The following is a 273,379-nucleotide window of genomic DNA, read 5'->3' on the forward strand; positions in this document are numbered from 1 at the left end:
GCGAATTTCGTGAAGGGAGATAATCATTATGGATTTAAGCGTAATTAATTGCATGTACATAAGCAATTTTGGTTCATTTACGAGCTATCAGTTATGAGCAATTGATACAAAAGGACTAAGATTTCATGGGAGTTTTTCTTAACAGTTATACATTGAAAAATCTATATATTGCTAAAATGCTAATGAACTTAGACCCGAAAAAATTCGGTCAAGTAGTAGGTCAGACTGTGTCATGACGTCACTTCCCATCATTCGTAGCTGTAATGTCCGCCGTCTAACTTGTACCCAATATCTCAAGTAAGCTTAGCTTGTTTTGTGACGAATATTAGCCCTAGAGACCCTAATCTGAAAATTTATGAATTAAACATCACTGCAAATGATGGGAGTACAATATTTAACCTATTGTCTCTCACGGACAATCAATTTAAGAGCGTACAAAGCCAAAATTAACTGTTATTGAAGCGATGAATATGGCAGCGAACTCCGACAAGATGGCAGTAACTGACAACCAACCAAGTATTCCCGTTCACAGCTCAGATTCAAGAGAGGACAGCGAAATCAACAAGAATCAAGGTAAACCATTAGTAGACGGTAATTTTAAAAAGAAAGGTACGTTTAAAATCACAAGCATAACAAAAAGCTACCATGGGCCAGACATGTCAAATGACACTGAGCAAGAAATGGAGCATGATTCACTTGACGACTTAGATGAAACTGTCGAAAGCCATACAGAAGATGCTAGTTCTGAAATATTAGACATTTCTAAACATACAGATGGAGGGGAGCAAGCCTCTCCCATGGAAGAAGAAACTTCTGACCATGCTATACATGTGAACACTCATACCACTGCACATAAAACCGACTTGAGTAGTGGTGTGCATACTGTAAATAAACCAGAGCAAAGTAGTAATGGTAGTACTAATGTTAAATCTGAACAAAGTAGTGTAATCAAAGAAAAGCCTGAACAACAAGGTCCACATCCAACTAGGTTTAAAGTAGTTAAAATAGAAACAAGAGAACCATTTAAGCGTGGGCGTTGGCGTTGTCATGACACATCAGACTTTCCAGCTCCTGAGAAAAGTGATAGTAAGATTTATATTCCTGATTCTAATACCAGTGGTATGAACTCAATTCACAATGTAGGAGCAGTTGATGATCCTTCAAAAAATCCTGCCAAATCTGCAAATGTGATACAAGGTGAAAGCCATATAGATAATTCTATGATCCGACAGTCAACTAATGTTGCCCAACCACAAACTCATTCTTCCAATTTACAGAGTAACATTGCTCAATCTTCACAAACTCATCATATACCTAGTTCTTTTCATAATGGGACTGGACATTCACAAATGGTTAACTCGTATGCTCCAGGAATGTCGACTATGCAAACAGGTGATACTACTTTTGTTCATGCTGGTCAGATCCTCAGCACGATACAAAAGGGTACTGGTTTTGTAGATAAAAATGTACACTATAGTTCAGAGCATAAAGACAATGTGATACAAGACACTAAAGATCTTGATTCGAACAAGTCAAGGGCAATGGGTGCTAATGTACATCAAGATTCCGGAAATGCTGATGTTCAACAAGGGGCCATACTCACACCACAGTCTGTTGCTGAAGTTGTTGGAATGATTCCTAGTCCACAAGAGGAAGATAGGTATGTATACAGAGCCAGTTATTTTTTCTTTTTTTCTTTTCAGTTTTATGAATTTCATTTTTGAAATTCCTCACAGTAAAACATGGATAGGCCATAGCCTACAATGTATATACATTTGTCACTTTAGTGTATAAATGAACTTCTACAATTGTACCAATAACTACAGTATGTTTTCTGTACAACTATGTGTAACATAATTTCTTGAAAAAACTAGATATTTATCATAAATAATCTTTGATAGATATGACCCACGTATATTTCAATAATTATGGTTTATTCAAAATAGCTAGATGATGCACAAAATGTAATAAAAAGAGTCAGTGCTTGAGAGATAATTTGGGTCTTTCTTTGTGTTTTCTGTGGCCTTCTCACTTTAGGGAAAGGTGGTCAAATTGAACATTCAGATTTCATTGTAATGCTGTAATGAACCTCAAAATTTTTTTTAAAAGACCTTTCTTCCTTATACCCCATCCACTTCAAACACTATTCTCAGGGGTAAATAAAGAAGGAAACATCAGTTCAGTCTGTTTGTCTGTTTGTCTCTGTGTTTGTATATGAAACTTGAAAGCGCAACTTCTATTGGGCTAAACAGATTGTTAAACACATTTTTCGGAATGTTATATTTTTAGGTGTCATACATGTACATGTATGTAGAACTGTATGCATGAGGTTACATACCTAAAAAGGGAGATAATCCAACTTACTACAATTTGTAGGATATTTCGTTAAAATCTTGTAAGCTGAACTCCTTGACTACTGAAAGGTTTTTGAATTTTTTTTTTTTGGGGGGGGGAATTTAGGCATCATAGTTTATATGCAGATGTGCAGGAAAGTAGAAATTTATTGCCTGAAACCTCCAAAGGGAGATCGTTTGGTTTTAGGATTTTATAATATCATGTACATTTGTAGATGTTTAAATGGTGTAAACTCCACTTCACATAAGTGACCTGAACTGTTCAGATTTTGATGAAACTTTGTGGAAGGTTAGGCATTATACATTGTATGTATATATGCATGGAGAAAGATGATTAATTTCAGGTCATTATCCAATTTAAGGATTTTAGATGATGAAAGTCAACTTGATGTAGGGGTATTTACTTTATGAGCTTGCTGTCACTTTTTTAGTCTTTATACAAAAGATATGCAGTCCATTCTGTTTTCTGTCTAGGAAGTTCCGTGATACTGGTTAAAAGTTTGATTTGTATTTTGGGTTATTTTTGTTAATTTTAAATAGGCAAGATACAAATGTATTGACTATAGTAATTTTTGACTTTTCCTCTAGGTTTTTTGTTAGTCATATAAAGGTATGGCTCTGTAATCTACTATGTCATTGTTCATGCACTTGCCAGGTGGTTTTCTTGCAATGTAGTGTAAGTCAATGGATCTGTGTAAAATTCAAACAGAAGGTTATTTACATCAATAGATGGGTTGATATTAATTTTTGAAATTGTTGCCTAAATGGTTTTTGAGATAAGGGCTGTATAAAAATTTTAAACCAGTATTTTATATGTACTTCATTTTCATTGTCATTTGCTTATTCAGTCAGTGGGACAATTGAGTAATATAATCTCCTAATGTTTGTGATGATGTTATCTCTTCTTGTTTGTTTAAGCAAGATACAATTTGTACTGTACATGTACATGTACAAAAATGTACAGGAGTAATTTACTTACATACATGTACATGTAAGTGGTCCTACATTTTATGTACAAAATGTACATGTATGATGTACTTATTTAAAAGTTCATGCTTAAACTGTGTGTCACCCAAACCTAGAAAAAGAAATTTAAGTTTTGCTATGGTGACTCCTCTTATATGTACATGTACAATGAATGATATTGTTCATTTAGTTTCGGTTTGCTGTTTTTTTGGCTATAAGCCCTACACTGTATGCCTAAAGTCTGAAAAAAATAGATTGACCTATTGGATATGCAGTGGAATTGTTATTTTTTTTTTATCTATTACAAAAGTTTTTCACCATACATGACCATACTATAGCATGGTAATTGTCAATTGAAATAACAATTTAACATTCAGAAAAAATGCACTACATGTGTATTACATGTATTATTAAGAAAAGAATTGAAAAAATAATGGCTAACTACTTTCAGCCTTACATGTACACTAAAAATCTGTATTCAAACACCCAAGGCTGGTAAAAATGTTGATGGTGCTGTAAAAATTTCCTATACATGTATGTGCCAATATAAATACAAATGTACATGTACATGTGTCTATATAAAAAAATTATCCAAAATGTGGTTTGGGTCTGTGAATCAAAAGTTTACTTTGAGGACTTCTACACTTGTACTTGTCTGGAATGAAATAAAATGTTTCAGTTAGCTGTTTATTAATCAACTTAATGTACCAAATACATGTAGACCTTCATTCTGTATACATGTACAAAATGTAATTGGAATTTGGAATTCTTGCACTATGCACATGTTTAATAAAAAATATTAAGAAATATTTGGCTTCATGTACATTGTACACAAAAATACATTTTCCATGGTATAATATCTGTAGTGTTTTCTAAATGTACATGTAGGAGTAGTTTTTAGATTCATGAACATTTTACACCAAGACATGTCAGATCCATGTACAAATGTATTTATACTGGCACATGTTGCTTTTTAGTCAATGTCCAATACATTTACATATATTCAAATGAATTTTGTACATGTACATGTATGAACAGTCTTTTTTTAGTCCCCTACCCTGCAGTCTGTTCATCAGTCCGGCAGATTAGTTCTCCATACTTTTTTTGTCATGCTTGCAGATACACAATTGATACATTTGTATTTGGTACAGTACATTGCTGTTCCATAACAAGTTACAGTTCAAGTTCAAATTTTGCTTGGTCTGTTGTTTTTTGCTGTGTTACCACCCTTGGATTTAGAAGAATTCATGTACATGTAATAATTCATACTTTTTTTCATAATCCCTGCAGATACATGTACATGTATACAGTTGATATTGGTACATTACCTTACCATGGCAAGTTACAGTTCAAGTTCAAATTTTGTTCCAGTCCATTGTTTTTTTTGTTGTTTTTGCTGAGTTACGGCCCATGGACTAAGAAAATTCATGTAGTAAATCAGTTTTCCATCCTTTTTCTTTTCATGATTGCAGATATACAATTGATATCTGGTTCATTGCTTAACCATGAAAAGTTACAGATCAAGTTCAAATTTTGTTCTGGTCCATTTACTTTTTGCCAGGTTATGACCCTTGGCCTTGGACTGAATACAATTTGTGCAGTAGCATAGTTTTCTGGGTTTTTTGGGTCATGATAGATACATGTGTACATTGAATATTTGGTTCATTGCCTAACCTTGACAAATTACAGATCAAGCTGGAATTTTGTTTTGGTCTTTTGAATTTTTTGCTGAATTATGGCCCTTGGTCAGATGTTATTGCAGATCTGGTTTTTTGCACTCTTTTGTAAACAAATTATGTATAAAGTTTGTATTCTGTTCTCTTCAACATAATTTTTTTTCAAGTTGATAAATCGGAGCAATGTTAGTCTAAAAGAAATTAATTATGAATATTAAGAAAATTATTGCAGACCTAATTTTTGCTCTTTTCATAATTGCTGTGCAATACTCTCAGAAAGGTTGTTGTATTTTAACCTTTCTTTAAAGAGAATATTATAGCAGTTAACAGCTGTAATATACACATGTGTACATGTACAGAATACTGTATACATGTGCCATTAAAACAAAAACAAGGACATTTTTTGTAGTACTCTTCTTTTTCAGTACTACTAAACTGATCATGATCATGTTTATATATATAGATGATGATATAAAGTATTTGAAAACTTGTATGTCTGTTTTCATATTATTGTTACAAATGTAGGTTGCCTGTTAAAACATTGAACAGAAATTCTTTAAATTCCATGCAACACATGGCTTGGATTTTTGTTTTATAACTTATCATAACCCATCTAAATCTGAAATTCTTTAAAGTTTTCCATGAATGTGATTCAGATTTAATTCAATTCTCATAAAAAAAATTGCTACTACAAGATATTTATATTATGAATAATATTGTATCAGCACAGAAGTGGTATGAGTAATAGTGTACTGAAAATCAACAACATTAATTTTTTTGTAGTTCTCAATTTTTCATCAGTTTCTTCCTATGACATGTGGTAGAGAACTTCAAAGCAGTAAATTATTAAAAAGCTACCTGACACCAGAGCAAGATACAGAAACATTCCACATTTTGCAATGTCATTAGAATTTGTTGATCATCAATTATCAGCTTTGATTGAGGGTGAATATAAACCATACATTTACATGTATTTTATTCCTACATACATGTATGTATATTAAAAGTTCCATGAATGTTCAGGTCATTGTCAATACCCAGAACTTAAAGGAAATTACAGCTGTTTCTAACAAATATTAGGTTAATATCTGGGACAACATCATGACTGAAATGAACCCAGATTAATTAAGAACAGATATCCTGAAGGTTTCAAAGTCTGTTGAACCCTGTGTTTCAATCCTCAATTCATCCATTCCAGTCTCTAAGAACTTGTCCAAATTAAGTTTTCTTTCAGAAAAGAAATGGGACTATCACTCTGGCTGCGCTGAACAAAGTTCAATTAATATGTGTCCAGGTACATGTACACTGTACCATGTGTAGTGGTAAACTTTTTAGTAAATACCTTTCAATTTCTAATCATAAATTTTTAATAAGATTGAAATATTTTATTATCTAATGTAATGTAGTCGTATGGAATAGTGTTAAGATTCATGCTTTAAATGTAGTAGTGTGTTGCATTACAATAGAATTTTAAAATTTAAGAAAATAATTGATTTTTGGCAAATTCTTCTGTGAAACTTTGTTCTTTCTGTCAACTTCTAGATGTAAATAAGCATGTCAGTTTGTCACACTTTGTTTTTCAGCTTTACCATAAGATAAGCTTTTTCGCTAACATGTTAGTAATGACTCATACAGAGGATGTAGGAATACATGTACAAATGATCTAAAACATTGTAGTCTTACCCTCAGACATGTACATATGAGATTTCTTATTCTTTCGTAAATTTATCATTTGCAAAGCAGCCAATGACAGACAGAGCATGTCATAGGCTTAAGAATGAGAGAATTACATGTTATTGTTGTCGGTAAGAATTGTGAAATTTGTCTTGAATTTCCATTCTTTATTACAATAACTGCAATTTGTTGTAGAAATTGCCAGAACTTATTGATTTGTGGTTTTTCAATTATTTCGAACCTTTATTTTGAGTCAAAATTTGAATCCTATACACCCATTCCCAAAGTGAAATACTTGTACCGATCCAAATTTCATCAATGAATTCTAATTGTGACTTTGAAACATTGCTTCAGGATTTGTAAATGGTTATTTTCGAGATTTTTTAAAGTGAACAAAACCTCGCTCTCACCTTATGGACTACAATACAGTGGAAACTGTAATGGTCCATGTCAAGGATTCTGAAATTGTTTTAAAATATTGTATTAAAAGCCCTACCCTCATTTGTTATCACTTAAGTTCCAAATTTCACACTGTATTCAAAACTGTAGGAAAATCATTAATTTTAAAAGCAATTAAAAATGCATGAAGCTGACCAGCCACTTCATGGTCTTCAATATTAACATTCAGTAGCAGCGACACAGCCATTGCGTTATCTTTAATACATACTGTGATGTGTATAATGCCTTTAAAGTATAACTGATAATTTCAGGTCAATTAGAAAGTATACTACTGCTAATAGTCCTCTGACACCTGGTGGACGGTATGTAGAAACTACTAACATTAGTTTCTCACATGCTTGTGTATTCATTTGCAAAAATACCCACTTAATATCCCAGTTACGCATTGGATATTGCTGTGTCTTTAAATGCTTAGCACAAGGGCTTACTTTAACATGTATAAAGTAGAAAGGAAGATTTACAGTTTGGGTTGGCAAACAAAAGGAATATTGTATGTGTTCATGTGTCAATTTACTCATGCCTTCATGGTAATAAGTTGTTAGATCAGTGCTTCATACATATATCTAAAAATACGATTTTTATAATTATTTATTTTTTAAGTAATTGTCAACTGACTAAATTTTACATGTATTAAACTAAAACTTAAATTCAACCAAATTTATTCAAAAAACATTGTGTACATGTGCATATTCTCACTATATATTATTGGAATTGGGGAAGCCAGAGGTTATTGTGAGACTGAAATGCCTTTAAGAGATATGAAATCCTTGAAACCTTTAATTTTTTTTATGGAACCTTAAAATTGTACATACTTGTACATTTTGTACAAGTGTGTAAGTGGACCTTAATAAGATGTGATGACATAGTTAGGGTAAATCCTCCATGATAAGAAAGGGAAATGAAATATGTAAAGCAGGGATTGTATATATCGTGATTTCCTGTGACATGTTCAGATAGTTTATTTTTCACATAAGGGCAGTGTTTGAATTTAAGAAGGGGAATAATTGCTAATGCAAGTTAAAATTCAACTTTGCCAGTAGAAATTGTTTCCACATGCTAAAATTTGGTTGTTGAATTATATTTTTAGGTAAAGTCCAGTACTTGCTTTAAATATTTAGCTGGTGGGAAAATTTCTTAAATTTATCTCCTGAAGAGTTCATTATTTCTAAAAGTCTTAAGGTACATGATGGTACATTATATTATTGTTCTGTGTATTGAAAGATCTCAGTAACCTTTGTCAGCAGTATCCAGTGTAATTTGCTGTGTTATAACTTTATTACTTCAGTGATTTTTACTACCTTTTAAACATTTTGTTGAAGTTTTATTGTGTTTTACTGTACTTTGATAAAAGCATCAAATTAACTTTAATGTGTGACAGTTACAGTTTAACATTTGTTCTATCTCCTACAGGGTTAAAAACTAGCAGTAGCCCATGGCGATTCGATTTTGAACTGGGCTACCAAACTTTGGTGAAATTTAGTTGAACATATATTAAATATTAAACAAAAATATGGTCTGGGCTACCAGCTTGTATTTTCTAATTTTAAACCCTGTCTTATGAATAGTGTACTTTTTAGCTCACCTGGCCAAAGGCCAAGTGAGCTTATGCCATCACTTGGCGTCTGTCGTTGTCGTCATGGACAAATTTTTTAAAATCTTCTCCTCTGAAACTACTGGACTGACGGTCATAAGACAGGTTTTTGAAAAAAATTTCAAAAATCGTTGCCTTTAGCAAAATTCTGGTTCAGATCATGAAAATGCTATGAAAAACATTTCCTGCATTTGACAATTTAGTTGATTTTAACTTGGCCTGTCTCATTCCTCAGGTTTTTTCAAATAAGCAAATAGTTAACCAGGTGAGCCATTCAGGCTCTCTTGAGCCTCTAGTTTTCTTTACATGTGCATTTTAGGAGGAAGACCTAGGATAAGGGGCATAACTCTTGAAATCAATGATATGTTTGTATCATATTCAATTTCACCAAAGTCTATCAAGCTTTCATTTGAAACATAATGAAATCAGTTGTAGTTATTGTGAGGCTTACATGAATTGATGTAAAATGCTGAAATGCTGAATACTACCATTCAAATGATTTGTAAGAATTGCGTCCCTTGTCCTAGGTCTTCCTCCTTACGCTTCGATCGCAAGAAAAATAGATGTTTAGTTAGATTTTTATCCATCATTTTTATCATGAATAAATGTACAAGTGTATTGTACATTTCTTAATATTAATAAATGTTGAGTAGAGAATTTTTTGCCTTAATTTTTAAAACTTAGTAGACTAATATGTACATGTATTCAGTAACATACACTGTATATATTTTAGTTATATGTATTGCTTACTAGGAGGGTAGATATTCTATCCAGAGTTGTTTGGAAATTCTAATAATCTACTTTGTCATTGTTGTTCTTAATTTCATCAGCTTCTTCAAGAAATGCTGTAATCAATGGTAATTGTTAATTTAACTGTATGAATGAATCATAATTTAATCAGTTACATTAAGCGTATTTGGACTTCTAGGTCAGAAGAAATATACTTGTGAAGATGAGTTTCTGTCTTAAGTCTTACAAGCCTGTTATATGCTTGAAATAAGTTTTTAATGCAAATATTTTAAACCTTATATCCTTAACATCCTTTCAGGCGACACCAGTCATAAATAATTCAAAATACTGGATAAGTTAATATTACAGCCAGCTTTGATTTTGTTTAAATCCATCTGCTATTGTGGAAGGGCGTAACTCCAGTTACTGGTACTTACCTGAAGTTTCTTCCATCCCAAACTCAAGAAACACCTTCATAAACCCTAATACCTGCTGCAATATTGTAAAGATATTAATTTTCTTGCTGTTTATGCAGTTGGAAGAAAAGTGGGAAAAATAAAACCCTTGAATCTCAATATAATGCTATTCATTTTTTGAAATGTTCTCTTGAGAGAAAGTGATCAAGGGAACCAAGGTTATAGCGGTAATCAAAAGATTGCAATCCAGGGACAAAGACCAGACATGGAAAACTGACATACACAACAATTAAAATCATACATACAAAGTAACAAAAGCAAATGAGCAACTCGGACTCCACTAAAAACTGGGAGCATGGACTAGGTGCACCGGTAGGGTAAGCGAGAATCTGCAAAAAAAAAAATAACAACTGCCAAATATAATATGTTTATGGTAATTGATAACCATCAAATTATCATACGATTTTCTTTGACTTTAAACCTGAATTCTGCTTATTCAAATGTAGATTTTACCATTCAATTATCAGGGGTCCAAATATTCAGTTAAGAATGGAAGGTCCTGGACATTTTCGTGTAATAAATAAGTGGGTCTACTTGGTGAAATCAAAATCCTCAATAAAGTGTTGGTAAATATACTTAAATGTTGGGACTTGGGTAAAGGAAATTTCAAAGATCGCCTGTCAGAATTTGAGGATCCTGAACCTGGGACCATCTCTAAATTGAACCTGTTTCTTTTTTACCCTATATTTACTTCTTGTTTTAATAATTTCTACTTTTTGGTTGACTTGGTAAAATCATGTCGGTCTCTTGCAAACATACTCTTCATGAATGAAGTGACACTTATGTCAGATTAGTATTCTGCTACAAACATTTCACAGTGTGCTGGTAGCATAAAACCTGTTTCTAAAGGGAACATGTTTAGTTATATTTTTAATGAAGAACAGATTGAAAATGCGGGCAACAATGTAAAATGTGTTCAGAACTTTGAACAGGTTGACTTACACCTTCTCAATTCATCATTGATTTTATTTACCAAAGAAAACTATACATGTATTACGTGTTTCATTTGTATATACATAATGTAAATTGTGTACTATGGCATTGAATTTTCATGGTGACATTTTCACTATAAAAGTTATTAAAAATAAAAAAAATGCCTCACACTTTATAATAATAATGAAACTGAATTTTTTTTTAGGTTCAATTTATTCATTAGTGCAGTGATTGACATTACGTATATGTTGTATTTAGACCTAAATTTAATTCAGTTGTTATGTGGAATAAACAGTTGTTCATACATAATTCTGGCAGACTAATGTTATTACTTATTATTTAATTTTCTTTTTTTTTTTTATGAGTTGAATAAAGATAAAATAGAGATAATTTCCTTTCCGTGATGTATAATATTTTTCATAAGTTCATATTTGAGTTGTTACAATGATTTGACAGTGAATAATTACATCAGGACATGACACAGGATCATACTTACAAAGTTCATTGAATGGTCTTATTTATAACCACTTATTACTACCAAAATACCTTGAAAACCTTTTAAAAATTTCAGAAGTAAAATTGTCCACTATTATCATACATCCCCATCCTGCTGTCACCACAGGAGACTCCTGGTTTACACTCTATTTGTCCTTACAGCAAATTAGTTTTACTCACTTTTTTGGTCATTCTTGCAGATATTTGAGAGATGTCAATAGAAGCCGTCAACTGGAAAAATCGGACAGCTACTTACTCATTTTTTGACAGCTACTCTTTTTTAAAAAATAGCTCAACTCCTGCAAATTTTTTCTTTTTTTCCTGCTACTTAAAATACTACTAACATCCCTGTATTCATTTGATATATACTACATTGTTCCTATGAGAAATTACAGATTCAGTTTGAATTTGTACTAGTTCATTATTTTTTTGCTCCTTTGATACATAAACTCTGCATTTTTTGTTACCAATCAAGAGCAAAATCATAGTCACATAAGGTAGATAGTTTTAATACACAGATTAATTTTATATAGAACAGACAACATGGGAATCTTTAAAGCATAGTCTTATTTGCTGAATTCAGGTAATTGCTAAAACAGGTTTGACTGTATGCTGAAGTTTGCATTTTATTTTCTCATCAACAGATTTTTCAGCCAGTAGGGGACTTCATATTGTCATCACTTGTTATTGTATAGTTTGTCTTGTAGCCTACAATGTAGGGGGAAGTCTTGTAGCCTACAATATAGGGGGAAGCCTTGTAGCCTACAATGTAGGGGGATGAAGGAAAGTATTTTCAGAACAGATTCTTGTTTCATAATTACAATGTATTGAGTTTGTCCAAGGACATTATTACTAAGGTTGACTAGCTTTGACATTTATAGACAGGGACTGTATTGATTTCAGTGGTATATTGCTGAAAGGTTTATGAGATTGGGCCCAATTTACAAGTGTTTCAATTAACTTTGTAATAGTACATTGTAATTTTTGTTGTTGTTAATTTGATCAGTTTTATCTAACTAAAATTTTTAAAATATCAAAAAAAGCCCTTTTCACAGTATATGTATGATTGAGTCCAATGATTATTTCTTTAATTAAAAGTACATGGACACTGATGAAGTCTAGATTCAGATAGTTAGAATACTTTCTTCACTTAAAGAGGCAATGTGATCTTTCATATTTGTGGGAGGAGGTAGCTTTCTAAAAGTGTAGTAGACTGTAAACAGTGTTATAAATTTTCATGAGGTATTACTACCAAGCACTGCAGGTCCTATTTGCAGTACCATTGAAATTTCGTTTACCAAAATCCTTGACTGAACTTGACATTTACTCTTATTGAGGACCTTTCACCTTTTTCTTGTGTACCTTTCTTTTAGGAAGAAAAAAAATCAGAACCTTTACCTCTATGAAGTATTTTTGAATCCCATGCCTCATTTGAAAGAAAATACTCCAGTAAATATGAAACAAGAATATAGTTAAAGCATGAGTCTGTATAAAAAGGTTGTGTCACACTGTGGAATGAACCTTAGTTGCTAATGTATTGATAATTAACATAAAATGCTGTTCTTTTTCACTATTATGACCAATTATGTATTTATTTTGTATGTTAAACTGTATTGACTTTCAGTAATACATGTATGTAACATGAAGTAAATGCCTAGAAGATATTTTGATCCTTCCATGATGTCTTTATATAGGTGACAAGGTCAACTGTCCATGGTACAAAACTTTTTTGTAATGTAACAACATGAAACTAATGCCATCTAAATGCAAATTAATCAGAAAAGTGGTTAAGGAACATACCCCTCTTTTGCCTGACCAATTACCTTTAATAACTGTTTATCCATTTACAGATGGTACAATAACTAAAAAAAAGTGCTTTGATGGGTTTCATAATTTTTGGGTAGAATGTTTGTTTTCATGAAAGGAAGTTCCCTGTTAGTTTCAGCTGTTCAACCATGTTTTGTCTAAGAGTTATGGTAATTAAAGATGGAGGTCAGGGGTATCTTGGCTTTACCATGGTATATTATAAACACTTTTGTGCTAAAACCCACTATCAACTTTAACATTCATAAAGGTAAATGATATTGTTGTGTTACTGGAACTTCTGTACACACTCACCTTAATATAAGGTAGTACAATACAGTTAGGTCATTTTTGAAAATTTGGTCTCATTTTGTTGAAATAAAGCTGTTTTGAGGCAGTCCACACAGAAATTTCTAGTGTTTTGTCAAAAAGTGCATATTTTTTAAATTCTTGGTGTGTGGAGGTTCAAGTCATTTATAAGTAATTTAGTGATTTTTTGTTGTAAAATCCAGTAGCCATGGTAACATACTAAAAAAATATTTCTGAGTTTCAGTACAAATCAGGGGTGCCTTTCCAAAACTAACAGCCAATTACAATGTTTTATAACATATCAGACACTTAGACACTACCACAGGATGACAGCATGCATGGAGTAGGTGGAAAAAGGGTAAAAATCAGACCCTTTTCGATTCATTCTCTCACAATTTTAGTTTCAAAAGTTCGTGCGAAATAAGGTATTTTGAAAATCAGCCATCTAATGCTGAGGAGAGAACCTAATACAGCGGGGGACTGAAACGTTCCGGATACCATTCTTCCTTTAAATTACACCTGTTTACCATTACATATATTACATCTGTCTATGTACAAATGCTTAACTACGTTTAAACAATATATCCACCAAATTTCAACATTTAATTTTAAGTTTTACAAAATTTGGTGTGAGAAACAGTGCGCCTTAATGTAACTGTATAGTGCACCCTAATATTCTAATGAAGATATTTCCGTAGGAAACCTTTTCTCTCTCTTGTAAGGGATTTCTTTTCTTATCTAGATAACTGCTCTCTTATAGATTCAAGTTGTTGCATCTTCAGTGTTCAGATATCTGAATATTCAAAAATGTTCCTGGACCATTAAAATTAATTTAACTTTGCTGTTTCAAGCTTTGAGTTTGTGCTGTATTTGGTTTGCATTGTAAACTCTTTCAGAGTTATTGTCGTTTGCAAGCAGGTATGCTGCACTAAATATTCAGCATTCCCAAGTTTTGACTTCTCTTTTAAGAGAAAGGCTAGGTATAATCAGTAATGCTTTACAGCTACAAGGCAAAGGATGACCTTGGTATAGTAATATTCATAATGTAACTAAAAGTGATTGAGCAATAGCAGTATTGTTATTTTTTATTGATTCCTGGAATGAGAATATTGAATAAATAAAAAAGAAAACATATAACTGTAATGATAGAGTAAATATTATTTGTCAATACACAGCTGGTGTCTCCTAGTCAATATTGTGTTGCTGGTTATAGTCATATCTCAGAAATGTCAAGATGTTTCCTTTATTTTTTTAAATAGAAGTTTTAGGTTAACCTATATTTTATTAAAGGAAATATGATAACAGGGTTTTAACCTAAACTTTTGGCTTAGTAACCCACAGCTCAGGCCCAATACCTCAAATGAACTTTGAACTGAGTTAAACGAAAAAGTAGTACTACACAGACACAATATTGTCACTGCTCATCACCACTAGAAACCTAGACTGAAGTGTATCTTAGACTTTTACAATGGTAGAAACTGCTTGACAAAAAGTATTGTAAATTAAAGATAAACTTGAAAGAAAATTTTTGAAAGTGAAAACAGTGCCAGTTTCTTGGATTATTTGTTGGCATGGAGGACTCATTACATCTTTCGTGAGGGTTATAAAATTATGGAAAAAAGTTCTAATGCATATTCCCCAGATATTTTAATTGAAGTTTTGGAAGTCTATTCCAGTTCATTTGAGTGGTCCCTTATATCCAGATGAATGATATTAGTCAAGGCTACAACAAAATATGTTGGTGCAAAAATGTATGGAACCCTATGGAATCAATAATTTAAAGGCTGGGGCCAGCTTAAATTTCAGTAGTCTATAGTTCTTCGCATTCGCAATATACATTTTAGTAGCCTACACCAGTTATTAAGGGCCATTGGCAAGTGAACCACCCTGTAAATATATGGATTTTAAAGCTACTGCCTCTCTTACAGTTGATTTGTCAGTAACTAAGAAAACAATCTCTGCCAAAAAAAGTCCAAATTTATTAGTCCTGTTGGGGACATTATATTTTCTATTATACTTCTACAAGGTCACTTTCCTATTGAGATATGTCCTGTAACTTGAGACATGTTCTCATTCATGTACTATTGTATAATACTAGAACAAATTCTGTGTGCAAGTTTCAAACTTTACACCATTATATTCAATAGAGTCTAGAAGGTACAGAGAAATTCAGGTATTTAATTCACAGACTGTTCCTTAATGCACATTGAATATATGAAGTTTTAAAATAACAAAAGATTAATATTTAGCAGCCAAACATGAAATTGATTAATGATGTCTGTCCTCTTCAGTGTTGGGTTGTGTTTTGTCAAGTAGGGAAAGGTAGCTTTGAACTTTACATGGTACAAAATGTAGGTGTAGGTTGACAGGATCTTTGCAGGTTAAATACAAGGTTTGCTTGACTAGGATCTCGTTCACAAAGTGGGATATTTGGTTTTGTTGATTTAATGGTCAACTTTGGGGTTAAGTTTGGGTTTGTTAGGTGCATAGATTTCTTCTTGCCTTTAAAGGTTTGTTCTGTTTACAATATTATGTACAGTTAATATCATTTGGTTGTAGTAACAAACCAATTTAAGTTTGTAAACACTAATTTGTTTCTTCAGTATAGTATACTTTACTTTAATTAAAATTGATTGTTGATCAAAATAATAATAATACTTGTATTTCAAGACTATTGTGCTTTCGTATTGTTTATTTTTTGGCTTTGTTTTGTTTTTTTTAGTCGGTGGGTATAGAGGGAAATAATTGAGCAATGCCATTGAGCAATGCCATTGTGCACCCGTTTGGATTTTTTATATGAATTTTGGTGTTTCCATTTGTACATGGAACAGATGGGGTTACCAATTTGTATTTGCAGCATCTTCTTAATACCTTGATAAGTAAAAGAAAATAACCCTTCCAGAAATATCATCACAAATGTCCTATTTTGCTATTTTGTTTTTTATATGGCATAACAAAATCTGTCATGTGATAGGATTTAGCTACTCTTCTTTTGGTGCATATATCTTTCAATCTACATGTTGTATAATTTCGGTAACAAGTTTAAAATCAGTCAGGAGGTGATTCATGCTTATAATTCACTTTTATTTTTTATTCAGAAACAGTAACAGACTACATGTACATAATCAGTCGTAGTTTTTTTTTAAATTTACATAGATTTTACGTACAATTGGGACTTTACAAGAGTTTTCATTCTTGATTTGGTTGATGTAAGCAGGAATTCCAAAAATTACAGATCTGTATGCAAAGAAGACTACAGTTGCATAAAGATATGGCATACATGTACATGTCAAGTAAAAAACATCTAATGCAAAACTATGCTTCCACAAATCACTTCTACAGTTGGTATTGTCTGAATTTTATATGGATTGATACTGTCCACAGATCACTTCTACAGTTGGTATTGTCTGAATTTTATATGGATTGATACTGTCCACAAATTACTTCTACAGTTGGTATTGTCTGAATTTTATAAGGATTGATACTGTCCACAAATCAATTCTACAGTTGGTAGTGTCTGAATTTTATATAGATTGATACTTGTCCACAAATCACTTCTACAGTTGGTATTGTCTGAATTTTACATGGATTGATACTTGTATACCTTTAAAATCCAAATTATAAAAGAAATTGGAGAAAATGTACAGATTGTGCTCATTTGTAGTTTCAGTGTTGGTTTTTAGTTTATCTATTACTAATATTTGCAAATAAATGAGTGTAATATGAGGGAGTGGTTCCTACATGTATCTTGAAGGAAAGGAAAGTGCATTATACATTTAAAAGGTCATAACTACCCTAGAGATAAACATTTTTAATTTTTCAATTCAATTATATCATTATTCTATTGTAAAATGATCAATAGTAACTGCAGTGATATCTGGGATGTATAAAAAGGTTGTGTACTTTTAAATTAATTGTGGATTTGTGGACTTTTGTATAAAGAATAATTACATAAATTTTGTGGTTTTAGTAGTATTAATGATAGATAAAACCTTAAATTTCATGCTGAGTAGGCAAGTCATAACACATTTCAGATTTCTACATGTACATGAATGAATGCCTAAGAGATTTAATATTTTGTTCCACAATGATAATAAGGGACAGACTCTTCATATACTGAAGTTAAGTGGTGGTCAGTCTAGCCACTAAGTAGCTACAAATTATAAAACTCCATGAAAAAGTTGCATGCTAAACCACAAAAAAATAATTATACAGTAATGAACAGCAAAAATGAAAACCAGAGCTATTTTACTCTTGGTATAATTCCACAAACAGTTTTTTTGTGGTTTAGTTCAAATGTATGGCTAGTTTAAAATTTTCTTGTCCTTAAACAAATGTGCCATGTTTACAAAGAAACTTTTTACTATCTTGAGTTTGTGGGCCAATGACTTTACATTATTATGGATTCTTTTCAATAAAACCACAGGAGCTTGATATTTTTCAGGATCATTAATCCTGTGATAATTCAAGAAAATTGATCCTAAAAGATATTCCTAACCATTATAAATCATAATTGGTTCCATCTAGATATATTAGTATTTGAAATACTCTCATTCAAAGTTGTTACATTATGTAAGTGTGAATGAATGAATGAAATTAAATGAAGAGATAAGCTGAATAATTCAGTAATTTGGTCTGTGAATTCAATGATTTTTTTTTTTTTAGTTCTTAATGCTACATACGTCACTGATTGTTTCTTAGGTAATATGTAAGACCATGTCAATGTGCCAAGATCCATTGAAATATGGATGTAATTTTCCTGGAGATTGGTGAATGTCTATATAATTTTACTGTTGACATATTTTGTTTTACTGTTTATTTACTTTCCAGACAACATCAAATTCTGCATCTCCATTATTCCTCATATCTCATCCTTTATGACTACAAGTACTTTTCTTGATGGTTACACTGTAAATAATTATGAGACATGTAGTTTTACATGTGCTGTCTCAAATCTAGTTATTACAAGTACATTTGGCAAAAAAAGTTATGTAATAAAGTTGATATTTGTAGTTAAACTCATATTTTTCCTATTTTTCCTACAATCAAAATAGAAGCAAATACTGATTTTGAAAAAAAAATATCCTATTATTCAAAAAATAAGAATTTTTTTTTCTTTAATTGGATTAATGGGAAGAAATCCAGTTTATTAAGTCTGGTGTGTTTTTGATAGGTCAATTGATAGTTAAATCTTCAGGCTTTTTTAGGTCACAAAAAAGACATTTAAATGAACCAGGTGTTATTTAAGGTTTTAATGTGCTATTGTTTATGATGTAATCACCAAAGAACTTATAGATTCAAAATGTATTTGCCTGTTTCTGTTGGCATTATGTTTCACCCGATCCAATATTTCTATTACTTTGTACTATTTCATAACCTTTTAAATGGATGGTAGATTTCTCAATGAAAGTCTTCAAACATTGAAGGAGTGATGACATTTAACTTTATCTTTCTTGACCGATTTACGTTTTTTTGACTAGAGTGCCTACCTACACGTGGTCTAGTTCATTGACAGGTGAAAAAATTGTCATATTGGAGTACATAAACAAGTTGTTTAGATAAGAACATGTTACCCTTTCTTTTATAACGAGTCATGTAAAAAAGGGGGATTATCTGTTTCATGATGGATAAGGTAATTTTAGGACAATGACTATGGTCTACACTTGGGATAAAATCATTTTAATACTCAGTGAAAGTTAGGACTTAAATTATCATTCCCCCAAGGTTAGTGACGTTTAATGGTATAATATCATGTCATTTTCATTTTACCGACCTAGATTACCTCTGCCATATGGATTTGATGTGTATTTGGAAATTGTCAATCAGCTGTGTTTAACATTTGATAGTGGCTATATTTAGTTAGGAGAAAAAAGTTACGATCTGTTTTTACGAATATTACAAGTTGCCATGCATCCAGGACGTAGCAGCCTCTCTGATATTCCGGAGATTGTGCCAGGAGATGCTGTGGTAACTTCTCCGACAACTCCATCAACTTATTACTATGGATACTACCCTGTGTATCCAGTATACTCAATCTCACAGAATGGGAACATGTACAATGTGTACCATACATGGCCTGCAACATCGCTTCCGAAAAAGAAAATACGGTATTTATTGCTTTTTAGACCATTGTTCTATAGCAATGCATTTTTTTCCTGATTTGGTGATTGTCTAAGTATGTCTAGCAATACAATGTAACAAGGAAATGATTACTTGTATTAGTCTATATAAGGTATTAATCTGTTTGATATGTTACAGTTCTAAGAAGCTCTTGAAAATTTTTACTTCTTTAAGGTCAATATAGGTGTTTTTTTTTTTTGTTCAGTGGTCAGGAGACCAAGTTGGTTCACTGGACGGAATCCTTAATCTTTCACTTTTGGCCTCTTTACTCTTACATAACTAAAAAAATCTAAATATTCTACTGGACCAAATGATTTTTTCATCAGACATGTCCGATGGTCCAGCTTATTTCAATAGGTCTGGGTTAGTTTTATGTGGCACAAATTTAATTGATTTAAATACATGTACTGTACATGTAAGCCCTATTCAAACAGAGATGCAACTCGAAAAGGGTAGAATTTTAGTAACGGTAGGTCCTACAAACAAGGTCTTTCTGCAAGCAGGACATGACCTAAGGACTAGCAAAAAGTTGATATGTCTTGTAAAGATTGACTGAATTGTAGGACCTTACTTTCATGAAAGAAATATCTGCATCTCTGTTCAAAATGTAATAGTAAATGAACGTCAATCCAAATACATATAACCCATGTTGTTTCTTTTAACTGAATTATTTGATAAGAAGAAGTAATTTCTAATTTGGATGTACATTATAATTAAGATATGCTCGTTAGTAAATGATTAAAAAATAATTCAAACATAAATCTAACAAGTTAAAATTGATTCCAATCAGAGAGTTTGATTTCTCAGTCTTTCCTGTTGAAATCAGTTTAAAATTGACTTGTGTTGTCTTGAATGTAGATTTTAATTAATTTGCAGATTTTATTTTTAAGTATGGATACATAGTTGGTGATATTTTCTCAAACTTTTTTTTTAAAGAAAATGTATTTGAAGAAGACAATTACGATGTAAGTGTAACTATAACTATATAGGAAGGCCAGTAAAATATAAGTTAAATATTTCTCAATCAAACCCCATTATGAGATAAAGTGAGTGAAAAGGGAGAAAAATTCTGGTTTTGATGTCCAAAATGATTTCTGTTAATTCTGTCAGACTGTACATTGCTCTGATATTTGCCAGTCAGAACTGGTTGTAACAAGTTCTATAGGATTTTGTAATTTGATGGAAGTTGATAAATAGCTGAACTGCAGCTCTTTACCTTGACTTAAAGTGACAAATCTAAATGGGCTTTAAAAGTCAGATCCTATGCAGTCACTCTAAAGGGAAGAGAAAATTGATGCATTTGTACTTGAAATGTCGAACAGTTAAGTAGAACATAGATTTGTTGATTTACACTCAAAAGTTCTCCATCATATCTTGTAAATATTGTATACTAAGCCAAGTATGTAGTTAGATTGCCTATATTCTCCATTCTATGGAATAAATATTTGGAGTTCAATCAAGTTCTGCATTTTTATTCCCCCTGCTGATGATCATATCCTTCATCTGTTTGTTCCTAATTTTTATCTGTAACTCCTCCCAAACTGCTGAACAGAATTGGATGAAACTAACTCTCACACATTCTTTATCTAAGTTGCTTTAGTGCACCTCCAATTTTGCATGTTCAGAATTACTTCTGGGGTTTCTTGATGTATAACATGGCGACCCATTTCAATGTAACAGACATATATGTAGCCTGTCCAATTTATCTTGGCTAAAGGTGCTTAGACGACAAATGTATCCATAATGACTGGAAAGCAGTTCAACTTCAATTTGGAAAGGAAAGGGGAAGTGTATGTTTAAATGTTTTCAATTTGCCATTATTGACTGTTTTATAAACTTGTCCTTTTCCTGACATTTGAAGATAACATCAGGTCACCTTTTTTTTTGTAACTTCTAATTTAATCTTATTTCTTCTTCTACCAGGAAGTGTGAAATATCCATGGTGATACAAATTGTATATTTCCATAGGATAAGGAATGTCTAATGTATGTGCATTGAGGTTATTTCAAATTAAAAAAATAACAATATACAAAAAAAGTCTTCCCTTATAAACTCATTTTAGTACAAAAATTTAACCAGTGAATAAATCCAACAAGATTGTTGTAGTGACTGTAGAAAATAGTTCAATTTTTTATATCCAGTCAGGGCTGAGTTACCTTTGAAACTATAACGAACTGTCTGTATACAGAAATTCAATGAGTTCACTCTCGTGTAAGAAATTTTCATTTTAAAGGATGCCTCAGGATAGTCTGCATACATGTAGATTTTCACATGTATATTCTACACTTACATGTACATTCATATCTTTTACCATGATTTCAGATGAACACTATAAAATAGTTTCACCTGTAAATACATGCAGGTTGACAAAGGTCATAGTACCATCGGTAATTAACTTTGACCTTGTTTGATTCATCAGTGATTACAAATAATACAGGTACACCATAAGGACAGATGGAGAAATTACCTACTTATCACAATAAATGTCATAACATTTGATCTATAATCTTTTTCACAGATAAATTTAAGCATTTGCTGATTAAAACTATATAGTTGCACTTATCCACCCCTACCAAACTTCAACAAAATTTTCGCCTGAATATAGCTGAAATATTGCTGCTCGGGCATTAAACCCCAATAATCAATCAATCAGTCATTTTTTTTAAAATCAAATTGTAATTACAATATCTTCTTTACACTTTTTGCTTTTAACAGCTGTAGATTATCTATAAAAGTTTACTTTTTTCCCTTGGTTTTGTCTGTCAGTTCTTTCAAGTTAGTTAGTTGTGTCTAGCGTCCTGTTGGTTTGTGGGTTCTTTCAAGTTAGTTGGTCAGTTGTCTACTCAGAGTTTTGTTGGTCTATTCTATTTTTCAAGTTAATTGGTCAGTTCTAGGTCTAGTTGGTCTCTTGCTTGTTCAGCCTGTTGTCTTACAAAAACTTCTTATTCAACTATAGAGTTTTTTGTAAATTGTGTTGGACTTCGTGATTCTTAACTTTGTAGGTAGAGAATTATTTCTTTCTATAGAAAAATGGTGCAATCTGAACTTCTTTTATTCAAGCAAAACATTACAATCACATGTGAACATGTTTGTTATTTCTGCATAATTAGTACATTTACATCTATACATCACCATGCTGTTTATATTTCATTTTAAAGTGCTTAACTTAGAGCTCAATTTCACAAATTTCTCGAGTTACAAATATATGTATATGATATCTACTATGGAATGTGTATATTGTAGGGCAAATATGTACTGACACTATTTATTTAGATTATTTAGGACTTGTAATTTTTTTGTGTCAAGTTTCCTCTTCTTCCATAAAGTGGTTTAAATGTGGTTTTTGACCTACTATGTGTCCAGATGTATGTTTCCAGTAAACAAATGCAAACTGTTAATCTGAAGTATGGTTACTGTGTATGTTTCAAGTTAAAACTTCATACTGTTAATCAGAAGTATGGTTGATGAATATGTTTCAAATTAACTTACACAAACTGTTAATCTGAAGTATGGTTACTGTGTATATTTCAAAGTACACATACATATTGTTAATCTGAAGTATGGTTACTGTGTATGTTTCATATTACACATACAAACTGTTAATCTGAAGTATGGTTACTGTGTATGTTTGAAGTTACATATACAAACTGTTAATATGAAGTATGATTACTGTGTATGTTTCATGTTATATATACAAAGTGTTAATCAGAAGTATAGTCACTGTGTATTTTTCAAGTTACATTTTCATACTGTTAATCAGAAGTATGGTTGCTGAATATGCTTCAAGTTAACATACACAAACTTAATCTGAACTATGGTTACTGTGTATGTTGCAAGTTAACAAATTCATACTGTTATTCTGAAGTATGGTTACTGTGTATGTTTCAAGTTACTTGTACAAACTTAATCAAAAGTATCGTTGCTGAATATGTTTTAAGTTAACATACACAAACTGTTAATCTGAAATATGGTTACTGTGTATGTGTCAAGTTGATATACACCAACCATTAATCTGAAGTATGGTTCGTTTTTATATGATAAAAGTAATAGTTTCATTTCTTTTTGTTTTGTTTTCTAAAGGATTCCAGAGTTAGAAACAGAAGATCCTGACAAGTAAGGTCCAGATTAGCTGCTGGGTCATTTTGGTTTTTATTTCTATGAGTTGTTTTTGATTTCCTTGTTGTTTGTTTTTGTGTAATTTTTATTCCCCTAGCTTGTTTTGCTTTGATTGTGTTTTGTTAACTCTTTTGTCATTATTAATTGCCATTTAGTTTATAGTATGGTCAAGTAAAGGTCCAGATCAGGAAGATATTTCTTTGAACTCAGTTCTAAGTATTTAGATATTATTCCAACAGAAGATCATATACAAATATTGTATTGAATGCAGTATTATTTGAATGTTGAATTAAATTGATATTATCTTCAAATGAAACAACTAAAATTCACTAAAAATTGAGTAGTTATTGGTTTAGTGCATATCAAAATCATGTTTTAGGAAACTTTCTCTGAAAGTTCAATAAAATTACATTTGAAAATACATTGTATTTCCAAATCTAAAAATGATAAGGTTTTTTTCAGTTGCATTAACATTTGGATTTGTTTTTTCAATCTGTGTGTCTGCCTCTTAAACTTCATACTTTCAACAATAAATGGACACCATCCTAGTCCCCAGGATTTATTCTATATCTTGTGTTACCCTTACTTCTTTGCTTTACACATCAAAAGGCCTTATTAAGGTTCTGTTGACCTTTTATCAAGTGAATGAGGTCACCTGTCTGGCTAAGATTTAAGATATAGTTAAAAGCATAATAATTTATCAATAATTGTAAAAAGATGTGGTTGTTTCAACAACTCATAATCTGTCAACTGTGAAAAGGTGTGGTTTTGTTTTTTGTTTCTTTGTGTGTTTTGGAAATAAAAACATGTGTTTACAAAATTTAAATATCAGGATGATAACCACTGCACTGAAATTGAGTTTTCTATGGAAAGTATCTGTATTAGAGAAAATATGTATAATTTTTGGATAGAAATCAACAGGAAACATTTCACCAGACATTTTAATGGGAAATAGTTGAGGTTTATGAACAGAGTGAAGTTAAATTTGCTTTCAGAATGCAGATTTTGTTATGGTTCATGTATTGTTATATACACAATCAATCCATGCATTGTGAAACTTGAACTTTTAACAGGAACATGTTAAACATTCACTTAAAAGTTATTTTTCTGTAATTAGTGGCTCAAATAATGGAAACAAAATGATATACAGTGTACCCTGTCTAAACCAAATCCTGAATAAACAATCAGCTTGTCTAAACTAAACCATCAATAAACCATCAATCTGTCTTAAAAACCATGAATAAACCATAAATCTTTCTAAACCAAACCATGAATAAACCAGCAACCTGTTCAAACCAGACCATGAATAAACCATCAACCTGTCATAAACCAAATCCTGAATAAACCATAAACTTTTCTTAACCAAACAATCAATAAACCATCAACCTGTCTAAACAAAATCTTAATAAGCCATCAACCTGTCTAAACCAAACCATGAATAAACCATCAATCTGTCATAAACCAAACCAAGAATAAGCAATCAACCTGTCTAAACCAAACTTTGAATTAGCCATCAACCTGTCTAAAACAAACTTTGAATTAGCCATCAACCTGTCTAAGCCAAACCATGAATAAACCATCAACCTGTCATAAACCAAACCCAGAATAAGCCATCAACCTGTCTAAACCAAACTGAATAAGCCATCAACCTGTCATTAACCAAACCCAGAATAAGCGATCAACCCATCTAAACCAAACTTTGAATAAGCCAACAAACTGTCTAAACCAAACCTTGAAAAAGCCATCAACCTGTCAAAACCAAACCCTGAATAAGCCATAAATATTTATTAACCAAATTTTGAATAAACCAATAACCCGTCTAAACCAGACCCATTTGAAGTCCTTTCATATCTATTTTAAGGTCTGTTAACCTTGGTAACCTGAACGCATGTACAAATTCCACATCTAGGGTCATTACTTTGACATGTATTAAGATGTTTTTTTTTTTTTTTTTGTGACAAGATAGTATTTGTTAATACCTATTGAGTTTTTGGACATGCTTACCCTTTTGAAGCACCTGTAGTCACTGGTTTTTTATGGGAGTTCAGATTGTTAGTGCTTTAGTTTATTAGTTTTTGTGTTTTTTTTTTTTGTTTTTGTTTTTGTTTTTTTTCTTCTTTTCTTCAGCTTTTTATATAATTTATTTTATTATGTTCACTACATTGTGTATGTAGATCATTGTTTCCTGTTTTCATGCCCTGGCCATGGATTTGGATTTTGAAGTATTTAAATTGTTCCATTGTTCACACATCAGTATTTTTTTTGCTGATGTTTAGGTCAGTTGATTGAATATCAAAAATCAGTCACTAAAAAGGTTATATACAAGAGGGAATTTAAGACTTTAAGGAGATATAAGATATGATTTTATGGTGTCATATAAATTATACTTACAAAAAAATTGTTTTATGAAATGTAAATTGATAAATTTGAATTCATTAAAAATTTTCTAGATAGATTTATAAATACAAGTATAACAAAAAGAGATGAGTTAAGAAAGTAGATGTGTTTTTTTTTACATTTTTTATTGAATGGTAACTAATAGATGAACTCCTAAGTGTGATAAATCCATAACAGATTGGGTAAACAATTTACTTCATTAATTCAAGGTGTAGTATGAGTAGTAATGAAGACTCAGAAATTGTAAACACTGTCTGATTCTGTGCCTGTTACCTATAGTATTACTATGGATCTAGATCATTATTGTGTTTTGACTACAATTTATTATGACTGTCCTTTTACATGGCAAGGAGGATAATGTTGATTTGTCATGATTCAGTCTACTTTTCAAGGTTTACTTATACTTAGTGTTTACTTAATGTCTGGTTATTTTTGCACTGCTTGTTTCAGTACTATAACAGTACAGTTAAACCTTTTTTAAATGAAACATTATGGTCGGTTAAAGCAGGTGTTTGGTTCACATAATTATGATGAAATACCACAACTTCGAAACTTAGGAAGACCTGGTTGAAGTGAAATTAAATTCATGAGATTCTTTTCAAATGCCAGGGTTTTTTTTCTGGGTATTTTTTGGGGAAAGTATCAACAAATTTGTCTTTTGGAAGTCAAAGTTAGGGAGGTTAAGTCAGTATTTTGGGAATATTGCATGATTTTGACATGATATTCTTTGGGGAAGAGTCTTTTTACAGGACCTTAATGAATACTTGAAAAATCCATGTAAGCTGAACCAGAATATGTGTATAAAACATACTGATTCTAATTTCATGAAGACAAGTTCAGCCTTGTTTAACAAACTGTCATTGGTCATCCTCTTAAAGTCTTGATAAATTTTCTCCTACCCATGCCAGCTTGAGCATTTGATCAATGTTAATACATTATTATGAGACATGACTTGGTCTCTCATCATTTTTGTTTCTAGCTGTAATGATAAAACATTTAAATCATGGTCACATTTTACATTGATATAGATTACTTATCTTCAGATGTTCACCCTCACCTGTATAGGATAAATATATGATATAAATCATTTCATCTAGTTTATTATCCATATTTAGTTTTTCAGTTTTATTCATAGGTAGGATGAGTATTTATCATGTGACTTTTTGGTATACAGGTTACAGACCACCAATTCAACCAATGAGCATTTGGAACGTACGCAAAAATAGTCCTATGCAGAAATTACCCCTGTTCCTCATAGTGCTGTGAAAAAAGTTCTCATCTTATTTAAAAAATTTAAACAGTTTCTGAAAGGAAAAACATTTCTGTACATTTTATAGGTGCATTTTGCTTCTTGTGATGTGAAGCCTAATCTCCATAATGATTTTTAAATATACCCCTATCTTGTGAAAACACTGGGATTTCCCATGCTATTTATAGACCCTTCACTTCCGGTGACCAGTACTGCACTGCAAGTCTGCTAACCCCACATGCCATTCTGAGGATTGTGAGCTGACATATGTAGAATCATGCTGATATATAGTCCTCTGCAGGTTAAAGTTAAGGTAAAGTCCAGAGAAGCCATTGAATATTGTGAAATTAGCATAGAAGCCTATGGGAAGTGGAATTAGTGGTTTTTAGCCTACAGTGAAAATTGTCAAAACTGAACCCCTTCTACTATACAAAATTAGTTTGATTTAGACCAGTGTTTAGTTTAGACAGGTGTTCAGTTTACCAAGGTTCATGATACATTGAAACTTATATGACAGGACTTTAAAAAGTGTCTGTTGTCAGGATTTCATATTTATCACTGTTAGACATGTTTTACTGTCATATACTTGTAGAATAAGTTTAGATTGTCTCTAACCTTAAGTATCCTTAAGTGGATTGGTGTCCAAATCAAATTGTAGAACCTAATTCATAGAAATTATAAGAAAAAGATATTGTTAAGGGATGTTTATTGTAATATGACATTTTCTTATTTATCCCTCTTGAATAGGTTACAGCTCTTTTGAATTTCTTGATTCTTTTAGTTCAGTGGATTTTTGTGTTTTGTTTTAAAGGTTGTTCTTTTTTAAAGAAAAAAATATCTGAAACTTTACCCTTCATGACCCTAAAATTTTTAAATTAAGAAAAACAAGTCGTTTATAATGCATTAGATTAATGGTCATGACACTAAGGCATAAAATGCAAGTGTTTGGTCATATTATCATTAATTTTATTTTGAATGTGACAGTTACCAAGCATAAAGGTCTTTACTAATGTTAAGTGGCCTTTAACGATACAATGATAAATATGTATATTTGCATAGTCCCTAGGCTAGGGCATAAGAGTCACCTTTCCGATTTATTTAACTAGTGGATATCCTTTAGTGTTTCTGAGTTAGAGTTATTCTTCTTTTCTCACAACCTGTACAAAATGTAGATAAGTGGAAACCAATCTTATCAGATCTGAATTCAGTCACTTTTTTTTTCTCCTGACTATTATTATTAAAGCTTAATTTTGCACAGAATGTAGAAATAAATAAGATTTATGCCAAGTGCATTGCCAGGAAATTCATGTCATAATCAGACATTTATGTTAATTTGTTATATGTACTTGAGTCATGCAATCTGTGATATATTGACCGGGTTTTTGAGAATCATTTGGAAAAACCAACAGTAAACTCTTGATATCTATCCAATTTCAAAGTTTTGAGAGAAAGTAAAAGAAAATTGATTTGAGTCTCTCAGTCATTATGTTAAAATTTTGGATCCAGACTTCCAAAGGTCCATACCATATATTAGAGATTTTTATATACATGTATTTATATAACTATCTTAGAATTGGAATTTTTATAGTTCCGCTACCATTTTTACCAGCCCAAGACTTTGGACTACTGGTTTATCATGAAGTTTTGTCTCTTAACTGAATGCAGAATTTTGATAGGAAATAGTACTGTCACTAAAGCCACACCTTATTCATTAACATATTTAATGCAGAGTGATATAGCATTTCATTTGTCAAATTACAAATTATATATATCCACGCCTTATTAAAATATTTATTTACACTACACATTTTCAATGCATTAAAAATTTGAATTTAAGAGCTGTGCTATATGTATATATCACTTAAACTGAGTTGGAAGAGTTCTTGATGTCATGTCAGTTTTCTTTCTTTATGGTTTCAAAGTTACTTTTAGTCTTTGAAAACTCTTGTCAGATATCTTTAAATATATCTTCTGTTGGGAGACATGAGTGAAAATCATGACCACTGAGGATAATAATACAAGTAAAAACCAAACTAGAATGTCAGAAACTGAAATCAATTCATTGTCTGATGTGGCAAGTTCAAATACTGTCTGTTGCACTGTTGCACAACAATTTTCACAGATTTAGTGACAGCAGCATGGCAATAATAAAAGTCATATGATTGTTTTGTGCATTTATGGTTATTAAATAGACGCCCTTTACTGCTTCTTGTAGCAAGGACAGAAAATCTTTCCTAACAGGATATACATGTGTGTTCACTCATCTAGTGACAGCAGCATGGCAATGATAAAGATCATATGATTTTTTTTTGTGTATCATAATTAATAAATAGACCCCCTTTACTACTTGTAGCAAGGACAGAAAATCTTTCCTTACAGGACATATATCCTCATCTGACATCCTTAAATGATTGCCATTACTCCAGTAGATCTTTCCACTTTAAACCACTGATTGTGCAGCTGTGCCCCCACCCAGTGCAAATTTCCTAGGCCAGGTAATAAGAACCCTTAAGACTTGGCCAGTACAACAAAGGACTGGTACTTTTAGAGGATGAGCTGAAAGCTATTTTTCATACATCATAATTAACCATAAAATGTCTTGATAATTTATTTTTTATTGATGTTGTACAATATTCTGTGACTGTCAACCAGAATAATAGTTCATTTTAATCTGCCAAATATGTTTACAAGTGTGATTAAATCTGAATATTTATTGTTGTAACAGTTGGTAGTCAGTTTATTTGAGGATTTGTTAATATTATAACATTTGTAGTGTTTTTATTTTCTTATATGTTTGTTAATCTTTTTCCATCTGTTCCAAAATCCTTATTTTTATCTTTACAGTTATGCATATAAAACATGACATATTTGTTTTTATTCAGTTCTTTGATTTCTAAGGTGAAAGGGAGGTAACAAGTGTCTTTTAAGAATTTGAGTTGTCTATCTTTGCACCACTGCTTGTGAAATGTGGCGTCACTTTTTGTGCAAAATTTGAAAATGAAAAACAATCCACAATTTTTTGTAGGCTCAAGGAAAGTGGTTTGAAATAGAAAATTGAATTTTCCACTTCTGTTTGATTTTATTAATTTTGGTCAATATCAAGTTTTTAAAGTAGGCATGATTTGAATTTCATTTACTTTCTAAGCACGTGATGATCTTTTGCGGGGCAATATTTCAACTTAAAATTTCTAAAATATTTTGTTTCGCCACAATTTATAATAATGTCTATGGTCAAACCTGTCTTCCAAGGGAGCGCAAAATCAGTTATCTTTATGTACATGTTAATTTTACATAGATTACTGCACTACATAGGAATATTTCACTCATTATGCACATAAAATAAGTGATTTCAATCAGAATTTTAATTTTCTTACTTTTATTCTTGTTTCTAGAAGGGGAGATAGGATTGCAAATGATTATAAAGTTTCATTTATTGAATCAACTGCATTACTATCTATATGTACATGTCATGAACAAGCTAGGCCTTATTTCATGATAGATGTTGGTTAACAACAACACTGAAAGTGTGATAGATTCAAACAGAGAAATGAATGGAAAATATTTCATGAAAAGATACAATGAATAATATGAAGACAACAATGTTTAGGTTCATAAGCCATATTGTCAGAGAGAATACTTTTTTAGCGTTAAACCATGACTTTCCATGTCTTAAAATTACTTTCATGAAGGCATAGATTTCATATTTTGTGATTTTTTTTTCACCATTCAATGCATAGTTTGTCCTTCAAGTTAAGGGGAGTTAATGCAGTTTTGTTTAATTTTTTTCTAAATTCTGATGAAATATAGATAGTCTCCCTTACTTCAAGATAATGATATTTATTAAACTTGGCAGACTTTCTAGATGTCATTGGTATTGAGTGATGTTTTGTGTCATTTATAACTTGATAATACAAGGTTTTTACTTGTTTTCAAAGCCTTAAAATTTCTAGATTAGTTATGTTTGATTACATTTGTATTTTTAGTTCATCTTGAACATAGTGTCTGAGAGTTATTATCAATCCAACTTTTATATCAGTATTCTATGTACAGTTTTGTTAAAGGTTCTATTGAAAATTTCTCATGTAATTTGCCCAAGTAGTTGAACAAGGTTTGTGTTGTGTATTTGCTTGCAACTCTGCGGGTATTTCTAGAAAAGCAGAGGACGCTTACCCTACCGGTGCACCTGGTTCATGCTCCCAGTTTTTAGTGGAGTCAGAGTTGCTCATTTGCACTTTGTATGTATGATTTTAGTTACTTTATTTTCTTTGTTGTGTATGTCTGTTTTCCATGTCTGGTCTATGTCCTTGGATTACATTCTTTTGATTACTGCTATAACCTTGGTTCTCTTGATTATTCTTTCACATCATCAATGATCACCTAGGCTTCTAATTTAGGAAGATGATGATGATAATAGGACAATTTCATTTTACTTCATGTACAAATTTAAAAAAAAAAGGAAAGATAATACAAGAACCTGTTGAACCTAGCCATTTTTGCCGGTAAACAACTGAATAAAAATGTTTTGGACGTACAATGATATGGTGCTGTTGGCATTTGTGTCCATTTTTGTGGTCTGTAGACACTTGGTTTTTCTATGCGATAACTTGAATATTAGTTGGTTGATCTTAAAAAATTTTTACCACAATGTTCCAAACAGCGAAAGAAAGATTGATATCAATTTAACCGTTTTTGGATTAGGGGCAAAACAAGTTTTTTTTTTTTGTTTTTTTTTAAGAATATGACATCTATAATATTATTCTTTACCACATTTATCATGCTGGGATTGATTTTTGGGGTTAAGTTGGAACAGTTTAGGAATGATGGACTAAAATGGGACCAGAAACAAGCTTATTCCTGATGTCATGACGAAAAGTAGACTGTAAGGAAACAGATGTCTTTTGACAAAAAGTAGACTGTAGGTAAATAGATCTCTTTTTGGATGCCATTCCACAAAAGGACGTCTTGAATTGATTTTGGGGGTTTTGACTTTAGCTGTTCCAGAATTAGCGACCACAAAGAGGCCAAAACAAGCTTTCTTCTTGATTTTGGATGACAACTTAGTTAAAAAAAAAATGGATCTCTTAAAATTTTACTAAAAGCACCATTCCTCAAAAGGAAGGTTAGGAGCTCTTTTGGAGGTTGTGACTGGAACCATTTAGAAATTAAGGGCCAAAAAGGGGCCCCTTTGATTTTGGTCAAATTCTTATCCTTTGTCTAATGTCTTATCACAATCAAAGTAAAGTGTATCAAGTTTGAATGGTGTATCCATACTCTGTGTGTATCCAGCTGTTTCCTGTAAAGTATTTTGTTATGATATTTAAAAGGTTTTGTGAAAGATGTGGCTAATTTGGACTGATATTTCTTGCATGCTTCAGAAGGGGTTATAAATTTAAGTCCTGTTAGTACAGTTCTCCTGAATTCACTGAAGCACAATTTGCCTCAGCCTTTCACTAGAGCAACCTTAGTCTTGACTACTCACTATTTATCTGGTAACTGTTGTGATGTGATGACTTTAATTTTCAGGGCCATAATTAATCCATGAGTAAATGGTTAATTTACTGTTTTTGGAATCTTGATTGGTAGTTAGTTCCAATTATATACAAGGAACTAAATCTACAGCATGACATTAATGATGAAAATATATATAAAGGGGAATCCCCGTGACTTGGAGTTCAGGGACAGATGAGCAATAAAAATCTAATTATAGCTGTATAGCAAGCTGTGGTATTGTTTTTGAGTTATAGGACCAAGGTCAAGGAAGTTTAGAAAACATATACCTTTTATTAAAAAGTTTTATTTGTTGGAAGTGTACTGCTAGCTATTACTTGATTTTAAGCTCCTGTCTGTTGAAATTTGTGTCTTGTTATTAAAAGTGTACTGAATGTTTCAATGATTTTAATATGAATATTGAATGTTTGAAGGATTAGGTTTGATTGTCATTAAATTGCAGTTGCATGAATTTTAAAACAATTAATACAATCAATAAAATTGATTTCAAATTAACCATTTTCACTAAATACCCTTTTAGAAACATGTATAGAATATGGTCAGGAAGTGTTTTCCTACAGCAGGGGTTCAAATTTTCTCATGAGGACAGAAGGTCCATGACCTTTCTAGACTTCAAATCAAAAGTCCACCTTATGTAAACAGAAGGTCCTCATCAGGTATTCAATGCAATGTATTGAAGGTCTAGAACCTAATCTAATGAAATGCGTAAAGTTCATAAATGGAGGGTCTGTGACCTCGCATCTACACTAATTTTAACCCCTGTATAGACACATCATTTACTACATTTTGTATAGGTGTACTCTCAAGTCAGTAGGTCAGTAGTGTCCAGTGGTTAGAGAAGGGGAATTATTCTCTCATCAAACTGACAGTACAGAGCATACATGTCATTGATATCTAATTAGGTACTCTGATTGTAAACCAGTTTTAACTTGTTTTGGCAATTATATTAGGTTAAATCACATATAACCTGTCATTGTAGGTGATAGCTTTTGTCATTTGTTTTTAATCATGTCAAGTGAAGTATTCTGTATCTACTGTGGTTATTGATGTGATTTGGTAACACAACTGCTGTTTGTGACAACATTATGAATTTTTATGCAACCATACTTTCAGTGTTGTTCATGTGGTGAATAACTCTGCATGTAAATGAGACCTCTTGTTACATTAGAAGTGTGTTTATTTTGGGAAACAATAAAAGTTTGTTGTATTTTACTGTTATCAGGGAAATGTTTGGTCTTCAAAAATTTATTTTGCATGATTTACCTAGCTCAAACTTCAAATTTCATTACAAATTAAGAGTCACAGCCATGCAGTCCCTGAATTGATGTAATACTCCTTCACACAAGAATTGTTGGGATTTGTCCATATGCCCCCTTCACAAGTCTTCCTTACTGTTAAATGGGTTTTACCATTGATTTAAAATTAGACTAGTAGACTCTTTGACTATATGCAGTGAGTTTGAATTTTAATCAGATAGTAGATTGGAGATTGTACCTCCTTTACTATTCAATTTTTTTTTATACAAATTACATATTTAAGGGTTAAGTATCATTTGTTCATGAAGGGAAATAGTTGTTGTTGATGTTAGGAAGGGGAGGTGTTTTTACATTCAAGATCCTGCTTAAAGTGTTTCTAATGCTATTTACTTTTACATGTAATAGTGCTAGAAATTAACCTTTTAGGGTGTCATGGCCATATGATGGTCTTCATTTTACTGGACTCTTGGTGAATCATCCACATACAAGATCTATAGCCCAGGTTACAAGACTTATAAGTTCTTACCTGTACAGTTTTCTCTAAAATAAAACCCAAATACTTTGAGGTCATAGGTCCAATTTATATCATCATTTTATACCCTACTAAGTATAAGGCATTGTTCACAAGTATGACCCAGGCAAACTTGCCTATAAACAAAGCTGATGTTCTTCCGCTTTAAAATAGAATTTTGCTTTTTCAAATCCAGATTTTACGCTATGATTCTTTTTTTTTCTTTTTGCCAATTTTGCCAATTTCCGCTTTGTGGATCTGCTCTGTAAAATCTGTAAAATCAGCTCTGTACAATGACTTTAGGTCATAGGTTAGGGTCACATGAAGGTCAACTTGATGTGTAACATACTGCCTGTTAATGACACATCCACACATCCAGTCTTCTAGTTTAAGCAGTAGTCTACACTCCCAGTCTTCACAGTTAGCAGTAGTCTGAAGCCTAAGGCTTGTCAAAATGGAGGCTTCTGTAAAATTGACTACTACATACCAACAGTCACTATATAAAAATTTCTGAAAAATGCATTTCGGGCCTGTGAACTGGAAAGTTAGTTGCGAAGACTGTACACTTTTAAAAAGACAACAAATTTTTGACTAAGACAAAATGTATGAGAAGTTTAAAATAACTCCTTGCTGCATCAGCAGTCCTTAGTACCAACAAAGTGTAGCTTGAAGGTCAAATGAATACCCTTGAAATATAGCTTCAACCCTGTTTGAAATATTAAGTTTCATCTACTAGAATTAGTAATACAATATATCATACCAGTTCAACAATATAGTAAAATGATGTTTTAGATATTTTGCCAAGTACAGGTGTAAAATAGCAAGGTGTTTTTATGTTAATATATCTTCAATGTCTTGTTTATAGCTATATATGGTAAAATTTAAGGATAAATTATGTCATCTCATAAAAGGTTTGGGATATTAACTTCATGTAGTCCAATAAAAGGTTGAAAAAAGACTAATTTATGCAGGAATATTATGCTGAGAAGTTGGTTGTTCGGTTACACATGATTACACTGCCTTTACTTCAGTTCTGATTTTAATAATTAAATGTTTACAACTTTTCATCACTTTAACTAATGTATTCTGCAGTATGTCATAGATTTACATAAAGAAAAGGTGGATACGCTGCTAGAATACAGGACATTTTTTTCCTTCCCCATAGTTCAATGACGTCAGATCACGTCACCTGTTTCAATATGTTTATTAGAAACTCAAATAGCTGTAAACTGTTATTATAAAAATTTCAGCTTTAATAGTAGAAGTTGCATAATTTTAATATACATTTTAAGTATGCTGCTTTTTTTTGTACTTTTAATGTTCTTATAATTTTTTAAAATTGCTGTACAGCTTACTCATATAACCGTACATAATCTATTACTGATATAACTGTACTTAATCTGTATGACATTCAAAAGGGAAGGCTTTTCTAACCAAATATTAAAGTTATTTTAATACTTAATAGTATCATACCATTTTAATTTTTAATCCCATACTTCTTTACACCTCAGGTGCTTTTTCCTAATACATTTACCCTTACCATTACTACATACATGTACTTAGAAAAATATACAGCTTTATGGTTTATAATTCTACTTACAAATGTCTGTGATGGCTCCTATGCAGCATGTGAAGGGCGATTTAAGTTATCTTTCAAAAAAGATAGCCAATGCAGTAAAATTGTGTTCTTTTAACTTCTAAGTTTCTAATTTCTTTAAGATAATAACACATGGCACAAATTATTCATATTCTCAATACGGATTTTTTTAACACCACTACGTTATCAGTATTTGGCCAATCGGAATTGAAAAAAAAGAAACAAACTTTACATTTCTATGTGCTTTTACTTGCAGGTTATTGATGTTGGGTAACAATACCCCCAACAAATAAACACAGTCACCTATGTGCTGTCTGTATTTAGCTGCAAATAGGGCATTTAATTTGTTATCAAATATTTTTAACTTGTTTACAGTGATATAAAGGTCTACTGCCATTGACCTAGAGGTCAGTAACCCTACTTGTTGTATAACACACCACAACCAGTGTTAATCCACAATTTAGAAGGATTGGTTTTCTGCTGTTGGGAATACTTTCATTCTGGCATTCTATAGAGGTCATTGGTTTAGATGGCATTTACTTGGCTTGTGAGGCAACACCTGACCAGGGGTTTCTTCAGTGATTACCCTCCTTTAAGTTCATAATCTTCTCTTATATAAGGAATAGACCTAACCCAACATAATCAGTCTGCTACATGGTATTTATTGCTCGTATTAACAACATAAAAAATGTCCTCTAGTAGTTATTTTTTGTCTCCTTTGAGTGATGAAGAAACAGTATATATTGACCCAGATGTTTTTATAATGGCTGTTTCTCTACACTTGTAGTAAGTTGATGTGTTAAGTGTTTTTTTTTTTTTTTTTTTCTCTCAATTTTATTGTTACTGAAATACTAAATGCTACACTGCTTTCAGTAATTCATCTCTTTTTGTGTTTCTCTGTTAGTTCACAACTTACAAAATCTAATTCATATACAAAGGCAAAATAACAACTTACGCATTATTACGGATGAGAAAAATTACATCTGTAATATGTCCATTCTATTTAGGTATACTTTCAAATAAACTACACTAATCATTAATGGTAACCATCTGATGTAATTGAAAATTTTGTACTTTTAACCAAATTAAATGTGGTTGAGGGGGATATGCTCTCATGAGTTTCTTGATTATACACTTTTTAGTGATAACTTATTGCATGTTTCATGAGAAAACCTGAAAGACTAACCTAGCAACAAGTTAGAGCTTTCAAGTAAGAAGTAGGCGTCACAAGACGTAATCCAGAATACTTGCTTTATGAGGTCATTAAATATGTATGCTGTGAAGTGTATGCATTTTATTGATACAATTGTTTGTACGTTTCTACTTCTATCAAAATGTTGGTGGAGTTGTTTATTATGACTCATACTAGTGCTTGGTGAATTTACTTTAATAAGACACTAATTGTCATGATGATAGTATATTGTTTCTGTTTTTAATGACAAGCCAGAATGTATGCACCCAGAGACAGCCAGCTAGTAGTTGCCTGTCTTGGGACTGCCTATGTAGAAAACTCAAACACTCTACCATACTTGTTTATATGTTAAATCTAAGCCAGATGTCCAAACTTGCTACATAATTTGGTATACTTGTATCAACAGAATTCAATTAGTTTTACTTTACAATGGCAGTAGTTTTGTTATGAAATTTTAACTGTTTTTGTGGATTTTCATGGATTTTATTTCAGGTAGAGTCAGGTATTTGCAAGTTTGCTTTCAAGATTAAAAGGTCCTGGACTTTTTTTTGTATTCTAAATGAAAGGTCCTTTTTTGAAAGGAAAAGACCGCGAATAAGGATAAACCTAAATATGGTAGCTAAAGGACCTAGGTAAATGATATTTCAAAGGTTCTGCATCAGAAAAAGATGGTAGTAATTATCCCTTTGGATTATGTCAGAGAAAGAGTTAATGCATTTATTTGTGGCCATAATAATATTTTAGTAGCAGTTTGCACTGATGTTCCTTAATCTTGAGTTAAAATTAAAAATCTTACTAAGTAAAGGTCTACTTGATTGGTATAACATTCATGTCCTGAAATGCCTGAAATAACTGCTAAATGACTAGTTAAGTGTAATTAACCTATTGATCTTTACCAATTTGTTTGTTTTTCAAATGAGAGTCATAAGAGAACAAGCAGCTTGTCCTTGTTGTTAGTAATACAGCTCTGTCCTTGTCCCAATTAAGATAGAGTAGGTTTGACATAAGGTATTACACTGGCAGTGACTACATGAAATGCAAACAATTTATACAATCCAACTTAAATGTTTGATGACAGAAACTTGGAGGTGCACCTAGTTGTACAGTTATTTTAATCCTCAAAGTTTGGAAATGATTCTTATCAGAAATGCATTTGATATGATCCTTAGAACTATCATTTGGTAGTGCATATTAGGTAAAAAAAATCCAGGTCTATTGAGTGCAGTTTTAAATGGGAATGAAAAGAATTTAGATAACATGTAAAAATATGTAATGGATTGATACCGTAAAACTTAGGAACAGTATTTGACAGTAGGTGTCTAACTAATGGACAGGCTTGCTTTTGAGATCTTATTCTTCTAGGATTACAGTACTTGCTTTATTTTAAAAAATACATTACATTTTACTAAGCATTTGTTTCTCAAACATATTCCAATTTTTCAAGTTCCAGAAATTCCTCATCAAACTCAGAAGATACATTATTTTTACATTCATTGTACTTATCCATCTCTTTGATTTATCACTTACAACAAAGATATCATTTGTAATAGCCTTATACTTTATAAAACAAAGTAAAACCATGTTTTGAATGTTTTTAAATGCCATTCAGTTGCAAGGTGACAAGTTGAAGGTGTTCCTCAATGGTGTTAGTCAGGCCAGTGACATCGGAGATCTATTGTTAACATCTAGTGTTGTAAGGTTCATATCTTCTACTTGCTGTCATGTTGTTCATTTCTGTGTCTGATAGGAGTTGTACACCAAAAAAATAATATGTCTGTTTCCTGTTACCTTATCATCCCTTTTTTTGTGCCTACCCTTAACATTTTTTGGCAATTTTGGCCCAAGCACCTTTAAAGTCTTTTGTTTATCCATTTACTCCAGGTATAATGTTTTATTTAAAAAAAAGTATTTTCCCCACCCAACTACCTTATTTTCTTTTTGATGGTAGCAAGAAATATGTAACAATTTTTTTTGCCTAACTGATACATCTGAATATATCACCTAACATAGGCATTTACATTTTACACCAGTAACTTTTAATCTACTTTATAGTCAGAAAACCAAGTTTAAAAGTTTGTCAGTATTGCAATCTTTAGGAAATTTCACCCATTATAAACAATACAAAATCATAATATTCTATTGAGAAAGTTTTCTAGCCATGGAACTAGTATTTTTGAATTCTGCACTTTACTGAGCAATGGTATTCGAGCATGTTACAAGTCTCTTACTGGTGCCTCATTATTTGAAGCCTTTTAAGTTGTCACTTTCAGGAAATCATTCGTTATTGAATTTGTTCTATCAGACATACTCAAATTCCTGTTTCATGAGTTCCCACTTCATGACCTTAAAGGTTTGTATGGTGATGCTGTACATTACTTTGTTGAAAAGATTGATTTTTTTCTAGAGTACAACTTTTTTGCTCTTTTTTTGTACTCAGAAACTTCAGAATAAAAAAAAAATGCTAAATGTAGCAAATGTAACATGTTTTGCAATTATTGAATAATTTTCTAACCATTATGTATTTAACATGCATGTTTGAGCAACCAATTGCACAAAATTGCAGCTTTATACTGCATTAAAAGGCAAGCAACTAATGTTTTATTGACAATATCATACAGAATGATTGTTGATTTCCTGCAATGAATATTCATTAAAGTGGTTGTACAAAATTAGGCGATGTCATTGGTTGAGTGGGCAATCAGCTGTTTTGTTGTGATTACCTGTGTGTTAAAAACCGCTAAGAATAAACGCCCTAGTAATCGAGGGAAAACCACAATATATATAAACAGAATATAAATATCTCTTATTGCACAAGTGATTGATTTATTTCTGAAAGAAGTAGTGCATTATGATGGTGATTAATTAAAAGTCTCCTGTTGTACAATTATGCGCTGACATTTAAATTTTGAAATCTTAAGAGGGATTTGGAAATATATAATTAAGTGTAATTAGTAGACTTGAAGAAGGAAGGGAAAAAGACATTGTTGAATTCTTAGAATTTCTATAAAATGAGTTCTGTGGCTTTTTGTATTACCATGGAAACTCCTCCGTCTCTCAGCCAAGTGTTCCAATATCTAGACATTCAGTCTTTACAAACTGTGGATCATAATACTAACCAGTTTATTCCAGCCTTTGAATTTCTCAAACATTTCTGGTAAGTCTAATATCATTGTTTCTCTTTATTTTTGAGTTTTATATACATGAATATATATGAATTGAATGTAAAAAATAATCTTGTGTGGGCATCAAGATCTCCATCAGATAAGTTAAATGAATTAATAAAGAATGTCATGAAGACCTGCAATACATTTCTTATTTTGTATTGATAATGATAAATGATGTATATGGTGTCAGAGAACAGAATAACATTTTGTTTTTTTTTTTGGTTTGTTTGTTTGTTTGTTTTTTTTTTTTTTGGGGGGGGGGGGGCATGAGCATGTTGACAAAATATAGACTTGCTGGAAAAATAAATATATTTGTCCAGAGGCATTTGAATTGAAAGAGCAAGAAATTTAGGTTGTCCTTTAAGCAAGTGCATTAACATTTGGCCTACCAAATAATAGTCTTACTTGTCAAAAGGTAATAGGACAACATTTAGAGTCATACCTAGTAGATCTCTTTTAATGTTGCCAGTTGGTTCAGCTGATAAGTCAGTCCCATTGCTCAGACCAACAAAACAGCAGAATTTCTAAGTTTGTGTTTGTTTTTTTTTTTAACTTATCACAACATATTCAGGCCCATTAATACAATAATACCAATTATATGAATATTGCAAGTTTGAGTATGCTTTACGCATGCACAATTAGAATCAAATACTTAGGAAGTTCAAGATTCAGAAGTAAATTGTATAGTGCATTTTAAACTATCTGATTTGCGACAGTAGATTTTCAAAAGTTGCAGGACCTCTGCGAAGGTGAAATTGTCAATTCAGTAACTTGAAGGCAAGACCACATCTTTTCAGAAGGTGCACGCTTTTGGTCATGTTATGTTCTAGTGATAAATTAAACCAAGTCTCATATGAATAGTTTTGTCTTTTGATTCCATTGTGGAACATAAGAGATGATGTATAGTGTTAGGATAAAAGATAATAAATATTGTAACATGTTGACCTTTGTGACGGGATTAATTACTTATAGAAATATTCAGTGTCATATCCTTGCCTATAAATACAAAATGTATATAAGGAAAACTGAGTGATTACAGAAATACGCATTAATATGAAATAGAATTATACATGTATCACCTCTTTATGGAATGAGGTTGTTTTATTAAAAAGTTGATAAATTAATAAGTATTCTTACAGCAATAAGTAGTTCTCCTGATGGTAAATTAAGATTTTCAACAAATGCAAGTTTAAACGAGATTGTTAAAATCTGAATTTTACTATAGAGAGTAGAGAGCTGATTTAAATCAAGAAAAGGCTGAAGAAGAATCAGTTTCTCCTAAATGCTATATGTAAAAAAAATTGAAATGTAAAATGTAAGGCTGTGAGTTTTACAAATGTTCAGACTTGAAAGTTGTTAAAAAATAAAAATGTAAGTAAAATGTCAATATACAAATAACAATTGTTTATTATTTTTATTTCCATGAACACTGGTACGATATTGTGGTCTGAACAGGCTATTTTTTTAATCCTTTAGGTCATAGACCACAACATTACTCATGAAGGGTGGTATTCCTTGAACACTTAAAAGGGTGAATAGAAAGTTCTATTTAAACAGGAAGTGTGGGTTGTTAAAATTAAATTTTCTTTTAATGTACTTTTTACGTCATTTTCAATCAACAATTGTGGCCTGGTATGAAATGAATTTGAAGTTTATCAGTTGGTGATATGCTGATCTGTGGTACAAAATATATGAGCTATTTGTTTGCATACTTTACCTGGTAAATAATCCTTAATATTTATTTGAGAAGTTACCTTTGAATTTGTAAATTTAGAAACTTAATCTTAAAGTTTAAAACTACTAACGATATAAACTTGTTCATGTTTTTATACTACCCATTGAGAGTTGTACCTTAGTCTGATAAACCAAAGTGCTATAAACCTGACTATATACTTGTACTTTCAGTTTTAGAGGCAAGATTTCATTGAAATGTGCTGTATTACAGGACAAAGTCCTATTTAAGATTTCTATGTGCTGTTATCATGATTATTTCATCAAAGCTAATGAAAAGAAAGATTCTTGGAAACAATGGTCAAGGTCACCAACTCTGACCTTTGCTAAAGCATTTTGGTTGGCTGATCTTCTCTCTCATAGTACAAACTTCATGGTTGACTTTTTGGCAAAATGAATGTTGAGGACTCTTCTTTACATTCAAAGGACTTGAACCTCCAATTATTGCATATGCACAGATTTCACAAACCCATTTGATGTAATACCATAACAGCATCTATATCACAGACCTTTCTATGGAGGACAAAATCATGGTCTGGTAAGACAGAATTAGTCTTTAAATATAGGGTTGATTTTACATAGAAAGTGCTCAAGGAGATATCAATTTTAATCAGTCTTTAAAGACAGATTATTGCTGAAAACAGATAATCACTAATGCAGATTTGACCATGCATCCTCTTTGAACTCATGAAAGATCAAGTATAAAGCTGTACTTGTAGATTTGTTTACTTTGTGTTAATGATTTGATTTGGAAATTTGTGTAATGTAGATTTAAATGTTAAGTAACTTAATTCACTGCATCTTTGATGTGGAACCTTTTAACCATGAAATAAATACCTTCATCAAAAGCCTACCAATAGTATATGATACTGTTATCTAGGCCAATTTAAAACTTAAATGCATAATGCATGTTACCTTTTAAGTAAGTGGTTATGGTCTTAGACTACGTTTTTCAAAGCTTGCTATGTAAAGTTATTAGTTTCTATTCAGCTGTTTAAACAGACGTACTTTTCCTACAAAAATGTTTATATTTGGACTGGAATTATTGGCCTGTAAAAAGAAAACTTGTGTTAGTGCAGTGAGAGGATTAAAAATTGATTAAAAGACACCATGTGTGTATATCTACCTGAGCGAGTGAAAGAAATTTTTTTCTATAAAAGTCTCTACTTATATTACTGATATGTCAATGTTAGATGTACAACGGAAATAAAGGATGTAAAAAGAATTAAAAATTAAGATTTCATCATACTACATGTAGCAAATGTTCACGATTTTTTGATTTTCTTATTGAAATATGAGTCATCTACCTGACATTTTACATGTACTTGTAGCGGAAGAGAAATGTCTCAATTTATGGTGCCACCTAATTAGCCCAGTCCTGTTGTAACATTAAGTTGTCATAATTGTCAGTATTGTTACATAATCCTGTATTATTCCTGGTTGACTTAGATGCTATTTTTGCAAAATTTTGTTGTTGAGAAATAAAATTTTTCTTTGAAAGTTAGAACAATTATTTTGATCATAGACTTGCAACCTGTTGTGTTAAAAAAGGAGGGTGAAAGCAGTGGAAAAGTTGGATTACGAAGTATTACTATGGGACATTGTTGGCAGAGTAGTTATTGTATACACTGGTGCATTTGTTGCTGTTTACCATGTCTGTTCTCCCTTACCACCTTTGTGTGAAAACTTAATAGAAAAAAAATTGTTTATGAAAATTTCCATATTTTATAAGCATTGTATTTTTCTTCCTTAGTGCATGTAGGTTATACCACGCCTAATTATTCCAACAGGTTTCCCATCATCACCAAGTTGAAGAACTAATGAATTGCGTTTTATTTTTTGGATGTATACCTGTTATGATTGATGTGTTTCTGATACTTTATGATAATCAATGCATGGTATAAAGGTCGTAGAAATAATTGTACTCATCCAACTCTTATTGATTCCTTATGCATTGTACATAATGAATGCACTACATGTACATGCAGAGGAGTGCATGTGACATTGATGGATGCACAATGGTATTATTTATATAAGTGAACATAAATTATGAAGGATATGTTACATGTATATGTGCTTGTATGTGCATAACGCAGATTTACTTATGAATTACAATATACAAATTTGTATATTTCAGCAGTAGATAAGGAAATGTCAACACTGGAAACTTCCTTTCTGATACCAATGAAAAATTGCACTGAAAAACATTAATAAAAATAGATTTACTCTTATTTAGTGATGTGAACAGCAAGCTTTCATGGAATGATAAGATGAATCCTCTATTGTCCTAAACCTTAGTTTTAAGATGGTTAATTTATAAAGTTTGCAAGTTTTCAAGTTCCACAAATTGACGTCATTTTTAAAAATTTGATAGCATAGGCTTTTGTCTTTATCTATTTGGAATGTAACTAATTAACAGATCTGTTAGTCATGCTAAGATTTCATGGTCTACTATATTACTCAGTTCAACAAGGTATGGGTATATTGACATTTAACTCCAATGATTTTCATGTTCTGAATAGTGTAGGTTTTTTATAACCACTTTAAATCCTTTGTTGAGGGTCATGTAAAATATTCAAGGCCAAATCTCAAAGAACATTGGCCCATGTTTATCAGTTATGTTGTAATGCATGCTTAAATAAGTCCTGAATGTTTTATTGTTCAAAGTAAATGTATTTTTGATATTTTTGATATTTTTTTCACATTCAATTGAGGCATTTCTTTCTTTAGCAACATTATTATTTTATATACTTGATCAAGTGTGTTGTTATCAGAATTTTATTGACCAGGAAAGTGACTTGCACATCTTTTTAGATGTTTGTTATGCAACTCACGTTTCTATCCACACGTTTTTACAATGTTTTGTTGCCAACTTCAAGTACACATGAATTTATACTTAATTAACTGCAATAAATTTTCAGTTATTTACAAACTTTTCATAAGACAGACATGTGCATTTAACAATATATTTTAACTAGCTGCAGTCACAGTAGAATGCAGTTAGATTCAATTGAAAATGGAAATGAAGAATTGATTTTAACTAGTTTTTTTCTTATTTTTCAAGCTTATTTTATGCATTGGTTTTATTAGTGAAGTTATTAAGTTCCATTTGTTATATTAACATAGGTAACAGACTTGGGAACATAGATTTTTTTTTATCTGTCTGACTGAATAGCATATTTTAACTTTTTTTTCCTTTATGTTCAACAAAAAATGTGAAAAAAGAATAAAATTTTGTCTGACATTGCCTTCAGTTAGATGCATTTCAGCCATGGCTGGACCAAGCCTATATTCTGACCCTGTTTGTCCTGAAGTAAGATCAATGTTAATTGACCCTAACTGTTTACTATGGTCACTACAAGGTTATGCATGGTCAGCTATAATTTCCTTCTGTTTTTGCCATCACATGTGTCTGAAATGTATTACATTTTTCATCCTTATTGACCCTTGTTTGTTTGATTTGAAACATTTGAATAGAAAATAGAAAAGTTATTTGAAAGCAAGTGGAATCATCTCATGGTCAAGGACCCCAGTGGCATTCAAGGTTATTTTCATAAATTTTGAAATGAATGATTATCTTTAAGTTGAAAACCATTGTCCATGTTAATCTATATGATCTAGATTTGGGACAAACACCAACAATCACTAAGTCATACCCTTGGACCAGGGTCAGTTGATCTTGTACTTTAATTCAGTTTTCTTCTCTCTATAATTAGAAGTTTATTAATAAACTTTCATGCATTTACAAGCATATTGTTCCTTAGAATCTCTATTATCAAGAAGATGATTTTTTGAATCAAAACTTTTATTATTTTGTTTTAATTGAATTAGCTCTAGTTTTGATGATGCTTTTTAATGTAAATAATTTAATTTCTGAAGTAATATGCTTTGTGTTTGGATAAGAAGTTTCCTCTACCATCTCATGGACAAAATTTTGTTATGTGTTCATTATGTCATCAGAGTTAGCTAATGTTAAATTTTAAGGAATGACTTACATTTTTCTGTCTATTTGAAATAACCTCAATGCCCATGGTGCTCTCTATGCAGGTTATTTAATGCACGCCAAGTGGTTGAGGTTATTCTTCGCAGGAAAAATATATGTCATCTGTTAAAGAGTTGTGGTTTCACTGTAAATATTTAAAGATAAAAAAGACAAAAAAGGTTTTTTTTTTTTCTTTTCTACCTAGTTCTTGTCCAGCAGAAAGTCTGTCTCACTTATCAGTGTTCCTGGCATCATTCTAGAGATTTTTATTGTTCTGTAGAGGAAGTTCTACTTCAAATCAGACATCCTGATAATGTGTTTCTAAATTAACCTAGGTCATATTGATGACTTTGCCAGAAAAATGTCCTGAGTTAGATCTGATTTACACAAAAAAATGTAATTAATAATTAACCAAGATTCTAAAAAAAAAGTATTTATCTGAGGCTCTAAGTTACACTTGTATTTCGATTTGTTGATGATATATTGAAAAATGTTTGTCTTATCTCTAAAAGAAAAATAAGACGGTTAAATTACCTTTACATTAGACACAAAAAGATGTATGATGAATTAAGATTGAGTAACTTTTGACAATTATACATAGAAGTTTAAGATACATCAATTCTACATTTGACCCTCATTTTACAATATTTGCCATCTCAATAATATCTGGCAAAGTGGTAAAGATCAGGTTTAATTATAGAACAAAAACAAAAAATAGTATCATACAGCATTTAGCATGTTTTGATAGAATACACAGGAAATAGTAACCTATTAAACAGCATGCAAGCTTGTTTGTATCCTGAAAATCTATTTTAACATACTATAATTGATCATTTGGCTGGTGTAATAGATTGAGGTCTGGTGCTGCAGAACTGACTGGTGCAATGCACTGATGTTAATAGAACTTGCTAGTTCTAACAATGCAAGAGGATTTTTTACATAGCTACATAAATTGGCAAGATGTTATATGGTACCCTTCTGAAAAGTTGTGTGTCCCCCAACAGTTTCCAGATGGTAACTTGAGTAGGGTTACCAGGGTAGGGGGGGGTAATTATTTTTTTTTAATTTGCACTGTTGTTTAATGCAATAAAATATATGTTAAGTTCCATTTTCAGCAAATTTCAAAATTTATTTTTCCTGTTAGGCCATTTTTTGCCACCCCCTTTATTCACCATTATGTTTTGGGGCATTACTTAGTTTTTTTTTCGGTTTATTTTGTTTTTTGTTTTTTTTTTTGTTTTGGCTTATGCAATGTACCATTGTTCTTGAGGTACAAATTTTCATGGTTTTTGTGGGTAGGTAAAACCACAAAATTTGGTTCCCAACAATCAGTAGATTCCCATTGATGTGTTTACTGAAAACTTTAAAACCATGAATTCAAGAATCGACAAACTTGATCTACGAAGGTTGGTATCCACGAATTAAAGTTCTTTCACAGTACTTTATTAGAACTATTTTGGTAGCTAGATATAATTTCTCCATTAAATGAAATACAGTTTCGAAATCATGATATCATCATCTACAAAAACCAATAAAATTTACATTGCACTTGCAAGTTCATGCAATATAAAATTCTACTTAGGACAATATTTCTCACTATTCATGCAATATTATTGTAGTCAGGTAAGCAGTGATAATAAATAAACCATCAACAATTTATTCATCCATCTAAATATGTATATATTTTATTATGAATTATGTGAATTATAATGATATAAAGTCTTAAAAATATAAATCATTAAAAAATTAAATACATGTTGCTGGTTGCTGAATACTGATTCCTTGTCAATCTATATGTATATTTAAGTAGCACTCCACATAAGAATCATGCAAAATGTGATACATGGTTGGAAAACCTACATATTTTTATTTTTGATATCTTGTTTAAAATACTTTAGTAAACAGAAATTAGCATTTGGTTTTTCATATAACCTGTGCTCATAGGAGATAAAAATGGTATAGAATGCCCTGTAGAATTCAAAAGTAAGGGAGATAACTCTATTGGATATTGAATGTTGATTATCTCCTAAGAGCAGGCAGATTTGAGTGAATAATTATGCATTTCATAACATAGACCCATATAACAACTTAATTACAAAAATAAAAATATGTAGCCTTTTTTGGGGTGTATCACATTTTTCAGATTTTGCATGATTCTTACAAAGACAGCTACTTAATATGTGATTATTTTTGAAAATGAATTTTTATTAAAAAAAAATCATGAACGAAATTGGTACCTTTTAAAGTCTGTGTAATGGAACTAAAAGTTATACAGATAAAATTTGTATTCTAATCATCATAAAACAATCCATTAAGAAAATCAATACATTGAATTACTAATTTCAAATTTGTGTGTCTGTTACTTTCAAGTATTAATTTACTGACTGGCTTAACACTGTACAATAGGCCAGGAGATAAGAAAAATGCCATTGGGTTTATGACCACCAGACATTCAATAACCTTGAGGCTTTTGCTATTTGTGGTCAGTTGATGGACAGGTGTCTATTTCTTCATGTATATTTCTCTCAGTTTCATTATCAGTCAGTTTAACTCCTTCACATCTGAAATGCTGACTGGTTCATTTTGTGGCCAGTAAGGAATAACACAGCAGATTTTGTTTTCATCCTTACAAGCAGGCATAGGGGTTGTGCTTGTCCTGAAAGTGGGACAGGTTCAAGGTGGATTAAGTTCAGTAGCAGGTTACAATAAACAACCCTTGTGTATTTAAATCTGTGAGTTACTGAGTGAACAGCACAAGAGCTTTAGAAGTTGAAGTGACCAGAGCTTGTGGAGCATTTCTTTCAATTTCTTTTTTTTTTCTAAAAATTTATATTTTTTGAGATCGGTTTAAGAATGTTTTGTACTTGCAATAATCAGTACAGCAACATGGGAGTTTATTCTAGTAATAGTCAGAACAACATAGGAGTTTATTCTCAGAAGAGCTACAGTCATGGGAAAATATTTGTGTTTCCTGATGTTGATATTTCCAAAGCACTTAAAGAAGTTGACTGGATAAAAATTTATGATCTCATAGAGTAAGCTTTTCAATTTCTTCTTAAAACTGGTTATGTTGCCTTAAATTGACTTGGTAATCTTCTGCAGACCTTGCTATTATTACTACCTTAGTGTAGTTGCACCACTTTCAGCTGTCTGCTAATTTATATCCCTTATGTTTAGTTGTAGTTTTTTTATTGACTAGATCTATAGCGAATTATTGGTTTATAGATCATTATGGAACTTAAGCATTATTTATATACCCTAGTTCTTAAGTGGATTTGATTTGTTACAATTCTGGATGTTAGTACTAGATGGGTACTGAGTTTAAAGTTTGGTATGCTTTAAATTACAGAATATGCAAATTTGTTTATCATTGTATTTTCCTGTGTAATAATTTATAGATAGTAGTTTGTTTCTGTTTTTTTCTGACTTGTTTTTTTTTATGCTGTAATAAGTGTTCATTGTTTTTTTTTAGTGGTTCAAGCACAGTAGCCATAGATAACAAGATTGAGCAAGCCATGGTAAGTTGTTACATTATGTAGATCTAGGTTTTTTTAAGATATTAGATTACCACAGAAACACACTAAGATTAACTTTCCCGTCATTAAAATCTGCTTTTTGAACTTCCATGGAAAAATGGTATAGACAATTGAATGAATGAACCAAGGGAAATTGAATATACTCTTTCACACAGATTTTATGTGCAGGTTTGGTACTTTTGCAAGGTCCTGTGAAAATTTGGTGGAACTCTATTCAAGTTTTTTTTTTTTTAAATGTAGCATTTTCTTCACAGAAGTACCAACTGAGTCTGCCAAAAAAAATAGCCAGGTATTTAAATTAGAGGTAGTCCAAGGTTTTGGACTCTCCATTTTTTACCTTAGGACCTTAGAAAGTTGATTTACCTATGTCTTGGACCCTTAATACTTTTCTGTGTCATTAAATTGAGGACTTATGACTCTATAAGTGCACCAACTCAGAAAAAGTCAAGGACCTGCAACTCTTAAAATCAATTGGAACCACTGATAGCATGAAAGGGTTTATAAATGGATATTTTTAGCTACAGATTGACTTATTTCTTCGAACAAAAAATGAATGATGATTTTGTAAATTTGAAAGCTGATGTATGTCTATTGTTCAGTCATGGTTGATCTTTTCTTCTTTAACACACTATAATTGACACATAGGATTTTAATTAACTGTGCAGTTGCTGTTGTGTTGTGCATTGTACCATGAGAAATGCATTAACATGCTTTTGTTTCTGTCATACAAAATAACACCCATCAATATCATGCATTTGTAAACACAGAAAATAGGTTTTAAGATATAATTTCATTCACAGCTGTAAGCAAGTTGTTGACGTCAAGGAGCTAGCTTTTGATACATCTTGTAGCCTTATTTACCCAAAACTTTTATTGATGTGTTTGCTTGGTTGCAAATTTGAAATGTTAACGAAGTCTGTTCTTGTAAACAAAAGAGAAGTACCATTAAAAAAAACATAACTATTGATTTCTTAGATTTTAAAGTGTTAAAAGAAACTCTTGTCAGCTTCATGGGATGGTCTATTTTACAGCCTTTTCCCAAACTTTGCCATGTATTCAACAATTGATTGGTAGATGCTTTATTTCGCTTTTTATTCAATTTTTGTAATTAAATAATGTGTTGCCATGGTAGCTTTTACCTCACAGGCCATATCAAAAACAATAGCAAATTGTTTCTTTCATGATTACTCTCTGGATCAATTTCTCCATTGGGAATATCTGCTTCTATCATGTATGTAATAGGCTCCAGTAGATTGATAGTTTATTATCAATTAACCACAACAAGAATGACAACAAAACCAACATATTACAACTGACTAACTAGTTTTGGTATAAATCTTGGTGGACTATAATTAATTTGCATTGAACTAGTCCTGTCCTGGGCATTAGAAATACTTATATACTGAAGATCTATTCATTCTGGATATTACCAGTTTTAGCTGGAAATATATTACATCTTACAGCTTCACAGCTTTTCTTGAATACTGTATTGACTTTTTTCCTCTTTAAAATCATCTTTATTCTTCATTATGATAGAATCTTTACTGTAGTCTTGTAATTTAATTAGTGCTTTGATGTCACACACAATAGCAGCTGCACTAAGTATGAAGAGAAGTTAATTTCCTGATCAATATATAAGTAAAGGTCAATGGAGCACTGTATAACAGTATGATTCTGAAGGGGGTCACAGGATATAAAGGGACATGGTGACCTCGTAAAGTCGTCTACTTATGTTTAATTATTTTGTCCCTTTTTTACATTTTGTGTGTATGTAAAGGGGATTAAACTTGATTGATATAGCACAAAATAAATATTTCTTACAACAACTATCTTTACCTTTCAGGATTTGGTCAAGAGCCATTTGATGTATGCAGTAAGAGAGGAAGTTGAAGTACTTAAGGAACAGATCAAGGAATTAATGGACAAAAATCAACAATTAGAATATGAAAACCAGATTCTTAAAAGTTCTGCTAGTCCAGAGACGCTCGCCAAACTTTCAAATTTGCCTCCGTCATCATCATCATGACATGATAAACCAATAAAAACCTAGGGATGTATAATATATATCTTGTCACCACCTCCTGGTGATAAAGTGCACAGATGACCCAAATCATCGTCGTGGTAACCAGAGTTCATCTCCATGGCAGTAACTGTAAGAGGTCACATGAGCTGCACCGGTGAAAGAGCAATGTCTCACCATGGCTATTATTTAGATAAACAAGGAGTTGACAGATAGCATTGGTTCCAAAAAGCTTGTTACATAATGCATTTATGATTTCGTGTTTTCATCAATAGATATATTAACCAGTATTATTTACATTATGTGATGCACTTTTCATTGTGGTTTATTCATAGCAGCATCACAGAAGGCAAGGTGTGGCTTGTGGCGTAGGGGTATGTCAAAAACAATCTCATTTCCTTTTGGATATGATTTGGTTTTAGTTCTAACTTGTATATTTTGACATACCATATAGATGATAATTTTCACAGGTGTATAATTGTTCGATTCTAAATTTGGCAGATTCTAAGTGGTACACTAAATACCGAAGCTCAGAGCTAATATTTTGTGGAATTCATTTTGTTATTTTTAGACAGACTGAATTTGCACCCTATGAAAATTACCTACTATAAGGTACTTTTTATTGGATTGTTATTAATCTTTTTAAAAGTAGTTAAAAAACTTCAGTTTGATCAATAAAAAAGGTTTCCAGATATTTTTTTCATTTTATTGCATTTTTGGACAGCTTCAATTTCATGAAGTATGTGCTAAAACTTGGTTAAATATGTTTGCCTTGCATTTCTTAGGTGTCGCTTTAATGCTGAAAAGTCATATTATATATGATATAGTCCAAGTGTTGTATGAAGCCATATGTACAATTTATTGTTTTATATATGTGTAGATCATCATTGAACTAATGTCTCTTGAAAATAATCCTTTAAGCAATACATTGATTTTCATTAACATTTGCGTTGTCATTATATGATTATTCACCTAGTATATAAATCCACCTGATTTTGGAGTTCATTAGTTAACATATATACATACATTTCATTCTCCCTTCTTCCATTGATCTTGTAATTGATGTTGCATACAATTTTTTGGAAAATGTTGGTTTTTTTTGTTGTTTTTTTTTCTGAAAATTTTCTGTATATGTTAATCATCGTTCGCTTTTCATGACAAATTGTAAAATTGAATGGATATTGTTATAGAAAAAAAAACATATCAAAATCATGTTCGTGGGCAAAGGGAGGTAATCTGAAAGTATTATCTAAAATTGGCCAGTATGTAGCTTAGCCATTGAATTGCAACATGGTTAATTTCCACTAATCATGTAGATACGTAACAAATTATTTTATAAGTAAAATGTACAAATGTATTATATGTAAATGAATAACACTTGTTATATTTTAAATACATTATAATGTGTATATAAACATATTAAATTTCCTTTTTTGTTTTCTTAGACTTATTACATAAAAATTATGTGCTACTGAGCTTTTTACACACTGTTTGATGAAGTATTTCTTTTGTCTTGTCTATGACAGTTTTATGGATATTTAAGTATTGTTTTATAATCACTTATATCTTGTTTAGAAAATCAGAATGGTACATTTGAATTTCACAACTGAGCTATGTTTAATAGAAATTTAATTTAAAATGTTTTTTTAAAGATAATGTGAGCAGTTAGATTTAAAGCTATCCTAGATTTGATTTTTTGTTTTTGATCAGGGTATGTAAAATGCTTGTTATCAATAGCACAGTAGTGCTACTTTTATTTATTTTAAAACTTGTTTTCATTATGACAAACATTTTATATTTTATGTTGCTGTTGAAAATCTTCTTGCGCTTTGGTCTCAGTAGATTTGATTTTCATAAGCATTAACAAATATATTAACGAATAGTTCACTTTTATGTTTTTAACATAAACTCTGTAACAGTAGTGGAGTAATCAGAATCAAGAAAATTCTGAATTTGAACTTAAAAGTTCAAATGCATATATAAGTATAATAAGTGAAAGTATTTTTCTTTCAAACTCTATAATGAGATTTTATTTTCTCCTTTAATTTTACTGTGAACTTGCCATTTGATATGAAGGTAAGATAGCTGGGATAAGAACAGGTTGATAGAAAAATGATGTATGATTATTTTAGTAAATAAATTGATGATGCACTATGTTGAATGGTTTTTATGCTAAATTTGAGAATTGAGGGGGTAAGGTTTGCAGTTAGTTGACAGTGTATTAATGGATGAGTGTATGTTCATGTGGTTGTCACGGTAACATCATTGAAAACGGGTGTCTTTCTTTTTTTTAAACTTTCTACGATAGTATATCTTTTATTAAATAAATTTAGTATGACATAATGTAACTGTCTACCCAACTAGTATAAAACGTTTAACATAGCGACATAAAGTGTTTAAGTGGATTAGATGTGATTGGACCGTATTGAGATTTATCAGGGCCTTTGTGATAAGAATGAAATGTGAATCATGTTGAGAAAAAACTTGTGTAAACATTGTGATCTTAATACATTACCATAAAATTCAATTAAATTTCATTTGCAATTTTATCCATTGATTGTTTTTATTCTCTGCATTGAATGGCATGGATAACAGGAAACTTTAAGCAATAGTATGAAATATTATCTGTTCAGATATACTGTATACTGTTTAGGAAGTGCAAATCTTAACCTTTATCATTGATGAGGAATTGTGTACTTTTAATACCCCCCACCCAACCCACCCAAAAAAAATAAACACAATGATTACACTACACCAATTATGAAAGAGAAATCAGAGACCAAGATCCTAGTGGAAATCAAAAGAATGTAATCCAGGGACCAAGACCAAACATGGAAAACAGACACACACAACAAAAAAAAAACATAAAATAACCAAAGTAATGTGTACAAAGTTAAATGTACAAATGTAAATGAGCAACTCGGGACTCCAGTAAAACGGTGAGCATAGACCATGTGCACTAGTAGTGTCCTCTGCTTTTCTAGAAACGTACATTGAGTTGCTCATAAAATATCAAGTCCAAGGTAGACGAAAAAGGAAAGGAAAATTGTGACGTATTGAACAAATCAGTTTTCATGGTGCAGATTGATACACTGTAACAATCCACGAGTTCAAGATGCAATCATAAAACTTCTGTAGTGATGACATCAATCTTGTTGCAACATAACCCTATTCCAGATTCCTAATTGTAAGAAGTCTAGTGTGATACAAAAAGTCTTCATAGTTACAGCAAGCTCTGGAATAATGAATAAGTTGTGATATGAAAACTCCAAACGCAGGTGCTGAAGGGATGTTGCCACATATGAAAGGAAAGTTAACAATACGGATTTAGCTTTTAAAATGTATGCAGAATCTACCAAGAACTACATATTTGTATCTAGGTGCATGGTCTTTTTTGGAGGAACAACCATGTATAATGTTTCTGAGTCGTGATTTTAACTAAGCATGAGGAATAGAAATATTAAAGAGTTGAAAAATTACAGGTTTTAATGCTATTGTATTCTGATAATAATCTTGAATTGACGGTTTCCAGAAGATCTTTCGAATTTTTTGGGACCCACATTGAATTAATACCACTACGGGAATAACAAGTATCGTGATAGGACTGGAGACCCTCTTTTACAGCTGTGAGTATAGAAGTTAAAAGTTTTGAAAGAGGCTTGGTGGTATATTTTGCAGATCCAGCTATGTAACATTGTTTGTATGGATTCTAGTGGATTTTAGGAATTCAGTACATAGACGCTAAAAGAGGATTTCACAGATTTATGGTTTTCTTTTATGAAAAGTTAAAGTTATAAAGTAAAAAGTGTATGTACTGCAGGAACTGGAACTTTATCTGAAAAATTACAGAGTTGAATATATTCCGCAATCTGGGATAATGATTTAAGATAGTTGTGAAAATTTAAAACAACTTTTATAAAAGCAGTAGCAATCAACAGGGACAAAAAAAATAACTCATTTATACTTCATGTATACTATCACTTAAGTCAACAGATAAAAAAGTCAAGTCATATTATACCACCACATTGAGTGGTACCGGTAACGTATGTCATTGTGTGTGATGCACAAAGATATCAACTTAGCCATTTGTCATTATATGAAATGATAGAGAAAATTTTCGTCACAATCATTTTGATGTTTGATTTGTGGCTTTATATAGTTGGACATACGTTGTGTGCAATTTTTGTGTTGTCCGATGTCAACTTCCAGTACCGGTGAGTATATTTACTACGACAACTCGTGCAATTTCATGTTTACAGTATCACAGACGACTTATACGGAGCATTATCTTCCAGTCCAACCAAATGGCACCAGTATGTATAAAACAGAGTTTCCATGCACCTACGGTGAAAGCCGGTCTAGTTGCCGCTCGACTCTTTCCGTACGTCACTCTTAGGGTCAACTTTTTATGCAATCTGTAACCCGGAAAGCACTAAACCAATGTAATTCAAACTTCTCACGATGTTTAAATACATATTGAAGATGTGCACCTCATATAATGGAGAAATTTGATTAACACATTCTGCATGTATAACGTCCTTTGTTTGTCAGTCCTTTCAGTGGACTACTTAGTGTAACATGTAACTCAAAAATACGCACCAATATTATTCACAGTCGGCTCGGGGATTATAAACACATTGAAGATGTGCACATCCTACTGTGGAGTTTTTTTTTTTACCTCTTGAACTAAGCCGTTGTCCAGTAGTATATGCATACTGGTCAAGGAATAGTTATCGCCAACCAATTTTTCGTCTTCTCCTGTGGAAACAAGTTCACGCCTAAAATATCACAGATCTAACAGATAGCTGATATTTTGCTCTAAAATGAGCTATCATACAGCGATTTTCATAGATGAATAAAATTTTGGTGAGTAGATTGGCGAGAATTGCTCCTGTGCTGAAAACTCTATGTACTGACAATATGGTCAGATATGACTTGGATCTTCAAGTTGTTTTTGAACTTGGCATCCATCTTGGGGATACAACTAATACATAATATATTTATATTTAGATACTGAACTACGCAGCTTTCGATATGCAATGTATCTCTTGGGTTGGAGAGAGATGTCATTTGAACAAAATTCGTGACTGTAGTATGTAGTAAAATACACATCAATATATGAAACAAATCAAATTTACATAAAAACGATATTTTCAGGATAGGATATCTTTTCTTTGGAGTGCTGTCAGTGTCTACAAATTAAATTTTCCTCTAATAGTGCAAACTTTGGGTGATATCTCAGAGTTTCTATCAAAAGGAATATTTTTCATAATGTTTTATTGCTACCCAGATTAGGTAAGTGAAAGTATAGCAATGTACCAATTTAAGCGACTTGTGTAATAGGATAGAAAGTATCAGGAATACTGCATAAAAGTATAATATAAAGACAAAGTATTTAAAAAAAAAATAAAGAAGAGAAAATTGAAGTTACCTGGCTTTAGATACATAACCAGTTGGAACTAGTTATTTGTTGACTACTCGTGACCGTTGTTGTTTTTTTATGCCTACATATTTTCTCGACGGTTGTTCTGGAAAAGTGGACGCTTACTCCACCTGGGAACTTGGTCCGTGCTCATTTCTTTTGATAGAGTCCATGTTGCTTATTTACGTTTGTTTCTTTGTACGTGTTATTTTGATTAGTTCATGGTCTGTGTTGAGTGTGTCTATTTCCCTTGTGTAGTCGTTATCTTTGGATTATTTTCTTTTATGATCACCGTTCGAATCCTGGTTCTCTTGATTTCCTTTTCAAGAGATTTATAACATTGTTGAATATAATAATCTTTATTCGTGTGAATTTCAATGCAACTTAAACTGATGTCGTATTATGTTATGACGTTGTCGTCGTCGTCGGTGTTGTTATTTTCCAGTGCAATGAATTTATTTGCAGTGAACTGGAAATTATGAAATTTTGATGTTTGTTTGTTTGTTGGGGTTTAACGTCCGAGCAGCAATAGATGGAATTTTTTTTTGATACATTGTTACTTGCCGTGAGGGGAAGCTTGCTATATAAAATGGGGTCACTGGCCCCTACCGTACTGCAAAATGAGCCAAAGGGGGTAAAATAGGTGTTCATTTAAAATTGATGTAGAAAGTTTATTCCTCATTCAATTTTGACTATTTTTTTTTTCATTTGTTTCGTATAAAATTCAGTTTTAGCATATTTAAAATACACTGCATTTAACAGCATTAAGCAATTTCAGTGTCAAGGGGAAAAAGTGAGACCACACCTTTATTTCTGGTCAATTTTTTTACTAGATTCCTCGAGAAAAATTGTATTTTTTTTCTAATCTGATTTTAATGATTCTATTGTGAATTGTTCTTCTTAACAATTTCTTTAGGTAGTATGCTTGGAAATTTACTCTATCGTTAACAGTTTTTTATATAATTGGTTACATGGTGTTCCATGAAATGTTTATTGAATTACACAACAATGTGCATTAATGTAACCAAATCAGTTTTTGTGTCCATACTTAGCTGTAGATCACTATGTTTTAGTGTTAAAAAGCAAGCTGCAGCTGTATTATGCTGCGCTCATGACGACTCTATTTATTAATATCTTAGAAATTCCAGGGAATATAGCAGGCGAATTGTTGGTTTCAAAAATTCTACGGCCGTCTGATTGACAGAAATTGGTATACGTATCCAATATGGTCAGCGAAATACAAATGTCATAAAAATCAGCTGTATGTTAGATTGGTTGTTAGATGGGTTGATTATGGCAGATATTTTATGCATTTCAGGACGTGAACGATTGGCCAGTCGATGGGTCGTGTCTTCTACATGTAATTGGTCTACATCATGGTTAAGAGTTAAATATAGATAAAAATGGAAACAGGGAATTAGTCAAAGCGACAACAACCATACAAAACAGTAAAATAATAAATATAGGCTTTCAATGAACAGTAAGAACACTCCCACACACGGAGTCTACCTTCCACTGACCCATGAAACGATAAATATACTTGTTCAGCATGTGGGCATCGCACTATACCATAGAAAAAAAAACCACTTCAAATCACACAAGATTAACAAAGGCTAGAGGTGACTTGGGACAGGCGCAAGAGATGCGACGGGTTGAACCAGCTAAACTGAACCACAATTTCCCTCTGCCTCCGACAAATGCAAACACCACAACGTACGAAGTACATAATAGCTATCAATAAAACTCAACTCAAAACAGGCCTGATTGGTAGATTGATTGATTATGGTTTAATCTTCTTTTGTAGATATGTTACGCACATCAGGACCAGAGCAATCGAACAGACCCTGTTAAGTGCTAGTCCGACAGGCTGAGCCAGATCTTTGTGCTACCTCATCATGTGGTTTAACTTCTCTCGTTGACTCCAAATGACCGTATATACTCAACTATTATCTAAAGCAACGCATTAAATGACCGAGAAATGAACTGAGAACATAGTTTGTATCCCTTTTAATATGTAAGACTGCAGTTTTTTTTTTTTATTGTTGTGTTCAATTGCCATGCTATCTGGATATGATAATTTCTTCATCTCATATCTTATAGCCAGTTAGATGCGAACAGGTAGACAATAATACTTGAATGATAACGACTTCCGAGCTTAGCACTACACTAAAGCTTTTATCAAGAACGAAAACAATTCCTTTGAAAATGTATTTATACAGAATGCCGGGATGAGCGAGGAACTTGAACACGTCTTTAGCGATTGTCCAGCGTATGACGAGTTTTATCCCAAGGGAATGGTGAGAGCAATTTAAACCCCCTTTTTGCAGATCTGTTGCCAGGAACCAAGATGCAGTTCCTGATTGGGGCATCGGCTACCTTTTTAGTAGTGATGTCGGTCATTTCTGTGATTGTATAGCAAAAATGTGGTGGCTTCGATCTCAGGAATGAGTTGTTAAAATGATTATTTTAATGTATGTCTCCGTTCGATTCATTTTAATCTCATTGAACTGTTTTATGAATGGTGATCTGTCATTTTATTCGAAGCTCATTTTCCTATCAGCAAAGTGTTTTGAAAATGTTTATATGTACATATATTTTCCTATGAACAAAATACTGGGAAAATTGGCCGAAGTAGTTCACAATCATATATCCTTCTTATTGATGTATTTTAAGTTGCAAATTTGATAAAAAAAAAATTGTTTTTGTAATGTGAAATCACTACTTTATTTTAATTTTTCCGTGCTGATTCAGCGCTCGGCGCTTGAACATTTCTTGGCCCACACTTAGTAAAGGATTGTTTCGATCTCAGGAATGAGTTGTTAAAATGAATATTTTAATGTATGACTGCGATCGATTCATTTTAATTTCATTGAACTACTTCATAATTGATGATTTTTTCCTTCAATCATTAAGTTCATTTTTCTACGAGCAAAGTGTTTTGAAAATGTTTACATGTACATATATTTTCCTAAGAACAAAATATTGGGAAAGTTGGCCGATGTACTTCACAATCATATAGTCCTCCTTATTGATGTATTTTGTATACTAAGTTGCAAATTTGTTAAAAAAAATTGTTTTTTTTTTTAATGTGAAGTCACCACTTTATTCTAATTTCCCCGTTTTGATCCAGTGCTCGGCGCTTGAACATTTCTTGGCCCACACTTATCAATTGCAAGCAGTGTGCTACGTTCTCGTAAGTTAATCCACAGGGATTTGCCACCACTACCAAATATGTAGCCCGACTAGTATATATACTAGTTGGGTTTGAGATATGATAGTGGTGGGGGGGGGGGCTCAAAACCCTGTCTTTTAACTTCTCTCTTTGACTCCAAACGGCCGCATATACCCAACTCTTATCTAAAGCAAAGCATTCAATGACTGAGAAATAAATTGAGAACATAGTTTGTATTCCTTTCATTATGTAAGACTGTAGTTTTTTTTATTTATTCTCGTGTTCAATTGCCATGTTATCTGGATATCGTAATTTCTTCATCTCATATCTTATATCCTGAATAGACTGAACTTGACGCCTGTCCCCACTGAGATTTTATGTTATCGCCTTCGCTACTGTTTACTTTAAGCCATACTTTTTCTCCTTTTTTCATTTCAACGATAACCGTAGAAGACCCTGTCATGGCATCACTGACTGAATCGCTGTCCACTACATTTTCCGCTATAGAGACACCATCCTTGACAATAACAGAAGTAAAGTCCTCACCATTATTTGATAGTGTGGTCCATGAAAAAACATAGAGTCCGTCCTCGATGGCCGTAAACTTCCCACTTGAGCCACTGTAGCATCCTCCGACGTTTAGTTTTACATAATCAAAGACAATAACTGTATTTGAAGGAAGGTCATTTTTGTCAGATTTTAGTCCGGCGAAAAATGCACACTTTTCATTGTCTGAAATACAAAACAGCAAAACTGTAGGCCAATTGCATGAATATTGGGGACATTGTCGCAAGTAGTATTATATTGGAACTATAATGGACAGTTTAGGCTCAAATATGACAATGATCACCACATCACACTGTCAAGCGAGATAAATGTTCGTGAACAGATCAATAATATGTCTTGTATTACAGCGTGATCGTGGATGTGGATGATGTCAAGTATTGTGAACGATTAATCAGGTTTTTCTCGGTTCATTTTTTGTTACCTTCTAAACAATAACATCAACGCAAGGGTGTTTGTCAATATGATCACCATTTCCAAAGGATATGAAGTGTAATATGCCAGTGGACACATTTTACTGTAATTATTTTGTTCTCAAATGTTCAGGCAGTATAAGATTTTTCTATCTATCTCTAACTGTTCACGGGGATTAACATTTTAGGTGCTGTATCTTATATCATTTTTTATTTCATTTTGATAAAATGCCCAAAAATCGACAGAATAATACCTACAATGATCGTGAAGAAGGCGGTTAAGACTTTATTTTAATCGTGAACCCATTCACTTGACTTTATTTTAATAACAGAATGGATATTTATCCACTAACTACACAGGAAAGTAGCCAGCTGTATTATACATATTACATGCATTCCAAATATTTCTCAGACTCTGTAAATATTATAAGACCAACAACGGACTCTCACACTCCAATTTAATCAGTATACTATATAACATTTTATAAGCCAATTTCTCCATTTTCGTTATCCTGGCTTCTTTATAAAATTGTTGTTACTGACATTAACTATGTAAAAAGGAAGATTTAAGTGTCAGTCACTGTGGGAATCAGGCAGTGGGTGAAACATGATATGGAAGAAACCCTCCATTTTGAAAGTTTAATTTGACTACTTGTACCATCAGAATTCCATTGTAATGCACTGAAAATAAATATTTCAAGGGCAATTAACTCTGTCAAAAACCTCATTTTGAACATTCTATTGAAAAATTTCTGAGAAAATCATGTGGTGTAGAGATCAAATGATGGTCTTTTCAAAATTGAGAAAGCATCCTTGAGTGAAATTATATTGTCAGATCAGTGTGTTTTTTTTTTACATGCATGTCTCAGAATTTTCCCATTTTGCCTTATTCTTACAAAAACTTACACTTAATCTCTAAAACTTTACCAAACACACTCACTTGAATTATAGCTTGCGACTATTGCTTCTATATAATTTAATCTAAATAAACATATTTTACTGTCAAGGCGTCAGCGAAAATGGGATCGGGCACAAGTAATATACGACTTAAAAACGCCTTCTCTCCTACATAACATAAATATCATTACATAATATATGTCTTATTTGACAAGGAGATAAATATGTAGTGGAGTCCGAGTTGCTCATATCCTTTTGTTACTTTGTATGTATTATTTTGTTATTTTATGTTCTTTGTTGTGTGTGTGTCTGTTTTCTATGTCTGGTCTTTGTCCCTGGATAACAGTGTTTCGATTTACTGTTAGAACCTTTGTTCCCTTGATTACTCTACCCTAAACACGTGTAAAATTACTCTAACTCTAAATTCTAAGTTTAAGTCTGTTTTTTTTTTCACCTTATTCGACCACTATATATGAGTGCACCGCATGTCCTATTGGCTGGTTGTTAAATGTGCTTTTATTCTGATAACAATATTTTATATATACAAGTTGCACTCTAATCATTCGTTCATTTATATTATCATTACGAACCGTTATTTTTATTGAAATGTAAATAAATATTTGCAAATTGCATCATCTGCCAAAAGTATAATAAAAGTGAACAATAGTCAACAGTAGAAATGACACGCACAAACTTTTGGCGACAGTACATTGAGCAAGCATACAAAGATAATACCTACTTTAAAAACGTTTTAAAAACCTTAGCTGGATTATCTCCCATTTTGAGACGCCGGACAATCAATATTGTTTGGACACGAACAACTAATAAGTTTGATTATCTCTATTTTCATGCATCGCACGATGCCCAACCTTAAAAAAGTCTTATCAAAATCCTTGTAGCGATTTATGAGGAGTTGCGTACAATATATGTGTACAGATGAGCGGACGGGTGGCCGGACGTGCAAAAAAACAGGGTGACTCCTATGTAACCCCAACCTTTGTTTTCAAGGGGATATCATTGTCTTTCTCGCAATACTTGGATATTTCAGCTACATTAACATGATATTCGTATACCCTTAAGTTAGGTTGCTTATCGCATTCAGGCATGTACTACTCTGCCTAAGAAGCAGGCAAAATATGTATAATATTTGGCACATGAAGAAAAAAAACCCGGCAGATATTCTATTGCATTGTCAAACAAATTTTACCTCATGACTTCCAGAAAAAAATCGTCAAAGTGTTTGTAAAGTTTGCATTTTTCATATAGTGATAGGTCAAATTTAGATGAAATGCACTATTAAAAAAAGGCGGAAAAATTTTCCCGAACTTTTCCCCATATAAGCAGTCTTAAAATATCTACGTCACAAATACTTCTAATGAATAAGCAGTACAGTCGTTGGCCAGTTTAGACTTGATGGATATTTGCAAATTTAATTTGACTATTCGTACTATCAGAATCAAGGGGAAAAAGGCGAGATTTTCCATATCTTTTGGTAAATTGAGTTATAATTTCATGGAAATGCACTGAAAATGAACATTTAAGGGGCAGATAACTCTATCGAAAACTTCATTTTTTTAACGTTCTATTGAAAAAATTCTGGACATATGCAGTGATGCAGAGAGCAGATTATCTTTTCAAATAGAGAAAGCATCCTTGAGTAAAATTATGTATTGTCAGACGGTGGGTTTTTGATAAGCCTGTTTCTCATTTTTCCGATATTTGCTAAACGAAGACTCGTAGAAGTATTTGACCTAATGCATATGTGAGGAGAAGATGTAAAATCACATTTATTTTTGTGTCTATCTATTTATATAAGTTGGTGTAGATTTCAATTGTGGTATATGCTCTAAAATAGTATTACCCATATTTAACACTCGACCAGCACTATCAAAGAAAACAAATTATGCACCCGATATCCATAAAACTAACTAATAATGATACAGATAAAACTGCACGATAATGATAAAAAAAATGTTGTAATTAATAATCTAAGTTTACCGACACTCCGTTATTAACCGTTGCTTTACATCTGTACGCTCTAGATCTCCGTCATTAACCGTTGGTTTACATCTGTATGCTCTAGATCGACGTTCTCTCCAAAATTTCTCGTCGTTGAGTGATGTCAATTTCGGAATTCGATATACTGCTTAGAGTTACTGTTGCACATAAAATATAAGTTAAACTCTTCTTTAATTATGATTCACCATTTCACAATAAAAACAATTAAATTTGAGAAGAGTTCGTAATGAAATTTACATTTTAAAATTCTCCAAAGATGAACCATTTTCAGACATTAAATTAATAAACCTCACCTTAAGATTGTCAAAGTTGGACTTCTGAGCTGCACTGTACTTGATCAAGTTACCATTGAACATGAAATGACCCTTTTCTCAACATCAGTAGAAACCGGAGACAAGAATGACTTCAACCTAGGACCTGTCAGATATAGCAGAACAACCATGATCCAAAGCCTCCTTAACAACAGTGAAAGTAAGATCTTCCTTCTGAAACACTCTACTAACCCTACAAACTAAACACATGACATCAGCCATAAAGTGTGAAACTGCCAGGAACTCAAAAGTAGAAATGAACTTAACAAGATCACAAGCTATAATATTACCACCTTGCTCATCAGACAACAAACAACCAACTAGAATGTCAAAGTTTGACAACAGAGCCCCATCACTGCCTTCAAAGGACAACCACCTTGTACCAAAGACCTCCTGAAACTTCTTCTCTGCCTTGTCAAAAATTACTGCCATTGATTTCAACTCTGCCATGTGTTTGCATGAATAATGGTAGTACTTGTATATTTCATTCAGTGTACCCTGGTATTTTTTAAGGTATGGAACTGAGTGTGCTGCTTGTGATGCTGCTAGTGCTAGCCTGTGGGCTATACAATGTGATTTTATAATGTATGGGTTTACTTCGGTGAAACGTGTAGACACACCTGATCTGATACCTGTCATGACATTTGCACCATCAGTAGCATTAGACATACATTTCTGAAAAGGAAGATTATACAATTTGAATACAGACTTAACACATTCAAAAATAGAATCAGCAGTACCAGAAGACAGTTCAGTGACAGATAAAAATCTTGTTACACTTTGTCCATTTTTCAAATATCTAACATAAATCATAAGAGTCTTTTCTGTAGAACGGTCCGTAGACTCGTCTAACATTACACTAAAGAACGTAGAGTTTTTCAAATCAGATTTTATTTCATCTACACCAACTAAAGCTTCTTGGCATCTGGACTTGCGTATTTGGCATTCTTTGCCTTCTGAATGTTGGTGACACTTTCCACATTCTGCAAAAGAAAACAAAACATAAGATATTGTGTTTTGAAAAACAACAAAAACAAAAAAAATTTCCCGTAAGTGTCTCATATACATTTACTTTACACTAAGTTGTTTTCCTGTTTTCATCGTTTATAAATTGAAATTTAAATGATTTTGTCTTTTCTGTCTTGAATCAGATATCGCTAGATAATTTTTAGATACATTGTTTCATGAACATTTACTTCATACTATATACTATATATGTGTATCAAATTAAAATTTCTTTCTTTCAATTACACATTTTTTCGTGTTTTTTGTCTCATGTACGTTTACTTTATATATCTTTTTATTTTATTAATAAATAATATAACTTCATATAAACTACCACGTACATGATGTATCAGAAGGTCATTCACTTGGGTGTACATTGAGTTGGGTAAGTTGTTGTTTTTGAGTGCGCTAGTAACATCTGACTCGTGTGTTTTATTGGCTGAAGTCACTCCTTGCTCAAATTCTGGCTTCATGGATTTGGACTGGACTGCCCGTTTATGATCAGCAGTGTTGATGTACTTCTGTATATTATCTTTTAGGAATGCGTTGTTTCTGATAGAAAATGTATTAGTAAGTCCAGCATCTTGGCAGTCACGGCAGTACATCACCCCATCTTTGTAGTATATGCATGGAAATATCTTTGACCACTCTGGTTTAAATTTTGACTTTAATAGTCGATCACTGCGACTCTTTGTAGTAGTTGACTTTTGACCTTTAGGTACGTTGTCCTGTGACGACGAACTAAAATAGTTCGTAATGGCGGACATAGTTGCGATTCGAACTGTGATTGAAAAATCCAAACATCTTTTCATTTTAAATACATACGATGACACTTTGAGTACTTTGAGAACCTGTCACAGTGCTCAACAAACAAATCATTACCGTTAATTAATTTGTTTGTCGGGATAATTAGCCTCAACCAGGTGATCAAGCAAGGTGTGATCAAAGGTGATGCAATCAAAACATTGGTCATGATTGTTAATTGTAAAACCCTAACTGGCTTGGGAAAGTTGTCAATCACGGGGTCCTGGGAACATCAGAGGCTTTTTTACAGATATTTTTTTTTTTTTGGGGGGGGGGGGGACCGAAATGTCAAGTGGCGAATCGTGCACGAGAAAAATTCGCCCCTTTCGAAAATCATTCGTTAATGGCGAAAATGGCAAGCGCTAGCTAAATCACATTAATAATGTTTTTAAACTAAGGAATTGTGTGAAGCATTTCTGAAAAGATTCTATCACTGTGTTCCTTGTGATCGATCTTTTATTCCATTGAAATCTTAATATGTATATTCTCCAAAATTTGTTATCAAGCATGTTTGCGATAGTACCGCATTGGTAACAACGAATTCACCCGACAGTTCTATGGGTTAATGCAATGGACGCAGGGAAGACTAGTACACATGCCAACATTGTCGCAGAGGAAAATATTCCCCTCCACCTTTTGAAACTTCAATTCCTCAGATCATTATGGCAATTTCTACATATCTATGTTTGCTTCATCAAATGTCGCTGCCTTATTTTTTTAAGTTACGATAAAAACTCCAAGAAACAAAACAAAAAAATAAACAAAAACAAAAACAAAAACAAAAACAAAAACAAAAACAAAAACAAAACAAAACAAAAATTTAAACACGATGGCTCCGTTTTTAATCACAGAAAATATTTAGCTATAAAGTTGATATCATGACATATATAATACCATGCATGCGAAGATACCGCATGGTTGGTCAACTGAATGCAGAATTATGGGGCTCTATAATCCACAAACCTTTAGGTGGCATCTTGATTTCGGTCTTCAAATCCTCCATCCTCTCTAGCATTAGAGAAATACTATCATTCAACGAAGCCATGACCTGGTCTTGTACCACTTTGTCAATGTAGTGTCATGTCTATTGTCGCTGAAAGTACTGCATTCATACTGTCTAGAAGTGGCAGAGAAATGTCATTTCGGTTTTGCGGATACCCACTCGTCAATAGGACCAATGATAAAAACAACACTGTACAGTATTTCCACGCCATTCTTGAAAAAGTTTTGCATGAGAACTAAATTACTTACTTCTTACACCCAGCTTCACCGCCACTTATCTACAGGATCATGGGAAAATGACTTTAAAACATGAACGTTGGATCGTGTTACAGAATTTTTATTATTTATCTCGTAAATTGTTTCAAGAGTCGTACTAAATCGCCTTCTGTGTGCGATAGGAACCATTGATTGTTTAATTTAAAAGTAAATGATTGTTTCTTAGTTCTTTGATATCCTGTGTGAAGTCTTTCAATTTTGGACCACGAGCACATCTTTCAACTTATAATCAATGAGGGCGTTTTGTTGTTTTGTCCTCGATAAAACTAGATATTCAGCAGATTTACAAAGCGCTTGGGTTTCCAAAATTTATTGAAGTTTTTTGTATAAATGTTTTTTTCTTCAATCAAACTTAATGATTCTATTCTTCTACATTCTAAAGTCACCTTCCAATGTATTGAATTGGTATTTCAACTATGAAAAAATATATTATAAGAGTAGATTTTTTTTTCATGTGAATAACTTTTTTTCTAGAAATGACGAATTACATGATTTTTAAGTATAAATGTGTAATATGTATCAGACACCTTGATTCTTGTGTTTTCACCATTGTCCTCCTAATAAATAAAGAATTCCAGTGCCTGAACCGATAAACCAACAATTATAGAACCTGAGGACGCCATCCTAGTAAATGTAAATACAAAATAAAAATACCAAGAAGCAATTTATCGAGGTAGCATAACTTCCATATGTAACGCAATATGGTTGTTAACATGCACGTATAACAGACCATGATCCTTCGTGTTCAACCGAAAACGATAGATAAATCAACAGATAATATTGATAATGTTTGTTTATAAAATTTATTTAGACTTTCTTTAATGTCGCGATATCATACTATTAGATTAGGATTTGACCCCCGCGAAAATAACCCGATATACGGTAGTATTTTATTTTTCTATTTCTCAAATCTTATATCCTGAAAATACTGAAGCAGATGCTGATCCCCACATAGCATCTAAATAAAAACCTTCATTGCTGTAAACTTTCAGGCTGATTTTTTCTCCTGCTTTCATTTTAACAACAACGGTTGACGAGCCTGTCATGCTATCGCCGACAGCATCATTGTCGACAACGTTTGCAGCAATCATCTCCGAATCCTTAACAATGGCAGAAGTGAAATCCTTCCTCTCCTTCGAGAGGATTGTCCATGAAAAAACATACAGTCCGTCCTCCATGGCCGTGAACTTCCCACTTGTGCCACTGTAGCATCCACCGACGTTCAGTTTTACATCATCAAAGACAATAACTGTATCGTGAGGAAGGTTTGTTTTGTCAGTTGTTATTCCGGCGAAAAATGCACACTTTTCATTGTCTACAAGAAAAAGCATGAATATTTTGAAAGGTAATCGTATAGAGAAGCGTCGATTTTAAATCCGCTAATGCAGGTTACCTTGCGTAGTTCGGGGAAGAATTGTTTGCTAAAACACCGTATATACCGTAAGACTAAAGGAATGGCATCATTTACAAATTTATACATATATTTTGTTAATTCATCGATATAATCACCGAGTTTTACATTGATAATTATTCGGCGTTGTATTATTTTTACTAACAAGAATACGCCCATTCAAGTATCATGAACATGCATGTATTGCCCCATTTATCAAGCGTACCTTCTTCCTGTTTCTGTATTTCCTTGCCGTTGACCGTTTTCGTGCCATTTCTGGTGCATTCTACCACTGAATTTATACCATTTATATCGTTGAACTTTTCGTTATCGATGTTTGAAAGGATAGTTGACACATTTGCTTTTAATGCTGTCAACATAAAATTGTATCAACGCATCATTTTTACTGTAAAGTGGCAATGCACCTGTGCGGAGGTAAGTGTACAAATATTACAATTCTATTTTGAATTCAGGGGACGCCAACATCGACGTATATATATGGCGAAAATCGATTACAATTTGGGACGAAGTTAAGTAGGAAATAAACGAAAATCTCGGGACAACACCAATGAAAAAAAGAGAGAATGTCTGGAGAAAAAATGGAACTTTGCCCCCTGGACTGTTCAATATTTTTAGTTTATTTGTTTGTTTGTTGGGGTTTAACGTCCGAGCAGCAATATTTCAGCTATATTCAGACGATGAACATGAAATTGATGATAAATGAACATGAAATGATGATGAAATGAAAGAGGGATTGGACACAAGGACAATAGGGTCGACAAATTTTGATTGCCACTGGAAATAGGGAGAGGTGGGTAGAGTCGGGCAATTTAGCCTCCTGTGGCGGAGCCCTATGGTTCCTACTCCGGGAGAATACCACAGTAGGGTTCTTTAACGTGCGAGGAACGTGGCATCTTTCCCAACACGGTGCACCACTATGGTTTGCGGTCAGGTTTTCCGTATTATAGCCTGACAACCCCAGCATGTAACACGCCAGGGGTACCCCATTCCACCACCTGGGGCACACATCCCAGTTGCTCTGTGGGCAGAGCGGCCTAGCCCCCGGCTAGGGTTCTGAGCACTATTTAGTCGCCCTTTACGACAAGCTTAGCGCTGCTGCAGGCCAATTCTTTTAACACCCGGACCTGCACGGGGATCAATATTTTTAGAGCGTTGGGCCGGTGCAATCGCATACTGGGCACATAGATATTTAATCCTCTTATATATGCAGCTGGGAAGAAAGATTTTTTTTTAGAATTGCACAAGTGCTGGACAGGAACTTTTAAAAATTAAATTGTTAAAAAAAAAAATCAACAAAAAATATACAAATAGGTAATTATGCAAGTACAGTAGGAATGGAACTGGAGCCTTATTTAACTTGCGTGCACTGATTTGAAAAAAAAAATAGGTAGGTATGTGTCTTAGTGCAAAACAATTTCAACAAAAAAAGATAAATTTGATGGTAAATGAATCTATTCAATGAAACTGGTATCAAATATCCTCCTGGGCAACTAGTTTTTTTCTGCTGTAACTGTTTAGATTGGGCCTGAATTTTATTTTTGCAGATGGATCTGCTGAGTAGATAGATATTTTGAAATGGACAGAAGAATGAAACTGGTCGGGAACCAGTACTTCGATAAATATTGAACTTGAACGATCCGTTATCAAATTAAGTTCCGTTTATTTTCTATAAAAAGCCTTTAAGTTAACCAAAAATGGATCTTATCGTACAAAACATCAAAACTGAAAAAAAGGTAAATTAAACAAATAAAAATCACTTCATAAATTTCGAATCCTTTTTTTTTTCTGTGTATCAAGATTTTTACAAAAAGTATTACAGTTAAATATTGGTAAACTACAGTTCAAGATCTCTCCAATTTTGTTTTATACTCTTTGCCGTAAGTACGCGAATTTTTGTACCGCAATTAGGCTTCTGGAACATGTTATGTTGAAGTCATCACTATAGAAGTAGTGAATGGTCGTCATTGTGAACTCGTGGATCGTTACTGTGCGAACCGATTTGTTAACCGTGTAACAGTTTTCCTTTCCTCTTTCGTCTACCCCGGACTTGACATTTTATTAGCAATTCTGCGGCTGTTTCTAGAAAAGCAAAGGACGGTTATCCTAGTGACGCACCTGGTCCATGCTCCCACATTTTTTTTTGCGGAGTTCGAGTTGCTCTTTGCTTTTGTTTCTTTATATATGATATTTTCATCATTTCATGTTCTTTGTTGTGTGTGTATTTCCCCCTTTCTGTTCTTTATCCTTGGATTACTATAACGAGAATGGATATGGTGAATATATAAAGAAACAACAACGCACTGGGATGAAAAATGTCAACTCAAGGCTACCCACGGGCCTTCAACGAACGACGATGAAACCCTTACACCACCGGGCAGACTGCAGTTTGCTCCATAGTAACATTATACATAGGTATATATACTCAAGCAACATACATGAGAACTGAAAGTGGAATTAAACAATACATACAGATGCCAGAAATTCCTGACTTCGGACGGGCACTAACAACGTGACGGGGTTAAATATATTTTGTTTGTTGATTTCTGATCGAATCATGGTTCCCTTGTTAACTCTTCTTTGTAAATGTTGAGTGACAGAGAAAAAAAAATCAACATCCAAACACATGATATTTTTTTTTAAATCTGACAAAATATCCTTCGCCTGTATTTATTTGATATAATTAATTAACATAGGGACACGAAAAGCTACCAAAGTACATTTAAAGTTTGGCGTTTTTAATTAGAGAGAATCATTAAAAAAAATAAAAGAAAATGAAAATTACGAAATGGGAGGAGCTACAATGAAACCTACCGTAGCGACCACCGTATTCGACAAGTACCTGTCTTAAAAGACTATGATAAAAATATCCACGTGTAGAGCATTCTATAGGCTAAAAACCACTAATTCCACTTCCCATAGGCTTCTATGCTAATTTCACAATATTCAATGGCTTCTCTGGACTTTACCTTAACTTTAACCTGCAGATGACTATATATCAGCATGATTCTACATATGTCAGCTCACAATCCTCAGAATGGCATGTGGGGTTAGCAGACTTGCAGTGCAGTACTGGTCACCGGAAGTGAAGGGTCTATAAATAGCATGGGAAATCCCAGTGTTTTCACAAGATAGGGGTATATTTAAAAATCATTATGGAGATTAGGCTTCACATCACAAGAAGCAAAATGCACCTATAAAATGTACAGAAATGTTTTTCCTTTCAGAAACTCTTTAAATTTTTAAAATAAGGTGAGAACTTTTTTCACAGCACTAAGAGGAACAGGGGTAATTTCTGCGTAGGACTATTTTTGCGTACGTTCCAAATGCTCATTGGTTGAATTGGTGGTCTGTAACCTATATGCAATTTACTCGTAATTAAAGACCACTTGTGGTTTTCACTCCCTTATAAGGTCACTCAAGACTGGTTAAATGACATTCAAACTGAAACAATTCTAAAAGTAAATAGTTATACGTACGTTATACACGTTTTCTTATGACGTTACGCACGCTATTGCGGGCACATTCGGTAACATCAGAATTCGACGATTGTCGACATTTTTCGTTTCTTGCTTGGCTTGCTTATTGAAACACGGGTACAGTAAAGCAAAATATACAATAATTTTTGATTGGTAGCAATTGAAACATCTTGAACATTTCTTAGAAAAAAACGAACTGATTAATTAATTTGATTATCAGTACTACCGGTAAATTAAATTTGCACATGCATGTGCACCGCAGTGTGGAATGCAATCGCCACGTATATGCACACTCTGTCTAGAGAGGGAACATAGCAACTTTCTCCTGCGATAAGTTGAAATGTGCATTTTGATATACATGTACGATTTTATGTTACATCTACCAATAGCAGAATTTGGACATTTCACAACTTACTATTTCGATTGAAAGAGCTTTCTATTCATCAGAAAATCGCACTTTCATCAACGCCCAATAGATAGCCCTCATTGATTTTCATTTCATTTGCGCATTTGCTTTTTCCAAAATAAAAAATATTTATGACCCCCCTTTTCTGCATTCATTTGATCTATTAGCATTCTGCTTTTCTATACCTTTTGAAAGTTCTGTCAACTCTATTTTGCGCTTCAGTCATTCTACTCCGATCGAATTCCTATAAACTATAAGAATTTATTCTATTCTTTTTTGGTTTATTCTTTCGTTTGTAAATGACACAAGTACAGATTTAGTCTATTTACATCCCTATGATTTCGATTTTTTTGTCTCTTTCAGTTGCATGTTCTATACTTGTAATTGCAGAGACGGGTATAAGTGTCTGGTGCATGTTATCTAAAGCGGAAATAATTTCCGTTTTATTTCCCCATTTCTCGATCGACGGAAAACGTTCCTAACGTTAAAAAAGTGAATGTTCGACAAATCGCTAGGCATTAGTTTTGCTCGAACTTTATCCGTTTTAAACAGTTTAAACCATTAAAAATGAAATATGTCTATTCCAAAGTGTATGTACAATTACAAAGTATCATTATTTCATAGAAGAAATTTCCAATTGATTGTAGAATTGCGTTGGAGCATGACATTTTCTCAACGAACCGGGAAAATATTGACGTCTGACATTTCGCTAGACATTTTCAAAAAGACGTAACTTTTTTGTTTGTACTGAAAATTTTATCAAATGTCGACATAGAATTGCTGAAAGTATGTACATTTTTAGGAAATATTAATTGGAAAAGAATATTGTGTAAATAAGTTCTTACATTAATAACAGAATTGATTACTGTACACTTTTAGAAATCTGACCATTTACCAACACTTTCATTTTTGCATTGAATCCTGTTTTGCCTAAAACTAACGCAATTTCGATAATCCATGCAAAATTTGGCGAATTTCGTACCCTTTGCAATAGCGCAAGTCACTATTTTAGCTGACATACAGAATTTTGACGTTTTTTACGGGTTTTCGAAAGTTTAATTGATTATAAAGAATTAAAAGTACCATTTGTGACAAATATTTAGAACTTATTATTTGTCCTGATTCCAGTAGTATACAGCTTTCACATAATCACAGTTTTGATTGTTAACAATATTCATTTAAAGTTTAGATAGGTGTGGTTTTTTTTTTTCAATACAGCCGCAATAGCGTGAGTAATGTCACTTTATTCACCAAAGATGAAGACAAATAAAAAAACAGCTTTAATTGATGCTGTGTCATATGGTTATTAGTTGACACAGATATTACATGCAGAAGTCTATTTGCTTAAATTATGAACCTGTAAGTGACTCGACTTCAGTCTTCAAATCCTCCATCCTGTTGAACATCACAGAAACGCTATCATTCAACGAAGCCATGACCTGGTCCTTTACCACGTTGTCAATGTAGTCCTTAAGAGCTGTGTTTAGTTTGGTCATGTCTATTGTGGCTGTCAATTCTGCATTCGCCGTTGTATCTAGAAGTGGCAGATAAATGTCATTTCGGTTTTGTGGGTAGCCATACGTCAACAGGACTACTGATAATACCAATGTCGTATAGTATTCCCATGCCATTTTCGGCATTGTTGCATATGAACATCAAACTACTAACATCCGTCTTTATTGACAATTATCTATATCTCTATAATTTGATGAAAAGATCACGACAAATTACGACAAATTACTTTTGTCAAATTTATTTTGAATTATAAATTTTAACATACGTATTTATGCAGCCAGTACAAGTATGGATACATATTGTTCGAGGGGTTCATATCCTTTGTTGCCGTTATGTTTCGAAATCCAGTGAAACTTGTCTAACCAGAACACTGAATCGTACACAATCCCTTCTTGATCAGAAATCAGTTATCAGTTTTTTTTTTATAAAAATCAGACAAAAGGCGATTCATGTATATGTCAAAAACCAACCAACTTTATTTTAATTTTTATTCAGAAACACAAACAGACAACATAACCATTAATGGTGTGTCATTTGGTAGTTTGCACTTTTGAGACATTGTATGTATTGTAGGGACTGGTCCTTATTTCTTTACATTATAGACGGGGGATAGCGCGAACGCAGTCCCCCACACTAAAAAATTGCGTACCCGAGTTGCCCACATTTGGGGCAATCGCAGGCTTTTTTTTTTCTTCTCCGAGATGCAAAAATTTAAATGTTTAGACAATAGAGCAATTAACTGTTTAAAACAGTTAACAGTGAAAATTATACTAACAACACAATAGGAAATAGAGCACACTCGACAATGACATGTGAGTATATTTTTAGTGTTAATAAAACGTTCTATCAAACAATGAACAGAAAATATTTGAGGCTCTAAGCATTTAACACTGAACAGAAATAAGCTAAATGAAACACATCTTGTCACGTATAAAATGAAAACGGCAAATATAGAAAGTGAAAAATTACCAATAACACATAATAATATACGATAATACAAAATAATAAACGAAAAGAGAAAAATACACCAATAGGTTGAGTAGTCCATGAACAGAAAGGCTATCAAAACAGGGGGGATAGAATAGTACTCATTGTCCATAATCATTCCGTTTCATTGTCGTTTAACTAACATCAACAGCTGTGTCCTCCGTGTTCTCCGGGGCTGTTATCAAAGAAGGGAGGAAAGGCTTCATTTCCATTTCCTCCAAATCATCACTACCACCATAATCATTGCACTCCGCCGCTCTTCGCTTCTTGGTTACAGACTCCTCTGTACCATGCCTCATCCCGCGCTTGTCTTGCGGGGAAGCCATACTCTCCTTCTCCTTCTCTTGCCCCCTCCCGCGCTTGTCTTGCGGGGGGCCCATACCTTCTTTATCCTGCCCCCTCCCGCGCTTGTCTTGCGGGGGGCCCATACTCTCTTTCTCCTGCCTCCTCCCGCGCCGGTCTTGCTGGGAAACCACATTCACCTCCTGCTCATCTGAAACTCTTGCTGCAGCAGCATATGAGGGTTTTCCTTTACTTGGGCAGGTAGCCCTCTGATGACCCACCTCATTACATTTTAGACATAATGAGGGTCTCCCTCTCATGGTTACAAGTATCCGCCTTCCAGCAACAGTCACCTTGTACGGTACCTTATGAATATCAGAATCTGGCATTTCAACCAGATAATTAATGACACCATTTTTTAACTTGGTGCCATCAATCACAGTGTCCTCAAAATCTTTCTTAATGATTTTTCCATAATTTTGTAGGAAATTGTCCACATAACAACTCTTCATATGTAGAGGATACCAATGTATTCTAATGGCAACTTGTCTCTTATCTAAACGCTCGAAATGGTATAGACTTCCACCTGGAGCCTCAAAAGTTTGTCCCGTGCCCAAAGCATCAACTGTATCAGTGGAACTCAACCCAAGATACCAATCTCCACCCTCATCGCACTTATAAATAGCTGTAATCAATGAAGGATTAATGGTTCCTTTCAGCGCCTCAAGTACTTGTCCTCTGGTATTAAACCACTTTTTCCCAAAATTGACCTTCAGTGTTTTACTCACTGCGTCAGCATCCAAATACTCCATTTTGATTCTGGGGGAACCGCCTTTGTGATCACGGTATCCCCTGTACCAGGTAAGTATGCTGTAGCACTGTATCGCAGGGCGACTATTTTCAACGCATTTGTAGTTTTCTGGCGGTGCAATCAATACTTTATTATTGCAGAAAAATTCGTAGTTCATACGCAATGATGAATTGTTGTTGACAAGCACGCGGCAAGTATTTTTTGGCATCTTATTGATTTACAGAAATGTGAAAAATGCACAATTCAGTTCGATACTGAACAAATATGAAAACCGAAGAAAGTCTAATGTTTAGTAACTCACTTTGTATACGTATGCCCAACCTTTTCCCCGTTGTGCTATAAGTGAAATAGCCGGGAAAATTCAGTCAGGATTGGCCCAGTAATTTATACTAAAACTGAGCTTTTTATCACATGAAGTTGGTTTTAATTACCAGTGCATTCATTCTAAAATAGATTTCAATTACTATCAATTTCAAATCCAGTCATACATACATACACTAACATGCAGTCGCGCTCGCCAAGAAGTGCCGAAAAGTGTGAACAGTGTTGAACATATGGTAATACTGACACGTGTACATGCAGTTCTCAATTGTCATACATGGGTATAAAAAGACAAAATCTGATTTACGGACACATATCGTAGGAAAAATAAACAAATTAAGCGTATTATTTACAGAAAAAGAAAAGCAATTTTAGTAAATATAAGTAACAAAAATAACCACATGTTAATCGGTTGGGAGTTGTGGCGTGCTCCTGTGATCCAGCTACTTGGAGACCAGAGTTGGCGGACGGTGTGAGGGCAGGAGTCCTGGTGGCAGGTGATCTATGTTGAGCGGGCGTCCGCACTAAGATCGGCATCAATATGGGCACACCGAGGGAGCTCAGTGTGACCAGGTTGTCTAAGGAGGGACGTACAGGCCCAGGGCGGAAACGCAGCAGGCAAAAGTCCCCGTGTCGATCAGTAGTGGGATCGCGCCTGTGAATAGACGCTTGTCAACAGCCTGTCCAATATAACTGGACTCGACTCTTTTTTTTTCTTTCCCATACTAAAAAAACTAAAAAAAAAAATAAAAAAAATTCAATTAATACGAATCGTATCTCATCTGAGGAACCTGCAAGACGTCTCATATTTCAGAACATTTTCCTTCCCAAAATTTTCGCGCCGAGCATAGCTCGGCGTTTCACACCACACACACACACACACACACACACACACACACACACACACGCACAATCAAGCACTCAAGCACAAATATATATCAATATCAATATCAACATCCATCTCAAACATTTTCAATACACTTCCATACCATGTCAATACTCAAACATACAACCTACCTACCTACCTACAAACTATCTACATCTAACACTCTTTTTCCATTTATTCCACTCTCACCTCAGTCTCATCTATTCACTTACTAGTAAGCTTTTCTTTTCACACATAATCCACGCATCATCAACACAAACTTATACCACGCATGCATTTTCATTCAAATGTAGCCTGTCTAATTCATTATAAGAACACAAGTTGGCAGATTGATCATTGTATGCATTGTAGGGACTGGTCCTTATTTCTTTACATTATAGACGGGGGATAGCGCGAACGCAGTCCCCCACACTAAAAAATTGCGTACCCGAGTTGCCCACATTTGGGGCAATCGCAGGCTTCAGCCTAACCGGAGTGCAATGGAAAGGCCTCGACCTGGGGGAACCGCCTTTGTGATCACGGTATCCCCTGTACCAGGTAAGTATGCTGTAGCACTGTATCGCAGGGCGACTATTTTCAACGCATTTGTAGTTTTCTGGCGGTGCAATCAATACTTTATTATTGCAGAAAAATTCGTAGTTCATACGCAATGATGAATTGTTGTTGACAAGCACGCGGCAAGTATTTTTTGGCATCTTATTGATTTACAGAAATGTGAAAAATGCACAATTCAGTTCGATACTGAACAAATATGAAAACCGAAGAAAGTCTAATGTTTAGTAACTCACTTTGTATACGTATGCCCAACCTTTTCCCCGTTGTGCTATAAGTGAAATAGCCGGGAAAATTCAGTCAGGATTGGCCCAGTAATTTATACTAAAACTGAGCTTTTTATCACATGAAGTTGGTTTTAATTACCAGTGCATTCATTCTAAAATAGATTTCAATTACTATCAATTTCAAATCCAGTCATACATACATACACTAACATGCAGTCGCGCTCGCCAAGAAGTGCCGAAAAGTGTGAACAGTGTTGAACATATGGTAATACTGACACGTGTACATGCAGTTCTCAATTGTCATACATGGGTATAAAAAGACAAAATCTGATTTACGGACACATATCGTAGGAAAAATAAACAAATTAAGCGTATTATTTACAGAAAAAGAAAAGCAATTTTAGTAAATATAAGTAACAAAAATAACCACATGTTAATCGGTTGGGAGTTGTGGCGTGCTCCTGTGATCCAGCTACTTGGAGACCAGAGTTGGCGGACGGTGTGAGGGCAGGAGTCCTGGTGGCAGGTGATCTATGTTGAGCGGGCGTCCGCACTAAGATCGGCATCAATATGGGCACACCGAGGGAGCTCAGTGTGACCAGGTTGTCTAAGGAGGGACGTACAGGCCCAGGGCGGAAACGCAGCAGGCAAAAGTCCCCGTGTCGATCAGTAGTGGGATCGCGCCTGTGAATAGACGCTTGTCAACAGCCTGTCCAATATAACTGGACTCGACTCTTTTTTTTTCTTTCCCATACTAAAAAAACTAAAAAAAAAAATAAAAAAAATTCAATTAATACGAATCGTATCTCATCTGAGGAACCTGCAAGACGTCTCATATTTCAGAACATTTTCCTTCCCAAAATTTTCGCGCCGAGCATAGCTCGGCGTTTCACACCACACACACACACACACACACACACACACACACACACGCACAATCAAGCACTCAAGCACAAATATATATCAATATCAATATCAACATCCATCTCAAACATTTTCAATACACTTCCATACCATGTCAATACTCAAACATACAACCTACCTACCTACCTACAAACTATCTACATCTAACACTCTTTTTCCATTTATTCCACTCTCACCTCAGTCTCATCTATTCACTTACTAGTAAGCTTTTCTTTTCACACATAATCCACGCATCATCAACACAAACTTATACCACGCATGCATTTTCATTCAAATGTAGCCTGTCTAATTCATTATAAGAACACAAGTTGGCAGATTGATCATTGTATGCATTGTAGGGACTGGTCCTTATTTCTTTACATTATAGACGGGGGATAGCGCGAACGCAGTCCCCCACACTAAAAAATTGCGTACCCGAGTTGCCCACATTTGGGGCAATCGCAGGCTTCAGCCTAACCGGAGTGCAATGGAAAGGCCTCGACCTGGGGGAACCGCCTTTGTGATCACGGTATCCCCTGTACCAGGTAAGTATGCTGTAGCACTGTATCGCAGGGCGACTATTTTCAACGCATTTGTAGTTTTCTGGCGGTGCAATCAATACTTTATTATTGCAGAAAAATTCGTAGTTCATACGCAATGATGAATTGTTGTTGACAAGCACGCGGCAAGTATTTTTTGGCATCTTATTGATTTACAGAAATGTGAAAAATGCACAATTCAGTTCGATACTGAACAAATATGAAAACCGAAGAAAGTCTAATGTTTAGTAACTCACTTTGTATACGTATGCCCAACCTTTTCCCCGTTGTGCTATAAGTGAAATAGCCGGGAAAATTCAGTCAGGATTGGCCCAGTAATTTATACTAAAACTGAGCTTTTTATCACATGAAGTTGGTTTTAATTACCAGTGCATTCATTCTAAAATAGATTTCAATTACTATCAATTTCAAATCCAGTCATACATACATACACTAACATGCAGTCGCGCTCGCCAAGAAGTGCCGAAAAGTGTGAACAGTGTTGAACATATGGTAATACTGACACGTGTACATGCAGTTCTCAATTGTCATACATGGGTATAAAAAGACAAAATCTGATTTACGGACACATATCGTAGGAAAAATAAACAAATTAAGCGTATTATTTACAGAAAAAGAAAAGCAATTTTAGTAAATATAAGTAACAAAAATAACCACATGTTAATCGGTTGGGAGTTGTGGCGTGCTCCTGTGATCCAGCTACTTGGAGACCAGAGTTGGCGGACGGTGTGAGGGCAGGAGTCCTGGTGGCAGGTGATCTATGTTGAGCGGGCGTCCGCACTAAGATCGGCATCAATATGGGCACACCGAGGGAGCTCAGTGTGACCAGGTTGTCTAAGGAGGGACGTACAGGCCCAGGGCGGAAACGCAGCAGGCAAAAGTCCCCGTGTCGATCAGTAGTGGGATCGCGCCTGTGAATAGACGCTTGTCAACAGCCTGTCCAATATAACTGGACTCGACTCTTTTTTTTTCTTTCCCATACTAAAAAAACTAAAAAAAAAAATAAAAAAAATTCAATTAATACGAATCGTATCTCATCTGAGGAACCTGCAAGACGTCTCATATTTCAGAACATTTTCCTTCCCAAAATTTTCGCGCCGAGCATAGCTCGGCGTTTCACACCACACACACACACACACACACACACACACACACAATCAAGCACTCAAGCACAAATATATATCAATATCAATATCAACATCCATCTCAAACATTTTCAATACACTTCCATACCATGTCAATACTCAAACATACAACCTACCTACCTACCTACAAACTATCTACATCTAACACTCTTTTTCCATTTATTCCACTCTCACCTCAGTCTCATCTATTCACTTACTAGTAAGCTTTTCTTTTCACACATAATCCACGCATCATCAACACAAACTTATACCACGCATGCATTTTCATTCAAATGTAGCCTGTCTAATTCATTATAAGAACACAAGTTGGCAGATTGATCATTGTATGCATTGTAGGGACTGGTCCTTATTTCTTTACATTATAGACGGGGGATAGCGCGAACGCAGTCCCCCACACTAAAAAATTGCGTACCCGAGTTGCCCACATTTGGGGCAATCGCAGGCTTCAGCCTAACCGGAGTGCAATGGAAAGGCCTCGACCTGGGGGAACCGCCTTTGTGATCACGGTATCCCCTGTACCAGGTAAGTATGCTGTAGCACTGTATCGCAGAGCGACTATTTTCAACGCATTTGTAGTTTTCTGGCGGTGCAATCAATACTTTATTATTGCAGAAAAATTCGTAGTTCATACGCAATGATGAATTGTTGTTGACAAGCACGCGGCAAGTATTTTTTGGCATCTTATTGATTTACAGAAATGTGAAAAATGCACAATTCAGTTCGATACTGAACAAATATGAAAACCGAAGAAAGTCTAATGTTTAGTAACTCACTTTGTATACGTATGCCCAACCTTTTCCCCGTTGTGCTATAAGTGAAATAGCCGGGAAAATTCAGTCAGGATTGGCCCAGTAATTTATACTAAAACTGAGCTTTTTATCACATGAAGTTGGTTTTAATTACCAGTGCATTCATTCTAAAATAGATTTCAATTACTATCAATTTCAAATCCAGTCATACATACATACACTAACATGCAGTCGCGCTCGCCAAGAAGTGCCGAAAAGTGTGAACAGTGTTGAACATATGGTAATACTGACACGTGTACATGCAGTTCTCAATTGTCATACATGGGTATAAAAAGACAAAATCTGATTTACGGACACATATCGTAGGAAAAATAAACAAATTAAGCGTATTATTTACAGAAAAAGAAAAGCAATTTTAGTAAATATAAGTAACAAAAATAACCACATGTTAATCGGTTGGGAGTTGTGGCGTGCTCCTGTGATCCAGCTACTTGGAGACCAGAGTTGGCGGACGGTGTGAGGGCAGGAGTCCTGGTGGCAGGTGATCTATGTTGAGCGGGCGTCCGCACTAAGATCGGCATCAATATGGGCACACCGAGGGAGCTCAGTGTGACCAGGTTGTCTAAGGAGGGACGTACAGGCCCAGGGCGGAAACGCAGCAGGCAAAAGTCCCCGTGTCGATCAGTAGTGGGATCGCGCCTGTGAATAGACGCTTGTCAACAGCCTGTCCAATATAACTGGACTCGACTCTTTTTTTTTCTTTCCCATACTAAAAAAACTAAAAAAAAAAATAAAAAAAATTCAATTAATACGAATCGTATCTCATCTGAGGAACCTGCAAGACGTCTCATATTTCAGAACATTTTCCTTCCCAAAATTTTCGCGCCGAGCATAGCTCGGCGTTTCACACCACACACACACACACACACACACACACACACACACACACACACACACACGCACAATCAAGCACTCAAGCACAAATATATATCAATATCAATATCAACATCCATCTCAAACATTTTCAATACACTTCCATACCATGTCAATACTCAAACATACAACCTACCTACCTACCTACAAACTATCTACATCTAACACTCTTTTTCCATTTATTCCACTCTCACCTCAGTCTCATCTATTCACTTACTAGTAAGCTTTTCTTTTCACACATAATCCACGCATCATCAACACAAACTTATACCACGCATGCATTTTCATTCAAATGTAGCCTGTCTAATTCATTATAAGAACACAAGTTGGCAGATTGATCATTGTATGCATTGTAGGGACTGGTCCTTATTTCTTTACATTATAGACGGGGGATAGCGCGAACGCAGTCCCCCACACTAAAAAATTGCGTACCCGAGTTGCCCACATTTGGGGCAATCGCAGGCTTCAGCCTAACCGGAGTGCAATGGAAAGGCCTCGACCTGGGGGAACCGCCTTTGTGATCACGGTATCCCCTGTACCAGGTAAGTATGCTGTAGCACTGTATCGCAGGGCGACTATTTTCAACGCATTTGTAGTTTTCTGGCGGTGCAATCAATACTTTATTATTGCAGAAAAATTCGTAGTTCATACGCAATGATGAATTGTTGTTGACAAGCACGCGGCAAGTATTTTTTGGCATCTTATTGATTTACAGAAATGTGAAAAATGCACAATTCAGTTCGATACTGAACAAATATGAAAACCGAAGAAAGTCTAATGTTTAGTAACTCACTTTGTATACGTATGCCCAACCTTTTCCCCGTTGTGCTATAAGTGAAATAGCCGGGAAAATTCAGTCAGGATTGGCCCAGTAATTTATACTAAAACTGAGCTTTTTATCACATGAAGTTGGTTTTAATTACCAGTGCATTCATTCTAAAATAGATTTCAATTACTATCAATTTCAAATCCAGTCATACATACATACACTAACATGCAGTCGCGCTCGCCAAGAAGTGCCGAAAAGTGTGAACAGTGTTGAACATATGGTAATACTGACACGTGTACATGCAGTTCTCAATTGTCATACATGGGTATAAAAAGACAAAATCTGATTTACGGACACATATCGTAGGAAAAATAAACAAATTAAGCGTATTATTTACAGAAAAAGAAAAGCAATTTTAGTAAATATAAGTAACAAAAATAACCACATGTTAATCGGTTGGGAGTTGTGGCGTGCTCCTGTGATCCAGCTACTTGGAGACCAGAGTTGGCGGACGGTGTGAGGGCAGGAGTCCTGGTGGCAGGTGATCTATGTTGAGCGGGCGTCCGCACTAAGATCGGCATCAATATGGGCACACCGAGGGAGCTCAGTGTGACCAGGTTGTCTAAGGAGGGACGTACAGGCCCAGGGCGGAAACGCAGCAGGCAAAAGTCCCCGTGTCGATCAGTAGTGGGATCGCGCCTGTGAATAGACGCTTGTCAACAGCCTGTCCAATATAACTGGACTCGACTCTTTTTTTTTCTTTCCCATACTAAAAAAACTAAAAAAAAAAATAAAAAAAATTCAATTAATACGAATCGTATCTCATCTGAGGAACCTGCAAGACGTCTCATATTTCAGAACATTTTCCTTCCCAAAATTTTCGCGCCGAGCTTAGCTCGGCGTTTCACACCACACACACACACACACACACACACACACACACACACACACGCACAATCAAGCACTCAAGCACAAATATATATCAATATCAATATCAACATCCATCTCAAACATTTTCAATACACTTCCATACCATGTCAATACTCAAACATACAACCTACCTACCTACCTACAAACTATCTACATCTAACACTCTTTTTCCATTTATTCCACTCTCACCTCAGTCTCATCTATTCACTTACTAGTAAGCTTTTCTTTTCACACATAATCCACGCATCATCAACACAAACTTATACCACGCATGCATTTTCATTCAAATGTAGCCTGTCTAATTCATTATAAGAACACAAGTTGGCAGATTGATCATTGTATGCATTGTAGGGACTGGTCCTTATTTCTTTACATTATAGACGGGGGATAGCGCGAACGCAGTCCCCCACACTAAAAAATTGCGTACCCGAGTTGCCCACATTTGGGGCAATCGCAGGCTTCAGCCTAACCGGAGTGCAATGGAAAGGCCTCGACCTGGGGGAACCGCCTTTGTGATCACGGTATCCCCTGTACCAGGTAAGTATGCTGTAGCACTGTATCGCAGGGCGACTATTTTCAACGCATTTGTAGTTTTCTGGCGGTGCAATCAATACTTTATTATTGCAGAAAAATTCGTAGTTCATACGCAATGATGAATTGTTGTTGACAAGCACGCGGCAAGTATTTTTTGGCATCTTATTGATTTACAGAAATGTGAAAAATGCACAATTCAGTTCGATACTGAACAAATATGAAAACCGAAGAAAGTCTAATGTTTAGTAACTCACTTTGTATACGTATGCCCAACCTTTTCCCCGTTGTGCTATAAGTGAAATAGCCGGGAAAATTCAGTCAGGATTGGCCCAGTAATTTATACTAAAACTGAGCTTTTTATCACATGAAGTTGGTTTTAATTACCAGTGCATTCATTCTAAAATAGATTTCAATTACTATCAATTTCAAATCCAGTCATACATACATACACTAACATGCAGTCGCGCTCGCCAAGAAGTGCCGAAAAGTGTGAACAGTGTTGAACATATGGTAATACTGACACGTGTACATGCAGTTCTCAATTGTCATACATGGGTATAAAAAGACAAAATCTGATTTACGGACACATATCGTAGGAAAAATAAACAAATTAAGCGTATTATTTACAGAAAAAGAAAAGCAATTTTAGTAAATATAAGTAACAAAAATAACCACATGTTAATCGGTTGGGAGTTGTGGCGTGCTCCTGTGATCCAGCTACTTGGAGACCAGAGTTGGCGGACGGTGTGAGGGCAGGAGTCCTGGTGGCAGGTGATCTATGTTGAGCGGGCGTCCGCACTAAGATCGGCATCAATATGGGCACACCGAGGGAGCTCAGTGTGACCAGGTTGTCTAAGGAGGGACGTACAGGCCCAGGGCGGAAACGCAGCAGGCAAAAGTCCCCGTGTCGATCAGTAGTGGGATCGCGCCTGTGAATAGACGCTTGTCAACAGCCTGTCCAATATAACTGGACTCGACTCTTTTTTTTTCTTTCCCATACTAAAAAAACTAAAAAAAAAAATAAAAAAAATTCAATTAATACGAATCGTATCTCATCTGAGGAACCTGCAAGACGTCTCATATTTCAGAACATTTTCCTTCCCAAAATTTTCGCGCCGAGCTTAGCTCGGCGTTTCACACCACACACACACACACACACACACACACACACACACACACACACACACACACACACGCACAATCAAGCACTCAAGCACAAATATATATCAATATCAATATCAACATCCATCTCAAACATTTTCAATACACTTCCATACCATGTCAATACTCAAACATACAACCTACCTACCTACCTACAAACTATCTACATCTAACACTCTTTTTCCATTTATTCCACTCTCACCTCAGTCTCATCTATTCACTTACTAGTAAGCTTTTCTTTTCACACATAATCCACGCATCATCAACACAAACTTATACCACGCATGCATTTTCATTCAAATGTAGCCTGTCTAATTCATTATAAGAACACAAGTTGGCAGATTGATCATTGTATGCATTGTAGGGACTGGTCCTTATTTCTTTACATTATAGACGGGGGATAGCGCGAACGCAGTCCCCCACACTAAAAAATTGCGTACCCGAGTTGCCCACATTTGGGGCAATCGCAGGCTTCAGCCTAACCGGAGTGCAATGGAAAGGCCTCGACCTGGGGGAACCGCCTTTGTGATCACGGTATCCCCTGTACCAGGTAAGTATGCTGTAGCACTGTATCGCAGGGCGACTATTTTCAACGCATTTGTAGTTTTCTGGCGGTGCAATCAATACTTTATTATTGCAGAAAAATTCGTAGTTCATACGCAATGATGAATTGTTGTTGACAAGCACGCGGCAAGTATTTTTTGGCATCTTATTGATTTACAGAAATGTGAAAAATGCACAATTCAGTTCGATACTGAACAAATATGAAAACCGAAGAAAGTCTAATGTTTAGTAACTCACTTTGTATACGTATGCCCAACCTTTTCCCCGTTGTGCTATAAGTGAAATAGCCGGGAAAATTCAGTCAGGATTGGCCCAGTAATTTATACTAAAACTGAGCTTTTTATCACATGAAGTTGGTTTTAATTACCAGTGCATTCATTCTAAAATAGATTTCAATTACTATCAATTTCAAATCCAGTCATACATACATACACTAACATGCAGTCGCGCTCGCCAAGAAGTGCCGAAAAGTGTGAACAGTGTTGAACATATGGTAATACTGACACGTGTACATGCAGTTCTCAATTGTCATATATGGGTATAAAAAGACAAAATCTGATTTACGGACACATATCGTAGGAAAAATAAACAAATTAAGCGTATTATTTACAGAAAAAGAAAAGCAATTTTAGTAAATATAAGTAACAAAAATAACCACATGTTAATCGGTTGGGAGTTGTGGCGTGCTCCTGTGATCCAGCTACTTGGAGACCAGAGTTGGCGGACGGTGTGAGGGCAGGAGTCCTGGTGGCAGGTGATCTATGTTGAGCGGGCGTCCGCACTAAGATCGGCATCAATATGGGCACACCGAGGGAGCTCAGTGTGACCAGGTTGTCTAAGGAGGGACGTACAGGCCCAGGGCGGAAACGCAGCAGGCAAAAGTCCCCGTGTCGATCAGTAGTGGGATCGCGCCTGTGAATAGACGCTTGTCAACAGCCTGTCCAATATAACTGGACTCGACTCTTTTTTTTTCTTTCCCATACTAAAAAAACTAAAAAAAAAAATAAAAAAAATTCAATTAATACGAATCGTATCTCATCTGAGGAACCTGCAAGACGTCTCATATTTCAGAACATTTTCCTTCCCAAAATTTTCGCGCCGAGCTTAGCTCGGCGTTTCACACCACACACACACACACACACACACACACACACACACACACACACACACACACACGCACAATCAAGCACTCAAGCACAAATATATATCAATATCAATATCAACATCCATCTCAAACATTTTCAATACACTTCCATACCATGTCAATACTCAAACATACAACCTACCTACCTACCTACAAACTATCTACATCTAACACTCTTTTTCCATTTATTCCACTCTCACCTCAGTCTCATCTATTCACTTACTAGTAAGCTTTTCTTTTCACACATAATCCACGCATCATCAACACAAACTTATACCACGCATGCATTTTCATTCAAATGTAGCCTGTCTAATTCATTATAAGAACACAAGTTGGCAGATTGATCATTGTATGCATTGTAGGGACTGGTCCTTATTTCTTTACATTATAGACGGGGGATAGCGCGAACGCAGTCCCCCACACTAAAAAATTGCGTACCCGAGTTGCCCACATTTGGGGCAATCGCAGGCTTCAGCCTAACCGGAGTGCAATGGAAAGGCCTCGACCTGGGGGAACCTTTTTTTTTTTAATTTCAAAAATTTATTCAGTAAAACTTCATACGTAATACATGACAATAAATTAAAACATAAATATCACAGATAATACATTGTGCATGTATACAGATATGAATAATGTATGCATAAATATCAACTTTGTTATTGGTTAATGCAAGAAAGAACATTGGGATAAATAGTTATATCTCAAATCAATACATGATACATAGGTATATAATACCTTCTGACACAACAAAACACCTGAAGAGAAAAAAATTCAAATGCCCTGTTATTATAGTACTCCTGTAAATTACAAGACGCCACCCTCCCATTAACTCAAATAGGGAAAAAATACAAAAATTAAAACTTAAGGGTACCTTAATAGAATCAAGTTAATAAACCTATTACTTCAAGACTTATAACTCAGAAAAAAGTGATTTCTAAATCATCATCTTGTACTTTACAGAGTAAGTCACTTGAGCACCAAAACTCAGTGAACTTTAGTATTGGAAATCTATAAAAGTCAGCTTCAATACGTAATTTCAGCTGCTGTAAATAGAAAATATAAATATCATTTGGTAAAACATGTTTACCATCAAACTTTTTACTATTTCTTTTAATCCATACAGTTTTACAATATAAAGAAATCAACAATAATACCACACTTTTAGTTCTTCCAACAACATTAATATCTCTAAAAAGTATATGTTTATAATCTAAGGAAATACTTCCATTAGATAAAGAGAATATCCAATTCTTAATAAGAACAAATAAGTTTTTGACATCCCTACATTCGCAAAATAAATGAATTAAAGTTTCCGGTTCTCTGGCACAAAAAGTACATCTATTAGACTTATACACATTATGATTAAATAATAAACTATTAGTAGGCAAAACATTATGCACTACTTTATAAATAACATCTCTAGAAAAGCGATCAATAAACTTATCAAATACATTTTTAAATACAATTCTAAAATCCACTCCAGGATTTTTTTCAACAACTTTAGGAACATAAATTTCCTTTTCTAATAGAACCTTATACAAAACTTTTGTAGTTACACCCCTTAGATCTACATCACTACACAATTTTAAATCAATTAAAGCATCAATACAACATCTATAAAAGGACGAAATGACCTCACTGTGAGGCATGTATAAAGATGTAAACAATTCATTATAAAATCGTAAAGAATAACCAGCCCAGTATATCGCATAATTGACAAACTTTACCTGTCTATTGTTAATAATATCGGACAAGTGTTTCAAGCGTAACGCTTTTAACTTTAAATCGATATTCACAATATTCAAACCACCCTGACTTAAATCTAAATATAAATTCTTACGACTAATCATTTCTACCTTATCATTCCATATAAACTTAAAAATACAACGTTGGAATTTAATTATCCAATGTTTAGACATCGGCACAACAGTACCTACATACCACAACTTAGATAAAGCACACGTATTTACAATAATTGATTTTTCTAATAAAGATAAACTTCTCAACCTCCATAATTTCAAGGTCTTTTCTAACTTAATAAAAATGGGATGCCATACATCATCCTGTGACAAATCATTACCACACTTAATACCTATTAATTTCATACTATCAACAAAATTTATACCAAATCTATGATTTTCTTTTCTACATTTCCAAGCACCTAACCACATACCTTTTGTTTTATTTTTATTAAGCTTGGAACCTGAACCTTTACCAAATAAATCAATCCAATATAAAAATTTATGTATACTTTTATCAGTAGTAACAATACCAGTACTATCATCGGCAAAAACAGATATTTTACAATTATCAACAGAACCAGGAATATTCATACCAATAATATCAGTATCGTTCACAACTTTACGAACAAAAGGTTCAAGACATAAAACATATAATAAAGGTGACAAACTACACCCTTGTTTGACAGATCTAGTGATCCGCACAGGGTCAGAAATAAAATTATTCACAATAACTGATGAAGACAAATCATGATATAAAATCTTGATCCATTTAATTAAATTCGGACCAAAATTAAATTTTTCTAAAACATTGAATAAAAAGGTATGATTAATACGATCAAATGCTTTCTCTTGATCAAGAGAAATGAAAGCACAATTAATATTCTTCTGATTAACATAGTCAATAATGTTCCTATGTAAATGGGCATTGTCTAAAATACTTCTGCCCCTAACAGCACAAGTTTGATCAACACCAATAATTTTATCAGAAACTAAACCCATTCTATTACAAATAATTTTACTTAAAATCTTAACATCAATATTAATTAAACTAATAGGACGATAACATTTAACATCAAAATGTCTAGAAACATCTTTACAAATAAGAGATATATAACTTGTTCTTTGACTAACTGACAAAGTATTTTCATCAAAAATATTATCATACAAATTTAATAACAAAGGTGCAAAAATGTCAATAAATTTGACATAAAATTCTTTGGGCAGTCCATCAGGCCCCGGTGATTTATTGTTATCCATACCTTTAACAGAGTTAATAATTTCATCCTCAGTAATATTAGATTCACAAATATCTCTATCATCATTATCTAACATAGGTAAATCATCTAAGAAATATTTCATAACATCAAAATCAATAGCTTCCTCTTTAAATAAATCACTATAAAAGTTTTCAAATTGCTTAATAATATCGCAATGTTTTGTAAAAATACCATCATCATTTCTAATTTCACAAATATTTTTCTTTTTTCCTCTACGAACTTCCTTTTGGAAAAAATATTGACTCGGAAGTTCACTATTATCTAGTAAATTTGCTTTACTTCTAATTTGAGCACCTCTAAAATCTTTAACATAATAATCTTTAATCTCATTCTTAAGTACATCAATTTGTTCTGAAAAATTACCTGGCGTTTTCTTTTCTAATTTACATAAATGAAAATATCGTTTCTCTAATTGTCTAATTACAGTATACTTAAGTTTATTTTTCTTTTTACAATAATCAATACAAAAGACCTTAATATTTTCTTTAAAATAATCCCACATATCAATACACATATCTAAACCATCGATAAAGTTAATAAACCACTCTCGAAAAGAAATACAAAAAGCTCTATCGTCTAATATAGAGGTGTTTAATTTCCAATAACCTTCACCTCTCTTTACATCAGTGTTATTTACAAACGATACATAAACACAATCATGATCAGAAAAAGCAAAAGGTAGAACGTCACAATTCTTAACAAAAGGTTTTAATTCACTAGAAAAGTACATGCAATCTAATCGACACGCAATATTATTACCCCGCCAGGTGACACATTTACAATTAGGATATAAATACCTATAAACGTCACAAAGGTCAAAATCAGATACAATGGTTCTTAATTTGTCAACACCTGTAGTACCTAAATGGGGATTTCCCCCGATCTTATCAAGTTTTGGATCCATAATACAATTAAAATCACCACCAAATATTTTACAATTCTGTGTCATTAGAAAAGGATATATATACTCAAAGAATTCTTTTCTATCACTACTATCATTAGGTGCATAAATATTAAACAATCTATACGGAACATTATCAATTTTAACATCAATAAATTGAAAACGTCCGTCTATATCTCTATGATATTTAACTACAACAAAATCTATAGAATGAGAAATAAAAATAGCTGTTCCCCTACTTAAATTAGAACCGAAGTTCCAAAAACATCTATACATATGTAAGTATTTATCTAAAATCTTACTTACTTTAGAATTCGAAACATGAGTTTCTTGTAAAAATAATATATCTATATATTTACGCAAACAAAATTGCTTCAATACATACTGACATTTCACATCTAATAATCCATTAATATTCAAAGTAGCACAATTGATTATGTTTTCTTTTTCAGATAAAGTCGTAATAATATTGATAATTAAGAACGGTATATAACTCAAAACGAATTAGCCAAATTATAATTACAGGTAACTTGCAAGAAATTAAATGTCTGGTTAGGGAAAAGAACAAAGAAACTAATTGCACTGTAAAAATCTAAATGTCCAAACAAAAGACAAAACACAGTAGATTTAAAAAATCTTTTGAAAATGCAACAGTATTTCAAACGGTCACAATGAAAGAATATGTAACGAAATTTTATCGTCTGCAAACAAAGATAAATTACAGGTAAGTTATAAACATTATGATAAGAAAAGTTTAAATACCTAAAGGAAGAAAATTGTTCAAGGTGAACTGATACAATAGACTTCTCCGACATGCAAAAATTTAAATGTTTAGACAATAGAGCAATTAACTGTTTAAAACAGTTAACAGTGAAAATGATACTAACAAAACAATAGAAAATAAAGCACACTCGACAATGACATGTGAGTATATTTTTAGTGTTAATAAAACGTTCTATCAAACAATGAACAGAAAATATTTGAGGCTCTAAGCATTTAACACTGAACAGAAATAAGCTAAATGAAACACATCTTGTCACGTATAAAATGAAAACGGCAAATATAGAAAGTGAAAAATTACCAATAACACATAATAATATACGATAATACAAAATAATAAACGAAAAGAGAAAAATACACCAATAGGTTGAGTAGTCCATGAACAGAAAGGCTATCAAAACAGGGGGGATAGAATAGTACTCATTGTCCATAATCATTCCGTTTCATTGTCGTTTAACTAACATCAACAGCTGTGTCCTCCGTGTTCTCCGGGGCTGTTATCAAAGAAGGGAGGAAAGGCTTCATTTCCATTTCCTCCAAATCATCACTACCACCATAATCATTGCACTCCGCCGCTCTTCGCTTCTTGGTTACAGACTCCTCTGTACCATGCCTCATCCCGCGCTTGTCTTGCGGGGAAGCCATACTCTCCTTCTCCTTCTCTTGCCCCCTCCCGCGCTTGTCTTGCGGGGGGCCCATACCTTCTTTATCCTGCCCCCTCCCGCGCTTGTCTTGCGGGGGGCCCATACTCTCTTTCTCCTGCCTCCTCCCGCGCTGGTCTTGCTGGGAAACCACATTCACCTCCTGCTCATCTGAAACTCTTGCTGCAGCAGCATATGAGGGTTTTCCTTTACTTGGGCAGGTAGCCCTCTGATGACCCACCTCATTACATTTTAGACATAATGAGGGTCTCCCTCTCATGGTTACAAGTATCCGCCTTCCAGCAACAGTCACCTTGTACGGTACCTTATGAACATCAGAATCTGGCATTTCAACCAGATAATTAATGACACCATTTTTTAACTTGGTGCCATCAATCACAGTGTCCTCAAAATCTTTCTTAATGATTTTTCCATAATTTTGTAGGAAATTGTCCACATAACAACTCTTCATATGTAGAGGATACCAATGTATTCTAATGGCAACTTGTCTCTTATCTAAACGCTCGAAATGGTATAGACTTCCACCTGGAGCCTCAAAAGTTTGTCCCGTGCCCAAAGCATCAACTGTATCAGTGGAACTCAACCCAAGATACCAATCTCCACCCTCATCGCACTTATAAATAGCTGTAATCAATGAAGGATTAATGGTTCCTTTCAGCGCCTCAAGTACTTGTCCTCTGGTATTAAACCACTTTTTCCCAAAATTGACCTTCAGTGTTTTACTCACTGCGTCAGCATCCAAATACTCCATTTTGATTCTGGGGGAACCGCCTTTGTGATCACGGTATCCCCTGTACCAGGTAAGTATGCTGTAGCACTGTATCGCAGGGCGACTATTTTCAACGCATTTGTAGTTTTCTGGCGGTGCAATCAATACTTTATTATTGCAGAAAAATTCGTAGTTCATACGCAATGATGAATTGTTGTTGACAAGCACGCGGCAAGTATTTTTTGGCATCTTATTGATTTACAGAAATGTGAAAAATGCACAATTCAGTTCGATACTGAACAAATATGAAAACCGAAGAAAGTCTAATGTTTAGTAACTCACTTTGTATACGTATGCCCAACCTTTTCCCCGTTGTGCTATAAGTGAAATAGCCGGGAAAATTCAGTCAGGATTGGCCCAGTAATTTATACTAAAACTGAGCTTTTTATCACATGAAGTTGGTTTTAATTACCAGTGCATTCATTCTAAAATAGATTTCAATTACTATCAATTTCAAATCCAGTCATACATACATACACTAACATGCAGTCGCGCTCGCCAAGAAGTGCCGAAAAGTGTGAACAGTGTTGAACATATGGTAATACTGACACGTGTACATGCAGTTCTCAATTGTCATACATGGGTATAAAAAGACAAAATCTGATTTACGGACACATATCGTAGGAAAAATAAACAAATTAAGCGTATTATTTACAGAAAAAGAAAAGCAATTTTAGTAAATATAAGTAACAAAAATAACCACATGTTAATCGGTTGGGAGTTGTGGCGTGCTCCTGTGATCCAGCTACTTGGAGACCAGAGTTGGCGGACGGTGTGAGGGCAGGAGTCCTGGTGGCAGGTGATCTATGTTGAGCGGGCGTCCGCACTAAGATCGGCATCAATATGGGCACACCGAGGGAGCTCAGTGTGACCAGGTTGTCTAAGGAGGGACGTACAGGCCCAGGGCGGAAACGCAGCAGGCAAAAGTCCCCGTGTCGATCAGTAGTGGGATCGCGCCTGTGAATAGACGCTTGTCAACAGCCTGTCCAATATAACTGGACTCGACTCTTTTTTTTTCTTTCCCATACTAAAAAAACTAAAAAAAAAAATAAAAAAAATTCAATTAATACGAATCGTATCTCATCTGAGGAACCTGCAAGACGTCTCATATTTCAGAACATTTTCCTTCCCAAAATTTTCGCGCCGAGCTTAGCTCGGCGTTTCACACCACACACACACACACACACACACACACACACACACACACACACACACACACACGCACAATCAAGCACTCAAGCACAAATATATATCAATATCAATATCAACATCCATCTCAAACATTTTCAATACACTTCCATACCATGTCAATACTCAAACATACAACCTACCTACCTACCTACAAACTATCTACATCTAACACTCTTTTTCCATTTATTCCACTCTCACCTCAGTCTCATCTATTCACTTACTAGTAAGCTTTTCTTTTCACACATAATCCACGCATCATCAACACAAACTTATACCACGCATGCATTTTCATTCAAATGTAGCCTGTCTAATTCATTATAAGAACACAAGTTGGCAGATTGATCATTGTATGCATTGTAGGGACTGGTCCTTATTTCTTTACATTATAGACGGGGGATAGCGCGAACGCAGTCCCCCACACTAAAAAATTGCGTACCCGAGTTGCCCACATTTGGGGCAATCGCAGGCTTCAGCCTAACCGGAGTGCAATGGAAAGGCCTCGACCTGGGGGAACCGCCTTTGTGATCACGGTATCCCCTGTACCAGGTAAGTATGCTGTAGCACTGTATCGCAGGGCGACTATTTTCAACGCATTTGTAGTTTTCTGGCGGTGCAATCAATACTTTATTATTGCAGAAAAATTCGTAGTTCATACGCAATGATGAATTGTTGTTGACAAGCACGCGGCAAGTATTTTTTGGCATCTTATTGATTTACAGAAATGTGAAAAATGCACAATTCAGTTCGATACTGAACAAATATGAAAACCGAAGAAAGTCTAATGTTTAGTAACTCACTTTGTATACGTATGCCCAACCTTTTCCCCGTTGTGCTATAAGTGAAATAGCCGGGAAAATTCAGTCAGGATTGGCCCAGTAATTTATACTAAAACTGAGCTTTTTATCACATGAAGTTGGTTTTAATTACCAGTGCATTCATTCTAAAATAGATTTCAATTACTATCAATTTCAAATCCAGTCATACATACATACACTAACATGCAGTCGCGCTCGCCAAGAAGTGCCGAAAAGTGTGAACAGTGTTGAACATATGGTAATACTGACACGTGTACATGCAGTTCTCAATTGTCATACATGGGTATAAAAAGACAAAATCTGATTTACGGACACATATCGTAGGAAAAATAAACAAATTAAGCGTATTATTTACAGAAAAAGAAAAGCAATTTTAGTAAATATAAGTAACAAAAATAACCACATGTTAATCGGTTGGGAGTTGTGGCGTGCTCCTGTGATCCAGCTACTTGGAGACCAGAGTTGGCGGACGGTGTGAGGGCAGGAGTCCTGGTGGCAGGTGATCTATGTTGAGCGGGCGTCCGCACTAAGATCGGCATCAATATGGGCACACCGAGGGAGCTCAGTGTGACCAGGTTGTCTAAGGAGGGACGTACAGGCCCAGGGCGGAAACGCAGCAGGCAAAAGTCCCCGTGTCGATCAGTAGTGGGATCGCGCCTGTGAATAGACGCTTGTCAACAGCCTGTCCAATATAACTGGACTCGACTCTTTCTTTTTTTCTTTCCCATACTAAAAAAACTAAAAAAAAAAAAAAAAAAATTCAATTAATACGAATCGTATCTCATCTGAGGAACCTGCAAGACGTCTCATATTTCAGAACATTTTCCTTCCCAAAATTTTCGCGCCGAGCATAGCTCGGCGTTTCACACCACACACACACACACACACACACACACACACACACACACACACACACACACACAATCAAGCACTCAAGCACAAATATATATCAATATCAATATCAACATCCATCTCAAACATTTTCAATACACTTCCATACCATGTCAATACTCAAACATACAACCTACCTACCTACCTACCTACAAACTATCTACATCTAACACTCTTTTTCCATTTATTCCACTCTCACCTCAGTCTCATCTATTCACTTACTAGTAAGCTTTTCTTTTCACACATAATCCACGCATCATCAACACAAACTTATACCACGCATGCATTTTCATTCAAATGTAGCCTGTCTAATTCATTATAAGAACACAAGTTGGCAGATTGATCATTGTATGCATTGTAGGGACTGGTCCTTATTTCTTTACATTATAGACGGGGGATAGCGCGAACGCAGTCCCCCACACTAAAAAATTGCGTACCCGAGTTGCCCACATTTGGGGCAATCGCAGGCTTCAGCCTAACCGGAGTGCAATGGAAAGGCCTCGACCTGGGGGAACCGCCTTTGTGATCACGGTATCCCCTGTACCAGGTAAGTATGCTGTAGCACTGTATCGCAGGGCGACTATTTTCAACGCATTTGTAGTTTTCTGGCGGTGCAATCAATACTTTATTATTGCAGAAAAATTCGTAGTTCATACGCAATGATGAATTGTTGTTGACAAGCACGCGGCAAGTATTTTTTGGCATCTTATTGATTTACAGAAATGTGAAAAATGCACAATTCAGTTCGATACTGAACAAATATGAAAACCGAAGAAAGTCTAATGTTTAGTAACTCACTTTGTATACGTATGCCCAACCTTTTCCCCGTTGTGCTATAAGTGAAATAGCCGGGAAAATTCAGTCAGGATTGGCCCAGTAATTTATACTAAAACTGAGCTTTTTATCACATGAAGTTGGTTTTAATTACCAGTGCATTCATTCTAAAATAGATTTCAATTACTATCAATTTCAAATCCAGTCATACATACATACACTAACATGCAGTCGCGCTCGCCAAGAAGTGCCGAAAAGTGTGAACAGTGTTGAACATATGGTAATACTGACACGTGTACATGCAGTTCTCAATTGTCATACATGGGTATAAAAAGACAAAATCTGATTTACGGACACATATCGTAGGAAAAATAAACAAATTAAGCGTATTATTTACAGAAAAAGAAAAGCAATTTTAGTAAATATAAGTAACAAAAATAACCACATGTTAATCGGTTGGGAGTTGTGGCGTGCTCCTGTGATCCAGCTACTTGGAGACCAGAGTTGGCGGACGGTGTGAGGGCAGGAGTCCTGGTGGCAGGTGATCTATGTTGAGCGGGCGTCCGCACTAAGATCGGCATCAATATGGGCACACCGAGGGAGCTCAGTGTGACCAGGTTGTCTAAGGAGGGACGTACAGGCCCAGGGCGGAAACGCAGCAGGCAAAAGTCCCCGTGTCGATCAGTAGTGGGATCGCGCCTGTGAATAGACGCTTGTCAACAGCCTGTCCAATATAACTGGACTCGACTCTTTTTTTTTCTTTCCCATACTAAAAAAACTAAAAAAAAAAATAAAAAAAATTCAATTAATACGAATCGTATCTCATCTGAGGAACCTGCAAGACGTCTCATATTTCAGAACATTTTCCTTCCCAAAATTTTCGCGCCGAGCATAGCTCGGCGTTTCACACCACACACACACACACACACACACACACACACACACACACGCACAATCAAGCACTCAAGCACAAATATATATCAATATCAATATCAACATCCATCTCAAACATTTTCAATACACTTCCATACCATGTCAATACTCAAACATACAACCTACCTACCTACCTACAAACTATCTACATCTAACACTCTTTTTCCATTTATTCCACTCTCACCTCAGTCTCATCTATTCACTTACTAGTAAGCTTTTCTTTTCACACATAATCCACGCATCATCAACACAAACTTATACCACGCATGCATTTTCATTCAAATGTAGCCTGTCTAATTCATTATAAGAACACAAGTTGGCAGATTGATCATTGTATGCATTGTAGGGACTGGTCCTTATTTCTTTACATTATAGACGGGGGATAGCGCGAACGCAGTCCCCCACACTAAAAAATTGCGTACCCGAGTTGCCCACATTTGGGGCAATCGCAGGCTTCAGCCTAACCGGAGTGCAATGGAAAGGCCTCGACCTGGGGGAACCGCCTTTGTGATCACGGTATCCCCTGTACCAGGTAAGTATGCTGTAGCACTGTATCGCAGGGCGACTATTTTCAACGCATTTGTAGTTTTCTGGCGGTGCAATCAATACTTTATTATTGCAGAAAAATTCGTAGTTCATACGCAATGATGAATTGTTGTTGACAAGCACGCGGCAAGTATTTTTTGGCATCTTATTGATTTACAGAAATGTGAAAAATGCACAATTCAGTTCGATACTGAACAAATATGAAAACCGAAGAAAGTCTAATGTTTAGTAACTCACTTTGTATACGTATGCCCAACCTTTTCCCCGTTGTGCTATAAGTGAAATAGCCGGGAAAATTCAGTCAGGATTGGCCCAGTAATTTATACTAAAACTGAGCTTTTTATCACATGAAGTTGGTTTTAATTACCAGTGCATTCATTCTAAAATAGATTTCAATTACTATCAATTTCAAATCCAGTCATACATACATACACTAACATGCAGTCGCGCTCGCCAAGAAGTGCCGAAAAGTGTGAACAGTGTTGAACATATGGTAATACTGACACGTGTACATGCAGTTCTCAATTGTCATACATGGGTATAAAAAGACAAAATCTGATTTACGGACACATATCGTAGGAAAAATAAACAAATTAAGCGTATTATTTACAGAAAAAGAAAAGCAATTTTAGTAAATATAAGTAACAAAAATAACCACATGTTAATCGGTTGGGAGTTGTGGCGTGCTCCTGTGATCCAGCTACTTGGAGACCAGAGTTGGCGGACGGTGTGAGGGCAGGAGTCCTGGTGGCAGGTGATCTATGTTGAGCGGGCGTCCGCACTAAGATCGGCATCAATATGGGCACACCGAGGGAGCTCAGTGTGACCAGGTTGTCTAAGGAGGGACGTACAGGCCCAGGGCGGAAACGCAGCAGGCAAAAGTCCCCGTGTCGATCAGTAGTGGGATCGCGCCTGTGAATAGACGCTTGTCAACAGCCTGTCCAATATAACTGGACTCGACTCTTTTTTTTTCTTTCCCATACTAAAAAAACTAAAAAAAAAAATAAAAAAAATTCAATTAATACGAATCGTATCTCATCTGAGGAACCTGCAAGACGTCTCATATTTCAGAACATTTTCCTTCCCAAAATTTTCGCGCCGAGCATAGCTCGGCGTTTCACACCACACACACACACACACACACACACACACACACACACACGCACAATCAAGCACTCAAGCACAAATATATATCAATATCAATATCAACATCCATCTCAAACATTTTCAATACACTTCCATACCATGTCAATACTCAAACATACAACCTACCTACCTACCTACAAACTATCTACATCTAACACTCTTTTTCCATTTATTCCACTCTCACCTCAGTCTCATCTATTCACTTACTAGTAAGCTTTTCTTTTCACACATAATCCACGCATCATCAACACAAACTTATACCACGCATGCATTTTCATTCAAATGTAGCCTGTCTAATTCATTATAAGAACACAAGTTGGCAGATTGATCATTGTATGCATTGTAGGGACTGGTCCTTATTTCTTTACATTATAGACGGGGGATAGCGCGAACGCAGTCCCCCACACTAAAAAATTGCGTACCCGAGTTGCCCACATTTGGGGCAATCGCAGGCTTCAGCCTAACCGGAGTGCAATGGAAAGGCCTCGACCTGGGGGAACCTTTTTTTTTTTTTTAATTTCAAACAATTTATTCAGTAAAACTTCATACGTAATACATGACAATAAATTAAAACATAAATATCACAGATAATACATTGTGCATGTATACAGATATGAATAATGTATGCATAAATATCAACTTTGTTATTGGTTAATGCAAGAAAGAACATTGGGATAAATAGTTATATCTCAAATCAATACATGATACATAGGTATATAATACCTTCTGACACAACAAAACATCTGAAGAGAAAAAAATTCAAATGCCCTGTTATTATAGTACTCCTGTAAATTACAAGACGCCACCCTCCCATTAACTCAAATAGGGAAAAAATACAAAAATTAAAACTTAAGGGTACCTTAATAGAATCAAGTTAATAAACCTATTACTTCAAGACTTATAACTCAGAAAAAAGTGATTTCTAAATCATCATCTTGTACTTTACAGAGTAAGTCACTTGAGCACCAAAACTCAGTGAACTTTAGTATTGGAAATCTATAAAAGTCAGCTTCAATACGTAATTTCAGCTGCTGTAAATAGAAAATATAAATATCATTTGGTAAAACATGTTTACCATCAAACTTTTTACTATTTCTTTTAATCCATACAGTTTTACAATATAAAGAAATCAACAATAATACCACACTTTTAGTTCTTCCAACAACATTAATATCTCTAAAAAGTATATGTTTATAATCTAAGGAAATACTTCCATTAGATAAAGAGAATATCCAATTCTTAATAAGAACAAATAAATTTTTGACATCCCTACATTCGCAAAATAAATGAATTAAAGTTTCCGGTTCTCTGGCACAAAAAGTACATCTATTAGACTTATACACATTATGATTAAATAATAAACTATTAGTAGGCAAAACATTATGCACTACTTTATAAATAACATCTCTAGAAAAGCGATCAAGAAACTTATCAAATACATTTTTAAATACAATTCTAAAATCCACTCCAGGATTTTTTTCAACAACTTTAGGAACATAAATTTCCTTTTCTAATAGAACCTTATACAAAACTTTTGTAGTTACACCCCTTAGATCTACATCACTACACAATTTTAAATCAATTAAAGCATCAATACAACATCTATAAAAGGACGAAATGACCTCACTGTGAGGCATGTTTAAAGATGTAAACAATTCATTATAAAATCGTAAAGAATAACCAGCCCAGTATATCGCATAATTGACAAACTTTACCTGTCTATTGTTAATAATATCGGACAAGTGTTTCAAGCGTAACGCTTTTAACTTTAAATCGATATTCACAATATTCAAACCACCCTGACTAAAATCTAAATATAAATTCTTACGACTAATCATTTCTACCTTATCATTCCATATAAACTTAAAAATACAACGTTGGAATTTAATTATCCAATGTTTAGACATCGGCACAACAGTACCTACATACCACAACTTAGATAAAGCACACGTATTTACAATAATTGATTTTTCTAATAAAGATAAACTTCTCAACCTCCATAATTTCAAGGTCTTTTCTAACTTAATAAAAATGGGATGCCATACATCATCCTGTGACAAATCATTACCACACTTAATACCTATTAATTTCATACTATCAACAAAATTTATACCAAATCTATGATTTTCTTTTCTACATTTCCAAGCACCTAACCACATACCTTTTGTTTTATTTTTATTAAGCTTGGAACCTGAACCTTTACCAAATAAATCAATCCAATATAAAAATTTATGTATACTTTTATCAGTAGTAACAATACCAGCACTATCATCGGCAAAAACAGATATTTTACAATTATCAACAGAACCAGGAATATTCATACCAATAATATCAGTATCGTTCACAACTTTGCGCACAAAAGGTTCAAGACATAAAACATATAATAAAGGTGACAAACTACACCCTTGTTTGACAGATCTAGTGATCCGTACAGGATCAGAAATAAAATTATTCACAATAACTGATGAAGACAAATCATGATATAAAATCTTGATCCATTTAATTAAATTCGGACCAAAATTAAATTTTTCTAAAACATTGAATAAAAAGGTATGATTAATACGATCAAATGCTTTCTCTTGATCAAGAGAAATGAAAGCACAATTAATATTCTTCTGATTAACATAGTCAATAATGTTCCTATGTAAATGGGCATTGTCTAAAATACTTCTGCCCCTAACAGCACAAGTTTGATCAACACCAATAATTTTATCAGAAACTAAACCCATTCTATTACAAATAATTTTACTTAAAATCTTAACATCAATATTAATTAAACTAATAGGACGATAACATTTAACATCAAAATGTCTAGAAACGTCTTTACAAATAAGAGATATATAACTTGTTCTTTGACTAACTGACAAAGTATTTTCATCAAAAATATTATCATACAAATTTAATAACAAAGGTGCAAAAATGTCAATAAATTTGACATAAAATTCTTTGGGCAGTCCATCAGGTCCCGGTGATTTATTGTTATCCATACCTTTAACAGAGTTAATAATTTCATCCTCAGTAATATTTGATTCACAAACATCTCTATCATCATTATCTAACATAGGTAAATCATCTAAGAAATATTTCATAACATCAAAATCAATAGCTTCCTCTTTAAATAAATCACTATAAAAGTTTTCAAATTGCTTAATAATATCGCAATGTTTTGTAAAAATACCATCATCATTTCTAATTTCACAAATATTTTTCTTTTTACCTCTACGAACTTCCTTTTGGAAAAAATATTGACTCGGAAGTTCACTATTATCTAGTAAATTTGCTTTACTTCTAATTTGAGCACCTCTAAAATCTTTAACATAATAATCTTTAATCTCATTCTTAAGTACATCAATTTGTTCTGAAAAATTACCTGGCATTTTCTTTTCTAATTTACATAAATGAAAATATCGTTTCTCTAATTGTCTAATCACTGTATACTTAAGTTTATTTTTCTTTTTACAATAATCAATACAAAAGACCTTAATATTTTCTTTAAAATAATCCCACATATCAATACACATATCTAAACCATCGATAAAGTTAATAAACCACTCTCGAAAAGAAATACAAAAAGCTCTATCGTCTAATATAGAGGTGTTTAATTTCCAATAACCTTCACCTCTCTTCACATCAGTGTTATTGGCAAACGATATATGAACACAATCATGATCAGAAAAAGCAAAAGGTAGAACGTCACAATTCTTAACAAAAGGTTTTAATTCATTAGAAAAGTACATGCGATCTAATCGACACGCAATATTATTACCCCGCCAGGTGACACATTTACAATTAGGATATAAATACCTATAAACGTCACAAAGGTCAAAATCAGATACAATGGTTCTTAATTTATCAACACCTGTAGTACCTAAATGGGGATTTCCCCCGATCTTATCAAGTTTTGGATCCATAATACAATTAAAATCACCACCAAATATTTTACAATTCTGTGTCATTAGAAAAGGATATATATACTCAAAGAAATCTTTTCTATCACTACTATCATTAGGAGCATAAATATTAAACAATCTATACGGAACATTATCAATTTTAACATCAATAAATTGAAAACGTCCGTCTATATCTCTATGATATTTCACTACAACAAAATCTATAGAATGAGAAATAAAAATAGCTGTTCCCCTACTTAAATTAGAACCGAAGTTCCAAAAACATCTATATAATTCAAAATAAGTATTTAAGTCATTACTTATAATGGAGTTTGAAACATGCGTTTCTTGCAAAAACAAAATATCTACATGTTTACGCAAACAAAAATCTCTTAGTGCGTACTGACACTTTACATCAAGTAACCCATTACAATTCAAAGTTGCAATATTCAATAAATTATCAATGTTTGTCACGATGTGTATATAGAGTATTTACAACTGAAACAACATAAACAAAATACCTTAAAAATTATCAAGGTATTTCAAAAAGTATTTAGAAAATAACTCAATGAAGAAAATTTAAATATCTGACTAATTACAATCATGCTAATTACAGGTGAAGAATACAAATTTCAACAGGTAAGATATCGGTAGAAATTTAAATGACCAAACAAAAGCAAAAATCTTTAAATGCCCAGACAATAGAAGAAACGTTAACATCTGGATAATTACAATCAAAAATTTCAGTGCATTAAAGGTAACAAACGGAAAGGTGAAAATCAAAGATGAGTTTAAATCTCTTAGCAATAGAGAAGTAAAACTATCGTAAAATCTAATCACCAGCCAATTAACACTATAGAAAAAGTGAACTGTAAAAAGTAAAAAGAATAAAAGAGTTACTAAACATATTAATACAAGTAATAGATTACTATTACAAAAACTGGTTTTAAACCCAAAAAAATAAACATTAAACAGATTGCAAGCAATCCGAGATAAATAAACAATCGAAATCAAAATCGTTAATCTAAATTCAAAGTCCATGGGCGTATTCAGTCAGTTTAGGGGGATTATAACTATACCAAAGTCCATTAACAGTCCGCGTCTACATCAATTGCTTCCTCTTCAGGGTTTCTCATTCCCGGTGGAATTAAAAGTGGCCTCTCTAAAGCTTCTTTCTTCACCCTCTTCTCAACGTCTGGTTGTTCCTTGTTGTCATCTCTGGCTCTTTTAGCATCAGTACCTCGGTCCCTGGAGTAGGAACCTTCACTGCTATATTCAGTACCTCGGCCCTCCTCCACGGGACCTTCACTGCCGGTTGATACATCAGTGCCCGATCGGGCACCTTCATCACTAGTCGGTACATCGGATCCCTGGGTGGATCCTTCACCGCTGGTTGGTACATCAGACCCCTCCTGGGATCCTTCACCACTCGTTGTTGACTCGGTGCTCGGCTGAGCACTTTCATCGCGTCTAGGTCGCCGACTAGTCGCCGCTGCCTTGCCACATTTGGCTCTCACATGACCAAATTCTCCACACTTAAGGCATTGAGCTTGCCTTCCTGCAACGGTAATCAAGACATCCCTACCATAAATTTTAGCTCGGTATGGCAAACTGCTATATTGACTGTCGGTTGAATACATTTTCCCAGAAACTACACCAGTTTTATACGTAACCTCTTCGAAGGTGTCAGTATCATGCCTCAGTGCAACCTCACTTCCGTATTTTCTTAGTCCCTCTTTCAACAGGTCTAGTTTTAAGTGCATTGGGAACCAATGCACTTTAAAACGAACTAAACGCCTATCTATCCGGCTAAAGAAGAGTGGAACTCCTTTCGCCTGGAAAGACCGCTCCATCGTAAGCCTCTCTACTGTGAGTGGGTGTTTGAAGGAAACAAACCAGTCACCATCTTCACCACACTTGTAGACGGCGTCTATCTCGTCACCATTGACTACTTCCTTCAAATATGGTATAACTTCACGTTGAGTAAACAATCTCTTCTTCAAACCAATTGCCAACCGGAGAGTCCTACCGGACACACTTCCATCTACATAGTGGTCCATTCTGGTAAATAAGGGATTCCTCACGGAATACACCTTATGTATGAGTACAGAGGATCGACCTGGGGGAACCGCCTTTGTGATCACGGTATCCCCTGTACCAGGTAAGTATGCTGTAGCACTGTATCGCAGGGCGACTATTTTCAACGCATTTGTAGTTTTCTGGCGGTGCAATCAATACTTTATTATTGCAGAAAAATTCGTAGTTCATACGCAATGATGAATTGTTGTTGACAAGCACGCGGCAAGTATTTTTTGGCATCTTATTGATTTACAGAAATGTGAAAAATGCACAATTCAGTTCGATACTGAACAAATATGAAAACCGAAGAAAGTCTAATGTTTAGTAACTCACTTTGTATACGTATGCCCAACCTTTTCCCCGTTGTGCTATAAGTGAAATAGCCGGGAAAATTCAGTCAGGATTGGCCCAGTAATTTATACTAAAACTGAGCTTTTTATCACATGAAGTTGGTTTTAATTACCAGTGCATTCATTCTAAAATAGATTTCAATTACTATCAATTTCAAATCCAGTCATACATACATACACTAACATGCAGTCGCGCTCGCCAAGAAGTGCCGAAAAGTGTGAACAGTGTTGAACATATGGTAATACTGACACGTGTACATGCAGTTCTCAATTGTCATACATGGGTATAAAAAGACAAAATCTGATTTACGGACACATATCGTAGGAAAAATAAACAAATTAAGCGTATTATTTACAGAAAAAGAAAAGCAATTTTAGTAAATATAAGTAACAAAAATAACCACATGTTAATCGGTTGGGAGTTGTGGCGTGCTCCTGTGATCCAGCTACTTGGAGACCAGAGTTGGCGGACGGTGTGAGGGCAGGAGTCCTGGTGGCAGGTGATCTATGTTGAGCGGGCGTCCGCACTAAGATCGGCATCAATATGGGCACACCGAGGGAGCTCAGTGTGACCAGGTTGTCTAAGGAGGGACGTACAGGCCCAGGGCGGAAACGCAGCAGGCAAAAGTCCCCGTGTCGATCAGTAGTGGGATCGCGCCTGTGAATAGACGCTTGTCAACAGCCTGTCCAATATAACTGGACTCGACTCTTTTTTTTTCTTTCCCATACTAAAAAAACTAAAAAAAAAAATAAAAAAAATTCAATTAATACGAATCGTATCTCATCTGAGGAACCTGCAAGACGTCTCATATTTCAGAACATTTTCCTTCCCAAAATTTTCGCGCCGAGCATAGCTCGGCGTTTCACACCACACACACACACACACACACACACACACACACACACACACACACACACACACACACACACGCACAATCAAGCACTCAAGCACAAATATATATCAATATCAATATCAACATCCATCTCAAACATTTTCAATACACTTCCATACCATGTCAATACTCAAACATACAACCTACCTACCTACCTACCTACAAACTATCTACATCTAACACTCTTTTTCCATTTATTCCACTCTCACCTCAGTCTCATCTATTCACTTACTAGTAAGCTTTTCTTTTCACACATAATCCACGCATCATCAACACAAACTTATACCACGCATGCATTTTCATTCAAATGTAGCCTGTCTAATTCATTATAAGAACACAAGTTGGCAGTTTGATCATTGTATGCATTGTAGGGACTGGTCCTTATTTCTTTACATTATAGACGGGGGATAGCGCGAACGCAGTCCCCCACACTAAAAAATTGCGTACCCGAGTTGCCCACATTTGGGGCAATCGCAGGCTTCAGCCTAACCGGAGTGCAATGGAAAGGCCTCGACCTGGGGGAACCGCCTTTGTGATCACGGTATCCCCTGTACCAGGTAAGTATGCTGTAGCACTGTATCGCAGGGCGACTATTTTCAACGCATTTGTAGTTTTCTGGCGGTGCAATCAATACTTTATTATTGCAGAAAAATTCGTAGTTCATACGCAATGATGAATTGTTGTTGACAAGCACGCGGCAAGTATTTTTTGGCATCTTATTGATTTACAGAAATGTGAAAAATGCACAATTCAGTTCGATACTGAACAAATATGAAAACCGAAGAAAGTCTAATGTTTAGTAACTCACTTTGTATACGTATGCCCAACCTTTTCCCCGTTGTGCTATAAGTGAAATAGCCGGGAAAATTCAGTCAGGATTGGCCCAGTAATTTATACTAAAACTGAGCTTTTTATCACATGAAGTTGGTTTTAATTACCAGTGCATTCATTCTAAAATAGATTTCAATTACTATCAATTTCAAATCCAGTCATACATACATACACTAACATGCAGTCGCGCTCGCCAAGAAGTGCCGAAAAGTGTGAACAGTGTTGAACATATGGTAATACTGACACGTGTACATGCAGTTCTCAATTGTCATATATGGGTATAAAAAGACAAAATCTGATTTACGGACACATATCGTAGGAAAAATAAACAAATTAAGCGTATTATTTACAGAAAAAGAAAAGCAATTTTAGTAAATATAAGTAACAAAAATAACCACATGTTAATCGGTTGGGAGTTGTGGCGTGCTCCTGTGATCCAGCTACTTGGAGACCAGAGTTGGCGGACGGTGTGAGGGCAGGAGTCCTGGTGGCAGGTGATCTATGTTGAGCGGGCGTCCGCACTAAGATCGGCATCAATATGGGCACACCGAGGGAGCTCAGTGTGACCAGGTTGTCTAAGGAGGGACGTACAGGCCCAGGGCGGAAACGCAGCAGGCAAAAGTCCCCGTGTCGATCAGTAGTGGGATCGCGCCTGTGAATAGACGCTTGTCAACAGCCTGTCCAATATAACTGGACTCGACTCTTTTTTTTTCTTTCCCATACTAAAAAAACTAAAAAAAAAAATAAAAAAAATTCAATTAATACGAATCGTATCTCATCTGAGGAACCTGCAAGACGTCTCATATTTCAGAACATTTTCCTTCCCAAAATTTTCGCGCCGAGCATAGCTCGGCGTTTCACACCACACACACACACACACACACACACACACACACACACACACACACACGCACAATCAAGCACTCAAGCACAAATATATATCAATATCAATATCAACATCCATCTCAAACATTTTCAATACACTTCCATACCATGTCAATACTCAAACATACAACCTACCTACCTACCTACAAACTATCTACATCTAACACTCTTTTTCCATTTATTCCACTCTCACCTCAGTCTCATCTATTCACTTACTAGTAAGCTTTTCTTTTCACACATAATCCACGCATCATCAACACAAACTTATACCACGCATGCATTTTCATTCAAATGTAGCCTGTCTAATTCATTATAAGAACACAAGTTGGCAGATTGATCATTGTATGCATTGTAGGGACTGGTCCTTATTTCTTTACATTATAGACGGGGGATAGCGCGAACGCAGTCCCCCACACTAAAAAATTGCGTACCCGAGTTGCCCACATTTGGGGCAATCGCAGGCTTCAGCCTAACCGGAGTGCAATGGAAAGGCCTCGACCTGGGGGGACCGCCTTTGTGATCACGGTATCCCCTGTACCAGGTAAGTATGCTGTAGCACTGTATCGCAGGGCGACTATTTTCAACGCATTTGTAGTTTTCTGGCGGTGCAATCAATACTTTATTATTGCAGAAAAATTCGTAGTTCATACGCAATGATGAATTGTTGTTGACAAGCACGCGGCAAGTATTTTTTGGCATCTTATTGATTTACAGAAATGTGAAAAATGCACAATTCAGTTCGATACTGAACAAATATGAAAACCGAAGAAAGTCTAATGTTTAGTAACTCACTTTGTATACGTATGCCCAACCTTTTCCCCGTTGTGCTATAAGTGAAATAGCCGGGAAAATTCAGTCAGGATTGGCCCAGTAATTTATACTAAAACTGAGCTTTTTATCACATGAAGTTGGTTTTAATTACCAGTGCATTCATTCTAAAATAGATTTCAATTACTATCAATTTCAAATCCAGTCATACATACATACACTAACATGCAGTCGCGCTCGCCAAGAAGTGCCGAAAAGTGTGAACAGTGTTGAACATATGGTAATACTGACACGTGTACATGCAGTTCTCAATTGTCATACATGGGTATAAAAAGACAAAATCTGATTTACGGACACATATCGTAGGAAAAATAAACAAATTAAGCGTATTATTTACAGAAAAAGAAAAGCAATTTTAGTAAATATAAGTAACAAAAATAACCACATGTTAATCGGTTGGGAGTTGTGGCGTGCTCCTGTGATCCAGCTACTTGGAGACCAGAGTTGGCGGACGGTGTGAGGGCAGGAGTCCTGGTGGCAGGTGATCTATGTTGAGCGGGCGTCCGCACTAAGATCGGCATCAATATGGGCACACCGAGGGAGCTCAGTGTGACCAGGTTGTCTAAGGAGGGACGTACAGGCCCAGGGCGGAAACGCAGCAGGCAAAAGTCCCCGTGTCGATCAGTAGTGGGATCGCGCCTGTGAATAGACGCTTGTCAACAGCCTGTCCAATATAACTGGACTCGACTCTTTTTTTTTCTTTCCCATACTAAAAAAACTAAAAAAAAAAATAAAAAAAATTCAATTAATACGAATCGTATCTCATCTGAGGAACCTGCAAGACGTCTCATATTTCAGAACATTTTCCTTCCCAAAATTTTCGCGCCGAGCATAGCTCGGCGTTTCACACCACACACACACACACACACACACACACACACACACACACGCACAATCAAGCACTCAAGCACAAATATATATCAATATCAATATCAACATCCATCTCAAACATTTTCAATACACTTCCATACCATGTCAATACTCAAACATACAACCTACCTACCTACCTACAAACTATCTACATCTAACACTCTTTTTCCATTTATTCCACTCTCACCTCAGTCTCATCTATTCACTTACTAGTAAGCTTTTCTTTTCACACATAATCCACGCATCATCAACACAAACTTATACCACGCATGCATTTTCATTCAAATGTAGCCTGTCTAATTCATTATAAGAACACAAGTTGGCAGATTGATCATTGTATGCATTGTAGGGACTGGTCCTTATTTCTTTACATTATAGACGGGGGATAGCGCGAACGCAGTCCCCCACACTAAAAAATTGCGTACCCGAGTTGCCCACATTTGGGGCAATCGCAGGCTTCAGCCTAACCGGAGTGCAATGGAAAGGCCTCGACCTGGGGGAACTTTTTTTTTTTTTTTTAATTTCAAACAATTTATTCAGTAAAACTTCATACGTAATACATGACAATAAATTAAAACATAAATATCACAGATAATACATTGTGCATGTATACAGATATGAATAATGTATGCATAAATATCAACTTTGTTATTGGTTAATGCAAGAAAGAACATTGGGATAAATAGTTATATCTCAAATCAATACATGATACATAGGTATATAATACCTTCTGACACAACAAAACACCTGAAGAGAAAAAAATTCAAATGCCCTGTTATTATAGTACTCCTGTAAATTACAAGACGCCACCCTCCCATTAACTCAAATAGGGAAAAAATACAAAAATTAAAACTTAAGGGTACCTTAATAGAATCAAGTTAATAAACCTATTACTTCAAGACTTATAACTCAGAAAAAAGTGATTTCTAAATCATCATCTTGTACTTTACAGAGTAAGTCACTTGAGCACCAAAACTCAGTGAACTTTAGTATTGGAAATCTATAAAAGTCAGCTTCAATACGTAATTTCAGCTGCTGTAAATAGAAAATATAAATATCATTTGGTAAAACATGTTTACCATCAAACTTTTTACTATTTCTTTTAATCCATACAGTTTTACAATATAAAGAAATCAACAATAATACCACACTTTTAGTTCTTCCAACAACATTAATATCTCTAAAAAGTATATGTTTATAATCTAAGGAAATACTTCCATTAGATAAAGAGAATATCCAATTCTTAATAAGAACAAATAAGTTTTTGACATCCCTACATTCGCAAAATAAATGAATTAAAGTTTCCGGTTCTCTGGCACAAAAAGTACATCTATTAGACTTATACACATTATGATTAAATAATAAACTATTAGTAGGCAAAACATTATGCACTACTTTATAAATAACATCTCTAGAAAAGCGATCAATAAACTTATCAAATACATTTTTAAATACAATTCTAAAATCCACTCCAGGATTTTTTTCAACAACTTTAGGAACATAAATTTCCTTTTCTAATAGAACCTTATACAAAACTTTTGTAGTTACACCCCTTAGATCTACATCACTACACAATTTTAAATCAATTAAAGCATCAATACAACATCTATAAAAGGACGAAATGACCTCACTGTGAGGCATGTATAAAGATGTAAACAATTCATTATAAAATCGTAAAGAATAACCAGCCCAGTATATCGCATAATTGACAAACTTTACCTGTCTATTGTTAATAATATCGGACAAGTGTTTCAAGCGTAACGCTTTTAACTTTAAATCGATATTCACAATATTCAAACCACCCTGACTTAAATCTAAATATAAATTCTTACGACTAATCATTTCTACCTTATCATTCCATATAAACTTAAAAATACAACGTTGGAATTTAATTATCCAATGTTTAGACATCGGCACAACAGTACCTACATACCACAACTTAGATAAAGCACACGTATTTACAATAATTGATTTTTCTAATAAAGATAAACTTCTCAACCTCCATAATTTCAAGGTCTTTTCTAACTTAATAAAAATGGGATGCCATACATCATCCTGTGACAAATCATTACCACACTTAATACCTATTAATTTCATACTATCAACAAAATTTATACCAAATCTATGATTTTCTTTTCTACATTTCCAAGCACCTAACCACATACCTTTTGTTTTATTTTTATTAAGCTTGGAACCTGAACCTTTACCAAATAAATCAATCCAATATAAAAATTTATGTATACTTTTATCAGTAGTAACAATACCAGTACTATCATCGGCAAAAACAGATATTTTACAATTATCAACAGAACCAGGAATATTCATACCAATAATATCAGTATCGTTCACAACTTTACGAACAAAAGGTTCAAGACATAAAACATATAATAAAGGTGACAAACTACACCCTTGTTTGACAGATCTAGTGATCCGCACAGGGTCAGAAATAAAATTATTCACAATAACTGATGAAGACAAATCATGATATAAAATCTTGATCCATTTAATTAAATTCGGACCAAAATTAAATTTTTCTAAAACATTGAATAAAAAGGTATGATTAATACGATCAAATGCTTTCTCTTGATCAAGAGAAATGAAAGCACAATTAATATTCTTCTGATTAACATAGTCAATAATGTTCCTATGTAAATGGGCATTGTCTAAAATACTTCTGCCCCTAACAGCACAAGTTTGATCAACACCAATAATTTTATCAGAAACTAAACCCATTCTATTACAAATAATTTTACTTAAAATCTTAACATCAATATTAATTAAACTAATAGGACGATAACATTTAACATCAAAATGTCTAGAAACATCTTTACAAATAAGAGATATATAACTTGTTCTTTGACTAACTGACAAAGTATTTTCATCAAAAATATTATCATACAAATTTAATAACAAAGGTGCAAAAATGTCAATAAATTTGACATAAAATTCTTTGGGCAGTCCATCAGGCCCCGGTGATTTATTGTTATCCATACCTTTAACAGAGTTAATAATTTCATCCTCAGTAATATTAGATTCACAAATATCTCTATCATCATTATCTAACATAGGTAAATCATCTAAGAAATATTTCATAACATCAAAATCAATAGCTTCCTCTTTAAATAAATCACTATAAAAGTTTTCAAATTGCTTAATAATATCGCAATGTTTTGTAAAAATACCATCATCATTTCTAATTTCACAAATATTTTTCTTTTTTCCTCTACGAACTTCCTTTTGGAAAAAATATTGACTCGGAAGTTCACTATTATCTAGTAAATTTGCTTTACTTCTAATTTGAGCACCTCTAAAATCTTTAACATAATAATCTTTAATCTCATTCTTAAGTACATCAATTTGTTCTGAAAAATTACCTGGCGTTTTCTTTTCTAATTTACATAAATGAAAATATCGTTTCTCTAATTGTCTAATTACAGTATACTTAAGTTTATTTTTCTTTTTACAATAATCAATACAAAAGACCTTAATATTTTCTTTAAAATAATCCCACATATCAATACACATATCTAAACCATCGATAAAGTTAATAAACCACTCTCGAAAAGAAATACAAAAAGCTCTATCGTCTAATATAGAGGTGTTTAATTTCCAATAACCTTCACCTCTCTTTACATCAGTGTTATTTACAAACGATACATAAACACAATCATGATCAGAAAAAGCAAAAGGTAGAACGTCACAATTCTTAACAAAAGGTTTTAATTCACTAGAAAAGTACATGCAATCTAATCGACACGCAATATTATTACCCCGCCAGGTGACACATTTACAATTAGGATATAAATACCTATAAACGTCACAAAGGTCAAAATCAGATACAATGGTTCTTAATTTGTCAACACCTGTAGTACCTAAATGGGGATTTCCCCCGATCTTATCAAGTTTTGGATCCATAATACAATTAAAATCACCACCAAATATTTTACAATTCTGTGTCATTAGAAAAGGATATATATACTCAAAGAATTCTTTTCTATCACTACTATCATTAGGTGCATAAATATTAAACAATCTATACGGAACATTATCAATTTTAACATCAATAAATTGAAAACGTCCGTCTATATCTCTATGATATTTAACTACAACAAAATCTATAGAATGAGAAATAAAAATAGCTGTTCCCCTACTTAAATTAGAACCGAAGTTCCAAAAACATCTATACATATGTAAGTATTTATCTAAAATCTTACTTACTTTAGAATTCGAAACATGAGTTTCTTGTAAAAATAATATATCTATATATTTACGCAAACAAAATTGCTTCAATACATACTGACATTTCACATCTAATAATCCATTAATATTCAAAGTAGCACAATTGATTATGTTTTCTTTTTCAGATAAAGTCGTAATAATATTGATAATTAAGAACGGTATATAACTCAAAACGAATTAGCCAAATTATAATTACAGGTAACTTGCAAGAAATTAAATGTCTGGTTAGGGAAAAGAACAAAGAAACTAATTGCACTGTAAAAATCTAAATGTCCAAACAAAAGACAAAACACAGTAGATTTAAAAAATCTTTTGAAAATGCAACAGTATTTCAAACGGTCACAATGAAAGAATATGTAACGAAATTTTATCGTCTGCAAACAAAGATAAATTACAGGTAAGTTATAAACATTATGATAAGAAAAGTTTAAATACCTAAAGGAAGAAAATTGTTCAAGGTGAACTGATACAATAGACTTCTCCGACATGCAAAAATTTAAATGTTTAGACAATAGAGCAATTAACTGTTTAAAACAGTTAACAGTGAAAATGATACTAACAAAACAATAGAAAATAAAGCACACTCGACAATGACATGTGAGTATATTTTTAGTGTTAATAAAACGTTCTATCAAACAATGAACAGAAAATATTTGAGGCTCTAAGCATTTAACACTGAACAGAAATAAGCTAAATGAAACACATCTTGTCACGTATAAAATGAAAACGGCAAATATAGAAAGTGAAAAATTACCAATAACACATAATAATATACGATAATACAAAATAATAAACGAAAAGAGAAAAATACACCAATAGGTTGAGTAGTCCATGAACAGAAAGGCTATCAAAACAGGGGGGATAGAATAGTTCTCATTGTCCATAATCATTCCGTTTCATTGTCGTTTAACTAACATCAACAGCTGTGTCCTCCGTGTTCTCCGGGGCTGTTATCAAAGAAGGGAGGAAAGGCTTCATTTCCATTTCCTCCAAATCATCACTACCACCATAATCATTGCACTCCGCCGCTCTTCGCTTCTTGGTTACAGACTCCTCTGTACCATGCCTCATCCCGCGCTTGTCTTGCGGGGAAGCCATACTCTCCTTCTCCTTCTCTTGCCCCCTCCCGCGCTTGTCTTGCGGGGGGCCCATACCTTCTTTATCCTGCCCCCTCCCGCGCTTGTCTTGCGGGGGGCCCATACTCTCTTTCTCCTGCCTCCTCCCGCGCTGGTCTTGCTGGGAAACCACATTCACCTCCTGCTCATCTGAAACTCTTGCTGCAGCAGCATATGAGGGTTTTCCTTTACTTGGGCAGGTAGCCCTCTGATGACCCACCTCATTACATTTTAGACATAATGAGGGTCTCCCTCTCATGGTTACAAGTATCCGCCTTCCAGCAACAGTCACCTTGTACGGTACCTTATGAACATCAGAATCTGGCATTTCAACCAGATAATTAATGACACCATTTTTTAACTTGGTGCCATCAATCACAGTGTCCTCAAAATCTTTCTTAATGATTTTTCCATAATTTTGTAGGAAATTGTCCACATAACAACTCTTCATATGTAGAGGATACCAATGTATTCTAATGGCAACTTGTCTCTTATCTAAACGCTCGAAATGGTATAGACTTCCACCTGGAGCCTCAAAAGTTTGTCCCGTGCCCAAAGCATCAACTGTATCAGTGGAACTCAACCCAAGATACCAATCTCCACCCTCATCGCACTTATAAATAGCTGTAATCAATGAAGGATTAATGGTTCCTTTCAGCGCCTCAAGTACTTGTCCTCTGGTATTAAACCACTTTTTCCCAAAATTGACCTTCAGTGTTTTACTCACTGCGTCAGCATCCAAATACTCCATTTTGATTCTGGGGGAACCGCCTTTGTGATCACGGTATCCCCTGTACCAGGTAAGTATGCTGTAGCACTGTATCGCAGGGCGACTATTTTCAACGCATTTGTAGTTTTCTGGCGGTGCAATCAATACTTTATTATTGCAGAAAAATTCGTAGTTCATACGCAATGATGAATTGTTGTTGACAAGCACGCGGCAAGTATTTTTTGGCATCTTATTGATTTACAGAAATGTGAAAAATGCACAATTCAGTTCGATACTGAACAAATATGAAAACCGAAGAAAGTCTAATGTTTAGTAACTCACTTTGTATACGTATGCCCAACCTTTTCCCCGTTGTGCTATAAGTGAAATAGCCGGGAAAATTCAGTCAGGATTGGCCCAGTAATTTATACTAAAACTGAGCTTTTTATCACATGAAGTTGGTTTTAATTACCAGTGCATTCATTCTAAAATAGATTTCAATTACTATCAATTTCAAATCCAGTCATACATACATACACTAACATGCAGTCGCGCTCGCCAAGAAGTGCCGAAAAGTGTGAACAGTGTTGAACATATGGTAATACTGACACGTGTACATGCAGTTCTCAATTGTCATACATGGGTATAAAAAGACAAAATCTGATTTACGGACACATATCGTAGGAAAAATAAACAAATTAAGCGTATTATTTACAGAAAAAGAAAAGCAATTTTAGTAAATATAAGTAACAAAAATAACCACATGTTAATCGGTTGGGAGTTGTGGCGTGCTCCTGTGATCCAGCTACTTGGAGACCAGAGTTGGCGGACGGTGTGAGGGCAGGAGTCCTGGTGGCAGGTGATCTATGTTGAGCGGGCGTCCGCACTAAGATCGGCATCAATATGGGCACACCGAGGGAGCTCAGTGTGACCAGGTTGTCTAAGGAGGGACGTACAGGCCCAGGGCGGAAACGCAGCAGGCAAAAGTCCCCGTGTCGATCAGTAGTGGGATCGCGCCTGTGAATAGACGCTTGTCAACAGCCTGTCCAATATAACTGGACTCGACTCTTTTTTTTTCTTTCCCATACTAAAAAAACTAAAAAAAAAAATAAAAAAAATTCAATTAATACGAATCGTATCTCATCTGAGGAACCTGCAAGACGTCTCATATTTCAGAACATTTTCCTTCCCAAAATTTTCGCGCCGAGCATAGCTCGGCGTTTCACACCACACACACACACACACACACACACACGCACAATCAAGCACTCAAGCACAAATATATATCAATATCAATATCAACATCCATCTCAAACATTTTCAATACACTTCCATACCATGTCAATACTCAAACATACAACCTACCTACCTACCTACAAACTATCTACATCTAACACTCTTTTTCCATTTATTCCACTCTCACCTCAGTCTCATCTATTCACTTACTAGTAAGCTTTTCTTTTCACACATAATCCACGCATCATCAACACAAACTTATACCACGCATGCATTTTCATTCAAATGTAGCCTGTCTAATTCATTATAAGAACACAAGTTGGCAGATTGATCATTGTATGCATTGTAGGGACTGGTCCTTATTTCTTTACATTATAGACGGGGGATAGCGCGAACGCAGTCCCCCACACTAAAAAATTGCGTACCCGAGTTGCCCACATTTGGGGCAATCGCAGGCTTCAGCCTAACCGGAGTGCAATGGAAAGGCCTCGACCTGGGGGAACCGCCTTTGTGATCACGGTATCCCCTGTACCAGGTAAGTATGCTGTAGCACTGTATCGCAGGGCGACTATTTTCAACGCATTTGTAGTTTTCTGGCGGTGCAATCAATACTTTATTATTGCAGAAAAATTCGTAGTTCATACGCAATGATGAATTGTTGTTGACAAGCACGCGGCAAGTATTTTTTGGCATCTTATTGATTTACAGAAATGTGAAAAATGCACAATTCAGTTCGATACTGAACAAATATGAAAACCGAAGAAAGTCTAATGTTTAGTAACTCACTTTGTATACGTATGCCCAACCTTTTCCCCGTTGTGCTATAAGTGAAATAGCCGGGAAAATTCAGTCAGGATTGGCCCAGTAATTTATACTAAAACTGAGCTTTTTATCACATGAAGTTGGTTTTAATTACCAGTGCATTCATTCTAAAATAGATTTCAATTACTATCAATTTCAAATCCAGTCATACATACATACACTAACATGCAGTCGCGCTCGCCAAGAAGTGCCGAAAAGTGTGAACAGTGTTGAACATATGGTAATACTGACACGTGTACATGCAGTTCTCAATTGTCATACATGGGTATAAAAAGACAAAATCTGATTTACGGACACATATCGTAGGAAAAATAAACAAATTAAGCGTATTATTTACAGAAAAAGAAAAGCAATTTTAGTAAATATAAGTAACAAAAATAACCACATGTTAATCGGTTGGGAGTTGTGGCGTGCTCCTGTGATCCAGCTACTTGGAGACCAGAGTTGGCGGACGGTGCGAGGGCAGGAGTCCTGGTGGCAGGTGATCTATGTTGAGCGGGCGTCCGCACTAAGATCGGCATCAATATGGGCACACCGAGGGAGCTCAGTGTGACCAGGTTGTCTAAGGAGGGACGTACAGGCCCAGGGCGGAAACGCAGCAGGCAAAAGTCCCCGTGTCGATCAGTAGTGGGATCGCGCCTGTGAATAGACGCTTGTCAACAGCCTGTCCAATATAACTGGACTCGACTCTTTTTTTTTCTTTCCCATACTAAAAAAACTAAAAAAAAAAATAAAAAAAATTCAATTAATACGAATCGTATCTCATCTGAGGAACCTGCAAGACGTCTCATATTTCAGAACATTTTCCTTCCCAAAATTTTCGCGCCGAGCATAGCTCGGCGTTTCACACCACACACACACACACACACACACACACACACACACACACACACACGCACAATCAAGCACTCAAGCACAAATATATATCAATATCAATATCAACATCCATCTCAAACATTTTCAATACACTTCCATACCATGTCAATACTCAAACATACAACCTACCTACCTACCTACAAACTATCTACATCTAACACTCTTTTTCCATTTATTCCACTCTCACCTCAGTCTCATCTATTCACTTACTAGTAAGCTTTTCTTTTCACACATAATCCACGCATCATCAACACAAACTTATACCACGCATGCATTTTCATTCAAATGTAGCCTGTCTAATTCATTATAAGAACACAAGTTGGCAGATTGATCATTGTATGCATTGTAGGGACTGGTCCTTATTTCTTTACATTATAGACGGGGGATAGCGCGAACGCAGTCCCCCACACTAAAAAATTGCGTACCCGAGTTGCCCACATTTGGGGCAATCGCAGGCTTCAGCCTAACCGGAGTGCAATGGAAAGGCCTCGACCTGGGGGAACCGCCTTTGTGATCACGGTATCCCCTGTACCAGGTAAGTATGCTGTAGCACTGTATCGCAGGGCGACTATTTTCAACGCATTTGTAGTTTTCTGGCGGTGCAATCAATACTTTATTATTGCAGAAAAATTCGTAGTTCATACGCAATGATGAATTGTTGTTGACAAGCACGCGGCAAGTATTTTTTGGCATCTTATTGATTTACAGAAATGTGAAAAATGCACAATTCAGTTCGATACTGAACAAATATGAAAACCGAAGAAAGTCTAATGTTTAGTAACTCACTTTGTATACGTATGCCCAACCTTTTCCCCGTTGTGCTATAAGTGAAATAGCCGGGAAAATTCAGTCAGGATTGGCCCAGTAATTTATACTAAAACTGAGCTTTTTATCACATGAAGTTGGTTTTAATTACCAGTGCATTCATTCTAAAATAGATTTCAATTACTATCAATTTCAAATCCAGTCATACATACATACACTAACATGCAGTCGCGCTCGCCAAGAAGTGCCGAAAAGTGTGAACAGTGTTGAACATATGGTAATACTGACACGTGTACATGCAGTTCTCAATTGTCATACATGGGTATAAAAAGACAAAATCTGATTTACGGACACATATCGTAGGAAAAATAAACAAATTAAGCGTATTATTTACAGAAAAAGAAAAGCAATTTTAGTAAATATAAGTAACAAAAATAACCACATGTTAATCGGTTGGGAGTTGTGGCGTGCTCCTGTGATCCAGCTACTTGGAGACCAGAGTTGGCGGACGGTGTGAGGGCAGGAGTCCTGGTGGCAGGTGATCTATGTTGAGCGGGCGTCCGCACTAAGATCGGCATCAATATGGGCACACCGAGGGAGCTCAGTGTGACCAGGTTGTCTAAGGAGGGACGTACAGGCCCAGGGCGGAAACGCAGCAGGCAAAAGTCCCCGTGTCGATCAGTAGTGGGATCGCGCCTGTGAATAGACGCTTGTCAACAGCCTGTCCAATATAACTGGACTCGACTCTTTTTTTTTCTTTCCCATACTAAAAAAACTAAAAAAAAAAATAAAAAAAATTCAATTAATACGAATCGTATCTCATCTGAGGAACCTGCAAGACGTCTCATATTTCAGAACATTTTCCTTCCCAAAATTTTCGCGCCGAGCATAGCTCGGCGTTTCACACCACACACACACACACACACACACACACGCACAATCAAGCACTCAAGCACAAATATATATCAATATCAATATCAACATCCATCTCAAACATTTTCAATACACTTCCATACCATGTCAATACTCAAACATACAACCTACCTACCTACCTACAAACTATCTACATCTAACACTCTTTTTCCATTTATTCCACTCTCACCTCAGTCTCATCTATTCACTTACTAGTAAGCTTTTCTTTTCACACATAATCCACGCATCATCAACACAAACTTATACCACGCATGCATTTTCATTCAAATGTAGCCTGTCTAATTCATTATAAGAACACAAGTTGGCAGATTGATCATTGTATGCATTGTAGGGACTGGTCCTTATTTCTTTACATTATAGACGGGGGATAGCGCGAACGCAGTCCCCCACACTAAAAAATTGCGTACCCGAGTTGCCCACATTTGGGGCAATCGCAGGCTTCAGCCTAACCGGAGTGCAATGGAAAGGCCTCGACCTGGGGGAACCGCCTTTGTGATCACGGTATCCCCTGTACCAGGTAAGTATGCTGTAGCACTGTATCGCAGGGCGACTATTTTCAACGCATTTGTAGTTTTCTGGCGGTGCAATCAATACTTTATTATTGCAGAAAAATTCGTAGTTCATACGCAATGATGAATTGTTGTTGACAAGCACGCGGCAAGTATTTTTTGGCATCTTATTGATTTACAGAAATGTGAAAAATGCACAATTCAGTTCGATACTGAACAAATATGAAAACCGAAGAAAGTCTAATGTTTAGTAACTCACTTTGTATACGTATGCCCAACCTTTTCCCCGTTGTGCTATAAGTGAAATAGCCGGGAAAATTCAGTCAGGATTGGCCCAGTAATTTATACTAAAACTGAGCTTTTTATCACATGAAGTTGGTTTTAATTACCAGTGCATTCATTCTAAAATAGATTTCAATTACTATCAATTTCAAATCCAGTCATACATACATACACTAACATGCAGTCGCGCTCGCCAAGAAGTGCCGAAAAGTGTGAACAGTGTTGAACATATGGTAATACTGACACGTGTACATGCAGTTCTCAATTGTCATACATGGGTATAAAAAGACAAAATCTGATTTACGGACACATATCGTAGGAAAAATAAACAAATTAAGCGTATTATTTACAGAAAAAGAAAAGCAATTTTAGTAAATATAAGTAACAAAAATAACCACATGTTAATCGGTTGGGAGTTGTGGCGTGCTCCTGTGATCCAGCTACTTGGAGACCAGAGTTGGCGGACGGTGTGAGGGCAGGAGTCCTGGTGGCAGGTGATCTATGTTGAGCGGGCGTCCGCACTAAGATCGGCATCAATATGGGCACACCGAGGGAGCTCAGTGTGACCAGGTTGTCTAAGGAGGGACGTACAGGCCCAGGGCGGAAACGCAGCAGGCAAAAGTCCCCGTGTCGATCAGTAGTGGGATCGCGCCTGTGAATAGACGCTTGTCAACAGCCTGTCCAATATAACTGGACTCGACTCTTTTTTTTTCTTTCCCATACTAAAAAAACTAAAAAAAAAAATAAAAAAAATTCAATTAATACGAATCGTATCTCATCTGAGGAACCTGCAAGACGTCTCATATTTCAGAACATTTTCCTTCCCAAAATTTTCGCGCCGAGCATAGCTCGGCGTTTCACACCACACACACACACACACACACACACACGCACAATCAAGCACTCAAGCACAAATATATATCAATATCAATATCAACATCCATCTCAAACATTTTCAATACACTTCCATACCATGTCAATACTCAAACATACAACCTACCTACCTACCTACAAACTATCTACATCTAACACTCTTTTTCCATTTATTCCACTCTCACCTCAGTCTCATCTATTCACTTACTAGTAAGCTTTTCTTTTCACACATAATCCACGCATCATCAACACAAACTTATACCACGCATGCATTTTCATTCAAATGTAGCCTGTCTAATTCATTATAAGAACACAAGTTGGCAGATTGATCATTGTATGCATTGTAGGGACTGGTCCTTATTTCTTTACATTATAGACGGGGGATAGCGCGAACGCAGTCCCCCACACTAAAAAATTGCGTACCCGAGTTGCCCACATTTGGGGCAATCGCAGGCTTCAGCCTAACCGGAGTGCAATGGAAAGGCCTCGACCTGGGGGAACCGCCTTTGTGATCACGGTATCCCCTGTACCAGGTAAGTATGCTGTAGCACTGTATCGCAGAGCGACTATTTTCAACGCATTTGTAGTTTTCTGGCGGTGCAATCAATACTTTATTATTGCAGAAAAATTCGTAGTTCATACGCAATGATGAATTGTTGTTGACAAGCACGCGGCAAGTATTTTTTGGCATCTTATTGATTTACAGAAATGTGAAAAATGCACAATTCAGTTCGATACTGAACAAATATGAAAACCGAAGAAAGTCTAATGTTTAGTAACTCACTTTGTATACGTATGCCCAACCTTTTCCCCGTTGTGCTATAAGTGAAATAGCCGGGAAAATTCAGTCAGGATTGGCCCAGTAATTTATACTAAAACTGAGCTTTTTATCACATGAAGTTGGTTTTAATTACCAGTGCATTCATTCTAAAATAGATTTCAATTACTATCAATTTCAAATCCAGTCATACATACATACACTAACATGCAGTCGCGCTCGCCAAGAAGTGCCGAAAAGTGTGAACAGTGTTGAACATATGGTAATACTGACACGTGTACATGCAGTTCTCAATTGTCATACATGGGTATAAAAAGACAAAATCTGATTTACGGACACATATCGTAGGAAAAATAAACAAATTAAGCGTATTATTTACAGAAAAAGAAAAGCAATTTTAGTAAATATAAGTAACAAAAATAACCACATGTTAATCGGTTGGGAGTTGTGGCGTGCTCCTGTGATCCAGCTACTTGGAGACCAGAGTTGGCGGACGGTGTGAGGGCAGGAGTCCTGGTGGCAGGTGATCTATGTTGAGCGGGCGTCCGCACTAAGATCGGCATCAATATGGGCACACCGAGGGAGCTCAGTGTGACCAGGTTGTCTAAGGAGGGACGTACAGGCCCAGGGCGGAAACGCAGCAGGCAAAAGTCCCCGTGTCGATCAGTAGTGGGATCGCGCCTGTGAATAGACGCTTGTCAACAGCCTGTCCAATATAACTGGACTCGACTCTTTTTTTTTCTTTCCCATACTAAAAAAACTAAAAAAAAAAATAAAAAAAATTCAATTAATACGAATCGTATCTCATCTGAGGAACCTGCAAGACGTCTCATATTTCAGAACATTTTCCTTCCCAAAATTTTCGCGCCGAGCTTAGCTCGGCGTTTCACACCACACACACACACACACACACACACACACACACACACACACGCACAATCAAGCACTCAAGCACAAATATATATCAATATCAATATCAACATCCATCTCAAACATTTTCAATACACTTCCATACCATGTCAATACTCAAACATACAACCTACCTACCTACCTACAAACTATCTACATCTAACACTCTTTTTCCATTTATTCCACTCTCACCTCAGTCTCATCTATTCACTTACTAGTAAGCTTTTCTTTTCACACATAATCCACGCATCATCAACACAAACTTATACCACGCATGCATTTTCATTCAAATGTAGCCTGTCTAATTCATTATAAGAACACAAGTTGGCAGATTGATCATTGTATGCATTGTAGGGACTGGTCCTTATTTCTTTACATTATAGACGGGGGATAGCGCGAACGCAGTCCCCCACACTAAAAAATTGCGTACCCGAGTTGCCCACATTTGGGGCAATCGCAGGCTTCAGCCTAACCGGAGTGCAATGGAAAGGCCTCGACCTGGGGGAACCGCCTTTGTGATCACGGTATCCCCTGTACCAGGTAAGTATGCTGTAGCACTGTATCGCAGGGCGACTATTTTCAACGCATTTGTAGTTTTCTGGCGGTGCAATCAATACTTTATTATTGCAGAAAAATTCGTAGTTCATACGCAATGATGAATTGTTGTTGACAAGCACGCGGCAAGTATTTTTTGGCATCTTATTGATTTACAGAAATGTGAAAAATGCACAATTCAGTTCGATACTGAACAAATATGAAAACCGAAGAAAGTCTAATGTTTAGTAACTCACTTTGTATACGTATGCCCAACCTTTTCCCCGTTGTGCTATAAGTGAAATAGCCGGGAAAATTCAGTCAGGATTGGCCCAGTAATTTATACTAAAACTGAGCTTTTTATCACATGAAGTTGGTTTTAATTACCAGTGCATTCATTCTAAAATAGATTTCAATTACTATCAATTTCAAATCCAGTCATACATACATACACTAACATGCAGTCGCGCTCGCCAAGAAGTGCCGAAAAGTGTGAACAGTGTTGAACATATGGTAATACTGACACGTGTACATGCAGTTCTCAATTGTCATACATGGGTATAAAAAGACAAAATCTGATTTACGGACACATATCGTAGGAAAAATAAACAAATTAAGCGTATTATTTACAGAAAAAGAAAAGCAATTTTAAAATATAAGTAACAAAAATAACCACATGTTAATCGGTTGGGAGTTGTGGCGTGCTCCTGTGATCCAGCTACTTGGAGACCAGAGTTGGCGGACGGTGTGAGGGCAGGAGTCCTGGTGGCAGGTGATCTATGTTGAGCGGGCGTCCGCACTAAGATCGGCATCAATATGGGCACACCGAGGGAGCTCAGTGTGACCAGGTTGTCTAAGGAGGGACGTACAGGCCCAGGGCGGAAACGCAGCAGGCAAAAGTCCCCGTGTCGATCAGTAGTGGGATCGCGCCTGTGAATAGACGCTTGTCAACAGCCTGTCCAATATAACTGGACTCGACTCTTTTTTTTTCTTTCCCATACTAAAAAAACTAAAAAAAAAAATAAAAAAAATTCAATTAATACGAATCGTATCTCATCTGAGGAACCTGCAAGACGTCTCATATTTCAGAACACATTTTCCTTCCCAAAATTTTCGCGCCGAGCATAGCTCGGCGTTTCACACCACACACACACACACACACACACACACGCACAATCAAGCACTCAAGCACAAATATATATCAATATCAATATCAACATCCATCTCAAACATTTTCAATACACTTCCATACCATGTCAATACTCAAACATACAACCTACCTACCTACCTACAAACTATCTACATCTAACACTCTTTTTCCATTTATTCCACTCTCACCTCAGTCTCATCTATTCACTTACTAGTAAGCTTTTCTTTTCACACATAATCCACGCATCATCAACACAAACTTATACCACGCATGCATTTTCATTCAAATGTAGCCTGTCTAATTCATTATAAGAACACAAGTTGGCAGATTGATCATTGTATGCATTGTAGGGACTGGTCCTTATTTCTTTACATTATAGACGGGGGATAGCGCGAACGCAGTCCCCCACACTAAAAAATTGCGTACCCGAGTTGCCCACATTTGGGGCAATCGCAGGCTTCAGCCTAACCGGAGTGCAATGGAAAGGCCTCGACCTGGGGGAACCGCCTTTGTGATCACGGTATCCCCTGTACCAGGTAAGTATGCTGTAGCACTGTATCGCAGGGCGACTATTTTCAACGCATTTGTAGTTTTCTGGCGGTGCAATCAATACTTTATTATTGCAGAAAAATTCGTAGTTCATACGCAATGATGAATTGTTGTTGACAAGCACGCGGCAAGTATTTTTTGGCATCTTATTGATTTACAGAAATGTGAAAAATGCACAATTCAGTTCGATACTGAACAAATATGAAAACCGAAGAAAGTCTAATGTTTAGTAACTCACTTTGTATACGTATGCCCAACCTTTTCCCCGTTGTGCTATAAGTGAAATAGCCGGGAAAATTCAGTCAGGATTGGCCCAGTAATTTATACTAAAACTGAGCTTTTTATCACATGAAGTTGGTTTTAATTACCAGTGCATTCATTCTAAAATAGATTTCAATTACTATCAATTTCAAATCCAGTCATACATACATACACTAACATGCAGTCGCGCTCGCCAAGAAGTGCCGAAAAGTGTGAACAGTGTTGAACATATGGTAATACTGACACGTGTACATGCAGTTCTCAATTGTCATACATGGGTATAAAAAGACAAAATCTGATTTACGGACACATATCGTAGGAAAAATAAACAAATTAAGCGTATTATTTACAGAAAAAGAAAAGCAATTTTAGTAAATATAAGTAACAAAAATAACCACATGTTAATCGGTTGGGAGTTGTGGCGTGCTCCTGTGATCCAGCTACTTGGAGACCAGAGTTGGCGGACGGTGTGAGGGCAGGAGTCCTGGTGGCAGGTGATCTATGTTGAGCGGGCGTCCGCACTAAGATCGGCATCAATATGGGCACACCGAGGGAGCTCAGTGTGACCAGGTTGTCTAAGGAGGGACGTACAGGCCCAGGGCGGAAACGCAGCAGGCAAAAGTCCCCGTGTCGATCAGTAGTGGGATCGCGCCTGTGAATAGACGCTTGTCAACAGCCTGTCCAATATAACTGGACTCGACTCTTTTTTTTTCTTTCCCATACTAAAAAAACTAAAAAAAAAAATAAAAAAAATTCAATTAATACGAATCGTATCTCATCTGAGGAACCTGCAAGACGTCTCATATTTCAGAACATTTTCCTTCCCAAAATTTTCGCGCCGAGCATAGCTCGGCGTTTCACACCACACACACACACACACACACACACACGCACAATCAAGCACTCAAGCACAAATATATATCAATATCAATATCAACATCCATCTCAAACATTTTCAATACACTTCCATACCATGTCAATACTCAAACATACAACCTACCTACCTACCTACAAACTATCTACATCTAACACTCTTTTTCCATTTATTCCACTCTCACCTCAGTCTCATCTATTCACTTACTAGTAAGCTTTTCTTTTCACACATAATCCACGCATCATCAACACAAACTTATACCACGCATGCATTTTCATTCAAATGTAGCCTGTCTAATTCATTATAAGAACACAAGTTGGCAGATTGATCATTGTATGCATTGTAGGGACTGGTCCTTATTTCTTTACATTATAGACGGGGGATAGCGCGAACGCAGTCCCCCACACTAAAAAATTGCGTACCCGAGTTGCCCACATTTGGGGCAATCGCAGGCTTCAGCCTAACCGGAGTGCAATGGAAAGGCCTCGACCTGGGGGAACCGCCTTTGTGATCACGGTATCCCCTGTACCAGGTAAGTATGCTGTAGCACTGTATCGCAGGGCGACTATTTTCAACGCATTTGTAGTTTTCTGGCGGTGCAATCAATACTTTATTATTGCAGAAAAATTCGTAGTTCATACGCAATGATGAATTGTTGTTGACAAGCACGCGGCAAGTATTTTTTGGCATCTTATTGATTTACAGAAATGTGAAAAATGCACAATTCAGTTCGATACTGAACAAATATGAAAACCGAAGAAAGTCTAATGTTTAGTAACTCACTTTGTATACGTATGCCCAACCTTTTCCCCGTTGTGCTATAAGTGAAATAGCCGGGAAAATTCAGTCAGGATTGGCCCAGTAATTTATACTAAAACTGAGCTTTTTATCACATGAAGTTGGTTTTAATTACCAGTGCATTCATTCTAAAATAGATTTCAATTACTATCAATTTCAAATCCAGTCATACATACATACACTAACATGCAGTCGCGCTCGCCAAGAAGTGCCGAAAAGTGTGAACAGTGTTGAACATATGGTAATACTGACACGTGTACATGCAGTTCTCAATTGTCATACATGGGTATAAAAAGACAAAATCTGATTTACGGACACATATCGTAGGAAAAATAAACAAATTAAGCGTATTATTTACAGAAAAAGAAAAGCAATTTTAGTAAATATAAGTAACAAAAATAACCACATGTTAATCGGTTGGGAGTTGTGGCGTGCTCCTGTGATCCAGCTACTTGGAGACCAGAGTTGGCGGACGGTGTGAGGGCAGGAGTCCTGGTGGCAGGTGATCTATGTTGAGCGGGCGTCCGCACTAAGATCGGCATCAATATGGGCACACCGAGGGAGCTCAGTGTGACCAGGTTGTCTAAGGAGGGACGTACAGGCCCAGGGCGGAAACGCAGCAGGCAAAAGTCCCCGTGTCGATCAGTAGTGGGATCGCGCCTGTGAATAGACGCTTGTCAACAGCCTGTCCAATATAACTGGACTCGACTCTTTTTTTTTCTTTCCCATACTAAAAAAACTAAAAAAAAAAATAAAAAAAATTCAATTAATACGAATCGTATCTCATCTGAGGAACCTGCAAGACGTCTCATATTTCAGAACATTTTCCTTCCCAAAATTTTCGCGCCGAGCATAGCTCGGCGTTTCACACCACACACACACACACACACACACACACGCACAATCAAGCACTCAAGCACAAATATATATCAATATCAATATCAACATCCATCTCAAACATTTTCAATACACTTCCATACCATGTCAATACTCAAACATACAACCTACCTACCTACCTACAAACTATCTACATCTAACACTCTTTTTCCATTTATTCCACTCTCACCTCAGTCTCATCTATTCACTTACTAGTAAGCTTTTCTTTTCACACATAATCCACGCATCATCAACACAAACTTATACCACGCATGCATTTTCATTCAAATGTAGCCTGTCTAATTCATTATAAGAACACAAGTTGGCAGATTGATCATTGTATGCATTGTAGGGACTGGTCCTTATTTCTTTACATTATAGACGGGGGATAGCGCGAACGCAGTCCCCCACACTAAAAAATTGCGTACCCGAGTTGCCCACATTTGGGGCAATCGCAGGCTTCAGCCTAACCGGAGTGCAATGGAAAGGCCTCGACCTGGGGGAACCGCCTTTGTGATCACGGTATCCCCTGTACCAGGTAAGTATGCTGTAGCACTGTATCGCAGGGCGACTATTTTCAACGCATTTGTAGTTTTCTGGCGGTGCAATCAATACTTTATTATTGCAGAAAAATTCGTAGTTCATACGCAATGATGAATTGTTGTTGACAAGCACGCGGCAAGTATTTTTTGGCATCTTATTGATTTACAGAAATGTGAAAAATGCACAATTCAGTTCGATACTGAACAAATATGAAAACCGAAGAAAGTCTAATGTTTAGTAACTCACTTTGTATACGTATGCCCAACCTTTTCCCCGTTGTGCTATAAGTGAAATAGCCGGGAAAATTCAGTCAGGATTGGCCCAGTAATTTATACTAAAACTGAGCTTTTTATCACATGAAGTTGGTTTTAATTACCAGTGCATTCATTCTAAAATAGATTTCAATTACTATCAATTTCAAATCCAGTCATACATACATACACTAACATGCAGTCGCGCTCGCCAAGAAGTGCCGAAAAGTGTGAACAGTGTTGAACATATGGTAATACTGACACGTGTACATGCAGTTCTCAATTGTCATACATGGGTATAAAAAGACAAAATCTGATTTACGGACACATATCGTAGGAAAAATAAACAAATTAAGCGTATTATTTACAGAAAAAGAAAAGCAATTTTAGTAAATATAAGTAACAAAAATAACCACATGTTAATCGGTTGGGAGTTGTGGCGTGCTCCTGTGATCCAGCTACTTGGAGACCAGAGTTGGCGGACGGTGTGAGGGCAGGAGTCCTGGTGGCAGGTGATCTATGTTGAGCGGGCGTCCGCACTAAGATCGGCATCAATATGGGCACACCGAGGGAGCTCAGTGTGACCAGGTTGTCTAAGGAGGGACGTACAGGCCCAGGGCGGAAACGCAGCAGGCAAAAGTCCCCGTGTCGATCAGTAGTGGGATCGCGCCTGTGAATAGACGCTTGTCAACAGCCTGTCCAATATAACTGGACTCGACTCTTTTTTTTTCTTTCCCATACTAAAAAAACTAAAAAAAAAAATAAAAAAAATTCAATTAATACGAATCGTATCTCATCTGAGGAACCTGCAAGACGTCTCATATTTCAGAACATTTTCCTTCCCAAAATTTTCGCGCCGAGCATAGCTCGGCGTTTCACACCACACACACACACACACACACACACACGCACAATCAAGCACTCAAGCACAAATATATATCAATATCAATATCTACATCCATCTCAAACATTTTCAATACACTTCCATACCATGTCAATACTCAAACATACAACCTACCTACCTACCTACAAACTATCTACATCTAACACTCTTTTTCCATTTATTCCACTCTCACCTCAGTCTCATCTATTCACTTACTAGTAAGCTTTTCTTTTCACACATAATCCACGCATCATCAACACAAACTTATACCACGCATGCATTTTCATTCAAATGTAGCCTGTCTAATTCATTATAAGAACACAAGTTGGCAGATTGATCATTGTATGCATTGTAGGGACTGGTCCTTATTTCTTTACATTATAGACGGGGGATAGCGCGAACGCAGTCCCCCACACTAAAAAATTGCGTACCCGAGTTGCCCACATTTGGGGCAATCGCAGGCTTCAGCCTAACCGGAGTGCAATGGAAAGGCCTCGACCTGGGGGAACCGCCTTTGTGATCACGGTATCCCCTGTACCAGGTAAGTATGCTGTAGCACTGTATCGCAGGGCGACTATTTTCAACGCATTTGTAGTTTTCTGGCGGTGCAATCAATACTTTATTATTGCAGAAAAATTCGTAGTTCATACGCAATGATGAATTGTTGTTGACAAGCACGCGGCAAGTATTTTTTGGCATCTTATTGATTTACAGAAATGTGAAAAATGCACAATTCAGTTCGATACTGAACAAATATGAAAACCGAAGAAAGTCTAATGTTTAGTAACTCACTTTGTATACGTATGCCCAACCTTTTCCCCGTTGTGCTATAAGTGAAATAGCCGGGAAAATTCAGTCAGGATTGGCCCAGTAATTTATACTAAAACTGAGCTTTTTATCACATGAAGTTGGTTTTAATTACCAGTGCATTCATTCTAAAATAGATTTCAATTACTATCAATTTCAAATCCAGTCATACATACATACACTAACATGCAGTCGCGCTCGCCAAGAAGTGCCGAAAAGTGTGAACAGTGTTGAACATATGGTAATACTGACACGTGTACATGCAGTTCTCAATTGTCATACATGGGTATAAAAAGACAAAATCTGATTTACGGACACATATCGTAGGAAAAATAAACAAATTAAGCGTATTATTTACAGAAAAAGAAAAGCAATTTTAGTAAATATAAGTAACAAAAATAACCACATGTTAATCGGTTGGGAGTTGTGGCGTGCTCCTGTGATCCAGCTACTTGGAGACCAGAGTTGGCGGACGGTGTGAGGGCAGGAGTCCTGGTGGCAGGTGATCTATGTTGAGCGGGCGTCCGCACTAAGATCGGCATCAATATGGGCACACCGAGGGAGCTCAGTGTGACCAGGTTGTCTAAGGAGGGACGTACAGGCCCAGGGCGGAAACGCAGCAGGCAAAAGTCCCCGTGTCGATCAGTAGTGGGATCGCGCCTGTGAATAGACGCTTGTCAACAGCCTGTCCAATATAACTGGACTCGACTCTTTTTTTTTCTTTCCCATACTAAAAAAACTAAAAAAAAAAATAAAAAAAATTCAATTAATACGAATCGTATCTCATCTGAGGAACCTGCAAGACGTCTCATATTTCAGAACATTTTCCTTCCCAAAATTTTCGCGCCGAGCATAGCTCGGCGTTTCACACCACACACACACACACACACACACACACGCACAATCAAGCACTCAAGCACAAATATATATCAATATCAATATCAACATCCATCTCAAACATTTTCAATACACTTCCATACCATGTCAATACTCAAACATACAACCTACCTACCTACCTACAAACTATCTACATCTAACACTCTTTTTCCATTTATTCCACTCTCACCTCAGTCTCATCTATTCACTTACTAGTAAGCTTTTCTTTTCACACATAATCCACGCATCATCAACACAAACTTATACCACGCATGCATTTTCATTCAAATGTAGCCTGTCTAATTCATTATAAGAACACAAGTTGGCAGATTGATCATTGTATGCATTGTAGGGACTGGTCCTTATTTCTTTACATTATAGACGGGGGATAGCGCGAACGCAGTCCCCCACACTAAAAAATTGCGTACCCGAGTTGCCCACATTTGGGGCAATCGCAGGCTTCAGCCTAACCGGAGTGCAATGGAAAGGCCTCGACCTGGGGGAACCGCCTTTGTGATCACGGTATCCCCTGTACCAGGTAAGTATGCTGTAGCACTGTATCGCAGGGCGACTATTTTCAACGCATTTGTAGTTTTCTGGCGGTGCAATCAATACTTTATTATTGCAGAAAAATTCGTAGTTCATACGCAATGATGAATTGTTGTTGACAAGCACGCGGCAAGTATTTTTTGGCATCTTATTGATTTACAGAAATGTGAAAAATGCACAATTCAGTTCGATACTGAACAAATATGAAAACCGAAGAAAGTCTAATGTTTAGTAACTCACTTTGTATACGTATGCCCAACCTTTTCCCCGTTGTGCTATAAGTGAAATAGCCGGGAAAATTCAGTCAGGATTGGCCCAGTAATTTATACTAAAACTGAGCTTTTTATCACATGAAGTTGGTTTTAATTACCAGTGCATTCATTCTAAAATAGATTTCAATTACTATCAATTTCAAATCCAGTCATACATACATACACTAACATGCAGTCGCGCTCGCCAAGAAGTGCCGAAAAGTGTGAACAGTGTTGAACATATGGTAATACTGACACGTGTACATGCAGTTCTCAATTGTCATACATGGGTATAAAAAGACAAAATCTGATTTACGGACACATATCGTAGGAAAAATAAACAAATTAAGCGTATTATTTACAGAAAAAGAAAAGCAATTTTAGTAAATATAAGTAACAAAAATAACCACATGTTAATCGGTTGGGAGTTGTGGCGTGCTCCTGTGATCCAGCTACTTGGAGACCAGAGTTGGCGGACGGTGTGAGGGCAGGAGTCCTGGTGGCAGGTGATCTATGTTGAGCGGGCGTCCGCACTAAGATCGGCATCAATATGGGCACACCGAGGGAGCTCAGTGTGACCAGGTTGTCTAAGGAGGGACGTACAGGCCCAGGGCGGAAACGCAGCAGGCAAAAGTCCCCGTGTCGATCAGTAGTGGGATCGCGCCTGTGAATAGACGCTTGTCAACAGCCTGTCCAATATAACTGGACTCGACTCTTTTTTTTTCTTTCCCATACTAAAAAAACTAAAAAAAAAAATAAAAAAAATTCAATTAATACGAATCGTATCTCATCTGAGGAACCTGCAAGACGTCTCATATTTCAGAACATTTTCCTTCCCAAAATTTTCGCGCCGAGCATAGCTCGGCGTTTCACACCACACACACACACACACACACACACACGCACAATCAAGCACTCAAGCACAAATATATATCAATATCAATATCAACATCCATCTCAAACATTTTCAATACACTTCCATACCATGTCAATACTCAAACATACAACCTACCTACCTACCTACAAACTATCTACATCTAACACTCTTTTTCCATTTATTCCACTCTCACCTCAGTCTCATCTATTCACTTACTAGTAAGCTTTTCTTTTCACACATAATCCACGCATCATCAACACAAACTTATACCACGCATGCATTTTCATTCAAATGTAGCCTGTCTAATTCATTATAAGAACACAAGTTGGCAGATTGATCATTGTATGCATTGTAGGGACTGGTCCTTATTTCTTTACATTATAGACGGGGGATAGCGCGAACGCAGTCCCCCACACTAAAAAATTGCGTACCCGAGTTGCCCACATTTGGGGCAATCGCAGGCTTCAGCCTAACCGGAGTGCAATGGAAAGGCCTCGACCTGGGGGAACCGCCTTTGTGATCACGGTATCCCCTGTACCAGGTAAGTATGCTGTAGCACTGTATCGCAGGGCGACTATTTTCAACGCATTTGTAGTTTTCTGGCGGTGCAATCAATACTTTATTATTGCAGAAAAATTCGTAGTTCATACGCAATGATGAATTGTTGTTGACAAGCACGCGGCAAGTATTTTTTGGCATCTTATTGATTTACAGAAATGTGAAAAATGCACAATTCAGTTCGATACTGAACAAATATGAAAACCGAAGAAAGTCTAATGTTTAGTAACTCACTTTGTATACGTATGCCCAACCTTTTCCCCGTTGTGCTATAAGTGAAATAGCCGGGAAAATTCAGTCAGGATTGGCCCAGTAATTTATACTAAAACTGAGCTTTTTATCACATGAAGTTGGTTTTAATTACCAGTGCATTCATTCTAAAATAGATTTCAATTACTATCAATTTCAAATCCAGTCATACATACATACACTAACATGCAGTCGCGCTCGCCAAGAAGTGCCGAAAAGTGTGAACAGTGTTGAACATATGGTAATACTGACACGTGTACATGCAGTTCTCAATTGTCATACATGGGTATAAAAAGACAAAATCTGATTTACGGACACATATCGTAGGAAAAATAAACAAATTAAGCGTATTATTTACAGAAAAAGAAAAGCAATTTTAGTAAATATAAGTAACAAAAATAACCACATGTTAATCGGTTGGGAGTTGTGGCGTGCTCCTGTGATCCAGCTACTTGGAGACCAGAGTTGGCGGACGGTGTGAGGGCAGGAGTCCTGGTGGCAGGTGATCTATGTTGAGCGGGCGTCCGCACTAAGATCGGCATCAATATGGGCACACCGAGGGAGCTCAGTGTGACCAGGTTGTCTAAGGAGGGACGTACAGGCCCAGGGCGGAAACGCAGCAGGCAAAAGTCCCCGTGTCGATCAGTAGTGGGATCGCGCCTGTGAATAGACGCTTGTCAACAGCCTGTCCAATATAACTGGACTCGACTCTTTTTTTTTCTTTCCCATACTAAAAAAACTAAAAAAAAAAATAAAAAAAATTCAATTAATACGAATCGTATCTCATCTGAGGAACCTGCAAGACGTCTCATATTTCAGAACATTTTCCTTCCCAAAATTTTCGCGCCGAGCATAGCTCGGCGTTTCACACCACACACACACACACACACACACACACGCACAATCAAGCACTCAAGCACAAATATATATCAATATCAATATCAACATCCATCTCAAACATTTTCAATACACTTCCATACCATGTCAATACTCAAACATACAACCTACCTACCTACCTACAAACTATCTACATCTAACACTCTTTTTCCATTTATTCCACTCTCACCTCAGTCTCATCTATTCACTTACTAGTAAGCTTTTCTTTTCACACATAATCCACGCATCATCAACACAAACTTATACCACGCATGCATTTTCATTCAAATGTAGCCTGTCTAATTCATTATAAGAACACAAGTTGGCAGATTGATCATTGTATGCATTGTAGGGACTGGTCCTTATTTCTTTACATTATAGACGGGGGATAGCGCGAACGCAGTCCCCCACACTAAAAAATTGCGTACCCGAGTTGCCCACATTTGGGGCAATCGCAGGCTTCAGCCTAACCGGAGTGCAATGGAAAGGCCTCGACCTGGGGGAACCGCCTTTGTGATCACGGTATCCCCTGTACCAGGTAAGTATGCTGTAGCACTGTATCGCAGGGCGACTATTTTCAACGCATTTGTAGTTTTCTGGCGGTGCAATCAATACTTTATTATTGCAGAAAAATTCGTAGTTCATACGCAATGATGAATTGTTGTTGACAAGCACGCGGCAAGTATTTTTTGGCATCTTATTGATTTACAGAAATGTGAAAAATGCACAATTCAGTTCGATACTGAACAAATATGAAAACCGAAGAAAGTCTAATGTTTAGTAACTCACTTTGTATACGTATGCCCAACCTTTTCCCCGTTGTGCTATAAGTGAAATAGCCGGGAAAATTCAGTCAGGATTGGCCCAGTAATTTATACTAAAACTGAGCTTTTTATCACATGAAGTTGGTTTTAATTACCAGTGCATTCATTCTAAAATAGATTTCAATTACTATCAATTTCAAATCCAGTCATACATACATACACTAACATGCAGTCGCGCTCGCCAAGAAGTGCCGAAAAGTGTGAACAGTGTTGAACATATGGTAATACTGACACGTGTACATGCAGTTCTCAATTGTCATACATGGGTATAAAAAGACAAAATCTGATTTACGGACACATATCGTAGGAAAAATAAACAAATTAAGCGTATTATTTACAGAAAAAGAAAAGCAATTTTAGTAAATATAAGTAACAAAAATAACCACATGTTAATCGGTTGGGAGTTGTGGCGTGCTCCTGTGATCCAGCTACTTGGAGACCAGAGTTGGCGGACGGTGTGAGGGCAGGAGTCCTGGTGGCAGGTGATCTATGTTGAGCGGGCGTCCGCACTAAGATCGGCATCAATATGGGCACACCGAGGGAGCTCAGTGTGACCAGGTTGTCTAAGGAGGGACGTACAGGCCCAGGGCGGAAACGCAGCAGGCAAAAGTCCCCGTGTCGATCAGTAGTGGGATCGCGCCTGTGAATAGACGCTTGTCAACAGCCTGTCCAATATAACTGGACTCGACTCTTTTTTTTCTTATCAACACAAACTTGAACCACGGATATAATAGGAAAAAATAGAACTAATTAAGCGTATTATTTACAAAAAAAATCTCCAAAAGAGAGCAATATGTTGAGATAATGAATTTTTCATCTATTTATGCGCAACGATATATATTTTACTATTTTTTCTTCCGACATACAGTGCTTTTTCGCCATATTTGTTTTCTATTCCTTTGATTGACTTCATCGTCTTGGATTTGTTTAAGTTGTGAATGAATTTAAATGTTTATACCAAAAAATCAATTACATTCACAGTAATTAATTATGAATATAGGCACTACATTCGAGGTACACGAGCAAGGGGAGACAAACACTTGACATATGCTGTTAGTATTTTCCCGCCAGAATTCAAACAACCGAAGTGCAAGAACTTGCCCAAAACGAATACAAAGTTTTCTAATTTTAAAAGTCTTTCACAGTGTTGAATCCGTATAGGTTCCGAATGTGATGAATTCATTGTATTGCTGTGTATCGGAATAAGCAAATAAATGTAGACATGTTTCTAAGGCTAATTCTAATTCATTTGCTAAATGTGCACGTGTGTGCAATACACTGTGCATTGACAACAAATATTCAAGTGTTTTTGTACAGTTAAGATAATTTGGTAAATACTACAAAACGACGCGCAGTGGCGTGGCTAGTGTATTTTTGAGCACCTGGATTAGAAACAATTTGCTTCAGGCGCACATTGTCATTGCTCAAAATTTTATTGTGACTTCGGGGTCATATGCATGATACATATATGAAAGTGTAAAATAGTAAATTAAATGCCATTCATTTAGCTCGAATTGTTCATGTTAACCGACATAATCAGAAAATTTAACATTAAAAAATTAGCAAAATGTTTCAAAATCCGAAGACCGTGACTACCAGGGGATATTCATCAAGTTAGGACGCTAATGCACACGCATATCAAATAAGATTGACCTGGCATATTCATGTTTAACAAACAAGAAAAGCACTGGCATTTCGTCAAAACAAGACCATGAAATTGACGACTCTGTTCAGTTAAGGTTCTGCTAAAAGTCTGGGTCTAAGAGGCTACTAACCAAAACATTCAAGAAGTTGTTTCTACATGGATTTAATTATATATTAAAAACGGATTGAATTTAAACAGGAAAATTTACAATAATTCAAATGAATTAGAATATCTTTAACTGTATGTGTTCCATTAATAATCGAAAATCAAACATTTCGTGTTATTCCCTACTTATTAAATTCAAGCGATATGAGTTTTTTTTTCATTCCGAGATTTTATGAAACTGGGACAAATGCTGCATCTCTTAATCAAAACATAAAAGAGGAGGATTGCAGGTTCAGAGAAAATTCGGATATATGAGCATGATCTGTCAGGCTTCGTGATAAATTATTTAAAAAATGCCCAAGAAAAACAACGAAAAGACAATATACTGCAATGAACCATTGCTAGCGGGCGGTTCGGAATGTATTGTATTAAAAAATATATATGTGAATTTCATACCTTATTTCCGTATTTGGACACTTGAAGATTTATTGAAGTAAATTTAAGTTTTTTTTTTCTAAACTACAGGTTTTATATGAATGTTCCCGTCACGAGTTGGGGTAAAACAGTGTGAAACTTGACGACAGAATACATGTACGACTAGCTTTAATGTATACAAGTCACACTTATTGTTTTTTTTTACACAAATAATCAAAATAAATTAAGAATTAATTACTTAGTAACTCTTGAACACATTTAACAAATGATTGCACGTACATACAGACATGTCACATTAATTTCAACTACAATATTTTTTACACAAAATGAAATACTACTATAAGAATGAAATTAGTGTTCATGCCCTGATTCTCTATTTAAGTTCAGAAAATCCCTACGAAAAGAGGTATAAACTTGGAATGTGATGAACTATAAATGAGTAGCATCAAGACCTTCGGTCCTTTTCAATATCACTAAAGCCTCGGCATAGCTCGGAGGAGGTATTTCGTTGATGTCTGCATTGATCACACTAATTCTAGTGTTCGTACGAGAAGAGTTAATAGCACCACGATCCAGTACGTCATCAGTGACGTAACAAGAGTTTACATGACCTTGCATTGCATAGAGTTGCACGTGGGCTGTTTCATTCTCCGTTATACGGCGCCCTTGCATTTGCATTTTATTACGCTCACAAATACAAGAAGTAAGATTGTGTACATTGTTACAAGAAACGTTATACAATGAACTAGTAGAATTCCATCCGCTACATTCAGCACCAGTTTGGCCTATGACCATTTCAGTAGGCAAGGCATGAGCATCGTTATAAGATGGCGGCGGCGTGGATTGAGGTCCGAAAACCTCGTCGTAAGATGGAGGGTCGAACCTTGAATTATCGGTTGTATCATTAACATTATTTCTCGTCTGTTGCCGATTTCGCAACCTTTTCATATATCGTTTCTTTATTTTATCCCAACAGTAAAGTCTAAACAATATCAGAGTGACGGGCACAGCCAGGAGTGTGAAATAGAATACAGCTGATCCACTTTCAACCATTAGTTCTACAAAATATAAATACTAGTATTTCATTGATATACTTGCTTTTTTATTTACAAGTATCACTCGTGTCAAACTTATCAAAATGTTCCATTCAGACAATGCATAACTGAATGGAACAATTGATAGGTCTAGGTTGCAGATCGTGTAAGAACCAAGCTGGTTCAATGGCTACCTGGATACATGAATATGCTTTAGTTTTTTCTTTCTTCTTTTTTTTATCGCTGAACTATTCAGTCAGTGCGTCTTTGGAAAAACTCCTTTTAAGGAGGTAGACCTGGGGTAAGGGACACAACTCTTACAAATCATTGGAACGTTTGTATTCAGCATTTTACATCAATATAATGCAAGTATCAAAGTAACTTGGACTGATTTCATTTTGTTTCAAATATAAGGCTTTGGCGAAATTTAATATGATACAAACATATCCATGATTTCAAGAGTTATGTCCCTTATCCTAGATCTACCTCCTTAAGCACAGATCAAGGCTAGTGAAGAAAGATTTCCATATTCTTGAAAATAGGTTTAATTCAGTGAATGATGCTCCCAACATTTTATTTTTTTTTTATATATGTGTTGATTATTTTTTCTTGCTACATGTAGCCAGTCAAAACTATCCCTGCACCATCTAAAACAATTAAATTCAAATTAAGGAAAGCCTTAGATGACCTGTTACAGGTAACAATATTCGTTCTTGAAATTTGTGACATGGGTTGTGTCCTATGATATACCATGGTTCTCAAAACCGCGTGGGAAAAATTGGGATTGACATTGCATACGATGAGGACATAACTTTGTGTAGTTTTAAACTAGTCTTGGGCGTGTCAGTTAGTGAAACTATAGTACTGTCATAAGTGTTTGTGTTGTCACATTTTGTATGCCGCCGCATGGAGGAAATAATATATTTCAGCATAGCCTGTTATCTAATCCCTTTTAGATTATATTTATGAATATACAAACCCATTGTTCAAATAGTTTTGTTTTGAAAAGCACTATTAAACATATAAGAAAAACTTGATCGTCTTTAAGGTTCATGTATGCATTTGTTGGTATGATTTGCATATTTGAATGAAATAGAAAGAGGAAAGACGGATGGACGGACGGACGGACGAACATACATACATACATACAACGAACAGGAAAAGGGATTATATATACACTGTAAGCAACAAAAAAGGTCAGATATTATATGTATATGATTAAATATATTTTCGTATGCTTTTTTATAGCTTTTCAACCATCGACACGGTTGATATGAACGTGTTTTTTTTAAAAAAAAAAACAAAATAAATGAGAATGGCTTATGCTTAATGATGGAAAAAACTCAGGGTTACAATGGAGTTAACGACTTCTTATCAAGGAGAAAGCCTAATTAATGTGGAGAATAAATTTCAACCGACAGCTGTTGTGCCTAACCATTTTATAGGCAGTAAACCACGTTTGACAAAACTGTTGTCAAAACCTTTTCAAGAGTTCTATAATTTGTCGTACCTTCACAAAGAAATCGGACTTCAAAGTTCATGCATTTTGAACTTTGACATTCTATCCCATTTCTTTCACACTGAAGATTTTTTCCAAGGGACTTTGAAGTGTTGAAAAAATATCCGTCGGAAACAGTCTCACCGGTGTCCTTGATCCGACATTCTGATGCTGCCAGGTTATCTTTGTCCGGGCAAATTTGCCAGCCTCTCTACAAATACAAAGTTAGGTCCGGATGAGTCAGCTTCCAGGTTTATGTTATATTTTTAAACATTTTAACATACGAACATTAGTGTAGTACGCACTAATATTGGACGCTTTGTAGAAGCGATAAATTGACTACAGTCAAAAGGGTTTCTGTTAAAATATATCCTCATGCATAACCATGCCCACAGTTACTACTTTAACCCTAAATATTGCGGGTGACAAACAATTAAAGGGGTTTTCCGTGTGTTAAGCATAGTCATGTGATTTTCTTTGAATTCCCACCCGAAAAATGGTCCCATCAACCGATTTATGTGAAATCAATCTCGTATAAACTTTAATGGATACATGACAACATTTCATCCAAATTTCAAGGAAATCCGACAACAAAAAATTAAGGCTGTGTCTCTTTATGCGACGGTATAGTGATCGATGGACGAACCAGTCAAAAACATTATGACACCATCCTCTCTAACTTAAATAATGCACAATTTGTCTGCATACAGCATGTCTTTGTCAAAATGATTTTGTTTCAATTCAACGCAATGAATATTTTACTTGACGTCCTAAGAAATTAAAAAGACACCACTCGGTTTTAAATTATCATAAATAACATTTGCAATAAAAAATCATTTTAATGTCAAAAACCAGAGGAAACGAACTAGTTGTACGTTGTTATCTAAATGGAAAATACAATTAGATTTCTGAAACAGAATTACTCATACATATGGTGTAACATACGAACTTTCTGCGCTAAAAATGTAAAAAAATAAAGAAAATGAGTTATTGTAGTGGCTGCGCTAAAGAGCATAACATGTAAGTTATTTTCATACTGTGACAGACAAGTCGACATGACAATAGCTTACAAAAAAACCCTGACACAAGGATTGAGTCACTATAATGTTTACGTATGAACGTTCAAGGTGTATGGTTCAGTATATCATGTCGAGCATTGAGAACTTGTCTTCGATATCTGTAGATACTGGTAAAGTGGCAGGCGGGTGGGTGGGTGGCCGGGCGGGCGGGCGGACAGACAGACAGACAAGCGTGTACGTGTTCATGTTTATTTTAGGACTGAACTACTGGAGTACCGTAGTGACGAAGGGACTGTTTCTGTTCTACCTACTTTAACAATAGCGTCATAAGTTTCTTTCTCTTTATCCCCAGATACTGTGTCATACCAGGATGTCCAGGTCCATTGTTTATAGAATGTTCCCGGGATACCGCTGCTAGATTCTCTTGTTATCTCTGTCAAAAATATGAAAATATCTTATGTTATATACAGTGCATGCATATTTTTAAGTTAGCAATGGATCGAATACTTGTATATGTACGTAATTAATGCTTAATTTATTCTAAATAAATGCAACCATTTGAATGTAACGAGACCCAGAATTTCATTAGATATCCACAATTATTGTAAATTCATCGATTTCAACTATTGTATTTTCTTTATTGAGGATGCGCCTCTAAAAACCTGGATAAGTCGGTGTTATAATGTATGTCCAGAACATGTGGAAACTAATAAATATGCTGAAGTTTCCTCTGGGCACAGTCAATTCTATAGTAATTACGGGTCAATATAAATTGTGAATGTCAATTCAATGAATTAAAGTTAACGTTAACCACCATCCCGCCCTCGTTTTTTTTTTATATTAGGGTACTAACCCTAATATGGTATGTTTTTGTGCATTATAAGATAAGACAGCTTGGAAAATGTCATATTCTAGTTAAAAGTGACAACATTTATATAATTTGAAATATCTTTTCTGTAGACGGTACACTTTAAAATTTAACACCTAAAAAGATGCAGCCATGACCTTACACTAATGCATTTTACTAATAAAAATATACTTCCTTCATAGAGTTATTCAGTATTACATAAATATGGCCGAAAGAAAATTTTAGTTTTATTATGAATAACAAAACCAAAATTTAAGGGGTATAGTACCACAAATGGCTGATAAATCGTATTCAGGACTTTGCTCCAAACAAGTATAGTTCCAAGAGGAAAGTGCATATACGTTTCAATTTCACATTACAGCTAAGAATTTCCAGCGTGAATAGTTCTGGCTGTACACGTAAACAACGTTAATAGGTTTGAAGATAAAAGATATTATTTCTTAGTGGTATACATACACTCAAGTGACAGAAGTGTAGTCGTTGAATATTGTTTACCAACACGACAGGTTGACGGTTATGATAAAAGGTAAACACAGTTTTAACAATCAATAGGAATAATATATATCGATCAATTCAATCAACTCAATAACAATGCAGTTAAATGTCTGGAAGGTGCAAGTATCTGTTTCCTTAAAGATAAATCATGATCTATATATTACTTCTTAGTTTAACTTATACCATTCCTTAAAAAACATAAAGAGATATTAGTATGTCAAATGTTTTCTCATTCAAATATTGTTTACGGTAACTTACCCGACGCTCGAATTACAGAAAAACTCAACAAAAACCACAAAAAATCACGGAACATATCCCCACAGCATACCACCACTTTTCAATACTCAATGCACGAATATGTTACGTTTTATGCATGAAGGGTCGGCGACCCATGACGAAAACAACGACCGATAACCGCGGGTAAAATTTTACCCGATATCATTCATTGATTTATACTTGGATATTAATAATTTATCAAGAAATTGATAGCACAGAATGTTACGCAGTCGATAATGAAATTGATTGGAAAATCTTTAAACTTTTGATAGACTATTACTCCAAGTTGATATTGAGGGAAAAACAGCGTTCTCTGCACCGGGTAGGGGAGTCACTTCCTATACATGCGTGCCACCGGAATGGGTCTGTTTTTCTAGAGTTGAAATATATAAATGGGTTATTTTTTTCATTTCCTATGTCAATGGGGTGTCATTTCTGAGGCATACTATATAAATGGGTCATATTTCTACAATTTAAATGTATAATTTATTGGTACTTTCCAATTATCACCAATTAACTTTCAGTTAGTGTCAGCTGCAGCTAATGGCCGCGGGAGAAAATTAGTTGATTAGGCGACGAATTGATAAATTACAGATGTATGGGATTTGATCAGAAAAATTAGCAATAATGTGCCCATTCTGCAACCTGCTGGAGACCTTTGTTTTTATTTATGTTCACTTAATTCAAAAAGATTTTAGATACACAGTAGTGGAATATATGAATGGGTAAGTATTTCGCTTAAAAATATATGAATGGGGTTCATTTTCTAACAAACAAATATATGGGTTTTTTTTGCAGCCCCAGCTGCACCCCGTACCAGGTTAAAACAAAGTGATCCCCGTGCTTCTCTGTTACATTTCCCTTGATTTTGACCATATGATATAAATTGACATCTTGTTGTAAATCTTTAGTCAGACATCCTAGAATTTCATTCAAATGTAAAAGAATATAAAATGATATCAGAAGAATTAAATAAACTATAGAAGGGTAGATTCCTATACTGTACAGGAGTTCCCACTACATGAGCAAAGTGTTAGGGAAGATGTTTACAACAAACGATACATGAAATAAAAACATACAGAAAACAACTCAGTAGAACATACGTAAACCCTTAGACCAAAGGTAGAAGACCATCCTCTCCTGTTTAAGAGAAAAGGATTCAAGTCCATTGATAGATATTTCCTGCATATACAGACGAGAACGTAATTGATAAATCGAACAGGCCCTGCTTCGAATTCTTCAGCATAATTCATTTTCAGGTACCAGGTTGCAGAAGCAATAGCCCACAGGAATCGAGACGTCTCACCCAAGTCAAACTATTTCTCGACTTCGACCCATCCTTATTTTTCAAGTGAGAAGCAGTGACTACTTTGATACGGTATACCCCAGTTAGTTGAATGAACACTTTGATCTTACTTTAGCAAAAAGTGCTCTTTTTTTCTATTCTTATCAGCTTGACTGATAAACATCGCCTTTTAATTCTTAATTTTATCGTGACACTGCGGGATGGTGATGGTATTTCGAATACCTCGAGGTTTCATTGTGGACATAAATACATTTTCGCTGGAGTTTCTGAATTTAAAAGATACCTCTTATCACTGTCTAAGCATTTTTTCACACCAAACCTTTTTTGATAGGATAAAGACCGTTGACTTCAGTTCACGGAATGGACCTTGAACTACATGTAAATTGTATATATTTAGTGTTATCGTATGATGTACAAACTAACAAGTACATGTATAGATTATTACCCTATTATGCATTTAAAGGGGGAAATTCCATGCGCCGGACATGTTGCTTATCACTGAACCGCGATAGTGAGGTGGACACTGTGATATTGCATATCAAACCAAGCTGATGGTCTTTTACATGTAACATCAAATTAAACTGATTCATGGGAGGGACGAATTTGTCACTTATCACATAGAAAACAGTGTCATTAATCATAAAACAATTTAGTTTTACAAGAAAATCAATCTATTAGTAACACGGGATTGCAGCGAACAGTCATCTAGTCGAGTGAAATGGATATTGGAATTCTGAAGAGCACGAGATCACCGGCACGCGATTTACAGACGACATTTGTACGTGTTGCGTCTGCATCAGTGCAGTGATGCAGTGACATCGGATTATAATGATATGGCTACTAATTTCAAAGTGTTACTTTTTATTAGAAGAAAAGAGGACGGAAAACCAGTGTACGAGAAGCAGGACGGACAGAGGTTTTTACAACAGCTGACAACAAAACTGAACATAAATACTAAATATGCCGTTAAAGTCACGATTCGACCACCTTTAAAACTTCTGTAAGTGTGCTATTATTGCTTTACTTTATTGATGTAATATTTAACTCAGTTTTTGTTTACTTATTTCAAGACGTTCATTTTAATAATCTTTAAACTATCTAGATATTACTGTTCTACTTGACTTGAGTAACTTTGTAATGCAATACAATGTACTGTGCAAGTAAATGCATACTTAGTAGGGGGTTTAACCTTATTTTACATGCACACGAAACTATATACTTAACTGTAGTTAATGTATGTTTAAAATAGACATAACAAACATTCGATTTCTATGTTTTGTAGAAAAATAGTCGATATCTAATTATGCTCTAAAATAAGACTCATTGATCTTACTTCGTTGATCTAGTAATTGCAACTTTTTTCTGAAAAGTTATTATTGGTAATTTTGTCATTATTTAGATAGTTCATAGACATGGTGACACATTATCAATGTTAAGTATCAATATTTCCCTGTGGTTATAAAACGATGATTTCATCTATATTAAATATGATCACAAAATGTGTTAGAATATAATCTTAAGGGGACTAGTCTATCTCATAATTAATCTTCCTTTCAATAAATTATCAGAGACCTAATGATATCACAGATAGTGCGAAATGGACTGCATTATATAGACGCTGGTACAAATTTATGGAAAGATAAGTTCGGAAGTTTCAGATTTCACCTAATTTGTTTTATACCGCTCAAACCTGAAGTCATAAGCATCTAGTAGCTCTTTGTGTCTTTTGTTTGGCAGAGATTTAGTCATGCAAGCCGGCAGTTTAGAGCTTGATGAAGTCAAGAAAGGCAGAGATGACGATGAAGACAGCGTATCATATACAGCTGAATTTGATACATTTGGGTATGATTTGAGTAAACGGGAAAAACGGGTCGACATGCCGATCTCTTTCAAGGTAATATTTTGTTAGGACAAAAAAATAGTTCCAAATAGGAAAACAGGCAAAATGTACTTTTTGGGTTATTATCCAAAACAAACAATTAAAACTAAATTGATATGGTTTTATTATAGAAATTTTTTTATCTGGTCAAACCCGCGTGATGTTTCAGTTAATGTAATCAAACATACTAACGGCCTAACTATGTACACTAAGAGGGAATCTGGCGAAAGACTTAAATTAGTCAATGTAAGAGGTAATTACATCTGTTCATTTTGTTGTCCTTCACTGTCCCATTTTATATTTCAGTTTCAAGGAGGCTATAGCTTGACAGTTACACTACAATGTAAATTTTACAAGGAGAACGAGGTGGAACATTGTCAGTGGGGACAAGCCATGCACTACCTGGACTATGATTGTGAAATAAAAGAGGGGTCCTCACACATAGATGTGCTGAGGGAGAAACATTGTGATAAAATGATAAATTAGAACACAGAATACCACTCCTCTCAGATTTGTGTTATTTTTTTTTGTTTTGTTTTGAATCTAGCTAATTTCTTTGTTGAGAGACAAAGTTACATGTACCACCACCACTTTTTAATGAAATTTTAAGTCCCTAAAAAGTAATTTTCTTAAAACTTTCCAAATATACAATTCAGCAATCATTCCAAGCAAACATCTCCATTGATGGGGACATACTGGCTGTTTCCATAAAATGTCAGAATTATTTTGTTATTTCAAAGATATATATGTGCTAACAAGACAAATGAAAACCTCTTTTTTTTAATTTAGCAGTAAAATTATTGAATATAACATTCGAAAGACAGCCCCAAAGAAGGTGCCCATTTCTAATGTATTAAGGGAATATTTGGTACTTCTCTAAAACATCTCAATCCTTTTGTCTGCATTCCAATAACATAAGAGATGGAGATTAAACAGTAGAAATGAAAAAAGCATCAGAGTTGAATGGAGTAAGAACTTCGACCATTTTTAGCTTACGAACTGATTGTTATTGCTATCATAGTTCACTTCACTCCAAATGGCTCAATTATTAATACGGAAGAGAAAAAATAAGCCATGAAATCAAACAATCTTATTCTAATCCAATTTGATTTCCAATTAGGACTTGGGTGGTTCTACAGTATTCCATGAATGACAATCATGTTCCTGTGATCATTGATTTTTACCAATAAGGAAAAGAAAGGCAATCTTGTACAACAATAAGCCATAAGATTCAGTAGGAAAACTGCACTCAACTAACATGCATAAGCCCAACAAAAATAAGTGTTTCCTGCTAACTTATTTTTAGTGCCTATCATATCATTTTTTATGGCCATGTTGTTTCAAGCACCATAAAGTCCAGATTGTTTCCCCATTTCCTCAGTGCAAAAAGTTCTTGACATATAAAACAATTTCCCTCTCTACCTACCCTATTTTTTTCTTGCTGCTAGCAGGAAACAAGACTATTATTTGTTTGGCCTGATGTAATTTTCACTCTTGATGTATTCAGATCTATAATTCAGATAGCTGAATAGCAGATAGGTTTTTCTTCCTGCACCAAAAATAACAGTGAATATTCAATTAAATGTATTGATATTGAAGCTAGGGGAAATAACTCATCTTTGTCCCCCACCCTTCCCAACTAGAATGTTTCTAGAACAAACACATGTACCAAATCTTAAGAAAAAAATGTTTTCTTAGGCATTTATCACATACATGTTCAGACAACAGAATCATTAAATAAAAATAATCACTATTTTTATTCAATGACAAGGAACTGAACTGAGTTTAAAATTTTTTTTATTTATTGGGCTGAAAATAAATCGTGAGATGAATTCAGCAGTCTAAAGGGGAATATCTTATTGCCTTCTAGTATTTTAAGAATAAAATATTCATGGCACATTTACAGATATAAAGTAAAATATTAAAGTCATCTTAATGCAAGCATGTCTTAAATAGAAATGACAATTTTTCAGTAGCTAATAGGTGGTAATGTCATAGAAAAATAATGCTTAGAACTTCCTCTGTTACAAATGTTGATTGTTCAAACTGAAGCATTATTATACCAAAGCAATCCTTAGGAAATCCATTTGAAATATGATTAAACTGGAGAGTAAGTAAGTGTATTGAAAGCTACATTTTAGCAATATCTGTTCTTTTGTATGCTGAGTTCTAAAAGGAAATGACAATAGTCCCTGCCTTCAACTAGGAAATAAAATAGTGTGCCATTAGATTTATCATGATATTATGTTTGTTATTTTTTTTTTTTAAATTTATTCTTTTTTAATAAAAATACTTAATTTTAATAGCTTTTGCATTATTAATGTTTCGTGCCAACTAATGTCTCACTGATGACTTAAGATTTCTCTTCCAATATTTACTCATAATACAGTAGTTCATTAACACAAGTTGGATTATCAGAGTATATCTCCATTTACATGTACTGTACAATCATTCAATCTTCCTTCATGAAAATTTACATACGATGCCTTACCTTTGTATAATTTTTCACCCAAATTCCCTTGAATGTTGTGAATACAAGGATTTAAACAATAATTTTGATTATTACCCTTACTGACATGTAAAATTTTATCAAAATCTCTTGAGCAGTTTAGTAGGTGTATATGAACAGACAGACAGAAAAAGTCTATAAAATAGGAATTGCTTTTATAAAATATATGTGAACAGACAAACAAGACAATTCCTATATACCACCCCTTAACAAACATGATTGGTACAAGTAGTCATATGTCCCTGTCCCTTGCAAAATATGTTTAAGTGTAAAGTCCCATTACTCCTGTAAAATTTGTAGAAGAAAAAATCATGGTGCAGTATGATCAACTACATATTGTGACTAACAATCCTGTAAAATATGAACAAATCCATACAGCAGTCTATGAGGAGTTCCAAAAAAAATGTTCTTTAAGTGTAGCATGTACAAATTCAACCAAGTCTCATAACTCTTGTAAAACTTATGGAATCATTATAGCTATATTTAGTGACTAACAATCCTACCAAATTTAAAAAAAAATCCATAGAGTGGTTCTGAGGATGAAAAATCAAGTGTGACAGACACAGACAGATATTAGAATCTCTATGTCCCCTTCCTGATTGTAGCAGGGGCCAAAAAGCAAATTTAGCAGTTATCAAGTGATAGTGTTTTACTGTTTTGTTCACATGAATGCTTTCCCTGTAACTAAACTTGCCAATGCTGGCTGATTGATTTTTAAGAGGAATACTAAATCTAGTCAATGCTAGGCCTAGTCCATACTTCCCTGTGTTTATGAGGCAGATGTGTCGTACCTGTATCAGTGAATGTTTCCACACAAGTATACCATATATTTAGCCAAAATTTGTAATACTAAATACACAAATGCAATAAAACATGGTTCAAGCATACAAATTTAGTTGCAAGTGTTGTTGTACTGGGTATACCCCTACTTGTACAGTCAGATGAAAATTAGACAGCAACCAAAGTCACTTACAATGTATGCTCCATCTATATAAAGCCTCACACCAAATTTGAAATTAATCCATCCATTTGAAGCCAAGATAATTGCAATAAAATTAATGAAATTACCACCGACTCACTGGGTGGAGGTATAAAATCAAATATCAGTCAGTTGAATAATTAGAAAAGGTTTGATAAATACTAACCATTCCTCATTGATCTATATCATAAAGTAACACTCATAATCTCCAAATACATGTAGTTAATATCCTCATAATCTCCAAATACATGTAGTTAATATCCTTAAAGATCACTACACATTAATCACACTTTACATTTTGTTTTTTTGTTGACCACATAGTTTTCAACTTACATGTACATATCATTTTTCCAGGAAAAGGTGCTAGAATTATGTAACATTGTCACAAAACAAACAACACAATTTTACTGTACAGTTTTAATAAGAAGCCTGATAAACAAGAAATACATAACAGGTACATGTTTTTTTATAAAACGGAAGAATCCCTAATTCTATCAGTATGCTGTACGTGCTGTACAACTACCTTATACACAGAGGCCTACATAGCTTAAATATGACAATGCATCTATTCTTTTCCAGGGAAATACCTTTTCAAACCTTTATCAAGATGCTTTATTCTATAAAAGAATGATTTATTCTTAACCTTACTGAAAACTTTACAATGATTCTATGACTGGTATAAGACAGAAAGGATAAAATGTACATTGTGTTGAAGCATTTATAAAATCTTTATCATGACTCCACTCCAAAGAAGGGGATACAATATTGTTTGGCCCTTGTTTCATCATGCCTCATAGGTCAATCAGAGATGAATTTTCTACTTATATATACCATTTGGTTGATGTTACATTAATCTTCAACAATTATGCTTTAAGGAGGTAGACTTAGGGTAAGGGACATAACTCTTGAAATCAGTGATATGTTTTTCATATTCAATTTCACCAAAGCCTATCAAGCTTTCATTTGAAACAGAATGAAATCAGTTACTTTGATGTTTAAATGAGATTGGTGTAAAATGCTGAATACAAACGCTCCAATGATTTGTAAGAGTTGTGTCCCTTACGCTAAGTCCACCTCCTAAAACATATATCTAACACTTTCCCTGACGAACAGTCATCAAGAACACTAAGTGGTGGTACCTACAATCTTCACACAATCAAGAACACTAAATGGTGGTATCTATGACCTCCACACTATCATGAACATGTCACCATTGTCTGTTGAGTATTTTGTTGTATGTTTTGTGATTGTTCCTGAAGGGGCACTGTCAGTTTAGTAGGGTTAATTGTCACTGACTTGGTACAGTTGTCTGTTTTATAAATACCAACAAGTCTGTCTGCTAACTCAAACATATTGTTTCTCAGAGAGATAATGATGAACTGTGCATTTCTGGTTCTTTCCTGTAAATAACGAAACAGTATTTTCAAAAATAATTTTCAAATATTTTCCCCTTTCAACAAGTCTTACTGGTGCCAACTTCAGTTTAAATATTTCTCTTTAGGTATGCATGATTTTCATAAGTTAGAAGGAAATGTTCATTAACATCAGCAAAGATGGATATATTAAGTTACATGTATACATGTGAATGGATATGAATTGAGATCGAAATAGGAACTTTTTCTGGCTAAAACTTTAAGTAAAATTTCTCTAAAATACACAATTCTGACAATAACATATTTGGAAAAGTTTCGGTTGATAACATGTATTTGTGAAGCTGTAAACAAACTTTATGTTGATTACAGATTACTTTTGATTACACACTATTTTGTAATGGATTGCAATTGATAACAATTACCCCAATACGGTTTTGGAGAAATGTCACTTATATAGAAACTGCTATCTTTGCCACAATTCACACTTAAACTCAAGGTTGTTTCTTATGAATATCAAAAAAAGAAAAAAAAACAAAGAAAATTTTAAACCATTATGATTTATAGATAAGAATTTACCTTTATGTAGTTAGCAACTATGGACACATTCTTAAAGTCAAGAGCAGCATCTATTTCATCCATGACATACAGAGGTGTTGGTCTGTAGTGATGGAGGGCAAATACCAGTGCCAGAGAGCTGAGGGTTTTCTCACCACCAGATAAATTAGATATGTTCTTCCATGACTTCTTTGGTGGTCGAACACTAAAAATATTAAATATTACAAAATATTGTCTACAATACTTGTATTTATTTAGTGTTTTATATGTACAGTGAAATCTGTCAAAACATAAGTTACTTAACCCCTTTTGGGGTAAAGGATTTGTTTGGTTAATGCAGGTGATAGGTTTACACAGGTTCAAAATGTATTAAAATTAATATAAATGGACTTCATAAGTCCTGTGGTTTTACACAGGTTTCTATTTTGTCCGGGTTCATTTAAGGAGGTAGACCTAGGGTATGGGACATAACTCTTGAAATCAGTGATATGTTTGTATCATATTCAATTTTGCCAATGCCTTTCAAGCTTTTATTTGAAGCAGAATGAAAACAGTCTAAGTTACTTTGATGCTTACATGAGACTGATGTCAAATGCTGAATACAAATGTTCCAATAATTTGTAAGAATTGTGTCCCTTACCCTAAGTCTTCCTCCTTAAGACAGGTTTCACTGTAATTACAATTACTTGCTCTTGTTAAATAGATACTTAGGCAAAACAAAAAAATGTGTGTTTCCTGTTTCAAGTCTGGAAAAAAAATAGGGTAGGTAGGTAGGTAGGTAGGCAGGCTTTTCTTTTCTTTTTTTTTAAATAAAAAAAATAGCCACTGTATGCCTAAATACAAAAAAATACCAGTTTTATACATTGTAAATTTCGATATGCTGTACATGTGTTTAAAGGAGTAACCGCTAATCAGCAGCATTTAAATCATATATGTAGGAGGATCATAATCCAAATAATGATTGAATACAAGAAGTACTCAATATTTTTAAATTTGGAAAACTTCAAGATTTCATAAATAGAGTAGATGAAATATGATATAATTTGTGATGTACATGTATGTGATACATAGTGTAAACCAGCAGTTTTCATATATAACAATGATTTCTTTTGTCTTATCCATGTGGTTACATTTAAGGAATTTTAATACCAATAGACTTGTAACTTGTAGATTGGATGCGGCCTGCAACATGTACCCCACCATGTTGGGCGATATTATAGGGGTGCTCTGGCTTCCAAAATTCTATACCCAGAAAATTTGCTAGCTGCTAATTTTCAAAAATTTGAGCCAAAATGGGTGCCAAAAAAATTATTGTATTTTTGAAGATATGACACATAAATTAAATAAACCCTTCATTTATGTCATACATGTACCCAAGATTCACTCTTGATGCATGTATAAAGCAGGTTTATAGCTCTAGTCTTAGTCAGGATATAATATATATATATATTAGTCACTTTTTATATGCAAAATAAAAAAAGTACTACTCCAGAAACAGGTGGCTTATTTCTATCAAGGACTTTATATTACTATACACATATAGACATGTTGACCCTTATCCTTTGTGGTCTAATTAAATTTATCTAAAATTATGATTTGATTTTTGATCTATAAATTTTCAACAAACTGGATTCTTTTTTCTAGTGATAAAATTTCAAGCAAACTACAATGGACCATTAATTTTGTTCCCTTTAAATTATCCCTTGTACTCCTACTAGATTGTAGAATCGTTGTTACTTAATGCCGTCAGTATTTCTTTAATTACATTTTGGGAATCCCATTTCTATTTGTTTACTGATTTTCCCGCCAAAAAAGTGTAAATAAATGTCATCCATTTTCTTTTATCAATTCTTGCGTTTCGAAGCATTTTAGACACTTCCTGATGTAATAATTATTGTTAATTGGATTTAATTTATTCTGTTATAAGGTAAATCTGATTCTGATTGTAACATGGTTTAAAAGGGCTGTGAATCCTGTATGTAGCCACGTGCACATGGTCATGATTGTGTTTACCTTTGACCAGATATTGAGTTTTGATTGGCTCAATAATATATTTACATCTGATTGACATCTCCCACGATCACCTGGTCTAATTACATTTGATTGGTTTCAGTCGTAAATTGGTTATTGTCATTCAACTCTGACCAGGTGTCAACACAATTGTTTAATGGGAAAGAATAAAGTTTTATTTTTAATATACAAAACCTAGGCGCACAGAAAATCACTAACAGGTTATTTTTGTCGCCAGATCTAATAAAAATTGAAATTGGGACATTCGTGTAACCCTTCTCCGTATCCGTTTCAATGCCAACGGAGTAATCGTAGGGAACGTAATATAATGACTTGATCATTCAGGTAAATATTGGCGAAGCCCAGCACGATCCATGTATGTATAAAAATGCCAGAACAAGATCTGAGTAACTCAGGAATTTCCAATTTTTGTCGAAAAAAATGCTTAGGTCGGCATTTTGCTTATGAAAAAAAATAGGGTCAGTCGGGAAACCGGAAACACACTTATATTTCATGCATTTCAAGATGAGGACAATTGACCATACAGATCCTACACTGTACTAGCCCCACATGCTGAACCAGATCTTTAATGTGCTACCTCACAGAAACAATAGCCCAAAGGTTGGCATCCAACCCCACTTGGACAATCTATTCTGACTCTGAGCTGAGTCGTCACTCTTTCTCCTTCACTATTGTGTGCTTGATGACTACCAATTTAAAGTCTTTGGTGTGACTTGGCCAGATATCGAACCCACAACTTCCCACACTCAAAGCAGCACACTATCCAAGACCCCCAAGGGGTTCACAAATGATAGGGTACACATGTTTATTAATTTTCATAAATTCAAATATTTTTGCCATAATTTTGTTATTGCGAAAAAATGCAACTATCTAAAATTTGCAATCACAAAATATTGCATTATGTTTCGAATTATTATGTGCAATTTTTCACAAAACAACAAAATCTAATAATGCCAGAAAAATTTCAAAATTCAAATAAATAAAGAGAGCCTAAAACTTGTACAAATCAAGTGTTTAAACATTTCATATACATGTATTAATCATTAAAAGGATTGAATGACACAAGTTTACTGCCTCTGTCTTTTGTGTCTGGTGAATTTGAATCTGGGGCATCAATATTTTGGATGTGAATTATACAAATGTACCTGTTTTGAAAAGTTCTTTATTTTCATTTCTTTTTATTAAAAATCTCAGGGATCAATATGGGGATGTGGATTATAAGGGTCTCATTTTTATGCTTTATGAACAGGAACTGGTGTTAGAGGTAAATTCCAACATTTAGATACATTGCATGATTCCAAAGATTTTTTTTCTTAAAAAGATGTATGGGATGTAAAAGAAAATCAAAAAATGAGCTATTGATTACCTGAATACAATTCCTTCAGAGAATGGGTCAAGAGAGTCCACAAGTTCTAACTCTGCATCACCTCCCAGTGTTATCATCTGGTACATCTCTTTTAATTTGTTGGTTATCACACTGAATCCTGCCATGAATTCATCCAATCTTTGTTTCCTAAGCTCATCAAAATATTTCCTCTGAGAATCTCTTAAATCAGTGATTTTATCTAACTCTCCTACTCTTTGGAGGTACAGTTCTTCCTGTGAATGATATTGTCAATAAAATCATCAAGAATAGGGAACATTAAGTAATGCTCTGGCATCAATTTCAAAAAAAGTCGTAAGTGTAAAGTTGATCATAAGTAATAACGTCACAACCCTAAAGTAGCATTGTGACATCATAATTTATGATCAATTTCACAATTATGACTATTTGTGAAATCGATGCCCTTCTGGTGGAGAAAGGGGGATGGCAAAAGTTGATAACTGGGATGCACAACTTGATAACTACATTTTGACCAGTAACTTGTATTTTATGGTTCATTTAAGGTACTAAACAACTGTGCAAAGTCTAAAATAAAAATCATTAATCTGTTGTCAAGTTCTCACCTGGAAACAGTCAGGGAATTGACAGATGCTTATAGACAGACAACTTTTTGGAGGGTAACATAATAATTTGCCATTTGTGGGTCAATTTCAATGGAAGAAACACCTGAACAGATCTAACAAGGCAAATGACTTCATACTTTCTCAAAGACATCACTTCTTATACTACTCTGAGATCAGGTCAGGACACTTGAGGGGAAAAGAAAAAGAAGACAACTCAAAGAAACATGGAGAACTATTGAAAGAGAAACAAAAGACCTTGGTATTAACTGAAGCAACCAAAGTTACAACAAAAAGAGACAAATGGAGATGACTTGTAAATGGTGTAATTCTTCTAAAGGTTGATTGATTGATTGATTATTGGAGTTTAACGCTCGAGCAGCAGTATTTCAGCTATATTCAGGAGATGAACATGAAATGGATGATAAAATGAAAAGGAGAGACAGAAATAAGAGATCAGTATGTCACAGGCAATTAAAATGTCAGAGTGAAAAAAAACTGGACTACAGGTAGATAATCTGTAAAATGCAGTGTTTTGCAGAATAAAATCTACCAGCTTTTGTCTATATTGAAAAAATCTGGATTTCTCTGAGGAAAATATACCATCTTTTTTTTTTAAATTCAAAACCATAAAGAAATCTCTTTAGATTATCAAACTATGGTATTCCAACTTCAACCATAATCAAAAACAATTCAAACAGTTGGATTATTCAACAGCACAGAGTAGAAATGATTCACTGTATGTACTAAAATTACAGTATTTTTGGGACAATTCAGTTCATAATATGTCATGGCTGCTTACAATACTAACCATACAATGCTATTTTAAAACAAATTTGTTAGTATTAGTGTTATGGCTAAAATTATCTTAATAAATCAGAGAGAAAAAAATATATTGGTTAAAAGTTGATTTCAAATGGAATAATAACTATTTATTTGCTATCGTGCATATGCGGCTTTGTTTTGTAAAACAAAGCGGCACCCAATCTCTTAAAATGTATGGTAATAAGTATTGTCCAGCATATCCAATATTGCAATATGTATTGTTTGAGAGAAAAATGTATAACTACACCCCTAAAAAGTAGCACAGAAAACTTGCAATAACAAAGCAAACTGTACATTTTTTTAAGAACTAATTTTACCTTCTTTCTATATTCTGCAATAGCTGCCATATTGGGTTTCATCTGTGTCAGCTTTTCTTCTAATACAGTAATTTGGAACTTTATTTCATCATGATCTATTTCTGCCAATTCTTCATCTGGTATTGATGTTATCTCCCCTACTTCTTGTCCATCAATGGGCGTTAGTTGTAAATGTCCCATCTACAAAAAAAAATTCCTCAACTTTTTAATACAATTAAAAGAAGTTGCATACATGGTCATTCTAGATATACCCCAATTCAAGTATAAAACCCCTCCAATGAGTTACTTAGCACTGTCTTTCACTCTGCTGTGAAGCTGCGTCTTTCAAACATGCCGATATTTTTTATTCACAAATCATCAAAGCAATTATGCTAACCAAATTTCAAATCATTCCCATCAAAGGGAGCCAAGATTTTTGCAGATGAATATGCACAAGCTTGAAAATTCAAAATGCTGCTCAACAAGAATTTAAGACATCCCCAAAAATTACTTAATTAGCTGTGTTTGTAAGAATCATGCAAAATCCGAAAAATGTGATACACCCCAAAAAAGGCTACATATTTTTGTAATTAAATTGTTTTATCGGTCTATACTATGAAATGTGTAATTATTCATTCAAATCTGCCTGCTCTTTGGATCCAATGGTTTCTATTGTATTTGAGTGTCATTTACAGAGTTACCTTCCTTAACGTTGAAATCTACAGTGCATTCTATACAATTTTTATCTCCTAAGAGCACAGGTTATATGAAAAACCATGTGTTAATTTCTGTTTACTATGACATTTCAAACAAAATATAAAAAATAAAAATATGTAGGCTTATGAAATGTACATGGATAAGGAGACTTTCTAGAAATGAAGGAAATTGGCAAAATATTTTCTGATCACAGGTAGACAAAGAAAAATTGTTCACCTGTGGATCAGCATATATATCTCATTTAAGAGAAAATATTAAAAATGATTTTTGGCCAGATGTTCTGTTGTCATGGGAAATGGTAATGGAGAGAGAGAAAGATAAAAAATGAGAATATAAGTGTTATGTGATTCCAATACTCCATTAACTCACTCAGTGGGGGTTTAACAGGTAAGAAATATTGCGAACCTACTGTATATGTGCTGCATAATGCTTGAGTGATATTTTATTGAAACTAAGAATTGTAAACTCAATAACTGTAACGAATGATCAGGAAAATAATTCTTTAATAGTCAACAGGGGAAAAAAGAATTCTTTTAAACTTAAAGAAAAAGATTCAAATGCATTGTAAGTTACTGAAAGAGCTATCTACAGCCCACCTATGTACTACATTGCCTATATCCTGTAACAGTATGGTACAAACCATACTCCAAAGATAACCCAAATAGGGAGAAGTGACTAATTCTTCATAGAGTGCGAAGTGAGCGGTATGAAAACTCTAAATCTAAACATTTCAATATTAATTATTATGTTTTAGGATATGAAAAGTATACTTAACTGCTTTCTTATTCAAAAACGTATTTGTTACTATCATCATATGGAAGTAAAGTATATATTCATTAAAGAATTAAAATATTTTAGTATTTGTATCAACAGAACTTCAAACTTAGACTAATATTCATACAAAATACCGTAATATGGAGTTTTGACAATTCAAAGGGAGATAACTATACTTCCCAATAATTGGCCTCATTTGCCACTTAAATAATGATCAGACCATTTTTATTCCTAAAATAAACAAAATAAAAAATAAGGCACTTATCATATCATCTCTGTTGATAAAGATCATCACCAATTTCCCATCAGGTTACATAATAATGGAACTTTCAAGGTCAATACAGAAATCATCTTCAGTGTGGTATCACAATCTTCCCCTACTAAATGTGTTGTGACAAAAAACCTTAAAAACTAAAGTTATTATTAATTCACAATATACAAACCTCTTTTTTCCAATGTTTTATTTTCTGCTGGTTTGTCTTCACTAAATTTTCATATTTCTCCAGCTCGTGTTTGACATCAACGACATCCTTCTGTAGCCTGTTTTCTTCCTCCTCCAACTTCACAACCTCAACTCTTATTTCATTCAGTGCTGTCTCCGCTTCTTTCATTTTTTCCTTAAATATTAACCACACATGAATTTAAACCCTGTTATAAAAAATGCTGCAATAGCACAACATAAGAATTGAATCTTCATTGAAACACAATTTTAATGTAGCCTGAAACTTTCTAGCATGTCAGTGCCTTAGGAATATTATTTGTTTTTACAGCAATCAAAATCACTTACAACAAATGCCCTTTTTATACCAAATTTGAAATTAATCCGTCCATTAGGAGTCAAGACAACTTCGATGATATTAAGACAGTTGGATGGACAAGAAGATTCCAATTCACCATCGACCTGTTGAGCGGGGAATAATTAAACAAAATCAAGACCACCAACCTGTGACTGCTGATATGATTCAAGGACTTGTGTGGCTTCTTCTTCCAATGTTTTAAATAATTTATCCAGTTCTGTTATTTTTTCTTTGGTTTCTTCAATCTCTTCCTCAATATTCTTTACTTTGTCTTCCTGTTTCTTCATATTTCTACAAAGTACATGTTTGGTGTATGTACATGTACATGTATTTGGGAGATACAAGTACTTAATGATCAAATATAAGGATTAAACATACATGTATTTAAATCATCTGTCACATGCTGAAAAAAAAAATCAAACTAAATTTTTCCTCTTTGAAAAACAACTAAATACCAACTGTAAACCCACTTTGAAATCTTGGAAAATATCAAGCTATTTTATTTTAATTCAATTAATAATTATTTTGAAATCACTCTGATGGAAGAGTAAAATACTGAAGTCATTGACAGAAAATTATGGGGGATAATATGGTCTTGAAGAGAAAAGAAACTTCCTCAAGAAACATAAAAGTATGTTAAAACCCTACCTTTTAGCTGTTTTGATAGCCACCTGGCATTTAGTTATCATGCCTGTTACTTCGTCAATCTGTTTACTGATTGCATCTACACGATGCTGGGCTGCTTTCATCTTAGACCCACCTATGTCCATTATCTCTTTGTGTAATCTGTAACATGGTGGCAAAACATGTCAATAGGCATTCTGAGAGTATTGCATGGCAATACAAAATCCTCTACTGGAAGAAAAATCTGTTGAAGAGTATAGAAGGCAAATTTCGTGCATGTATTGTTAACAAGAAAAGTGCAGAAAATTAAGTCAGCACTGATTTCCTGCATCAAAGGACCATAACTCATACAAAAATCAAAGGAAAGACCAGAACAAATTTAGAACTTAATCTGCAGCTTGTCATGATTAAGCAATGTATCAAATATTAGAAGTACATCTGCAAGCATGAGGGAAAAAGCGGACAACTGAATATTTGTCCAAGGGCCAAAACTAAGCAACAACAAAATCAACTGACCAGAATAAAATTCAAACTTATCAAAGTTAAGGAGGTAGACTTAGGGTAAGGGACATAACTCATGAAGTCAGTGATATGTTTGTATTGCATTCAATTTCACCAAAGCCTCTCAAGCTTTCGTTAGAAGCAGAATAAAATGAATCCAAGTTAATTAGATGCTTACTTAAGATTGATGTAAAATGCTGAATACAAACGTTCTAATGATTTTTATGAGTTGTGTCCCAAATACCAAATGTTTATATGCAAGCATGACAAAAGAAATGTGGAAAACTGATTTGTCAGATTGATGGACGGAGTGCAAACCTAAAGTCCCCTGCAGGGAAAGTTGCCAGCAGGACACTAATAAACCATAAGGCAAATGGAAATGCTCAAACCCTTAATTTGTTGTGCAATACCCAAAATGCAAGTAAAGCTATCTGTCTCTTTTAAATGTTTTCTCTGTTGGAACAGAGGAATACTGTTCTACTGCTTATTTTTGCCATTAATTTCTTTTCCTCAAGAAAATATATTGTCCTTTTCTTATGGAATACAGGTTAGACAGTGCAAATAGTGAAATTAAGTTTGAGGAATATGACATCCTAAAATGTAAAAATAATTATTAATGAATATAAGTTGTTTGACAATACTGACCTCTGAACCTCAGCTTCTACCTTGGCTGCAGCTCCTCCAATCTTATCATATTCTGAAAATACCAAGCATGAATAAAATAATTAATACTTCTAACTTCATACCCAAAACAGCTTTACAATGAAACCTTTCTATACTGATCCCCATATTGAACAGAGTTTGTCTGGTTTAGACAGGTGCTTAGTTTATCCAGGTTCAAAATACATTTAAAATGATATAAATGGATTTAAAAAAGTGTCTGGTTTTAATAGACAGGTGTTTGTTTTATTCAAGGCAGGAGTTTGGCAGGTTTCACTATATTATTCATTCAAATGTGATGACATAGATTGTCCTTCAGTCTCATGAGGATTACAAGATTTCTCCACTCAAGATAGTTAAATCTAAAATTTACCAATCGAGAGTGGAAAAAATCTTGTAATTCACAAGAGCATTGGAGAATCTGTTTCTCCCATAAAATCTGTTAAAAACTCGGAAATGCAAAATGGCGGGATAACTCTCAAAGAAATTAAAAAATCATGTGCATTTTTAATCACCTGCTTATAATAGGAGAATTGTTAATAATTCATGAGTATACTATTTTGCAACCAAATAAAATAAAAAAAAAATACACCAGCAAAATATTTCTATACTATGATTTTAATGTGACTTTCACTTGATTTGAGCAAATAAATTTTGTGAGACTTAAAAATTGAAATAATTCTTGGCATGAACTCCATTTGAAATCAGGTATATCATGTAAATGTTACAATATGCTCAATTTGCATTAATTTCACCTGAACAATATTTACCTGCATATATTTCACATACACAAATTGTTTTAGTAATTTCAGAGAAAATGAGTAGTTTTCAAAAGAATCATGGGGTAAATGTCTAATTTGTTCGCAATGCTGATTAACTGCTTGATGATAGAGAAATTACAGGATTTAAAATGTACATCATTTCATCCAATACAAAAAGAGTTACCTTATTTAAAAATCGAATATAGAATTATGAAAAGTGTTTTGTGAAAAAAAGGAACCATATTATTATAATACCAAAAAAAAACACAAAATACAACAAAAAAAAACCCAGAAGTGTTAAAAGGAGAAGTGAGAAATACAATTATGAAAAATGAAAAGAGGTTGATAAAGTTTTGTAATATATCCATAATTGTAATCAAATGATACTTCAGATGAAAAAGATGTGTTTAAAGCATGTTTTAATGATCTATTATCAGTTTCAGAATTTTAAGAGGGGAGTATATCAAAAAGAGACAGAGAAATATTCTAAGTAATACCTTTTTTATATTCTCCAACTTTCTTTTCCAGCTGTTTCAGTTCTTTTTCATCAGGTGCTGCAGCTTTCACTCTCTCCTCCTGTTCCTTTATCTGGGATGTTAATCTCTGCTGCTGTTCTTTACTGGCCTTAAAAGTGTACATTTACATTTAAATAAAAATGTTGTTTGTTCGACAAATTAATACAGAATCTATTAGAGAACTGGAATGATTTACAAATACCTTCTTTCTTCTTTCCTTCATTCTTTTCCAAGCATTATTCCACTGCTAAGTACTAGTGCACATCACTCTACTTCAGCGTTCTAGGATTCCATTTAACGTCACTGGGGGCAAGTGCTATAACTACATCTATGTAGGAAAGTCCACTTTCCATTTGACAAGTAGAAAACTTGAATTTCAGACAGTTTTTGTTGTGTTCATGAAGCAGAGGAAAATTATGGTCATGTATTTTCTTTTGGTGTTTTCCAGAGGAAACCAAAAATTGTAAAAAATCCCAAAATACTGTAGTTCACTGGACAGAGTATGGTTCAAGTTAGCTTTATGTTCATAGGGCTGGAATGAACTCTCAGTAATTTGAATTCTAAATATACATGTCACTCATGACCTGGATGTTCAAAACTTAAACAATGGATAAATATATGTCCCCTGTACAACTTGTATTGATTGCACTACTTATTTTGTCGATAACTTTTGTCCAGCCAATAAATATATTGAACAACTGGGCCCTATTAAATCTCTCCGCTCTAAACATACTTCTGATAAATCTCAAGTTATTACCTCTATATCCATTTTACATTTGTCTGCAGAGTGTTTCATATGTGAGTAATCTTTTTCTTCTCTGTGAATGATGTCTTCTAGTCTTTCTTTGTTTGATCTACTCTGTTGGGCTTCCAGTGTCATCTGCATAGCAAATAAAAAAAAAATATATAGAAACAATTGTGCTTATATTTTTTACAACTGGCAAAGCAATATATTACACTAAATGTATTACCTGTGTCAAGAACAAAAGCAATATTTCAGAGCCATTTATATCTTTAATCAAATGTCCTCTGCATGATCCAAATGCTGTTTTAGATAGTGATCTCTACATGTCAATGCATAACAACAAAAACAAAAACAAAAAAATGTACACATACACACACACCAAAAACATGCATCATGGACTTAACTAGTTTTTCTTTCTTTCATGTTACAAATACAATACCTTTTCTAACATATTTTCCATATTAGCCAGTTGTTTAGGATCTACTTCAGAAGCTAATGAAGATCCCATTCTACCTTTCATCACTGATTTACCCCCACCAGACATAGTACCTAGTAAAGAAAGATGTTTTTAGGAACATATATATTTGGTATTTCGTAACTAAGGATTTATATCATAAATTACGATGTTAAAAAATTTTTTCTTCACATTGAATAAAAAAGTTAAATATGATAAATATGAAATAATAACAAACCTCTACATTTAAAAATCTAACTCAATAAACTCACACATCCCTTTTGTCAAATTTACTTTGGTCAATACAAACTAAGCAATAACAAAATAGAGTTCTGTATTATACTGTTACTGCGTAAGTTTTCTGTATTGGAATAGTTATTGGTCCATGGCTAGCCATATTGGACTGAGATGCCTAGCCGAGGACCAAAAATTCTTTCAATTTGGGAAACCTTACACAATTATTCCTTTATTATCAAACTAGTCCAATAACGTATTTGATGGCTAAATCCTGTATTGGTGTACTTTTGTATTTTGTATTGTATTGGCAGTTTTAGGCCTAGTTATCTAGGCTAATATTTGAACGTTAGTCAATAATGGTGTAAATAATTATACAATTAAAATTGCTTTATCTGCAATTAAATCTTCTGTTGACAGAGTTAAACTGGTTAGTGATTTACTAGAACACACTTTTTAGGATATCATTTCACACTTCATGATGAAGTATAACAATACTTGACTGATCAATTCACACTTCATGATGAAGTATAACAATACTTGACTGATCAATTTACACTTCACAATGAACTATAACAATACCTGACAGGTCAATAATATATGATGATACCTGACTGGTCAATAAGAGCTCCCTCAAGAGTAACCACTCTGAATCGTTGTTTTCCATAGGCAATCCTAGTGGCTTGGTCAAGGTCATTAGCAACAAGGGTATCTCTCATGGCAAAGTAAAAAGCCGGCAATATTTCTGGATTTTTGGTCTTCACTAAGTCAAACAGTCTATGAACATTTTCTGGTCTAAAATATAATATTTGATTGATTTTTACATTTCATCACATATAATGTATGTTGTGTCAATCACAACTCATTAAAGATACTAAAGTACCAGTCCACACGAAATTCAGATACTGGGTATGGTAAGATGATTCATGATATAGAAAACCCCATGGATCAGATGATGCTTTTATGGTCTACATATGCTTATTTTTATGTGACAATAGTTCTTTCTGTATTTAAATCTGTACTTTTGAGAAAACTACACTTTAACCTCCCACTAAAATCAACCAAATCAAGAACAATAACTCTTGCAAAGGGTTAATTTCATATACAATCTATATAAATTTTATCTCAAAAGTGCAAACCCCAAAAGAAAAACTAAGACTGATTATGGGATCTTTTACGGTTCTGAACAAGAAATAAAACTGAATTTGATGGGTTTTTGACATGCATAAATCACCTCCTGCCTGATTTTTATAAAGACTGCTACTTATAAACAATATAACTATCTGACTATCATTAAACTTACGTAGAAATCTTTTTCTGTGTGTGTTCCTTCCATCTTGCCATTTTATCTAGACCAATGAAAGTTGCTGACCCCACATTATTCTTTTTAAGATATTCAACACATTTCTGAGCAGTATTTATAGTATCTACAACAATATTGTCTAAAGCTCCGCAAGCTGTTGAAATGGCAACATCAAACTTCTCATCTATAGCACCAAGGTCTCCCTACAAAACAAAGGCTTGCTTTGACTCCAAGGTTTTAAAAAGTTTGAAGATATTGAGCATTAGTGATGTAAGACTAATGCGACAAGATTTAAAAAAAAAAAAAAATTTTCTTTTGAATCTTTTTTGGATTCAGTTAAATCTTTGTAAAATATCATGAAAATATGTTGTCAGCATCAAAGTATGCCAAGACACCAAGCTGATGACTTCTCAACCTCAACAATAAAATAGGTTCATTATGACAAAAAAACTTCTACAAAGTTGTATTAAATGAGAAGACAAAATCTTCATAAAAGCTTCAATGCAAATCAAAGACAAAATGGACTGACAAATAAGTGCTTAAAGAATACTAGGGCCCAAAATCATACAAAACAATTCTAAATGATTCTTTCCAATCCATGACCTTCTACATATTGCAAGCATGCTACCATGAGACCACCATGGTGGTTATTTTTAATAGATGCAGTTTTACAGTAAAGAAATAGACAAAGAAAGGTTGTGATAAATGGAAAACACATGGTGAAATATAGATTATCATTTAGTAATGAGCGGTTTATATTATTTCTCCACTTGAGATGGTAAATTTCAGATTCCATATTTGAGCTTAGCATGTTCAAATCTTAATTTTACCAGAGACAATGAAGTCATAGTTTAAACCAAAAATAGAATGAAGGAAAATCAATGAAGAAAAAGTTTCAACCAAGTATAGAATGATGGAGAATCAGTGAAGAAATAGTTTCAAACCAAGAATAGAATGAAGGAGAATTCATTTCTCCAATTAAATCAGTAGAAAACTTGGAAAATGTAACATGGCAGGAAACCTTATGCAGAAATTTAATTAACACCAGGTGATTAATAACGCATGCATTTTTTAATTGACAGCTTAGAATGAGAGAAATTGAATTCTCTTGGATTTGATGTTTTGTATGCATTGATCACTTACCTATATGTAAGAAAATAAAGATGTATGCTCAGTTTATATCAAAATTGGCCCAGAAAATACATTTTGTCAAATTAATATGAATAGTAAATAATTTTTAGTAAAATATGTGCTTACTTTAAAGTGAATACACCCCTTGAGTGTCAAATTTAATTGATATGTTTGGCTCTATTTTCTCATACCGAGAATTAACTTACCAATCTACCATAAACTCCTGGCAATGTTCCATTCTTTTTCATCTGCATCAAGGCATCAATAACTTTGCCTTTACTTTTAGCTGCCTGCATAGAACTTCTTGCCTCTTCAACTTTACTTCTCAAAGCTCGCAGCTATAATGGACAGCACATATCAATAGAAAATTATGTCTTAACTATAAAATACAAACCCAATTCAAAGTAGAAATTGGCAAAATCAGAAGTAAGTATACAGTTAAAAAAAAGAATCATAACAGTGAAATCGATGTAGAAAAAGTGGAAGAAAATCAGGTCTTAAAATGAATGAAATGACTACGGTTACCAGATTTTAACATGCTGTTGAAAAAACAACTGGGAGCACAGATGTCAAGTCTCCTGCTTTCAGATGGAGCTTACCAATATTTCTTTAAAAATTCAACAATCTTCAGCTTTCATGCCTTGTAAAAAGTGAAAGTTTCTACAATCTTATTTCAATTTTCACCTAATACTCTTAATAAATTACTTTATTATTATCAAAACATGCCATGAACACAAATACTCAACAAATCTTGTGCTTTGAGAAAATATTGAGAGGGAGAACTACTTAAGAATTTTGGAAGGTTAAGACCTGACTTGGAGTCTTAATATATATTTTTTGACAGATAAACATAAAACTTGAAAGAGATCTTATTTTGTTTTTATCATAAAAAATATATAAGGAAGCTCAGATGCACAAATAAACATAAGAAATAAGACTATTAATTTCTTATTTAAATAATTAATTAATTTGCATTTCATTAACTTTCATTCATTCATACCTCATTAGAAGATTTATCCTGTGATTGCATTGCTTGTTCTAAATCCTTTTTAGCTTTTTCTACAATGTTCTGAGATTCAGGAAGTCTCTTCTGTATCTCAGTTAGTTCACTAAAACAAAAGAATGAAATATCAATAGAGATTAGAAGTAACAGAACAAAAATAGGGCACCTAAAGGGACATTAAATGATGCCTTGCCCAATGCAACTAATTAGGGGGGGGGGTTAAAAACAACATACAATGGTCATAAATTGTGTGTTAATAATCTAATCATACAGAAATTTGAACTAGTTCTGCATTTTACAATACTCAATAAGTATACAAAGTTGGAAAAAATATCATCTAAAGTTATTATCTGGAAACTGTTGGGAATGAACAGATTGACATGCAACATTTCAGAGGGCATCACATAATACCTCGCCACTTATCACAATGGGATACAAAGATGGAAATATACATACATGAATATGCACAAAGCTACAGTACATGTTCACCAATGCCCAAATTTTTGCATAAATACAGCAGTATTTAAGTCAAGACAAAAATATTACAGTGAGCATGATAGGGCAAAATATGTTGTACTGTTGAGATGTTCAAAACAGATGTTTCTGTTCATTGTCTACATGTTGTCATTGGTACAAGTTGTTGCCAGTAATTTTTAGTAACACTGCAGTAGTCTGTGATAGATAAGTAGCAGGCAGTAAGAATGATGGAAAATCTATTTATTTGAAAACAGAATATCAGCAAAATTGCACTTAAAAGCAGAAGAAATGCATGTCTGTGTACCGTTATCACATTATAATAATATGAATTACAATTAGAAAAACATAATAATTCAGCAAATAAAAACTTTCTATTAAAACACTGCAGTACTATATCTTACTTAGTTCTTTGTTCTAGTGTCTGTTTTGCCTTTTCAAGGTTTTTCTCCATCTCCTTCAATTTGTTTGTTTCACTCTGTTGGTTACTGAGGTATATATCAAGCTCCGACTGAGCAATGTTAAGCTGAAAAAAGTGAATAAAATAATTTAATGTTGATTTGGGTATTTTAATGACCTGTAAAACCTATTCACGTCTAGTATGGTCTGTGGTAAGTGTTAGTAAAACAACAGAAATTGTTGATGGAGCCTAGCCTTTGGGAAATTAGACTAAAACACTTGGTCTGAGTATGTCCTACTAGCAGCCAGGCTGCTCTGTTGACACACTGGCTAACTCACAGGCCCAATATAGTTCTGGGAGCATTCCCAAACTCTAACTGTCATTTTGGTGTTTGAGTACTTATTATTTATTTGAGAGATGTAGAAGAAAGATCTATCATATAAACAAAACACAACTAACGAGTAATGTATGAAACTGATTTGCAATAATGGTTATAGTAACATACAAAGCCAGAGAGAGTGAAGAAAAGTATTTAAATTACACAGAATATGACACTACATTTAAAGACCCTTGTCTTATCAGGCAAGTTAATGAAAAAATTAACTGCAAAATTTGGAAACTACCGTGTACTCGAGTTAATGCATAATAACAAATACAAAAAATTTAGTTATCTTTCAGGCAAGTATAATTTAAGTTTACATGTTCAAATGGTAATTTTAATTCTCCTTGGCAATAGGACAACCTTAAGGTCAGACCATGCACTTACATTAGAAGTAAATAAGCCATCCAGACTCCACAAGAACTGAGAACAAATGAAAAACGAATGTTTCATAGATACATTCATAAACCTTGATTAAAGGATCTTCTTCATAAAATTTGATCAAATCTTACCTTGGACTTTATTTCATTTACAAATTTTTGCTGTTCCAACAACTCTTCTTCCTTCTTGTCTTTTTCAGCCTGTAAACCCTATAAAATAAAATTGAATTTCAGTCTATATACCTAACGAGATTATTTTATCATGAGTACAATAATATGCTAAGATTGGTCAATTTCAAACAAAACATTTACCAATGCAGAAACATTTTCACCAACCAGAGAAAACTGTCTATTGCTTCAACCAAAACAAGGGCAGCACTAAATGTGACATCCCTTGCTGTGTTAATTTTGATCATGAAATTCTAATAAATGTACAGTAGTACATGGGCAATATTCTATCAAAATCAATATATCTTCTAGATACCTGTACATCCTTACACTCAGACAATGAAATTTGACAGCATTCAAGATATTTTTAAGGACAAAGAAGGCATCATGTCAAAATAGACTAAAAATTTGTTTATTGATGATTTAAAATGATGACAGGACAAATGAATTCAAACACTTTTAAAAAATAATTACATGTACAATAGGTGTGTTGGACAGCCCAAAGAAATCATTTAAAGCTGTACAGATGGTCAAGTTATACAAAGATAAGTCTTCATACTTTTGTTTCTGTTTTTAGGCCTTCCATTACAACTGCCATTTTTTCTTCCTCTTCCTTTTTCTTGACTTCAAGTTGCTCTAATTTTCCCTGATGTTTAGTTATAGCCTCCTCACTCTCGGATGGTACCTTTTTCAGCTCTTCAACCTGTTAAATAATGAACAGCTACACAGCATGAGAATTTAGCAGTAGAAGACATAGTTTCTGCCATAGAAAGATCCAACAACTCCATGCATATCAACATGAAATCTAGAATATGGTTCAATAAAAAGATCTTCCTATGTGGGCTAATAAGTATACTGTCAATTGATAAAGAATTTATAAATAATTTTCAACTTATGATTTCTTGGACCTCATTAATAAGCAACAGAAATATTCTATGGAGTAACTGAAGTAAATAGGTAAGTGAAAAAATCTTGAATAATAATAACGTTCCACCAGTTTGTATCCAGCACCAATAATCAAAGGTGGAACAAGAAGAATTGAGCTTAATTTCAAGAAAGCTAGCATCTAAATATATCCTTAACACCCTATCACTACTGAACAAGTTTTTACCTTTTTCTTTTCTTGTTCGATCTGTTTCTCCAATTTTTTGGCTTTCTGTTTGCTGTGTTTTAAATCCTCTCTACATTTGACATCCTGTTTCTCATACTCTGTAAACTTAGCTTTAGACTCTTCAAGATGTTTCATTTGAGCCTCATATTCACTAAGGAAGGTATAGGAAAATGTGACAAAATATTTAGAATCAAGATTATTGTGATGCATCAAATGATCAACAGAATGACATCTCCAACATGCAAGTACATGTATTTTTTTTTTATTATTGTTTATAATGGGCTTAACATACATAAGCCTACTGATACATGTATTTAAAGCTTCCAAACTTTTAGGTCAAATTTCTTGGAATTACATTTTCGATCTTCAAGTAAAGAATAAAATACTGCTTAAATTTAGGACTTCCATTTTGGCACAAATAACTTATTTCTAATATCTATAAAAGTGAGAAAAAAAAAGAACAGTCTTTCTGATTTTAAAATAGTTATATTTTTAAGTCAAAAAATTACAAAAAAAAATTGCCTATGACTTGCATAATTCATGGATAAAGAAAGCTTCCCTAGAATGGAAGCCAGGGAATAACTGAATCTGCCATCAGTGTTAGGCAAAGTACTAACCCATAAATTTTGCCTAATTCTTTGTCTTTCTCCTTCTTTTTGGTTGCTATTTCAGCCATTTTCTCATTTACTTCTTTCATGCCTTCATTTATCTTGTTGAATTCTTCAGTGGCCTTCTTTTCATTTTGAGAACATTCATATCTGCAACAAAATAGTAAAAACTAGAGAAGGTTGATTTGGTTATCGGGTGTTCATACTAGTGAAAGTCTGATACCAAAATTTTGGACCTTTGACCTTTGAAATTTTATATATCAAGGTCCTATTTATCAAAAGTTAAACAAAAATTCCTTTTTTTCCAAAAGATAACCATTGAGTTGAAAGTCCAGGACCTTCCCTTCTTAAAGGTGAATTTAAATCCCCAGTGATCAAAGTTATATATTGCAGAATGATAGAAATCAACCTGGTCCATAGTATTGTGTGAAATCTTTAATAATTTGATCAAGTGGTACTTCAAATGTCACAGAAAGACGGATTGTAATGTACATGTATGACTAGACATAAGGATTTCTATACATATGATGCAACATATGATTCTAGGATAAAGTCAATATCATATTAATCACTTTCACTTTTATATATGATATATCAATTTTGAGCAATTTTAATCTATTTACATATTACATATATATATATTAACAGTTTGTGGATTTGACTTCCTATTTCAATATTTTTGGTCTTGAATACTTCTTGTACAATATTCATTTTTTTTAGCTTGAACTTCCTAAGTATGTAGTTTTGATGCTGATGAGAGGTTTTTCCTTGAAACATGTGAACAGCATATCGAAATTTGCAATATTCAGATGATAGGTATTTTGTATTTTGTCAGTTCATTGTTACTTACTTTTTGCAAGACATTTACATAGTTTAAACTTATTTATTTGCTCAAGAATACAAGCAAAGGGACTGGACTCAAGTTATAACATTATTACGGTCCTGTTGCATTTACATTGTACTTACATGTACTTATGATACAATGTATTTTTCTGCTTGACAATGTCATTTTCAATACACAGATACTGCACAGCTTCATTTTTGGGTCCTTCCAAATTATCTTTTTCTTTTTCTACAGCTTTTACTCTGTTAAGCTACATTATAAAACAAAAAAAATGTATATACATTAAATATCTTTTCCTCATTAAACAATAATTCAGCAGCAATCATATATGTCCTGTTTCCGAAACTGAAAAATGATATTCAAAGTCATTTAAACCATTGATAAAACAGTGTCAGTAAGATATAAAAAACAAAGTCACTTAACCAGTAAAAGAATTCTACATGTTTATTTCCTTTTTGTACACAATTTTTTTTACATACAAATGAAACCTATATAAATCTTTTTTACCTTATCTATTGTAAATTATCTGCAATAATTTTTATAAGGCCAAAAAAAAAAAAAAATATGTGTTTACAGTCACCCGACCGACCTTCATTTTATCACCGAGACCCTAACTTTTTTATCGGCAATTATCTGAAATTCAAGCCTTTTCCGTCACCACTACCGGTATTTATTGTATTAAACAACAATGGCGGCCTCCAGTGCCAGCACTGCCAGCAATTAAAAAAGAAAACTAGCTGATAGACAAGCATGTGCACCATTACAGTATCTTCTGTTTCTCTCCATGAAGCTAATTAGTCAAGAAACTACAATTGCAACCCCCCTCCCAAAAAAGAAAAAAAAAATTACCTACCAACCCTATATTTTTCCAGCATGTGACAGTAAACGCGCATATTTTTTTTTTGGCCTAAGCTCCACATCATTTTTCTTTTGCCTATTAATTAAAACATTTCATTATTCAGAGATGATTTTACAAGGTCAACAAAGTGGAAATTGGCAAAATCAGAAGTAAATATACAGTACAATAAGAATTGTAAGTTCCAAGGTTCATACACCTTTTTTGCTCCAATTTTCCAGGACTTTTCCTGGATTTTTTTCAATAGTCAATACCCAAAACCACAAACAATTGTTTATCTTTTTATAAGTTTTTCAATTATTGTAAGCATATTTATGTATGCAAAATGTTTTTAACACATTCATAAAGCTGGTCAAAATGTTTTTAACACATTCATAAAGCTGGTAAGTGTTACCATGAGTTCTAACAGGATTCCCCCATGTTTGAAATGTCAATGTCTTTTGCACAGATTGTGCACCTGGCCTTTCCTGCACCACCTCCCCTTTGAAGCCAACGCTTGTATTCTTTTTTTTCAACCCACTTCGCTTGAAAATTAGTTTCCTGGCATTTTGTTTTATAAGGTCATGATGTTTTGACACCGGTTAAATCTGGTTCCCTTTATTACATTTACAAACGGAAACCAGTCCTTGAACACTTTCAGATTATTCTCCCTTGACTTACACTCCAGAACGTGAAATAAAGAAGACTGTAGATTGCTTATTTCAATACCTAATAAAACAATATGTCATTTGAATAAAATTCCATGACTTTTCAAGGACTTTTGGCAAAAATACAGGATTCAATGACTTTTCAAGGCCTTTAATTTTCAAAATGAAATTCCATGACTTTTCAAGGATTCAAGGACCCGTACGAACCCTGTGTAACTGTAAAATCTGGATTTGAAATAGCGGAAATCTGCTAAAAACGGAAGAAAATCATCCCTGATTATTGCTGATAAATTTCCTCACCTTTTCCCCTCTCATCTCATTCAAGGTTTCAACTCTTTTTGCCAGTACATCTATGGGTTCCTTAAATCTATTGCTGCCAATGATATCTTCTAAAAATTCTAACATGCCATCATCATTTTCACTCTGTCCTTTTGGCTTCATCATGGCTATCTGTTCTACTTCTCCCTGAAAGGATAATGAATAAGACAAATGTGATAAATATTCTTCTCCCCTAAATGAATTGATAAATGAAAAAATAAGCTTAAACTCTTTATATGTATGAATATCAATTTGAAAAAAAAAATGTCATTCAGATATCAAAACACCATCTCCTTAACAATTTTCCTCAATATATGTCTAAAGGTCTACCATATCTCAAAAATAAATTTGACACTGCAAATTTGGGTAAGGGGATGGTCAACTGAAGACCTTTTAAAACTAGTTTAGCCCCACAACAGATTTTATGTGCCTGTCCAAAGTCAGGAGATGTTGGTCATTATGTGCAGGGACCATCCTAGACCCAAAATTCATGGAGACTTCACTTCTCCCTCAGAGAAAAATAGGGAGAAGTTTCAAATCTCAGGGAGACTTCTCAGTGTGTGCAGGTTTCATTAGTTAAATTTAAATTTTGAATGATGTTATCATATAATGACATTCCTTTTTTGAACAACTTCGTCTTTCTAAGACTATGCAAAAAGACCAAAAGGTATAAGATCATTAACTAATGTATTTTTTATTTTTTTTTAATTAATTATTATAAAATTTCACATCTAGTCAATCTAATGTCTAAAAACTTATTGTTTACAAATACACCACAGTTCATTCTCATCAAGTGATTCACTGAACTATTGTTTAAATTGGTTTTCAACCTAGACTTGATTCGATTTTGGGTAGAGAATCCTCTTTCACATGTTGCAATTTTCACTGGCAGAAGAGTGCAGCACTGAACAAGTTTCACAATATTTGGTATTATATCTTCATAAATTCATGCCAAGTTTTTCACTAATTTCACTAAGGGAGGAAGTTTGAAAAGAACCTGTAACAAGCCTTTTGTATTGTTTATATTCCATAGGCACTTGTTCTTTGTCAATTCCTTGGATGGCAAAACGATCAGCTAAAACAGTAACTCTTTGGTTTCCAAATGTTGCCAACTCTCCTTTTTTGTGAGCAGAAGTAATGTGAAGAGGCTGCAATACTTTCATTTTTTCTGTCAAACCACTCTCTCAAAAACGATCTTCTAAATTGTTCACGATGTTGTCTATATATTGTGGCATAATAGATCTGAGGATATCTTCAGTGTCCAATGTTCATTTAATCAATGATAAATTTTAATTTTCAGTAAGTATTTAAGACAAAAGATAATTAATTTATAGTTCATTATGTTTACTGTCACTTCGGGGTGACTTCCAATCAACTGATGTTACGCAGTCAGATCCTTTGATGTTGACATGTGTACAGTTAGCAGTAACATTTTCAACAGTAATATATTAATATATTTATGGTATTAAGTGTAACACTTTATCAATTTAAGTGTCAAAATTTTTTAATAAGAACTTTGACATCATAGTGACAGGTGTGTTGTGTATATATTCATTTTCATAAATGTCAGCGTAAATTCTAGAGAAGTTCCAATTTAGTACTCGATGGGAGATCAGATGAGTGTTAGAAGCAGGGTGGAAACATGTGTAGTGACCTGCTGTGAATTGTCTCATTTCAGCTGTGAAAACACACAATAAAATTATATTTAAAGAATCATCAATGCTCTACTGGATTTTCCTAGTAGATTTTGAAAAATAAAAGGGAGATGTGTCGGATTTTAAGGACGATTTTAACTTCTCTTTTGTGGTAATATACGGCGAAGTTTGAAACCAAAAAGCCACTATTACGCCTCAATTGCCCCCTAGGATGGTCCTTGGATGTGTCTGTTATCATATTACTTTTTAGATTTTGAAGAATTGTCATCACTGTTACCATGGATTTTGTTCCCTTTTTTGTCTGGAATACTTCTTATTCTCTAAGAAAGGAAAATACATTAGAAATACCACAGGTAAAAACAACAAAATTTGGGTTACACTTATTCAAATATGGAGGAGCCTCATTATGGATTGAGCTGCTGCTCAATATCTCGAAAGAAACCAGCCTTGTATATTTCAAGAGTTTAATAAATAACTGGGATGGCAGCTTATGCAGATATTGATAATTTGGCTCAATCATCTGTATTCTTATAGCTTAGCTTCATCTCTAGTATGTTCTTACCATTTATTTTACTCAATTATTTATTTATATAATCAGTGGTCATTTTAAGCTTTTAGCTTGCTTGTTAAGTTTACCAATGTACTTTATATGTAGTGCTTTAACATTGCATGTGTTTAAATTTGTCTGTATTTTAAATGATATATGTATTGCATGCATCTAATTATGTATCGGTATATCTGTATGTCTGAATGACTTTTTGTATTTGTATGTGTTGTTTTGTTATGTGAGTCGGTATAAAGGCTCTACAGAGCATCAGTGTGTGAAACCATTTTTTCCCAAACTTGCCATACTGGCTAGTGGAATATTGATCTTGCTAGCCAAATAGAAATTCAACTAGCAAATTATTTTTTGGTTTTTTATCTGTATCATCATCTATTTTCTGTTTGATTTGATTATCTTCTGCCTTTCTTTTTCTTTCTTCAACTATCTTCTCATTTGTTTCTAAATAAATCAAAAACTTTTCCAATTTCGAATATTCCCTCCTGTTGAAGTTTTTTAAGTACTTAAAGTACTCCATTTTTGAACTCATATTTTAAAAGTAAAATTATATTTCAACAGATTCATCATGGAACAAGAAAATGTTTATCATTTGCTTCTTGTTCATTTTTATTTTGACAATTAACAACTAATTTGCAAGGTAACATTTCATAAATTACCAAGATAATTTCATTTGACTACTAATATGAGATTGGGACTGTCGTGTAGGTTTTGGTACATCCGTTTACCGGAAATTAAAATGTATTATCGTAAACAATGCTTTACAAGCCAATAAAATCGTGCAAAATTCACTTGAATTATTCAAGCTAAACTTCTTAATATGTAGGGAACATATTTTTAATGTATGATGTTAAGGGATGTTCAACTAAATAAGCTGTTGGCCGGTTAACTTTCCTTGGAACTCGCCAATCAAATTACAGTCGCCAAATTGACAAGTGTAATCTAATGAGAACTCGCCAAATTACACATCTACTCGTATTTGGCGAGCTGGCGAGCAGTGGTTTCCCACACTAGAGCATATTTTTTTATAATGTGCATCCGAATATAAATAAAAATTTCTGTTCTGTTCTGTTCTTCCAGAGCTTTTTCAAAGGTGTTTACACTTGTTGCAAGAATTTTTGCTGAGGGCTGTTCCAGTAAAACATACATGGGACAGGGGAAGGCACTTGAAAATTGTGGTAACCTCCCATAGAAGCGATATTTTTCCACTCCTACCCATCCATAGAGGTAAAAACCCAAGCTTTATAGGCACCCACAGAAGCAAATTAAAATTTATATATATTCTTTAACAGTATTCCCATGGTGATACATTACTTTTTTATATAATTTTATATAATATACAGATAATAGGAAGACATTGCATGATTTCATGAATGCTTCATTCCATTTACACATTATCAGTGTTCTAGCTAGGATTTGAAAATAGAGGGTGCGCAGGGAAGAGGGCACTTTAACACGTAGCATGTTTTTCAACCAAAAAGGAACATTGGTGTATTTGAAGTTTTTTTAAGATTTATGTTTCCATTAAGTCAGAAATATCTTTATTCTTTTTTTTTTTGCTTTTCTTGTATGTATGCATGTATTCTTATTAAATAATATAAGAATGATGTGTAGACAAAAATTAACATTACTTTTGTAGAATTTAAAGCAGTATACTATCACACCATAAAGGAGATTAAGGGCAAGTGATTCTTAACATTTATGACATACTATGAGGTAAAATGTTGCATGAAATGTAACAAATATTCAATATTGTTACAATTCAATTTCATAATTATATTATTTTCTCTAATTAATGTAATTATAACTTTTGAAAAATTACCTGTACTGTTGACGATATAGAAAATTTTAAAATGAATTGAACTGACAGAGATAACTGACATATTGAATAAACAAACATATGCAACAAGCAATTGTTTACACCCATGGTTCTACATAACATAGTCCTGTCAACTTGAAAATATTTTAAAAATTAATTGTACAAAAGAAAATAATTATTAAACAATGATTGGCTGTCCATGAAATGGTGATAGATCCAATCGGGATCCAATTTCTACTTGTAAATGATCATCATCTGACAACCCTGATCAGCTGAATGATCACAAATAATTACCTGAGGTATATCTGAGGGTTAATTACGACAGGATGTGGTAAATGAAGGTGACACTTCTTAATTGGCTTGGTGTAATTTATTAACAAAAGTGTAATTTTCAGATAATTATAAATGGGCACTAAGGGGGTAATATGGCAGAGGGGTGGGGCGCTGCGCCCCTCCATTTTGCCTAGCTAAGACACTGATTAAAAAACATATATATTCACTGTTTTGCCTATTTCTTGCATGTTGCATATATTCATGTATAGACTAATGCTTTTACCTCTTGTGCATTCACATATCTGTACTTTAAAATCGTTTCATATATTAACATTCATTTTTATGCACACATATCCTCTTTTCAATGCATAGCTACTTCTTGATTTTTGTTTTGCCTAAGAGCAAATTTGAAGGCCAGAATGTAGGGATTACCTTTCTGGCATTCACAATTGTAAGAGTATTTGTCCATAGCAAATTTTCAACCACCACTTTATATCACAGGTCAATGATATTTGGTATGTGAAGAGAAACAGAAGATAATGCAGAAGTTTTATTGATCCACACTGTACAACAGTGACTGTAAATGAAGCTGGTGTATTACCATGAATTATTTTGTATCTGATCTAACCAGTTGAAATTTCTGTATGTATCCATATGATTGCCATGATAGTTGTGTGAAGTCCAAAAAATCCATTTGTTTTATCGGGGATCAATGATTTCAAGAAAACTTCTCTTCTTGTATACCTAGCACTGGCAATCTGCTGTATTTAAGCATCACTCAAGTTTGCATGCACTCTGTGCAGGTGAGGAACAAGAGAGTATAAAGTAATATTGATGTTTATCAAAATCAAAAATTCTGCTCATTTGCACACTGGGGGCTATCTTGTTTAAGGGTATGGAAATTTTGTCCATTGTTGTAGACTCTCTGACAATTTCTAAGATGAAGAACAGAAGTAAAAGCCCTGTTCTTTGATAATTTGGTGATTTTGTCACCTACACATTCACTCCATAGCCCATACCCTTTCATTTTGAAGTTTTGGAATGGGTTATTCTTGATATCAATATGCAATGACAACATAGTGATTTAACAACTGTTCAAATTCAGTTTCAAAAGAAGTTTTATTGTGGAGGAGTTGCTTTGATGATAATTCAGACACACTGAATAGATATAAGACGTGGTATGAGTGCCAATGAGACAACTCTCCATCTGAGTCACAATTTATTTATTTTTTTATTTTTCATTTATTTAAGTATAAACCATAATAATAAGTCTAAGTATGATCTTGAATTAGGAGCCTTGGATCACACCGAAAAGTAAGCTATAAAGGGCCCCAAAAATTACTAGAGTATAACTATCCAAACGGGAAAACTAACAATCTAATCAACATAAAAATCGAGTCTCTTTCTGCCACTATATAAGCTGTACACCACTATGTCAGTGATCAGTCATGGTAAGTCTCTTTCTGCCACTATATAAGCTGTACACCACTATGTCAGTGATCAGTCATGGTAAGTCTCTTTCTGCCACTATATAAGCTGTACACCACTATGTCAGTGATCAGTCATGGTAAGTCTCTTTCTGCCACTATATAAGCTGTACACCACTATGTCAGTGATCAGTCATGGTAAGTCTCTTTCTGCCACTATATAAGCTGTACACCACTATGTCAGTGATCAGTCATGGTAAGTCTCTTTCTGCCACTCTATAAGTGGTACACCACTATGTCAGTGATCAGTCACAGTATGTCTCTTTCTGTACTGTACATTATAAATAACTTACCTGTAATATCAAGAATCTGTTGTGATCCAAATCAATACCACTAGCTCTAAGGACACTCCCAACTTCCTTAAATGTAGCTTTCTTCTTATCTAGCATGTAATATGAGCTATTATCTTTAAACGCTGTTCTAGACACAACAAACTTAGAATTAGGAACCACTGTATAATCTTCATCACCATCCTGCGGAAAAAGAATAATCTAATCACACATGCACTTAAACTGTTTGCCACATTTTTTATGATGATAAAATTATTTTTTTTCATTAATTCATTGTTATGTGGGTAGGAGACAGACAAAGTCTCAGTTTCACATTCTTCTTAAACTCCACAACTACATACAATGTAATAATATATATTCAGTATTTGGGATGTAACGATACATTTTTTTCTCAAACGATACATATCAGGATATTGGATGTGTTTGATGGTACATATCACTATACATTTTAAGAGATGTGTGTCCTTCATGGATACGCCATGTTTTACAAAACAATGCCACTTATGCATGACACAAAATAAAAAGTAAGAATTTGATTGTTAGTATCGTAGGCGGCCATAACGTAATGTGAACTGAAATTGTCAAAAGAAAAACAAATTGAAACAGAATTTGGTATGTGCCCCCTGCATCGGTTTTTCATCAACAACTTGGCCTCTTGATGAAAACAACAACAAAAATGTTAAACAGTGAGTCTATTGCAATTTTTTTTTAAACAACCCTTAAAAAAAAAAGATAAATGTCTCCAATTTCTAAAATATTACCCCAGTGTCTATAATCTTCTGGAAATGAACAGCAACTGTACAGCTCTCTATGTTTTTATGGTTCTCACTATTGTGTAGAAGTACACTTATTTTCTTTGACCTTATTTTGTTGGCACGGAAACCAAACACAAAAAGCATAGAATCAATCACATTTGATTTACCACTTCCATTTGGGCCAACAATAGATGTAAAACTCTGAAATGAGAAATTATATAGTAATTTATGATTTAAACATATTTAAATAAATTTGTTAAACAATTCCTACAGAAATCCTATCTTTAAAAACTGAATAAATAAACAGTGAGCCCTGTCTAAACCAAAACCCCATCAGATTTTAAAATGGATTTGCTTTCAACAGGTGTTTGGTTTACATTGATACAAAGGGAAAGTTAAAAGCATCTGGTAAAGACAGGTTTTTTAATTACATGTACTTTGGAGTTTGTTTCATATAGTTTTCTATAAATACATGTAAGTGTAAACAAGAGGCTCCCAGGAGCCTGAATCGCTCACCTGGTTGAATTTTGGCTTTCAAGGGCAATAAATTAAACAAGTTGTCCAACAATTTTGACTTAAGAAAACTTTGATAGGACTTAATCATAAGGATCGTTTCAGTAAATGAAGGTCTAAATCTATCAGTTTTCAAGACATAGGCTGAAAACTGTAAAAAAAAAAACAAAAAAAACTCATTTTCCCGTCAAGGGCAATAACTCTTATAAGAACTCATCTGACAAATTTTATGCCCAAAGACTTTTGTAGTCCTAAAAATAAGGATCATTTCAGTAATTGAAAGAATTTGGCTAAACCTAACGATTTTGGAGATATATGCGAAAAACTACTGTCTGACCCCTATGTTCTATTTTTAGTAACGGCAGCCATGTTTTTCTATGCAGGATACCCCAAGGAACATGCATACCAAGTTTGGTTCCAATTGGTCAACTAGTTTCAGAGGAGAAGAGTTTTGAAAAATTGTTATCGATGACAGGCGCCAAGTGATGGCAATAGCTCACTTTGGCCATGTGAGCTAAAAAGTAGTCCGGACTATGGACCATTTGATTTAGTAGGTAGGGTAATATGTTTGCTTTCAAAATACTTTACAAAATCAGGTCTGTTAACATCACAGTACTCAAGTGTTTGTTAAAAAATCCTCTACTTCTAATTAGAGTATCAATTATTGATAAAAAAAGTTACTATTAACTGATAAAAGAAAACTAGAAGCCATGTTTGTCACAGGAGCCCCAGTGTCATTTGTTAGTACCGGTAGTGATTTTTTTTAGTAAATCAAATTTGTCTGTATGACACTATTGATGACCCTTCTCGCTAGATTTGCCAAATTCAGAACATGTTTATTTTATATGAAGACATGGTTTGCAGATTCAGAAATCCTTCGAAGACTTGTGATACTATTGGTCTGTTGGTTCAGCTCAATCCTTCCAAGACTTGCAATGACAAACTGTACCAGTACTGTAACTCAACAAATTTGGGGATCAGAATTTCTTTAATATATGCATATCTACACATTGCATCCTGGCCATATAGTGTCATGAAATTCTGTTCAGTTGTGTCAGACTAGTTGCGATGAGAAAAAAAGGACTGATGGACAGACTGATGGACACATAGAAAATGTTAATACCCCAAATAACAAATCCCTTACTTTGTTGCTTGGAGAATATTTCTGAGAAAAATTATTAAGTCCAACTATTACCCAGTTCCGTAATATTTCATGAACATCAAGATCTTATGACCTTGCACACCATCATGTGTAGAAACATCCTGCAAAAATATTTTAGATGTAGTTCAAAAACTACAGGAGACAGCCAAACAAGCTCCATAGCCCTATTTCTGACGAAAATCAAAATTCTTTGGCCCTGCACACCTTCATCATGTGTAGAAATATCCTGTAAAATATTTTAGATGTAGTTCAAAAACTGTACAAGGAAATAGCCTGACAAGCCATAATCCATTTATTTCTGAGTAAAATTAGTAAGTGTAACTATCACCAATTTCCGAAATATCTATAAAAATCAAAATCCTTTGGCCCTGCACACTTCCATCATGTGTAGAAATATCCTGTAAAATATTTTAGATGTAGTTCAAAAACTGTATCAGGAGATAGCCGGACAAGCCATAGAGCCCTATTTCTGACGAAAATGACTAAGTCTAACTATCACCAATTTCCATAATATTTCATGAAAATCAAAATCCTTTGGCCCTGCACACCTTTAACATGTGTAGAAATATCCTGTAAAATATTTTAGACATAGTTCAAAAACTGTACGAGGATATAGCAGGACAAGCCATGATCATGTGTAATCCGGACAAACGGACAGGGGTAAATTAATATGCCCCCGACAGTTTGTCGCAGGGGCATAAAAAGAGTCAGTAACTGATATGAAAGCTACACCCATACCTTGTGAAATGGTCCTAATGTTTGTACACCTGCATATGATTTAAAATTTTCATTTACAATATGTGTAATCATCAGTCTTGGTCCATTAATACTGTAAGTAGCCACAGTTTGTGGTGCTGGAGGAACCTCTATAGGACCAAAATCTGTAAAATTTAAAGAGAAGTAGTACAATTAAGTTGTTAAAGTTAATAACGCACACCAAAGCCAATTTTTGAGTAATTTGGGCTTCTACAAAAAATGTACTTACGATTACATAATTAAAGAAGCTAAGCAGTAACAGTAGAGCACAATATTAGATATTTACAACAACATAAGCTGCTTTCAATCTCAGAATTTCTGACACTGAAACCCAACTCAAGATTAATATACATGTACCTTATTAACATGATGGAATTCAAACCTTTACTGTTATAGCAAAACTCATTTTTCCATATTTGGATGACAAATGCATACATTTGTAAATGAAGCATGTGACTAAATGAACAGCTGGGAATTACTGATAAATCTAATAATCCTGTTATAATGTACTTACAGCCATCATTACTGACTACCAAGAAGAAATAAAAATCTTGAAGTTTTAAACATAGAGATTCCATGGACAAAGAAAACCAGGAATTAACTTAGGGAGTGCTTAACAAATGATAACAGACATTGTGTCAAATCATATTACTGTGGTAGATCATATGTATCAAAAAGTCAATGAAAAAAAAATATTTTTTACCTACCGACCCTATTTTTATTGGTGACTGGTAGCAGGAAACAAGACTATTATTTTTTTGCCTCATCAAAAAAATAATAAACAAAAATACAAAAAAAACCAAACAAACATTAATGAAAATCTATTGAAATCAGCTTTATCTTTTTTCTACTTAATGATGAAGGACAAGAACAAAATTACTGAACTGATATACCTTAGGCAATAGTCAAATAGTAAAATCTATATAAAAAAAGGCAAAATCATGGTAACAACTAGAAAGTGTAGGTATTTTCGATGATAATGATGATGAGTTTGACAGGTTTTATACTGCACTAAACCTCTTGCTTTATGGTTTTGCTGTTTTTTTTTAAAGGAAAAGACTACCCATGCATTAAGTTAGGCTCTACTGAAAAATCATACACACGTTAACAAAAATAAATAACCTTTAATGCAAAATGTGCTTTTGTAAAATGCTCAAGGCTATGCGAAATTCGAAAAATATGTGGATAGCCATCTTGCAGAACTCTCCTATCTGAAGAAAGATCACAAGCGGACTTTCTTTTTACCAATAGCTTCCAATTGGCTTGTGATGTCAGTAAGTCGGTTCAGTACTGATACAAGTTCTGCAAATAATATGCAAACAAAGAATATTCCGTAAATATTTCTACAATCCTGTTTATCTAATCACCAAAACATTGCTGTCTTGTCAAGCTTACAATTGCACGAATGATAAAAGAGAAATATGAAAGTTTTTTGACTGGCAACACCAACATTCCATGGAAGTAGCCATTAGATTTTCCTCAGACATATACTATTCTTCTAGCTGTTAATCCTGTTGTTCGTCAATGTGGTCTATTTGCTTACACGTTGTGCCTCACTCTCTTTTTCTGTTTATATTAGGTTGAAATAATAGGGGAAAAGTCCAAAATTTGCTTTCTTCAGACATTGTAATCAGTTAACTATTTACTTTCACTTTCAAACCAACTTCGTGACTTTACTGCTTAACTGATCATGGTCGCGCCCATAGGTGCAGGAAATTCAAATTCCCTAATTATAAATTGTAATTAGTCAGTTAAGAAAAAGAAATTCTTTTGTTTCAATTTCATTATCATGAACATTTAAGATTAGTTTCGATATGTATGACTTGCTTTATAACATAGTCGTCTCCTTTAAGTTACTAGTATGTATAATTATTGAAGTTTACTTCACTCATGGTCACCCATCTTCACTTTTTCTTAAATGAGTTCACACACACCTACATGTACACATACATAAATATATATATATATATATATATTCCAGTTTGTTTCCAACCAAAAAAAACCTCAAAATTTGAACTTTTTCTTATAATGGTAGAAAATGGCACGTCACAGTAAAGAGGTAAGAAGATATTCATACAGGATATGATTGTTGATGAATTTTAAGTAGCAAATAAATTTTGTTCTTGCTCTTCATCATTTACCCTGAATTACATCAGATTTTATTTTATTATATTCATCAAAATTTGCAGCATTACTTTATTTATTGCATTGAAATCTTCCTACACCTTTGATTATAATGCTGCTGATGAGAGGTCACTCCCTGAATTATGTATACAATGTATAGAAATTTGCGGTATATCTAATTGGTATTTTATGTATTTCTAAAGCCTAAAAATATTCTATGGACGAGAAAAAAAATGTCGGTATATGGTTACATTATTTAAAAAATAGGGTAGGTAGGTCAGCATTTCATTTCTTTTTATTTTTTTGGCACAGGTTCATCTTTACTTCAACCATATCATTAGACTCTAGAGTGTTGTTTCATGAACATGTTTATTACATCTTTGTATGTATTATTGATAAATATTTTTGTGGTCACAATGCTGCTGACTGGCTTCTGTTTATGACCGGATCAACCATATGCATTTGAAGACTTTGAAAATGCTGTGTTGTCTCAAATGCAAGAAAGACTTAGATAAGGTGTACTCAGTCTGTTAAACGATATCACATTTTTCATGGCCTTACTTTCCATGAATAGAAAATAAGCATATAATAATAAATAAACATTTCAGACTAGACTTGAGTATGGTATTTTTCGTACCAGTTTTTTTCTAGATTAGCAATTTGGATGATGGTTCATACAAAGCTAAAAAACATCTAAGCAGGAACTATTCTTCCAATTATCTTACAAATATTTGGAATGTTTTAAAAAATTAAGTAGAATGTTAGATATGGCAATAGTTGTTTGCATTATAAGGTCCCAGAGTTCATACATGGACAGGTGTTATGTTTCAGTCACTGACGATTGCTCTTGTTTGTTTTCATACATGATGGTGCATGTGGAAAGTGCTACAGTGTACATGTATAAGTGCATTCTATAGAATAAAATGTAACTTTTTTAAAACATGTTTACTACTTTTTTTTTAAATATGAATCTGGTGTTCATTCACTTAACTGAAATGAATAAAACAGCTAATGTGTTTGTTTACATTTAAGGTGAGCAGTAATTCACACACACACACGTCACAGTAAGTCATGTGCTGCTCATATAACAATCGAAAATCAACCACAGTTGTGGTCTCAAAGCCTTTATAGGACGACATATTAGAATGTATTATTCTGATCACTTGTCAAGTGACTTGTAAACTGCCTTACTTAAGGCTTGAAAATGAAATGGGGCATATCTATGGAAGCTCGGGTGTCCAAAGCGCTAAGCTTGTCATAAAAGGCGACTAAATAGTGCTCAGAAACCTAGCCGGGGGCTAGGCGCTTTGCCCACAGAGCAACTGGGATGTGTGCCCCAGGTGGTGGAATGGGGTAGCCCTGACCGGAAAACCTGACCGCAAACCATAGTGGTGCACTGTGTTGGTAAATATGCCACGTTCCTCGCACGTTAAAGAACCCTTCCGTGGTATTTGATAGGAGTAGGAACCTTTGCGCTCCGCCACAGCGGCACAGGAGGCTAAATTTCCCGACCTTACCCATCCCCCTTTTTCTAGTGGCAATCAAAATTTGTCGACCCTATTATCCTTGTATCCCATCCTTTGTTTCACATGATCATCATTTATGTTCAATGTATCATCCATATCATGTTCATCGCCTGAATATAGCTGAAATATTGTTGCTCGGGCGTTAAACCCCAACAATATTGCAACAATCAATAAATCTATGGAAGCTCTAAAAAGGAGGAGCTTCTCTCGTTTGCAAACCTGTTTCTAAATTGACATGTCTTTGCGGTGCTGTCTCTTGTTGGGAGTTCGCTTCTTCTATTTCCTCGGACATCATAAAGTTTTAGGACAATTTGTTTACAAAATTCTGAAAAGTGCGCTTAAAAATATAAACCACCGGAAGATAATACAACACATAATTTGATTGGTCAGTTCCAATTTCGGTCGGAACCACTCGGTCTTTTCCCCAAAATTTAAGTTTATTGGATTAAACCAGAGAAGGTCCGAGATTATTCCAATAATTACCTCCCTTGTGTTTAGAGTTTGATATGTCTCCACATGATTGATTTTCACTCGTCTTTGAAACTAACCAAGCGCAACCACTGCTTGAAGATATTAAATTATATACTAGGTATTGGAATGGTCGTGAGAAACACCTCAATGAGAAATAAATTCATTGCGATTACTGTTGTTGGATTGATTTTGTTGGGTAAGTTAGATTATCTAAAATAATTTCTATTCACTACTCAACTCTACAGCAAGGCAGCATATTCACTCTCCAGTATAAGACATTGAAAAATGATATACGACGGAACACTATCATAAGGAGCTTTTCTAATCTTATCGACTCAATAGCCTAAATGTTGTAAATAGCCCATACACTGCCACATATGTACATGTATTTATACTTCTCTAGTCCCTAACAGGGAAGCGACCAAGCAAATTAAGAATAAACCTCCCAAGACAGCATAATCATTTGGACTATGTCAAAAGGAGAGCATTTCTCTCAGAATACACTCCTGATGATGGTGTACTCTTGTTTTTGAGCTTTTTACATGTACAGCATCTATTGATAAGATTTGAGGCACCTGTGCATATAACCTGGCATGTTATGTTTCATTTTGACTTTAGTAAAAAATTGAAAGAACAGATAAGTGTACCTGTTGAGCAAAGCTAGGGTTAATGCCTGTCACTCAATCTGATAAAGTTATTTAGAATTACAAGTCAGTAAGTTACAGACATTATTCCCTGCTTTGCTTGGACTACTGATGCTTTATACTCAGTGTGCATTTACATCTAATTTTAGGCTATGATATTGATATTTTCTGCAATTACTTTTAAAGAGTCAGTCCCTGCAAGAATCAGGCAGTGGGTAAAACATGGTATGAAAAGACCATCATTTTGATGGTTTAATTTGACAATTTTGTACCATCAGAATCAAGAAAAAAGACAAAATGTTTTCCACATCATGTTGGTGCATTGAGTTATAATTTCATTGAAATGCACTGAACATGAATATTTCAAGAATAGATAACTCTGTCAACATTTTTCTAACATTCTATTGAAAAAATTTTGAGCAAATCTAATGATGCAGAGATCAAATAATGGTCTTTTCAAATTGAGAAAGCATCCGAAGTGAAATTTCATTGTCAACTCGGTGGGGTTTTGACATGCATGTTTCTGATTTTTCCCATTTTGCCTGATTTTTACAAATGCTTACACATTACTTTTTGTCCAACAGACAATTCCCAAAAAATTATTACATCTTTGTCTCCTGAGGTTATGCATATTAAACTACATAATATTACCTTTGTTATTTTTTTTTCTTTTCACTATAGATGTATGTACATGACTACATGTTCTTATATTGACCACTTTAATAATTGTGTAGGATATTCAAAAAAGTGGCCTTTTTACATTATTCATGTACTAGTTAGAAATGTCTTACATTCAGGTTATTTTCCTTCAAAAGATTTTGAAGTTTGTAAATTATTAGCTTCGAAACGTAGCTCTAACTATTTTTTTTTGTATTTTCTTAACGTTAGATCGCAAAATCAAAAAAAAAAAAAAGATCAAGAGCTACGATTTCACAGCTAGTAAATTATATGTAGCTGAATAATAACTAACTGGCTATAGAAAAATCAAAATTACATGTACATAAACATGTCAGTGTTCTCTTAAATTAGAAATTGATTTTCTCTAATAGTGACCAAAGTGCATTTTAATTAAAATTAATTTCTGGTAGCACAGTGTAAAATATTACAACAATGCAAAGCACAGGTGTATATTGGATTAGGGAGAACACTACGTATAAATTCGGTTAAAAAGTATTTCATACATTTGACTTAGGTTGTATATAGATTTAGTATTTGTTTTCAATTCAATATGGAACACTGAAAGGAAGTTTAATATTTTGGTAGATATTATCTCCTATGTTTTAACTCCTATCATGCTATTTACATTTGTATAAAATCTAACAAGACTTATATTGCTTTATTTTTAGTATTCTTTGGCCAGCAATCTCATTCAGTTGGTGAAATGTAAGTACATGTACATGTATATCAGTTTTTATGGTTAAAAAATGAGCTTCTGTAATCTTGTCATTTACATATTTAAGATAAGAAGGGAGATGTAGATACCATACATATGTAACTTCCTGATATAAGACTTAGTAACAAAAATGTACATTTATACTTGTATCTACAGATTAATTTGCAATAGATCTGAGTGAATTGGAATCTGGGTTGTTTATTTCTGATCTGACTTCTAAATAAGTATGGTAAACTTTATTCAGCCATAAATCATAAAGATGTAAAGAAATGTATTTTAGGAGCAATTGATGACACTTACAAGTTGTTCCTTTTCTAACTGGTTCCTTACTAGCTGAGTAGCATTTCAATTCAATTGTCGCAAGGACTTTGTATAAGTTTCTCATAAAGACACAGTAGATAACAACTTTGATTATTTTATCACACTGAAAATAAATCCACTTCATATTGGACAGCACACTTACTTAATGTTGCCTGAAAAAAAAATCAAATTAAAACTATTTTCTGCCTTTCTAAACAGGTGATTAAAATTGCACATGACTTTTACTACAGGATGGTGAGATGTTTCTCACAATTTTTCATTTTCCAAGTTTACTACAGATTTCATGGGAGAAATTGATTCTCCTTCAGCATACTCTTGATGTAAACTATTTCTCAACTGTCTTTGGTAAAATTCAGATTTTTTAAACATGCTTGCTAAAGCTCACGTTAAAATTTTTAAAATTTTACCATTCTATGGGAGAAATGATTTAAACCACTAATTTCTGAAGGGGCATCTACATGTATGTTTAAACTGTGCAATCATGAAGTTAGAAGCCAAAACACTACCATGTAAATATTATTAACAATTCTGCAATATACCACAGGGAGAAGAAGGCGTTGGATAGAGATTTCTACACAGAGATACAATATCTAAAGCAGAAGATCAATGATTTAGAAAAAGGGTAGGAATTGGATATGTTTATTTTTTTTTTGGAGGTTGCAGTCTGTTTTTACCTTGCATAACCACAGAAAAGTATTTACTAGTACATGTACTGCATGTTTATACAACAGTTTAAAAGTTAAACTTAGGGAGGAATCATTGCACCATCATTTTTGGTAACCTCAAAAAACACCATTTTTACAGTATACAGCTGTTTTTTTGTTGTTGAAATTATTCAGTCAGAAAATCAATGAGACAGTAACTTATCATGAAAAAAATAAAGCTTCCAATATGTACATGTAAATACAGTAATTTACTTATTCTTATATTGTATTCACTGAAAGGTCTGGAAAAGTCAGCAATAACACAATTTTGTGGTAATAAAAAAATGAAAATAAAGATGTGAACAAAATATCAACACAGAAGTGAAATGCTGTGCATGCTTGTTGTTGGCTTTTGTTTTTGTGAGGGATTTGGTAATAAGTCATGATAATTTATACATTTGAAGTATGAACTTTTGTATTGTAGCTTCACTAACAGGTACTTAGTATTAACAATGGGATGTAGTTTTAAGATTATGGGTTTCGGTTTTTACATACAAATCTGCATTTTGTTACATATTTATTTTTATCTTAGGACTGTGACTATGCAATTATAAAAAAACTGCATTAAATTAGCATATTTATAGCATCATAATATTTACCACAGAAACTAACATAAAGTCAGCATGCAATGTTATAAAATTATTGCATCATTGTTATATGAATATTGCTCCATGTAGTATCTTATATTGCACAATCTTTCAAGTGCAGTGAACAGAAAATTTGTAGTACAACTAACAATAGACTTAGTATTGACCATCAGATTTCGGCCGGAAGTTGTACTTTTTTGGTTTGTCATTTTTAGAAGACCGCAAAAAAATAGCATGAAGTTTTGTTGTCCATGTTGTCATCTGTAGACACGTAATTTTCCTGCAATAACTTGAATATTAGTTGTTGATCTTTAAAGATTTTACAACATGGTTCCGAGCAATAAAAGTAAGATTGGTACAAAAATGTATTGATTTTAGGGGTAATCACATAACTGTTTTGGATTTAGGGGCCAAAAAGGAATAAAAAACAAGCATTTCATAGAAATGCACTATGTAACTAGTAGAAACATATGTATGTGTATTGTATTGTTATAAAATTAGTTTTGTGGGTTATGTTTTGAAGAAGTGACTGGGAATTGGGGGCCAAAAGAGAGATGACTTGTTTCTTGTCAAATTCTTATCATATGCTAAATTTCCAATCACAATCTAAAGTTAACGCTGTATCTAGTTTGAATGATGTGTCCGTACTTGCCCCAACTGTTCAGGGTTTGACCTCTGTGTTTGTATCAAGTTGTGCCCTGCGAAACATTTTATCGTTTAAGTAAACAGGGACAAATTGGTTAGTTATATTATAAACTTAAACCGATTGTTTGGGGTTTTGGTACATAGAACGAAAAAATTTGGCGAAAGATGAAAAAAATGATATGTTAATGAAATTCATGTTGGCTGACTTTCCACCTAAATGAATTTTATCCATCTTTAGTTGTTCTAATTAATGTAAGCAAAAAATACCCATAATTCTATCATCAAAAGCGATTTTGAATTGATACAGATAAATTGAGCTGTGAATGAATTCTATCATGGTAAAGTTTTAATAAGTATTGTTCTGGACAAGTCATTTTAATTGACCTGGGTACAGGTGTTCTTTAATAATATATCCACACTCCTGTTAGGGATTATCTCTCACAGTGAATGAATAGCATTCGCACACTTGTGTGATATGAAAAATACTTGAAACAATATTTTCTAATATTCATGCATTAAGCCGAAGTAATATTACATATACTTGAATGTAATGCTAGAAAACTTGAGTTTACATGTATTTAAGGAGCCAATGCAGAGAATTTTCATAAATATATACAATTTACATATGAAATGATTAAAATACCTCCACCTTTTGTTGGGGTATATAGTGATAGGAGTGTCTGTCCTTTCTATTATGCAGAGGGTTACCCATCTTTTATCTGTTACACCTACACCACTGAATGGAATTCAACTGACTGCAGTTATATCATGTTGCAATTGGCGAAGCATTTTATTCTAGTGACCTGTGGTGGTTTGGCTTAAATTATTCATTTATTTTAAATTTGGTTAAGGTAATCTAACTGTCTTAAATTCTTCATTTATTTTAAGTACCATTCAGCATAAAATTCAGACACTGCCAGTGGTAAAGTGATTCATGGAGTATAAAAACCCACCAAACAAACGATGCTTTTTAAATGTACATATGATGAATGATAATCATTTCTGTATTCAGATCTGTATTTGAGAGAATCATATATTTATCTCTCACCAAAATCAACCAAATCTGATAAAATCAAGAACGATAACTCTTGCAAAGTGCCAATTTGGTGTTCTATCTAAATGTTGTTTTTTTTTCTCAAAAGTGCAACAACCAAATGAAATACCTAGAATGGTTATGTGGTCTATAACTCTTTCCAAACAAAAAGTAAAACTGAATTTTGTGAGTTTTTGACATGAATGAATCACCTCCTGTCTGATTTTTATAAAGACTGCCACTTACGTTTTGTTAATGTAGTTAGTAGGTAAACTTCAGAATTTTAGTCTAATAGATAGTGATAATTTTTTTTCTCTGGTATTAAGGACTAGTTTTTGTATGTTTGTCTTGAATCAGACATTATTCTTTACTACTATCCCTGGGGCAAAATGTCATGAAATAACATCAAATTGTTTGAGGTGTTTTATTGAATTGTAGTAAATCAAATATGTTTACTTGTTAATGATTTTTAATTGATTTACTGTCTGGCTTGAAAAAAATATCTGTGTTTCCACTAACTTTACCAACCCTAATTTTGCGCCTACTTTTAAGGGTTTTTTTTGCCCTTTTTGACAAGCACTGTTCTAGTCTAAATGTGTCTACAATGCAAACAGAAACACAGGTATTTTTTCCAAACCAATTTACTTCAACATTCTGATTGAATATATTTGTGATTGTTTACAAACTGATTTTGCTTCATAGTGATACATGTACTTAGGTTTCATTAGTCCATTGTTAAATTGTTAAATTATCATTTTTCCAGTATTCTTACTGATATGTATTTTTTTTTATCTCAGGCTACTGCCATGATACTAAAAATCATAGGCAGTTTCCTAGAAAATGTTATATTTATCAACTGTGATTGATACAAGTGATCAGAATAGTGCAAGTTATGAGTATCTGAAAATAACGTCTTGTCCTATCAGACTCACTATGATATTTTCTGTCTCAACTTCAGCACAGCCCTTCATCTGTACTACATGTATTTCTTCTTCTTCTTGTCGTTTGCTGTTACACTTGAATGCCTGTCTCCTCAACAAATCTGGCCGTCTTCTGTAGGTCTTCCACATGTCCATACAGTTTCTCTGTAATGGGGGTTGGTTTATCCCATATCTCCTCTCTCTCTGTGCCTGGTGTAACTTGCACATCTGCAGAAAGTGTTCTGTATTCTGCTCTGCTTCTCCACAGGGACACATAGGTGATGGTATGACCTTCAAAACTCTGTACAGATGTTGGTTGAGTCTGTTGTGTCCTGTCCTGAGCCTGAAGATTGTAGTTTGCTCAAATCTTTTTAGTTGATGGTAGCTATCTTGCTTCTGAGGGGTATTGTGTAGAGACTTGATGATGGTCTTCATCTCTGTGTAGCAGACAGGATTTTCATCTTGCTGTTGTTGAGCACCTTCCTTTGCTAGCTTATCTGCTTTTTCATTTCCATTGATTCCACAATGTGAAGGTATCCACTGTATGGCAATTTTAAGGCTCTTGATGGAATAAATAGCTCTGTCAAGTTGTGGTAGTTTGTTGTTTGGTCAGTGCTTGTATCACGGAGAGGGCATCAGTTAGGAATACTACTTGCCTATTTTCTACACTTTCCTTGATGTAATGTGCCGCATGGATGAGTGCTTTTTCTCCAGCCTTGTAGTTGGAGCAATGTAATCCTGTTGGTATTGCCATTGACTGTTGTACTCCATTTGGGTATTCTATGTAAATACAGGCCCCTCCTTTTGTTGTCGCATTTTTGGCTGGACCGTCTGTGTAAACTCTTGCCCACAATTCTGATGGATGCTCTTCTTTCAGTATGCTCATTGTTACGGTTTTTCTGACAATGTTTGATTGTTCATCTTTAGCACTGAGTAACAGAACTGTTGTCTGAATGGTTACATTGTCCTCCTTTTCTGCATATAGTTTGTCATTCATTTTAAAATCTATAGGTTTGACATGCTTAGGTAGATGTTCTTGGTGTTTTCTTTGCAATGCTCTTGTTTCTAGAATGAAGCTGGATCTTTTGAGTCTGCCTGAGGATAGTTGTTTCAGTCTCTCATTCATTGGGAGGTTTGGTAAGCATTGATATTTGGTGGCCTGTATCATAGCTTTACATTCTCTTCTCTTACTTAATGGTTGTATGTTTGTAATTTCCTCCATACTAGCAATAGGTGTTGATTTCATGGCTCCTGTGATGATGCGGAGTGCCGATTCTGGACTTTATCCATAGTCTGATGGTGAGACTTAGCTGCTGTCATCCAAGCACTAGAGCCGTATTCTAGATGTGGGCATCCATTTCCTTTGTAGACAGATTTCAAAACTTTCTCATTAGCACCACAGTTTGTACCAGCAAGTTTTCTCATGATGTTTAGTTTTCGTCTAGCTTTGGCTTCTGCTGTCATTATATGCTGTTTCCAGTAAGTCTTTTATTGAAGGTTACACCAAGGTATGTTTGCTGATCTTCCATTGTGATATTGATGTCATCCATGGTCAGTTTGACAGATTGGGTTGTAGGTGAGATTGTAAAGAGGGTTGCTGTTGTTTTCTGTCTATTGATGGTAACACACCACTCATTGGCCCATTTGACTACCATATCTAATGCTGTTTGTATCCTGTACCTTGCAGTAGTTGCATACTCTTCAGAGCACCAGAGGACAAGATCATCTGTGTAGAGTGCTGATTGTACACCATTTGATAGCTCTGGAACTAGGTCATTCATATAGAGTATGAAGAGAGTTGGGGGCAATACTCCTCCTTGTGGTACACCTGTTTTAGAAGTATTTTTCAACCATGCATTCCATCTGCGAGTACTCTTCCCCTTCTATTGTACAGATATGAGTTGGTCCATTTGTACATTCTTCCACTTACTCCAAATCTAAGAAGTTTCACAAGAAGGCCATCTTTCCAAACTTTGTCAAATGCTCTCTGAAGATCTACAAAGACAGCTAGCGTTACTTTCTTTGATTAAAATGCATCCTCGACTACTTGAGATAGATGTGTTGTCTGATCTTCTGTGCTCTTTTACTGTCTAAAACCAGCTTGTTCATGACCAAGAATGTTCTCCGATTCCAAGTATGTCTGTAGGCGCTCGTTGATTATACGCTCCATTAATTTGCAGCAACTGCTTGTTAGGCTAATTGGGTGGTAGCTTGAGGCTTTCAACTTCTTCTTTCCCCTCTTCAGTATTGGCATCATTATGGCTTCTTTCCAACATTGAGGGACTTGACCTGGTCTTCAGCTCAGGTTGAGAATCTGTAGCAAAGTTGTTAATATAAGGTGCCAAGGTGTTGAAGCATTTCATTGGTGATGTTATCTGGACCTGGTGCCTTTTTCATTTTCATTTTTCTGCCTTCATCTCATACATGGTGATATCTCTCTGCATAAGTTCATGTGTTGGCACCTTTGAACTTTCTTTCAATTCAGTTTTTACTTCTTTTTTCCATGATGGTGGTATATCAGTGTTGCTTTCTTTCTCATAGCCTTTAGCAAATTCATTTGCTGCCACTTTCCCTATGGTTGTTTCTCCTTCAACTTCTAGCGTGATCTTTTCACCTTTGCTTCCCTCATCATTCAGTGCTTTTGTCAAGTTCCAAAGCTTTTTTGTATCTTTTTCCATATCCATAGATGATGTTTTCTCTCTCCACCCTTTCCTTTGACATTCAATCTTTGTTCTTAGATGTTTGGCCTTGCACTTTTGGAGTTTGATGTTATTTTCCTGACTGGGATTTAATTCTGCATCATCCCTTGCCCTTGTGAGTGCCTCGTGTGTTGCCTGTATCTCACTGGACCAGTATGGCTTGTAGTCCTTTCTTACACCTCTTAATATACTTTCCTTTGCTGCCTCTAATACAACAGTGTTGAATGCTTTCACCACATTGTTAATATTCTTTCCCTCTATTTCTGTGTCCCTTGTAAGTTCATCTGTTCTAGCTTGAAACATACTCCAATTTGCCTTCTTGTGATTCCATCTTGGTAGCTGAGCATACTCAGATGTTGTTGTTTCTGCAATGGATATCATGACAGGTCAATGATCACTGCCTCCTAGCTGGTCACATACCTTTCTACTGATTTTTTGGTGTATATCGTCAGTACAGAAAGCTAGGTCTAGTGAAGAATAAAAAGTAGGCGTGACAAGGATAAGGTGGTTTTCATCCTGCCAGTCTTCTATGGTCTCCCCTCTTTTGTCCATGGTATTATATCCCCAACTTTGTGATTGCCTGTTGAAATCACCTACTATGAGGAATGAACTGTCTGTCTGGTATTTGTATGGTGTCTAGTGACAGTTTCTTATCATTGGGACAGTAGAAGTGAACGATGTTATATGAGCTTTTCCTGATAATTGCTTTGATTTCAATGTATTCTGCTTCCTCCATAAACTTTTTTGTCTCTAAGGCATTAATGTTGTTTCTTACAAGAGTCATTACACCACCTTTCTTTCTTTCATTTCTATCACTCCTGAAGACTTGGTATCCTCTGATCTTAAAAGGTTTGCCCTCTTGGAGATGTGTTTCTTCAATACAGCAGATGTTCACATTGTTTTCTTGAAGAAAGTGTTGAAGTTCTTCTCTCTTGTTTGATACCCCTTCTGCATTCCACTGCATGATGTTAATATGTGGTTGCTCTTTTCTTTTCGGTTTGATCTTTCTATGGTAAGTAGCTCTCCTTGTTTGTCCCCTGACTCCACAAGATGAAACTAAGGTATCTCCAGTAGCATTGGTTGGGCTCCTTTGAGACAGAGAGCCCAGCACTGCACCTGCCTTGTGGGTCCTCACAGGGCAAGCACCTAATCGTTTGTTCATGGTTTCAAGTGTCATTTTGGCTGTTTGTGCGTGGTGTTGTGGTCTGTTCAAGTGTGCTATATCACCCAACACCTCCGTCTTCAGCACTCTAGGTTTTCTGTCGGGGTTACCTCACCCTTAGCTTCTGAACAGAAGTTCTGATCCTGGAAGTACAGGAAGGAAGTTACAGATTCCTAGTTCTGGATTTTCCTTGAGGTTGTCTTTCCCTGTCGAAGTGTGTAGCTGCAAGGCAGCGGAGGTTTTAGATCAGAGTATTCCTTCTCCTAGATGGGCTAGCCTCCAAGGTTTACAAGCCCCATCTACCCGAGGCTATCTGGTTTTAAGGCCCCAGTGACTCGCCTTCGCCCCTTTTCCAGTCAGTCGAAAACGGCTGGACCAGGTCCAACAGTTGGTAAACCTGTCGTGAAGGTTGGAGTTGGACTTTAGTTAAAGTGGCATTTAAAATGATATTGAGAGCCCATTCCCAACACTACTCCTTGGCTTTGACAACCTTCCACAGCTATACATTTATTTGAAATAGGTGAATTAGGGATGATATTCTGTACTATTTGAAATAGGTGAATTGGGGATGATAATCTGTACTACTTGAAATAGATGAAGTAGGGACAATAATCTGTACTACTTGAAATAGGTGAAGTAGGGACGATAATCTGTACTTCTTGAAATAGGTGAAGTAGGGACGATAATCTGTACTACTTGAAATAGGTGAAGTAGGGACGATAATCAGTACTAATTGAAATAGGTGAAGTAGGGACGATAATCTGTACTACTTGAAATAGGTGAAGTAGGGACAATAATCTGTACTACTTGAAATTGGTGAATTAGGGACATTAATCTGTATTAGGTGAAGTAGAGACGATAATCTACCAATTTAAGTAGGGATGCTAATATGTTCAAATTGAAGTAGGGATGAATAAGATTTTCTAGAATGGAAAACATACTTAGTGAGTACTCTTTTGCCTTCTTTTACAGTCAGAAGATATATCCTGATGTCAAGTTTTTGAATGTGAAGGACAGGAAAAGAATCTTGGTAAGGTAATCCACAAATTTGGTCACATATTGGAGATAAAACATTGCATTTATATCTCTACTCAAGACAATACAATGGCCCATCTTGTTTGTGAAGACTAATACTGTGAAACCTGTATACGAAACAAACTCTGAATACTAGTAATCAAAAATATGTCTAAACCAGACAATTTTAACAGGGCAGAAATCATTATGGATTAAGTGGGGAAAAAACAACAAAATGAAAATTCTAACAGAATGTCACAGCCTGTTCTACATGAAGTGCTGCTCAAAAAGACAAAATCAATAGGACAATGCATTGTAAGAAGCTTTGATTTGCTCAATTTTGCTGAAATAAATTTGGTAACGGGTAGTGGTATAGAGAAGAAATTCAATTTCATGAATATAAGATACAGTCCATCATTTAGTCATCAAGCTGATTTCATTTTATCTAAAATATTTAGTTACTTGCATATGTAAGGAACAAGTAAAAAGTAACATTTCTCTCAACAAAAGAAAATAAATATATGAAAATGCTTGCTTATATTGTGTGCATGTAAGTAACATATAACTCATAATTTTAAAAAGCATTAGTAAATGACATTCCCACTTCTCCTTAGTGTCTCTCTGAAAGAGAAGTCACTTCTCCCTGTTTTTCTCAAGTAGCTTGAGCTCTGCCAGATCTGTGGGAAGGTTTTGAGTGTTGAAATCCTCTTTTGTTGGAAAATTTTATTCATTTTGTGTAAAAATAGCAAAAATGAGTGAATGATAGATAGTCTGGAACCCCCTCCCTTTTCAAAATTTCTTGATCCATCCATTTACAGTTATGATCCTTATGAAAATTTATTCAAATGTTTAATTAGATAAACGTTTACACCGTCTGTTACAATTCTATTTTTACACTGTGAACATATGTATAAGAAATATATGGTAAATGTTAAAAAGACAAATGCTTTTATTGTTTTGATCAATACTGATAATACTGTAAATTGGGAATTTTTTGTCATTATTTTGTGATTGTTTGTGAAAATATATATTTTATTTCAGTCTTCAATTCTGTGAGCGACTAAAATTTCTACTGTGATTGTAAAGAACTTTGCATATTGGTTGGCTACAAAATTTAGGGTGTGGGCCACCAAGCCAAAATAGATATTGGCTGTCTAAATTTTCCCATATGTTATATTTTAATGTTTAATTTTGGCACTTTTCAGAGAGGCACCTGACCAACCAAAACATCCCAATTTACAGTAGTGGTTGATTTGTATACTATAATACTACTAAAATGAGATTTATTTTATTATTTGCCAGCCTCTTATCTAACATGCTATGAATTTTGCTGTACATGAGTATATTGTTGTTTTGGGGTCAGCTGCAGGCTGCCCAGTGATTTGATGGTTTCCTCATCATTCATTCAAAACCCATGGTGGCCTTGAGCTGACATTTTTCATCCTGTAGGGTTGTTATCTCTTTGATATATTCACCTTGTCTATTTTCCTTTTTTGGTATACTGTTTTCTGCTTCTCAGGTCATCCATCTTGATAATATGCTTTGTTACTGTATTAAAACTCATCAGTGGTATATTTTAGCCTTTTCAACCTCTAGGCCTTCTTTAGATTCTTTTCCAGCTCCAGGGGATGCTGGATTTGTCGGATCTTATCTCATGATCAGTCACGTTTCTTTGTTTTGTTCCTTATAGATAACAGGGGGTGCTGGATTTGTAGGATCACATCTCACTGACAGACTAATGATGGAAGGACATGAGGTGACAGTTGTTGACAATTTCTTTACAGGACGAAAGAGAAATGTAGAACATTGGATTGGCCATCCTAACTTTGAACTTCTTAACCATGATGTTATAAACCCATTGTTTATCGAAGGTATATTATACTGCTGAACTATGACCTTATAAATTAATTGAATATGATTACTGTTAACCTATCATTTTTGTTGTGTACTAATATTTGCTATTTTTGCGGTGAACAGAAAGTTGTGGAAACCAGTACCTGCCAAGATGGATTTTTACACCATATAACATTGATAATTTTTTTTGAAACCGCGAAAATTGATACCTGCCAATATGTTCATTTGACAGAATCTGCTATAATTAGCAACCACGAAAATTAGACTGGTTGTGTCTGTCACATCATTATGGTGTTATCTGGATGCAGCCTTACAATTATACACCTACTCATTTAGTATGTTGTATATTGGAATCATTTTGTCTGTCCGTCTGTTATTCCATCCATTCATCTTAATTTCATTGCAATTATATCAGCTCCCAATGGATAGATTGATTTCAGATTAGATGTGTGGTTTTCTGTAGATAGGTATATGGCTTTCTTTGTTGAATAATGACTTCTTTTACTTTTAAAAAAAATAGCACTTTTCTAGTCATTTTTTTTCTCATTCCTTTTTTGTCTGATATTTTATTTTTATGAAAAGTGTACTTTGTATATACCAGTTGAAATTCTTTTAGAATGGTGAACTTCAAACTCAGTTATGGTCCTTTTATTTCCATTTTGCAGCCTTTAAAAGACTATGTATTGTATGTCTTATAATCTTGTTTTATTTTGCAGTTGACCAGATATACCATCTAGCCTCTCCAGCATCACCACCAAACTACATGTATAACCCTGTTAAAACAATTAAAACCAATACAATTGGTACCAATAATATGTTAGGTAGGTCAAGTCAATAATTTTAGATTAAAAACAACTAATCTTATTGATTAGGGAATTCATGATACTGATGTAATATTCTAATGACTGGTAAAAAAATGTAAGAGATATGAAATGTTAACATGAAATTCGTATGAATGCTCAAGAGATAAATACTACAGATGGAGAGTTAGACATGCAGTGTATGTTATAAAAAGTCTCACATAGTCTCATTGGTCAGGACCAGAGATGAGGTATTGTAATTGTAATTGTTAATCAGTTGTAATTGATAACATTTCTTCAAATAATCATTGTAATCATTGATCAGCCAAAAATCTGATTACATGTAATTTAATTCAATCAATTACTTTTCAAAACACCCTGTAATTCTGATTACTTAATTGTTTGTTTTGTTTGTTGGGGTTTAACGTCCGAGCAGCAATATTTCAGCTATATTCAGACGATGAACATGAAATTGATGATAAAATGAACATGAAACGATGATGAAATGAAAAAGGGATGGGACACAAGGACAATGGGGTCGACAAATTTTGATTGCCACTGGAAATGGGGAGAGGTGGGTAGGGTCGGGCAATTTAGCCTCCTGTGGGGGAGCCTTATGGTTCCTACTCTGGGAGGATACCACAGTAGGGTTCTTTAACGTGCTAGGAACTTGGCATCTTTCCCAACACGGTGCACCACTATGGTTTGCGGTCAGGTTTTCCGTATTATAGCCTGACAACCCCAGCATGTAACACGCCAGGGGTACCCCATTCCACCACCTGGGGCACACATCCCAGTTGCTCTGTGGGCAGAGCGCCCTAGCCCCCAGCTAGGGTTCTGAGCACTATTTAGTCGCCTTTTACGACAAGCTTAGCGCTGCTGCAGGCCTATTCTTTTGACACCCGAACCTGCACGGGGCCTGATTACTTTATGATTACATTATGATTACAATGGAAATATTAAAGCCTCAATAAGTATCTAAGGAAAATGCATTATGTCAACAACAACAAAAAAAGAGTAAAATGATGGTTTATCATTCAGTCATCATAGTTATTTACATATTCATTGTAATCAGATGTTATCATGATTACTTGCCAATGTAATCATTAATTTTATCAATTACTTTCAGAAATGCTGTAATCAATTAATTTATTTTGATCATACATTTGACAAAGTAATTGTAATTTAATCAATCTCTGATCAAGATATCAGCAATATAACAACATAGAGATGCATAATATAGTATAAATAGCTTGGTCTCTTATAGGCAAAGCCTAAAACCATATAAGAAATACATTTTGTAATAAAATAAAAAAAAATATTTATTTTTTGAGATGCTTTAAATATGAATTTTCCTAAAAGATTTCTTCCAGCTTTTTGAATATCTACAATCATATTGCTTTATATTGTTTTCTTATTAATGTCATGTTTAAAGGAGACATGACACAAAAAAAAACATTTTTTCAATTTTTGGTTTATCTGATTTATTACATCTAATATTTATCATAAAAACGCCCCTTGTGGTCACTTACCTCATTTAAATGAAGATTAGTTGATTCAAACTCGATGATGACCCAAGCCATACAAATTTTAATTAGCAATGTGGTCACATGACCGTGCTACATTATTGGTTCTCAATTCATAGAACAAGTGGTTGAAATGCATGAGGCTTCTGCACTTTATACATTATTTTTACAACTGAGATTGAAACTATTGAAAGTTTTGGTTTGCCAGCGAATAATATATACTTTTGAGAGGAAAATGATAAACAATGACTGAAATATTTAACTATTACTATTTAACTATTACATATATGAAGACTAGAATCCACAGAGAGATGACACCACTTCTTTTCGAAAATTACATAAAAATATTTCATAATGTTCTGTCATGTTCGATAGAACTTTTTACATAAAGTAAATTAAATTCACATTTAAACTGTTCAGATCTCGATCTTCAATGAAAATATTGATTTTACCCCTTTTAATGGAACGTTACTCATGACAAGTGTACCAGTACCCTGCAAGTACAGCTATAGGATAATACGAACATGTTTATTTTTTTATTGGTTTTTGATCATTTTATTTGAAAACCCATGAGGGTTTAGTACTGAGGCTTCCTCTAACCTATAAAAAAAAAATTATTCGTACCAGAAAAGCTCCCTTAAATTCACCTAGGGTCACCTATTATAAATTGTGTATTGTGTCAAATTCTCCATGTAAATTGTTTTATTTCAAAATTGTTAAGACAAGAGAAATGCAATTATATTTCAATTATTGAAATCATACACCTGTGTCACGGAGCACCAAACCATGTAAAGATAAAGAAGCTGACTATGCACCGTGCAAAGCAGTAGTGTTTTTGCCATGCGGGATGTATGCCTAATGAAAAATGAATAACTGACAGAATACAAGAACTTTAGTCTTCTTACTTTCTAAACACGATTATCGCACTCATACACAGATTATTCGACCACTATTTATCATATATACAAGCTATTTTCAAAGATTTATTAATTTTTTCGAGCACATATATACATTTTCAATGCACGCAAATGGAGATAGAGAACCAATGAAATAGCACTTCTATGTGTAGTAAGTGGGTGTTACTTCCGGCTTTCATTTATGCATATTAGTTAGGTCATCGTGATACCACATATAAATCATTCTAACTTTTTTTAGTGCTAACCTGATGAGAAAACGTTTGTTATACTTGTATCTAAACATACTATATTTTTTATATTATATAAACTTTTAAAAAATGATATTTTTGTGTCAATGTCTCCTTTAAGATGAAGATAATAAATCTTGTAAGAATTTTTTAGCAAATTGCTTATGCCGATGAGGGTCATATGGTAGTACAGGAATTTTTTGACTATCCCAAAAAATTTTCTGGATTGAAGTGCACTGAGATATTAAGTTTTTTTTTGGGATGACCAACCCATACATAAATTGCAATTTAACCTTAAGTATCAGGAACTATTTGTTATATTATACTTTTCATATGTATTTACACTGGAGTATTTATGTGGAAGAAAGAGAAAATCATATACTGTGAAAATACTTTAATTCCTGGATACCAATTTTTGTGGATTAGGGAAGGAATACCAAGTTCATGGATTCTTGAATTTGTGGGTTTGAGGTTTTCGGTATACACATCGATGGGAATCTCATTTGCATTGGTTTTGCCTACCCACGATTACCAAGAAAATTTGTGACCCACAAACAATAGTACTTTCACAGTACATTGAATAATGTTCTTAATTTGAAATCATGGCGGTTTATATATTTCGTAATGATCCATATAATGTTATGTCCCTTATCCTAGGTTTATATCCTTTATTAATGAATTGATGTATATGAATGTGTTTTAACTTCAGGTTTAACTAAGAGAGTCAGAGGAAGGTTGTTAATGGCATCAACATCAGAAATATATGGAGGTAAGCACATGTTTTATCGATACACAGACATGAAGTTATCTTAGAAATAATTCATGGTTACACATTGTTAAATGAGAATCAACTAGACTCTCTCTTGACAACTTCTGTTTGGCCTGCAACTTCAGGTTGGGGGGGGGGGCATATTGTTTTACTCTTGTCCATCCATCCGTTGTATGACTCATAAACACTTGCACAAAAATTAAATCTTTGAGAAAATGTACATATATCTATTGTGGGAAGGTTCCTTTAATTTTTTTAAACCTATTAATGAGAAATTTTTTCTTGTATGTGTGTCCTTTATGCACATGTAGATAATACTGAAATCTACTTGACTTCTCAGTGAAAAATGTTTATTATTTCCCAAGTATAAAAAGACAAAGTTTTCATGTGCTGTGGGTTGGGGCTTTGCATTATCTGTGTCTCCCAGAAAGTTTTGTAGGGTTAGACTTCCGTCGAGTGCCCATCACTTTATTTATTTTTTTGTTTGTATATTGTTACCTGTCTGTATGTTTGTTAGTCTACTTGATGTAAAAACCTTAAAAAATGCTTGAACTGATTTACCTCCCTTTTGGTTATAGTGTTTCTCTGTTGAAGGGAACTACCTTTCATTTTTCATTGTTTTCTAATTTTTGGCTGCAGAGTTATGAGATTTTAAACACCATCCCAAAGGCAGACACGCACAGCATGTGCTCTAATACAGCTGTTTATTACATAACAAAACAAGTAATTTATTTATTGAGGCTTGTAAGCAGGAAATTTCTGTTTTATTAACTAGATAGAAGTGATTTATTGATGTTCCTTGTGTTATAAATTCCAATTATGCACATGTGAAAAAAATTGTGTTATTTTCAACCACCAAAACCTCACAACACAAATATCAATCAGCTTACTACAAAGATAAAAAATTAATGTTGAAAATGACATAGCATTATTGAGCAAATATTTATCGTAAATATGATGCTTAATTAGTTATCCTGAATAACCAAAGTACAAAAACTCATGCCATGAAGACTTAAAGATTGAAATCATGCAAGGAACCACTCATTAAATCTGGTAATTTTTTGCCACTCTTGATCATACTTTGGTTATTCACTTTATCCATTTAATTATCCTGTTATTATTAATTAAGTATTCAATAATTATCCCCTTGTCAGTTGTCAATGTTGATGTTGAAGCTACCATGCATACTCCTGTTGTTAAATAGAAGGCATTTTGAATGCCTTGTAATCATTTTGTACATGTTCAGTGTCATCATATTGTGAATGTTTTTCATTTGTGACATTAATTTGTTCGTTTTTATAGATCCAGAAATCCATCCCCAAAATGAGGATTACTGGGGACATGTCAATCCAATAGGCCCCAGAGCTTGTTATGATGAGGGTAAAAGAGTAGCAGAAACTATGTGTTATGCGTACCATTTCCAGGTATGTAACCGTATTTCTAATATGATGTGCTTCAAAAGCCTTTAGACCACAGTCATGGTAAAATGAGGATAAACGTATGATCAACATTATAAACACATGACAGCCTTATTTACAATGTTATAGATAGGTTTTATCCAATTTTATCAACATCACAATATAATTTTGCTGCACAAAGGCTGAATCTTTCCATAAAACATGAAGAAACTAGTCCCATCAATGAACCTTTATGTTAAATATGATGAGAGGATCTTGTTAAAAATAATTATTTTAAACTAGCGATGTTTTTGTGGCAATAGTTGATGTGAAAATTTCAAAATAAATTTTTCCCTAGTGTTAATGTATGCATTTAAGTTCTGTTTTATGACTGAAATTTTTTTCTTTGGCCTTACTAGTGTATCAGTCAAATAAGTTACTTGATGTTGTTATGATTTGTATTCTTCATCCTAATGTCCAGCAACTGATAATCTGATATTTTGACATACATGTACATTTTTTTACTTTTCTTTTTCTTTTTTCAAGGATGGGAGAGTTCCTGGAAAGGACTGTAAATTGTTTACACTTCTGATTTATTTTCCAGGATGGCACTCAGATAAGGGTTGCCAGAATCTTCAACACATTTGGTCCAAGAATGCATCTTAATGATGGCAGAGTTGTCAGTAACTTCATCATCCAGGCTTTGCAGAATAAACCTATAACTGTAAGATGCTTACAAAAAAGTTCATAGTACCCACAGTATATTTTTTTTATTTACTTGTATTATCTTAGATACTGTTTATCTTCTGTGGTGCCTAACATATAGCAAGAAATTATTACTATATATGCTAGGTTCAAGGAATGGTGAAAAAAAAAAGCTAACCAAATTTAAGTCTAGATTTTTCACAGTTATACTATGTAGACCATGTCTATATAGATGTAAAAATAAAAGATCCAGAAAATGTAATACCCCCATTCATAGAACAAATAGTGAAGTTTGACACCCTGAAAATTACCCATTTTATATAGTGAAAATTAGAACCTCATGAAAATTTCTGGTATGAGACTTAATAAAAACTTACCTGAATATTACCAGAAAAAGAACAGATTTTTCCATTATTTCAATTTTTGAGTCAAATTGTGATGGTTTATATCGAATTTGTTCAACAAACAAAACTTATGAAAATTAGATTAGGAAGGAGTAGTATTTTTTATGGAAGAAGTCTTTTTAAGACTGGGTGTTTTCAGTAGATTGTTATTTGATAGATTAATCTTTAATAGTTGAGGGAAAGAATTTTTATTGATTGCAAAAGAAAATCTTCCTCAATTGTGAGACTTTAACATTTCCTGAGTTGATGAAATTAGTTGTAGCATAGTATAAGGGAAACAATCCAAGCTGTTTATATTTGTATCAGTATCTGTATTTCAATGAGTTGAATCCAGACGATGAACATGAAATGGATGATAAAATAAACATGAAATGATGATGAAATGAAAAATGGGATAGGGCACAAGGACAATAGGGGTTCAATTGCCACTGGAAATAGGGAGAGGTGGATAAGATCAGTCAATTTAGCCCCCAGTGGCAGAGCACAAAGGTTCTTACTCACAGACAATACCACAGCAGGGTTCTTTCAACATGTTGCACCACTATGGTTTGCTGTCAGGTTTATGGTATTATGGCCTGATGACCACAGCATGAAGCATGCCAGGGATACCCTATTCTACCACCTGGGGCACACAACCCAGTTGTTCTTTGGGCAGAGGGCCCTAGCCCCAGGCCAGGGTTCTAGGCACTATTTAGGCGCCCTTTACGACAAGCTTAACCCAGCTGCAGGCCAATTCGTTTGACATCCGGACCTGCACAGGGCTCACTGAGTTAAAGAAATATTATAAACCTCTGCAGTAAATGTAGTATTTTTCACATTAATTATATTGTTCATTATTTTCATGGTTGACAAATAAGCATAAAAATATTACCCACAAAATTAATTTTCACACTTTGAAACACACATTATTTTTTAAAACAGAAAATTTCAACAACTTTTTGATTTTACACACTTTGAAAATTATTGATCTGCATTTACAATAACAAAAATTACTTTTTTTTGGAAGAATGGCATTTTTCAATATTTTTTAACGTTTTCAGATCTACGGAGAAGGTGAACAAACAAGATCATTTCAGTATGTATCGGATCTAGTTGATGGTTTGGTTAAATTGATGAACAGTAATTACTCCATGCCAATCAACCTCGGAAACCCTGATGAATACACAATTGCAGATTTTGCAAAGATTATAAAAGGTTTAGTTGGTAAGTAAATTATTTGTTTATAACATTCATCGACAGTTTGTTTTTTATAATATAACAGAGCAGTGTAATAAAAGAATATGTGTCTGAACCACTCACAAGGGTCCAAACCATAAATCAAAGTTTGGTATTGATATTTTTTTTGAATCAATGTCAAGAGAAGTGTTATATATGTATATGGAGTTGTTTTGATTTATTTTAGGGGGCAATAGTGAAATTGTGAAGAAACCAGCAATGACTGATGATCCCAGGAAAAGGAAACCAGATATTACCAGAGCTAAAAAATATCTTAATTGGCAGCCTGTTGTAAGTTTTAGTTTAAGTACTAATTTTGGTGATTGATACAGGGCCATTTCTTTAAATTCATCATACAGTGCAAAATATGTGACTGGATTCCAATTACAAAAAAAAAACTTCAATACGAAATGCTTAAGGGGCTTAACAGAATAGCAGTGACAAATGTACTTGCTAAGTTCTGAATATAAACTATTTCCTTCCTTGATTTGCCAATAAAGTTCTGCCTTTTATTCTTTCTATGACTTTTGAAAGAATTGAATTTGTATATTGAGCACATTTAACAGAGATAGCCCTGTTTTGCCAGGACATCAAATCCAGGGGTGGAGCTAGAATATAGCAAATTAAGGTTCTAATCCTGAAGTTATAAAAAAGGGGGTGGTTCAGGCTGTAATATGTTCATTTTTGACAAAATTTTGCACAAAATGAACAAAAAGGGGTCAATTGCCAAAACCTTCCCCTTAGATCTACAATTGAATCTTACCACTGTTGCTATTGAGATGTTATATTTAGGAAATATGTAGTTTTGCTATGTATTAATTTAATTTGTAACAAGCTTTCTGATTGGTTGGTTCTCTTTGAGCAAACCAGGTTATTTTGTATAGGTGTGCTTGGTACTGTGATGTCATTTATGTTGATTGGTCCACATGCTGCAATTCAAATAATACCAAACAAAACAAGATTTTGATTACAAATCAATTCTTAATATTTGTCCTCTCCCACATTAAAAATTAGATTATAAGAAATGTTTCTAATTTTTGAACAGGTTATATCTAATTACCTGGCTTTGGCCATCTTACACTTTTTATAGACCATGAATAGTATCAGTATTTTTTCTGTATCAGTTGTAAATGACTTTCTATTTTTTACTTTCAGGTCAAGTTAAATATTGGGTTGAATAGAACAATAGAATACTTTAAAGGTGAACTTGAGAGGACAACATTAAAGGGAGAAAAATATAGTCATTACGCTAAGCTTCCAGGTGGTGCCTAGGTCAAGGAGTGCAGACTTCTATTTACATATCATTTTACCATTCCTAGTAGGTCTCAGTATCGTATTAATTTTCCCATAGACTTCTATAGTGAAGTGCATATTTTTAGGATTTTTTAAAAAATATGTAAATTGATTCAATAAAACTTTCACTTATGTAGCATTTCTAAGGACATGTGAAAAAATAATTTCCTGCAAAGAAAATAGGGTGAGTCCACGAAGATTGGACAGAAAAGTAGTCTTGAACTATAAATAGCCATTTTCCCTACTTTCACTTTCGTTTTGCACTCACCTAACCAACCTTTTCAGTGGAACATTTTTATGATATTATGTTAGATTTTCTTTTAAAAAAGTTCTTCATCTTACAGTGTGATGTTTGCTCTATTTTTTAAGTCATTGTTCATGTCTTTTGACAAAACATTAGTTTGTAGAGAGGCAAAAAGAAAATGCACTATATTTTTATGGCATCCATGTTTTGACGTACACCCGCTCAGGGATATGCAATACGATACTGGTACCTATTACTAATAAACATTTCAATATAATCCTAAAAGTTGTTGTTTTTCTGCTAGAGTATTCATTTCCATACTGAAAATTCAGAATATCATTGCCCTGCTACAAACATGAATTTTCTATTAAAATTCTTATATAGGTACCCTATTCCAGGCATAAGACTAATATCTCAATGTTAGCCAGAAAATATTACTTTTGATAAAAAGCTGCTGCATTAATCAAACTAAGCAACTTTGTGGTTTATTCTGACATGGTAGATACATAAGCTGTACTATGAGTTCCAAATCATTATTTAATCCCCACTTGTGAGTTCCATATATGGAAATATTAATATCCGAACCTCCTTTTTTGTCTTTAACTCAAGGGAGCCTCTTGTTTAAAGTAAAGTATAATGACCGGTACAACCAACTGTTTTAAACTATAGATATGGTCATTTCAATTATAATAAATCCAGAAAAAATTATACCAATATCATAGTTTTAAAAAAATATAGCTTTTCATATGCAGAAAATACAGATTTTAAGCCATTTTGGTACCCCAGGCAGATACAAATGGACCTCAATGTCACAGGAAAAGGACTTTTTCTTTAAAACAGATAGCTATGATGCAAGACATATAGTTTACTGGTATAAATATTATAATAACAATTGTCTGCTTTAGATACTTTTTGAAAAAATTCAGTTTTTATATGAAAAAACACCATTATTTTTCTTGCCGCATTAGAATCTGTCCATTTGAACCACTAAAAAAAGTCCACTAAAAAATTGGCTGATGACTTTTGTGACATTTCTGTGTTTAAATCAACCACACAGTTATATGGCAACTCATTTTAGCTATTTATTTGAAAGAAAAACAAAAAATAAAAAAAATATTCATTTTTTCATATATAAGAGGCAATGTATGGAAAATGACTATTTTCAAGTCCTAACCACATACTTAAAATGTGTTGTAACTTGAAAACTATCCTTTATGCAGGAGTATTACTTGCTTTAGGTTACCTGAATATAGATATGCTCATCATAAATAGTCAAGATAATAAATTTATTGAACTGATATCCTACAAATTCATGAAAACAAAATGCATTTCCAAATTTGGTCAAGATTAACCATAAATGCAAAAAACCAGAGCTACCATAAAAAATCAGGTTCAAAAGTTGGCTAATTCATCTTAAAAGTGTTACCTGTATTGGGGTACTACTTTTTCAGCTGGTAAAGACCACTTGCTGAATATCCAACTTTACTTGAAAAACTGGCTTACTAGGTCTCAGTATCGTATTAATTTTCCCATAGACTTCTATAGTGAAGTGCATATTTTTAGGATTTTTTAAAAAATATGTAAATTGATTCAATAAAACTTTCACTTATGTAGCATTTCTAAGGACATGTGAAAAAATAATTTCCTGCAAAGAAAATAGGGCGAGTCCACGAAGATTGGACAGAAAAGTAGTCTTGAACTATAAATAGCCATTTTCCCTACTTTCACTTTCGTTTTGCACTCACCTAACCAACCTTTTCAGTGGAACATTTTTATGATATTATGTTAGATTTTCTTTTAAAAAAGTTCTTCATCTTACAGTGTGATGTTTGCTCTATTTTTTAAGTCATTGTTCATGTCTTTTGACAAAACATTAGTTTGTAGAGAGGCAAAAAGAAAATGCACTATATTTTTATGGCATCCATGTTTTGACGTACACCCGCTCAGGGATATGCAATACGATACTGGTACCAGTACTGTAAACCATCATATTTCATGAGCATTGCTAATTTTATAAAAAAGAAATAATCATGAAAATAAAGTGATGTGACAACAGAATGTAAGTCACATAAATTAAATAGCTACAAAATTGAATTGATATCTGAAACATGCAAATAAAGTGGTTTACAGTTATATTTCATCTTATGGCAGAGATTTATAGAAATCTGAGGCTTAAGTTATTTAATTATTAGTGTGTTATTTGTTATCATTTGGTTGTACAAATGTCAGGGCCACCTAAAAAAGACTACCATCACTAAAAGGTAAGTTGTTTTAAGGGATGTCATCAGACGCAATCTTAAGATTTAGGCTTCAACCATTTGATTATAGAGAAGTGCTTTGGAGACAATCTTTTTATTCACCTGCGGTGAAAACTTTCTTTTTCGTAACAAGTAAAAATTTTCTTCAAATAAATGGTTAAAGCTATAAAAAGCTTAGAAATATCTTGAACAGCTGAGAAATTAAAGACTGGTAGGTGTGAATTTGAATTTTTATTATAGGATTAATTGTGCATTATTTCTTCTGTAATAAAAATATTCAGTAAGTGAAAAGTTTAATTGTTTCATGTATGTCTGATAGTTTTTATTAACATTGTCTATATAGATATTTCCTGAATATTCATAAATATATTGAGTATTCAAAACAGTATGATGTGTTCGGCTCTTGTATGTTTAGTGAGAGTAGCCTTCAGATTTTTATTTAAATCATATGTGTTTTAACTATTTTAGGGTGAAATTGGCATCATAGATGTCTAAAATCCTGGTTTGATATTGACTTTTCTGTTCTGTATTCATATTATCATACATTTAGGATGCTTGACTTTGCCCAATATTTTAGCCAACTAGTTTCATAAAAAAATCTCTTATCAAGATTATTTTTCAAATCCATCCTCAACTCAAGTTTTGACCAATCAAATCACTTGAAAGTGAAGATATTATAAACTCGCAAATTGAGATGTTTTTCTAAATACTAGACCAAACTACTGGTAACCAGTCATTTAAGGAAAACCATTGCATAAGACCTGGCACCAGTGCTACAAAGCTTACAGGTTATAAAACAAATATTGGTTTTGGTTGGTTTAGAAAGAACGTGGAATATGTTTGGCAAATATGATTGTTTGTGGTGCTGAGGCTAGGTTTATCACTTTTCAGTCCACTAATACACATGTGTAGATAAATGTTTACAATAGAAAAACTTTGTCATAAATTAGTCTAAAATTATCTTTTGTTAAAATGCAGTACTTCATATGGATGCTTGAAGGTGCAATATCGCATTTATCCATTTTGTAAATATCTTTATTTTCATTTTCACTGTACTTTTGTACAATATGGGAGACTTTCTTGTGCTAGCATTTCAATTTTCATTGTACTTACAGTTTCATACAAGTGTACATTTCTATGAAGACTTTTCCTTGTGATCTATAGTGTGATATCATGTTTTCATATTTAACTTTTGTGAGTTCATGTTGTTTTCAGTATTTGATGCATAATGTTTTTGTTTTTTTTGTGTAAAATTGTTTTTTTTTTTTTAATATTTTGCTTAATGGGTTATGTTTGTTATATATTTTGGTGTGCCTTATTGTATATATTTTCAGGGAATCTGCCCATTTTTGTCACACTTTATCTCTTTTCTTGTAATTTCTGTGTTCATTTGATGCATTTTTTTATCTTACAGATGTATTGATTTTTTTTCCATTTTTCATCATGAATGTTACAATGAACTGTATAGAATTTTACAAATATTTGAAAGATTTCAAATTTTTTTTATGGTATTCATTAATTTGAAATTACAGAATCTATTGGTTTTAAAGTTGAATAAAATTCTTTGATATAGATTTTTTTTATCAGAAAGTTTTTTTCTCTATAACAGAATTTACTGGTATTCCTGTTAATGTCCTGTTTTTTTTTAATTGTGTGTTTTCATAATTTGTGTGAATTTCAAAGGGAGTTAACTGAGAACAATATTCACTTTGTGAACATTTATCCTCATATAAATTAACACACTTAAGAATACATTGATATATTCTTTAAATTTGTTAATTTTTTAATGTGTGGTATGGAAACCAATGTAAACATCTTGAGTATATTTATGAAGAATAGAATGTGTAGTTTACATTTGCCTCTCATTAAGGTTTAAATTATATTAAAGATATTTTTGCTGAAGGAATTTTAATTAAATTGTGTAACTTGAGATAGATAGAATTTAGATAGTATATTAGTAAGCAATATTTTAGTTATACAATTTACCAAGCATGGTTAATATTTTATTGTGCCATATATAATGTCCTTTGTCTCAGAAATCGACTTGTGTTTATTTTATCTAAATATGTTTTTGTCCTATCAAGGATTTAATGTAAATATTGTCCTAATAACCAGTAGATTTAAAACCACTGAAAAAAATATACATAACCATTTCTAAATAATTATAATTATAGAGTTGTTTACCTTACCAGATTCTTCTCAATTTGTACTGATTTTGACTACTAAACTATGAATTTGGATTGTGATTCTAGATAAAAAGCTTTACCAGGGGTGGATCCGGGAATTTAGATTCGGGTGGGGGGGGGTGTGGGTTGGAGGATCACTAAGTTCCAGGTTATTATTGACAAATATGTTTCATTGAGATAAAAAGTACAAATTTTTCAAATTTAAAACTTCAGGTAAATAGGTCTGTTGTCTTTATAGTTCTCAGACTTTTCATGGAAAAAAAGGACTTTACAATAATATATCATTTTTTGCTCATAATTGGAATAAAAACCAGTGCTGTTTATTCTGTTTAATTTATACCAATTAAAAAAATGATTTACAACTTAAAGTAACATGAAAACCAATATTTGTTATTAGTTGGCCTCATTCCTTTAAATTCATCAAAATGATATTGTTGCCCATATTATCATAAAATAAAACCCAATCATTTTTACCCAAAGTAAAATCAATATATAACTGATACTCAGTGTCATCTTTTATAAGTTAAAACTGCATTAAAAAAACATGTAAACTGCTTTGGGTTTAAAATGAGGATAAATGTGTGTAAATCACTAAGTGTATGTTGATTTATTGCCATAAACCCTTGTATTCCAATTGATGAGCAGACTCAGTCAGTACTTTGATGAACTGCATGCAACTTGTTTTTTTTTTTTCATTGTAAACAATACATTTGTTTCCAGGAAGTACCCACAAATTTGCTCAGAAATTAGCATGTAAGGGTCCATTGAGGGATTTTGATGTGTGGGTTTTTAAATGTGTTTATTATGAATATTATAATGAGTTTTGATGGATTCTATTTTAAGGTTATATTGCGAAGCAGTAAATATTCTACATTATGTATACAGATTTTAATATTATTTTAGGCTTTGCCTATGAGGGATGCAGTTATGTGTACTAACACTTGACTTTGTTTTTAATGCATCACTACATTGTTGTCAATATTTCAACCAACAGGAATATGCATACTTCTGTATAGCATATGCTATGCATCTGCATTAAAAGTTCAAACAGTCGTTTTTTATAATTGTGATATTAATTTATTACAGCTTGATGTATGAAGAATATAATATAATGATTTACATTTTCATGTTTAATGTTTTGATTGATAGTCTAAAACAATGGACATAAGCATTCAATGAACAGCTTTAGTTGTATAATGATGTTTTTCATGCATTGTTTTTTAAAACCAATACATATAGAATACTTATGATTTTGAAGGTTAAATTAGTTTTTTGCAAAATGTTTTTTTTTTCTCAATTAAAATCTTCTAATTTTGTAATTATGAATTATTCTAATATTTTCATATCTATATTCTAATTGTGTTCACTTTATATTCAGACATTGGTCACATTCAATGAAGATAAGTACTGGTACAAGTATTGTGCTTTTAAAACCCCAACTGTTTTTAATTTTTGGTTTTTTTTTTCCAAACTTTTAAAAATTATAACCTGAACATTCAAAGTACATGAAAAAAGAAAGATAAACAAATCCGGGAGTCATTGAAGCCTTTGTGAGTTTTAAAAAAGTATGAACAAGTGTCCATTTTCACAATAACATGAAGTTTATTATTATTTTTGATATCATACTCATTTTCACATTTTACTGACAAAACTTACAAATATTTTACGCTTAAAGGCTTTTTCAGAAATTAACCACATTCATCCAAACAGTTTATTTTATAGGGAAGATAGAATATTCAAGAACTAAACTTTTAATGTAATGAGCATTTGTGATATTACAATCTTATTAGCATTCCTTTTTGTGAACATAAGTTATGAAATCCTTTTTTTTCCATATTGTAAAATCTTTGTTTGCATGTACATTTCTTCATCTTTGAACTTAGTCTGTATTTAAATTCTCTGAATACAGCAATTGTTAATGACATTGTTCTTTTTTGTTCAGATTCAATCAAAAGACTATTGCATCAATATTAAAAATTAAATCAAAATGTGGTATTAAATGAATGTAAATTTTTAAGCTTCCTTTTCCTATGTGTAAAAGTTCTTATATTCCATGACATGATGTGCTTAATAAAGCTTGTAAGTCTCTTTCTCCATTTAATTTTGATTCTGAATTTCCACTGTTGAAAGCATTCAAAACCAACAGTTGATTTGAATTGAGTTAGCTACTTCTAGGTACATTAATATGATGCATAGTTATAAGAATTTTTTATTTTTTATTATGACCACCTTGTTATGTTGTAGAAATAGTTTCATGTCATCATATTCTCATTGTTGAATTTTGGTATAGCTACTACCTATGTTTATGAAAGAGGTTTAGGGACCCATCCTCATGAATTCATATGGTCATGTGACTATACATACAAGCCCTATATCAAATCAATAGATGGGAATGAATCTACTTTATGCAACTTGAATACATTGATCAGGTTTTATAATGATAATAATGTTGTTCATAACAGTTTTATCTCACTCTTGAGACAAAAATATTCTTATTTTCACCATGGTAGATTCCCTTGTCTGACACACGGGTGTGATAAAGCATGTGATCTTTGTGATGCCACTCATACCGTTAATAGTATAATGTCTTTTACATAGCAGTCTTTATAAAAAAAAAATTGGACTGGAGGTGATTTGTGCAGGTTAAAAAACCCATCTAATTCTCTTTAATTTCTAATTCAGTTACAGCCAAATAACCAGTCATAGTTTGTAATTTGGTTGTTGCAATTTTCAGAAATATATTTTATATATTGTTCATGATATTGGCACTCTACAGAAGCCTGTTAGTACCATGTGAAGCTCTTTTTTTATCTTGTTATAACAACTTTACTAACTTGTTATATCAACTTAGCTAGCTTGTTATATCAACTTAGCTAAGGTATATAAGGTCAAAGATTTGTTTAAATTTAGTAGAACAGCTTGATTATTTAGTTAAAATGTCTTTGATTGATATGAAAACTAAGGAACAGTGTTAATTGTATTTTAATTCATGTTGAACTGCTTTAAATTCTGATTTAGTTGAACTGCCTTTAATAAGAAACATGAGGTAGAAAGTAAATTTCAAGTTGGTAAAACTGAATTTGTTGGAAAAAATATGGAGAGGCAAAGTTAATTGTGATTAAGTTGAAAGTTCTACAAGTAGTAGAAATTTAAATAAAGATTGCTTTAGATTTTAATTTAGTTTAACTGCAGTTGTTAAGAAATGAGGAATACATTATTCATGGTAACTTTGTCTTCAATGAGAAAATTGATTGTAGAATTGTTTTCAGTGAGGTATGCACTTCATTGTAAATCTGCCTTTCAAAGAGTTTTTTGTAATCATGTAAACTTGCTTTGAAGAACAAAGTTCATTTCAACAAAGTTTTAAGTATTTTATATCCTGATTGAAAAAAATGACAAGTCATATATTTTTACCAGGGACCTTCTAAACTCCCACAGCATAGCATACGTATTGTGTGAAATCTGAAATCTAATGAGATTGAGGGATCTGACACCGGACAATTTTCATTGGCCATGTGGTTGTATGGGACATTTAGTGCAAAACATTAACAGTCCAACAAACATAGGTGGGTGAAGTTTCCTGATTGTAGCGTCAAGAAGGTATATCAGGTGAGCTCTTCTTATTATGTGGCATTCATTGTCATCTGTGGTTGTCAGCGACTTTCATTTGTTAACAATTTTCCAAAAATATTCTCCTCTGAAACTAGCAAGCAGAAATGAATGAATCTTGGTATGATTGATCTGTAGGGTGTCCTGCACACCAGTTGTGTTATAACAAGTTATTAAGTTGTTATAATAAGATAAAAAAAGAGCTTCACATGGTACTAACGGGCTTCCGTAGCACTCTGTAAGAATTTTTGTTCGAATGTGTTTGATTTGGTTGATTTAAGTGGGAGTTAAATGTATGCTTTTCTCAAAAATACAGAAATACAGAAAGGACTATCCCTGTGTGAAAATATAGCACGTGTAGACTAAAAGCATTGTTTTATGAGTTTTCTATACCATAATTCTGTATGCGATGTCTGAATTTCATATGGACTGGTACTTAAGGAGGTAGACCTAGGGTAAGGTACACAGCTCTTAAAAATCATTGAAACGTTTGTATTCAGGCTTTTTTATCAATCTCATGTAAGCATCAAAGTAACTTGGATTGATTTCATTCTGTTTCAAATAAAGGCTTGAAAGGTTTTGGTGAAATGGAATATGATACAAACATATCACTGATTTCAACACTTTTGTCCCTTACCCTAGGTCTACCTCCTAACGTACAAAGGAATAGCAACAAACAAAACAATAACTATAGGGTTGGCATACTTATCACAACATTTATTAAAAAAGTCAGAAAAAGTATCAAACAGTGCCATAGAATGTAAGACCAGAACATTTCTATCACCCTTAGATAAGATTTCAGTTTTCTCTTATTAGCATAGCAGAAATCTTACTGTCTGGTGTCAAAGATTTCTTGTATTCTGGGTGTGGTTAGGTTTCTTATGTCACTGGGACCACACTACAATTATTTTTGAGTGAAAGGTAACTATGTATAGATAACAGATGAACTGTGGAAGAACTTCTGTCTGCAGTTATAATTTTTTTGGCTATGAGTTTATAGTTTGGCAAAATTCCTTCGATTTTTTATGTATTATATTTTAATTTAGAGATGCATGAAATTGTGAGAACTCTCATTTCTTACATATGTGCTGTTTTTGTTACCCTATGTTTAGAGGGTAGCAGTATTGCTTCTTGTATTAAATAAAAACAATGTATTGAGGGATATTTATAAAACATAATACATTTTAAGACATATTTGACAAACATTTGATGATATTATAGTGCTTACTAATTTACTGAGGTGGAATCATTTGTACATTGGTTGAAATCTTTTTATAAATAAAGTTTATATTGACTTTTATTTATTTTGGCAATTAAGAGATATTTTATTGTAAACACACAAAAATATGATTGTAGTGAAATCTGTCTTACTGAACCACTTTTGGACTGTAGAAATTTGTCTGGTTTGGACAGATGTACAGATTACCCAGGTTCAAAATTCATTTAAACTGATATGAAAGGACTCCAGAATTGCCAGATTTTCAGTTTATTTAGGGTTTGGTTTAGACAGGTTTTCGGTTTATTCAGGGTTTGGTTTATATAGGTTTTCGGTTTATTCAGGGTTTGGTTTAGACGGGTTTTTTGTTTATTCAGGGTTTGGTTTAGAAAGGTTTTTGGTTTATTCAGGGTTTGGTTTAAACGGGTTTTTTGGTTTATTCATGGTTTGGTTTAGACAGGTTTCTTGGTTATTCAGGGCTTGATTTAGACAGGTTTTCAGTTATTCAGGGTTTCATTTAGACAGGTTTCCAGTTTATTTAGGGTTTGGTTTAGACAGGTTTCCGGTTTATTCAGGGTTTGATTTAGACAGGTTTTGTATAATAATATTGTATCTATGTAATATACGTGTCATTCTATGAAGATGTCCATGTGTTTTTGAAACATTCTTTCTTCCTTTTTACTGAACACATATGAAGATAGCTTTAATGTAATACAGACCCATTTTATAATGATTCCTGTAATATTTAGGATATCCACATTGTTCATTGTGAGCACATGAGCTACAGCTGTTCATCTCTGTGGTTTTGATTATGTTAAGGTTTGATTCTTATTACTACGTCATACTAAATTAATCAACATTTTCATTATTAGTGTGTATTTTTGGTATCGTGTGCATTGTGTGATTTTTTTTGTATGTGTTGACCTTTATCTCCTCTTTAAGGATGTCTGGTTTTAACTTATAGAACATACTTGAATGTTTGGTCTTTAACAGAAATTAGCTACCAAATGGTTCTTGTATCAATATCACTCTACAATTTTCCATGTCGTTTTGTAATTATTTAATATTCGTCAATAACTTTTGACAAAAATGGGCACTTTTACCATAAATTTTATCTCGATTACGTTATTTTCCTTAGAGCGCCATTGTTCTCGTGATGACAAATTTTATTATAAAAATGAAAGTAATACAGAAAAAAAAACAGAGCTGAAAGAATTATCGTGCTAAGTAAACCACCACTTTAAAAAGAAGTTGATATCGCACAGCAAACGAAATCGCTTACAACGTAAGTCCATTATATGTAAAGCCTCATACTTAATTTGAAATCCATCCATCCATTGGGAGCGCAGATAATTGCGACGACTTTCGGACGGACAGACTTGATGATTCCAATATACCACCCACTCGTTCGGTTGGAGTATAAAGACAATTATTAAGTCTTCATAGCGTTTAACATAGTAATTTCTAAGTACGTGCACTTGAACAGGTAATCAACAGGCCATAAACAAAAATAAGGAGCAATCAATGTCTTAAAGCAATTTGTAGAACATCAAAGCATGCTGTATACTTACAGTTTCCAGACTGTATATATGACATAATTGCATACCAGAAAATTTAGAAAAAAATATAATAAAATTATAATGCGGTTACTTGCATTATGATAATATAATTAGATTGCTTTATGGCATATTTCAAAGTGTAATAATGTCACTAGATTTTGGAGCAACGTTGACAAGTTTTTAGCGACTGCGAGTTTTTAAGGACTATATTTTATCTTTTCCCAATGTCATGCATCTTGGACTGGCCCCCTAAGACCCTTCTCAAGAAGCTTACTTGAACACTCGCAAATTTCAGTTTTAATTGGTATATGTGTTATACTCGTCAGCAACAATATTCAAATACTTACACTTACGAGAAAATGCATTTACCCATATGAAATAGACAACGTAGGATGGTCTTTGATAAAACAAGGAATGTCAATTTTAAAGACGTATGCTGTGCTAATCCGATAAAGATAATACCAGAATCTGAATTTCGTTGTCGTCAATATACACGAAATTGATAAATAATTAAAAAAAATGTTAACACCACCGTTCGAATCGTTACCAATGTAAGGGACCAGTTGTAACTTTGATAAACTCCATCGTGCATTTGGTCTTTTTGAGTATGATGTATCGCAAACCATTCTCATTAACGCTGTACCCAAAATCCCGACGTCATGTCAATGAAACAAAATGACTTCGACCCCTATAGGTATGCATATAGCCAATTGTCTTAGACGTTGATCTGGTTAATACTGTTCGAGAATTGCATCAATGCTCATCCAAAATTAATGAGTGCAAGATTAGCAACTTAACTGATTTCACTTCATTAAAATTTATTTTTGTGATATGTGTAACTTTATTGGAATGGAATGGTTTGCTAAAAACCGTCGTTCACAGACCATACACGTTGTTTAGCCAAACCTTTAGAAATCAAATAAGTTCTATACTATTTTCTTGACTATTAGTGCCTTTGAACACTTCAGTTTTTATAACATTTTTTTATGTTAATGCTTTATTGTTTAGTTTGTTATTCTTTCAATGTATTTTGTACGTGTTTGAAATGTAAAAAATTGATTGCAAGTTCAACTCTCTTCTTATCATAAACAAAGGAAAATGACATGCTCATAGAAAGTTTTGCTTCAATTACACCAGATGGTGATGTGCTTGGGTTATGTGGAACAAAAATTATGTACAATTTTGCTGGTGCACAGTGTACGTTGCACCAAAACGGTTACTATCGGCAAAATAAGGGCGTCCGGAGTGGCTATCCGCTATTGCTACGGTTAATGGCTAAAAATATCATCTTTATCACCGAGCGAGGTTAGTAGCAACAGGCAAGTAAGTCACATTTGATTGCTTATGGAAATTTAAAGACTTTTTAATATGGGATGGAAAATAATTGTAGTGCAAACGAAAAACTCACAAGCAGAACGCAACATTTCTTTTTTTTCGACCAAGTCGAAATTTTCCGTATACCTGCATGAAATTATTTCAAAATTTCACCAAAAGCGTCTTCTTATTTAGATGTTTTTAGCTGTAAATATCAAAGATTAAGATATTAAATGGATGAAAAATTGGAATTAAAATGTTTACAATAGAACAAAATCTGTATCATGAAGTATTTGACATAAATTTCGTAAAGTATCCGTCCTGTTTATTTTGGGGAAAAAAAGGAAGGTTTATTGCAACATTTACATTTATGTTCAACAAATCATCAATGAAATCTGAATTCTAACTTAAGTCCCTTCATAGTTTTAGAGAGTATTGTTCTAATTGAATTCCATGTTCAAGTTTTTAGTAGAGTCCGTGTTGCTCATTTACTTTTTACTATGTGTTTATTATTGGAGTTATAATCATTGTCTAGCCTTTATCCCTGGAATATGTTCTTTTTAGATTTCCGTTCGAGTACTGGTTCCCGTGACTTCCCCTTCCGTACTATGTAGTAACAAAAACAAAGAGAACTATTTAATTTACAGGTTTTATTTTTCACAGTAAATGCACAATAAGTAGATCTGAGCAGACATGATGATTACCCACAATGCATTGTCAAGCAAATTAGGTACTTGTATAAAGGTCTACTCATAAGCAAATGAACACAATAAATTAATTTCATTGCTTTGGTATTAGGAACAAAATTATATATGAGAGTAGAGTAGAGTGAGCTTAGGTGCCTCGTGAATACTTATTCATATTACAGCTTTTAATTTTAACTCTGAGCAGGGGCCGATTCTATTCTTTGAAGAAATGCTAAGAATTGTAAATTTAACTTCAATAAGAAAACAAATTCAACTACAAAAGTTTTGAATATACAGAACATATGTAAGTTAACTTCAGATATAAGCCTACACAGAATAACTCGTTTGTAAAGTTAATTCGTGATTACTTTTCCTTTGAGTAAATGACTAGCCTACGTTTATAGCAATATTTTGTTTTTCCAGATACCAGAAAAAAATTCCCCATATTTATTCTTGACTTATTCAGATAAGATTTTTTTTTCACAATCATGACCTTGGTTTATTTTGCGTCGAACGTCTGCGCTTCATGGTGAATTTACAGACAAAAGCTTGGGATATTAAATATTGTATTCCTACCATTTTAATCAACATTGCAACAAAATCAATAAAGTTATAAATATATGAATAAATGATACCAAAATATTTATACAGCAAAAAATCTTGTACTTTATGTGATAACACACTCACCAAATTACAATTAATTTGTGTATTATATTTGCAACACAAATGTCGTACCCGGATTAGGAGAATTTTTCCTCTCCCCAAGGACACAATGCTCTGCATCTTGGCTATTTATGGTGACTTGAAATATTATGCAAGCTTTATTGATTTTATCAGCATGTCTGAAAACAGTAGCAATTTCATGACATTGTTTGAATAGATAAAATTCCAGTAGACTACTTCAGAAGGAAGGTCTATTTTTATGTCTCCTCTTTAATGTCCAAATACACGATTCCTGTAATAACTGACATACAGCTAAAAAGGTTCTGCCAGGCTCCAGTTTCCTTGTTTCCAAAATGGGATTGTTGAAGGGTTACATAAAGTTTCGCTTCAATATTTCCATTCTTCCGCTCGTAGCAGGCATTGTAAATATTAAACAGTCTTCAGGTTAGTGAGGAAAACAAGATGGTCAGAAAAGTTAAAGACTTAATAGATTTGTGCATTTTGTAGTTTGTTAAATAAACATATTTGGAATAAATGACTAGATAATAATATTGACTAAATGACTATACAAGTACTAAATGTATTACATGGATAATGCAACAAATTTGCATATTTATAACAACTACATCACATTTAAATATTTGCAATTAATTACAATGGAAAATGTATCATATACATTCAATGTAACAATGTGTGCACTCTAACTCTACATAAAGCAATTCCATACGATTTTTAATGATCTTGAAATGAAATTTTTAACATATTTTGGCATAGAAGCAACAGAATTTTGTGTGCAAATTATACAAAAGTGATTTTGCCTAGATGCTACAGTGATGTTTTTACAATATCATTAGGTATGTGAATATTTTGAATCATAACAGGTTCAGTTTATTACTGTAGACTGTTGAGAACATACAGAATTGATCATTGCTATGCCCAGCATCATCAAAATGGTCTGGATCTGGAATATATTTCCTATACGCCTTAGACTGACAATGAAAGAACCAAGCTTAATAATTTGATTTAGGATTAACATTTGCCAAGGAATTTTAAAATTCCCTTGCAGTCAGTTCCAAAATAATTCCAAAATATGCAAGGGAGTGTATCTTCTATTGTCACATTAGAAAGTTTTCATTATGCAATATAGCATCCCTAAGGACAGAAAGATGACTTTTAAAACACTACATTATGTAACATTCTAAATTACAAGATCTATATCTTCTCTAATATCATACATGTACATGTAATTACAAGTAGATATTGCACTAGTATTGAGTATTATCCTTGATAAATTTAAGTGCTAGTTGGCAAGATACAAAGAGGTATATTTGGTAAAATATCTTATTGTAACTCTAGAGGGTGTCAATTTAACCAAATGGTCTGTTGCAGTGTGATAATTGGTGCTTAAACTTGCACTTTAAAGTGACCTGAAATTTGTAAACTGGTTCTGTATATAATAAGACAATGGTAAGGTCAAAGTGAAAGTTGAACACCTCCACAATTCTTCTAACATTACAACAGACTTCTTGTATTTAAATCTGGAATTTTCCTATTTCATATTATGTTATATCTAATATAACTAGAAGGAATTTATTGGACAGGAAATAACTATAGTTAGGCACTGATTGTTCTTAAAAAGCAATTATAATGAAAATAAAATATACTTTAAAATATGGTATATTAAAATTGTCATATATAAATATATTAGAAAATAAAGTAAAAAAGACGATTTCTTTTGTAAAAACAAACTTATTCTAATATAAAATGCCAAAATGTACAATTTAGGCAAAAACTCCTTAAAACATATAAAGTTGTCGAGACAACCGTTTGCAGCACTTTTCACAATATGAGTTATGATAAGTGATGAATGAAAATAAATGTATAACTATATATAATATCAAAAAGTGACAAATAAAAATATTTATAAAATTGGTGATTAGAAAAATGAAAAGGATCAATCATAAAACTCACAGACCACACTGACCATCTATCCCGTGATTCTAACCTATTTATACCCAGTACTTGGTATCATAAAAATTCCAAGACTAAGATTTCTCTTAAGGTCAAAACAATCCTTTCTAATAAAATATCCAGTTGTGGACACAACAAAATTTATCCTGAATTACCTGTTCAGGACCAAATCAAAACTGATGTAGAAATCTCAGTTTTAGATCATTTACGCCTCCAAAGATCTATAACTTCGGTGTGAATTCTTAGCAAATCTCCTTTTATATTTCTAATGAATCTCACTTAAACATACGCAAAGCATCAGCACAACTCAAACAGAAAAAAGATGATTTCGCTAAAACGGTAGAGGATACAGTTTGACATCTGTTAGCGACCTAATCTGGCCTGGGTTTTAAAATCTAAAATTGAGATGTTCCTCAAATCTTCTATTTCGAGCTTATAGTTCGAAGTTCGAGTTGATGAAAGATTTGAGGAAAATCTCAATTTGGGACTTTGTATTTTACCGGGCACTGCGGTATTCTATCGTAAGCTCTATTTTCAGCTCACTCTGGCACATGAAGACGTTAAATTCAATAAATCACACCCTTACAAGAGCATTCTGGGTAATTAAGAAGGACAAAACAACAAAGCTTCATTTCCATATGAACATGTTCTATCTTAGTTTTGACTACATGAACAACATATTGGTCCATGAATCTTTCAAAGATTCACAAAATTTAAAGTTAGACAAAAACAAGTTTTACAAACAAAAGTCTCTACATGATAAATGGTTGGTCCAAGAAAGATGCTTACATGAAAACAGAGAGAAATTTGAAAGACAACTGTGACACAAATAATAAAATGGGATTTTTTATAATGACATGTTTTTTTTTTATCTGACATAAATTATATATAACGCTTGTAATCTTACAACCTTATTGATCAATATTTATCATGTACTTAACAACTAGCAGCTTCTATAAACTATTAAATAGTCCTTACCAGTGATGGAAACGTATTAACAGTTTGCATTGCATTTGTATTACATTTGAAAACTAAGATCACAATTTTAAGCTTAACAACAAAACAACGATTTAATCCTCTTAATCTCACTTAGTTAATATCAGCATAATTACATGATAAAAATTGAACTTCCATGCTTATGCTTCCAATTTGAAAAATTGTCTTATGAAAAATTAATAATATTTTAATGTTATTCTTTCTTCTCTTCAGTTGTCCCTTCTTCAGCTTTTTCTTCTGTTTTTGTCTCCTCTGCGGGTTTTTCCTCAGACGTTTCTTCCTCTTTCTTATCCTCTGACGTTTCCTCTTTCTTTTCTTCTTTCTCTACATCTTCTATCTTCTGGTCTTCCTTTGTCTCTTCTTTTTTCAGATCATCTTTTTCCTCTCCTCCTTCTTTTACTTCTCCATTTTCTTTTGGTTTCTCCTCCTCGCCTTCTTTCTTTTCCTCTTCTTCCTTTTCTCCCTCCTTTTCACCTTCACCTTCAGTGCTTCCATTAGGTCCCTTATATTTCTTTGTTTTCTTGACTAATCCTGCTTCGATAAGACTGTAAGCCATCTCTACTAAAGTTTCCTTCAGTTCTATTGGTGTAATGCCAAGAACTTCTTTCATCTGTTATGATAAAAAGCTTAGGATTTACATTTACCAAGCATTTATTTCCATTCTTTTGGTGCAGGGAAAAGACAGTGAACAACAGAAAGAATTATATGAATGACAGTCTAATCTCATTTCTTTGTCTCAGTCTTAGTATCTACATGTAAATGCAGTAAGTTTAATTAAAAAGGTGTAGTACACTAAAATGTGAAAAAGAGACGATACATCAAAAGTCATGATGTCCATGCATTAGAAATGATTTGCTATCTGATGAAATATTTGAATACTTTATGATTCTGACTCAATTTACCATTTGCTAAAGCCAAAAAATGTCTTGTTAAATTTCCATTTTTTTAATAAAGATAATTTCTGAAAATTAAGAAAAAGAGTTCACTAAGCTAAAATGGCAAACATTCTAAAAGTATAATAAATATTTTAACATCAAAACGTTTATTTACAGTGTTATTTTCCACGATGATCTAATACTAGTATACAAGTTCAAACCAAAACACAACAGTTAAATTGATTTTTAGCCTTTAATTACCAATGATGCCATCATCTTATTTCAAGTCTAAAAGTCAATATAGTTTTACATTGTGACTCATCATCTCTGGGTTAGTCAACTTAGCATTGCTCGCACAAAGGAAGGTAATAAAACCAGCAAGATTATACAATCAAGCAGTAAAATATTCTAAAAATTGATTTTTTGAACAACCTAGAATTATTCTATATGGTTTTATTGCAGGCAAAATAATAGCTTTCTGCAGTGTGTGTCAGAACTAATGTATATGATTGGTGTGTCTTTGGTCGTCTACTTTTCTACTAATGTGGTCTGAAACCTAGTTGGTAGGAGGTCACTATCGTGTTAATAGAGTCTCTGATTATGATGTCTGTAGGCCTCAGATGTGAGCCCTGAGTGTAACTCGTTATACTTCCACCAAGAGTTTAACATTAATAAGTATTATTTGTGTTAAGATTTTGTATAGTAACAAATTAGGACTTTAAAATGGGGTAATTCACTAAGTATTTTCCCAACAAATTAAATACATAAAGGTTAATGGGGTTTTAAAAAGGAGATCCCTTATTTTAAGAATTAGATTGATTCTAAAATTTCTCATATGAATACTAAAAGAAAATATAAACACTAACTCACCCTAGAATTGTCAAATTTGTACACTTTTCCAATGTTTGGCATCACCATTTTGATGGTTTTGTCAAATAAGCTTGTCATCCAGAGGATTGGATTTGGACAATTAGCTGTTGGCACATTGTATCCTGAAAGATTATAAAAAGACACCAATTTACAGAAAAGATTTCAGTGTTTCGTTGTATAGCCCCTGACATGACGCACGGTGGTAAAGGAAGCATACCTCCAATTATCAGCTTATGATATAGGCTCTCGGATTTTTGTGTGGAATGCTCATTTTGTGATTACTGTCAATTTTATATGTTGCAGTCCCCCTGCATTTTATACTCATCTCTCCGGTTGATTTCAAGTAAAAAAACATTGTCCTATCCATATTTTACCCCCTTGTTTAACTTTCAAATAAATTGAACAAACACTAAAAATATACTAAAGGATATTTATTCAGAAAATCAGTTTTATGTAGTATTCTAATGTTTGAGCATAGATACTGACACTCATTTGATTGAACAGATCCCTAAACCATTCATAATTATATATAAATTCATGTAAGGAAAAATTATGATTGATGTGTTATTGACCAAACTTCAGAATGTCAGTCATGGAAATAGCTATGCAAAGTAAGTAATCAGTGTCTAGATCAATATTGGAGTATGTAACTTATAAATGATAAAACAACCAATTGCTCAGTGATATCCAGAAAGTTATTAATCATTTACAATAGTATTTGCTTCAAAATTGGATGATTTTAATATTTCTTATATGACTTCCATATTTTTTTTATTTCAATGTACATTGTATTATTGTAAGCAATACTTTTTTTTACCTTTTTTGACATAAATAACTAAACAGCAAAGTGCACATTATGCCCACATTATACTTATTAAAGAATACCTTGTGCTTTGAATTCTTTAGCAAGAATTTGTGCCATCTCTTTCATCCAAGCATTCTGGTTAACAATTAAATGTCTCTTGCCTGAAATAAATTCATTATACATATAAACAGAACAGAATCCAAGGAGTAAACGAAAACCATGTTGATTGCGATCACGTGGAAGATTAAACTACCAATAAAATCGTCTACCCCGTGAGCATCCCGATGGATGGGTGTTTCAAGAAAAGTAAAGGACGCTTACCCAACCGTTGCACCTGATCCATGCTCTTAGGTTTTATTGGAGTCCTGCGTTCCTTTTCACAAAAAATCGTAAGAGTAAAATTAGTCGTAAGTTATGACGTCATAGTAAATAAAAGTCTTGTGACGTCATAACTTACGATTAATTTTACTCTTACGATTTTTTTGTGAAAAGGACCACTGGTTGCTTATTTTACTTTTGTTTATATATGCGTACTATTTTGATTATTTCATTTTCTTTATTGGGTGTAACTATATTCTTCGTCAAATTTTTATCTCTCGATTGTGTTCTTTTTCATAATCGTTCGAATCCTGATTCCCTTGATTTCCCTCTAACCCGTTCCTTATCGTTGTACTTGAATTGTCTTAGATATCAATATAGTAAAAGAATTATATCGAAAGCCTGAAAAGGCGATTGTATTAATTCTGATTTTCAATTTAGCATTCTGAAATTCGAATACGTATCAGAACAGTAAATAGCGAAGGGTCAATAGACATATCAATTTCCTCAGACAATTGACCTTGAATTATTATCAAGTTAAAAGTCATTACGGAAATTCAATAGATATGATTATTCTATAGGAATGGCTTAACATAAAATAGAAAATATATCAGAAGTTTCCATAATATTAATGAGTTCATATTTCCAAAAGAAAGTTACATTGTTTTGAAAACATTTTTGAAAAGAATTTTTATGCAATTGATTCTACAAAGTGAATATAACTTTAGTTTCAATACTTATATACCATTAAAATACAAATCAACAACTTGTAAATATGCTGCTTTCTCCTTTTTTCATTGGTTAAAAGATTCACGCCGCATTATTTTATCATTTCCTTGTAGTAGATTAGTAAGTTTCTTATCTAATGGTTCTTAATAGATGTTTGCAAGAATGATAAAAAGGATTTAATCTGTATGCAGATTTCCTTTTTATCATACTGACTTTTTATCTCTTATTTATGGAATCATCAATCTCAAAGATGTGACTCTTTCTTACAACATGCGTAGGTTTTCTCTTATCATGTCGCTGAATTTACTGATTTTATTCTACATATCTTTTGTATATGAATGTATTACCACACTTCCAGCGTATTGTCCTATCAAACTTAACACTTACATTCAGTAGAGTTTTTGCCAAAAATTCCAATCAATAACAAATGTGAACAAAAATACAGTTTTAAAAGATCAGCATGTTATTTCTTAGGCATGCTTTGCCAGATCATTGGTTATGCATTTAAAAGTTGGATTGAGGTAAAAAAAAGTCTTTTAAACCAAATAAAGGACAGAGAAGACTTGCTACAAGCCTCTCTGTAATACTGGGTATATCTATTCTTTAAAACAAGTATAATATTATTTCTATAAGATTTGTATTCACCATCCATCATCAGTACAGATAGTTAATAGTGTACTAGTATAACAGATGGACAGTGAATAGTTCACAGTGTAGTAAATACTTTTTGTAAAGTATTGATAGCGAGACTTGTAGCAAGTCTAAAAAACATTGTAAACATTGTTGAACAAGATAAATACATATGATTATGTCGAAGTTGGAAATGACCCTTCAAACATTTCCACGATACCCCCAAAATACAGTTATGACCGCATGATCATGTACTCTTGTTTACAACCTATCCTAACAGATCATGTGATTATTTTAAATGACTAGTTGGTGTCAGTGAATTACATGTGACTTATTGAAATGTTGGCTGGTAGATTATATCATCATTTGTCAAATTTACAACCTCTGTCATTTAAGTTTGTAATCAAGTAGTTTGCAGTCTAATGGTAGTCGACAATATATACGGTGAATTTAACGAAAAATTGAAACTCACATTAGAACTGTACTATAAGTAAAAGTTTTTTTAAGAATCATGCAAAAATCTGAAAAATGTGATACATCCCAAAATGGCTACATATTTTTATTTTGTAATTGTGTTTATTGTGAAAAGTATAATTATTCATTCCAAAATGTCTGCTCTTAGAAGATAATCAACATTGAAAATCCAGTAAATTCAATTGTATTTGTGCGTTATTTACAGTGTTATCTCCCTTAATTTTGAAATCTATAGTGCATGTATCTCCTACGAATACGGGTTATATGAAAAACCGAATGTTAATATCTGTTTACAAAGGCAATTCGAACAAAATATCAAAAAGAAAAAATATGTAGATTTTTCATCCATGAATCACATTTTGCATGAATCTTAATTGGAGTGCTACTTTAAACGATTTGTCTTTGCATATGACAGTTATTAAAAGGCCGTTACATGTTACATAAAGGAATACTTGCATAAGGTCGCAGATGTTTATATATGAATAAAAAGTTATTTTTTTTTGTAAATTCTTCATATTACATTTTTGATAATCAGTAACAAAATAATATATGATCAAGTTTTATGCTTGGTTGTAGGTAAACACAGTAATACTGCAAAATTTAATAAATATCACATAACAAAGCACCTTGTACTATTATCTACATGTGCACAAGTGTATAATTAAGACTACATTTTTTTTTTATACAGACTGTGGGATTCATAGTTACCATGAATAATTCAGACTACATCATTCTTAACTATGGGATAAATAGTCACGATGTTCACTGTGTTTCTACAATTACATCTCTGAGTAATCATATCTTAAACGTTTTGAACATTCATTCCCGTATAGTTTAATTTAAGTATCTAAATTCATTGAGTAAATCATTTTAAAAAATGATGACGTCACAGTCATTACAAAATTTGGTCTATGAGATGATGGACGATTTTTTTATCAAATCACAAAGAGTAACACTTCTGAAATTAAATTATTCAAACATAGACTTTGTCTTTGGTACAATATCTACCATAATAACCAAGGGCTATATATAGCAAGTGGCTGCACTCCCTTTCTGATGAATGCTAAATAAACAACGAAATAAGTTAAAAATTTCTTGCATTTTTTTGTGTTTTTAAAATCCTTTAATCCCCTGGATCTTCTCTGAAGTTCTTCGATGGCTTCAAAATTCAAATTAGTGCTTGTATTCACCTTGTATAGGGTATGTAAGTCTCATCATGTGATCCCGTGATTTCACGAGAATGGGTCCTAGTCAACCATTCAAAAGCATAGAGATTTGTCATTTAGAGAGCATTGAGTTCAGTGTTAAGGGCAACAATTTTTCTGTGTAAAAAATACCAAAAAAATGACAAATAACCATTTCTACATGATAAATGTAGCGAGAAAAAAACATAAACTAGAAGATTTTGCATTGTTAATTAGCGTTTCGAGAACCCAGAAGTAAACAATACAGATCGGTCTTCAGTTTTCAATACGTTCTACATAGGAAATTCTTGTAAAAATGAAACTAGAACGAGACTTACATACCCTATACTGGCCCTTCTAAACAACCCTTGCTAAGGCATTGATAACTTTATTCTTATGTTCAAGAACACCATTTAGGTGCATCCTCTCTTTTCATGCAATTGGTACTTCGTGGCATTTTCGCCTTTCTAATCACCCACCTGCAGCATCTTCTACGGTCATAGCCTTAATGTGTGCAAGTGCAACATCTCTAACGTCAACTACTGGAAAGTTTAACTTTGCACAGAATGGTTTTTCTCTCTCTAATAGACGTTTAACAACCTACAAATAAGACCAAAACAATAAATAGTAAAAGGGAACTACCATGGACTTTTAAGGGAATAGGACAAAATTTGAAATAAAAAGGCAGGATTTAATATTTTTTAAGAAATAAAAAGGCATGGAGAGGCCATAAGAAAAAAAGGTAGGACCTATATTTTCTCAAAATAAAAAGGCAGGATAGAAAATTTAATCCTAGTCCTAACAAAATCAAACAGTTGCTCCCTTTATAGAAAGAGTTGCTGCTTTGTTTAATTTATACATAAAGGGACGTCCATTTGATTCTGAGGGGCTTGGAAAAAAATTAAAATAAATAATTCGACTCGGACCTTTCTTGAAAATAAGTAGTTGAATCCTGAAGATGTAAGAACAAAAATATTTTGATCCTTTCAAATCACCCTGATCCTAGCATAATGCTTTTACAAATAGAAAATAATTTGATTTGATGCACATGAAATGGTTAATATTTTGATCATTAACGTTAAAAATAAATATATTGGTGAGATGCACGTCTTTATAACCAATAACATAGCCGGTCAATAATAAAATACTAGAAAATCAATAAGTCGAGCCACGTGATCTGTCAGATAAAAGTGCTTCAAGTGCACATTCTAAAGCAGGGAAATTAAATTTAGAATAATCTGCATCAGAAACATAAAAAAATAAATAAGTTACATAACTTTTTGAACTACACATCAATCTGTCATCCTTACTATATCTAACGAAGGAGAAGATTCTGTAATCTCTCAGACTGATATGTGAATAACGTTGTAAATTATAATAATTAAATAAGCAAAACACGAGTTTTTATCTCAGAGGTTACTTTTTGTCACGATGTTACCAAAATAGATTAAAACAGAATTATATGCTTTTGTTTTTGTTATAAAATATGCAAAGTGTCTAGAATATGCTTTGTTTTATACTGGAGTTATAATGGGAAAGTTATACTGCTTTCTTTCATATTCAGAACTAATGACAATTTAATGCGTACTGAACTGATTTTCTATTAGTACCGTTGTTTTTTTTTTCATTTTTCTGTATTAAATGCCACGAATTATGCACATAAACGTTTGCTATATTTACTTTGATTTTATTTTAATTGGTCACAAAATCTGCTTTCTTCCTTTGCTTTTTTCTACGCTTCCAGTTTTTAGTTAAGTCCGAGTTGCTCATTTACTTTTGTTTCTTTGTACCAATTATTTTGTGTTCTTTGTTGTGTGTGTCTGTTTTCCATGTGTGGTCTTTGTCCCTGGATTGTGATCTTTTGATTTCCGCTAGAATATTGGTGCCCTTGATTACTCTTTCTTAAGTTTCTTGAAAAAATTGCATATATATCCATTTACTCTTAATTACATATTGAGCAATGATGCATATACTAACCTGTGCATTTATAAGCCACCCATTCCCTATCAATCTTCCCTGGATCAATCTATGACTTTTGATTAACATATTCAATCTTACTATCTTGTTTTTGTCCTAACTAACCTACCTCTAAACTTGTACACTGTGACCCATTTATGACTGGTCCCATTACATACGCTGGGTTAACTACAGCAAGTTCTATTTTATCTTCATCTAAAAACACATATATTTATTCATAAAAATATGCATAAAATCCAGGTGGTAAATATGTATATTATTTACATTAGTAAAAGGTAGGTACACTTTTAATATATTTTATCATTTAGTAAGTGAAAAACCATATTTTGTGAGTTGTTATAAATGCATGCACGTTATTTAAAATCCCTTTGGGAAAGAAACATTAATATAATTTTGAAAGTTATGTGCTTTGAATGGGTTCATTATATATAATACAGTATCGTCGTTACTTTTGGGTGGTATATTCACTGAAAGAAGCAGCAGATTTTATAAGTACTCAAAATTTCAACATTTAAATACAAATGAGACTGAACTTTATCAACATAGTATAGAAAACACTTTCATATGTGCAAAAGTACATTTTGCTAGAGTCGTAACATTTTTTTATACTAAAACAATAAAAGAAGTGACTAAAATACCTGGAAGTTCCTTAACATAGTCCCAGGCTGCCTTTTCTGCCAAAGTTTTACTTTTACCATAGGCATCTAATTTCTCAGGGTCTGTCCAATCTTCCTCATTAAAAACTTTGTTTGGATCAGCGGCTAAGGCAGCAGGACCCCCTATTGGTAAAACAACTATGACATATCAGTAAGAGGAATGCAAAATCTAAGTAAATTAAAAACTGTTATTGCATTAATTATTAGCATGTCACTCGGATAAACATTGAAGCTTGACAATACATATCACCGCTTGGATCACAGCACCAATTTCACAATACCCTCTTTAAGGCTTAAAATTCTATATTTTCAACACCATACAACAATTTTACGCAGTAATATTAAAATTAATGTATCTTTGTTGGTGACTATGAGAAATGCTAATGCGAAATTAAACAGGTTAACATATAAATTTAACACTGAAATTATGATGATATACTGAAAATATGAAACATACACCCAACAGCAACACATGAACTTGTTATGACCACTCGCTTGACTGATTTGGCTTGGACACATGCTTTTAATATAGCTTGGGTGCCTTCAACAGCTGGCTGAACGAGCTCATTTTCATCCTTTGGAGCTTGTGCTGGGAACGGGCTAGCAACATGAATCACATTCTTGACGTCCTTGACGGCCCTGGAAATATGTCATTAAGTATTATTGTGAAGGGTCTTAAAATATAATCCTTGTAAATATCTGGCGAACGGGGGAGTATATTAAGGACTATAAATGACACTCCAGAATCTCCGTAATTTTCACTGAAAACAAAACAGTGTTCTCATACAGAACATACTACTAATTACATAGTGATCTTTAATGTTTAACGTTGTGTTTTTCTGTTTTGTTTCTTCGTTTGTTTTTTGTTAGTTCGATTAAGTCGTAGTTAACTTTCAACTCCAGAGATTTTTTTTTTCAAGAACAAAAATTCAAATTAAAAACAAAGGAAAAGGTCATCTGTACGACTCTAGCCTAATCGATGAAAAAACTTCATTATAATACTTAATGTTTTTGTCATATGAAACCTGGTATTTAGATAGAACAGTACACAATTTGAGGACAAAATTAATAACAGATGTTGGGACAATTAAGTTGTTATTTCCATTTAGAAATATTATAATTGACATACTTGACTGAGTAGGAAAAAGGAGGAGGACATTTTTGTTCATTTCTTTCTATTTTTGTAGTGCATAGAATGTTAAGTAAAAACAAACATTAGTTAAGAGTATACACCATTCATTTGGATTATTTCTATGTCATTTGGAATTATTTTTTGTTTGAACAAGACATTTACTGTAAAATTACCTTGATCTTAGAGAACATTTGTGACTTGTAATTCATTAAGCATATTATTTTTGACTATTTATTCATCATTTTCAGGCGTTTCTTTTAACAGTTGATTAGACGAGCTTTGTTCAGAATGTTCTGCAGTTAGTAAGTGTGAAAGCATTACAACAGAAGTTGTATCACAATTAGAAGGGTGAACCGTGTCTTGTAAATCAATGTTTTCAGCTTATAAAATGCAAATTTGAATTAAGTATGATTGATAAACATTCAACATGACGTTTAATATTTGTGTGGTTAAATAGGAAATAATGAAAATTTACATTACAATTCTAGTATGCATATAATAAGAATTCAATAACTCAGAATAAACAAGTAAAGATTCACTTACGCCTCCCATGATTCTGGTTTTGTGAGATCAGCTTCGACAAGTTCTAACTTATGTTCGGCCTCTGGACACAGATCATTAAGACGTTTAACTTTATCTTCATCCTGTAGGCTTCTCACCGTACCTCGGACTTGATAGCCCTGTTCCTGTAACTGTTTAATAATGTGGGATGCAATATAGCCTGAGGCTCCGGTGACTAGGACCACTGAAAGTAAAATTTATCATAAGTAAATATCTTTCCTTTGATGCGAAAAGTATATAATGCGACCTTCAATCGTGTAATTAATCTGATCTTCATTGTATTTGTTCACTTATCATTATTTATGTCATATTTAAATTTGAAAAATCCAAAAAATGCCCATTCTAGCAGGTGACAATGTGCCATAATATCTATTCATAAGAAATAGATATTGTAAGCTCGATTTAAAAAGCTGTTTCAGTATTTTTTCTGTAACCCTGTATAGAAGTCCAGTAAAATGATAAACCTGGACAAAGTAATTTTTTTCTTCAATTACCGTACTTCTATAATTATCATTTGACAAAGCAAGTTTTTTTTACAATGGGGTTATCAGAAAACTCTATTTACGTATTCATAAATCACTATGCGGATGAAACATTCCGGAGTCCTTGATACGTAAATTGGTTTTGTCTAACCAATACATTTATTATAAGCAAAAATGCTACTTTTCTCCAATATTGACAAAATATTAATGGATTTATTGTATGTCTAGTAAACCTACAACTAAGCTTAATAAAGCTAACTTAAAATATGCGGAAATCCATATTCAGAAAAAATACCAATCATCACATATTTGGTATTTATAATTCAAATTACACAAAGCTTGAACTTATGAATTCTTTTTTATTTAATACAGTTAGTGGTTAACGACCTATGTATCGTGGGATACGAGTAACATCCATGGCATGATTACACCTCTGAATATCAATATTTTGGGATGCAAGGAGAAGAGAAAAGTGAATGTTTATATACCGTATAAAGTAAAAACAATCGGAATAAAGTATATGCAATGAAACAAGACGTATAGCGTCATTAAGTTCAATTTGGTTATTTGTATTACAACTCAAGACAAAAGTTAGCTGACCAGAGGCGGATATAGTAATTCCGACTTGGGAGAGGGTGATAATTGGCCAAAAAAGGGGGGCCCTTTCAGAAATCCAGTGATTTCCATTTTTTTTAAATTCAAACTTTTCGACTATAAGGGAACCAACTTAGCCTAGTATGCTTACTAAGCAAGAAAGTGATAACGATATAGGTTTGATAAGCACAAGATGACTCACCGATTCAAAACCAACATTTTTATAGAGGAGAATTGTTTCAATAGCCATTATCAATTAACTCTTCTATGTATTTGTGGTTTAAAATGGATGATGATATATATATTTTCATCCGTGTCCTATAATAATAGGAGGACTTTGTACTTTCTATATTGTGACAATGACACAACAATACGATGTTTTGTTGGTCTGTCCTTGATACACTTTCTATGCAGACAATACATTCTTATGTCGATAACATATACATATGATTAGATCTATTGGTGGGAGAGAAAAAAAAAAAGAACACGCACCATTGTTCTATGAAAGGAAATGGATGAAATCAACATGCTTGTATAGTGTTTAATAATGTTTGTTAGTTTATGTATACGAGGAGATACATGCATATACATACTTTTATCATAAAGAGAATGAATGTGGTAAATATGTCGAAGAGACAACAACCTCACCGGGATGAAAAAATGTTCATGTCAGCACAAGGCCACCCATGGGCATCCATGACCGACGAAGAAACCCACACACCACTGGGCAGGATTCAACATTATACACAGTTGCATTATAAACTCCAGCAACATAAAAAGTAAACTGAAAGTGAAATCGAAACAAGACAAACAGGGGCTAGAATTTTCTAAATTGGGACAGGCGCAAAAAATGCGACGGGATTAAAGGTCTTTGGGTTGAACACAACCTTCTATCATGATAAAGTACGTTGAAACATTTGGAGAATTAAAACCCATTGTTAAGGAAGGGGCGTAGTATTCGGGATTTATTTTTTTTCACTGCTATTAAAAGTATCCTGCATCATGGGACATTCCAAAATATGGACAAAGGCAATGTCGTCCAATAACACCAAATAACTGGACGAAATTATGAGTAAAACCCTTTGAGAATGCTAAATTAGGAAAATATCCTAACCATTTTCTACAAACCAGACAGCCATTAATACATTATTTATGACTTATACAGACCTGTGTCATCGGAGGAATTATTAACCCTACAATCAGTTCAAAGAAACAGTAGTCTACTGAGAGACAAATGAATTGGAACAATAACAATCGATTTAACTGTTAATTATGGCATGACTCACTTCATCAAAATTCCATTTACTGCTACAGTAACTTAAGGGGGGAATTGGTTATTGTACTGTCCTAAGTATGAGCGGACCCAGACACTTTGAAAAGGAGGGGCGCCAGCCGGGGTTCCTCAGAAAAGAGGGGCTACAAGGACATTATTTGCCTTTTTTGTCAATTTTACGCAATAAAATAACAAACTTTCCAATAAAAAGGAGGGGGCAACCCATGCACTCTCCCCCTGGATCCGCCACTGCTGAGCAGTCAACTTATATTGTGTCTACAGGGTGATTTCGGTTTCTTTCTTTTGTTATATTGTGTTTTTTTTTTCTTTTGTTTTCTTTTGTTTTCTTTTGTTTTTGTTTTGTTCTTTGTTTGTTTTTTTGTTTTTTTGTTTGTTTTGTTTTGTTTTGTTTTGTTTTTTTTTTTTTGGGGGGGGGGCTTCAATAGGCCCAAGATACAGATTTTAAGTAGAAAAAACCAGTTGATATATTGCTTTTTCGTATTACAACCATAACTCTTTTATTTGTAGGCTTGTCGACGTTCGTCTAATCTTTCTACATCGAGGTATTAATTTGGACATCTATGTGTGTCCGGATACATGAAAATGAAACCGCGAATAGTAGTTTGATTTTTAAGGATAAACAAGCCTTATATACACCCCAAAAATGGTGTTAATATAGAATAATAACAGAAGCTTGTTTGTGAGCAAGACACTGGCTTAACTGTCACAACAGTTTTCGTTATTTCAATTAAGTTATAAATGCGAGTTTTTTTTCTCCATAAATAATAAGAAGTTGGTTAATTGCCTTTTAACATCTGGGTTGAGTGCTTGAACGATTTACGAAGTTACAGCATACATACTAGCTTAGTAAATCTTAATTTAAAACTTCATAAAGAGTAAAAGTGCTAATGTTCGAGAGATAAACGTACAACCTTCAACAAGTGTAGGGAATGCTTTAACTGAAGATTTATGTACATGCTGTAAAAATCTGAAGTCGTAGCAGCTACATCGATTTTGCTGTAATTCTGTAGATTTTGCTGAACTATTACATAATTATGGCGTTCTTAGAATCGATATCATTAAATCTTGTCTCCGAAGCTTGAGCACTTACTGGCTTGAATGAATAATGAGACATTTCACACGTCAGTGACTTATACATGCCTGATCATTACATCATATTTGGCTCTATCTTTAGAATCAGTACGATTGCTCTCAATTTTAAATCCGTGTAGCCGGATCTGACTATATAGTATGCTATAAGCATGATCTGAATGTTTATATTTTGACTTGCTGACAGTTGAGTACGTGTAATCGGTTTATTTCCGTGAATAAAGTCTGTTTTCATACATGAACTTTGCTCTGCGTCATCAGTACCTTAGCAAAAGCAACTATGCTTATTTCCATGTTTTATCATAGTTCAGAAACCCAACACTTGAACTATAGTCTCTGGAGCACGGAGTAACGTAAACATTTCCCCACGTAATCAGCGATAAAGGCAAAACAATTTGTTACCGGTATGCTCTTGTTATGACAATAACCAAGGGAATTAAAAACAATTTCTTTTTGTTCAGATGGCTTATCAATCAAATCTTTGAAGTTTTCGTTCTGTACAGCCGGACTATACCATAATCTTTCTATTTTCTTCACTTCAGCCTCGCTTTTGTTACACCCTTTTCCTGTCCAGAATCTTAAGCATCTTTAGAATTTTGAAGAACATTCCCTATTGTAGTACACCACTACACCACTTAAAAGATGCTTAACAGATATCAAAAATGCTTTCAGGATTATTCATTTTCCGAGTGGTTTTGATAAACATCTTGAACTAAAAGAATGGAATTTTGCCAAGGTTGTTGAAATAAAAATAGTGTAAGATTGCTTTCAAAATATCAATGAAAATCTTTAGTAATAAAATAGACAATATATTACTGTTTTCTTGAAAAGGTATATACAATGTATATGTCAGGCAACACGAAGTGGCACCAATATTGGTAATACATAGTATATGAATTATTCAGTTTCCGGGAATAGCTAAATTGGAACTGAAAGGAACATGACCGGCAATTATAGTAACCGATGTCTTTCTAAATTTGTACATTTACATTAGCCAGGAAATAAATCACGATATCGGTGATTAGTGGGTCTCTTGGTTGTTCTGTTCCATTAAAAACCGATTGGAGTAAGATCTGGGATCATGTACGATTACATCCTCCGTACTAAAGAGTGATTCACCGCCGGTGTATATCACTGCACCGAGAGCGCTGAACTATTGTCTAGCAGTTCTTCCAAGTGAATATATGAATTTCAATTGGACCGGAAAATTTTAATTTGATCCCTTTTGACCTATTAGACGCTGTGTACGAGTTGTATTTCAGTTTCAGTAACCGTCTGTACTCTGGTTGAATTGGGCGGAATTATATACTTTCTATCCACGAATATAACAAGTTTAATTATCCTAACGTAAGTTTCTTGCAACATTAAATTTCAGTTTTGAAAATACCGGTTTTAGAAAGACTTCTAAACATGTAATGAAAGTCATGTACTCAAAGTTGAAATGTAACATCGTAATTGTTATGGTTTGTAATATAAGAATTAATTATTTTCTAAATTGTCAACTTTCCATACTTAAAGGATGTTATTAAAAATTATATGAGATATATCCTCTTGAAACGCGAGTTGTAGTGCAGAAAATATTATTTACATTGAAAAATTCGGTTACGTAATCAGCTGAGTGGTACACTACAATCTATACCTGCCAATAGTATACTTCTTGAAAGAAGATAATGCCATAATTTTGACATAGAGTATTTATGTCAATTGATATCTAGACCAATATTATGCACTAACACTTGCAGCTGCAGACTTGTAGAAAAAAGTCGGTCGATCTATTTGATTTGTAAATTATCCATAGTCAGTGGCTCAGCTAGGACTGAATGTTTCCGTAATACAGAAAATGGTGGAGGGATATATTTTGGTTGGTTTCTATTGCAAACATCGTGTTGAGTCTTTAGCTTCTTGGAATACATTGTAGCTACGCCACTGATTTAAGTCTTTCAGTGATACATCAGATTTCAGATCAATTTCTGTAAATTCACCAATGTCTAGATTTGATACAGTATGTTTAAAATGCATCTTCTTTGATTAGTTAGGAGAATGTGCCATACAATGTTTCACACGTAACCAGGACGACCAACATGGAGCTCTATTGATTTATGTAGAGTGAAATCATTCGGTCGTTCTTCAAGCTGCGTTGCATACAACTTTAAATCTGTTTTCTGTGGAGAAATGTCAATGACAAAATGTCGTCTGCATCGAACTATTCCTAGCATTCATTATATGAAAATTATATGATATATTGCTTGTAGTAAGCAAAAAATAGTTATTCGACAATAGCTAAAAAAAGACCTTGCGGTAACTGGTCGTCTAAAGAGCCGACTTGACTAGTTTATCAAAATATATAGTAATATCTTATGCATCTTTTCATCCTACAACGGAGCAGATCTTGTAAAAGTATGCTGCAAACAAAATACTCAGACCAAAAACCTGATCGAAAATCATCTATTCTCTCACGCACATCATGTGATGAGAATTTTACATAGTTCCTTCCTTTGCATTTCCTGTCGTTTTCAGTCTTTTCACAGAATATGAACGCAATTTTGCATACTGTGTCGATCGAATTTGATCGAAATATTTCGCACCTTGACCTGTCATATTTACGCTCTATACAACTCGTCAATTTTCCCTTTATAAATAAAACCATCCGGACATTTCTCATCTTTCTATTGGAAACAAGCGAGCAAGGCGACTATTGACCGGGAAATCAATATCCAGACAGACGTGTGTAATTAGTCCGTAACAATGTATCAATGGCTATTAGAACAACAAATGAAGTAATTAAATCAAGCCATTTTAATTCCATTTGACAGTCAATATAAATGATACATCTCTACCGATGATTCGGCGATTATTTGATTGTGGCCATGTTTTTTTTCCAGAAAACTGAGTTATCTTAGGGATATTTCAGTTAGAAAAAAGGACTTAAATAGAATTTACAAGTTTTTTTTGTGCTAAATAATTGACGCTGGTGCATTTGTTGCCTTTCGCCATATCCGTTCTTTTTTCTATTGTCATTTATTACGACAAAAGTCTGAAAGTCTAATCTGCTCTTAAATGTCAACACATTTTCAAATTCATGCATGCAAATGATGGAATGCACAGCCCAACAATCTACTATAAATATTTCATAAAATATACAACAAAGTGGGAACTTACGTGACATTTTCCTAATTATCGTTTTCCAAACTAAACTTTTTCCAAACGGATAAGTTGGTGAATGTCGTGGCAAGTAAACTACACTACGAATATGCCTTGGCAATGAGTGATAGCTACCAATTATACACTAATATATAGTAAATTCTTTATTGTAAAATGCCACTCGATATTTGTGGAATTCGGTCACTGACACATAAGAATACACAGCTAGTGGGAGAAATGTTTGCTTCACTTGAAACATATGATTATTTAAGTACTTATAATATAAAATGTCATGTGAATCTGACTAATTTATTTTTTACAAATGATTCCGTATTAGGTGAAGAAAAATCAAGCAATAAATGAATAGTGATATGTACTATTAGAAGCGTGTCACGTGCATTAAAAAAAAGTTGTTTTTAAAAAAGGGGGGGGGGGTCGTGGATCAGGTTCAAGATACACTTTCATTTGATAACCTCTGACTGATATATTTAAAAATTTAGAATAAATAGTTCAAATATGTGAAATATGTCACGCTAACGTTGCTTTATATACAACAACTATAACAATAATGGTAAAAGATAACTTTATTTTACTACAATTAACTGGATAAGATACATTTTTGAGTTAGATCTGATCGTTAGGGCGGGTCGAATATTTGTGTCCAAATAATGAATGAAGTCACGTACATATACTCATAAGTGCCTGGTATAAGGAGTGACCACGTCAAGGTACATATACCCATAAGTGCCTGGTGTAAGTAGTGACCACGTCAACGTAAATAGTGAGTGCCGGCTGACAGACAATTTTATCGTTGTTTTGCAAGTACTATCCCCTTCAGAAGATGATTTCTGGACACATTTTCAAAATTGATAAAGTCTGTTGAAACCTTAGCATTGAAAAAATGTTGCATTTTTTATAAGCCAATTCACTGGATCGCGAACCAGTCGACTCTTCATTGTGATTTTAAGATGACCCCTTCGTTCTATCAAAAACAGAAATTGATGGGAATATTTAAATAGGAAATGTATGGAAAATCTAAGTTATCTAATTTTACTTTTCCCAAGTATTAATACAGTAAATTATTCACATTGTCTTAAAATGAGTAGAAAACCGGTCTGTCAAAGTGTTATAAGTACTTTTCTCAACAATATTCCATATGCACGATACATGTAAATTTATTCACTTTTTAACAGAGATTTGGTTTTCTAATTGTTTAATCCAGTTTTCATAAAAAGATGTATACGATTCACTGTGTGTAATAAAATCTTATACAGTTTACAAATTCTTGATATCAGATATGTGTACATGTATTATACATGAAATAATCTGATTTTTTTTTCAATTTATCAACTGGTATCAACAGAATTCTTAGACGCTTCGGAATTGATATGATCTTTTTTAAAATTATATATATATATAGCGTTGGGATATCAGCATGTTAGAGATAGGAAGGGAGAATTTCCTAATTTTTTGTCACAGTAAATTTTCCTGAAATGTTTTGTATTTCCTGACATGCCATCATTCATGCTCCGTGTGATGCCTTGTATTATACTGACATTGCGCTAAAGCAACCTTATTCGCTGTACTAATTCCCTCTCGATTTGTAAACAACATGACATGCCGATGGAAACACAGTAAGGTCATTCATTTGAGGACATCGTGGATAATACAAACCCGGTACAAATAAAGCACGAAACACCTGCTCACCAAGAGAACATTATAACAGAAGAGCCAATCGTTACTTTACATTCAGAGCATGAAATATGTTCTCGACCACTAATGGGAGATGAATCTTGATAGAGAAGGGAACCATGATTGGAAAAGTAATAGAAAAATACGTAATCCAGGAATAACGACTGGACGAAGAAAACAACAAAGAACATGAAATAACCAAATTAATAGAAACGAAAATAAACGAGTAACTCCGACTCAGGTTTAGTTGAAAACAATTTTATTTGCTCATCTGGAACAAATGGATTAGGACACAAGATAGTCGAACTAAGTGCACTAGTAGGGTAAGCGTCCTCTACTTTTCAAGAAAGTTCCGTCGAGAAAAGGGAGATAAATCTTAATATAGAAAAGAGAAGAAAGTTTCACAAAGCTATTTTTTAGTTTGTAGACATAACGTATATCTCTCTTGGTGGCTCAATGGCATCTCCAATAAACAGAAAGAACGTGTCAAATAACTAATTTAGTTCCGTAGAGCAGCCCTTAAGAAAACATTATTGAGAGATTTACTACACTGGACATAAATGGCATCTTGACAGGCAACTGTACAAACAAACATATCAAAATTCTAATCAGAATTGGTATTCGGCTTTCTGAAAATTTACGTTACAATTGCTATAATGGAAAAGAAGACGCATTTTACTTTCTACAGAACTTTTCTATGTATCCCGTATCATTAATCTCCAGTATTTATGATTTTCTTACAGTAAAACGAATACCCAATTCCAACCTAAATTTCAAGGAAAAATTACTACCAAAACTAAAAGCTGAACTGGTATCTTTTGACACGTACATTAAGTAGAGGGATCGACTGAATGAAGTAGAAAATAGAAACAGGAAGCAATCAAATGGTCGGATATCCGAGCTTAAGAATGTTCCATTTTTAAAACGTCAGAATGTCAAAAGGTTGATATAATTAAAAAATAGAATGTCATGATATATTATATATGATGAAGTATTGTTTGCTCTTGGGGCCCCTGCAACCTTGAGATATTTTGTTTCTTATAGTACTGGAACTTTGAAATAGTTGGTTTCCTTCATTATCTCTCGGGACCTTTAGATGTTTAGATATTCTTCAGTACCCCCTGAAACCTTAACATGGTCGGTTTCCATCAGTACACTCTGGGATCCTGTCATATTTGGTTTCCTTCAGTATTCCCCGGAACCTGAAGATTGTCGGTTTCCCTCAGTACCCTCTGGAATCTTGTGCCAATTGGTCTCCTTCAGTATCCCCTGGAAACTTAAGATGGTCGGTTTCCCTCAGTACCCTCTGGGACCTTGTAATATTTGATTTCCTTCAGTATCCCCCGGAAACCTTAGATGGTCGGTTTCCCTCAGTACCCTCTGGGACCTTGTGATATTTGGTTTCCTTCAGTACCCCTTGAAACCTTGAGAAGCTTTTAGGCAGAACATCTGGAGGTATGAATGATTGGAATGAAGTGTGAGTAATCATTAATTACACCATCTGTTTGGTGATAGATGTATCATTCTGTCTGATTAATGATTAACTCCTCCACAACTAGCAGATAATGGCTCTTAACAATAATTCGCCAAAATATTTTAGAAAAATTAGAAACAGGTATGGTTTGGTATTTTCATGCCAAGGATCTATTGATACCGTAACTCGACAGTTTGGTTTAAGTGGAAAAAAAATAGGCGTGATTTCAAATTTGCTACAAGCCACTCTTGGATAGCTATGTTATTTTATGGCCTTTCTTGCGTGTGTATGTTTTCCATATCTGGTATTTGTCCCTGGATTACATTCTTTTGATTTCCGCTAGAATCTTGGTTCCCTTGATTACTCTTTCACCTCCTATATGTTAGTTACGGATTCTTAAGGGTGGCTCCAGTGTATGCCCCTAATATTAGTAAATCTTTATTTTCACCAAGTCCAACCACAAAACTTCCATGCCGCGCTAAATCCTGCAGTTAATTTTATTTACGCCCCTCCTCCAATCCCTAATTTGAAAACCTGGACTCCTATCTCAGTTGACTATATTACTTTACGACATGTATGAATTGTTTCTTTTTTAAATCGACGATGAAGGACACAACTATTATTATGTTTGTGAAAAATAGCCCTAGGATTGAATTAATTCAAATTCCCTGCAATCCAAATTAAATATGATTGCTTGGTGATGACATTCAACCAAATTGATCCAAATTTTGTCGCCAGTGTACTATTTATGGCAGCAAAATACTAAATACCTTTTAGTACACTGAAGTAAACAACAGTTAACTAAACATGAAATGATTTAAAAAAAAAATCGTAACTGACGTTGACATCATTTACAAAGTATCCATGGTATAAAAACCATGACTCACAGCATGTATTATATTTTACAAATTCGGCAGATATACAGCACTAACAACTGACTAAAGATGGGTTAGTAATCAATTTGCAAATTGAAAAAAAAGAACAGAAAACTTACCACCCGACCAGCAATTTCTTTCATTTTCAAAATTTATTCACGAAATACAATAATATTGGATAATCATCAGGCGACAACTGTTAATGTTGTAAAATACTATAGGGACTCCTGGCTTTCTTACACTGTACCGTACGTAGTCTCCTGTATACGTTATTGTAAATATTGTATACAGCTATTGTGCTTATTGTATTGTATGTGGCACGCTGTAATCTCTGTACCCTTGTATATTGGCTTATGAGAATAAAGATATAAAATACTTCAGACATATCTATAGCAAGCAAATAAATTTCAAGTACAATTGATTCCTCTATGGTGGCATGTAAAACATCGGTGCACTTGATTTACTATTAAGTAGCTGTCTTTGTAAGAATCATGCAAAATCTGAAAAATATGATACAAGTACACCATAAAAAGCTACATATTTTTATTTTTGAAATTAAGTTGTGTTATAGATGTATATTTCGAAATGTGTTATTCTTCATTCCAATCTGTCTGCTCTTAGGAAATATAATCAATATTTAAAATCAAATAGATTCTATTATATTTGAGTGTCATTTACAGAGTTATCTCCCCTATTTTTGAAATCTACAGTGCATTCTATAGAATTTTTATATCCTAAGAACACAGGTTATATGAAAAACAGAACGTTTATTTCTGTTTACTACGGCAATTTAAACAAAATATAAAAAATAAAAATAAGTAGGCTTTTCACCCATGAATCACTTTTTTCATGGTTCTTAGCTGGAGTGCTACTTAAAAGTGTTAGGAAAAACGGTAACCATTTCAGATGTCCCTTGTATATATCGGACACAACAGGAATGTCAGGGAGATACAATTATAAGAGAATGGGTGCTCTATAATTGGCAAAATCATGATTCTTTTTCATAAAACAATAGACTGTCAGCTGTCGTAATCATGATTTCTTTTCATAAACCAATAGACTGTCAGCTGTCGTAATCATGATTCCTTTTCATAAACCAATAGACTGTCAGCTGTCGAAAGCATGATCCTTTTCTATAATCCAATAGACTCTCTTGTCATAAGCATGATTCTTTTTCATAAACCTGTAGACTATCTTGTCATAAGCATGGTTCTTTTTCATAGACCAATAGACTCTCAGCTGTCGAAATCAAAATCATAACGGTTTTAAAATGGTAAACTATTATGAGAGTTGTTTTGCACAAGTAAATTGACTGTATCCGTATACGCCAAAAATGACTCTTGAAACTACCATTAGCTGTAAACTGAAAGATGTTGAGGCATGGTGAAGTGATTTACGACTTTTTATTCATACATACATGGAAACCCGGGAGAGACGTCGGAAGAATAAGCGACGGAGGCATCCAAGAATATAAAGTATAAATTAAATAATTGTCCGAAAAAAAATGTGAATCTTTTATTTTCAGTAAACTTGTGATTTGGCATTTTGTTTCTCTCTAGAAAGTATAGTACAATGCACTTTTTCTTGATCAATTTTGTGAATGTATAAATTCCTATTAGCAGCATGTGCTGGCTTTATAATTTGCCAAGCGTTGTTGTGATGTTAATACTTTATCGGATGTTCTTATTTCTAAGTTAAACGTCTCAGAAAAACAAACATTGTTCTAAAAATCGATATTTCTCTCGGAATCTGTCAGGATTTCCGCTTTGTATTCATCGATGATGTAATTCTCCTGTTTTTTAATCAATAAATGTTAATACACAAAAATCAAAATTTGGCAGAGAGTAAACCTGCTCGGGCTCATTATTTTGAAGATTTCTATAGTATGGGCGGAGGTTCTTAAGTTATCTGAATATAAGATTAGATTATAGCTGACAAAGATTTGCAAGGAAATTCCTCGACTTATTGCCAGGATTTCCCGGGTTTTTTTTAGCATATAATACAATACATTCTGGTATATCTATCGATAATCGTGAAAAATAGGGAGAATCAGCAGTTGAATATTATTAACGCTACATCAACTTCACCAGTTCTGCCAATATCAACAATGGAATGTGAAATGACAGGTACAATATTCCTAAAGTACTCATATGATCCTCGTACGCGCAAAGTCTGGGCAGTCTGTGTAATTAACCGATGGGACATCAATAAAAACATCATCAGTGCCAAAAAATTTATAATTCTTAAGTAATATTAATCTTTCGGATTTTGACAAAATATACGACGTCGAACATCAATCTTATAGGTATACATCTACACATATGTTCAAGACTGCAAGTATGTCCAGCTGCACATTCTAGTTAGACCACATACTCTACAGAATATGAATATTAAAACAATTCTCATACATGTACGTACATGACAAATTTTTTTTATATATGATGACTCGATCAAACTTTGAAGCCAATGTATTTGGAATGCAACGTGTACAAAAAAAAAACCAAATACAATGTACCGCAACAAATCAGAGCAAACAAAAATAACACTTATATCGAACCGCAAAATAAATCATAAAGCATATAAAAAAAAAAGCCAAAAAAAAAATGAATGCAGACCGAAATAATTTTAAAAAGTAACATAAAATACTAGTTCAACAGATTGCCAAACATTATATGAACTCGATTGTACTAAACGGTATTAAAACTTTCTTTTACTAAGAGGGGTTGACCGGAGATGATCTCCTTGCTTTATCTTACTTGATAACATATGTGAAAATCAATTTCTTTATAACGAGGCAGATGGCGGGGAATGTAAAGAATTCATCAGCGGACGACTACCGTTAGAGATTTTATTGGTTTCCTGACCTCTTTTTAGCAGAAAAAATCTTTGATCATTTTTTTTAATTTGGTCATTTTAACCGCATGGAATGTCAACATGATAGTATATATATGTTTTGAGATAATAACAGGTAACTTGTTTAGAAAGCAAGTATGAAATGATTGGGTTTTTTTTTTGTTGTATTACTGATTAATATATAAATTTACAAATATTAATAAACAGTCATTTCCACCCTAGGTATAATCAAACTGAGAACATGTTCATGAAATAGCTTAACGAATCTACAAATTGTTTTGAATAAAATAGTCATCAAGCGTTGGCAGATACCTCTTGTAGTGTTCCGGTCAGGCGGGGGCGTTTATGACTAGGTATGACTGGAGTGACCACGTGGTCAAGGTTTCATGAGGTCACCAATCCGCTCCACCTCGTAAATCTTTCTAATCGTACAATACTTGTCAAGGTGAGTTGTGTCGACCTGATTGATATGATTATCTGACGTCAGATGGCAGCAATGGAAAGTAGTTACTACGAATTTGGTTGGGAGGTGGAGGGGGGGGGGTCAAGAAATTTTCTAACACGTTCTATTTTTGATATTTGAATATGCCTGACTGACAACTTTGAATTAAAATCTTATATTCCTGATACATTTTAAGCTCTATGCATTTCATTAGGGGTCGGGCTCCTTGGGTATCATATTTGAACAGAAGTTTAAGATACAACACGCCACAATACATTGTTAACAATAACAACGGTCTAAATTGTAATTGTAAATATTTGGAATTACATAAAATTTCAAATTCCAAATTTGAACTATTTATGAACTTACTTATGTCAGTTCTACTTTTAAAATAATTTATGACTGCCGTAACTTCCATAAGGGAAATTGACAAAAATGTTTTAACTGCGCAATTAAAACTAGATTCATTAGGTGTCGGTTTACTAAACTACATCCTATACTTGTATGTGTCCGTTGTATGCATGTATTCAATAGCTTGTGAAACTGATATGCTTCAATTTCTGAATGAGCATATATACGTATACATTCCAGAATAAATGTCAACCAATAAATACCAGTTCTGCTACAATGATAACAGTAATCAAGAAAATTACTTACTTCCTGCGAAATGAAATATTTCGAAATTTAAAAATTTACCGCAGCATATATATTTTTGATTAGCGAATAGGTTCGACTCTTATTTTTGCTTTTACCAAATGGTTGCACAAGAACACATTATGTCCTTTGTACCTATTCAGCACTTTTTCAGTCTTACAAAATTCTGATGGATTGTGAAGTTGGAGCCAGCTAATGAATGAAGCAGACTACTCGCATATCTTAATCATTCGACGATTTTTCTGTCAGTTTTGATTCTAGGATCTCTCCACTCTAAACATTAGGGTGTAACCAAGTGATGATCACGATGATTCAGATATTTTGATTTGTAACCGCATTTCAAGCAGGCGCGTAGCTGAGGCCAAATTGAATTGTAGGCAAAATTACGGCAAGGGGTCTGGGGCCGCTTAAGGCCCCCAGCAGGTCCAGTGGGGCGAAAGCCCCCCCCCCCGAAGCTCCGCGGAGATAGCGTTTTAGAGCATCATTTATGCCGATCCTGGATGTATTTTATCTCCAAAAAAAAAAACCAAAAAAAAACAAAAAACAAAAAACGGCAAAATTAAGTGCAGGCAAAAGCTTTTTTGCCTAATGGCAGCTACGCGCCTGTCAAGGATCAAAGGTCGTTTACAGGACGACTCTGTCCAGTAGATAAACGCGCCAAGATCCTACGCAATGTACTGTTCAATTTATAAAGTATAAAATTAATGTTCATGTATTTAGAATGTAATTGATTTGCTCCTATAATGTATATGTGGCCACAAGAATGCTATTTTTTTTTTGTCAAATGAAGGACATGTGTAACCACAAGTCAATAAATCTACATATACATGATATATATAATTTGCAGACACCTTGTAAGGGTTAAAACGTCTTATTGCAGCGTATTTAGTTCAAAGTAGACTTTCAAAAAATCCCCTTTGAAAAAAATCGTTTACAGTATGAAAGGCTTAAGGCACGAATATCCAAAGAAATATCTGAATTTGGTTTATTATTTAAATGTTGTCGACAAATATGGTTTTGATGTTTATATAACTTTAAAATAGCCTAAGGTTTATTGTTGTAGGATTATCAGTGTCACCCAGTCGTTGAAACCAACTAATGTCTTACAACGTTTGTGTTTCATATAGAAAAATGAACAGATATGGTGAAACGCAACCAATAAACCATATTATAACCTTTATAAAAATAGGAAATAATTTCGAGATCACCAAAAGATGATACATCGTATATATACGCTCAACACGAAACTCCTAAAATGAGTGTCACACTATAACTTATTACAACTGCATCAAGGTCGTATCAGGGGGGCGTGAACAGAATTTAATGCCTCGCTTCGCGGAGGCAAACAAATGGAGGTAGAATCTGTGAAAAATCTGTGAATCTGTGCCAATTTTTCCCCAATTTAAGGGGGCGTACGCCCAGTACCCCCGTCCTTGGATCCGCGCCTATGCATTACTATATCGCGACAATGCGTTCGACATAAACGACGCGTACAGTCAATCACCACAAACTGATCTGTCAGCGCGGTCGTGTCGTACGAGTGTAAAATGTTAACAATTTAGGTCCAGGTAGAAAATGTTGTCAGTTGTTACTTGTTTCGTTCCATCACTTTTGTTTCTGCCGATCTCCATAAAAGTAAGGCTGTTAGGAAAGTTAGCGCCTCTCCCAATTTTCTGAAGATATGGATCTGTCAATGAGCGCACAACTACTCTATAGTTTAAGCGAAGTACTTGAATTCGGTACAGATGTGAAGTGTTCATTTATACAAACCAAAGAATGTTTGATTTTTGATTAAACAATTAACCCACTTTCATTTACACTTCAACAAAGCTGCACTATAAAAGGTGCAACGAAATACAGATCGTCAGATAGTTGATGTCAAAGAGTTAATCGAAAACTACATATTGCTGATTTAGCTAATCCAGTAGTGACGCTAGGAGTCGAATGAAACCGGAATTTCAATAAGAACTCGTAAGGTGTTTGACGATATAATGGTTAGATATCGAAATTGTATAAACACGAGTTTCAAAATAAGTGGCGGTGTAACTCCCTCCCCTCGAGTCCAGCGTACGTTCTAAAAATTACTTCGAATCCAGCGTACGGCCTAAATTTTAGACCGTGTCTAGTGCAATTCACAACTCTGCGTCGACTTCAATTTTTAATGCAACTTTACTAAAAAGCAGAACGAGGACTACTGTAATTCCATCTTTCAACTATGGTACCATACCGAACCATCAAACGAGAGGAACACCCCGAAGGACCATGAGTAATGACAGACTATGTCAAAATATTATTATACCCTGGAAAGAAATGGCGTCCCAGGGTGCACTCAATTGGTTAGTTTTATTTATCTATTTATCATGCATTATCTGTGTTTGACAGATGCACGTGGAACAACAGATGTTCTGTATATGTCAATGATATCTCAATACTTTTGACATTGTTTAGCGATCTTATCATTTCTTGATTCCAATCTCTCTAGGGAGTAATAATTGTACTTTGTGAAGGAATCATGGTAAGGTCAGATTAAGGTCGAAATAATATTTTTTAGGGTACCAATAATTAAAATCTAAGTTAATGCAAATTGCATAACCTTACCATTTGATAATTAATACTGTCCTCTTCGTACGAAGGACTCGTCCCATCTCATTAATATATTCTTTTCTCTTATCTATTTGCTTTGCTCCCAGTTGCGGCTATTGAAATTCCAAAAAGGAGGACCCGCTGACTGACCTCCAGTGATTTCTTTTTTAATACTTAATCAACCAAATTTGTCGAGCATAAAGAGGTGCCCCTGGATCCGCCTGTGGGTTGGATTATTTTAATGCATGATATTCATAATAAATATTGATTTCCGAACAGATATGCTCAAATTAGATAAATTCTCATTATCCCTAGATATAATGTATTGATTTGATTATCATTCAAGTGGAATATGATCTTTATCAGTGTTATCGGATGCGTCATCGATAGTACACTGATAACTTTCACTGGGATCAACTGTCCAAATGTTTATCCGTGTGAGAAACATTGTCTGGTGCCATAATTAATGAATGCAGGGGGTCGGCATTAAACATGATTTCCAACAGCTTAGTTGAAAATGAAACGATACGTATCAGAACTGTTTACTTGTTGCATAATGTTTATGGAATTTTGAAGAAAATATCATTCCCATGTGTTGTTGTCATGGAATTAGAAGAAAACGACCCATGGCGCTGGTTTGGAATTTTTATAGGCGTGCATTTACCAAGGCATGTAACGGGGATTTTTTTAAAGTGCTTTATTGGCTTCTTTCGTTCCGTAATGGTGTCCTCTATTTAGATGTTACTTTACTCTTGATTCCAAGCCCGTCTGCTTTATCATAGTTTTAGTAAAGATGAAACTTTTCAAGTAGGAAATACACTTAAATCAAAGTACATTCCCTTTGAAAGGATTATGTGAATATCATATATTTTAGGATCATATATGTCAAATATCCGGCCATTCTCAAAATGCATGTATACACTGCGTCAAGTATCGTAAAAAAGGTCAAATTCAAAATTTCCTTGTAAATATCCAACAAATAAATGCATGTGATATACATCATGCATAGATTGTCATATAAGTATTCATATATGCTTTTCAATAAATATTTTATGTATTTTACTAAAAGTCATCTAAAAAATAAGCCAAAATATAAATGAGCATTTTTCTTAAGTCCAATGATTACAATACTCCGCCTGTTAAAGTATTCTTTTACAAGGACGATCTGGTTAATTGCTTACAATCCCAACTGGTGCAGTCTGATTGTTAAATCCGATTTTAACCACTTCTATATTTCAGCCACAAAGAGGAAAAGGAAACCACTTAGAGGACAATTATTTCAAGTGCTCGTTACAAATTGCATCAATCCTAATAGTTGGCTCTATATCTACTACAGATACCTTATATATACATATGTATAATTAGCTCAAATCAACAAGTCAATTCTGCGGGACAAATTTGACGGATTGAAATGCAATATTTTAATCCTCGTCTACCGCCTCAAGTAATATTCAACGGTGTTAGATCATGATTGGTTTAAGAAAGTACCCGAGGCAGGGTGTATCAACATTTTTGTTTGTGTAAATGAAACGAAAACTTGTGAAAATTCAGTAACGCGTTGATCATCACATCTCATCAGCTATATCCATTATATTTTATTTAATTCTTTCCTCCAAATAAGAATCTACCCGTCCCCACTGGAGCCTTATCTTGCTTCCAGACTGTGAGTCACATCATGATTTCATCTTTTGAATCACCAAGATTTTAGAATAATTCCAATAAATCAAACATGGTAGTTACGACACTTTAAACCGAAGCATAATTATAAAATCAATATTTCAAAATGTTCAGTAAGAAGAAAAAAATGTTCCCCTCTATACTGCACGATTTAACACTTGATTGCTGTGCCTTATATGCTCAGCTATGTAGATATTCAATAAACTAAGCAATTGTTTATAAGTGCGGCAATCTTTGGACGTCTGGCATAAATAATTCAGTCTACATTTTAAATGAGCAGCTCATATCTTTTTTTTTAAACTTATTACTTTAAAGCATATGGTTTTTGTTATAAAAACTACGTATAACTTTATATATGTTAGAGCAGAAAAAAAAACTCAACGCTAAAATCATAAATACAAAAAAAAAATTAACTTACCCATTAAATCCGGTTCGGAAAATTAACCACATCAAAATAAAACTTTCCTATTAAAAATAAAACTTTAAAAGTCCTTTAATATATCCTTATCACAGTTTAAAATTCATTTACTTACACGAGGATTCTGTAGCAGCCGCCATCCTTCTGAAGTGTATAATCAAATACCGGCGTCTGTAGCACTATTCAAAACGAGACCGGAAAATCCCCATGGGACACACCCGTAGTATTAGTAATCTAGCAAAGAGAGATAACTCTAAAGAGTTTGATGACATATTGTGCTGACCAGTAAACATAAATGCTTCTGAAATAGTCAATATTGTAAAAGAATATGCTGATATTTCAATGTGTAAATATATCTTGGGGGTTAACAAAATAGCCTCAAATCTTGTTATTTATTGAGATATTAGGGAGATTTTTTTACTGGACTTGCTACAAGTCCCTCTCTTAAAATTAAATATATGAAAAAAGCTGATTTGATTGCAAGTATCCATCTGATAGCAAATCTACTAATTATTGCGGGAGCGAGCTCTTTCGCAACAATTAGAAGAACTTGTAGCAAGTCTACCGTTTTGCATTGACATAATAAAATTATGGCTGCGACTGTGCAAAAGAAAACGTCATGCTCCACTTCTTGTTAAATAAACATTGCTTATCAATGGTAACCTTTGCTGACTGGGATTCATCCAGTATATACATAAAAAAATGGTGATAAATTAAGAAATAGAAAATTTAAATTCATTTTCCAATGCGAAAAGTATTTGACTATTCTGCAAAACTTGGACAATGTTAAAAATAATATATATATATCTTTTGTACTTCATGTTCCAGTTGGAGTTTTCTTGAATAATATCTTGAATCAATATCAATCGGAACATCACTCGGCCTTTTCCGGAAAAAGTTTTTTTTTTCAGTCGGTTAGCCTAAGAACTGAAGTTCATGATGTCAAAATGACCCGATTTATACTGATTCCAGTATTTGTTAGTGTGGTTATCGTGGATAAGTTTTCTATGACTTTTTTTCGTTTTTGTTTGTGTTTTTGTTTTTTCATGATACGTTTTTCTTCAATTAAAAAAATGATGTATATTTTAGTGTACCAAATAAAAGTACATTCGTGGAAGATAGAACGAAGACATAAATCTTAACGATAATAAAATGCTATGCATCTTGCAGCATGATAATATTCTGAACAATTGGGACAAGTATATGAACACAACATTCAAGCTTGATATAGCTGGATCTTAAGTTTGATTGTGTGGTTCAATTCTAAACACTTTTTTTGTCAGAGTTAAAATAGTAAAACCACTTTGACATTTACCTAATAAGGCATAACATTAAAAATTCAAATTCCAGGAAATTCTACATAATTTTTGTTAAAATTCGACAATGTTTAAATTTTGAATAGTTAGCACTTTTTTATTTACATGTATAACGACCAATTTCATTTATCGGACGAAACGTGTCAGTTTTATTAATAAAAGATCTAAATTATGGTGCGGTTTGACGTATCAGCCCAAGAAAGATGTCCGAAGCAAGTGGTATACGGGCGATAGTTTAAAGCAACCTTAAATTCATCTTTCAATCAAAAATTTGTTATCAGAAATATAATAGTGTGAGAAAAATGAACAGTTTATACTGTATCGTCTATAATACTTAGTTTGTAAATGTCAATATGAAGTTTATAAAAATACACCGGTAATCTGACAACTTTGCTAACAAAGATTACAATATATAAATACAATATATTATAGTAAAATTGTGTGTACATGCATATAGCCATAGGCTTGTGAATGCAAAGGTCATGCATTATACTATCAAAGGTGTTTATATTTGCACCCTTTTGACACACTGCAGTATTGCAACAACATTACCATAGCATTCTGATTTTAGTCCAAGAATAGCAAATAATGAATACAAAATTTGTGAAGAATAATTGATAATTCTTTTAGCAACCAATTCTAATTAACTCTGGCAAGCTTCTGTTCCAATACAGTTCACCATTGGGCACAAAAATAACAACAACAAAAATAATTGTAACAAAAACAAATTAAAAAATATAACCAAACAAAAAAAAAAAGTAGAAAGAAACACCTAGATTTCAATTCTTTGTTGTGTTTGTCTGTTTTCCATGTCTGGACTTTGTCCCTGGATTACATTCATTTGTTTCCCACTAGAATCTTGGTTCCCTTGATTACTCTTTCACAACACCGGGTCGATACCGTGAACCACGCTCCATAAATTGGAATTATAACTTTAAAGTTCTTATGGATGCCGTAGAGGACTACGCAAGAAAATGGATAAAACGAGAACAAGAAAACATTGGTGTAAGAAGTAGGTAAAGGCCGTGAGGTCTTTAATTCTTTAAACGAATGGAAGTTTGAAGTAGTTCAATGAGTGTCAATGCTACACCAGTTTTCAAAGACCCTGATGTAGCAAAAACATTGTCTACTATACATGACAAATATGTTGTCGTACCAGCAGACAAAGCCCCAAAACAACATTGTTTTTTTTCTGCAAAACCTATTACATAATTTACCGCCTATATACTGGACTCCTAAACTCCACAATAATCCATACAAACGTTACATAGCTGGAACTGCAAAATGTACTACCAAACCTCTTTCAAAACTTTTAACTTCTATACTCACAGCTGTCAAAGAGGGTCTCCAGTCTTACCACAACACTTGTTACTTCCGTAGTGGTATTAATTCAATGTGGATCCTTAAAAATTCGAGAGATCTTTTAGAGACCCTCAATTCAAGATAATAATCCGAATATAATAGCATTAAAACCTAAGAGTTTTCAACAATTCGAGAGATCTTTTAGAGACCCTCAATTCAAGATAATAATCCGAATATAATAGCATTAAAACCTAAGAGTTTTCAACACTGTATACTTCTATTCCCCATACTCAGTTAAAATCCCGACAAAATAATTATACATCGTTGTTTCTCCAAAGCAGATGGTACACCTAGATACAAATATATTGATTTTGGTAGAGATTCTTCATTCTTTGTAAAACATAATTCCAAATCATCTTCCAAATATACAGAAGATGCTTTCAAAATGCTGTAATTTTTGATCGACAACATATTTGTCCAGTGTGGTGGACGCGTTTTTCAACAAACGGTCGGCATTCCAATGGGAACAAATTGTGGTCCTCTACTTGCTGACCTATTCCTTCATTCTTATGAGGCTGACTTTATAGCTGTTCTGATCCGAAAGAGAGAACATCGTATAGCTAGATCCTTTAATCTCAAATTCCTCTATATAGATGACGTGTTAGCGTTAAAAAATCCTAGTTTCGGGGATTTGATACATCGCATCTGTTATGTTTTCGTGGGTTCTATGGGCCGATGGGCTTTGATTTTAATCATACCAATGTTGCCGTGCACAGATTTATTCTAACATGCTTGTTTCCGTTACGTCATATACATAATTACAGAATCAATTATGGGTACTGTTCAGACGGTACATAGTCTTTTAGCTTCTCATGACGTCTCGTTTGTCTCGTACTTCTACGAATCAGACTTTCTCTCGGTTTCGATGTTATCTGATTGTAAGTTACTTTAACTTTTGTATCTTCTTTGATATCTTGACGGGTTGGTTGTTCTTTCGGATTTTCACACGGAATCGTGATTTCTTCATCTGAGATTTTCGATCGTTCTCAAGTTTCAAGTCCACTTTCGGATTTATCTTCTTGAAACATGACACATTACGGGTTGTACCGCCACTAACGGTAATCATCGATCCTTTTGTTTTTGTCACGACTTTGGTTCATGGTCAAATTTCGGTTCTAGTTTATTTCCGCTTATATCTCTCTCTATTAGAACTGTATCACCTACATTGATGTTGCTCTCATTAGCTCGGTTCTTTGTATCGGCAGCAAGTTTCATTCGGAATTTTGAGTCACTATCTTTCACACGTACTTGTTCATCTATGTCTCTATTTATCGGTTTCTCGGGTACCATCAGCAACTTCGTTTTCGGATTTCTCATGAACAACATTTTAAACGGTGTTTTGTCCTGTCGGAGTGTGTGGCGTCGATCGATATTGTCTTAAGAATTTAAACATTTCTTGCTTTCAGTTAAGTTGGTTGACATGAGCCGATCGGATAGTTTTCATCAAAGGTTTATTAAAACTTTCGGCCTGTGCGTTGGCTCTAGGCCACCTCGGTGTAATCCTTCGATGCACAAACCCCATGTTTTCTGCATACTTCTTAAATTCATAAGATTGAAACGGACTTCCGTTGTCACTTTTTACAATTTTCGGCACACCAAAGGTACTAATCACTTTGTCAAAAACAGGGATTACGGTTTTTGCCGATACTGACTTAACAATTTCCACTACGGGATAACGAGAATACACGTCTATAATCACGAAAAGATAGTCACCACTAGGTAAAGGACCACAAAAGTCAATACTTAGATTTTCCCACGGACTTCCGGGAAGTTCTGACATACGCAACGGTTCCATATTCCGCGATTCAGGCATTACAATTTGACATGACGCGCAACTTTTCACTGAATCTTCGACCCGTGAATCTATTCCGGGGAACCATACTTTCGACCGTAAAAATGACTTCGTCTTTGCCATACCCTGATGCCCCTCATGAACAACATTAATCGCACGATCGCGGAGGGATTTCGGTAACACTATTCGGTGATCACGCAATAAAATGTTCTCACAATACACTGTTAGCTCATCGCGCACTGCTCTTAAAGCTGTTAATTCTTCGATATCAATGTTGTCAGAGTCAAGAGTTTTAAGTTTGTACCATTCACCCGTTCTTGTGAAATAAATAGCCTGTTGTAAAGTCGGACAATTCATTGTCGCGGCCTTCACTTCGTCTAAATCAATGGCTTTCGGCAACGCCTCGTTCGTAATAAAATTAACATATTGTTCACTAATATTGTCTTTCTGAGATTCATTCTCGACTGGATGTCGTGACTTATAATCTGCGATATTGTCTTTACCAGGTAAGTATTTCAATGTGAACTTGTAAGGTTGTAGGCGGAGGCCCCATCTCTCGATCCGGAGTGGAGGTTGCGGTTTCTGCCATATTGTTAACAACGGTTTATGATCGGTGATTATGGTAAAATGAGCTAACCCTCGCAAATATAAATCAAAATGTTCACACGCCCATGTGACTGCCAACGCCTCGCGTTCCGTTTGGCTGTATCTAGACTCTACTGGCGTAAGAGCTCGGCTTGCGTAACAGACTACCTGGTCATCGTCTTGCAATAAAATTGCCCCTAACCCGACTGGGCTACCATCTACTCGAACAGTTACGGATTTCTTCGGATCATAATATGAGATAACAGTATCTCCACACAGTCTGTCCTTAAGTTTCGTAAAAATGTCTTCGCACTTTTTACTCCAGTCCCAAACCGTATCTTGGTGTGTAAGCTCTCGCAACGGCTGACAAATATCGGCAAAGTCTTTAATGAATCGCGAACTATAGTTCGTCATACCGAGAAAACTTCGGAGGTCTTTAACGTTTTCCGGACGAGAAAACTCACGAACGGCCTTCACCTTCGCGGGATCTGGTGATATCCCGTTTTCGGAAAATACAACACCGAAAAATGATATCTTGTTTGTACGGAACACACATTTCTGAGAGTTTAAAGTCAGTCCAGTATCTGATAGTCCCTGTAAAACTTTCTGTAGCGCGACATCGTGCTTCTCACGATCTTCGCCGAAAATTACTATATCATCCGATATGTTCCGCGCGCCGTTAATGCCCTGTATAACCTGTCTAATCGTCTCGTGGAAAATTTCACTGGCCGACGAAATACCGAAATTAAGCCTCTTGTACCGATAAATACCAAGGTGGGTACTAAATGTGGTAATGTATCGCGAGTCGCGGTCGAGCTCAAGCTGGTGATAACCACTGCGTAAATCGAGCTTACTGAACACCTTCGCCCCGTTCAAGTCTAGTATCAATTCCTCCATCGTCGGCATCGTACGTCTTTCGCGCCGGACTGCTTTGTTAGCCTCGCGCATGTCTACACATAGACGGATTTCTTCGCCGTTCTTCTTCGGGGGCGTGACAATCGGTGATATCCAGGGAGTCGGCTCTCCTTCGACCTTCTCGATTATCTCGGTCTCGATTAAATGTCGGATTTCCTTCTCGACCTTACCACGTAGGTGAAATGGCGTTCTTCGCGGCTTCTGCGCGACCGGTTTCACTGTCTCGTCAATATGCAGCTTTACCTGTACCCCCTTCAACTTGCCTATTCCGTGAAAAATATGCTGAAAGTTCTCTTCAACCTTTGCGCCCTCCGGAGGTATGTCGTCGATTTTACTGATTACCTTAATAATGTTCATGCGACTAGCTACCGGATATCCAAGTAGGGATCCGCTACGTCCCTTGACTACATGAAAGTTTGTCGCGTCATACGATTCCCCGGTTTCGAGTTTCAAGTCACATGTTCCGATAACTTTAATACTTCCGACTCCGCCATACGGTACCAGTTTACCTCTCGCGTTTCTTTCCTGAAGAGCAGGTTTCCCGATTTTCGCGTAATCGGCCTCGTCTAATATGTTCACGGACGAACCACTGTCGAGACAAGTAATTTAACTGATTTGTCATTTAATCTTACATTCACAAACGGACCTTTCATCGCGTTCACATTGTTTTCCAGTCTAACACCATAACAGTAACTATCAGAATCACTATCACTATACTCATTAACCGTTTTCACAGGTTCGGTTTTCTTACCACGACACATTTTCTTAAAATGCCCAGTTTTCTTACAATTATGACACACTTTATTCTTTGCGGGACACGGCTTATCTCTGTGCGGATACTGGCCACCACAATTGAAACAACGGTCTTTTCTGTGATTATTCTGATCTCTGTTTGACTTCACCTTGTGTCTCTGATCACTGTTTCTCGGATTATTTATCGACCTCGGCTTCGGCCTCGGGAAAGTTTTTGACACACGGTTTACTGTCTCTGGTCTTTCCATAGCTTGTGCTTGGGAGTCTGAAAGTTCCATGGCACGACCCAACTGTATAATGTCATTAAGTGTCTTGTCTGATTCTCTGAGTGCCCGTCGTCGGAGCTGATTTGACTTGCAGTTTTGTATAATCTGAGAAAGGATCTCACTATCAAAGTCAGTAAATTCAGTTTTTGGCAAGCTTGTGCAATTCTGTTACAAATTCATCGAGACTCTGTCCCTCTTTCTGTTTATGTGACCTAAAGTTATAAATTTCCATCTGTGTATTCTTACGTGGACGGAAATAGTCAGTGAGAACTTTCTTCGTGTCGGTGCATGTGTTTTCTGACGTACCTTTCTGAGCTTCATAAATGTCATATGTCCTCTCCTCAACATAGTGTAATAACAGAGCCCTTTTTCTATCGTCGATCTCTTTTTATCTTAGCAGGGTCTGGATTGTCACCTACAGCTACTATCGGGTTAACAAGTTTCAATGCTACAAACAAATTTTCGAGCCTCCCGATCCAACGGTCCCATAGCGGCCCAGCGTTGTTTTTGTGTGTTTCCGCATCAAACGGTGGAAAAGCAGGGATATTTACCTCCATCGTCGCCAAAATGTTATGTTTTCGTGGGTTCTATGGGCCGATGGGCTTTGATTTTAATCATACCAATGTTGCCGTGCACAGATTTATTCTAACATGCTTGTTTCCGTTACGTCAAATACATAATTACAGAATCAATTATGGGTACTGTTCAGTATAAATTCCGGATACGATATTACAGCATCTACTCCAAATAATTTGAGAGAAAGGATACTGCAGACACTGTGAAGTCAGCCTCATATCTTGACCTACACTTAGAGATCGACGGGAAAAGAAAACTATTGACCAAACTTCACGACAAACGTGATGACTTTTCATTCAGAATTGTCAACTTTCCTTTCATCTGTGGCAATATCCCTTCAGCACCTGCGTATGGAGTTTTCCTATCACAAGCCATACGTTATGCCAAAGCTTGCCTAAGTACGTAAACTTTTTGTATCGCGCCAGACTTCTTGCAATTAGGTTTCTGGAATAGGGTTATGTTGCCACAAGATTGAAGTCAACACTACAGAAGTTTTATGGTGGTTATCATGAACTCGTCGATCGTTACGGTGTATCCATCTGCAACGTGAAAACTGATTTGTTCAGCGTGTCAAAGGTTTCCTTTCCTCTTTCGTGTACCACGGACTTGACTTATTATAAGCAACTTGGAGGGTGTTTCTTGAAAAGCAGAGGACGCTTAACCTACCGGTGCACCTGGTCCATGCTCCCAGTTTTTAGTGGAGTCCGAGTTGCTCATTCACTTTTGTTTCTGTATGTGTATGATTTTAGTTACTTTATGTCTTTGTTGTGTTTGTCTGTTTTCCCTGTCTAGTCTGTCCCAGGATTACATTCTTTTGATTTCCGCTGGATTGTTGGTTGTCTTGATTACTCTTTGTAAAAACCAAATGTAATTTTAATTTTATTGATATTCAGCATATTACAGATCTAAAAAAACTCAATACTTTAAATAAAATTTCATTCAAATTAGTTGAGTAATCAGTATTTTGTAAAAGCTTAAGAAAATCCATCCTGGGTTGTTTGCTTGTGTTTTGCCCTGGGTACAAAGCGACTCAGAATCAACTCCACCCTTTCTTTTATGGTATTGAAAATTATGATTGAATCTCATAGAGATCCGCCAAAATGTTTTCAACCGCAATTTTTTCTACTTCTGCTAAATAGACATTGCGACCATGTAGTATTCAGTATAGTTTTTAAATAAAGCAAACACGCTAAAGGATGATTTTATAGTTTTTGGAATTAATCTACTCAGAGAAGAAGATTTTTGAAAATGCAGTACGCCAAGTGATGATAATAGCTCAAGCTCTAGATGACCTTATATATTACTATTGTAAACAAGACATAAATATGGCAAGCCAAAGTGAACAAAAATCAATATTTTGTAATATTAGAAAACATTTTTTTTAATATTACAAAATATTTTTTTAATATTAGAAAATAGTTTTTAATATTAGAAATTTTCTGATTTAGTAATATTACAAAATATCATACATTAAGTAATATTACAAATTGAATTTGTAATATTAGAAAATAAATTTGTAATATTACAAAATCAGTCACATTTTTTCATATTACAAAATGATTTTCTAATATTAAAAAATCGTAACTGAATACAGAAAATCCATTTTGCAATATTAGAAAATCAATTTCTAATATTAAAAAAAATCATTTGACGAATGTTATTGTATTGGAGATTTGAATAAAAATTTCTTGATTAATTTACCAACTGTAGTCAGAGATATTATTACAGTAAATGACCTTTCAAGCATTATTGTTAAACCTACAAACTTTTTCGGTAAAACTGAGTCTCTGTTAGACTCTATTTTAGTAACAGACAGCATACCAGTCATTGATTGTGATACTGTCCAGATTGATCGCCAAATAAGTGATCATGATGCACTTACATTACTATTGATTCCGGGCATGACAGTAAGAAGACCCATATGAGGCAAGTGTGGAACTATAAATGAGCAAATTATGAGCTCTTACGTAGAAAGGTCGCTGATACTGATTGGTTTAACTTTGCAACTATGTACTGAATGTATACCATCACAAAAGGTGATAATTAGAGAAAACGATAAAGTTTGGTTCAACTCAATACTCAAACGTGCCATCTGAATTACAAAAACATTGTTTAAAACATAAGACGCCAGGTAATCAATAAAAGTACAAAGCGCAACGTAATGCAGTTGAACAGTTTTATCTGAGTATTAACGAGACATTGTCAGATTTAAAAACTTCCAATATTAAAAATAGAAGACTATTAAGATGTTATTGAAGGGTGATAACACAAGCAACAACATGCCACCACTCCGCGATTCTAACGATAACTCGAAACTTGTTTTTGACAATTCAGATAAATGTAATATATTGAACCAATATTTTTGTTCTGTTACAGATATTGAAAACAGAGATTAAAAATCTTCCTGATTTTGATGACAGGTGAAGAGAGGTCATCTCTGATATTATAATTTTCGAACAAGATGTTATTAACGTGCTATCAAATTTAAATCCTAACAAAGCAGTTGGCCCAGATTCTATAAGCAACAGAATGCTTATTGCTGTTAAAAATGAAATAGCAAGACCCCTATGCATGCTCTTCAACAAATCATTAAGATTTCATACGTTTCCATCATATTGGAAATTGTCACATGTTATTGCCCCTGTATAAAAAGGGAGACAAATCAAAGGTATCAAATTATAACCAGTTGCTTTGTTGAGTTGCACAAGTAAAATCTCAGAAAAGATAGTTTATAAACCTATTTTTAACCATTTATTTTTCAATGATTTTACCAATAAATTTCAGTCGGGATTCTTATCTGGTTTTTCTACAGTATATCAACTGATTAAACTTTATCATGAAATTTTGGTGTCTTTAGATTCTGATAAAAAAAAAACTTGCATTACGTTTTGCGATGTTAGCAAGGCTTTTGACCGTGTTTGGATTAAAGGATTGATTTTTGAATTAGAACGATATGGTATCAAGGGTAATTTATTAAAGTGGCTTTATAGTTATTTAGAATCTAGAAGACAAAGGGTTGTTCTCATGGATGGAAAATCAACCATGGGCTCTTGTATGCTGGTGTACCACAAGGATCTGTATTAGGACCCCTTCTTTTTCTTGTATATGTCAATGACATATCTGATAGTATGATTATTTGCAGATGACACTTCTATTGGTCATGTAGCCAATGATACGGCGACACTTGTCAATATGACTAATATGGATTTAGAAAATATTTCTATATGGTCTAGTGAATGACTGGTAAAGTTAAATCCTGATAAAACTGACATTATGGTATTTAGTACTTGCAACAGAGCTACTAATATTGTTTTTACATTTGACAATTCTATCACAAAACCAGTCGACATAAACATTTCGGCTTGGTATTTAGCTCTGGTTGCAAATGGACAAATTATATAGATATTCTAATTGAGAGAGCTTCTAAGCAACTCAATGTATTACGTAAATTAAAATTTAAGCTGGATCGAGAATTCCTCGGGAGGATTTACTTTACATTCATAAGACCGATTCTAGAAGACTCTAGAGAAGTTTGTGAAAATTGTGGATTAGTCAATTCAGATAGAATTGAGAAATTCCAACTTGAAGCAGCCAGAACAGCTACGGGTTAACATCATAAGCTAGTAGAGATTCACTTTATCGAGAGACTGGTTGGGAAACATTAAAGGATAGAAGAGAACAAAAGAAGCTTCTTTTGTTGTATAATATGATTAATGGACATTGTCCTGAATATTTATCAGATTTACTTCCCCCATAAGTATCTGAGATATCAGTGTATAACTTACGCAATAACCGAAATTACAGGGTCCCTCCAACTAGACTTTCATTGTATCGAGTCATTTTTGCCAGCTACAATGATCCTACGGAACAATTTGGATCTCTCCTTACGAAAATCACCTTCTTCTGATGTATTTAAATTACGTTTAAAATTAAAATATCGTAATAACAATGTTATTAGTAGGCCACCACCGTTTTACCTCATTGGTAAACGATTCATGATTTTGACTCATGCACGAATTAGAAATAAGTGTAGCGCTTTGAAAAACGACTTATTTAGAGCACATATTATTTTTGATAAAAGCTGTTCTTATGGAGATTTGACAGAAGACGCAGAACATTTTTTTTCTAGTCTGTCCAAATTTTACTGTGCAACGGAACATGCTTTCTAAAAATTAGACTGGTCTAGGAACAAATATTTGCTGCTTTTTGGAGGTGATGATTTGAGTTATGAGTTTAACTCATTGATTTTTAGTTATGTTCAAACGTTCATTGAAGCTACTAGGCGGTTTTCACGTGAGTAATATAATGTCGTTACATTCAGCTCGTAGGGTATATCGTGAACACTACTTGTGTTTATTTTTATCATGTTCCACTGCAACATTGATGCATGTGTGTCTTGAAAAACTCAACCTATAACTTATTTAAACACAATACATTTAATTCTGAGTAAATATTTTTCGATATCCCTCTCGAATTTTATTCATGCTTAATCCCCAGTGCATGCATATATGTTTATGGGTCACTACACATTTGTTTGTCTCTATAGTAACTTTGTAAATAATACTATTTATTGTAAATGTCATAAGTATGTATTATTCAAATGAATATATTAGGAGAAGGCATTGATAAGTTGTACAACTTGTGTCTAATCCAATTGTCTTTGACAATAAAATATGTTTAAATCAACTTATTTTTGTCCACTTTGGCTTGCCATACATAAACGAGAGAATTCAATGAAACCATTATTTAAGCATTTAATACAAGCCGTAAAACCGTAAATACTTCCCTGCACAGAACACACCTTCAAAATAAAACAACAATATGTATATGTTCAGCATTTATAATTTGCAGGGTATAGTCCATTATTATGAATTCAGCACCAGTAAAGATAGTCCAATGTTGCTTTTACAAGGGTCCGTTACAAAATTGCACACCAACCTGAGGAGAAAAAATATCAATCAGAAATCAAATACGTTTGTTCAAGGATTTTTATAGAAAAATGACTCGAGATAGGAAACTTGTGAAATGGAAATAAACAATTAGGCAGTTTCATGAAATATGTTGGTATAGCGTTTGGGAGTATTTGTGCGAAAAAAATGACAAGAACTCGAAATTCGCGACATTTTCATCATGTCATGTGTAACAGATGACTACCAACAGACTTCACGGTAGCCTTTCGGTTGTACATTATTACTTTCAATACATTTGAAAACAGATATTATTATAAAAGACGTACCTGAATGTTGGCTTATAATTTTATCTAGTTTCTGTTTCATGAAATGGTCTCCCCTCAAACGCACACTCCGTCCACCATTCGTTGAGGTGTATTGCTTATGAAATACGAAGGAGTCGAAGTTCTTTTTCAAGACTGGCACTCTGTACAATTTTCCATGGTTTTCCAGGAGTTGATATAAGTAAAGTCGTCTATTTCCCCTGACAACATACCATTCCCTTTGGTACTGCATTACAACCAGAGGTGGTATTCTTTGCACTGCAATGTCTCCGTTCAGCACAGCGAGTAATGTTTCATCTAAAGTGTATCCGTCCTGAAAAGTGACACTGATGCTGTCGTGAGTAAACTTCAACCTGGAAGGTTGCATTTCATCACGCTGACCAGAACCATAATCAGAGCTAACATTTCCCATCTTCCTTTATCCAACATGTAACGTCTTATTGCGCAATTTCAGCACGAGGACACGAAACTACTTTCGTTTTGGAAGATATTTCTAGAAAATTGCAAATCTAGAAAATCATTTCAGATTGGGTTTGAGGATCATCGAAGGTGGAGTGAATATGGCAACAACAAAAATATATTTGCAAGACGCAGCTTCATATTACCGCAGAGCTCGAATCCTAAACAAAACTCGATGTTCACAACAATTTTAACTCTTTATTAACCAACGTCATATAACTATAACTAAACAATTACAATTATGGCGTACATTTAATATATGATAAATTCTTCATTGTGAGACTAATTACTAGTATAACATTTCTGATCGTAATTTATTGCACGAAGTATGAATTAAACTTGACACAGCTCTGAAATTTGAATCACGATGAAGAGACATGATAACATTCCGTTCGGAATAAAGTGGACTATAAAAATTGCAGTATGACATATTAATAAGGAATTTATACAAAAAGAAGGAAAAATGCTTATCTCCGTCGACCGCTTTTCATACACACTTACACTGGCATATCAATGTTTGGAATGAAGAAAATGCGTTTTTGTTTGGTCCTTTTTATCCTTTTTATCCGCTAATGTCTAACCAATACCTGGCATAGAACTTTTTGGTATTAGTATTGTGGTACAATGCCAGAATGATTCAATTACGTATGCTGGTCCCCATGCAATCTCACCCCCAAAAATCGATATCTACCTTCCATTTTTTTTGTATTGACCCTTGATATTAAATTCTATCAATATTCAAGTTATCGCATACAAACCATGGATCTTAGAACGGCGACAACAATGACAACCAATAGTACGACAAAAATACGTATTTTTGTGGTCATGAAAAGGACACAGGTCTTCTTTCAACCATTCTACCCCTTTTATCTTCATACCTATTTTACTGATAAGTGGTCCTGTGACAAATAACGCAAAAGTTTCAAATTCGGTCCAAGCAATTATAGAAATATGGAGTTTTGAATATTCAAATCATTGTGTTGATTTAATTAGAGGTATTTGATAGCGATACATCTGTTTATTCATTAGATTCATCATTTGACAAGTGATTGCCGAGCCAAAACTTTTTCTCTCAACAACTACTTACCACAACCACTTTATATTTTGAGATAATCATAAACTTTGTACAGTGCATGTCATATTTTGGGTTTCAATTTCATGTTTGACGACTTTGTGGAGCAGGCAGTGGCGGAACCACAGGGGGGTTGGCACCCCATTTTTATTGGAAAATTTGTCATTTTATGTGTAAAACTGACAAAAATGGCAAATAATGTCTAAGCACCTCCCTTTTCTGAGGAACCCTAGCTGGCACCCTCCTTTTCAAAGTGTCTGGATCTGCCCCTGGGCATGGGTATCCTTCAGTGAACTTTGCTCCCAGTTTTTCAATGATTTTTAACACTTACCTTTTTTTAATTGCTGAATAATCAAACAAAACAAAAATCTGCAATGTCTATTCAAATTTTATTTTTAAACATGACCATATGATTTCAAGCCTCCATACTCTATTAACTCGATTAAAGTTGAAAACACACGAAGTCGTAAGACCTTTCTTTTTAAAAAAATCTTTGACAATGGACATATATCAAGATTTAAACTGAAAAAAACAAACAACTTGAAATAAACATCACAAAAAATCTTTAATTTGCATTCAAAATCTCAGCAGTAACATGAATTGAATGTAACATACAATACAAAGCCGAACAATTCATTGTTCAATAAATTGAAACTAGCATCTCACGAGCAGTCAAGTTTTTACATAATCACAATGCAATTGAAAGGTGGTTACTATTCTGAAAGTGACATTAATCCATATGCATGCAATAGCTTCATATAACATCATTGCATCTGCGTTTTACTTACTTACGTAAATGTACGGAACTACTACCAGTAGCTGTAAAGTATTTTTGCAATGCATTTTGATGGAATGAAATTGAATCACAAAAGCATTTTTCTAACAATGTGAATTTAATGGATATTACCAAAACCATGTCATCTATCAGTGCCACAAAGTTTTCGTCTTAGATAATCATTGTTTACTAATACAGGATGATGATCCACATTTTCAGGGTAGCTGGAGGCATTAATACTCTTACTGAATAAAACTGACCAAAAATCAAGTTAATACATGCAATGCTGTGTGTGGAACCTTTTCTCATTCTTCTCAAATCAGCAAGTAACTTGCCAAAATAAAACTTCACTAGACATTATGGTTTAAGTACAATCTTTGTTGTTAGGTTGGCAGACATAATAATAAGAGGATGTTCATACATAACCAGGAAGTGGGTGGCACATGACAAACTTTGTTTTCCAAAAAAAATTTATTCATTTCATATCACAAATGCATCCTTAAAGTTGAATGTTGGCTATTGATCAACTGCAACAGTCAACGAGAAAAAAAGAGCAAAAAATACATAGAAAGCATTGAAATTCATTGAAAGGGGTGATAACTGTTTATTTTTGTGCAAAATTTGGTTGCTTTGTAAGGGAACTTTAAAATTGTCTTTCAAGCCATCCATTGTCTCTTTAAACAAATCTTTTTACATGCTGACATACATATGAAGTAAACATTACATTGAAATGAAAAATTCAGTGGGATAAAATTCACCCTGTGCCAACAACCATAGGATCTGCCAGATTTTCACATGGACAGCCTCTTAAGAATATTTAAGATAAAATAGAACTGTATTATCCAGGGTCATTACAATACCAGTCAGGAAATTTACACCTGCCACCTTGCATTGGTGAGTACTCAATGATGTAATTTATACATGTCCGGGGAGTTCATTAACTACAGGAATGGACCAAGTCTTAAGTGGGAACCTCCAACACTCTAAAATGCTATTCAAATCAAACATTATTTTGTTTGTTTGTTTGTTTGTTGGGGTTTAACGTCCGAGCAGCAATATAAAAAAGTAACACTTAAAATACTATTCAAATCAAACATTATTTTGTGAGAAGTAAATTTGGTTAAGTACATATGACAACCTTATTCACTGAACAGATCATATTTCATATCAAGAATTAATTTCTATAAAATACTGTAATCCAGTTACATAAATAACTTTATTGATGTCTAGCGTGTCGTCACTTCAAATATTCAAGTACATCACACTGATTACAGTTCACACTGCCAGAACAAACCATAAATCAAAGATTTATCAAAATC

The 273,379-nt window shown here is 34.0% G+C and overlaps 9 protein-coding genes, 1 long non-coding RNA gene, 51 other non-coding genes and 3 pseudogenes across 69 annotated transcripts; 31 read left to right on the top strand and 33 right to left on the bottom strand.

The window, feature by feature from the left end:
- The first annotated feature begins 240 nt into the window (after window positions 1–240).
- Window positions 241–54,393, top strand: LOC148625508 (uncharacterized). Of its 4 annotated transcripts, XM_088569128.1 has the most exons (5): window positions 241–1,660; window positions 7,381–7,431; window positions 23,666–23,698; window positions 49,761–49,806; window positions 51,668–54,393. In XM_088569128.1, the coding sequence occupies exons 1-5, from the start codon at window positions 465–467 to the stop codon at window positions 51,848–51,850; spliced, it is 1,509 nt and encodes a 502-aa protein (XP_088425254.1). In that variant the 5' UTR covers window positions 241–464; the 3' UTR covers window positions 51,851–54,393. The 4 variants fall into 4 exon arrangements, with proteins under 4 accessions (XP_088425254.1, XP_088425256.1, XP_088425258.1 ...); XM_088569130.1 differs by lacking the exon at window positions 7,381–7,431 and having other exon boundaries at window positions 255–1,660; XM_088569129.1 differs by lacking the exon at window positions 23,666–23,698 and having other exon boundaries at window positions 257–1,660.
- Window positions 54,394–55,630: 1,237 nt separating this feature from the next.
- Window positions 55,631–60,668, top strand: LOC148625509 (uncharacterized). Of its 2 annotated transcripts, XR_015919943.1 has the most exons (3): window positions 55,631–57,139; window positions 58,585–58,714; window positions 59,071–60,668. It is a non-coding gene; the product is annotated as an uncharacterized LOC148625509 (long non-coding RNA). The 2 variants fall into 2 exon arrangements; XR_015919942.1 differs by lacking the exon at window positions 58,585–58,714.
- Window positions 60,657–67,752, bottom strand: LOC148625510 (complement C1q-like protein 3). The gene is made up of 2 exons (XM_088569136.1): window positions 67,415–67,752; window positions 60,657–61,170 (listed from the first exon to the last, which is right to left on the bottom strand). Exons 1-2 carry the CDS (start codon window positions 67,494–67,496, stop codon window positions 60,761–60,763), a joined length of 492 nt encoding a protein of 163 aa, XP_088425262.1. The 5' UTR covers window positions 67,497–67,752; the 3' UTR covers window positions 60,657–60,760.
- On the bottom strand, window positions 61,276–66,414 carry LOC148625511 (zinc finger protein 862-like; annotated as a pseudogene).
- A 757-nt stretch (window positions 67,753–68,509) lies between the features above and the next one.
- Window positions 68,510–92,586, bottom strand: LOC148625512 (heavy metal-binding protein HIP-like). 3 transcript variants are annotated; one of them, XM_088569134.1, is made up of 4 exons: window positions 92,222–92,586; window positions 74,380–74,556; window positions 69,346–69,489; window positions 68,510–69,044 (listed from the first exon to the last, which is right to left on the bottom strand). In XM_088569134.1, exons 2-4 carry the CDS (start codon window positions 74,516–74,518, stop codon window positions 68,635–68,637), a joined length of 693 nt encoding a protein of 230 aa, XP_088425260.1. In that variant the 5' UTR covers window positions 74,519–74,556; window positions 92,222–92,586; the 3' UTR covers window positions 68,510–68,634. The 3 variants fall into 3 exon arrangements, with proteins under 3 accessions (XP_088425260.1, XP_088425259.1, XP_088425261.1); XM_088569133.1 differs by lacking the exon at window positions 92,222–92,586 and having other exon boundaries at window positions 74,380–74,799; XM_088569135.1 differs by lacking the exons at window positions 69,346–69,489; window positions 92,222–92,586 and having other exon boundaries at window positions 74,380–74,799.
- Window positions 77,350–77,647, top strand: LOC148625513 (signal recognition particle RNA). The gene has a single exon (XR_015920467.1).
- On the bottom strand, window positions 78,206–78,369 carry LOC148625514 (U1 spliceosomal RNA). The gene has a single exon (XR_015920219.1). It is a non-coding gene; the product is annotated as a U1 spliceosomal RNA (small nuclear RNA).
- Window positions 79,044–79,341, top strand: LOC148625515 (signal recognition particle RNA). The gene has a single exon (XR_015920468.1).
- Window positions 79,896–80,059, bottom strand: LOC148625516 (U1 spliceosomal RNA). The gene has a single exon (XR_015920331.1). It is a non-coding gene; the product is annotated as a U1 spliceosomal RNA (small nuclear RNA).
- On the top strand, window positions 80,734–81,031 carry LOC148625517 (signal recognition particle RNA). Its single transcript, XR_015920469.1, has one exon.
- On the bottom strand, window positions 81,578–81,741 carry LOC148625518 (U1 spliceosomal RNA). The gene has a single exon (XR_015920441.1). It is a non-coding gene; the product is annotated as a U1 spliceosomal RNA (small nuclear RNA).
- LOC148625519 (signal recognition particle RNA) lies at window positions 82,416–82,713 on the top strand. Its single transcript, XR_015920470.1, has one exon.
- On the bottom strand, window positions 83,280–83,443 carry LOC148625520 (U1 spliceosomal RNA). The gene has a single exon (XR_015920505.1). It is a non-coding gene; the product is annotated as a U1 spliceosomal RNA (small nuclear RNA).
- LOC148625521 (signal recognition particle RNA) lies at window positions 84,118–84,415 on the top strand. The gene has a single exon (XR_015920471.1).
- LOC148625522 (U1 spliceosomal RNA) lies at window positions 84,974–85,137 on the bottom strand. Its single transcript, XR_015920516.1, has one exon. It is a non-coding gene; the product is annotated as a U1 spliceosomal RNA (small nuclear RNA).
- Window positions 85,812–86,109, top strand: LOC148625523 (signal recognition particle RNA). Its single transcript, XR_015920472.1, has one exon.
- Window positions 86,682–86,845, bottom strand: LOC148625524 (U1 spliceosomal RNA). Its single transcript, XR_015920225.1, has one exon. It is a non-coding gene; the product is annotated as a U1 spliceosomal RNA (small nuclear RNA).
- LOC148625525 (signal recognition particle RNA) lies at window positions 87,520–87,817 on the top strand. Its single transcript, XR_015920473.1, has one exon.
- LOC148625526 (U1 spliceosomal RNA) lies at window positions 88,388–88,522 on the bottom strand (annotated as a pseudogene).
- A 2,253-nt stretch (window positions 92,587–94,839) lies between the features above and the next one.
- LOC148625527 (signal recognition particle RNA) lies at window positions 94,840–95,137 on the top strand. Its single transcript, XR_015920474.1, has one exon.
- Window positions 95,138–95,707: 570 nt separating this feature from the next.
- LOC148625528 (U1 spliceosomal RNA) lies at window positions 95,708–95,871 on the bottom strand. Its single transcript, XR_015920237.1, has one exon. It is a non-coding gene; the product is annotated as a U1 spliceosomal RNA (small nuclear RNA).
- A 674-nt stretch (window positions 95,872–96,545) lies between these two features.
- On the top strand, window positions 96,546–96,843 carry LOC148625529 (signal recognition particle RNA). Its single transcript, XR_015920475.1, has one exon.
- A 571-nt stretch (window positions 96,844–97,414) lies between these two features.
- Window positions 97,415–97,578, bottom strand: LOC148625530 (U1 spliceosomal RNA). Its single transcript, XR_015920248.1, has one exon. It is a non-coding gene; the product is annotated as a U1 spliceosomal RNA (small nuclear RNA).
- Window positions 97,579–98,252: 674 nt separating this feature from the next.
- On the top strand, window positions 98,253–98,550 carry LOC148625531 (signal recognition particle RNA). The gene has a single exon (XR_015920476.1).
- Window positions 98,551–99,106: 556 nt separating this feature from the next.
- On the bottom strand, window positions 99,107–99,270 carry LOC148625532 (U1 spliceosomal RNA). Its single transcript, XR_015920259.1, has one exon. It is a non-coding gene; the product is annotated as a U1 spliceosomal RNA (small nuclear RNA).
- Window positions 99,271–99,944: 674 nt separating this feature from the next.
- On the top strand, window positions 99,945–100,242 carry LOC148625533 (signal recognition particle RNA). Its single transcript, XR_015920477.1, has one exon.
- A 556-nt stretch (window positions 100,243–100,798) lies between these two features.
- Window positions 100,799–100,933, bottom strand: LOC148625534 (U1 spliceosomal RNA; annotated as a pseudogene).
- A 6,222-nt stretch (window positions 100,934–107,155) lies between these two features.
- Window positions 107,156–107,453, top strand: LOC148625535 (signal recognition particle RNA). The gene has a single exon (XR_015920479.1).
- Window positions 107,454–108,035: 582 nt separating this feature from the next.
- Window positions 108,036–108,199, bottom strand: LOC148625536 (U1 spliceosomal RNA). The gene has a single exon (XR_015920270.1). It is a non-coding gene; the product is annotated as a U1 spliceosomal RNA (small nuclear RNA).
- Window positions 108,200–108,873: 674 nt separating this feature from the next.
- LOC148625537 (signal recognition particle RNA) lies at window positions 108,874–109,171 on the top strand. The gene has a single exon (XR_015920480.1).
- Window positions 109,172–109,735: 564 nt separating this feature from the next.
- Window positions 109,736–109,899, bottom strand: LOC148625538 (U1 spliceosomal RNA). The gene has a single exon (XR_015920414.1). It is a non-coding gene; the product is annotated as a U1 spliceosomal RNA (small nuclear RNA).
- Window positions 109,900–110,573: 674 nt separating this feature from the next.
- LOC148625539 (signal recognition particle RNA) lies at window positions 110,574–110,871 on the top strand. The gene has a single exon (XR_015920481.1).
- A 556-nt stretch (window positions 110,872–111,427) lies between these two features.
- On the bottom strand, window positions 111,428–111,583 carry LOC148625540 (U1 spliceosomal RNA). The gene has a single exon (XR_015920457.1). It is a non-coding gene; the product is annotated as a U1 spliceosomal RNA (small nuclear RNA).
- A 6,301-nt stretch (window positions 111,584–117,884) lies between these two features.
- On the top strand, window positions 117,885–118,182 carry LOC148625541 (signal recognition particle RNA). Its single transcript, XR_015920482.1, has one exon.
- A 544-nt stretch (window positions 118,183–118,726) lies between these two features.
- Window positions 118,727–118,890, bottom strand: LOC148625542 (U1 spliceosomal RNA). The gene has a single exon (XR_015920281.1). It is a non-coding gene; the product is annotated as a U1 spliceosomal RNA (small nuclear RNA).
- Window positions 118,891–119,564: 674 nt separating this feature from the next.
- LOC148625543 (signal recognition particle RNA) lies at window positions 119,565–119,862 on the top strand. Its single transcript, XR_015920495.1, has one exon.
- A 562-nt stretch (window positions 119,863–120,424) lies between these two features.
- Window positions 120,425–120,588, bottom strand: LOC148625544 (U1 spliceosomal RNA). The gene has a single exon (XR_015920292.1). It is a non-coding gene; the product is annotated as a U1 spliceosomal RNA (small nuclear RNA).
- Window positions 120,589–121,262: 674 nt separating this feature from the next.
- On the top strand, window positions 121,263–121,560 carry LOC148625545 (signal recognition particle RNA). Its single transcript, XR_015920483.1, has one exon.
- Window positions 121,561–122,104: 544 nt separating this feature from the next.
- Window positions 122,105–122,268, bottom strand: LOC148625546 (U1 spliceosomal RNA). Its single transcript, XR_015920303.1, has one exon. It is a non-coding gene; the product is annotated as a U1 spliceosomal RNA (small nuclear RNA).
- Window positions 122,269–122,942: 674 nt separating this feature from the next.
- Window positions 122,943–123,240, top strand: LOC148625547 (signal recognition particle RNA). Its single transcript, XR_015920484.1, has one exon.
- A 544-nt stretch (window positions 123,241–123,784) lies between these two features.
- On the bottom strand, window positions 123,785–123,948 carry LOC148625548 (U1 spliceosomal RNA). Its single transcript, XR_015920314.1, has one exon. It is a non-coding gene; the product is annotated as a U1 spliceosomal RNA (small nuclear RNA).
- Window positions 123,949–124,622: 674 nt separating this feature from the next.
- On the top strand, window positions 124,623–124,920 carry LOC148625549 (signal recognition particle RNA). The gene has a single exon (XR_015920485.1).
- Window positions 124,921–125,478: 558 nt separating this feature from the next.
- LOC148625550 (U1 spliceosomal RNA) lies at window positions 125,479–125,642 on the bottom strand. Its single transcript, XR_015920325.1, has one exon. It is a non-coding gene; the product is annotated as a U1 spliceosomal RNA (small nuclear RNA).
- Window positions 125,643–126,314: 672 nt separating this feature from the next.
- Window positions 126,315–126,612, top strand: LOC148625551 (signal recognition particle RNA). The gene has a single exon (XR_015920486.1).
- Window positions 126,613–127,158: 546 nt separating this feature from the next.
- On the bottom strand, window positions 127,159–127,322 carry LOC148625552 (U1 spliceosomal RNA). The gene has a single exon (XR_015920337.1). It is a non-coding gene; the product is annotated as a U1 spliceosomal RNA (small nuclear RNA).
- A 674-nt stretch (window positions 127,323–127,996) lies between these two features.
- Window positions 127,997–128,294, top strand: LOC148625553 (signal recognition particle RNA). Its single transcript, XR_015920487.1, has one exon.
- Window positions 128,295–128,838: 544 nt separating this feature from the next.
- LOC148625554 (U1 spliceosomal RNA) lies at window positions 128,839–129,002 on the bottom strand. Its single transcript, XR_015920348.1, has one exon. It is a non-coding gene; the product is annotated as a U1 spliceosomal RNA (small nuclear RNA).
- Window positions 129,003–129,676: 674 nt separating this feature from the next.
- LOC148625555 (signal recognition particle RNA) lies at window positions 129,677–129,974 on the top strand. Its single transcript, XR_015920488.1, has one exon.
- Window positions 129,975–130,518: 544 nt separating this feature from the next.
- On the bottom strand, window positions 130,519–130,682 carry LOC148625556 (U1 spliceosomal RNA). Its single transcript, XR_015920359.1, has one exon. It is a non-coding gene; the product is annotated as a U1 spliceosomal RNA (small nuclear RNA).
- Window positions 130,683–131,356: 674 nt separating this feature from the next.
- Window positions 131,357–131,654, top strand: LOC148625557 (signal recognition particle RNA). Its single transcript, XR_015920490.1, has one exon.
- Window positions 131,655–132,198: 544 nt separating this feature from the next.
- LOC148625558 (U1 spliceosomal RNA) lies at window positions 132,199–132,362 on the bottom strand. Its single transcript, XR_015920370.1, has one exon. It is a non-coding gene; the product is annotated as a U1 spliceosomal RNA (small nuclear RNA).
- A 674-nt stretch (window positions 132,363–133,036) lies between these two features.
- Window positions 133,037–133,334, top strand: LOC148625559 (signal recognition particle RNA). The gene has a single exon (XR_015920491.1).
- Window positions 133,335–133,878: 544 nt separating this feature from the next.
- Window positions 133,879–134,042, bottom strand: LOC148625560 (U1 spliceosomal RNA). Its single transcript, XR_015920381.1, has one exon. It is a non-coding gene; the product is annotated as a U1 spliceosomal RNA (small nuclear RNA).
- A 674-nt stretch (window positions 134,043–134,716) lies between these two features.
- LOC148625561 (signal recognition particle RNA) lies at window positions 134,717–135,014 on the top strand. The gene has a single exon (XR_015920492.1).
- A 544-nt stretch (window positions 135,015–135,558) lies between these two features.
- On the bottom strand, window positions 135,559–135,722 carry LOC148625562 (U1 spliceosomal RNA). Its single transcript, XR_015920392.1, has one exon. It is a non-coding gene; the product is annotated as a U1 spliceosomal RNA (small nuclear RNA).
- A 674-nt stretch (window positions 135,723–136,396) lies between these two features.
- Window positions 136,397–136,694, top strand: LOC148625563 (signal recognition particle RNA). The gene has a single exon (XR_015920493.1).
- Window positions 136,695–137,238: 544 nt separating this feature from the next.
- On the bottom strand, window positions 137,239–137,402 carry LOC148625564 (U1 spliceosomal RNA). Its single transcript, XR_015920403.1, has one exon. It is a non-coding gene; the product is annotated as a U1 spliceosomal RNA (small nuclear RNA).
- A 674-nt stretch (window positions 137,403–138,076) lies between these two features.
- Window positions 138,077–138,374, top strand: LOC148625565 (signal recognition particle RNA). The gene has a single exon (XR_015920494.1).
- Window positions 138,375–140,020: 1,646 nt separating this feature from the next.
- Window positions 140,021–152,030, bottom strand: LOC148625566 (uncharacterized). Of its 2 annotated transcripts, none has more exons than XM_088569139.1 (4): window positions 151,895–152,030; window positions 143,728–143,849; window positions 142,410–142,608; window positions 140,021–140,923 (listed from the first exon to the last, which is right to left on the bottom strand). In XM_088569139.1, exons 1-4 carry the CDS (start codon window positions 151,902–151,904, stop codon window positions 140,295–140,297), a joined length of 960 nt encoding a protein of 319 aa, XP_088425265.1. In that variant the 5' UTR covers window positions 151,905–152,030; the 3' UTR covers window positions 140,021–140,294. The 2 variants fall into 2 exon arrangements, with proteins under 2 accessions (XP_088425265.1, XP_088425264.1); XM_088569138.1 differs by lacking the exon at window positions 151,895–152,030 and adding an exon at window positions 145,038–145,219.
- LOC148625567 (CB1 cannabinoid receptor-interacting protein 1-like) lies at window positions 145,594–150,543 on the top strand. The gene is made up of 4 exons (XM_088569140.1): window positions 145,594–145,780; window positions 147,230–147,361; window positions 148,099–148,255; window positions 148,547–150,543. The coding sequence occupies exons 1-4, from the start codon at window positions 145,683–145,685 to the stop codon at window positions 148,724–148,726; spliced, it is 567 nt and encodes a 188-aa protein (XP_088425266.1). The 5' UTR covers window positions 145,594–145,682; the 3' UTR covers window positions 148,727–150,543.
- Window positions 152,031–152,130: 100 nt separating the features above from the next.
- Window positions 152,131–188,435, bottom strand: LOC148625568 (structural maintenance of chromosomes protein 4-like). Its single transcript, XM_088569137.1, has 26 exons — window positions 188,295–188,435; window positions 184,408–184,550; window positions 182,001–182,195; window positions 181,243–181,422; window positions 175,139–175,303; window positions 173,458–173,585; window positions 172,501–172,641; window positions 171,884–172,034; window positions 171,332–171,475; window positions 170,737–170,814; window positions 169,850–169,971; window positions 168,969–169,077; window positions 168,175–168,306; window positions 166,838–167,040; window positions 166,145–166,329; window positions 165,286–165,395; window positions 164,859–164,981; window positions 164,084–164,210; window positions 162,811–162,862; window positions 161,689–161,826; window positions 161,187–161,331; window positions 160,687–160,860; window positions 158,774–158,953; window positions 157,054–157,286; window positions 153,678–153,861; window positions 152,131–153,128 (listed from the first exon to the last, which is right to left on the bottom strand). Exons 1-26 carry the CDS (start codon window positions 188,368–188,370, stop codon window positions 152,925–152,927), a joined length of 3,822 nt encoding a protein of 1,273 aa, XP_088425263.1. The 5' UTR covers window positions 188,371–188,435; the 3' UTR covers window positions 152,131–152,924.
- A 109-nt stretch (window positions 188,436–188,544) lies between these two features.
- Window positions 188,545–211,304, top strand: LOC148625569 (UDP-glucuronic acid decarboxylase 1-like). Its single transcript, XM_088569141.1, has 12 exons — window positions 188,545–188,742; window positions 190,537–190,573; window positions 191,449–191,526; window positions 199,627–199,684; window positions 201,359–201,539; window positions 202,239–202,343; window positions 205,702–205,761; window positions 207,064–207,185; window positions 207,763–207,882; window positions 209,308–209,470; window positions 209,670–209,773; window positions 210,638–211,304. The coding sequence occupies exons 1-12, from the start codon at window positions 188,592–188,594 to the stop codon at window positions 210,752–210,754; spliced, it is 1,296 nt and encodes a 431-aa protein (XP_088425267.1). The 5' UTR covers window positions 188,545–188,591; the 3' UTR covers window positions 210,755–211,304.
- A 12,492-nt stretch (window positions 211,305–223,796) lies between these two features.
- LOC148625570 (uncharacterized) lies at window positions 223,797–257,129 on the bottom strand. 2 transcript variants are annotated; one of them, XM_088569150.1, is made up of 9 exons: window positions 257,072–257,129; window positions 237,671–237,872; window positions 236,453–236,634; window positions 235,978–236,118; window positions 235,449–235,534; window positions 233,842–233,962; window positions 230,108–230,188; window positions 229,223–229,344; window positions 223,797–228,087 (listed from the first exon to the last, which is right to left on the bottom strand). In XM_088569150.1, exons 1-9 carry the CDS (start codon window positions 257,094–257,096, stop codon window positions 227,671–227,673), a joined length of 1,377 nt encoding a protein of 458 aa, XP_088425276.1. In that variant the 5' UTR covers window positions 257,097–257,129; the 3' UTR covers window positions 223,797–227,670. The 2 variants fall into 2 exon arrangements, with proteins under 2 accessions (XP_088425276.1, XP_088425277.1); XM_088569151.1 differs by lacking the exon at window positions 257,072–257,129 and adding an exon at window positions 244,307–244,540.
- A 12,130-nt stretch (window positions 257,130–269,259) lies between these two features.
- On the bottom strand, window positions 269,260–270,233 carry LOC148625571 (uncharacterized). The gene is made up of 2 exons (XM_088569153.1): window positions 269,758–270,233; window positions 269,260–269,459 (listed from the first exon to the last, which is right to left on the bottom strand). The coding sequence occupies exons 1-2, from the start codon at window positions 270,164–270,166 to the stop codon at window positions 269,440–269,442; spliced, it is 429 nt and encodes a 142-aa protein (XP_088425279.1). The 5' UTR covers window positions 270,167–270,233; the 3' UTR covers window positions 269,260–269,439.
- Window positions 270,234–273,379: the final 3,146 nt, after the last annotated feature.

Source organism: Perna viridis, chromosome 2 (genome assembly GCF_037379345.1).
Source record: "Perna viridis isolate PV_CMFRI_1.1 ecotype Kerala chromosome 2, ASM3737934v1, whole genome shotgun sequence".
NCBI lineage: Eukaryota > Metazoa > Mollusca > Bivalvia > Mytilida > Mytilidae > Perna > Perna viridis.

Excerpts from the sequence above, each read along its gene's own strand:
- LOC148625571 (XM_088569153.1), bottom strand. The coding sequence starts at position 270,166 with ATGGGAAATGTTAGCTCTGATTATGGTTCTGGTCAGCGTGATGAAATG. Across the intron at positions 269,460-269,757 it reads AATTATAAGCCAACATTCAG|GTTGGTGTGCAATTTTGTAA; the intron begins GTACGTCTTTTA and ends TTTTCTCCTCAG.
- LOC148625508 (XM_088569128.1), top strand. The coding sequence starts at position 465 with ATGAATATGGCAGCGAACTCCGACAAGATGGCAGTAACTGACAACCAA. Across the intron at positions 7,432-23,665 it reads CCTCTGACACCTGGTGGACG|GATTCCAGAGTTAGAAACAG; the intron begins GTATGTAGAAAC and ends TGTTTTCTAAAG. Across the intron at positions 49,807-51,667 it reads ACAAGATTGAGCAAGCCATG|GATTTGGTCAAGAGCCATTT; the intron begins GTAAGTTGTTAC and ends TTTACCTTTCAG.
- LOC148625512 (XM_088569133.1), bottom strand. The coding sequence starts at position 74,662 with ATGCCGAAAATGGCATGGGAATACTATACGACATTGGTATTATCAGTA. Across the intron at positions 69,490-74,379 it reads TGAAGTCGAGTCACTTACAG|CATTAAAAGCAAATGTGTCA; the intron begins GTTCATAATTTA and ends TTATGTTGACAG. Across the intron at positions 69,045-69,345 it reads AATACAGAAACAGGAAGAAG|ACAATGAAAAGTGTGCATTT; the intron begins GTACGCTTGATA and ends TTTTTCTTGTAG.
- LOC148625568 (XM_088569137.1), bottom strand. The coding sequence starts at position 188,370 with ATGATGTCCGAGGAAATAGAAGAAGCGAACTCCCAACAAGAGACAGCA. Across the intron at positions 171,476-171,883 it reads TCGAACAAGAAAAGAAAAAG|GTTGAAGAGCTGAAAAAGGT; the intron begins GTAAAAACTTGT and ends ATTATTTAACAG. Across the intron at positions 161,827-162,810 it reads GTAGAAGCTGAGGTTCAGAG|ATTACACAAAGAGATAATGG; the intron begins GTCAGTATTGTC and ends ACCATGTTACAG.
- LOC148625567 (XM_088569140.1), top strand. The coding sequence starts at position 145,683 with ATGTGCCCATTCTGCAACCTGCTGGAGACCTTTGTTTTTATTTATGTT. Across the intron at positions 147,362-148,098 it reads CGACCACCTTTAAAACTTCT|AGATTTAGTCATGCAAGCCG; the intron begins GTAAGTGTGCTA and ends TTTGTTTGGCAG. Across the intron at positions 148,256-148,546 it reads ACATGCCGATCTCTTTCAAG|TTTCAAGGAGGCTATAGCTT; the intron begins GTAATATTTTGT and ends TTTATATTTCAG.
- LOC148625570 (XM_088569150.1), bottom strand. The coding sequence starts at position 257,096 with ATGGCGGCTGCTACAGAATCCTCGT. Across the intron at positions 237,873-257,071 it reads GGCTGCTACAGAATCCTCGT|TGGTCCTAGTCACCGGAGCC; the intron begins GTAAGTAAATGA and ends TTTTACTTTCAG. Across the intron at positions 230,189-233,841 it reads GACCGTAGAAGATGCTGCAG|GCAAGAGACATTTAATTGTT; the intron begins GTGGGTGATTAG and ends AATTTATTTCAG.
- LOC148625566 (XM_088569138.1), bottom strand. The coding sequence starts at position 145,092 with ATGTTCCGTGATTTTTTGTGGTTTTTGTTGAGTTTTTCTGTAATTCGA. Across the intron at positions 143,850-145,037 it reads TTCTGTAATTCGAGCGTCGG|AGATAACAAGAGAATCTAGC; the intron begins GTAAGTTACCGT and ends TATTTTTGACAG. Across the intron at positions 140,924-142,409 it reads AGTCCGATTTCTTTGTGAAG|AACTAATGGTTGAAAGTGGA; the intron begins GTACGACAAATT and ends TATATTTTGTAG.
- LOC148625569 (XM_088569141.1), top strand. The coding sequence starts at position 188,592 with ATGATTGATTTTCACTCGTCTTTGAAACTAACCAAGCGCAACCACTGC. Across the intron at positions 191,527-199,626 it reads ATCAATGATTTAGAAAAAGG|TCAGAAGATATATCCTGATG; the intron begins GTAGGAATTGGA and ends CTTCTTTTACAG. Across the intron at positions 199,685-201,358 it reads AGGACAGGAAAAGAATCTTG|ATAACAGGGGGTGCTGGATT; the intron begins GTAAGGTAATCC and ends TGTTCCTTATAG.
- LOC148625510 (XM_088569136.1), bottom strand. The coding sequence starts at position 67,496 with ATGGCTTCGTTGAATGATAGTATTTCTCTAATGCTAGAGAGGATGGAG. Across the intron at positions 61,171-67,414 it reads AATCAAGATGCCACCTAAAG|ACAATGAAAAGTGTGCATTT; the intron begins GTTTGTGGATTA and ends TTTGTATTTCAG.